This window comes from Hemitrygon akajei, chromosome 25 (genome assembly GCF_048418815.1).
Source record: "Hemitrygon akajei chromosome 25, sHemAka1.3, whole genome shotgun sequence".
Lineage (NCBI taxonomy): Eukaryota > Metazoa > Chordata > Chondrichthyes > Myliobatiformes > Dasyatidae > Hemitrygon > Hemitrygon akajei.
In genome coordinates this window covers 23230782-23498281 of record NC_133148.1, presented here as the reverse complement: position 1 = coordinate 23498281, position 267500 = coordinate 23230782, and the positions used below count along the sequence as shown (strand labels likewise).

Here is a 267500-nt window from a genome sequence, read left to right as displayed (position 1 = left end):
CCCCTCTGCCTCTCTCCCTCTCCCCCTCTCCCTCTCCCCCTCTGAATCTTGCTGTTTATTTATTTATAAACTAGCACAGTTTATTTTGCTCGTTTGATATCATTCTAAGTTTGCGTCACCATGTTTGTAAAACATTATTTGCTGTTCACGTAAGCCTAATTTTCTCCACATTCTTACCCTGTTTATGGTCTGCCTGCAGCAACAATAAACTGAGAAGGAAGTGTCCCGGCTCATTACATCACGGCCTGTGGTATGCGCAGAGGGCGGCTGAACTTGCCCCGATATGTCATGGGAATGCCCCGTGATGTATTGGGCAGAATCCCCTCCCCTCCCCCCTCCATGGATAGGATCTACAAGAGGCATGGTCTCGTTGTAGGGGCCGGGCCAGCATCGGGCAGGAGACACAGAAGCCCGAAGTCCCACGCCGCCAGGTTCAGCTACCCCACTCCCCCCTCCCCTCCAACCATTCGGCTCTTGAACCAGCCGGCAAACCCGGATCCGCTGGCCCAGTTCGGCGGCACGGAGTCTGCTTTGCACTAAAACCGACAGCTTTCTGTTCTGATCGCGTACTTTTTTGGGTTAAAATGTGTATTACTGATGTTTACGTTCCTGTGAAATCTCGGTATCTACCTGATGCCTTGCGTCTGTGATGCTGCTGAGGTGTTTTTGATATTGTAGCGGACACAAAATGCCGGTTGCTTTGACTTTCCATCATCTGAAGACTTTCTCAAGCTTTTTTTCTCTCTCTCCCTCTGAACCTGTGCAGTTAACGAACTGAAGTTTGAAGTGGGACCGGCTTGGGAGCGCTCACGGGCCGAGGGTCCTGTTTCCGGGTTGCGCAGCTCTGCGACCCCCACCCGCAGGGAGCTCGCACCCGCCCGCATGAGGGGTCAGCGGTGGAAAGGGCGAACAGCTTCAAGTTGCTGGCTGGCTGGGTGGGTGGGTGGGTGGGGGGGTCTATCTTGGGCCCAACACCCAGCACTCGCGAGGAAGGTAACCCAGGGGCGCCTGAGTTCGGTACGTCCGGCAGATGCCCGGTGGAGGGGATTCTGACCGGTTCCGTCGCCGCCCGGGATGAAAGCCCCAGTGAGGGTGAGGGTTGTTGACTCAGCTAGCTCCAACAGGGCAGCCACTCGGTCGAGGACATCTTCAAACTGCAGCGCCTCGAGAAGGCGGTGTCCATCACTAAAGACCCCCATCACCCACGACATGTCCCCTTCTCACTCCTGTCATCAAGGAGGGGGTGCAGGAGCCTGAAGACCCACACTAGATGTTTTAGGGCAAACACGAGGAAATCTGCAGATGCTGGAAATTCAAACAACACCACACACAAAATGCTGGTGGAACACAGCAGGCCAGGCAGCATCTATAGGAGAAGCACTGTCGACATTAACAACAACACACACAAAATGCTGGTGGAACACAGTAGGCCAGGCAGCATCTATAGGGAGAAGCGCTGTCGACATTAACAACAACACACACAAAATGCCGGTGGAACACAGCAGGCCAGGCAGCGTCTATAGGGAGAAGCGCTGTCGACATTAACAACAACACACACAAAATGCCGGTGGAACACAGCAGGCCAGGCAGCGTCTATAGGGAGAAGCGCTGTCGACATTAACAACAACACACACAAAATGCTGGTGGAACACAGTAGGCCAGGCAGCGTCCTATAGGGAGAAGCGCTGTCGACATTATCAACAACACACACAAAATGCTGGTGGAACACAGTAGGCCAGGCAGCGTCTATAGGGAGAAGCGCTGTCGACGTCCTGACGAAGGGTCTCGGCCCGAAACGTCGACAGCGCTTCTCCCTATAGATGCTGCCTGGCCTGCTGTGTTCCACCAGCATTTTGTGTGTGTTGTTGTTAATGTTGACAGCGCTTCTCCCTATAGACGCTGCCTGGCCTACTGTGTTCCACCAGCTTTTGTGTGTGTTGTTGTTAATGTTGACAGCGCTTCTCCTATAGATGCTGCCTGGCCTGCTGTGTTCCACCAGCATTTTGTGTGTGTTGTTGTTAATGTCGACAGTGCTTCTCCCTATAGATGCTGCCTGGCCTGCTGTGTTCCACCAGCATTTTGTGCTAGATGTTTTAGGGACAGTTTCGTCCCCTCTGCCATAAGATTTCTGAAGGTTCAATAAACACTACTTGTCTCCGCTATTTATTTTATATGTCACTTTAATTGTGTAACTCTTGCTGTGTACTTGGGCTGAGTAGGAGGAAGAGGGTGGGGGGCAGGGCGGAGGACTCTCGCTCCCTCTAATCTCACACCAGCACAACGAGGAATAATTATCCGGACTTTGGACTGCTTACGACAGGCTCAAAGTCCAGGATCTCCCTATCCTCCCCCTGCTCGCGGTCGCCCTGCACTGATTTATTCTTCCAGAGGTCTGATCTGCGTTTCCTGTCAAAACTCCTGGCAGCTGGAAGGGGCACCATGTCTCTATGCGGGCCGCGTCCTGACGAAGGCTCGGTCTCCAAGCGGAGCAGCGAGGATCAGGCCGGCTTCCTGGGGTCCCGGGGTTACATATCCTCGGCCTCCTCGCTGATCAGGTTAGTCAGAGAGGGAGGCGCAGCAACCCACCCCCACCCTGTGAGACCGCGGTGTAATTTCCCAACCCCTCTCCCACCCTGATCCAATCGCCCTTTCACCCCCGGCGACTCCTAACCCCGAGTACATCTGGTGTCCGGACGTCCCAGGCGCTCTGGGAGCGGTGAGGCGAGGAGAGAGCTCCCGAGATTCCGCTCTCCTCCGACAGAGGGAATCCCCCACCTAACGGGACGGCCCCTCATCCTGAGACCGTTAACCCACCAAGAGAACCGTCCTCTCAGCATCTCCCCCATGGCGTCACCGTCCACCCCCAGGATCTCACACCTTTCAGTAAGATCACCTCTCCTTACCCTGAATCCCAACGAGAAAAGGTCCCAACCTGCCCGTTCCTTCCCGGTAAGGGAACTCTTTCCCCTGAAACGACCCAGCGACCCTCTCCTCATCGCTCTGCAATGAATACGGGACCCCCCCCATTCCTGATGTCACCCATCCGTTCTATCGAACCAGGGACTGACCCTCTGCCTCACCTCCACCCCCTGCACTGACCCCGTCTTCCCTTCGCGTCCAGAACTCACAAATCCCCCTCCCTCTGTGCTGGGGGGGGGGGGGGATAGAATTCCAGAGATTTGCCTTCCTAGAGGCGGAAGGGAGGGCAGGGGGAGAGACCTCTCTCTGAACGGCTGACCTTTTATTCTGGGACTGTGACCCCCCCCCACCCCACCCCAGCTCTGGGACATCCCAGTCAGGGAGAAAATGTACCCCGTTCACGGGTTCTTTAATGAGGTCTGCTCTCGTTCTCGCAAACCCCAGGGGTCGACGCCCACCATACCCGTCCCGGGAACGGATGCGACGTCACACACCTCGCCCACCACACCCGGGGGGTGTCTGAGACGGGCAGGTAACATCACGACGCTCTTAGACAGACGGGTGACCAGGATGGGGGCATGGAGATCACGTTGGCATCAGATGTTCTGATGGCAGCCAATCCCACGTGCCTGCGCGGGGTCCGCGTTCAGAATCAGTTTACTATTACTGAATAGAACCGCGCAGGTGTGGGTCCTCCGGTCTCCGGGGGTGGGGGTGAGTGGTGTTTGACCTCCCCCCCGCCCCTCGCCCACAGATCGGTGACGACGGCCAGCGCCGACCTGACCAGGAGGTGGTTGAGCTCCGAGCCCGCCCAGCGGCCCTTCCGCGTCTGCAACGAAGACCGCTCCCGCCGCAAAGGCCTCACCGCCGGGACCCTCAGGGAGCTCGTCAACAGGTGCGTCCCGGGCAGCGGCAGGGGCAACGGCGGGGGCAACGGGAGGTGGAGGTGGGAGTCCACGGGAGGTTCCAGCAGAGACCATGGGAGGGGGGGGGGTGCGGTCGCGTTTCATCAAAATATGTTGTGCGCACACACACACACACACACACACACACACACACACACACACACACATGCAATACATGCACAGACACACACACACACACACACACACACACACACACACACACTCACCGACACACACACACACACACTCACCGACACACACACACACTCACCGACACACACACACACTCACACACACACTCACCGACACACACCCACACACACACACACACACACACACACACACACATGCAATACATGCACAGACACACACAACACACACACACACACACACCGACACACACACACACTCACACACACACTCACCGACACACACACACACACACCCACACCCACACCCACACACACACACACACACACACACACAGACACACACACACACCCACACACACACACACACAGCCACACACACACACACACACCCACACACACACACACACACACACGGCAAACACGCATGCCACATATGATTACCACACGTGTCCAAACACACGTACACACGTGACATCCACACCTGCACCATCCAGTCACCCTGAGTACACACAAATGTCACACACAATCTACTCACACTTACGTCAATTCACACATACACGTCATCCGCACACACATACACGCCAAACACACGCTCCACACGCGGTCACCACTCATGCTATCCACACACACACACACACCACACACTAACCCTCATACAATCACCACACACGTTATCCACAAACATCCAATCACTATTCGCACACTCTCTTTATCTCTCACACACGCGCGCACCCACACACACTCTTACACCAACACACACACTCTCTCTCTCTCTCTCTCTCACTCGCACACACCAGGAACCCCCATCCGAATATCCTCAGCCCTACTCCCGCATTCCCACTGTTCCACACCAGGATCCACCCCACAGCTGCAGCCTCTCCCCTTGCAACAACACCTAACGTCCCACTCCCCTCGGGTTGGGGCGGGGAGGGTCTCCTCCTGCCCCGCCGGCCTCCCTGCGTTTGAATGGCGCCGGGTGACAGTCTCTCCGTTGCTCGCCTGCAGGCCCTCGACGCTCTGCTCCTCACCGGGGTGGTCAGCGTGGTCCTGGAGGAGGACGGCACCGCGGTGGACACAGAGGACTTCTTCGAGCACCTGGACGATGAAACCGTCCTGATGGTTCTGGAGAAGGGCCAGCGATGGACCTCGCAAAAGGTCAGTCCGTCGGGCAGACGCACGGGTCAGGGCGCAGTTGTTGAAAACCGCGCTCCCCAAAGGATGTCTCTGGGCTGGAGAATCAACGTTCACTATCACCGACACACAGAGCCTGGAGAAAGTATCCCCCCCCCCCCCCACCCTTGTAAGTTTTCACGTTTTATTGTTTTACAACGTTGAATCACAGTGGATTCAATTTGGCTTTTTTTAACACTGATCGTCGCAGAAAAATGCTCTTTTCTGTCAACGGGAAAACAGATCTCTACAAATTGATCCAAATTAATTACAAATATAAAACACAAAATAACTGATTGCATAAGTATTCCCCCTTTAATATGACTCACCAGATCGTCACTGCCGATCGGTTTTAGAAGTCACAGTTAGTTAAATGGAGATCACGTGTGCAGTCAAGGTGTTCCCATTGATTGTAATAAAGTACTCCTGTATCTGGAAAGTACCCCGGCAAAAACTACACCACGAAGACAAAAGAACACTCCAAGCAACTCCGTGAAAAGGTTATTGAAAGCACAAGCCAGGAGAATTTGTGGCTGCAGTTGACAATGGAAGTTCACTCACGATCCCCATGCAATCTGACGGAGCTCGAGCAGTTTTGTAAAGAAGAATGGGGGAAAATCGCAGTGTCCAGATGTGGAAGCTGATAGAGACCGATCCACACAGACTCCAAGTGTAATCGCTGCCAAAGGCCATCTGCCGAATAATGACTTGAAGAGGGTGAATACTTGTGCAATCAATTAATTTTGTGCTTTATACTTGTCATTCATTCAGATCACTTTGTAGAGATCTGTTTTCACCTTGACACAGAATAATCTCTTTCCATTGATCAGTGTCAAAAAAGCCAAATTATATCCACTGTGGTCCGATGCTGGAGAACTATGAAACATGGTAAGGGAGGTGAGTACTTTTTATAGACACTGGACATTGTGAAATTTGTGGTTTGGTAGCAGCAGTGCAGCTCAAAACGTTTTTTTCAATTACTCTGTTACAATGTGAAATCGATATAAAATATAAAAAGTGCAAAAGAGATCACAATAGTGAGGCAGTGTTCACGGGCTGTCAGAAATCAGATGGTGGAGGGGATGAAGATGTTCTTAAACGGTTGCGTGTGTATTTCTTGGGCTCCTGTACCCCCATGCCCTGGGTGCTGGGGGTCCTTAGAGACGGATACGGCCTTTTTGAAGATGTACTTAGCGGGAGGTGGCTGGTTGCTGTGATGGAGTCTACAGCCCTCTGCTGATATTTGTGCATTGGAGGCTCCGCACCGACCGGTGATGCAGCCGGTCAGAATGATCTCCACCTATAGACATTTCTACATTTGTCAGCGTTACCTGGATTAGGCACAGGGAAGAGGACTTTGACAAGGATCCTGTAGCAGGCTAGTCTGGAAGGTTAGGTAGTGCGGGATCGGGGATGCAAAGTGAGTTGGATTCACCATTTGCTCATTGAAGCAGAGGCTTGTTCACAGACTCGAGGCCTGCGCCTAGTGGTACGGTATGTCACAGGGGTCAATGCTGAGACCTTTGATCTTTGTAATTCATGGTTTGGATGTAAAGGTGCAAGGCTTGGTTGGTAAGTTCGGTAGGTTGAAAGAAGGTGGTGCTGTAGACCGTGCAGAAGATTATGAACATTACGGGGAGATCCTGATCAGCTGGGATGTGGCTGAGAATTGATGGGTGAAGGCTTTCACTCGAGATAAGTGGAAGGTATTGCACTTTGGGAGATTAAATGAGGGTAGGACTGACACAGTGAATAGTAGGATCATGGGGAGTGTAATGGAACAGAGACACCGAGGGTGCAAGTGCATATGAAAGCAGTGTCCCGGGTGGACATTTGGTACACCAGTCGGGCACAGAGATGGTGCAGTTGTACAAGGTGCTGATGAGTATTATTATCCTGTTGCAGGAAAGTGGTGATCAAAGTAGAAAAGATTTACCAGGATGCTGCCTGAACTTGGTCTGAGCTACACACAGAGGTTGCGAAGGCGAGGACTTTTCCTCCTCGACTGTAGGAGATTGGGGGAGGGAGGATTGGAGTGATGACAGAAGTGTACAAGATCATGAGGGCATAGACAGGATGGATAGACAGGGTACTTGTTTCAGGGAGAGGCCGCTAGAACAAGGAGACAGAGCTTCAAGAGCAGAGGGTCAGAGGTGAGAGATTGAACAGCGACACCTGGAGCAACGATGGCATCGATTTCTCCAATTGGCCAGGATAAAACTTCCTCTTCACCTCCCCTTCACACCCACCTCCGGCTTCACCCCCCACCTCCTCTTCAACCCCCCACCACCCTCCCTTGCCCCCCCAGCCTCCGACTTCACCCCTCCAGCCGGCCTCTTCACACCCCCAGCCTCCTCTTCACCCCCCCACCACCTCCTCCACCCACCCAGGCTCCTCTCACACCACTCCGCCGCGACCCCCACTCACCCCACTCCGGCCCAGCCTCCTCTGTCACAGTCCCCCAGCCTCGCTCTTCACACCACTCCCCCACATCCGCTTCACACCCACTCCCCCACCTCTCTCACACCACTCCCCCCAACCTCCGGCTCACACCACTCGCCCCCACATCCTCTTCACCTCACCCACTCCCCCGCACCTCCTCTTCACTCCCCACCTCCTCTTCACACCACTACCAACCCCCACATCGCTCTTCACCCCCCACCAGCCGCCGCTTCACCCTCCACCGCTCGGCTCCCCCCACCTCCTCTTCACCCCCCACCACCTCTTCAAGCCCCCGACCTCCACTCACCGCCCTACCACATCCGCTTCACCCCCCAACTCCTTTCACCCCCAACTCCAACCCCCCACCACTCCGCTTCATCCCCCACCATCCCTCTTCACACCACTCCCGCCACCTCCGCTTCACCCCCACCACCTCTTCACCCCCAACTCCAACCCCCCACCACCTCCGCTTCCCCCCACCTCCTCTTCACCCCCACCTCCTCTTCACACCACTCCGCCCAGCTCCTCTCACCCCCCACCTCCTCTGCAGCAGCACTCCCCCCACCTCCTCTTCACGCCCCACCTATCCTCTTCACGACTCCCACCTCTATTAACACAAGGCCCCACCGCCGCTGCAACCACCCACCACCTCGCGCTTCCCCACCTCCGCGTCACACCACACCCGCCACATCCTCTTCACCCCACCTCCTCTTCACCCTCCCACCTCCTCGGTCACCCCCACCTCCTCTCAACCACCACCTCCTCAGCCACCCCCCACCACCTCCTCCTCACCCATCTCTTCTTCAACACCCCACCACCTCGCTCTTCACCCCCCACCTCCTCCACCCCACCCACCAGCCTCCGCTCACGCCCCCACCTCCTCGTCACCCACACCCGCTCATCTTCACTCCACGCCCCCACCTCCTCTTCACCCCCTCCTCTTCAGTCCACGCCCCACCGCCGCTACATCCCCCACCTCCTCGTCACCCCCTCGCTCGCTCTTCACTCGCACTCCCCCACCGCCTCTTCACACCACTCCCCCCACATGCCTCTTCACGCCACTCGCCCCCACTGCCTCTTCACTCCCCACCTCCGCTTCACCCCCCACCTCCACACCACTCCACCACGCTCCTCGTCACATCACTCCCCCCACCTCCTCCTCACACCCACTCCCCCACCGCCTCTTCACAGCCCACCGCCGCTTCACTCCCTCCACCGCCTCTCACACCACTCCCCCACCTCCTCGGTCACTCCCCCACCGCCGCGGCACGCCCCACCGCCTCTTCACTCCCCCACCCTCCGCGCTTCACGCCACTCCCCCCACGTCGCTTCACTCCCCCACCTCCGCTGCACACCACTCCCCCACCTCCTCTTCACATCACTCCCCCCACCTCCGCTGGCACATCACGCAACCTCCCCTCCTCCGCTTCACGCCCCCACCGCCGCTGCACACCCCCACCTCCTCTTCACATCACTCCCCCACCGCCGCTTCACATCACGCTCCCCCCACCTCCTCCTCACACCACTCCCCCACCTCCTCTTCACTCCCCACCTGCTCTTCACAACCACTCTCTTCACCCCCACCTCCTCTGCACACCACTCCCCCACCGCCTCTTCACTCCCCCACCTCCGCGTCACTCCCCCACCTCCTCTTCACACCACGCCCCCACCTCCGTCTTCACAGCACTCCCCCCACCTCCGCCTCACACCACTCCCCCACCTCCTCTTCACTCCCCACCTCCCTCCGCACACCACTCCCCCTACAGCCTCTGCACCCCCCACCTCCTCTGCACGTCACGCCCCCCACCTCCTCTTCACACCACTCCCCCACCTCCTCTTCACACCACTCGCTCCCTCACTCCTCTTCACACCACACCCCCCACCTCCTCTTTCACACCACTCCCCCACCTCCTCCACACCACACCCCCACCTCCTCTTCACACACACCCCCCCACCTCCTCTTCACCCCCACCTCACCTTCACCACTCCCCCCTCCTCATCACTCCCCTGCTCCTCCACGCCACTCCCCCCACCTCCTCGTCACCCCACGCCTCGCTTCACCCCCACCTCCCTTCACAGCCCCACCTCCTCGTCACAAACCACCACCGCCGCTTCACCCCCCCAACTCCCTCTTCACCCCACCTCTCCTTCACACCACTCCCCCCTCCGTCGTCACACCACACCCCCACCTCCTCGTCACGCCCCCCACCTCCTCCACACCACCTCCTCCGACCTCCTCTTCACACCACTCCCCCAAACCTCCTCTGCACACACTCCCCCCAAACCTCCTCTTCACACCACTCCCCCCCACCTCCTCTTCACACCCCGCCTCCTCTTCACACCACTCCCCCCACCGCCTCCACACCACCTCCCCCTCCTCCGCTTCTCACCACACCCCCAGCTCCTCTTCACACCACACCCCACCTCCTCTTCACACCACTCCCCCACCTCCGCCACACACACACCCACCGCCTCTTCACACCACTCCCCCCTACCGCCGCGGCACACCACTCCCCCACCGTCCTCCACACCACACCCCCACCTCCTCTTCACACCACTCCCCCCAAACCTCCTCTTCACACCACACCCCCACCTCCTCTTCACACCACTCCCCCACCTCCTCCACACCACACCCCCACCTCCTCCACACCACTCCCCCCAACCTCCTCTTCACACCACTCCCCCACCTCCTCTGCACACCACCCCCACCTCCTCCACACCACACCCCCACCTCCTCTTCACACCACTCCCCCCAAAACCTCCTCTTCACACCACACCCCCCACCTCCTCTTCACACCACTCCCCCTACCTCCTCCACACCACTCCCCCCCACCTCTCTTCACACCACCTCCTCCCCACTCCCCTCTCTTCACACCACTCCCCCAACCTCTCTCATCCCACACCTCCTCCACTCCACACCACCACTCACTTCACACCTCCCCCACCTCCTCTTCACACTCACTCCCCCACCTCCTCTTCACACCACTCTCCCCACCTCCTCTTCACACCACTCCCCCCACCTCCTCTTCACACCACTCCTCCTCACCTCCTCTTCACACCACACCCCCACCTCCTCTTCACACCACTCCCCCCACCTCCTCTTCACACCACTCCTCCTCACCTCCTCTTCACACCACACCCCCACCTCCTCTTCACACCACTCCCCCCACCTCCTCTCACCACTCCTCCTCACCTCCTCTTCACACCACACCCCCACCTCCTCTTCACACCACGCCCCCACCTCCTCCACACCACACCCCCACCTCCTCTCACACCACTCCCCCCACTCCTCTTCACACCACTCCCCCACCTCCTCTTCACACCACTCCTCCCCACCTCCTCTTCACAACCACTCCCCCACCTCCCTCTTCACACCACTCCCCCACCTCCTCTTCACACCCCTCCGCCACCTCTCTTCACACCACACCCCCACCTCCTCTTCACACCACTCCCCCCCACCTCCTCGTCACTCCCCACCTCCTCTTCACACCCACTCCCCCACCTCCTCTTCACCCCACTCCCCCCACCTCCTCTTCACACCACACCCCCACCTCCTCTTCACACCACTCCCCCCCACCTCCTCTTCACTCCCCCCAAACCTCCTCTTCACACCACACCCCCACCTCCTCTTCACACCACTCCCCCCACCTCCTCTTTCACTCCCCCCACCTCCTCTTCACTCCCCCCACCTCCTCTTCACACACTCCTCCCCACCTCCTCTTCACACCACTCCCCCACCTCCTCTTCACTCCCACCACCTCCTCCACACCACACCCCCACCTCCTCTTCACACCACTCCCCCCACCTCCTCTTCACACCACTCCCCACCTCCTCTTCACACCACTCCTCCCCACCTCCTCTTCACACCACTCCCCCCACCTCCTCTTCACACCACTCCTCCTCACCTCCTCTTCACACCACACCCCCACCTCCTCTTCACACCACTCCCCCACCTCCTCCACACCACACCCCCACCTCCTCTCACACCACTCCCCCACCTCCTCTTCACACCACTCCCCCACCTCCTCTCACACCACTCTCCCCACCTCCTCTTCACACCACTCCCCCCACCTCCTCTTCACACCACTCCCCCCACCTCCTCTTCACACCCCTCCCCCACCTCCTCTTCACACCACACCCCCACCTCCTCTTCACACCACTCCCCCCCACCTCCTCTTCACTCCCCACCTCCTCTTCACACCACTCCCCCACCTCCTCTTCACCCCACTCCCCCCCACCTCTTCACACCACTCCCCCCCAAATGACAAAAGATGACAAATAACAATGGACCCAGCACTGATCCCTGTGGCACACCACTAGTCACAGGCCTCCACTCAGGGAAGCAATCCTCCACTACCACTCTCTGACTTCTCCCATTGAGCCAATGTCTAATCCAACCTCACCATGTATACCTAGCGACACACACAAAATGCTGGTGGAACACAGCAGGCCAGGCAGCATCCATAGGGAGAAGCACTGTCGACGTTTCGGGCCGAGACCCTTCGTCAGGACGTCGACAGTGCTTCTCCCTATAGATGCTGCCTGGCCTGCTGTGTTCCACCAGCATTTTGTGTGTGTTGCTTGAATTTTCAGCATCTGCAGATTTCCTCGTGTTTGATATATACCTAGCGACTGAATCTTCCTAACTAACCTCCCATGCGGACTTTGTCAAAGGCCTTACTGAAGTTCATGTAAACAACATCCACTGCCTTCCCTTCATCCACTTTCCTGGTAACTTCCTCGAAAAAAATCTGATAGATTTGTTAAACATGACCTACCACACACAAAGCCATGTTGACTCCTCCCTAATAAGTCCCTGTCTATCTAAATACTTGTAGATCATATCTCTTAGTACTCCTTCCAATAATTATCCTACTGATGCACCATCAATAACTCTCAGAGACGTGAGGCGAGAGATAGGCTTTTATTGGCTGGAAGAGAGCACCATCAGCAGCAAGAGACCACCACACAACATCCTGCAGACTGAGGGAGGAGCAGTGCCTCCAACCGCCTTTATACAGGGGTCAGTGGGAGGAGCCACAGGAACAATCAGCGGGTGGGGGTCATGTCCAGACAGGTATATGTAGTTCACCACATCTACCCACCTGGCTTCACCTATCATCTTCCAGTTCACCCTGTCCCAGAGAGAGGGTGAGGCTCCCTCCACACCGTCCCGTCACACACTCCCACGGACAGGGTGAGGCTCCCTCCGCACCGTCCCGTCACACACTCCCAGGGACAGGGTCAGACACAGGGTGAGGCTCCCTCCACACCGTCCCATCACACACCCCCAGGGACAGGGTCAGACACAGGGTGAGGCTCCCTCCACACTGTCCCATCACACACCCCCCAGGGACAGGGTCAGACACAGGGTGAGGCTCCCTCCACACCGTCCCGTCACACACTCCCAGGGACAGGGTCAGACACAGGGTGAGGCTCCCTCCACACCGTCCCATCACACAGCCCCAGGGACAGGGTCAGACACAGGGTGAGGCTCCCTCCACACCGTCCCGTCACACACTCCCAGGGACAGGGGTCAGACACAGGTTGAGGCTCCCTCCACACCGTCCCGTCACACAATCCCAGGGACAGGGTGAGGCTCCCTCCACACCGTCCCGTCACACACTCCCAGGGACAGGGTCAGACACAGGGAGAGGCTCCCTCCACACCGTCCCGTCACACACTCCCAGGGGACAGGGTCAGACACAGGGTGAGGCTCCCTCCACACTGTCCCATCACACACTCCCAGGGACAGGGTCAGACACAGGGTGAGGCTCCCTCCACACCGTCCCGTCACAAACTCCCAGGGACAGGTTCAGACACAGGGTGAGGCTCCCTCCACACCGTCCGGTCACACACTCCCGGGGACAGGGTCAGACACAGGGTGAGGCTCCCTCCACACCGTCCCGTCACACACTCCCAGGGACAGGGTCAGACACAGGGTGAGGCTCCCTCCGCCACCGTCCCGTCACACACTCCCAGGACAGGGTCAGACACAGGGTGAGACTCCCTCCACACCGTCCCGTCACACACTCCCAGGGACAGGGTCAGACACAGGGTGAGACTCAATCCACCTCCTTGATCTGGCTAATTCCCCCTTCCTTTCCAGTCCTGGTGAAGAGTCTCGGCCCCATTTCCATTGCCTCACCTGTGGAGTTCACAGAATCTGCAAATCTCTCGTGTTCACACTGAGGGTGGTCCGTATTTGGAATGAGCTGCCAGAAACTGTGCGATGCAGGCCGTGGATGCGAGGGATTTAGAGCAGGGGTTCCCAACATGGGGTGCCCGCACCCCCAGGGTGTGCGAGATGAAATTTCAGGGGGTGCGACAAAGAGTGGCTTGTGTGCTTGAGTGACGAGTCACGAGTCGTCACTCAGCCAGCTGCCAGTGTGCCTTGAGAAGTGGGTAGTAACGTTTGTCCCAAGCACACTCCCGTCTCCCGCTGCCCGAGTCGAGAGACGTAAACTCACTCCAGTCTCCCGCTGCCCGGGTCGAGAGACGTAAACTCACTCCAGTCTCCCGCTGCCCGAGTCGAGAGAGACGTACACTCACTCCAGTCTCCCTCTGCCCGAGTCGAGAGAGACGTACACTCACTCCAGTCTCCCGCTGCCCGAGTCGAGAGACGTAAACTCACTCCAGTCTCCGCTGCCCGAGTCGAGAGAGACGTAAACTCACTCCAGTCTCCCGCTGCTCGAGTCGAGAGAGACGTACACTCACTCCAGTCTCCCGCTGCCCGAGTCGAGAGAGACGTAAACTCACTCCAGTCTCCCGCGCTGCCCGAGTCGAGAGACGTAAACTCACTCCAGTCTCCCGCTGCCCGAGTCGAGAGAGACGTACACTCACTCCAGTCTCCCTCTGCCCGAGTCGAGAGAGACGTACACTCACTCCAGTCTCCCGCTGCCCGAGTCGAGAGACGTAAACTCACTCCAGTCTCCCGCTGCCCGAGTCGAGAGGAGACGTAAACTCACTCCAGTCTCCCGCTGCTCGAGTCGAGAGAGACGTACACTCACTCCAGTCTCCCGCTGCCCGAGTCGAGAGAGACGTAAACTCACTCCAGTCTCCCGCTGCCCGAGTCGAGAGAGACGTAAACTCACTCCAGTCTCCCGCTGCCCGGTCGAGAGACGTAAACTCACTCCATCTCCCGCTGCCCGAGTCGAGAGACGTAAACTCACTCCAGTCTCCCTCTGCCCGAGTCGAGAGAGACGTAAACTCACTCCAGTCTCCCGCTGCCCGAGTCGAGAGAGACGTAAACTCACTCCAGTCTCCCGCTGCCCGAGTCGAGAGAGACGTAAACTCACTCCAGTCTCCCGCTGCCCGAGTCGAGAGAGACGTAAACTCACTCCAGTCTCCCGCTGCCCGGGTCGAGAGAGACGTAAACTCACTCCAGTCTCCCTCTGCCCGGGTCGAGAGAGACGTAAACTCACTCCAGTCTCCCGCTGCCCGAGTCGAGAGACGTACACTCACTCCAGTCTCCCGCTGCCCGAGTCGAGAGAGACGTAAACTCACTCCAGTCTCCCGCTGCCCGAGTCGAGAGACGTAAACTCACTCCAGTCTCCCGCTGCCCCGAGTCCAGAGAGACGTAAACTCACTCCAGTCTCCCGCTGCCCGGGTCGAGAGAGACGTAAACTCACTCCAGTCTCCCGCTGCCCGAGTCGAGAGAGACGTAAACTCACTCCAGTCTCCCGCTGCCCGAGTCGAGAGACGTAAACTCACTCCAGTCTCCCGTGCCCGAGTCGAGAGACGTACACTCACTCCAGTCTCCCGCTGCCCGAGTCGAGAGAGACGTAAAACTCACTCCAGTCTCCCCGCTGCCCGAGTCGAGAGAGACGTAAACTCACTCCAGTCTCCCGCTGCCCGAGTCGAGAGAGACGTAAACTCACTCCAGTCTCCCTCTGCCGAGTCGAGAGACGTAAACTCACTCCAGTCTCCCTCTGCCCGAGTCGAGAGACGTACACTCACTCCAGTCTCCCGCTGCCCGAGTCGAGAGAGACGTAAACTCACTCCAGTCTCCCGCTGCCCGAGTCGAGAGACGTAAACTCACTCCAGTCTCCCGCTGCCCGAGTCGAGAGACGTGCACTCACTCCAGTCTCCCGCTGCCCGAGTCGAGAGACGTAAACTCACTCCAGTCTCACCGCTGCCCGAGTCGAGAGACGTACACTCACTCCAGTCTCCCGCTGCCCGAGTCAGCGCTGAGGATTCTCATCAGTGTTACCTGGGAGTTACACCTCAGAGTTGAGGAGTCTCATCAATTTACTGTTTACAATTTTTTTTCTGAACAAATTACAATCTAATTGCTCAATTTATATTTGCATTTTATGCACTGAGTTAAAAGCTTATTTTTAAGTTCAATTTGTTCACCCGCGGTATTGTATGTGGTTCAATAATTAGAAATTAGACTTCATCTGCAAATGTGATATTACTTTCGTAGGGGGTGCGAACATTAATCAAACATTTCCTAGGGGTGTGGGGCATAGAGAAGGTTGGGAACCACTGATTTTGAGGGTTACGGGACAAATGCAGGCAGATGGTCAGCATGGATGAGCTGGGGTGATGGGACGTCTCCAAGTTTCTGTAACTATGAGAGAGTGGGTTTGTTTCCCCTGGAGCGGGGAAGGCTGAGGGGTGAAGAGATAAAGTCAGTAAGGGCATAGATTGGGGAGGTAGCCAGACTCTCTCTCCAAGGTGGAGGTATCAAAATCAAGTATGGGATTTCTTTACACACACACACACACACACACACACACAGACACAGACACAGACACAGACACAGACACAGACACAGACACAGACACAGACACACACACACACACACACACACACACACACACACACACACACACACACACACAGGAAGAGTGGAATCAGAAACAACTGAGAGGCATTTAGACAGCGACTTCAATACAGGCTTAACAGGGGCAAATGGGATCAGTGTTGGAATGGGAAGCTAGTATGCACGTGATGGGCTGAAAGACCTACTTCTGTGCTGGAGGGTCAGAGGCACCAGATGATTCTGAAAGTGGAGGCACCAGTGCAGGAGAAGGAACCAGAAATGGAAACGTCCAATGGTGAGACCCCAACTCCAGCAGCGGGGTCAGCCCCCATTTTCTCTGTTAGGGAAAGGTACATGTGGATTGGGAGCAGAGATGGTGTGGAGGGAGCCTCACCCTGTGTCTGACCCTGTCCCTGGGAGTGTGTGATGGGACGGTGTGGAGGGAGCCTCACCCTGTGTCTGACCCTGTCCCTGGGAGTGTGTGACGGGACGGTATGGAGGGAGCCTCACCCTGTCCCTGGGAGTGTGTGACGGGACAATGTGGAGGGAGCCTCACCCTGTGTCTGACCCTGTCCCTGGGAGTGTGTGACGGGACGGTGTGGAGGGAGCCTCACCCTGTGTCTGACCCTGTCCCCGGGAGTGTGTGTCGGGACGGTGAGGAGGGAGCCTCACCCTGTGTCTGACCCTGTCCCTGAGAGTGTGTGACGGGACGGTGTGGAGGGAGCCTCACCCTGTGTCAGACCCTGTCCCCGGGAGTGTGTGACGGGACGGTGTGGAGGGAGCCTCACCCTGTGTCAGACCCTGTCCCTGGGAGTGTGTGACGGGACGGTGTGGAGGGAGACTCACCCTGTGTCTGACCCTGTCACTGGGATTGTGTGACGGGACGGTGTGGAGGGAGCCTCACCCTGTGTCTGACCCTGTCCCTGGGAGTGTGTGACGAGACGGTGTGGAGAGAGCCTCACCCTGTCCCTGGGAGTGTGTGACGGGACGGTGTGGAGGGAGCCTCACCCTGTCCCTGGGAGTGTGTGACGGGACGGTGTGGAGGGAGCCTCACCCTGTGTCTGACCCTTTCCCTGGGAGTGTGTGACGGGACGGTGTGGAGGGAGCCTCACCCTGTCCCTGGGAGTGTGTGACGGGACGGTGTGGAGGGAGACTCACCCTGTGTCTGACACTGTCCCTGAGAGTGTGTGACGGGACGGTATGGAGGGAGCCTCAGCCTGTGTCTAACCAGCTCGCCGGTGTTTTACAGAGGGGAATGGTATCCTACGCTCTGACCCAGAAACCAAAAAACAGCAAAGACATCGCCCGGATCACCTTTGACATCTACAAGCTCAACCCCAAGGACCTCTTTGGGTCTGTCAACATCAGGGCGACGTTCTACGGACTTTACTCCATGACCTTTGACATCAAGTGTCTGGGGCCTAAGAAGGTCATAAGGTAATGCGGAGAAACGGATTTGGTGGTGGGGACGGGGGGGCATTATGGGGACAGGGTAATGGAGACATCCGTATGGCCTCCACGGTAATGGAAGGGTGGGACACCTCAGGAATGGGCAGAGGATGGATGCTTCAGGGTATTCCCAAGTCTGGAGAGCTACATCCTCGGCAGACACTGTCCGGGATGTTCAGCCACTCCATTCATGCCTGAAGAGTGAATGGAGAGCAGTGGGGCGTTACGGGTTTGATAGGAGAGCAGTGTTCTTTTCCCCAGGCCAGAGAGGTCGTTATGCAGAAAAGGAGACTTTCCTGGCCAGAGAGGTCGTTATCCAAGTAAAACGGTCAAGGTCAGTTGGATAAACGACCGAGACAGAAATTCAGGTGAAAATGATCTCACTGGATGAGTGACAGGGGCAGTAGAGGGGAAATCACCACCTCACTGTCCACTTGGAGGTGGGTGTGGCTGGCATCAAAGTAACGGACGAAACACATGGCACGAGATTGAATTGACCTCTTGTACATTCTGGGCCAGCACGAGAAAGTGGCCAAATGGACTCTCCTATCGCAGGAGCAGTCAGAGAGGCCTCGATGGTGGTGGTTGCTCTGTGGGGCAGGATGGCGTGCCCGGAGCAGCGGAACAGAACCCCACAATAAGGATCAATAGTAAAGCCAGTATTATCCCGTACGTCCAGCTCCACATGGCCAGGAGCACACGTGGAGAATGTGCTCCTTCAGATTTGGGAATAAATTCTGGGATTATTTCACAGCCACAGTGAAGGAGGAATTGGGGGAACAAATATTCCTCCTTCACTGTGGCTGTGAAATAATCCCAGAATTTGCTGTTCCTGGGAGTGTGCGATGGGACACTGCAGAGGGAAGCTCACTTTGCACATGGAAGTGTGCGATGGAAGGAGTTTCACCCTGTCCTTGGGAGGGAGTCATGGGACAGTGTGGAGGGAGCTTCACCCTGTCCTTGGGAGGGAGTCATGGGACAGTGTGGAGGGAGCTTCACCCTGTCCTTGGGAGGGAGTCATGGGACAGTGTGGAGGGAGCTTCACCCTGTCCTTGGGAGGGAGTCATGGGACAGTGTGGAGGGAGCTTCACCCTGTCCTTGGGAGGGAGTCATGGGACAGTGTGGAGGGAGCTTCACCCTGTCCTTGGGAGGGAGTCATGGGACAGTGTGGAGGGAGCTTCACCCTGTCCTTGGGAGGGAGTCATGGGACAGTGTGGAGGGAGCCTTACCCTTTCATTGGGATTGTGTGATGGGACCATGGGGACAGAATATCACCCTATCCATTTGTGTGTGCGATGGAATAGTGTTAAGGGAGCCTCAGCCCGTCCTTGTGTGTGTGTGATTGCACAGTGTGGAGGGAGCCTCACCCTGTCCTTGGGAGGGAGTCATGGGACAGTGTGGAGGGAGCTTCACCCTGTCCTTGGGAGTGTGTGATGGAACAGCGAGGAGGGAGCTTCACCCTGTCCTTGGGAGTGTGTGATTGCACAGTGTGGAGGGAGCTTCACCCTGTCCTTGGGAGTGTGTGATTGCACAGTGTGGAGGGAGCTTCACCCTGTCCTTGGGAGGGAGTCATGGGACAGTGTGGAGGGAGCTTCACCCTGTCCTTGGGAGGGAGTCATGGGACAGTGTGGAGGGAGCTTCACCCTGTCCTTGGGAGTGTGTGATTGCACAGTGTGGAGGGAGCTTCACCCTGTCCTTGGGAGTGTGTGATTGCACAGTGTGGAGGGAGCTTCACCCTGTCCTTGGGAGGGAGTCATGGGACAGTGTGGAGGGAGCTTCACCCTGTCCTTGGGAGGGAGTCATGGGACAGTGTGGAGGGAGCTTCACCCTGTCCTTGGGAGTGTGTGATGGAACAGCGAGGAGGGAGCTTCACCCTGTCCTTGGGAGTGTGTGATTGCACAGTGTGGAGGGAGCTTCACCCTGTCCTTGGGAGGGAGTCATGGGACAGTGTGGAGGGAGCTTCACCCTGTCCTTGGGAGTGTGTGATGGAACAGCGAGGAGGGAGCTTCACCCTGTCCTTGGGAGTGTGTGATGGAACAGCGAGGAGGGAGATTCACCCTGTCCTTGGGAGGGAGTCATGGGACAGTGTGGAGGGAGCTTCACCCTGTCCTTGGGAGTGTGTGATTGCACAGTGTGGAGGGAGCTTCACCCTGTCCTTGGGAGGGAGTCATGGGACAGTGTGGAGGGAGCTTCACCCTGTCCTTGGGAGTGTGTGATGGAACAGCGAGGAGGGAGCTTCACCCTGTCCTTGGGAGTGTGTGATTGCACAGTGTGGAGGGAGCTTCACCCTGTCCTTGGGAGTGTGTGATGGAACAGCGAGGAGGGAGATTCACCCTGTCCTTGGGAGGGAGTCATGGGACAGTGTGGAGGGAGCTTCACCCTGTCCTTGGGAGTGTGTGATTGCACAGTGTGGAGGGAGCTTCACCCTGTCCTTGGGAGGGAGTCATGGGACAGTGTGGAGGGAGCTTCACCCTGTCCTTGGGAGTGTGTGATGGAACAGCGAGGAGGGAGCTTCACCCTGTCCTTGGGAGTGTGTGATTGCACAGTGTGGAGGGAGCTTCACCCTGTCCTTAGGAGTGTGTGATGGAACAGCGAGGAGGGAGATTCACCCTGTCCTTGGGAGGGAGTCATGGGACAGTGTGGAGGGAGCTTCACCCTGTCCTTGGGAGTGTGTGATTGCACAGTGTGGAGGGAGCTTCACCCTGTCCTTGGGAGGGAGTCATGGGACAGTGTGGAGGGAGCTTCACCCTGTCCTTGGGAGTGTGTGATGGAACAGCGAGGAGGGAGCTTCACCCTGTCCTTGGGAGTGTGTGATGGAACAGCGAGGAGGGAGATTCACCCTGTCCTTGGGAGGGAGTCATGGGACAGTGTGGAGGGAGCTTCACCCTGTCCTTGGGAGGGAGTCATGGGACAGTGTGGAGGGAGCTTCACCCTGTCCTTGGGAGTGTGTGATGGAACAGCGAGGAGGGAGCTTCACCCTGTCCTTGGGAGGGAGTCATGGGACAGTGTGGAGGGAGCTTCACCCTGTCCTTGGGAGGGAGTCATGGGACAGTGTGGAGGGAGCTTCACCCTGTCCTTGGGAGTGTGTGATGGAACAGCGAGGAGGGAGCTTCACCCTGTCCTTGGGAGGGAGTCATGGGACAGTGTGGAAGGAGTTTCACCCTGTCCTTGGGAGTGTGTGATGGAACAGCGAGGAGGGAGCTTCACCCTGTCCTTGGGAGGGAGTCATGGGACAGTGTGGAGGGAGCTTCACCCTGTCCTTGGGAGGGAGTCATGGGACAGTGTGGAGGGAGCTTCACCCTGTCCTTGGGAGGGAGTCATGGGACAGTGTGGAGGGAGCTTCACCCTGTCCTTGGGAGTGTGTGATTGCACAGCGAGGAGGGAGCTTCACCCTGTCCTTGGGAGGGAGTCATGGGACAGTGTGGAGGGAGCTTCACCCTGTCCTTGGGAGGGAGTCATGGGACAGTGTGGAGGGAGCTTCACCCTGTCCTTGGGAGTGTGTGATTGCACAGTGTGGAGGGAGCTTCACCCTGTCCTTGGGAGGGAGTCATGGGACAGTGTGGAGGGAGCTTCACCCTGTCCTTGGGAGGGAGTCATGGGACAGCGTGGAGGGAGCTTCACCCTGTCCTTGGGAGTGTGTGATGGAACAGCGAGGAGGGAGCTTCACCCTGTCCTTGGGAGGGAGTCATGGGACAGTGTGGAGGGAGCTTCACCCTGTCCTTGGGAGTGTGTGATGGAACAGCGAGGAGGGAGCTTCACCCTGTCCTTGGGAGGGAGTCATGGGACAGTGTGGAGGGAGCTTCACCCTGTCCTTGGGAGGGAGTCATGGGACAGTGTGGAGGGAGCTTCACCCTGTCCTTGGGAGGGAGTCATGGGACAGCGTGGAGGGAGCTTCACCCTGTCCTTGGGAGTGTGTGATGGAACAGCGAGGAGGGAGCTTCACCCTGTCCTTGGGAGGGAGTCATGGGACAGTGTGGAGGGAGTTTCACCCTGTCCTTGGGAGTCATGGGACAGCGAGGAGGGAGCTTCACCCTGTCCTTGGGAGTGTGTGATTGCACAGTGTGGAGGGAGCTTCACCCTGTCCTTGGGAGTCATGGAACAGCGAGGAGGGAGCTTCACCCTGTCCTTGGGAGTGTGTGATTGCACAGTGTGGAGGGAGCTTCACCCTGTCCTTGGGAGTCATGGAACAGCGAGGAGGGAGCTTCACCCTGTCCTTGGGAGTGTGTGATTGCACAGTGTGGAGGGAGCTTCACCCTGTCCTTGGGAGTGTGTAATTGCACAGTGTGGAGGGAGCTTCACCCTGTCCTTGGGAGTGTGTGATGGAACAGCGAGGAGGGAGCTTCACCCTGTCCTTGGGAGAAAGTCATGGGACAGTGTGGAGGGAGCTTCACCCTGTCCTTGGGAGAAAGTCATGGGACAGTGTGGAGGGAGCTTCACCCTGTCCTTGGGAGGGAGTCATGGGACAGTGTGGAGGGAGCTTCACCCTGTCCTTGGGAGTGTGTGATTGCACAGTGTGGAGGGAGCTTCACCCTGTCCTTGGGAGTGTGTGATTGCACAGTGTGGAGGGAGCTTCACCCTGTCCTTGGGAGAAAGTCATGGGACAGTGTGGAGGGAGCTTCACCCTGTCCTTGGGAGTGCGTGATTGCACAGTGTGGAGGGAGCTTCACCCTGTCCTTGGGAGTGTGTGATGGAACAGCGAGGAGGGAGCTTCACCCTGTCCTTGGGAGTGTGTGATGGAACAGCGAGGAGGGAGCTTCACCCTGTCCTTGGGAGTGTGTGATTGCACAGTGTGGAGGGAGCTTCACCCTGTCCTTGGGAGTGTGTGATGGAACAGCGAGGAGGGAGCTTCACCCTGTCCTTGGGAGTGTGTGATTGCACAGTGTGGAGGGAGCTTCACCCTGTCCTTGGGAGTGTGTGATGGAACAGCGAGGAGGGAGCTTCACCCTGTCCTTGGGAGTGTGTGATTGCACAGTGTGGAGGGAGCTTCACCCTGTCCTTGGGAGTGTGTGATGGAACAGTGCGGAGGGAGCTTCACCCTGTCCTTGGGAGTGTGTGATTGCACAGTGTGGAGGGAGCTTCACCCTGTCCTTGGGAGTGTGTGATGGAACAGCGAGGAGGGAGCTTCACCCTGTCCTTGGGAGTGTGTGATTGCACAGTGTGGAGGGAGCTTCACCCTGTCCTTGGGAGTGTGTGATGGAACAGTGCGGAGGGAGCTTCACCCTGTCCTTGGGAGTGTGTGATTGCACAGTGTGGAGGGAGCTTCACCCTGTCCTTGGGAGGGAGTCATGGGACAGTGTGGAGGGAGCTTCACCCTGTCCTTGGGAGTGTGTGATGGAACAGCGAGGAGGGAGCTTCACCCTGTCCTTGGGAGTGTGTGATTGCACAGTGTGGAGGGAGCTTCACCCTGTCCTTGGGAGTGTGTGATGGAACAGTGCGGAGGGAGCTTCACCCTGTCCTTGGGAGGGAGTCATGGGACAGTGTGGAGGGAGCTTCACCCTGTCCTTGGGAGGGGAGTCATGGGACAGTGTGGAGGGAGCCTCACCCTTTCATTGGGATTGTGTGATGGGACCATGGGGACAGAATCTCACCCTATCCATTTGAGTGTGCGATGGGCTAGTGTTAAGGGAGCCTCAGCCCGTCCTTGTGTGTGTGTGATTGCACAGTGTGGAGGGAGCCTCACCCTGTCCTTGGGAGGGAGTCATGGGACAGTGTGGAGGGAGCTTCACCCTGTCCTTGGGAGTGTGTGATGGAACAGCGAGGAGGGAGCTTCACCCTGTCCTTGGGAGTGTGTGATTGCACAGTGTGGAGGGAGCTTCACCCTGTCCTTGGGAGTGTGTGATTGCACAGTGTGGAGGGAGCTTCACCCTGTCCTTGGGAGGGAGTCATGGGACAGTGTGGAGGGAGCTTCACCCTGTCCTTGGGAGGGAGTCATGGGACAGTGTGGAGGGAGCTTCACCCTGTCCTTGGGAGTGTGTGATTGCACAGTGTGGAGGGAGCTTCACCCTGTCCTTGGGAGGGAGTCATGGGACAGTGTGGAGGGAGCTTCACCCTGTCCTTGGGAGGGAGTCATGGGACAGTGTGGAGGGAGCTTCACCCTGTCCTTGGGAGTGTGTGATTGCACAGTGTGGAGGGAGCTTCACCCTGTCCTTGGGAGTGTGTGATTGCACAGTGTGGAGGGAGCTTCACCCTGTCCTTGGGAGGGAGTCATGGGACAGTGTGGAGGGAGCTTCACCCTGTCCTTGGGAGGGAGTCATGGGACAGTGTGGAGGGAGCTTCACCCTGTCCTTGGGAGTGTGTGATGGAACAGCGAGGAGGGAGCTTCACCCTGTCCTTGGGAGTGTGTGATTGCACAGTGTGGAGGGAGCTTCACCCTGTCCTTGGGAGGGAGTCATGGGACAGTGTGGAGGGAGCTTCACCCTGTCCTTGGGGAGTGTGTGATGGAACAGCGAGGAGGGAGCTTCACCCTGTCCTTGGGAGTGGTGTGATGGAACAGCGAGGAGGGAGATTCACCCTGTCCTTGGGAGGGAGTCATGGGACAGTGTGGAGGGAGCTTCACCCTGTCCTTGGGAGGTGTGTGATTGCACAGTGTGGAGGGAGCTTCACCCTGTCCTTGGGAGGGAGTCATGGGACAGTGTGGAGGGAGCTTCACCCTGTCCTTGGGAGTGTGTGATGGAACAGCGAGGAGGGAGCTTCACCCTGTCCTTGGGAGTGTGTGATTGCACAGTGTGGAGGGAGCTTCACCCTGTCCTTGGGAGTGTGTGATGGAACAGCGAGGAGGGAGATTCACCCTGTCCTTGGGAGGGGAGTCATGGGACAGTGTGGAGGGGAGCTTCACCCTGTCCTTGGGAGTGTGTGATTGCACAGTGTGGAGGGAGCTTCACCCTGTCCTTGGGAGGGAGTCATGGGACAGTGTGGAGGGAGCTTCACCCTGTCCTTGGGAGTGTGTGATGGAACAGCGAGGAGGGAGCTTCACCCTGTCCTTGGGAGTGTGTGATGGAACAGCGAGGAGGGAGATTCACCCTGTCCTTGGGAGGGAGTCATGGGACAGTGTGGAGGGAGCTTCACCCTGTCCTTGGGAGGGAGTCATGGGACAGTGTGGAGGGAGCTTCACCCTGTCCTTGGGAGTGTGTGATGGAACAGCGAGGAGGGAGCTTCACCCTGTCCTTGGGAGGGAGTCATGGGACAGTGTGGAGGGAGCTTCACCCTGTCCTTGGGAGGGAGTCATGGGACAGTGTGGAGGGAGCTTCACCCTGTCCTTGGGAGTGTGTGATGGAACAGCGAGGAGGGAGCTTCACCCTGTCCTTGGGAGGGAGTCATGGGACAGTGTGGAAGGAGTTTCACCCTGTCCTTGGGAGTGTGTGATGGAACAGCGAGGAGGGAGCTTCACCCTGTCCTTGGGAGTGTGTGATTGCACAGTGTGGAGGGAGCTTCACCCTGTCCTTGGGGAGTGTGTGATGGAACAGTGCGGAGGGAGCTTCACCCTGTCCTTGGGAGTGTGTGATTGCACAGTGTGGAGGGAGCTTCACCCTGTCCTTGGGAGGGAGTCATGGGACAGCGTGGAGGGAGCTTCACCCTGTCCTTGGGAGTGTGTGATGGAACAGCGAGGAGGGAGCTTCACCCTGTCCTTGGGAGGGAGTCATGGGACAGTGTGGAGGGAGCTTCACCCTGTCCTTGGGGAGTGTGTGATGGAACAGCGAGGAGGGAGCTTCACCCTGTCCTTGGGAGGGAGTCATGGGACAGTGTGGAGGGAGCTTCACCCTGTCCTTGGGAGGGAGTCATGGGACAGTGTGGAGGGAGCTTCACCCTGTCCTTGGGAGGGAGTCATGGGACAGCGTGGAGGGAGCTTCACCCTGTCCTTGGGAGTGTGTGATGGAACAGCGAGGAGGGAGCTTCACCCTGTCCTTGGGAGGGAGTCATGGGACAGCGTGGAGGGAGCTTCACCCTGTCCTTGGGAGTGTGTGATGGAACAGCGAGGAGGGAGCTTCACCCTGTCCTTGGGAGGGAGTCATGGGGACAGTGTGGAGGGAGTTTCACCCTGTCCTTGGGAGTCATGGGGACAGCGAGGAGGGAGCTTCACCCTGTCCTTGGGAGTGTGTGATTGCACAGTGTGGAGGGAGCTTCACCCTGTCCTTGGAGTCATGGAACAGCGAGGAGGGAGCTTCACCCTGTCCTTGGGAGTGTGTGATTGCACAGTGTGGAGGGAGCTTCACCCTGTCCTTGGGAGTCATGGAACAGCGAGGAGGAGCTTCACCCTGTCCTTGGGAGTGTGTGATTGCACAGTGTGGAGGGAGCTTCACCCTGTCCTTGGGAGTGTGTAATTGCACAGTGTGGAGGGAGCTTCACCCTGTCCTTGGGAGTGTGTGATGGAACAGCGAGGAGGGAGCTTCACCCTGTCCTTGGGAGAAAGTCATGGGACAGTGTGGAGGGAGCTTCACCCTGTCCTTGGGAGAAAGTCATGGGACAGTGTGGAGGGAGCTTCACCCTGTCCTTGGGAGGGAGTCATGGGACAGTGTGGAGGGAGCTTCACCCTGTCCTTGGGAGTGTGTGATTGCACAGTGTGGAGGGAGCTTCACCCTGTCCTTGGGAGTGTGTGATTGCACAGTGTGGAGGGGAGCTTCACCCTGTCCTTGGGAGAAAGTCATGGGACAGTGTGGAGGGAGCTTCACCCTGTCCTTGGGAGTGCGTGATTGCACAGTGTGGAGGGAGCTTCACCCTGTCCTTGGGAGTGTGTGATGGAACAGCGAGGAGGGAGCTTCACCCTGTCCTTGGGAGTGTGTGATGGAACAGCGAGGAGGGAGCTTCACCCTGTCCTTGGGAGTGTGTGATTGCACAGTGTGGAGGGAGCTTCACCCTGTCCCTTGGGAGTGTGTGATGGAACAGCGAGGAGGGAGCTTCACCCTGTCCTTGGGAGTGTGTGATTGCACAGTGTGGAGGGAGCTTCACCCTGTCCTTGGGAGTGTGTGATGGAACAGTGCGGAGGGAGCTTCACCCTGTCCTTGGGAGTGTGTGATTGCACAGTGTGGAGGGAGCTTCACCCTGTCCTTGGGAGGGAGTCATGGGACAGTGTGGAGGGAGCTTCACCCTGTCCTTGGGAGTGTGTGATGGAACAGCGAGGAGGGAGCTTCACCCTGTCCTTGGGAGTGTGTGATTGCACAGTGTGGAGGGAGCTTCACCCTGTCCTTGGGAGTGTGTGATGGAACAGCGAGGAGGGAGCTTCACCCTGTCCTTGGGAGTGTGTGATTGCACAGTGTGGAGGGAGCTTCACCCTGTCCTTGGGAGTGTGTGATGGAACAGTGCGGAGGGAGCTTCACCCTGTCCTTGGGAGTGTGTGATTGCACAGTGTGGAGGGAGCTTCACCCTGTCCTTGGGAGTGTGTGATGGAACAGCGAGGAGGGAGCTTCACCCTGTCCTTGGGAGTGTGTGATTGCACAGTGTGGAGGGAGCTTCACCCTGTCCTTGGGAGTGTGTGATGGAACAGTGCGGAGGGAGCTTCACCCTGTCCTTGGGAGTGTGTGATTGCACAGTGTGGAGGGAGCTTCACCCTGTCCTTGGGAGGGAGTCATGGGACAGTGTGGAGGGAGCTTCACCCTGTCCTTGGGAGTGTGTGATGGAACAGCGAGGAGGGAGCTTCACCCTGACCTTGGGAGTGTGTGATTGCACAGTGTGGAGGGAGCTTCACCCTGTCCTTGGGAGTGTGTGATGGAACAGTGCGGAGGGAGCTTCACCCTGTCCTTGGGAGGGAGTCATGGGACAGTGTGGAGGGAGCTTCACCCTGTCCTTGGGAGGGAGTCATGGGACAGTGTGGAGGGAGCTTCACCCTGTCCTTGGGAGGGAGTCATGGGACAGTGTGGAGGGAGCTTCACCCTGTCCTTGGGAGGGAGTCATGGGACAGTGTGGAGGGAGCTTCACCCTGTCCTTGGGAGGGAGTCATGGGACAGTGTGGAGGGAGCTTCACCCTGTCCTTGGGAGGGAGTCATGGGACAGTGTGGAGGGAGCTTCACCCTGTCCTTGGGAGGGAGTCATGGGACAGTGTGGAGGGAGCTTCACCCTGTCCTTGGGAGGGAGTCATGGGACAGTGTGGAGGGAGCTTCACCCTGTCCTTGGGAGGGAGTCATGGGACAGTGTGGAGGGAGCTTCACCCTGTCCTTGGGAGGGAGTCATGGGACAGTGTGGAGGGAGCCTCACCCTTTCATTGGGATTGTGTGATGGGACCATGGGGACAGAATCTCACACTATCCATTTGAGTGTGCGATGGGCTAGTGTTAAGGGAGCCTCAGCCCATCCTTGAGTGTATGTGATTGCAGTGTGGAGGGAACTTCACCCTGTCCTTGGGAGTGTGTGATGGAACAGCGAGGAGGGAGCTTCACCCTGTCCTTGGGAGTGTGTGATGGAACAGCGAGGAGGGAGCTTCACCCTGTCCTTGGGAGGGAGTCATGGGACAGTGTGGAGGGAGCTTCACCCTGTCCTTGGGAGTGTGTGATGGAACAGCGAGGAGGGAGCTTCACCCTGTCCTTGGGAGGGAGTCATGGGACAGTGTGGAGGGAGCTTCACCCTGTCCTTGGGAGTGTGTGATGGAACAGCGAGGAGGGAGCTTCACCCTGTCCTTGGGAGGGAGTCATGGGACAGTGTGGAGGGAGCTTCACCCTGTCCTTGGGAGGGAGTCATGGGACAGTGTGGAGGGAGCTTCACCCTGTCCTTGGGAGGGAGTCATGGGACAGTGTGGAGGGAGCCTCACCCTTTCATTGGGATTGTGTGATGGGACCATGGGGACAGAATCTCACACTATCCATTTGAGTGTGCGATGGGCTAGTGTTAAGGGAGCCTCAGCCCATCCTTGAGTGTATGTGATTGCACAGTGTGGAGGGAGCTTCACCCTGTCCTTGGGAGTGTGTGATGGAACAGCGAGGAGGGAGCTTCACCCTGTCCTTGGGAGGGAGTCATGGGACAGTGTGGAGGGAGCTTCACCCTGTCCTTGGGAGGGAGTCATGGGACAGTGTGGAGGGAGCTTCACCCTGTCCTTGGGAGGGAGTCATGGGACAGTGTGGAGGGAGCTTCACCCTGTCCTTGGGAGGGAGTCATGGGACAGTGTGGAGGGAGCTTCACCCTGTCCTTGGGAGTGTGTGATTGCACAGTGTGGAGGGAGCTTCACCCTGTCCTTGGGAGGGAGTCATGGGACAGTGTGGAGGGAGCCTTACCCTTTCATTGGGATTGTGTGATGGGACCATGGGGACAGAATCTCACCCTATCCATTTGTGTGTGCAATGGAATAGTGTTAAGGGAGCCTCAGCCCATCCTTGTGTGTGTGTGATTGCACAGTGTGGAGGGAGCTTCACCCTGTCCTTGTGTGTGTGTGATTGCACAGTGTGGAGGGAGCTTCACCCTGCCCTTGGGAGTCATGGGACAGTGTGGAGGGAGCTTCACCCTGTCCTTGGGAGTCATGGGACAGCGAGGAGGGAGCTTCACCCTGTCCTTGGGAGTGTGTGATTGCACAGTGTGGAGGGAGCTTCACCCTGTCCTTGGGAGTCATGGGACAGTGTGGAGGGAGCTTCACCCTGTCCTTGGGAGTCATGGAACAGCGAGGAGGGAGCTTCACCCTGTCCTTGGGAGTGTGTGATTGCACAGTGTGGAGGGAGCTTCACCCTGTCCTTGGGAGTGTGTGATGGAACAGCGAGGAGGGAGCTTCACCCTGTCCTTGGGAGGGAGTCATGGGACAGTGTGGAGGGAGCTTCACCCTGTCCTTGGGAGGGAGTAATGGGACAGTGTGGAGGGAGCCTCACCCTTTCATTGGGATTGTGTGATGGGACCATGGGGACAGAATCTCACCCTATCCATTTGAGTGTGCGATGGGCTAGTGTTAAGGGAGCCTCAGCCCACCCTTGAGTGTGTGTGATTGCAGTGTGGAGGGAACTTCACCCTGTCCTTGGGAGTGTGGTAGGACAGTGTGGATGAAGCCTCACCATATCATTGGGAGACTGTGACGGGAGCCTCACCCTGTCCTTGGGAGTGTGTTATGGGACTGTGTGGAGGGAGCCTCACCCTGTCCTTCGGATTTTACGATGGGAAGTCATTTTGGGAACCCCACCCTGTGCTAGGAATTGTCTGATGGGTAGGTGTGGAAGGAGCCCCACCCTCTCCTTGGGTGTGTGTGATGGGACAGTATGGAGGGAACCTCACCCTGTCTTTGGGAGTGTTCAATGGGATGGTGTGGAGAGATTCTCACCCTCTCCTTTAGAGTGTGTGTAATTGCACTGTGTGGAGGGAGCCTCACTATGTCCTTGGGCATGTGTAATGGGAGCTTCACCCGCTCCTTTTGAGTGTGTGGTGGGTTGGCATGGAAGGAGCCTCACACTCTCCTAGGGAGTGTTTGATGGGATGGTGTGGAAGGAGTCAAACAATGCCCTTGGGTGATGTGATGGGAGCCTCACCATGTCCCTAGGATTGTATGATGGGAGCCCCACCCTTTCCTTGGGAGTGTATGATGGGCCAGTGCCTCACTGTCCTTGGGATTGTAGGATGGGAGTGTGGAGGGAGCTCACCATTTCCTTTGGAGTGTATGATGGGCCAGTGCCTCACTGTCCTTGGGATTGTAGGATGGGAGTGTGGAGGGAGCTCACCATTTCCTTTGGAGTGTGTGATGTGTCAATGCCTATGTCCTTGGGATTGTAGGATGGGAGTGTGGAGGGAGCTCACCATTTCCTTGGGATTGTAGGATGGGAGTGTGGAGGGAGCTCACCATTTCCTTGGGATTGTAGGATGGGAGCTCACCATTTCCTTGGGATTGTAGGATGGGAGTGTGGAGGGAGCTCACCATTTCCTTGGGATTGTAGAATGGGACAGTATGGAGGGAGCCTCACTATGCCCTTGAGAGGCTGTGATGGGAGTCTCACCATGACCCTGGGATTGTATGATGGTAAGGCATGTTGGGAAACCCACCCTGTGTTTAGGATTGTGTGATGAGGGTGTGGAGGGAGCCTTGGGTGTGCATGACGGGACGGCATGGAGCCTCACCCTGTCCTTGAGAGTGTGTAATGGGATGTGAGGAGGGAGCCTCACCCTGTACACTAGATTATTTGGACGGGTGGGATGTTGTGGAGGGAGCCCCTGCCTGGTATCTCACTACCTGTTTTACTTTGGCAGAGAGCTGCTGCGAGCAATGTCTACGCTTATGTATGGGGTCGGCCAACTCCTGCTCAGAGCTGCCTCCTTCACTCGACGGGTCGTGGAGGGGAGCGCCACGATGGTGGAGTACTACGACTGATCGACCTCCTCCCACCCCCCACCCGGAGCACATGCGTCTGCACCCACAACCCGGAATCGCTGAGGACACACAAGCCGGCAGCGCTTGCAGACGCAAACACATGACCGATATGGACACCTGCACGCACACACCCACACCCACGCAGTCCCCTGCTTGTAACTTGCAATGATTAAATCTTGAGCCTAGTTCGGCTGGTGGTCTGACTCCTGTTTGTTGTCCTCGGGTTCGGTCCCTCGCTCACACACTGGAGATAGCTCAGGCCTCCCAGGCACGTTTCAATCCTCTGTCTCGTCAGTCCCACCTATCCGCTCATTTCCCTGTTGCTCTACCAATGACCCTCTCTGTCAGATGCCAACACCTCCCCCTCACCCACACACTGGCCGATTAACCCACCGCACGTCTCGGGGACGTGGGAGGGAACCAGAGACCCCGTGGTAAACTCACCGGCATCAGAGGGAGAACGTGCAAATTCTAACACAACATCTGCCCTGTGATTCTTGGGAGATGCCCCGCCTCCCCCCCTGTTGTGGGGAACCCGTGGAGGCCAGGTAACTAGATACCGTGAAATTGGACATACTGATATTAGATAGGTACGGGATGGGAGGAGATTGGGGGAGCAGATATGGCTCAGCAGGATTAACAGCCTGGCACAGACTAGATGGGCCAAATGGCCTATTTCAGTGTTGTATTATTCTGACTCTGTTACCCTTAAGTCTACCACCTCACACTCTAAACCCATGGCCTCTAGTTCTACAATACTTTCACCCACACCTCAATGGAAAAAGCCTGCTTGAATTTACCCTATCCAGTATACCCCTCATAACTTTGTATACCCCCCTATGCTTAAGGGAATAAAGTCTTAATCTGTGCAATCTTTCCCTAACATTCAGGCCCTCAAGTCCCAGAAACCTCCTTGTAAATTTCTTCTGAACTCTTTCAGCCTTATTGGTATCTTTCCTGTAGGTAGGTGACCAGACCTTCACACAATACTCCAAACTCGGCCTCACCAATTTCAACAGAAAATCTTAACTCCTGTACTCAATACTTTGATTTATGACCCTATCTAGATGGGATCTGTATTCCCATTTTCCTGCTCCACCGCTCTCCTACCGTCCACTGTGCAAGTTCAGCTCACACTCCCCTGCGTTCGGTTAGACACAATCCACACTCCTCCAAGATCCTGATTCACCCACCATCTTTACCACAAAAAGCCAACGTGCAGAGCCAATAGAGCAGAGCCCTGCCAAGACTCGAGGGACTTGGTCACAGAGTACCGTTCCTCTAAAAAAAGCTTAGAATTATGAGTGGAGCAGGGAGGAGAATGCGCAGCGTTCTCCCCACGGTTTTGGGTGCTCAGCAAATGGATCGAGCAGCCGGAGGAAGTGGCACATGAACATTTAAAAAGGTACTCGGATAGGAAAGGTTTGGGCCAAACACGGACAAATGGGACCAGCTCGGTTGGGAATCTCGGTCGGCATCGACTGGTTGGGACGAAGGTCCCGTTTTCGCGCACTGACTCTCTCATGGAGGGGGAGATCACAGAACTGAGGACATTGGCGGTCTGGGACAGTAAGAGGTGGCTGGGTCAGCACAGATCAGTCACCATTGTACCAGCTGACAGGATGGCTCGGAAGGGCCGAGTGGCCTTCCTGTTTCCCTCTCGGACACCTCACCCAAGGAAAGCGTTGCAGGAACGCAGAGACGGGAGTCAGGGCCGGGATTCCTGAGGGTGTATGTAAAAAACACACAAGTCAGTGGTTATGTGGAAATGGCTGCCCGAGGAAGCGGCTGAGAAAGGTATTTATTTTTAAAGGGCGTGGATGGAAAGGTGTGGAGGGATATGGGCCAAATGGGATTAACAAGAGACATCAGGGCCCGAACGAGTCCTTTTCCCTGGTGATAGTCTCACAGATGCGACAAGCTGCACACGTAGATGCAGAGTTATGGAGTCACCCCTCACTCCCCACCCTGCGGTACAATTAAACCATCAAGCCTTTGGCAACCAGCCAGCAGCTCGGCTGATCACCCGACTGAGACAAACCACCATACGGCCAGACGCCTCACCGTCCCTTTTGTGACTGACCGGAGTGCAGGGTCCGAGGGTGCTACCGTGCGGTTACATGGCCTGTCCCTTTAACACCAGCCATCTCTGACTGCCAGGTGGGAGGATTTACTTGTGGGGCAGCGAGAGTGCTTGGGACAAGCGGCAGTGGGTGGGGTGGGGTTGGGGGGAAAATACTTACTCCAATATAAATCCAACCTTCCCTCCCACGTAACCATCCATTTTCTATCACCCACCTGCCTATCTAAACAACTCTTAAATGTTCCCCCCACCCCACCCCCAATCACCTTAACAAAATGACATTACGTTGCCTGGGAAAAAGTCACTGACGGTACATCTTATCATCGCATGTGGCTTCCATCTTCCACTTCGTTCAATCTATCTTCATAAGACAGGCTGTCTAGTAAATCTCCCTCTGCCCTCTCTCTAAAGCTTCCACGACCTTCCTATCAGAAAGGAACGCAATGTTCCAAGTGTGATCTAACAAGGGGGAGAGAGGGGCGGGGGAGAGAGGGGCGAGGGAAGGGGTGGGGGAAGAGAGGGGCGAGGGAAGGGGTGGGGGAAGAGAGGGGCGAGGGAAGGGGTGGTGGAAGAGTGGCTGAGTGACGGAGTGGGGGTAAGAGGGGCTGAGGGAAGGGGTGGGGAAGAGAGGGGCAAGGGAAGGGGTGGGGGGAAGTGAGGGGCGGGGGAAGAGAGGGGTGAGGGAAGGGGTGGGGGAAGAGAGCAAGGGAAGGAGTGGGGGAAGAGAGCAAGGGAGGGGTGGGGAAGAGAGGGGCAAGGGAAGGGGTGGGGTAAGAGAGGGGCGAGGGAAGGGGTGGTGGAAGAGTGGCTGAGTGACGGAGTGGGGTAAGAGGGGCTGAGGGAAGGGGTGGGGGGAAGTGAGGGGCGGGGAAGAGAGGGGCAAGGGAAGGGGTGGGGGGAAGAGGGGCTGAGGGGGGTGGGGGAAGAGGGGCGAGGGAAGGGGTGGGGGAAGAGGGGCGAGGGAAGGGGTGGGGGAAGAGGGGCGAGGGAAGGGGTGGGGAAGAGAGGGGTGAGGGAAGGGGTGAGGTAAGAGGGGGCATGGGGAGAGGGAAGGGGCGGGGGAAGAGAGAGGCGAGGGAAGGGGTGGGGAAGAGGGGGTGAGGAAGGGGTGGGGGAAGAGAGGGGCGGGGGGAAGAGAGGGGTGAGGGAAGGGGTGGGGGAAGAGAGCAAGGGAAGGAGTGGGGAAGAGAGCAAGGGAAGGGGTGGGGGGAAGAGAGGGGCAAGGGAAGGGGGTGGGGTTAAGAGAGGGGCGAGGGAAGGGGTGGTGGAAGAGTGGCTGAGTGACGTGGGGGTAAGAGGGGCTGAGGGAAGGGGTGGGGGGAAGTGAGGGGCGGGGAAGAGAGGGGCGAGGGAAGGGGTGGGGGAAGAGGGGCTGAGGGGGGTGGGGGGAAGAGGTGGGGGAAGAGGGGCGAGGGAAGGGGTGGGGGAAGAGGGGCGAGGGAAGGGGTGGGGAAGAGAGGGGTGAGGTAAGAGGGGGCATGGGGGAGAGGGAAGGGGCGGGGAAGAGAGAGGCGAGGGAAGGGGTGGGGAAGAGGGGGGTGAGGGAAGGGGTGGGGGAAGAGAGGGGCAAGGGAAGGGGTGGGGAAGAGAGGGGCGAGGGAAGGGGTGGTGGAAGAGTGGGCTGAGTGACGGAGTGGGGTAAGAGGGGCTGAGGGAAGGGGTGGGGGAAGAGAGGGGCAAGGGAAGGGGTGGGGGGAAGTGAGGGGCGGGGGAAGAGAGGGGTGAGGGAAGGGGTGGGGGAAGAGAGCAAGGGAAGGAGTGGGGGGGGAAGAGAGCAAGGGAAGGGGTGGGGAAGAGAGGGGCAAGGGAAGGGGTGGGGTAAGAGAGGGGCGAGGGAAGGGGTGGGGGAAGAGGGGCTGAGGGGGGTGGGGGAAGAGGGGCGAGGGAAGGGGTGGGGAAGAGGGGCGAGGGAAGGGGTGGGGGAAGAGGGGCGAGGGAAGGGGTGGGGAAGAGAGGGGTGAGGGAAGGGGTGAGGTAAGAGGGGGCATGGGGAGAGGGAAGGGGCGGGGAAGAGAGAGGCGAGGGAAGGGGTGGGGAAGAGGGGTGAGGGAAGGGGTGGGGGAAGAGAGGGCGGGGGGAAGAGAGGGGTGAGGGAAGGGGTGGGGGAAGAGAGCAAGGGAAGGAGTGGGGAAGAGAGCAAGGGAAGGGGTGGGGGAAGAGAGGGGCAAGGGAAGGGGTGGGGTAAGAGAGGGGCGAGGGAAGGGGTGGTGGAAGAGTGGCTGAGTGACGGTGGGGTAAGAGGGGGCTGAGGGAAGGGGTGGGGGGAAGTGAGGGGCGGGGAAGAGAGGGGCGAGGGAAGGGGTGGGGGAAGAGGGGCTGAGGGGGGGTGGGGGAAGAGGTGGGGGAAGAGGGGCGAGGGAAGGGGTGGGGGAAGAGGGGCGAGGGAAGGGGGTGGGGAAGAGAGGGGTGAGGTAAGAGGGGGCATGGGGAGAGGGAAGGGGCGGGGAAGAGAGAGGCGAGGGGAAGGGGTGGGGGAAGAGGGGGTGAGGGAAGGGGTGGGGGAAGAGAGGGGCAAGGGGAAGGGGTGGGGAAGAGGGGTGAGGGAAGGGGTGGGGAAGAGGGGCATGGGGAGAGGGAAGGGGCGGGGAAGAGAGAGGCGAGGGAATGGGTGGGGAAGAGGGGGTGAGGGAAGGGGTGGGGGAAGAGAGGGGCAAGGGAAGGGGTGGGGAAGAGGGGTGAGGGAAGGGGTGGGGAAGAGGGGGCATGGGGAGAGGGAAGGGGCGGGGAAGAGAGGGGCGAGGGGAAGGGGTGGAGGAAGAGGGGCAGTGGGAAGGGGTGGGGAAGAGAGGGGCGAGGGAAGGGGTGGGGGAAGAGGGGTGAGGGAAGGGGTGGGGGAGGGAAGAGAGGGGCGAGGGAAGGGGTGGGGGAAGAGGGGCTAAGGGGTGGGGAGAGGGGCTGAGGGAAGGGGTGGGGCGAGAGGAGTGAGGGAAGGGGTGGGGAAAGGGGAGGGGAAAGGGGCGAGGGAAGAGAGGTGTGAGGGGAAGGGTGGGGGAAGGGGCGGGCGGGGGAAGAGAGGGGCGAGGGAAGGGGTGCGGAAAAGGGGCGAGGGAAGGGGTGGGGAAAAGGGGCGAGGGAAGGGGCAGTGGAAGAGGGGTGAGGGACGGGGGTGGGGGAAGAGAGCAAGTGAAGGGGTGGGGAAGAGGGGGTGAGGGAAGAGAGGGGCAAGGGAAGGGGTAGGGGTAGGGGAGGGGCGAGAGAAGGGGTGGGGGGAAGTGAGGGGCGGGGGTGAGGGAAGGCGCGGGGGGGATGAGCGGGGCGAGGGAAGGGGTGGGGGGGGAAGCGAGGGGTGAGGGAAGAGAGGGGCGAGGGAAGGGATGGTGGGAAGAGAGGGGCGAGGGAAGGGGTGGTGGGAAGAGAGGGGCGAGGGAAGGGGTGGGGGAAGAGAGGGGCGAGGGAAGGGGTGGGGGAAGAGAGGGCGGGGGAAGAGAGGGGTGAGGGAAGGGGTGGGGGAAGAGAGCAAGGGAAGGAGTGGGGAAGAGAGCAAGGGAAGGGGTGGGGGAAGAGAGGGGCAAGGGAAGGGGTGGGGGTAAGAGAGGGGCGAGGGAAGGGGTGGTGGAAGAGTGGCTGAGTGACGGTGGGGTAAGAGGGGCTGAGGGAAGGGGTGGGGGGAAGTGAGGGGCGGGGAAGAGAGGGGCGAGGGAAGGGGTGGGGAAGAGGGGCTGAGGGGGGTGGGGGAAGAGGTGGGGGAAGAGGGGCGAGGGAAGGGGTGGGGGAAGAGGGGCGAGGGAAGGGGTGGGGAAGAGAGGGGTGAGGTAAGAGGGGGGCATGGGGAGAGGGAAGGGGCGGGGAAGAGAGAGGCGAGGGAAGGGGTGGGGAAGAGGGGGTGAGGGAAGGGGTGGGGGAAGAGAGGGGCAAGGGAAGGGGCAGTGGAAGAGGGGTGAGGGACGGGGTGGGGGAAGAGAGCAAGTGAAGGGGTGGGGAAGAGGGGGTGAGGGGGGTGGGGGAAGAGGTGGGGGAAGAGGGGCGAGGGAAGGGGTGGGGGAAGAGGGGCGAGGGAAGGGGGTGGGGAAGAGAGGGGTGAGGTAAGAGGGGGCAAGGGAAGGGGTAGGGGAGGGACGAGAGAAGGGGTGGGGGGAAGTGAGGGGCGGGGGTGATGGGGAAGGCGCGGGGGGGTATGAGCGGGGCAAGGGAAGGGGTGGGGGGGGAAGCGAGGGGTGAGGGAAGAGAGGGGCGAGGGAAGGGATGGTGGGAAGAGAGGGGCGAGGGAAGGGGTGGTGGGAAGAGAGGGGCGAGGGAAGGGGTGGGGGAAGAGAGGGGCGAGGGAAGGGGTGGGGAAGAGAGGGGCGAGGGAAGGGGTGGGGGAAGAGAGGGGCGAGGGAAGGGGTGGTGGAAGAGTGGCTGAGTGACGGAGTGGGGTAAGAGGGGCTGAGGGAAGGGGTGGGGAAGAGAGGGGCAAGGGAAGGGGTGGGGGGAAGTGAGGGGCGGGGGAAGAGAGGGGTGAGGGAAGGGGTGGGGGAAGAGAGCAAGGGAAGGAGTGGGGGAAGAGAACAAGGGAAGGGGTGGGGGAAGAGAGCAAGGGAAGGGGTGGGGGGAAGAGAGGGGCAAGGGAAGGGGTGGGGTAAGAGAGGGGCGAGGGAAGGGGGTGGTGGAAGAGTGGCTGAGTGACGGAGTGGGGTAAGAGGGGCTGAGGGAAGGGGTGGGGGAAGTGAGGGGCGGGGAAGAGAGGGGCGAGGGAAGGGGTGGGGGAAGAGGGGCGAGGGAAGGGGTGGGGGGAAGAGGGGCGAGGGAAGGGGGTGGGGGATGAGGGGCGAGGGAAGGGGTGGGGGAAGAGGGGCGAGGGAAGGGGTGGGGAAGAGAGGGGCGAGGGAAGGGGTGAGGTAAGAGGGGGCATGGGGAGAGGGAAGGGGCGGGGAAGAGAGAGGCGAGGGAAGGGGTGGGGGAAGAGAGGGGCAAGGGAAGGGGTGGGGAAGAGGGGTGAGGGAAGGGGTGGGGAAGAGGGGGCATGGGGAGAGGGAAGGGGCGGGGAAGAGAGGGGCAAGGGAAGGGGGGCAGTGGGAAGGGGTGGGGAAGAGAGGGGCGAGGGAAGGGGTGGGGGAAGAGATGGGGGAAGAGGGGTGAGGGAAGGGGTGGGGGAGGGAGAGAGGGGCGAGGGAAGGGGTGGGGGGAAGAGGGGCTAAGGGGTGGGGGAGAGGGGCTGTGGGAAGGGGTGGGGCGAGAGGAGTGAGGAAGGGGTGGGGAAAGGGGAGGGGAAAGGGGCGAGGGAAGAGAGGTGTGAGGGATGGGGTGAGGGAAGGGGAGTGGGAAGGGAAGGGGAAGAGAGGGGTGAGGGAAGAGAGCAAGGGAAGTGGTGGGGAAGAGGGGGTGGGGGAAGAGAGGGGCGAGGGAAGGGGTGGGGGAAAGTGAGGGGCGGGGAAGAGAGGGGCAAGGGAAGGGGTGGGAGGATGAGAGGGGCGAGGGAAGGGGTGGGGAAGAGGGGGTGGGGGAAGAGAGGGCTGAGGGAAGGGGTGTGGGAAAGTGACGGGCGAGGGAAGGGGTGGGGGAAGAGAGGGGCGAGGGAAGGGGTGGGGGAAAGTGAGGGGCGGGGAAGAGAGGGGCAAGGAAAGGGGTGGGAGGATGAGAGGGGCGAGGGAAGGGGTGGGGAAGAGGGGGTGGGGGAAGAGAGGGGCGAGGGAAGGGGTGGGGGAAAGTGAGGGGCGAGGGAAGGGGGTGGGGGAAGAGAGGGGCAAGGGAAGGGGTGGGGGAAGAGAGGGGCGAGGGAAGGGGTGGGGAAAGGGGAGGGGAAAGGGGCGAGGGAAGAGAGGTGTGAGGGATGGGGTGAGGGAAGGGGTGTGGGAAGGGAAGGGGGAAGAGAGGGGTGAGGGAAGAGAGCAAGGGAAGTGGTGGGGAAGAGGGGGTGGGGGAAGAGAGGGGCGAGGGAAGGGGTGGGGGAAAGTGAGGGGCGGGGAAGAGAGGGGCAAGGGAAGGGGTGGGAGGATGAGAGGGGTGGGGGGAAGAGAGGGGCGAGGGAAGGGGTGGGGGAAGAGAGAGGCGAGGGAATGGGTGGGGGAAGAGAGAGGCGAGGGAAGGGGTGGGGATCAGAGGGGCGAGGGAAGGGGTGGGAGGAAGAGAGGGATGTGGGAAGGGGTGGGGGAACAGAGGGGTGAGGGAAGGGGTGGGAGGAAGAGAGGGATGTGGGAAGGGGTGGGGGAACAGAGGGGTGAGGGAAGGGGTGGGGGAAGAGAGGGATGAGGGAAGGGGCGGGGATGAGAGGGGCGAGGAAAGGGGTGGGGGAAGAGAGTGGCGAGGGAAGAGAGGGGCAAGAGAAGGGGTGGTGGGAAGAGAGGGGCGAGGGAAGGGGTGGGGGAAGAGAGGGATGAGGGAAGGGTGGGGGAAGAGAGGGGCGAGGGTAGGGGTGGGGGAAGAGAGGGGCGAGGGTAGGGGTGGGGGGAAGAGAGGGCCGGGTGAGTGAGCACAAGAGACCAGCCTGTATGCTCTCGTCTTTAGGCGCGAGGTTAAATGCTCCAACAGTGCTTCACACTCGAGGATGGTGGGAATTGGAGGTCCCACAGATAATTGTTGAGAAACACAAAGGATTTAAAATCAGGTTGGTTCCCCTGCTGTTTCAGACGAGACAAGATGAGACTTTAAGGTCTGGCGATGTTTACAGGGCAGGACGACTCGCGATGAAGCAGCACTGGCCAAGACTAGGGCCACAGGGGATGGGACCGTGGGGGTTAAGCTGTAAACAAGTTGACCTGGTCAATAGCCGAGTGGGAGCAGTCAGAGGCAAAACGGAGACCAAAGAAGGTAAATGTTGTGAAAAGCAGAGCAGGGAGACGTGCCGGGCAGGTCAGCCTGGGCATGTTCCCCACTCCCAGAGGGGGCGAGGGAAACACAGAGAAGCTGAGCCAGAATATTTTCCCCATTTATTGACCAGAGAACATTCACCACCACCTCCCACCTTTCATCTCCCTCCCAGTTCTGACAGGTTGGGGAGGGTGGGGGTCCTTGTCCTGAATTACCGACTCTTGTGCCACACCACAAAGGCACGGACTGACCCGCCGAGTACTCCCAGGCCCTTCCAGTTTCACCGAGGACGGTCACAGTAACAAATCTGTTTGGTTTCTTCAATGGCAATGGGTGAGGGGTGGCGGGGCAGTGGGGAGCAACTTCTGGCAAACGACTGCGTGACAAGTTTGCACGGGGCAACGAAGCGAAAACCTTTATCTGGAGCAACACACGAGGGACTGGAGGAACCCAGCAGCGTTAACCCCAGCTCCCCGGCATCCGCAGCCCCTCTCTCTCTCTGACAGGTCTGAAGGGCTGCACCTTTTGGAGAAACTGACACTTTTAGAGCTTTGATTCAGCTTTGGTCCTATTCACAAGATTTTGTTTTAGAAAAGTGGCCGTGGTTGTTGACATTGTCAGTTAACGGTCTAATTTCTACAATAAGTTTTTAACACAAAGGACTTGGTGGTCTTGCCCCGAAACGTTGACAGTTTATTCCCCACCATAGATACTGCCAGTCTTGCTGAGTTCCTCCTGATTTCATGAGCTGCTCTGGATTTCCACTATCAACAGAACCTTGAGTACAAGGATTTCACACCCTTTACTAACCAAACGGTCTGAGCTGAGAGTGGGTGACCCTCATTACTGCCACCTGCGTGTTTATTGTTCTCCTTTTTAAAAAAAACTTACTTTTAAACCGTTCTTGCTTAAAACCTTTACGGACAGTCGATGCAGGTGAGCTCTGCTGAAGCTCAAGGTGACCAAACATGACAAAGTTCTTCCAGCGTTTGACCTTAGATTGTTACCCCCGATGGCCACAAGGGGCGGGGAGGGGGCAAAGTCTGGAGTACTGGTTCAGCCGTACAAGAGGACGAAATTTCTTCACTCGGAGGACGGTGCAACTTCGGAATTCTGTCCCCAAACTCAAACGCCACCCCGGAGTCTAGTCCACTCACAGACTAACAGGTTTCTGGATATCGAGGGAAGGGGTTCTCAGTGATGGGGGGGCCAGGGTAGAAACGGGGGCAGACTGTCTGCCCCACCTGCCCCACCACCCTGCTCCAAAGTTGCAAATGTCTGAGTGGCCCGGTCACGGCAGATACCGGGAATTCCAACCGCCGGCAGAGGATTCCGACGGCCATTCCGGACTAGATGCCTCCCCTCTGCCCCGACCGGATTAGTCACACCCAGAGGGAACGCCGGGAGAGACGGACCGGAGCAGGGGGTGGGGGTTTGGGGGGAAGAAGCCTCACGGCGTTTCTGGCATTCCTGCTTCAGTCTCCAGGATGTCGGAGACTGCCTTGCGCTTCCTGGTTTCAGATTCCTGGAAACTCTCCCAGTCCTCGAGCTTCCTGCGGAAGGTACCCAGGTCCATTTTCCGGATAGCGCGGTGTCCATAGCGGCTGGCCTTCAACAGTTCCCTCTTTTCAGCTGGAGGAAGTGGGGGGGGTTTGTGTAGGTAGGGGCAGGAGGGAGGCAAAGGGGGGGACAAAGAGCAGGAACGTCACCCTAGTAAAGGCTACCAGATGTTGCCCAATTGCCCATGGCACCCTCTCTCCCCCAGATGATGAATTACCAATACATGGTCCCATGACCTCTCTGTCTCCCAAAATGTCCCAGGACACACTTCCAACCTCCAACCCCACCACCTCTAACCCCATGGACCCTGCACCGCCCCATCTCACTTTCCAGGATCTCAGAATTCCCTTCTGCCCACTCCCAGCCACCGGGCCTACTCTCCACCACCCCCACCCAACTAGAGGCCACACCAAGGGTCCCTCCTTCCTAAACAGATCCTCCCTCCAAATGCCCTACACAACTACTGACACTGGGACACCTACCCTCTTCCCACCCACACCTCCTAATCCAGGGGCCCCATCTTAACCATCCGCTAACCCTGGACCCGCACCCGGGACCCTCTCCTTTCCCCATCCTGCACCCAGGACCCTCTCCATTCCCCATCCCGAACCTGGGACTCTCTCCTTTCCTCATCCCGCACCCAGGACCCTCTCCATTCCCCATCCCGAACCTGGGACTCTCTCCATTCCCCATCCCGAACCTGGGACTCTCTCCTTTCCTCATCCCGCACCCGGGACCCTCTCCATTCCCTGTCCCGAACCCGGGACCCTCCCCATTCCACGTCCCCAACCCCGGACCCTCTCCATTCCACGTCCCGCACCCGGGACTCTCTCCTTTCCCCACCCGGGACTTCATTCTCCGTCCCGAACCCGGGACCCTCTCCATTCCCCACCCGGGACCCTCTCCATTCTCTGTCCCGAACCCAGGACCCTCTCCTTTCCCCACCCGGGACTCTTCATTCTATGTCCCGAACCCGGGACCCTCTCCATTCCCCGTCCCGAACCCGGGACCCTCTCCATTCCCCGTCCAGCACCCGGAACCCTCTCCATTCCCCGTCCAGCACCTGGGACCCTCTCCATTCCCCGTCCCGAACCCGGGATCCTCTCCATTCCCCGTCCCGAACCCGGGACCCTCTCCATTCCCCGTCCCGAACCCGGGACCCTCTCCATTCCCCGTCCAGCACCCGGGACCCTCTCCATTCCCCGTCCAGCACCCGGGACCCTCTCCATTCCCCGTCCCGAACCCGGGATCCTCTCCATTCCCCGTCCCGAACCCGGGACCCTCTCCATTCCCCGTCCCAAACCCAGGACCATCTCCTTTCCCCACCCGGGACTCTCTCCATTCCCCGTCCCGAACACGGGACCCTCTCCTTTCCCCATTCCGCACCCAGGACCCTCTCCATTCCCCGCCCCCACCCGGGATCCTCTCCATTCCCCGTCCCGAACCCGGGACCCTCTCCATTCCCCGTCCCGAACCCAGGACCATCTCCTTTCCCCACCCGGGACCCTCTCCTTTCTCCGTCCCGCACCCGGGACCCTCTCCATTCCCCGTCCCAAACCCGGGACCCTCTCCATTCCCCGTCCCGAACCTGGGACCCTCTCCATTCCCCGTCCCGAACCCAGGACCATCTCCTTTCCCCACCCGGGACTCTCTCCATTCCCCGTCCCGAACACGGGATCCTCTTCTTTCCCCATTCCGCACCCAGGACCCTCTCCATTCCCCGTCCCGCACCCGGGACCGTCTCCATTCCCCATCCCGAACACGGGACCATCTCCTTTCCCCATCCCCCACCCGGGACCCTCTCCATTCCCCGTCCCTCACCCGGGACCCTCTCCATTCCCCGTCCCGAACCCGGGACCCTCTCCATTCACCGTCCCGCACCCGGGACCCTCTCCATTCCCCGTCCCGCACCCGGGACCCTCTCCATTCCCCGTCCCGCACCCGGGACCCTCGCCATTCCCCGTACCGCACCCGGGACCCTCTCCATTCCCCGTCCCGCACCCGGGACCCTCTCCATTCCCCGTCCCACACCCGGGACTCTCTCCATACATCGTCCCGAACCCGGGACCATCTCTTTTCCCCATCCCACACCCGGGACCCTCTCCATTCCCTGTCCCAAACCCGGGACCCTCTCCATTCCCCGTCCCAAACCCGGGACCCTCTCCATTCCCCGTCCCGAACCCGGGTCCCTCTCCTTCCCCCGCCCCCACCCGGGTCCCTCTCCATTCCCCGTCCCGCACCCGGGACCGTCTCCAATCCCCATCCCACATCTGCGACTTCTCTCCATTCACCGTCCCGAATCCGGGACCATCTCCTTTCCCCGTCCCGCACCCGGGACCCTCTCCATTCCCCATCCCAAACCCGGGACCCTCTCCATTCCCCGTCCCGCACCTGGGACCCTCTCCATTCCCCATCCCGCACCCGGGACCCTCTCCATTCCCCATCCCGCACCCGGGACGCTCCCCATTCCACGTCCCCAACCCGGGACTCTCTCCGTTCCTCATCCCGCACCCAGGACCCTCTCCATTCCCCATCCCGAACCCAGGACTCTCTCCGTTCCTCATCCCGCACCCAGGACCCTCTCCGTTCCCCATCCCGAACCCAGGACTCTCTCCGTTCCTCATCCCGAACCCGGGACCATCTCCTTTCCCCACCCGGGACCCTCTCCATTCTCCGTCCCGAACCCAGGACCCTCTCCATTCCCCGTCCGGGACCCTCTCCTTTCCCGCACCTGGGACCCTCTCCATTCCCCATCCCAAACCCGGGACCCTCTCCATTCCCCATCCCAAACCCGGGACCCTCTCCATTCCCCGTCCCGCACCCGGGACCCTCTCCATTCCCCGTCCCACACCCGGGACTCTCTCCATACATCGTCCCGAACCCGGGACCATCTCTTTTCCCCATCCCACACCCGGGACCCTCTCCTTTCCCTGTCCCAAACCCGGGACCCTCTCCATTCCCCGTCCCGAATCCGGGTCCCTCTCCTTCCCCCGCCCCCACCCGGGTCCCTCTCCATTCCCCGTCCCGCACCCGGGACCGTCTCAAATCCCCATCCCACATCTGCGACTTCTCTCCATTCACCGTCCCGAATCCGGGACCATCTCCTTTCCCCGTCCCGCACCTGGGACCCTCTCCATTCCCCGTCCCACACCCGGGACTCTCTCCTTCCCCCGTCCCACACCCGGGACCCTCTCCATTCTCCATCCCACACCCAGGACCCTCTCCCCCGTCCCGCACCCGGGACCCTCTCCTGCCCCCATCCCAAACCCGGGACCCTCTTCATTCCCCGTCCCGAAACCGGGACCCTCACCATTTCCCGTCCCGAACCCCGGACACTCTCCATTTCCCATTCCGAACCCAGGACCCTCTCAATTCCCTGCCCCCAGCCGGGACCCTCTCCAATCCCCGTCCCACATCTGCGACCTCTCTCCCACCTGCCCCCGTTCCGCACAGTCCTGGGATCCTCGTCACCTCCCCTTCCAAAGTGCAGTATACTCGTGCCCCAGCCGCCAGCACCAGAGCATGACCCTCTCTGCCTCCTCTCCACCCACCCCTGCAACACGCGGACACCTCCCCACCCACCCCTGCAACACGCGGACACCTCCCCGCCCACAATCTGCAACACACGGACACCTCCCCGCCCACAGTCTGCTGGGAGCCGGCTGCCTGTGATCCTCTCCTCCTTCTCTGAACCTCCAGCAACCCCCCCGTCACAACACATGGACACCTCCCCGCCCACAGTCTGCTGGGAGCCGGCTGCCTGTGATCCTCTCCTCCTTCTCTGAACCTCCAGCAACCCCCCCGTCACAACACATGGACACCTCCCCGCCCACAGTCTGCTGGGAGCCGGCTGCCCGTGATCCTCTCCTCCTTCTCTGAACCTCCAGCACCCCCCCCCCCCCCCCCCCCCCCCGTCACAACACATGCACCGACGTGGTGACCCTTCCACCCTTCCAGCCCGGAGAGAGGAGACTCACACAGCTCCTGGGCGATGCTCCGGCGCATCTCCAGCGGCGCGAAGAGCCAGATCTGGTCAAAGACCCGGCTGCCGTGCTTGCTGCAGGCCAGCTGGAAGAAGTGACCCTGCACGGACACGGGGGAGGGAGATTCCAAGGTAGAATTTGGGAATTTTCAGATTGGTTCAAGAGGGAGAGAAATGTGGTTACAAACAGGACAGCAGTGAAGAGCACAACAATGACAGAGTCCGTCCTTGCCCCCGCCTCCCACCCACAAACACCTCACCCCCGGTACACCCACTACCCTCGACTCCAGGCCGACGGTCCCCTCCCCCTCGAAGCACTGACTTGTACTGCAGAAGGCGGTCATTCAGTCCACAACTTCCTGCTGGCTCAGAGTGACCTGGACTCCTTTCCGGTTCGCAGGCTCTCCTGGAATCCTCCGGGGAGAGTCTCTGCCCGCTACAGCCCACTCTGACCCGAGCCCGAACCCGCAACTGCCCGTCCATCGACCATTACCCCACCCCCAACACACCCTCCTTCATAACTTACCCTCGTTAACCCTCTCTGTCCCACTTAATATCTCACTACCCCTTGATAAGACTGATGATAACCCTTCTCACATTGAAAATGTCCAATTTAGTGAACCCAGCCACCCTATAGAATAAGGACCCCGGTTAACCCCCACCAATAATACATTTAATAACAGTCCCTTGATTGGACACTCATTAACCCCACCCCCACAGGATTCTTGTCAACCCCTAAGCTACCCCTTTGATCAAAACCTCACTTCCCCTCTGTCCTGTTTAATATCCACCACTTCCCAAAAGGAATCCAACTGAACCCCAGGTGGGTTCCTATTTAATAGTAACCCACCTGATAAAGGGGTTCCCAACCCACTTTATGCCATCGACCCTTACTGTTCCCCGAGGGGTCTGTGGACCCCAGTTTGGGAACCCCTGTTCTTGATGGACCCCTATAAACATCCTGCCATTTAGTACTCAGATTCTCTACGGCCAGTTCCCCCCCACACCCACTCACCGTAAACTTGCGAAGCACGGCCTTCTTCTGCTTTTCGGACACGGTGGCGCTGTCGATGAGGGAGTCGAAGACGTGGCTGCCGGCGGGGTTACAGGCCAGGACGAGGAGGTCATCCACAGGGCTTTCTGCCATGCTGCGCACCAAGGTGACGGGCTTCTCGAAATTCAGCAGGTGCTGCGCCAGGAGGGTACCATGGTAGTTCACCAGCTTGAGTCGGGCAACACCAGACGGCTGCGGGCGGGAGAGAGGCAGAGTCAGTCCCAAGGGTATCAGAGGCAGGTGACTGCCCTGAGTCAGAGACACACGGGGACTGATTGAGGGAGTGCAATACAAAATGGATCCCAATCGGCAGGTAAAATATTAAACAGGACAACAGAGACCCTGATCGAGGGGTCAAATATTAAACAGGAAAAGAGACCCTGATCGAGGGGTCAAATATTAAACAGGACAACAGAGACCCTGATCGACGGGTCAAATATTAAACAGGAAAAGAGACCCTGATTGAGGGGTAAAATATTAAACAGGAAAAGAGACCCTGATCGAGGTGTAAAATATTAAACAGGAAAAGAGACCCTGATCGAGGTGTAAAATATTAAACAGGACAACAGAGACCCTGATCGAGGGGTCAAATATTAAACAGGAAAAGAGACCCTGATCAAGGTGTAAAATATTAAACAGGAAAAGAGACCCTGATCGAGGGGTAAAATATTAAACAGGAAAAGAGACCCTGATCGAGGGGTAAAATATTAAACAGGACATCAGAGACCCTGATCGAGGGGTAAAATATTAAACAGGACAACAGAGACCCTGATCGAGGGGTAAAATATTAAACAGGACAACAGAGACCCTGATCGAGGGGTCAAATATTAAACAGGAAAAGAGACCCTGATCAAGGTGTAAAATATTAAACAGGAAAAGAGACCCTGATCGAGGTGTAAAATATTAAACAGGAAAAGAGACCCTGATCGAGGGGTAAAAATATTAAACAGGAAAAGAGACCCTGACCGAGGTGTAAAATATTAAACAGGAAAAGAGACCCTGATCAAGGGGTAAAATATTAAACAGGAAAAAAGACCCTGATTGAGGTGTAAAATATTAAACAGGAAAAAAAGACCCTGATCGAGGTGTAAAATATTAAACAGGAAAAGAGACCCTGATCGAGGGATAAAATATTAAACAAGGCAAGGGGACTCGAATCGAGGGGTAAATATTAAAAGGGTCAGGGGGCTCTGATGAGGCATAAAATATTAAACAGGATGACAGCAATTCCGATCAAGTGGCACGGACAAGGTCCAGAGGCTCAACAGCCCATGGCAGAGGTGTGAACCCACCCTGGGAGTAGTGTGGGGCTGTGAATTGGTCCGGTTCTCCCCTGCCTCGCCACTGACCTCATACTCGGATTTGGAGTCCTGCTCCGGCAGCTGGAAGAACACCTGGTAAGTCTGCAGCGAGACCAGAAGCAGGAAGCAGGATCGTTTGCGGGAGGCGGGTTTGTCACAGTGGAACGCCTGGAGACAGAAAGCAGGGTGGGGGTGGCAGGTTGTGAGCAGAGAGAAGGGTGGACTTTGAAATCAACATTACCCCATCCCCTCCCAATTACCCTAAGCCCCATGAGGAGCATCCCCTCACCCAAAACCAAGCCCCACACACCTGACCCCTTCTCCTTCCCACTCTACCCCTTTTCCCAAAGGATATTCCCTCTCTTCATCTCTCCCACACCTCCTCCGGCCTAAAAACCCCTTCCTGCTGTGTCTTGGCCCGTCCTCTTGCCACGCCTTCACCCAGGACTCCTGTTCCCACCAGCTGCTGCTATCTCTTTCTACTGTCCCTTCTCTTATCCCTCTGGGCACCTCCTACCCCATTCCATCCTCCCCGCTTCCCTCTTGTGTCCTCTCAAACCACGTTCTCCCCCTCCATTCCCTCCCAATGCTAGGACCCACCCCTCACCTCCAAGAGATGGTTTATCATCTCTGCCTGGCCACTGCTGTGCCGGACGCAGCCCGACACCATCTCCACGACCACACCCAGGTGACCCTCGGCCAGGATATCCTCCACGCTGGGCAGTAGCTCCCCACATATCTCCGCAAACTGTGGAAGAGTTGGCAGTCAGCCATTGGAAGAAGAAATGGAGGGTGACTGGGTGGGCAGTAAAGAGCGGAGGGTTGGAGGCCATGCTGAGGAGGTGCGAGGGCGTCGGGGTGGGGCAGGTGAGGATGCAGAGTGGCCAAAGGAGTGGGGAAAGGGGGGTGAGGAGGTAAAAGGGGTTGAGGAAAGAGGGGGCCGAGGGGTAGGGAGTTGAGTTCTTCCACCTTTGGATCTACTCACCAGAGAGGTGGGGGCCACTGCCAGAGCTCGCTGGACAGCAAAGTTGGCCATGGGGTGGAGGGCCAGCTCCTCCAGTCTGCCCTTCAGGTTCGAGGTGTAGAACTCGGTGAAGAGCTCGGCGTCCATCACGAGGACCACCGCCTCCAGCAGCCGACTGCCTGTCCTGTCCTTCATGAATTCCAGGAGCGAGCTGGGAGAGCAAGGCAGGAGGCCATGAGAGGTAGGGAGGCTTCTGTGTACCCTCAGCCTCTCCCCCCCCGAACTGGGTGCCAGGCCCATGCATCAGTCCAACGTGACCACCACCACCCCTACACCCAGCTCCCTCTCCTCCATTCCCAATCCAACTACCGACATTCACCCTTCCTCCTTCCCGCCCTCCACTGCCTACATCCCCTTCAACCCTCACCATGCTTATCGAGGCCTCTCTGTATGTACCACGGCTTGACACAGCAACAGGTCTGCACGTGACAAGGAACGGCAGAGAGCTGTGACAGCCCATGGTAACCAGCCTCCCCTTCATGGCTCTATCTTCACTTCTCGCTCCCTCAGTAAAGCAGCCAGCAGATTCGAGAGCCCTACTCACCCCAGACATTCTCTCCTCCCCCAATAGACAAAAGCCTGAAAGCACGTAACAGCAGGCTCAAGGAGAGCTTCTACACCCACCCCCCATTCTACTGAACTCCAGTACAGTAAGTTACACTCATGATCTCACAATCTACCCCGTTACGATCTTGCACCTCATCGTTCCCCTGCACTGCACTTCCTCTGTAGCTGTATCCCGCATTGTTGCTGTTTTACCTTGCTCTGCCTTGATGCATCTGGGAGGGAACATTGCTGCCAACCATACCCACGCCTACCACGTGATGCCGAATTAAACTTAACCTCTCTGCTCACACATGCTCTGTATTCCACCACTCCCTATATACTCTTCGGTCTATCCAAAAACCTCTTAAACCACGATCGTGTCTGTCTCCACCAGCTGCCCTGGTAGGCCATTCCAGGGACCCAATGCTCAATAAACTTTCCCTCAGTGTCCCCTTGTATTTGGCATCTGTGCTGGGAAAAGGACTGTCTACTCTTAGCAACACACACAGAATGCTGGAGGAACACAACAAGTCAGGTAGAATTTACAGAGAGGAATAAAGGACATACTGGGCTGAACTGTCACCTGTTTATTTCCCTCCACAAATGCTGCCCGACATGCCAAGTTCCTCCAGCATTTTGTGCGTGTGGCTCTATATTTCCAGCACCTGCAGAATCTCTCCTTATACGGTCTACCCTCATTCTGCTTCTCATGATTTCAGAAAACCTCTGACAGGGTCTCCTGTCAGCAGAAGAGGTCTCGAGACCAGCGTAGGTCATTCACACTGAACACCTGGGCAGACGAGGAGCCAGGGCCCACTCCCACTCCCACTCCGGTTTCATCGTGCTCCTCCTCCTTCGCAGAGTCTGCAACCCGCTGCAGCCCTGGCTCCGTGCCACTCTGAGGCTTTCACCTCCCGACCACCCGGCCTCTGGGCACCGTGCCTGTCACTGCCGGCTCAGAGTCCCTCCAGCAGAGCTGCACCTTGTTTTCACTCTCACTCTCACGGGCAGTTTGAGGACCAGAACGCAGATTCGGGGGACTGCTTTGCCGAGCACCCCCGCTCTTTCCCATGCAAAAGGCAGGATCTCCCAGTGCAATTCCACTTCCCATTCTGACTTATCAGCTACGGCCCCCCTCTACTGCCATGATGAGACCAAACTCAGGATGGAGCAGGATCACCTTATATTTTGTCTGGGTAGCCTCCACGCTGATTACATGAACATCGATTTCTCCAGCTCCACCCCCCCCCCCCCCATTCTGGTGACTCTCTCACCCCTTCTCTGCTCCTGCCATCATCCCTTCTGGTTCCTTCCCTCTTTCCCTTTATTCCACGGTCCTCTGTCCTCTCCTATCAAATTCTTTCTTCTTCAGCCCTTGACCTCTTCCACCTATCCCCCCCAAATATCTTTCTTCACCCAGCCCCACAACCTTGCCCCTCACCTATCATCTGCCAGCTTGTACTCCTTTCCCTGTCTTCCTATCCTAGAAGTTCTGCCCTTTTACTTTTTCAAATAAAGGGTTTTGGCCTGAAATGTTGGCTGTCTTTCCCTCTCCATAGGCGCTACCCGATTTGCTGAGTTCCTCCAGCAAGGTGTGTGTTCTCAAGATTTCCAGCATCGGCAGAATCTCGTGCCAGCGGTAGCTGTATTTGCTGCGTTAGTATCAGTTTCCAATCATGTGACAGATGGAACTTAATGCAGACCAATTACTGCACTTTAGGAGGACAAACCATACAAGTCCGACAGTGAATGGCAGGGCATTGAGGAGTGCTGTAGAACAGAGGGATCTGGGAATACAGCTCCTTAATTCATGGAGCAAACACGAGGAAATCTGCAGATGCTGGAAATTCAAACAACAACACACACAAAATTCTGGTGGAACGCAGCAGGCCAGGCAGCATCTATAGGGAGAAGCGCTGTCAACATTTCGGGCCGAGACCCTTCGTCAAGACTAACCAAAAGGAAAGATAGTAAGAGATTTGAAAGTAGTTGGGAGAGGGGGAAATGCGAAATGATAGGAGACCGGAGGGGGTGGGATGAAGCTAAGAGCTGGAAAGGTGATTGGCGAAAGTGATACAGAGCTGGAGAAGGGAAAGGATCATGGGACGGGAGGCCTCGGGAGAAAGGGGGGGTGTGGGGGGGAAGCACCAGAGGGAGATGGAGAACAGGCAAACAACTAAATATGTCAGTGATGGGGAAAGAAGGGGAGGAGGGGCATTAACAGAAGTTAGAGAAGTTATCAGGTTGGAGGCTACCCAGCCGGTATATAAGGTGTTGTTCCTCCAACCTGAGTTTGGATTCATTTTGACAGTAGAGGAGGCCATGGATAGACATATCAGAATGGGAATGGGACGTGGAATTAAAATGTGTGGCCACTGGGAGATACTGCTTTTTCTGGCGGACTGAGTGTAGGTGTTCAGCAAAACGGTCTCCCAGCCTACGTCGCGTCTCACCAATATATAAAAAGCCACACCGGGAGCACCAGACGCAGTATACCACACCAACCGACTCACAGGTGAAGTGTCACCTCACCTGGAAGGACTGTCTGGGGCCCTGAATGGTGGTGAGGGAGGAAGTGTAAGGGCAGGTGTAGCACTTGTTCCGCTTACAAGGGTAAGTGCCAGGAGGGAGATCGGTGGGAAGGGATGGGGGGGGGGAACGAGTGGACAAGGGAGTCGCGTAGGGAGCGATCCCTGCGAAAAGCAGAAGGGAAAAATGTGTTTGGTAGTGGGATCCCGTTGGAGGTGGCGGAAGTTACGGAGAATTATACGTTGGACCTGGAGGCTGGTGGGGTGGTAGGTAAGGACAAGGGGAACCCTATCCTGAGTGGGGTGGCAGGTGGATGGGGTGAGGGCAGATGTGCGGGAAATGGGAGAGATGCGTTTGAGAGCAGAGTTGATGGTGGACAAAGGGAAGCCCCTTTGTTTAAAAAAGGAAGACATCTCCTTCGTCCTGGAATGAAAAGCCTCATCCTGAGAGCAGATGTGGTGGAGACGGAGGAATTGTGAGAAGGGGATGGCATTTTTGCAAGAGACAGGATGGGAAGAGGAATAGTCCATGTCGCTGTGAGAGTCTGTAGGCTTATAATAGATATAAGTAGATAAGCCGTCTCCAGAGATGGAGACAGGAAGATCAAGAAAGGGGAGGGAGGTGTCGGAAATGGACCAGGTAAATTTGAGGGCAGGGTGAAAGTTGGAGGCAAAGTTAATGAAGTCAACGAGCTCAGCATGCGTGCAGGAGGCAGCGCCAATGCAGTTGTCGATGTAGCGAAGGAAAAGAGGGGGATGGATACCCGTACAGACTTGGGACATGGACTGTTCCACAAAGCCAACAAAAAGGTAGGCATAACTGGGACCCATACGGGTGCCCATGGCTACACCCTTGGTTTGGAGAAAGTGGGAGGAGCCAAAGGAGAAATTATTGAGAGTAAGAACTAATTCCGCTAGACGGAGGAGAGTGGTGGTAGAGGGGAATTGGTTAGGTCTGGAATCCAAAAAAAAGCGAAGAACTTCGAGATCATCTCAGTGGGGGATGGAGGTATATAGGGACTGGACGTCCATGGTGAAAATAAGATGGTGGGGGCCAGGGAACTATAGGGACTGGACGTCCATGGTGAAAATAAGATGGTGGGGGCCAGGGAACTATAGGGACTGGACGTCCATGGTGAAATAAGACGGTGGGGGCCAGGGAACTATAAGGACTGGACGTCCATGGTGAAAATAAGACGGTGGGGGCCAGGGAACTATAGAGACTGTATGTCCATGGTGAAAATAAGACGGTGGGGGCCAGGGCCCTGACGCTCGGGCCGCCAGAAAAAGCAGGATCTCCCAGTGGCCACACATTTTAATTCCACATCCCATTCCCATTCTGATATGTCTATCCATGGCCTCCTCTACTGTCAAAATGAATCCAAACTCAGGTTGGAGGAACAACACCTTATATACCGGCTGGGTAGCCTCCAACCTGATGGCATGAAGATTGACTTCTCTAACTTCCGTTAATGCCCCTCCTCCCCTTCTTACCCCATCCCTGACATATTTAGTTGTTTGCCTGTTCTCCATCTCCCTCTGGTGCTTCCCCCCCCCCCCCCCCCTTTCTCCCGAGGCCTCCCGTCCCATGATCCTTTCCCTTCTCCAGCTCTGTATCACTTTCGCCAATCACCTTTCCAGCTCTTAGCTTCATCCCACCCCCTCCGGTCTTCTCCTATCATTTCGCATTTCCCCCTCCCCCCACTACTTTCAAATCTCTTACTATCTTTCCTTTCAGTTAGTCCTGACGAAGGGTCTCGGCCCGAAACGTCGACGATGCTTCTCCTTATAGATGCTGCCTGGCCTGCTGCGTTCCACCAGCATTTTGTGTGTGTTGTTTCCATAATTCATTGGAGGTGTTGCTACAGGTAGACAGGGTCATAAAGAAAGCTTTTGGCACGTTGACCTTCAAAAGTCAAGTTGCTTTTTATTGTCATTTCGACCATAAACTGTTGACACAGTACACAGTAAAAACAAAACAACGATCGTCCAAGACCCTGGTGCTACATGAATCAACACAAAACTACATTAGACTATGTGAGACCACTCAAGGCTACACTAGACTACGTAAAGCAACACAAAAACTACACTAGACTACACTAGGGCACTGAATGTAGGTACTGGGATTATATTTTGAAGTTGTACTAGATATTGGTGAGACAGAATATAGAATATTTTGTGCAGTTCGGGAAAGATATCAATAAGCCCGAAGGAATTTATAAGGATGATGCCGGAACCTGAGGATCCCTGAGTAATAGGGATGGCTGGAGAGGCTGGACTATTCCCAGGAGCGCAGGGGAACAAGGGGATCTTATGGAGGTATACAAACTGACGAGCAGGGTAGGAAGGGTGAATGCAGTCTTTTTCCCCTCAGCTTGGGTGTAACCAGAACCAGTGGTCATAGGTTTAGGATGAAAGGTGAAATATTTAAGGAGAATCTGAGAGGAAATTTCTTCACTCAGAGGGTGTTGAACAAGTTGCCAGTGGAAGTGATCGATGCAGATTTAATTGTAACATTTAAAGCGAGTTGGACAGGGTTTGGAGGGATATGGTCGGGGTGCAGGCCGATGGGACTGGGCAGATTAGGTGGGTATTAAAGGGGCCGAATGGCCACTTCGGATGCTGTAGTGCTGTATAACTTTGTGTCCCTCCCCGGCTCAGCATGAGGCTGACAGTCACAGCCTTTTCCCCGGCGTACAGAGGATGGTAGTGGGGACAAGCTCCCCACTAGGTAGTGACCTATTAAATGCTCCCAATGGCATGTGCGTCAAATAGCCTCTGACAACCAAGTCCAGCTCCTGGCCTTCACGTGTGGCTTAGCAGCTAAGCCTGGCGGAGCTGTTCCTACCAACAGGAGATGCGGCGAAAGGGAGTATACCAGCACCTTAAAACCAGTTGCTTTGGGCAAATGGGGCTCGTCAGCCGTGGATGGCAGCTCATCTAGGAGGAAAACTCTGATCTCAAACCTCCGCTGCCTCGCGGCTGTACCCACTGTAAAGGGGGGGTTTCTTTTTTTTCTTTGTTACTGCGTATGTTAATCAAAATGGCTTCTTTGTCTTGTTAAAAGTAGGAATGCTTCTTTGTTGCGAGAGAGTGCTGGAAGCTTGTTTGGGTTAAAATTTACTGATAATGAGAATTGTATTCCTTTGTAAACCAGTTGGGATTAATGTTGTTCTGAGTCTGTAAGCTATTGTTGGCGGGCTTTTGGGGAGTTGGCGCGAGGGGGTGAGAGAGAGAGGACGCGATGCTGTAAACTGGGTGAGGAACGGACCCCAAGCGGGAGTCCGAGGTCAGGAGGTACCCCGAGGAGAGGAGACGAAGATAGATGTGCTTGGCTGGCCACTTCGGGTGGTCCTGAGCTGCGAGTCAAGGAGTTCGGAGGGGATCGAATGGTGGCCAGAAGACTTCAGTAATTGAGCTCCAACGGTTGTGCACGAAGTGGTTTGGACTTTGATAAGTTTGGCGCCTTTTCTTTATTTTATTTTCCTTCATATATACTGTATGGTTATTAATCAGTTATAGTAATCTTTATAAATTGTAATTATTTAATCGCATATGGTGCCCTGTTTGTTCTTTGACGAGGCGGGGGACATCACACAGCATCCACGCCAGCTGATTATCCAGTTTGGCGGGGCCGAAGGCTGCTCCCCCTAGATGAGAACGAGCTGAGTGAGCCTGAGGCGACCCAGGGGTTACATTGTGGGGTGCTCGTCCGGGATTGTTTTCTGTGGAAGCTGTGTGATCGCCCTCTTTAAATTATGTCTGCGGCGAAGAGCTGGTGTGCCTTTGCGGGTGTGCGATTGCTGGTTATCTCTGCATGTGTGTTGGGTGGGGTGGCTGTTGGTGCCCCGGAGGGCGTTGTTCGAGTTCCGACTAGCGTTGACGAAATGGTGGTGGGGCCATGGGCTGTCCATGCTGTTAAGAGAGCGGGGAAGGACTGGTGGGTATGTTCCAGCTATGGTGGGCTCCGCCCGGTTGTTGGAATAATATCCAGCCCTAAAGGGACGGAGACGTGGGCGGAGCAGACCTCTCAGTTGTTGGGTGAGTGGCAGTGCTTGGCTGAGGGAAAGCGACTGGGATTGGTTGGAAGTTTGAGTAGGCGGGCTGGTGGCGTTGTTAGAACTGTCGGGTACAATTATCTCGAAGTGACAGCTGCCAGTTCTGGGAAAGTGTGGGAAAATGCGTGTGGTTCGACTGGAAGTCAAATGCCGCAGCTGGGGGGCTTATCATATCCGTGGCAGGAGATTGGTGGAAAGTATTTAGGGTATCCCTTTTGGTTAGGAGGGCAGATAAATTGCTTGCGGTGCCAAGGGGATCTGTCAAGGGGATCAGCTCCTCCCTCAGTCGTTCAGCCGATCCGAGAGGTGTCAGGAAACTTAGAGGAGGCCCAGTGGGGGAACGGCTTGGGGTCTCTGGGGGAGCACGTTCCCAGCAATGTACCGAGGAACTCCCGAAAGGAACTGACCCTATTCCTGGAGGCTTAGAGGGACCACGCACTCAGGTGTTGTTATGGATGGATGGAAGTCAAGTTAAAGCCATCCTCGACACCGGGGCGCCGGTTAAGCTGCTGTACAGTTTGTTTTATAACCGTTACTGGAAGCATTTACCTTTGACGACATTGAGGGCACTGGATATTTGGGGTACCAGTGCCGGTGATTATCCAGACGACGGTTGTTGGTCAGTGAAAATGGAGTTCTTAGAGGCCAATGTGGGGGTGACTGAGGTTCGTGAATCGTTAATGCTGATGTGTCCGGACACTGTTGAGACGGGCAGCGTTTCGGTTCTGGAGAGAACCAATATCCTGCTGGTGCGCTTGGGGGCAGAGTTTCGAGCTGCTTGTGCGGACGTGTGTAGCAGCATTGGGCCGGTACCGAATTCAAACGAGAGCCGGTGGTGGTACAGCCTGGGGGAAGTATCTGAGGGTGAGACCCTCTTAGTGGACGCTGCGAGATACCACAAGGGAGGGGAGTTGACCGCTGAAGACACCTCGGTGAGAGAGAGGTTGCGGCGACTGGCCCCTGAAGCCGTAGGCAGCATGTGTGTGGATTATATTGCGCTGAAGAGGTGCACTGTCAGTGACCAGAATATGGCCCTGAGGGCTGAAGAGGCGATGGTCTGTCTGAGTGGTGCGAAGTGGTTTAAGGTGCTAGATCTGAGGAGTGGATGTTGCCAGATCCCGATGAGTGGGGCCAACAAGGAGAAGACGGCCGTTATAAGTTCCCTAGGATTCTTCCTGTCCGAAAAGATGCCGCAGGGCATATCCAGAGCCCTTGCAACCTTCCTGTGGGGCATGTGGAAGACCATGGGGGATGTGGAGGTGTTTGGAGTTTTGGCAGATGTAGATGACCTCCTGGTATTTGGATTTGCCTCAGGAGAATATGAAGTGAGGTCGTTGCAAGAGCGACTGAGAACTACAGAGGTAAAGTGTTTTCTGGACACGTGAGTCGCAGTGGCGAAGGTCGCAGCTCGTGAATGACTGTCTCTACGGAATCAAGTTTGTAATGAAGACGGAGAGACTGGAGAAAGTTGATCTGGAAGAAGTCATGAGGAAGAAGAAGCTGGAGAGAAGTGCAGTGAATACTGAACTGGAGGCTGACCGATCTTTAACTGCTGCTTTTCAGGTCGGGGTGGAAGAAGCTGTTGGAGTAACTGCGTCCCAGATTGAGATGGCTGGGATGCGTGAGTCAGAACTGCTGAGCCTGTGGCGAGAGTTGCAGGGGCCAGAGAAGAAGCTGATATCTCGATTGCAGGAGGCTGAAGAGACTTCAGGAGCAGTGCAGGACACGTGTTTCCGTTTGGAGAAGATCAAACAGCAGCTACCGATCGCAGAAATGAGGAAGAATACGGATTCGAAGGATGATGTGCTGGATGTGTGATACATACTGCCTTTTGCTGACTTTCCCTCGATTGAGGAAGAGACCTTTGGCCCTTCTCCCACTGAGTCAGGTGTAGTGGGGAGGGTTAGCTGTGTGCAGTGGGGGGCATGAGTGAGAGGTTGAGAGAGGAGTTGGTAGCGGGCCCGAGGTATCCCCAGTTGTGTCCGAGCCTGAAGGGTTTAGGTGAGGGGGTACGGAGGTCTCAGAGGGTTAGGAAACTCCCAGAGAAGTTGGCCTATGTAGCGCCTGAGGAACAGTGCGTGAGGTTTACTGTTTGGGAAGCAACGTCAATGTTTGTGCCTAGGTTAGGGTTTGTGTTGGCAGGAAGAGTGGGCAAGTTATTTAATAGTCATGAGGACACGACTTTTATTTGCTGGGGGGAGAGTGTAAAGGGGGGTTTCTTTTTTTTCTTTGTTACTGCGTATGTTAATCAAAATGGCTTCTTTGTTTTGTTAAAAGTAGGAATGCTTCTTTGTTGCGAGAGAGTTGCTTCTTTGTTGCGAGAGAGTGCTGGAAGCTTGTTTGGGTTAAAATTTACTGATAACGAGAATTTTATTCCTTTGTAAACCAGTTGGGATTAATGTTGTTCTTTCTTCTGAGTCTGTAAGCTATTGTTGGCGGGCTTTTGTGGAGTCGGCACAAGGGGGTGAGAGAGAGAGCGGACGCGATGCAAACTGGGCGAGGAGCGGACCCCAAGCGGGGGGTCTGAGGTCAGGAGGTACCCCGAGGAGAGGAGACGAAGATAGATGTGCTTGGCTGGCCACTTTGGGTGGTCCTGAGCTACGAGTCGAGGAGTTCGGAGGGGATCGAATGGTGGCCAGAAGACTTCAGTAATTGAGCTCCAACGGTTGTGCACGAACTGGTTTGGACTTTGATAAGTTTGGCGCCTTTTCTTTATTTTCTTTTCCTTCATATATACTGTATGGTTATTAATCAGTTATAGTAATCTTTATAAATTGTAATTATTTAATCGCATATGGTGCCCTGTTTGTTCTTTGGCGAGGCGGGGACATCACACAGCATCCACACCAGCTGATTACTCAGTCTGGCGGGGCCGAAGGCTGCTCCCCCTAGACGAGAACGAGCTGAGCGAGCCTGAGGCGACCCAGGGGGTTACACCACTCATCGGGAAGGCTTCAGGAGTAAACCCCCAAGGAAAAGTCCAGAGCTGGGGTCCCTAAGGCAGTCCTACGTTGAGTTCAACTCCTGCGATGCTGCTGGTGCCGAACTGTATCAGTCTCTGCCGTTCCTTTGGGTTCATCAGCTGCGTGGGAACAGCTTGCTCTCGATTTCGTGCTACCCTGCCTTGCGTATCACGTAGACAACAGTATCTATGGTTGACCCCAATCAACAGAGCCATCACAAAGGACCATATGACATAGGAGCAGAATTAGGCCGTTCAGCCACACCAGTCTGCTCAGCCCTTCAATCATGGCTGATTCATTAACCCTCTCAACCCCACTCTCCTGTCTTCTCCCTGTCACTTTCGACAGCCTAATCAAGAACTTATCAACCTCTGCTTTAAATGTACTCAATGACTTGGCCTCCACAGCCAAATGCACCCTCTAGGCTAAAGAAATTCCTCCCCTTTTCTCTCCCAAAGGGATGTCCTTGTATTTTAACTCTGTGCCCTCTTGTCCTAGACTCTCCCACTATGGGAAATATCTTTTCCAAGTCCACTCTATCCATGCCTTTCAATATTCAATAGGTTTCAATGAGATTCCCCCCTCATTCTTCTAAACTCCAGCAAGTACAGGCCCAGAGCCATCAAACACTCCTCATATGTTAACCCCTTCATTCCCAGGATCATTCTCATTTACCTCCTCTGGGCCATCTCCAATGCCAGAACATCTTTTCTTAGATAAGGGGCCCAATACTGCTCTCAATACTCAAAATACATTCTGACCAGTAGCTTATAAATCTTCAGCATTACATCCTTGCTTTTATATTCCAGTCCTCTTAAAGTGAATGCTAACATTGCATTTGCCTTCCTCACCACAGACTCAACCTGCACAAGTTTATCTGCATTACGACTCCCAAGTCCCTTTGCACCTCTGATTTCTGAATTTGGAGAATACTCTGTGCCTTTATTTCTTCTCACAAGGTGAATGACCACACACCTCCCTACACTGTATTCCATCTGTCACTTCTGTACCCATTCTCTTAAGGCAGGCTCACTGGCCTTTCTGCCTCCCTCCCTTTTTAAAGAGCGACTTTTGCAAATGTCCAGTCCTCCGGAAATAAAATCTAGTGATCCTTGAAAGATCAGTTCTAACGTCTCCACAATCTCTTCAGCCACCTCTTTCAAATTCAACCTCAAGCTCATTGTCACTCAACTGTATCTATATACGAGGGGTGACTGATAAGTCTGTGGCCTAAGGTAGAAGGAGTCAATTTTAGAAAACCTAGCACATTCATTTTTCAACCTAGTCCCCTCCTACATTTACACACTTAGTCGAGCGGTCGTGGAGCAAACGGATCTTGGACCTCCAGAAAGTGTCCACAGATGGGGTGATAAGTTCGTGGCCTAGGGTAGGAGAAGAGTTATTAACTTCAAACTTTCTGCATAATCACTCAGAGATGACCTGCATGTGCATGTAACGAGAGCTGTATAACTCAATTCCTTCTACCCTACCACAAACTTATCAATCACCCATCTGTGGACACTTTCTGGAGGTCCAAGATCCGTTTGCTCCACGACCGCTGGACTAAGTGTGTAAACGTAGGAGGGACTATGTTGAAAAATAAATGTGCTAGGTTTTCTAAATGTACAATGTCCTGTGTATGTTACTAAAAAGGGCTTCTTTGGTTTGTTACGAGTAGGAATGCTTCTTTGTTAAATGTTTCTCTCGCCGTTGTTTCGCTTTAGAATGGCTAATATGGTAATTGTATTCATTTGTTAATCAATGGGGAATGTTATTGTGTTTTGTGAGGCTGGGAACTTGGGGGGGTTGCGCGGGCTTGGGGTGTGAGGAGAGTCGGGAGGAGAGACGGACGAGGAAGGTGGACGGGCGCTGGACGGCTCGTAGGACCACCGCGACGGGTGCTGGACGGCTCGTAAGACCACCGGGTGGTCCCAGGGGTGACGACGTGGCTGTCGGATGATTCGTTGATTGAGCTCCTACGATGTACACTACACTGACTGAACTTTGATAAGTTGGTGCCTTTTGTTTTTTTCTTTCCTTGTATATATATTGTATTGCCTAAAACTTCTTTAGTTAATGTTAGTAAATTCTATAAAGTGTATTTCATAACGGTATTTGGTGTGAAGTTGATACGGTGGGTGGCGCGAGGCATAAACTCGATTCTCACAGCACCTGCGTGTACGGGAGGTGGGTTGGTGTGTGGCTGGATCTCCTTTTCCCTTAGACATATACCAGCCTTTTGGGTAAGTGTTACATAAAATTGACTCCTTCTACCAAGGCCACAAACTTATCAATCACCCCTCGTAAACCGCCGAACGCAACAAAATTCCCCGGACCAAGTGCGCAACACCGTACGTATAAATCAAACACAATACTGCCACAAATAAATTAACAAATAATAAGGTGCACTTGCGTCACAAGTTAAAAAGTAAACAGTATAACTCCACTGGCACTTCATACGTGATGAGACCTGGGTGGAGGCTGGGAGTTCAGTCTCCCAGCCTGGGGGAGGAAGCTGTTTCTCATTCTAAGTCCTTGCCCTAATGTTACGGTGCCCCCTGTCTGATGGTAGAACCCTGGGGTGCAGTCCGTCTGGTCTGGGAGACTTGTCTACCATTAGGCCTTTCAGCTTCCCAAGCACCTTCCCCTAAATGATAGCAACTACACTCACTTCTGCCGCCAGCACTCTTGAATTTCTGGCACAGGCTAGTACAGCACAAGAACAGGACCTTCAACTCACTAATTAAATTGGTAATTAAAGGGTTAACTAGGCCCTTCTGCCCAATGTTCCTATCCTTCCATTCCGTCCAAGAACCTCATATCGTATCCGCCTTCACCACCATCCGAGGCTCACTCCGCTCGCCCCGCCCATCTCTTTTGAATAATCCCCCTCTCACTTCAAATGTACGCCCTCATATATTAGACATTTCGGCCCTGGAGGGGTGTGGAATGATACCAACTCTCTACTCTACCTACACCTCTAATAATCGTATAAATTTCTATCAGGTTTCCTCTCAGCCTCTGACGTTCCAGGAAACAAGCCAAGCTTGTCCAACCTCTCCTTATAGGCCGCACCCCGGTGATTGGCTGCCGTACCCTCTCCACACCCTTCCCATGAAGGGACGACCAGACCCGAACTCAATTCTCTAATTGCGGCAGGACAGTCTGAAGCCAGAGGGCACAGACTGAGGGCGAGAGAGGACCCGAGGGGCAAGCTTCTCCCCCACAGTGGGTATGTGGAACGAGCTGCAGGAGGTCAACAGCAACACCACTCCCTCCCTCACACAGAGTGGGTGAGGGCACTGAAGTCAACTACAACCTCACCCCATTCGGGTGTAAACGGAGATCTGCCTACACATGCTCGTGCACAGTGTGTGTACGTTGGCACGGTGTAGACCTGTGGCCATAAATGGAAATCTGACTTCACGTGCTCCTGCAGTGTGTGTACGTTGGCACGGTGCACACCTGTGGCCATAAATGGAAATCTGACTTCACGTGCTCCTGCAGTGTGTGTACGTTGGCACGGTGCACGCCTGTGGCCATAAATGGAAATCTGACTTCACGTGCTCCTGCAGTGTGTGTACGTTGGCACGGTGCACACCTGTGGCCATAAATGGAAATCTGACTTCACGTGCTCGTGCACAGTGTGTACGTTGGCACGGTGCACGCCTGTGGCCATAAATGGAAATCTGACTTCACGTGCTCGTGCACAGTGTGTACGTTGGCACAGTGCACACCTGTGGCCATAAATGGAAATCTGACTTCACGTGCTCGTGCACAGTGTGTACGTTGGCACGGTGCACGCCTGTGGCCATAAATGGAAATCTGACTTCACGTGCTCGTGCACAGTGTGTACGTTGGCACGGTGCACGCCTGTGGCCACCGGCATGGTCAATGCTCTCCGAGGATGGCAGAACACAGCTGCCACCCACAGGCCATGCGTGCCTGAGCGCACCAGTCATATGGAATTGTGAGACAGAGTACGGCCACAGCAGGGGAAGCGGAGGCGGCGGGGGAGGCGCGGGTTACCTGCTCTGCCCGTCCTGGCTTGGCTCCCCGAGGGACTTGAGAATGGCCGAACACAGCTCCTGAGCCACGGCCGGCAGCCTCCGCCCCAGGACGCGGGCCGCCACCTGTAAAACCGCACTGGCCGTGGGGTTGGTCAGGAACTCTGTGGAGAGACGAGGAGGGTGAGAGGGGCAACCTCCGCAGATCATCCCTCCCTCGCCGGCCCCCTCGAACCTCACAGTGGCGAGGGACCTCACCTGTCATGTTGTCTGCCAGCAGCTGGGCGTAGTCACGCAGCTCGTCCAGGAACCCTTCCGGGACACTGAACTCCTTCACCTGTCCAGCACGGAGGTCCAGGCCTCTGTCGAGGTCAAAGCCTGTCAGAGAGGGACAAAGCAGGTCACCGGCCGGAGGATTGCATGAATGGACGGACGGTGGGTGCGGGAGGAGGAGGGAGGACTGGACAAGAACATTACCAGGGATCAGACGATTTTATACCAAGAAAAATACGCCATCAGGAATGAGTGAAACGCTGGATTTAATACGGGGTTTCCAACAGTTTATATAAAGAAGAACAAATGACTGGGAGTGAGCTACGGATTAGAATGAAATCCTGAGGTGTCCAAATGGGTGTCCATTTGGAATACTAGATTCCCAGAAACCAGGTTACAGGTTGGGATCCAATCCTGAGGCTCAGGATGGGGAGTGTCCATTTGGAATACAGGTGTTCCCCCCTTTACAAAGGTATAGCGTTCCTATGAAACCCTTCTTAAGCCCAAATGGTGTAAAGCGAAGAACCATTATAACCATCATAGATATGGGAAAAATTTTTGTAAAAGCGAAAATCCTCTCTGCAATGTGAAAACAGGTTACTAATGTAGGTCTTTTGTAAAAGCGAAGTGGCGTAAAGCAAACATTTGTAAAGCGGGGTACACTTGTATTGGATTCCCAGAAGTGAGTTACAGAGTAGAATTTAATTCAAGGATTCAGGAGGTTTACATATAGAATAAGTGACTCTCAGGAGTGAGTGAAATCCAATCCAGAGGTTCAGGGTTCAAAGAACATTCACTAACAAAGTACGTATACATTATACAGCCTGACATTCACCTCCTCACAGACAGCCACAAAACAAGAAATCTGAAAGAAGCCATAAACTAAAAACCCCGACAAATACCCAAGGGGGAGTGGGAGGGGGAGAACAAACTGCAAACAATAAACGTAAACGACATTCAGAGTGAAAGTGAAGCCTGGAGCAGGCACTCAACCTCGGACTCTGATCGGAGTAAACCCAGCAGAGCAGCAGGCAGTACAGGTCCTGACACACGGCCGTTCCAATCCATCCGGCCCAGCGTCTATACGTCGGTCATTCCTCGCCCCAGGACCTGGGCCGCGTAGCACTGATACACTCTGAGCCTGGACACCGCCGCCCCGTACCCAAACTTCCCAAATCCGCCCCGTACCCGAACTTTCCAAATCCGCCCTACACTTGGAGTGACCAAACCTCACTCTGGATTTCCTCTGTCTCATACACGCCTCAGCCCTCCCACTCCACCTCACACCCATGTACCTCAACCTTCGACTCAGCCTTGTCTGTGCATACCTCATCATCGTTCACTGTGACAGTTTACCACAATGGTGGTTTTTTTTTTAAACAGAAAAAGCCTTATAAATATTTCTTGCTTTAGGAACCACCAATAAGTTGTCAGCTGAAATGTTTGGAATGAGATCCCCAATTCTGAGTTACAGGCTGAAACCTAATCCAAGGGCTCAGTGTTTTTACATCTAGAATAACAAATCCCTGTGAGTGAGTATCCAAACTACAGTCTCAGGGATTGATAACTGAAATGCAATATTCTTGGGAGTGGGTTACAGGCTGGGTTGTACTCCAGGGAGGTTGTGACGTGGAGAATATTTGCGTGGCTGACCCACCGGATGGTGCGGAAGCGCTACACTCACCCTTGGGTGTGTCCCTGTGGGTGCTCCTCCGCAGCTTGCTGGCACAGGGCACCACTCCCCCCAGCACCTGCAGGAGATCCCGCACGAAGAGATTGCCCTGCGCATCCCTCACGTACTTCAGGAGGTCGCTGCGCACACAGCTGCTCAGCTGCCGGACCTGCCCCTCCAGGGTTCTGCCCTCGCCCCCTTCTTCCTGCTCGTCCTCTGCGTCCTCCTCCTCCTCCTCCTCCTCGCCCTGCTCCTGCAGGTTGCTGGCGAGCTGGGTCACCTGCAGGAGGGCCGCCTGCATCACGCGAGCCCCGCACCGGTGGCTGGCCACGAGCCACAGGTGAGGCTGGAGGGCGGCGAGAAAGCTGCGCAGGGCAGGAACGTCACACTGGTCCACCAGCCGCACCAGGAAGATGCTGCCGTCGGGGTTGGTGCAGACCCGCACCTCCCTGCCCTTGATCTCCGTCAGCACGTTGGAGAGGAACAGCCCTGGCCGGGGAGAGAGGAGGAAGAGGGTGGTTAGCAAGTCCAAATGCACTGTTCAACCACCCGTTCCCTCCTCTCCCCTCCCCAGCCCACCGTTCACTCCCTCCTCCCATTCCTCTCACTACCTGCCTTCAATCCCTCTCTCGCATCACACTATTCCCTCCCACTGCCCCCCCACCCCAGGTGACACTGACGCCAACTCCTCACTCTTTTCCTCCTTGTCTGGGAAGCCATTCATCAGCGTTGGCATCAGCTGCTGGCAGTAGACAAGGACGCCGCGGACTGAGTGGTGAGGAGAATCGTTCTCCTCCGCCGCGCTGCCCCGCTCCCCAATCGGTCCGCCGCCAGAAATCGGCCCACTCCCACGTCGGTTCCTCTGCTGTCTCTGTCGGGTGCGGCGGTCATATTGGTAAGGGCGGCGCCGATGCTTCGCCCCTGCGGCGGCCATCTTGTTAAGGGCAGCGGCGATGCGTTCCTCCCTGCTGCGGCCGTCTCGGTAAGAGGAGACAGGGAGCGCGTGCGCCATGGCTGACCAGCGTCCGTCTTGGGAAGGTAAGACCGGCGTGGACAAAGTGGGAAGTGCCCATCTTGGGAAGCCAGCTCCTGTTTGGATGGAGAAGACACCATCTTGGTAAACGATTTTTGGGATTGATAGGATTTTTAAAGGGCTTTGCCTGTCCCTCCCCTCCCTCCTCCCCGTCCCCTCCACTCTCCCTTCTCCAGCTGCCCATCCCTCGCCTCCCTCCTCCAGCTCCCTGTCCCTCCCCTCCCTCCCCCAGCTCCCCGACCCTCGCCTCCTTCCCCCAGCTCCCTGTCCCTCCCCTCCCTCCCCAGCTCCCTGTGCCTCCCCTCCCTCCTCCAGTTCCCTGTGCCCCTCCCTCCCTCAGCTCCCTGTCCCTCCCCTCCCTCCCTCCTCCAGCTCCCTGTCCCTCCCCTCCCTCCCTCCTCCAGCTCCCTGTCCCTCCCCTCCCTCCCTCCTCCAGCTCCCCGTCCCTGCATTCACTCCTCTTCCTCCAGTCCCACTCCTTTCCCAACCTACACCAGTTCACTCACTCCCACAGCTTCTTCCACCAGGTCGTCAGACCACTTAATTCACGCTGGCACGGCTGTATTTCTATGTTATATTGACTAACCTGCTGCACATCATATTCAATATAAATTATCATAATTGCACCTTACACATTTGAAGAGATGCAAAGTAAAGATTTTACTCTTCATGTATATGAAGGATGTAAATAATGAAGTCAATTCAATTCCCCCTCACACTCCTCCTCCGACCCCTTCCACTCCCTCCCCAAACATTCCTCCTCGTTACTCCTCTTCTTTCCTTTCCTCCACCCTCAACTACAACCCTTCACTCATCTATCTCTCCCGAATGATTGCCTAATCGCTTTGCCTCTCCTCCCCTTGCAATACCCCCCGTCCACTCTCCCTCAACTCTCCTTCCCTCACACCCCTATTACCCTCCCTTCAACTGCCCCTTCTCTTAATCGCTACCCCTCACTCCCTCATCCTTTCCCTTAATCCCTACCCCCTTACTCCCCATCCCTTCTCCCCTCCCCCATTACCCCGTCGCGCTCCCTTCTCCCCTCACTCGCTCCCTTTCCCCGCCTCCTTCCCTCACTCCCATTTTCCCTCCCCTCTCCCGCGGGGGCACGGAGACCGGCTTCTCCTCACCCTTCTCCTCCTTGTCCGGGAAGCCGTACATCACCCGGGGCATCAGCTGCCGACCGTAGCTGAAGTTGTCGCGGTCCGAGCGGCCGGAAGCCGCGCTCCGCTCCGCCATGTTGCTCCGCTGCTGTCTCCACGCGCCGGAAGCAGTCATTCATCGACCCGGTTACTCCTTTGCCACGGCCAGGCACGACGTCCATCTTGGTAAGTATGGCTGCAATTCGTCCCCGCCAAGGCGGCCATCTTGGGAAGGGGATACAAGAAGCGCATGCGCCTTATCCGACTACCGTCCATCTTATTCAATGTTATAGAATAACATGGAAACGGCCATCTTACTAAGGTATTGGTTGGGTGGCCATGAAAGCGACCATCTTGGTAAAGGATACTGGGATTGTTTGGGTTCGGTTTAAAGGACTTGGCACGTAACAATAACTCCACCATACAGTGGACTACTAATGCAGCGTGGACAACGCTGTGGAGCCAAACTAGTGGGAATGGGAGGAAAAAGAGGTTTGGAGTGCATTGGTTGGCTGTAGTTAACTTGAAACTAATCGATAAGCTCCAAGACCTTCGTCTCAGTGTCTCCTCGTGCAGTTGGATCCTGGATTTCCTCACGTGTAGACACCAGTCAGTTTGGATTAGCAACGACATCTCCTCCACAATCCCCATCAGCACAGGTATACCACGAGGCCGTGCTTGGGCCCCTGCTCTACTTGCTTGACACTGCGTGTCCAAGCACAGTTCCAGTGCCATATTCAAGCTGGCTGATGACACCACTGTCAAAGATGGCAGGAAATCAGCATTTAGGAGGGAGATTGAAAATACAGCATAACAACTACCTCTCACTCGATGTCAGCAAGACCAAGGAGCTGATTATTGACATGAGGAGTTGGAAACCAGAGGTCCATAAGCCAGTCCTCATCAGAGGAGCAGAGGCGGAGGGGATCAGCAACTTTAAATTCCTCAATGTTATTACTTCGGAGGACCTGTCCTGGGCCCAGTACAAGTGGAATTACAAAGAAAGCCTGGCAGTGTCTCTACTTCCTTAGGAATTTGCAGAGATTCAGCGTGACATCAAAAACTCTGACAGACTTGTATAGATACTACATCACCCCCCTGGTACAGAAACACAATGCCCTTGAATGGAAAATCTTACAAAAAGTGGTGAATACAACTCAGTCCATCACGGGTAAAGCCCTCCCAACTATTGAGCACATCTACGTGGTGCATTGACACAGGGAAGCAGCGTCCATCATCAGGGACCCCCACCACCAGGTTCAGGAACAGTTATTATCATCAGACCTTTGAAACAGAGAGTATAGCTTCACTCAACTTCACTGGCCCCATCACTGACCTGTTCCCACAGCCGATGGGCTCACTTGCAAGGTCTCTTCATCTCATGTTCTCGATATTTATTGTGAATTTCTTTATTATTATGACGATTTGTTCCTGCTCTATTTGCAGTTTGTTGTCATCTGCACTCTGATTGGGTGGCCTTTCATTCATTGTGCTATGGTTCATGTTTATTGAATATGCCACAAGAAAATGATTCTCAGGGTTGTACAAGTACTTAAATAATAAATTTATTTTGAATTTTGAAATCTCAGTGTCTTCCCCACAGCACCCAGCAGCCTGAGAGAGTGGCTCTCCACCACCTTTGTTTGTTCTAGAATGTGCCGTGTGCTCTCACACAAATTGTGGGTCCAGCGCGTGAGTAAACAGATACAGCCCCGACTCCTCCAATATGAGCTTCATTGGACTGGTCTAACAGAAATGGGCCCTTTTCTTTCTTTGTAACTGTTTGTTAAAGTTGGAGAGTTGGTGAATATACTGTCTTTATAATTTTATGCTGGCATTCGATCTGTCATTTCTGAGCTACTGATAACTGTGTATGGGCAGTATTTACACAGCATTCACTCAAATCGAGGTTCCTTTAATCGGAACATCGCAGTGTTCCTGTTTGGTTGAACCCCAAATCGTACCGACCCCAGACACATATAGTTTATGAAAGGTGGCCTTCTCTCCCCTGAGTCATGTGGCTGTTAGCAGAGTTATCCAACAAGCCAGGTCTGTATACAAGCCCTGGTGGGAGGGTTACATTTGTGGGGGCTCATCTGGGATTGCAGTGTGAAAGCTGTTTAACGATTGATTAAGCGGTTTATTTGTGTGTTTAAACCTGTGTTTCAACTAGTACTTGTGGAAAGTCAGGTCCGTCGTAATTAAGGTACTTTATTGTGGATACCACGGGGATTAAGGTCTGGTGCGATTCAGAAAGGGTATCCGTAAATAATGCTTTTGTTCTGAGTTGGGTGGATGTCCAAATTCCCAATGAACTGCTACTTAGAGTGCTGAGTTCAGTAAAGGGTTTTGGGGACCGTTATGCTGGTTGAACGGTGTTCTGACCAATCAGCTGGTAGTGCAGGCTGGCAGTGACGTGACTGAAGTCGTGCTGCCCAATAGGATAGGAGCACCTGGAGAGGCAGGGCCATGGGCAATTCATATCTCTACAGAAGGGGGGGGGGTGAAGCTAAGGATAATGACTTTGAAGACAAGTTGTTCTCGTTTCTGCGAAGTGGGGGAAAAGAGTTGTCGGATGCGAAAGATCTAATGGGTCGTTTGATATAAATTCTGAGCTGGTTTCAGTAATTACCTCACTGGTTGATGAATGCCAAAGTGTACCTGCACAGAACCAAAGTTATCGTAGGCTGGGAGTGTTCTCTGGGGCCAAGCCCACACCCGGTGGGGAAGAAGGGTATGAAGCTTGAGCTGAGCAGACATCTCAGTTACTGGATGAGTGGCAGAGCTCAGATAATGTGAAAATACTGAAACTGACAGCGAGTTTAAAGGGTCCGGCAGCTGATAAAGGCAAAAAACCCATTAGCCACGTCAGCTCATTGCTTGCAAGCTCTGCAAGATGTTTTGGCACTGCTGAAGTCATGTCATCGGCGAACTTGATGATGTTGTTCGAGCTGTGTGTTGCAGCACAGTCATGGGTCAGCAGAGTGAACAGCAGTGGACTGAGCACACAGCCCTGGGGGGCCCCCGTGCTCAGTGTGATGGTGTTGGAGATGCTGCTCCCAATCCTGACTGACTGAGGTCTCCCAGTCAGGAAGTCTAGGATCCAGTTGCAGAGGGAGGTGTTCAGGCCCAATAGGCTCAGCTTTCCAATCAGTTTCTGAGGGATGATTGTGCTGAATGCTGAACTGAAGTCTATGAACAGCATTCAAACGTACGTGTCTTTTTTGTCCAGGTGGGTTAGGGCCAGGTGGAGGGTGACGGCACTGACATCATCTGTTGAGCGTTTGGGATGGTACACAAACTGCAGGGGGTCCAGTGAGGGAGGTAGCAGGGTCTTGATATGCCTCATAAGGAGCCTCTCGAAACACTTCATGATGATGGATGTAAGTGCAATGGGACAGTAGTCATTTAGGCAGAACACTGAAGTCTTCTTCGGCACGGGGATGATGGTGGCAGCCTTGAGGCACGTTGGAACGGTGGTGCTGCTCAGGGAGATGTTGAAGATGTCAGTGAGAACATCTGCTAGCTGGTCTGCACATCCTCTGAACACTCTACCAGGAATGTTGTCAGGTCCAGCAGCCTTCCGTGGGTTGACCCTGCACAGGGTTCTTCTCACATCGGCCACGGTGAGACACAGCACCTGGTCATTTGTAGGAGGGGTGGATTTCCTCGCTGCCACGTCATTTTCCTCCTCAAACCGGGCGTAGAATTTATTCAGCGCATCTGGGAGGGAGGCATCACCTGCACAGTCAGATGATGTTGTCCTGTAATTGGTGATGTCATGGATGCCCTTCCACATGCGCTGCGTGTCGCCGCTGTCCTAGAAGTAACTGGATTAGCTGGGCATGTGCACACTTTGCCCCTCTGATGGCTCGGGACAGTTTGGCCCTTGCTGTTGTTAGAGCTGCCTTGTCGCCTGCTCTGAAGGCAGAGTCGCGGGACCTCAGCAGCGCACGCACCTCTGCGGTCATCCATGGCTTCTGGTTGGCACGTATAGTGATGGTCTTGGACAGAGTAACATCATCAATGCACTTGCTGATGTAGCTGGTCACTGATGCTGTGTACTCCCCTAAGCTGGTAGAGTCGCCATCGGTTGCAGCCTCCCTGAACATGTGCCAGTCAGTGTGCTCAAAGCAGTCTTGAAGAGCAGAGATGGCTCCTGCTGGCCAGGTTTTCACCTGCTTCTGAACTGGTCCAGAGCGCCTGACGAGCGGTCTGTATACTGGGATTAGCGTAACAGAGATGTGGTCTGAGTATCCGAGGTGGGGGCGGAGCTCTGCCTGGTACGTGTCGGGGATGTTTGTATAAACCAGGTCCAACACGTTTGCCCTTCAACTGTACTTTTTCCATAGACGCTACCTGGCCTGCTGAGTTCCTCCAGCATTGTGTGGGTGTTCCTCCTCCAATCCACCTGGGCAAGCTCCTCTTTTGTGCCTCTATAATTCCCTTTATTCCATTGCAATACTGATACAAGTGACTTACGCTTCTCCCTTTCAAACTGAGGTATGAATTCAATCATGTTATGATCACTGCCTCCTAAGGGTTCCTTTACATTAAGCTCCTGAATAAGATCTGGGTTATTACACAACACCCAAATCTGAGATAGCCTTTCCCTGAGTAGGCTCGAGCACAAACTGCTCTAAAAAGCCATCTCATAGGCATTCAACAAATCCCCTCTCTTGCGATCCGACACCAACCTGACTTTCCCAATCCCCTTGCACATTGAAGTCCCCCATTACAATTGTATCACTGCCCTTATTAAAGCCCTTTCCAGCTCCCACTGCGATCTCAACCCCACATCTTGGCTACTATTTGGAGGCCTGTATATGATTCCTATAATGTTTTTTCACCCCTGCTGTTTCATAACTCCACCCACAAAGATTCGACATTCTCTGACCCTATGTCGTCTTTTTTTGAAGATCTAATTCCACCTCTTACCCACAGAGCCGCCCCACCACAGAGCAGCCCCACCACAGAGCAGCCCCACCACAGAGCAGCCCCACCACAGAGCCGCCCCACCACAGAGCAGCCCCACCACAGAGCAGCCCCACCACAGAGCCATCCCCACCACAGAGCCGCCCCACCACAGAGCAGCCCCACCACAGAGCAGCCCCACCACAGAGCCGCCCCACCACAGAGCCATCCCCACCACAGAGCCATCCCACCACAGAGCCATCCCACCACAGAGCAGCCCCACCACAGAGCCGCCCCACCACAGAGCCACCCCACCACAGAGACGCCCCACCACAGAGCCGCCCCACCACAGAGCCATCCCACCACAGAGCCGCCCCACCACAGAGCCGCCCCACCACAGAGCCGACCCACCACAGAGCCGCCCCACCACAGAGCCAGCCCCACCACAGAGCCATCCCCACCACAGAGCCGCCCCACCACAGAGCCGCCCCACCACAGAGCAGCCCCACCACAGAGCCGCCCCACCACAGAGCCGCCCCACCACAGAGCAGCCCCACCACAGAGCAGCCCCACCACAGAGCCATCCCCACCACAGCCGCCCCACCACAGAGCCACCCCACCACAGAGCCGCCCCACCACAGAGACCCCCCACCACAGAGCCACCCCACCACAGAGCAGCCCCACCACAGAGCCGCCCCACCACAGAGCCACCCCACCACAGAGCCACCCCACCACAGAGACGCCCCACCACAGAGCCACCCCACCACAGAGCCGTCCCACCACAGAGCCGCCCCACCACAGAGCAGCCCCACCACAGAGCCGCCCCACCACAGAGCCACCCCACCACAGAGACGCCCCACCACAGAGCCGCCCCACCACAGAGCCATCCCACCACAGAGCCGCCCCACCACAGAGCCGCCCCACCACAGAGCCGACCCACCACAGAGCCGCCCCACCACAGAGCCAGCCCCACCACAGAGCCATCCCCACCACAGAGCCGCCCCACCACAGAGCCGCCCCACCACAGAGCAGCCCCACCACAGAGCCGCCCCACCACAGAGCCGCCCCACCACAGAGCAGCCCCACCACAGAGCAGCCCCACCACAGAGCCATCCCCACCACAGCCGCCCCACCACAGAGCCACCCCACCACAGAGCCGCCCCACCACAGAGACGCCCCACCACAGAGCCACCCCACCACAGAGCAGCCCCACCACAGAGCCGCCCCACCACAGAGCCACCCCACCACAGAGCCACCCCACCACAGAGACGCCCCACCACAGAGCCACCCCACCACAGAGCCGTCCCACCACAGAGCCGCCCCACCACAGAGCAGCCCCACCACAGAGCCGCCCCACCACAGAGCCGCCCCACCACAGAGCCGCCCCACCACAGAGCCATCCCACCACAGAGCCACCCCACCACAGAGCCATCCCCACCACAGAGCCATCCCCACCACAGAGCAGCCCCACCACAGAGCCGCCCCACCACAGAGCCGCCCCACCACAGAGCCATCCCACCACAGAGCCACCCCACCACAGAGCCATCCCCACCACAGAGCCATCCCCACCACAGAGCAGCCCCACCACAGAGCCGCCCCACCACAGAGCCGCCCCACCACAGAGCAGCCCCACCACAGAGCCATCCCCACCACAGAGCCGCCCCACCACAGAGCCGCCCCACCACAGAGCCGCCCCACCACAGAGTCATCCCACCACAGAGCCGCCCCACCACAGAGCCATCCCACCACAGAGCCATCCCACCACAGAGCCGCCCCACCACAGATCCGTCCCACCACAGAGCCGCCCCACCACAGAGCCGCCCCACCACAGAGCCAGCCCCACCACAGAGCCATCCCACCACAGAGCCACCCCACCACAGAGCCGCCCCACCACAGAGCCATCCCCACCACAGAGCCACCCCACCACAGAGCAGCCCCACCACAGAGCCATCCCACCACAGAGCCGCCCCACCACAGAGCCGCCCCACCACAGAGCAGCCCCACCACAGAGCCAGCCCCACCACAGAGCCATCCCCACCACAGAGCCGCCCCACCACAGAGCCATCCCCACCACAGAGCCATCCCCACCACAAAGCCGCCCCACCACAGAGCCGCCCCACCACAGAGCCGCCCCACCACAGAGCCGCCCCACCACAGAGTCATCCCACCACAGAGCCGCCCCACCACAGAGCCGTCCCACCACAGAGCTGTCCCACCACAGAGCCGCCCCACCACAGAGCCGCCCCACCACAGAGCCGTCCCACCACAGAGCCGCCCCACCACAGAGCCGCCCCACCACAGAGCCAGCCCCACCACAGAGCCGTCCCACCACAGAGCCGCCCCACCACAGAGCCGCCCCACCACAGCCGCCCCACCACAGAGCAGCCCCACCACAGAGCCGCCCCACCACAGAGCCGCCCCACCACAGAGCAGCCCCACCACAGAGCCGCCCCACCACAGAGCCGCCCCACCACAGAGCCATCCCACCACAGAGCCATCCCCACCACAGAGCCGCCCCACCACAGAGCAGCCCCACCACAGAGCAGCCCCACCACAGAGCCATCCCCACCACAGAGCCGCCCCACCACAGAGCCGCCCCACCACAGAGCCATCCCCACCACAGAGCCATCCCCACCACAGAGCAGCCCCACCACAGAGCCGCCCCACCACAGAGCAGCCCCACCACAGAGCAGCCCCACCACAGAGCCATCCCCACCACAGAGCCATCCCACCACAGAGCCATCCCCACCACAGAGCCGCCCCACCACAGAGCAGCCCCACCACAGAGCAGCCCCACCACAGAGCCATCCCCACCACAGAGCCGCCCCACCACAGAGCCGCCCCACCACAGAGCCGCCCCACCACAGAGCAGCCCCACCACAGAGCCGCCCCACCACAGAGCAGCCCCACCACAGAGCCATCCCCATCACAGAGCAGCCCCACCATAGAGCCACCCGACCACAGAGCCGCTCCACCACAGAGCAGCCCCACCACAGAGCCATCCCCACCACAGAGCCATCCCCACCACAGAGCAGCCCCACCACAGAGCCATCCCCACCACAGAGCCATCCCCACCACAGAGCAGCCCCACCACAGAGCCATCCCCACCACAGAGCCGCCCCACCACAGAGCCGCCCCACCACAGAGCAGCCCCACCACAGAGCCGCCCCACCACAGAGCCGCCCCACCACAGAGCAGCCCCACCACAGAGCCGCCCCACCACAGAGCCGCCCCACCACAGAGCCATCCCACCACAGAGCCATCCCACCACAGAGCCGCCCCACCACAGAGCCACCCCACCACAGAGCCGCCCCACCACAGAGCCACCCCACCACAGAGCCGCCCCACCACCTATGCCTTCCTGCCCGTCCTTTCGATACAAAGAACATCAAACTCCCAACTATGGCCTTCTTTCAGCCACAACTCAGTGCTGCCCACAACATCATACCGACCAATCTCCTGAAACTGGGAAATATTGAGGAAGGGCCAATCCAGTTTGTTCGAGACGATCTTCGAGGGGAGATCGGAATGTGGCGGGTGCTTTCATGCAGACCGTGTATCCAGAGCATGAGTAAAGCCACAGTCCCGTCTACTCCAGAAACGAGCTCCAACGTGTATGTGCACATTCAACTGTAATGAGCCCATTTATTTTTATTTTTTCATAACTGTTCGCTAAAGTTGAAAATTTGGTGAATATACTTTCTTTATAATTTTATGCTGGTGCACAATGTCATTTCTGGGCCAACGATAACTGTGTATGGGCAGTATTTACACGGCATTCATCTTTACATTCTTAATAAATTTTTAGTGTTGGCGCATGGCCAAGTGGTTAAGGTGACAGTCTAGTGATCTGAAGGTCGCTGGTTCGAGCCTCAGCTGAGGCAGCGTGTTGTGTCCTTGAGCCAGGCATTTAACCACACACTGCTCTGCGACGACACCAGTGCCAAGCTGTATGGGTCCTAATGCCCTTCCCCTGGACAACATCGGTGGCATGGAGAGGGGAAACTTACAGCATGGGCAACTACAAGTCTTCCATACAACTTTGCCCAGGCCTCAGTCATCGTCGAAAATCAATGGACAGCCAAAGAAGAAGAAGAAGAAATTTCTGCAGTTTTAAAAGTTTCCCAAATCTGCTAATTTTTGCTCTATTATATGCCCTCTCTTTAGCTCTTATGTCAGCTGGACTTCCTTTGTTAGCCATGGTTGTGTCATCCTGCCTTCAGATTATTTCTTCCTCTTCGGGATCCTGTGCCTTCCGAATTGCTTCCAGAAATTCCAGTCATTGCTGCTCTGCCATTATCCCTGCCAGTGTTCTTTTCCAATCATCTTGGCCAAGCCTCTGAAACTCCCTTTACTCCACTGTGATGCTGATACATCTGACTTCAGCTTCTCCTCAAATTTCAGGGTGAATTTGATCATATTATGATCATTTTCAAAAGTTAATAAAAGTAAATTTCTTGTTTCTCCAAGTTCCTGCGCAACACAAGCAGTCTGAAATTATATTTGTGTTCAAATTCAAGCAGTCCATCATAACCACAGCAACGCTTTTGGAAAAAAATTGCTGTCCAGTGTTATATTTATGAAAAACATTACAGTGTCTCTTCTTTTTCAGTTGTACTCTCTGTATCGAGGACTTCCATTCCAATTCCGTTGGTTCTGAGGCTGGATGTAGGAACCGTAGCCTCTCCTGATGGTGGGGAAGGAGCCAGCAGACAGGATGGGTGGGGTGGGGCGCTCCTGAGGCGGGACACCCGCGACCTCCTCACGCACCCATTCCAACCCTTCAGACCTGTTCCAGCTTCTCCGGTACCTGAAAGAAGTCTAAAGCAGCAGAAAATGTTGGTAACACTCAGCAGGTCGGTCAGCATGTGTGGAGGGAGAACGTTTCAGGTTTGACCTGGGGAGGAGGAAGAAAGAAAGCCAGTTTTCAGTAACGGAGGAGGATAAAGCGATGGGTAAAGGGGGGGGGGGGGGGGGGAAGTATCTCCGAGAGCGTGAGATCAAGTGGGTGAACGTGGAGCCGGTGCAAGCACATTATGTTTCTGTCCGAGTACTGCGTTGAACATGAGATCAGTACAACCACAACCGGACTGAGCAATACTGAACGGAGACTGTAGATGCTGGAACCTGGAGCAACGGGTCATCAGCCAGAGGAACCCCCAGGGCCGTGTGCTCACCTCGCTGCTGCTGTAAGACTGAACTGCTAACCACGTCACCAAGTCCACTGTTGACACGGCAGGTGCTTGCCCCCATCAAAAGCGGCAGTGAGACATCGTACAGAGTGGCCAGTGGAACGACGTGAGCACAGCAACTTGAATCTCACCATGGACGATACCTAAGAGGTGATGGTGGACTTTCTGAAGGTGCAGACTGACCGCTCCTTACTGCACATACACAGCCCAGCCGTAGTGAGAGTGAGGAGCAAGCACCAAGTTTCTAGGAGTGCACATAGTGAATGGTCTCACCTGGTCCCTCAACACCACCTCTTTGGTCCAGAGAGCACAGCAGCAGCTCCACAACTTGCTCAGCAAATTGAGGTGAGCCAAGCTCTTTCCCTGCTTTTTGGAGGAGCACCATCGAGGGTGCCCTGACCTGCTGAATCAGCATCCAGTACGGGAATTGTAAGGCATCTGACTGCAAGTCCCTACAAAGGATAGTGAGGACCGCTGAGAGGATCATCCGGTCTCCCATCCATCAGAGTAGCCCAGCCGTTAGCATTGCCAATGATCCCTCCCATCCATACAAGAAAATCTCTTTGACCCCCCTACCACCAGGAAATACAGTAGCATTAAGACAAGAAGTGTTAGAATAGGAAACAGCTTCTTCCCCCAGGCCGTGAGACGGACTGAACTTCCTGCCTCTCATTGTGTATGAAGCACCAGTAATGTTAAAACCTTCACTCTTTAACTTGTGTTGGAAACGCACCTCATGCTAAATGTCTGGGATACGTTCAACTATTTGTTAATTTATCTGTGGCAGTAGTACTTTATGTGTTGTGTGTGAGTTATATATACTGTGCTGTGCACCTTGGACTGGAGGAACAGTGTTTTGTTTGACTTTGTACTTCTGTACATTTGGCTGCCAGTAACCTTGAACTTGAATGCACTGTGAACATCTGTACTGACAGTGACCGAACTCGAACTCATTGGGTCAATCGGTGTCTACAGGAACAAAGGAACTATTGACATATCGGGTCAAAACCCTGCTTCAGAATTGATGGTGATGCTTGGAAGTGGTGGTTTTGTCAAACCTATGCTCCCCCGACCTTGAACACGTAACGATCAAATGCCACATGTTCTATTTACCCCAGGGGTTCTCATCCGTGATCCTCACCGAAGTGTACATCGCACCAGCGGCCGACCCTCTTCATCCTGTCTGAGGAGCATTGTATCGATAGTAACCTGTCGCTGAAACTGCTTCTCTGTCTCTGGATGGTGCTATGTAGAGGATGTTCAGAGTTTTCCATAATTGACCGTAGCCTACTCAGCGCCCTTCGCTCAGCTACCGATGTTAAACTCTCCAGTACTTTGCCCACGACAGAGCCCGCCTTCCTTACCAGCTTATTAAGACCTGAGGCGTCCCTCTTCTTAATGCTTCCTCCCCAACACGCCACCACAAAGAAGAGGGCGCTCTCCACAACTGACCTATAGAACATCTTCAGCATCTCACTACAGACATTGAATGACACCAACCTTCTAAGGAAGTACAGTCGACTCTGTGCCTTCCTGCACAAGGCATCTGTGTTGGCAGTCCAGTCTAGCTTCTCGTCTAACTGTACTCCCAGATACTTGTAGGTCTTAACCTGCTCCACACATTCTCCATTAATGATCACTGGCTCCATTAAGAACTTTTAAAAGCTATTATTAATGCTTTTTGAGATAGTGATTTAGATGCATATCATATTTTTTTACTGAGTTAAGTATTGTATGTAATTAGTTTTGCTACAACAAGTGTATGGGACATTGGAAAAAATGCTGAATTTCCCCATCGGGATGAATAAAGTATCTATCTATCTATCTATCTATCTATCTATAATCAGGCACCTCAGATACTGCACGATGCTGTCTCTAAACGAGGAACGGTCCACCCCGACACATTTAAAATCAAAATTGGAGACTTCAGCCAGGTTTGTTCGAAGAAAACCCTGCCCAATTGCCATCAGCATTGACCAGTAGCACTGACAACGTCCAGTACACTACACCACTGTTATACTGAGATGAGGAACGCCTACCGTTCCATGCCCAGACCAGATTTCAGTAAATCAGATCACTTGGCTGTCCCTCTCCTACCTGCACACAGGGGAGGCTAAAGGGCAAAACTCCAGATATTAAAACAACAGAGAGGCTGGTTGTGGGAGGCAGAGGAGTGACTACGGGACTGTTTCAAGATGGCGGACTGGGCTGCGCTCAAGGCCTCCTCTGAGGGAATACACTATGGTTGTAACGAACCAAGTGATTCCTCTCAAAATCATTGGGAGTCTTCCCCAACCAGAAGCCCTGGATGAACCATGAGATCCACAATCTGCTGAGGGACAGATCAGAGGCATTCACGCCTGGAGATCGAGAAGTTACGAGAAGTCCAGGTACGATTTCTAGAAAGCCTTCTCACGGGTGAAGTGGCAATTCCAGACTAAACTTGAAAGAACAAAGGACGCTCGACAGATGTGGCAGGGCCTGAATGCTATCATATCTTAAAAAGTTAAATCAAGTGATGTAGTTAACATCAGGACTTCCCTTCCAGATGAGTTCAATGTCTTCTCTGATCATTTGGCCACCAAAACATGGAGGAACCATCGCAATCTCCCACAGCCCCCGATGATCCTGTGATTTCAAAGGCCAATGTGTGAGCAACTTCAGGAGGGTGAACCCATGTAAAGCATCTGGCTTAGATGGGGGTAGCTGGCCAAGTACTAAGGACCTGTGTTATTCAGCTGGCTGGAGTGTTCACTGAGATCTTTAACCTCTCGCTTCACCAGTCTGAGGTACACACCTGTTTCAAGCAGACTTTCCCGTGCCTAAGAAGAACGTGGTGTGTCAATGACTATCATCCGGTCCCACCTACATCCACACTGATGGAGTGTTTTGAGAAGGTGCTGATGAAACACATCAACTCCTGCCTGAGAAGTGACTTGGATCCGCTCCAGTTTGCCTAAAGGTCCTCTCTGCAACAGGTCCATCTCATTGGCTCCTCACTCAACGCTGGGTCATCTGGACAGCAAAGGTGCATACATCAGGATGCTCTTTATCGCCTACAGCTCAGCATTCAATACCATCACCCCCTCAGCACAGATAGATAGATAGATAGATAGATAGATAGATAGATAGATAGATAGATAGATAGATAGATAGATAGATAGATAGATAGATACTTTATTCATCCCCATGGGGAAATTCAACTTTTTTCCAATGTCCCATACACTTGTTGTAGCAAAACTAATTACATACAATACTTAACTCAGTAAAAAAAATGTGATATGCATCTAAATCACCATCTCAAAAAGCATTAATAATAGCTTTAAAAAGTTCTTAAGTCCTGGCGGTAGAATTGTAAAGCCTAATGGCATTGGGGAGTATTGACCTCTTCATCCTGTCTGAGGAGCATTGCATCGATAGTAACCTGTCGCTGAAACTGCTTCTCTGTCTCTGGATGGTGCTATGTAGAGGATGTTCAGAGTTTTCCATAATTGACCGTAGCCTACTCAGCGCCCTTCGCTCAGCTACCGATGTTAAACTCTCCAGTACTTTGCCCACGACAGAGCCCGCCTTCCTTACCAGCTTATTAAGACGTGAGGCGTCCCTCTTCTTAATGCTTCCTCCCCAACACGCCACAAGATGCACCACAAGCATTTGCTTAGTCCCCTGCCCTACTCAATTTACACCTCTGACGGTGTGGACAGAGCACAACTCCAACAAGTTTGCCGAGGACGACTCTGCTGCAGGCTGAATCAGCCGACAGGAGGGAGAGTGAAGATCCAGCTGAGTGGTGCCATAACAACATCCTCTCGCTCAGTGTCGGTAAGACCAAGGCACTGATTATCGACTTCAGAAGTAGGAAACTGGAGGTCCATGAGTCAGTTCTCATTGTTGGATCAGAAGTGGAGAGGGTCAGCAACTTCGATGGTGTTATCCTTTCAGAGGACCTGTCCTGGGCCCAGCATGTAAATGCAATTACGAAGAAAGCACAGCAGCGTCTCTACTTCCTTAGGAGTTTGCGAAGATTCAGCATGACACCTAAAACTTTGACAAACATTTATAGATGTGTAGTGAAGAGTGGAATGACTGGCTGCATCACAGCCTGGTATGGAAACACCAATGCTGTTTTGAATGGAAAATCCTACAAAAAGTAATAAATACGGCCCAGTTCGTCACAGGTAAAGCCCTTAATTGAGCACATCTACACAGAGCGTTGTCACAGGAAAGCAGCCTCCATCATCAGGGACCCCCACCTGCCGGGACATGATCTTCTCTTGTGGCTGCCGTCAGGAAGAAGGTACAGGAGACTCAGGACTCGTTTTAGAAGTCTGGTCTGTTTTTAACTGCCAAGCAAGAACCTTATGTGATCTTTCACCTAGTTCATAATATCTCTGTTTAGTTCTCATAATTGCTTTTTCTGTTCAATGTGTCTGAAGTGTATTATATTGTAACTTCTTGTTAACAAATTGTCTTCGTTTTTCTTCTGTCATATATCTTTGAGATTCTTTTTCTAATTTTGTAATCTTTTTCCAATTGATCTATTTCTTTCATATATTCCTTCTTAATTTTAGAAGTATAACTTATTATCTGACCTCTCAAATATGCCTTCATTGCTTCCCACAGTATAAATTTGTCATCAACTGAATGTGAATTTGTATCTAAAAAAAACTGAATCTGCTTTTTCATAAAATCACAAAAATCTTGACGTTTTAATAATATTGAATTAAATCATCTATAAATTGATTCCTCTTTATCTATCATTATCAAAGGAGAATGATCTGACAATATTCTTGCTTTATATTCCATATTTTTCACTGTCTTGAATATTCGTTGTTAATAGGAAAAAAAATCTATCCTTGAATAAGTTTTGTGTCTATTTGAATAAAATGAATAACCTCTTTCTTTTGGGTTAATTCTTCTCCATATATCAATCAAGTTTAAATCTTTCATCAGTGCTAGTTAATTTTGCTACTTTTGATTTTGTGACAACCTTTGTTGATCTATCTAAAACTGGATCTAGACAAAAGTTAAAATCTCCACCTATTAATATTTTGTCATGTGCGTTAGCCAAATTCAAAAAGACCTCTTGTATAAATTTTACATAATTATCATTTGGTGCATAAATATTCATAAGAGTCCATAGTTCTGAAAAAATTCGACAATGTATAATTACATATCTCCCCGCCGAATCAATTAATACATTTTGTATTTTAATTGGTAAATTTTTATTAACCAAAATTGCAACTCCTCTCGCCTTTGAGTTAAATGAAGCCACAATAACATTTCCAACCCAATCTCTTTTTAATTTCTGATGTTCTATCTCTGTTAAGTGTGTTTTTAAAAACTTTTTTTTCTCAGCTCAACCTCGTGTCAATTGCTAGGAACTTACGGACTATTCCGGTGGTGTTTAGTGGCTTTCTGAAGATTTACACGAATATTACTGTGTAAACCTAATTGTTGAATGCTATTGTGTAGTGACCCATTGTAGATATTACCACTGGGACAATGTATACCCTGTTCATGTTCCATAGTCTTTCAATTTCCTCTTTTCATTCAGAATATTTCTGGTGTTTTTCATTTATTGATTTCTCTAAGTAGTGTGTGCTTGGAATGGCTGTATCTATTAAATAAGTTGTTATTGCTTGTTTATCCAGGTTTATTATATCTGGACAGTTATCATGGACTGTCCTATCTGTAATAACTGATCAATCATAATATAATCTGTGCTATCCTGACTCCAAAACTGGATAAGGCTTGTACTTTAAAGTGAGATTATTATTTCTTTCTTCTTGTTGTCAAGTTGCTGCGGTCTTTCATTGATCCTGTTACGGTTATTATTCTACGATGGATGTATTGAGTATACCCATGAGAAAATGAAACTCAGGGTTGTAAGTATGTACTTTGGAACTTTTTGAGAGCGGAGAGGGGATACAGCAGTATCGAGAGGGGAAGGAGTGACGCAGGAGTTCGAGGTGACCGGTGGACTGAAGACGGGTGTACCATGACAGACAGAGGCACAAGAGATTCTGCTGGTCCAGAGCAGAAACATCGACAGTTCCACCAGCTTCAAAAGGCAGCAGCATCCGTCATTAAGGACCCTCACCGGCCTGGAAATGCCCCCGTTCTAATTACTACCATCAGGGAGGAGGCACAGGAGCATGAAAACACACCCTGAATGATTCAGTTAGAGCAGGGATGGCCAGCCTGTGGCGCATTGGATGATTAGAAGTGGGGCATTGCACCCCTGTGATAATAATAAAAAAGTAACTACTCATGCAAAAAGTATTAACAAAAAACCGATTTGTAGAAAGGAAAATCTATAACGGGAATTCAAGTAGCTTAGAGCTAGAAATGGGTTTTACTGAGAATAAATCTAAAACTTAGCAATTATTTTTAGCGATTTTATTATTTCGTGCACATCTTTTGGCGAATGTTATCTTCTTTCACATTAATCTGTTTCCAATTTTAAAAAAATGTTCAAATGAGTCAAACTAGGAAAGAAGGACATTCGTTCTGCAGTCGTTCCATAACTGTTCAATACACATTTGATATTTGTTTGATCCTGAGGCGCCGGGCATCTGCACCAGCGGTGCGTCGCAGGTTTTCCCCAGTCAGTTTACAATTGACACTCGTGCGCTACGGAGTTGTGCTTTGCTTGTCCTTTGTGAACATTTGCAGTTTTGTACTTTTTTGAAAATTAAACCTTGTTTTTACATTCAGCTACCCATCACAGTGCAAAAGGAAATGAGCAAAAGGAAAGCAGAAAGTGATAGTAAGCGTGAATTCAATGAACAGTGGGAAAATGAGTTCCTATTTATAACGGGTCCGTCAGGAAAACCGTTGTGCATTGTTTGTGGAAACACTCTCTCACATAATAGAAGACATGATCTTAACAGACACTATAAAACACAACATCAGACTGAAATAGAAGGAAAACTGAAGCTAGTGATTGGGTCTGAGTTACGGAGAGAATATGCGATTAAGAAAAAGGAAGAAATCAAAAGAAGACAAATATATTTGTTAAAAGTCTCATTAAGGTAAGTAATGTTTCTCTTTTTATATTAAATCACTATATCATGTAAAAATGCTGAATATGTCTATGTTAACATATTTTACAATTTTTGAGTGGAGGGACAAGAGTTGTACTGAACTCGTGCGTGAGGTTGGCCAGCCCTGAGTTACAGCCTCCTGCCCTAGGCCATCAGATTTCCAAACGGGCCATGAACAACACCTTGCTGTTTCTCTTCTGTAGTCTGCTTCTTGTCGCTGACAGTAACGTTTCTGTCTGCTGCCACAACACAACAATATAAACCGTCTTCTTTTCACTTCCCTCCGTGGACGCTGACTGACTGGCTGAGTCCCCCAGATGCCCGAGGTGAGAGGCAGCCGGGGAGAGGAGCAGAGGTGGGGTGTCGAGGCAGTGCCAGGCAGGGACCCGAAAGGGAGAGAGGGGAGGACGGAGGAAAAGCAGATGGAGTGAGGTGGGGGGGGGGGGGGAGTGGAGAGTGAAGGTTGGGGTCTGCTGCTGGAGGGAGATAAGGAACACAAAGGGCAGGTAGCACTAGTCTCTGTAGGTAAAGGATGTGAAAATGCGGACCATTAGGGAAAGGGTGAACGACAGTTGGAAGCAAACTGGTGGTGGGGTGGGGGAAAGAGTGTGGTTGGATCCAGGAGGGGGAGAGCGACAGAGATGGGTAAGGTGGGGGAAGGCAGGGTCTGGAGTGGGAAACGGGACATGAATGGTGGGACTGGAGAAGGACCAGAAGGAGAGAGGGAAAGTGAGAAAGATGCTTATTTATTCAGGGGTAAACAGGCCATTCCAGCCCAATGAGCCAGCACCGCCCAGTTATACCCACGTGACCGTTAACCTACTGAGCCATACGCTTTTGGAACGTGGGAGGAAACCCACACGGTCATGGGGAGAACGTAATTACAGACAACGGCACGACTGAAGCCAGGTCGTTGGTGCTGTACTAGTCTTACACTAGCTGCTGTGCCACACTGGCATCCCGGGGATTTCAGCATTTCTCCGCCAGGCCGATCGAATCAGGAGAGAGAGAGAAAGGAGGCCACACACACATCCAGGACTGAGGTTTTAAAAGAAGCATTTGTGGGCTTCTGGCATTTCCTTCCTGGCAGCCAAATGGAATCAGGAGCGAGGGAAGAGGCATCTCGGGTTTCTGCCACTGAGTCTGGTGCTGTGGCTCGGAAGGGAAGTGAGGAGAAGGGGGCCGCGGTGGTGATAGGGGATTCCATAGTTGGAGGACCAGACAGGAGGCTCTGTGGGTGCAACAAAGACACGCTGATGGTGTGTTGTGTCGCAGGCGCCAGGGTGACGGCTGTCTTGGATTGGGCCCACGGCATTCTGAAGGGGGAGGGTGAGCAGCCAGAAGTCTTGGTACATATTAGCACCAATGACATAGGTAGACAAGGTGAAGAGGTCCTGAAGAGAGATTTTAGGGAGCTGCAGGAACTCCCAAGTAGTAATCTCTGGATCGTTGCCTGTGCCATGCACCAGTGAGAGTAAGAATGGAATGATTTGGCAGGTGACTGCGTGGTTGAGGAACTGGTGCAGGGGGCAGGAGTTCAGATTTATGGATCATTGGGATCTCTTATGGGGGGAGGTATGACCTGAACAAAAGGGACAGGTTACATCGAAACAAGAGGGGAACCAATATCCTTGCAGGCAGGTTTGCTAGAGCTGCTGGGGAGGGCTTAAACTGGGGGAACTGGAGTAATATGACTGAGGATAGGGCTGTTGGCTTACATGTGTGTAGTGTGACTGACATTTACCACAGGCAGACGATAGGGTAAAACTGCAGTCAGTGGGATGGGTTTTATTGTAACAGGGACAAATTCAAAAAGGGTGACACCTACAGGACAGATTGTGTTATATTTGAATGTACACGGTATACAGAATAGATGATCTTGTAGCACAGTTAGAGATCGGCAGGTATGACGTTGTGGGCATCGCTGAGTTGTGGCTGAAAGAAGGTCATAGTTGGGAGCTTAACATCCAAGGATGCACATTGTACAGATGGATGTATTGTGTAGGGGGGTGGAGTAGCTCTGTTGGTAAAAATGAAATTAATCCTTTGAAAGATGTGACATAGGATCAGAAGTAGAATTGTTGTGGGTAGAGTTAAAATACTGTAACATTAAAAAGACCTTGATGGGAATTATATACATAACTCCAAACATTAGCCAGGATGTAGGCTACAAATAACAGGAGACAGAAAATGCACGTCATAAGGACAATGTTACAATAGTCATGAGGGGTTTCAATATGCAGGTAGTTTGGGAAAATCAGGTTGGTGCTGGATCCCAAGAGATGGGATTTCTAGAGTGCCTATGAGATGGCTCTTTAGACCAGCTTGTAGTTGAGCCCACTAGGGGATCAACTATTCTGGACTGGGCGTTGTGTAAATGAACCAGATTTGATTAGGGAGCTTAAGGTAAAGGAACCCCCAGCAGTCAGTGGTCATAATACGATCAAATTCACCCTGAAATTTGAGAGGAAGATGCTGAAGTCAGATGTATCAGAATTGCAGTGTAGTATACAGAGGCATGAGACAGGAGCTAGCCAAAGTTGATTGGAAGGGGACACAAGCAGGGTTGACGGTAGAGTAGCAATGGCTGCAGTTTCTGGCAGCAATCTGGAAAGTGTAGGAGAAGATGAAGTATTCTAAAGGCTGAGTGAGGCACCGTGGCTGATAAGAAAAGTCAAGGCCAATATAAAACCAAAAGGGAGACCATATAAAAGAGCAAAATTAGTGTTAAAGTAGAGGATTGGGAAGCTTTTAAATACCGACAGAAGGCAACTAAAAAGCCATAAGAAACGGAAAAGATGAAATATGAGGAATTTCTTCAGCCGGAGTGGTGAGTCTGTGGAATTCGTTGCCAAAGGCGGCTGTGGAGGCCAAGTCACTGGCTGTATTTAAGGCCGAGGTTGATAAGATTCTTGATAGGTCAGAACATGAAGGGATACGGGGAGAAGGCAGGAGATTGGGGCTGAGAGGGAAAACGGACCAGCCATGATGAAATGGCGAGCAGAATGGATGGGTTGAATGTCTTAACTCTGCTCCGATGTCCTGTGTTAGTCCGTGCGTTACATTCCAGGGCTGTTCATAATTTGAGCCGTTTGTAGGTTGGGGGCGAACAGAATCAGTGAGTGGGAGACAATCATAAACACAGCAGTGATGGGATAGTGGGAATAGCAGGTGCCAGCCACCCTAACCAAGTCAGTGAGTGATTGTACGCAGCCCCCGATTGTTGTGGCTCAGTTCGGTGGGATGGGGAGTAGTCTGGGTGGGGGGAGGAAAGGTCCGGATCTTGACCGGTAGAAGGTTCCTATAGCTCTACAGCAGTCCCCCCCCCCCCCCACCATCCATCCCCCCGTCTCTCACCCATCGGATTGTCCATCTGCATGTATTGTCCACAAGATGGGCATTTGCAACCCAGAGAGGGAAGCCTGGATTCAATTCTCCAACTCCTCTGTGTGGGTCAGAACTGGCTGCCTCTGCCCGATGAGTCGTTCAGTTCTTTGGCTGAATGTGTGGCGACATTTGCGGGCTGCCCCTAGCACGTTCTTGGGCAGGTTGGTTGTTAACGTGATAAATAAATCTGAGTCCGAATTGATAGACAATAGACAATAGGTGCAGAAGTAGACCATTCGGCCCTTCGAGCCTGCACCACCATTCTGAGATCATGGCTGATCATCTACTATCAATACCCGGTTCCTGCCGTCCCTATATCCCTTGATTCCCCTATCCATAAAATACCTATCAAGCTCCTTCTTGAAAGCATCCAGAGAATTGACCTCCACTGCCTTCCGAGGCAGTGCATTCCAGACCCCCACAACTCTCTGGGAGTTGTTTTTCCTTAACTCTGTCCTAAATGACCTACCCCTTATTCTCAAACCATGCCCTCTGGTACTGGACTCTCCCAGCATCTGGAACATATTTTCTGCCTCTATCTTGTCCAATCCCTTAATAATCTTATATATTGCAATCAGATCCCCTCTCAATCTCCTTAATTCCAGCATGTACAAGCCCAGTCTCTCTAACCTCTCTGCGTAAGACAGTCCAGACATCCCAGGAATTAACCTCGTGAATCTACGCTGCACTTCCTCTACAGCCAGGATGTCCTTCCTTAACCCTGGAGACCAAAACTGTACACAATACTCCAGGTGTGGTCTCACCAGGGCCCTGTACAAATGTAAAAGGATTTCCTTGCTCTTATACTCAATTCCCTTTGTAATAAAGGCCAACATTCCATTAGCCTTCTTCACTGCCTGCTGCACTTGCTCTTTCACCTTCAGTGACTGATGAACAAGGACTCTGAGATCTCTTTGTATTTCTCCCTTACCTAACTCTACACCGTTCAGATAATAATCTGCCTTCCTGTTCTTACTCCCAAAGTGGATAACCTCACACTTATTCACATTAAACGTCATCTGCCAAGTATCTGCCCACTCACTCAGCCTATCCAAGTCACCCTGAATTCTCCTAACATCCTCATCATGTCACACTGCCACCCAGCTTAGTATCATCAGCAAACTTGCTGATGTTATTCTCAATGCCTTCATCTAAATCGTTGATGTAAATCGCAAACAGCTGTGGTCCCAATACCGAGCCCTGTGGCACCCCACTAGTCACCACCTGCCATTCTGAGAAACACCCATTCACCGTTACCCTTTGCTTTCTATCTGCCAACCAGTTTTCTATCCATGTCAATATCTTCCCCCCAATGCCATGAGCTCTAATTTTACCCACCAATCTCCTATGTGGGACCTTATCAAATGCCTTCTGAAAATCGAGGTAACACTACATCCACTGGATCTCCCTTGTCCAACTTCCTGGTTACATCCTCAAAAAACTCCAATAGAATAGTCAAGCATGATTTGCCCTTGGTAAATCCATGCTGGCTCAGCCCAATCCTATCACTGCTATCTAGATATGCCACTATTTCATCCTTAATAATGGACTCTAGCATCTTCCCCACTACTGATGTTAGGCTGACAGGATGATGGTTCTGTTTTCTCCCTCCCTCCTTTCTTAAAAAGTGGGATAACATTAGCCATTCTCCAATCCTCAGGAACTGATCCTGAATCTAAGGAACATTGGAAAATGATTACCAATGCATCCGCAATTTCCAGAGCCACCTCCTTTAGTATCCTAGGATGCAGACCATCTGGACCTGGAGATTTGTCAGCCTTCAGTCCCATCAGTCTACTCATCACCGTTTCCTTTCTAATGTCAATCTGTTTCATTTCCTCTGTTACCCTATGTCCTTGGCCCATCCATACATCTGGGAGATTGCTTGTGTCTTCCCTAGTGAAGACAGATCTAAAGTACTTATTAAATTCTTCTGCCATTTCTGTTTCCCATAACAATTTCACCCAATTCATTCTTCAAGGGCCCCAACATTGTTCTTAACTATCTTCTTTCTCTTCACATACCTAAGAAAGCTTTTGCTATCCTCCTTTATATTCCTGGCTAGCTTGCGTTTGTATCTCATTTTTTTCTCCCTGTATTGCCTTTTTAGTTAAGTTCTGTTGTTCCTTAAAAATTTCCCAATCATCTGTCCTCCCACTCACCTTAGCTCTGTCATACTTCCTTTTTTTTAATGCTATGCAATCTCTGACTTCCTTTGTCAACCACTGTGGCCCCTTTCCCCCCTTTGAATCCTTCCTTCTCCGGGGGATGAACTGATTTTGCACCTTGTGCATTATTCCCAAGAATACCTGCCATTGCTGTTCCACTGTTTTTTTCTGTTAGGATATCCGTCCAGATAACTTTGGCCAGCTCCTCCCTCATGGCTCCATAGTCTCCTTTGCAACACTGACACCTCCGATCTACCCTTATCCTTCTCAAATTGCAGATAAAAACTTATCATATTATGATCACTACCTCCTAATGGCTCCTTTACTTCAAGATTGCTTATCAAATCCTGTTCATTACATAACACTAAATCCAGCATAGCCTTGTCCCTGGTTGGCTCTCGTACAAGCTGTTCCAAGAATGCATCCCGTAGGCACTCTACAAACTCCCTATCCTGGGGTCCAGCACCAACCTGATTCTCCCAGTTCACCTGCATGTTGAAATCCCCCATAACTACTGCAACATTACCTTTGCCACATGCCAATGTTAACTCCCTATTCAACTTGCACCCAATATCCATGCTACTGTTTGGTGGCCCGTAGACAACACCCATTAGGGTCTTTTTGCCCTTACTGTTCCTCAGTTCTATCCACACAGACTCTACTTCTCCTGATCCTATGTCCCCCCTTGCAAAGGACTGAATCTCATTCCTCACCAACAGGGCCACCCCACCCCTTCTGCCCACATTTCTGTCCCTACGATAGCACGTATAACCTTGAACATTCATTTCCCAGGTCTGATCTCCCTGCAGCCATGTCTCCATTATCCCAACATCATAGTTACCCATTCGCACCTGGGCTTCAAGCTCATCTGCCTTATTTCTGACACTTTGTGCATTCAGATATAGAATTTTTAGCCCATTTCTCCTCTCTCTGTTTAAATCGCTGCCTATTGTGCTTAACCCAGCTCCCCGAACTCCCATCAGGCTATACGCCCCTTGAATTTTGTTGTCCTTCCTAAATTTACTTATTCTTTCTGCACATTTAACTCCATGTTCCGTCAGACCATCCCTCTGTACATGTATCCTCCTTATCACTTGTTCTGCCTCACCTTTCTCTACTACACATTTAATATTCCGGAACCGTGTAGTCCCCACCTGTCCTTTATTCTTCATCTCGCTATCCTCTCTCACATTCTGGATCCCTGCCCCCTGCAAATTTAGTCTAAACACCCCCCCCCCCCCAAGAAGCACTAGCAAACTTTCCTGCAAGAATGTTAGTACCACTCCAGTTCAGGTGTAAACCGTCCCGTCGGAACAGATCCCACCTTCCCTGGAACAAAGCCCAATTATCTACAAACCTGAAGCCCTCCCTCCTGCACCATCCTCTCAGCCACGTATTAATCTTTTTAATCCTTCTGTTCCTTGCCTCACTCGCACGTGGCACAGGTAGCAATCCTGAGATTGTTACCCTGGAGGTCCTGCCCTTCAGCTTCGCACCTAACTCCCTGAACTCACTACGCAGGACCCCCTCACTCATCCTACCCACGTCGTTGGTCCCTACATGGACCACAACATCTGGGTTCTTGCCCTCCCTCTCGAGAATAACCTGCACCCGATCTGAGATGTCCCGGACCCCGGCACCAGGGAGGTAACATACCATCCGAGACTCCCGATCTTCCCCACAAAATCTCCTATCTGCTCCCCTGACTATAGAATCCCCTATCACTACCGCTCTCTTCTCTTCCCTCCTCCCCTTCCTAGTCAAGGGTCCAACCTCAGTGCCAGAGACAGGACCACTGCAACTTGTTCCTGGCAGGTCATCTCCACCAACAGTATCCAAAACGGTATACTTATTGTTGATGGGAACGGCCACAGGGGTGCTCTTCTCTCTCTGTCTTCTCCCCCTGCCTCTCTTGACTGTCACCCATTTGCCTACCTCCTGTCTTTTCGGTGTGACTACCTCCCAATAACTCTTATCTATCTCTGCCTCTGCCTCCCGAATGATCCGTAGTTCATCCAGCTCTTGCTCCAATTCCCTAACTCGGTCTGATAGGAGCTGCAGCTGGATGCACCTATTGCAGGTGTGGCCATCAAGGACAACTGGGTTGACCCTGACCTCCCACATACGGAGCACACCACTGCTCTAACTGTCTCCCCCATCACCTGATCCCAGATTAGTCACAATAAATGAAAAAAGTACCTACCGACCTTACCTTTTTTACCTCAGCAAGCACGTACTCAGGCTCACTGATTTCCTCTCCGAAGTCCTCTTGCGCTGAAGCCCACTAAGCCAAAGCCCAGCACTCTGCTACCGCGCACTCCTCTCGACGTGATCTCCTCTCACTCTCCTGAACCCCAGAGTACAGACCTTAATCTCTCCTCGTGGGACAATTCCATCCCGCCCCTTCCTCCCTCTCCCCAATGCCTCCCCCAAGGTTTGATCTGGTGAACCTCCTCTGCAGGAAGCAATGTTCCAGGGCTGGTCTCACCAGGGGCCAGCATCATTTGAGCAAGGAATCTACTCTTGATGTCGTAACGGTTGGCGGAGAAAATGAAGGAGCTGCCCGAGACAAAGGAGGCGTACAGTTTAATAGCAAGCGGCCGTCTCGGTCGCTTTTCTTGTGATCGCAGCACATTTTGGACATTGTTGATGTGCCACAAGTTTGATTCACCGATTTACTGGTGGGAGCAGGGGCAATGGCTGCGTGGCCTTGGTTGTAGTGAGGACTCTGGGCCTCAAGCCACGGTGTTGCCTGATTACAGCCGCCAGAAGCAGTGTGCTCCACCGGGGGGGAGTGCAGCATCTGGGATGGACCCCCCCCCCCCGCAGTGTTCGCTCGGCAGTAGACAAGCTCTATGGTGGCTTGAATCAGGCTGCATCTTACTGATAGCTTTATGTGCTTGCTGTCTCACACATGCTACATGTGTGCTTTGTGCTGCATGTGATTGTTGGTTCTGTGTTTTTAACACTGGCCCCGGAGTAACGCTGCCTCGTTTGGCTGTGTTTGAATGACAATTACACTTGAACTAAATACACAGCTCTCCCAAAGTGCCTTCCTGACTCCAGTCCTATTTTCCTGTAGGTGGCCCCTCTCTCGCTGAATTTTCCTATCCCCGTACCTCTCCAAATGTATTGGCTGTCCCCACTTCCTCTGGCAGCTCCTGCCACGTACCCACCACTCAAGACCCTTTTCAATCTTTCCCCTCTCACCTTAAGCTAGTTTTCCCCTACCCTGGGGAAAAAGGACTGTGACCACAGTATCTGTGCTTCTCATAATTACATAAACCTCAATAACCGTTCAGTCCCCTTCACTCCGAACTGCCCTGCCTCTCCTCATGACTCTACCACTCCAGTCCCAGCAATGCCCTCAGGAATCCTTTCCGTGCCCTCCTGTGGTGACCAGAACCAGTACGGTCTCGGCAGCAACTTGTACTGTAACACGGAGTCCGCGGAACGTTCGATGGAGATCCGGGAGCTGCAGAGTGGGAGGGGTCACAAACCACCTACTGGAGGTTCTCAGCGGGGTCCATGAGGCATCGACACAGGGTCTTCACCCACACCGCCAACTGTCCCTCCCCTCCTGCTCGAGGGAATGAGCGTCCACCTTTGTAATCAGCCGCCTGAGCAGAGAGGAGGGCAAGTGAGCGAGGTGAGGCTCCAGCACACCACGAGGTAACTCACAAGCTGAGCGGGATCGTGCTCGTGGATGGCCGACGGTCCCCACACGCAAAAAATAAATCGAACGGCAAATGAAGGGTAACTATGGAGACGCAGGGCTCAGAGAAGCATAACACAGTTCGGTTTAATGGATCGTTTCTCTCCCTTCACAGTGACAACACTGGCCCCCAGCTGCCACCCGCCTTCCTGCTCCGATGCCCCAGCGTCCATGTCCCCTCCCAGTGCTGGGGTCGGGGGTGTACAGCGGACCGAGACAACGTAACCCGAGAAATTAGAAGCTGATGCGCCTCGACATCAAAAGAGGATCCCACAAAACCAGATGCAAACTGTTCTGGCGAGTGCCATCAAACAAGTGAGGTGGGTGTGTGTGTGTGTGTGTGTGTGTGGGGGGTGGTGGGGGTCTGCAGAGGGAGGCACATGGTGTGGGATCACAAAGTAATGTGGGGGGGGGGTTAACAGGCTTCACCCAACCACCCCCTTGCCCTGCCGTCATCGAGTTCCTCCTCTCAAGGCCAGAACCAGGTGGAGCACGGACCCTCCTTGTATCTTATAGTCCGCTGCTGTTTTCTCATCATTCCTGTTGTGAAAAGGAAATTGCGTTATCAAGGTCCATCCCATTCCTTCCTCATTCTCAGCCGACCCGGATACAACCCCTCCCCGAAATCTGAGCCACTCACGAGGGTTTAACTGGCGATGAGGAGGCGTACCAGAGATAGAATGGCTGCTTGAGTGCTGTCATAACTACAACCTTGTCCTCAAGATCAGCAAGGCCATAAGATACAGGAACGGAATCAGGCCATTTGGCCCATCGAGTCTGCTCTACCATTTCATCCTGGCTGACCTATTTTTCCTGTCAGCCCCAATCTCTTGCCTTCTTCCCTGACCAATCAACCTCTGCCTTACATATACATGAACACTTGCCCTCCGTAGCTGCCTGTGACAACAAACTCCACAGGTTAACCACTCTCTGGCTAAAGAAATTCCTTCTCCTCTCCATTCTAAAAGGGCATCCCCTCTATTGTGAGGCTGTGTCCTCTTGTCTTAGACTCTCCCGCCACAGGACCCAGCCGCTCCTCATCCGCTCTATCAAAGCCTTTCACCACTTGACACGTTTCAATTAGGTCACCTCTTATTTTTCTGAGTTCCAGTGAATACAAGCCCAGAGCCATCAAACACTCTTTATATGACAAGCCATTCAATCCTGGAATTATTTTCGTGAGCCTCCTTTGAACCCTCTCAGTTTCAGCACATCTTTTCTTAGATAAGGGGTCCAGAACTGCCCACAACACTCCAAGTGAGGCCTCACCAGTGCTTTATAAAGTCTCAACATTACATCCTTGCTTTCATATTCTAGTCTTGAAATGAATACTAACGTTGCATTTGATCTCAACCTGCAAATTAACCTCTAGGGAATCCGACACAAGGTTCCCAAGTCCCTTTCTGCCTCTGTTTTTTTTGCATTTTCTCTCCATTTAGAAAATAGTCAATCCTTTCATTTCTTCTACCAAAGTGCATGACCATACATTGTATTCCATCTTCCACTTCCTCGTCCATTCTCCTAATCGGTCTAAGTTTTTCTATAGCCTCTCTACTTCCTCAAAATTACCCGCCCCTCCATCTATCTTCTTACTATCTAGTAACTTTGCAACAAAGCCATCAATTCCATCATCCAAATCATTGACAAAACAAAAATGTAGTAAGAAGTGGTCCCAACACAGACCCTGTGGAACACAACAAGTCACCGGCAGCCGGCCAGGAAAAGCTCTCTTTGCCTCCTCCCGTTCAGTTTATTCAGGCTAGAATCTTTCCTGTAATATCATGGGTGCAGAGCTTGTTAAACAGCCTCATGTATGGCACCTTAGAGCAACAGGCCATTCAGCCCATCGAGTCTGCTCACCATTCCATCATGGCTGATCCTGGATCCCAGTCAACCCCACACACCCGCCTTCTCGCCATATCCTTTGATGCCCTGACCGTTCAGGAAACCATCAGCATCAATATACCCGTGGACTTGGCCTCTGTGGTAGAGCATTCCACAGATTCACTCCTCTCTGGCTAAAAAAAAAATCCTTTTCTAGAAAGTCCCCCCTCAATTTTGAGGCTGTGCCCTGTAGCTCTGGATACCCCCACCATAGGAAACATCCTCTCCACATCCACCCTATCTAGACCTTTCAACAGTCAGTAAGTTTCAATGAGATCTCTACCTTGTTCTAAATTCCAGTGTGTACAGGCCCAAAGCTGGCAAAGTTGCTGAAGCCTCCCCACCATCAAGGACATCTTCAAAATGCAGCACCTAAAGAAAATGGCATCCAGGACACGCCCTCTGTTCATTACTACCATCAGGGAGGAGGTACAGGAGCCTGAAGGCACACACTCAGCGATTCAGGAACAGCTTCTTCCCCTCTGCCATCAGGGAGGAGGTACAGGAGTCTGAAGACCCACACTCAACATTTCAGGAACAGCTTCTTCCCCTCCACTATTAGATTTCTGAATGGTCAATGAACCCATGAACACTACCTCACTATCTTGCTGTCTTTTTGCAATATTTATCTATTTCTTCCTGTAACATATAGTATTTTTTAATGTCCAGCACTGTATCTTGGCCCGAAACGTCGACAGTGCTTCTCCCTACAGATGCTGCCTGGCCTGCTGTGTTCCACCAGCATTCTGTGTGTGTTGTGTGAGTATTTTTTAATGCCCAGCACTGTACTGCAGCCACAAAAGAGAAACAAATTTCATGACACCTGACTCTGACTCTTTCTGCACCCTGGTTATAGGAGTGTGAGCGACTGTGCGTGTCCGCCCACCTGTTCAGGCACCCGGTCTTCTCTCCCAAGTAACTGAAGCCCAGAGCAGTTCCCCGCAGCACGAGGTAAGCGCGGGCGCGGATCTTCCTCCTCCCAGCCATCACCGTAACCACCCTCCCCGCCATTGTAACCACACCCCCCCATGCCCCCGAACACTCACATCTGTTTTCCACTGTAGATGAGGCGCTGCTGTTGTGGGGGAATCCCCTCCTTCTCCTCCACGCGCTCTTTAATCCTCTCCACCTGCCCAGCAGAAAGAAGCCACTTGGTTCAGCAGAACAGCATCCCCCCCCCCGAGCTCTGGCCTGCCTGGATACAGTCACTGCACCGAAACAGGTCCTTCAGCCCATTACATCCACGCCGGACCCCTCCCTCCCATCTACACTGCCCCTACTTGCCTGCTTCAGGACCGTTTTGTCTGACTGAAGCCTCACGAACCAGCTCAGCCACGCCAACCGTGATCTCTGCCCCCGCCACACAAAACACTCGGAGATGGAGGCAGAGTTAAGATGGAGCTAAACGGCGACCCCTTTGCTTGCACCTTCCGAAACAGCTCTATTTCCATCTTTAATATCTCTTATTTTTCCCTTTCAGGGTTCTTTGGGAGACCCTGACCTGGAGATACACACTGACTTTGGTTCTTTGAGGGATCGGGACCCGTTCTCGGGGTTTCAACACCAGCCACTGTTCGGCACGCCAAGGGGTCGGCCTGTGAGGTGGCCTGGTGATTCAGGACCGGCCATTGTTCGGCACACCAAGGGGTCGGCCTGAGAGGTGGCCTGGTGTTTCAGGACCGGCCGTTCGGCACACCAAGGGGTCGGCCTGAGAGGTGGCCTGGTGTTTCAGGACCGGCCGTTCGGCACACCAAGGGGTCGGCCTGAGAGGTGGCCTGGTGTTTCAGGACCGGCCGTTCGGCACACCAAGGGGTCGGCCTGAGAGGTGGCCTGGTGTTTCAGGACCGGCCGTTCGGCACACCAAGGGGTCGGCCTGAGAGGTGGCCTGGTGTTTCAGGACTGGCCGTTCAGCACACCAAGGGGTCGGCCTGAGAGGTGGCCTGGTGATTCAGGACCGGCCATTGTTCGGCACACCAAGGGGTCGGCCTGAGAGGTGGCCTGGTGTTTCAGGACCGGCCGTTCGGCACACCAAGGGGTCGGCCTGAGAGGTGGCCTGGTGTTTCAGGACCGGCCGTTCGGCACACCAAGGGGTCGGCCTGGTGTTTGGTGTTTGGAAGACTAAGATCTCGGGGCTCTGGAGACAGGCAGATCCAGGGTCGGTGTCACAGTGGGAGACTCGCGTGTCATCGGGGAGGCCGGAAAATCTTTCGCTATGGGCCCAAAGACCCGAGATCTTTGCGATCTTCTTGCACAGGGCTCGTGAAAAGCAACGAACGGACCTTTTAAGGTTGTAAACCAGCAGGTTGTTATGTCTCCCGGGGGACACCTCCCTCTCCCTTGCCAGGTAGCCAGTGTGCTTTTTGTTTTGCCGGTGGGGGGAGGGGGGAGTTGCTCGCCGCTGCTAACGCACGGGCTGGGGAGTTCAGGGTTCCCACATTTCATTCTTTGGGGCACTTGTCTGTTTTTGTGGATGTTTTGCAAAGAAAAAGAATTTCCCGATGTATATTGTACACATTTCCCTGACATTAAATTGAATCCTTCAACCCATTTCATCCTGTGTTCCCATTCCAGGGCTTCACGGACCCCTCGGTTAACGGCATAAAAGAGGTTGGGAACCCCTGCCCTTTGCCATTCCCATCCTTGCATTAGTACAACTGACTTTAACGGTACCTGCCTCCTACCAGCTCGTTCCACATACCCCACCCTCCCCACTTCTTTGGGGAAAAAAGACTGACCATCCGCCACATCTGTGCCCCGCATAATTGTATCAACCTTTACAAGTTCATCCCTCAGAGTCCAACTCCGCCATTCCATCAAGGCAGATTTATTTGCCCTCTCAACCCCTTTCTCCCCGTAACCCTTGACCCCCTTACTCATCGAGGACCTCCCCTCCACTTTAAATATACCTAATGACTTGGTCTCCACCCTCTGGCTAAAGGAATTCGTCAGCTCTGTTCTGAAGGGATGGTCTTGCACTCTGAGGCTGTGTCGTCTGGTCCCAGGCTTAAAGGACACACCCACTCTACCTAGGCCTTTCCATTGAATACGACAGATTTCAATGCTATAGCCCCTTGTACTTCTGAATTCCAGCAACTCCAGAGTCATCAAACATTCCCCGTACATTAACCCTTTCATTTCCAGGATCATTGTTTTGTGAATCTCCTCTGGACTCTCTGCTTTAGAAGTGGGGCCAAAACTGCTCACAATATTATTGTCATTTAACCACATACACGTATACTGTCAAACGAGACGTTTCTCCGAGCCAGGGAGTAAAGCACAGTAGTAAGGCCAAATTTGGAATATTGTGTACAGTTCTGGTCACCGAATTATAGGAAAGATATCAATAAATTAGAGAGAGTGCAGAGACGATTTACTAGGATGTTACCTGGGTTTCAGCACTTAAGTTACAGAGAAAGGTTGAACAAGTCAGGTCTCTATTCATTGGAGCGTAGAAGGTTGAGGGGGGAATTGATCGAGGTATTTAAAATTTTGAGAGGGATAGATAGAGTTGACGTGAATAGGCTGTTTCCATTGAGAGTAGGGGAGATTCAAACGAGAGGACATGATTTGACAGTTAGGGGGCAAAAGTTTAAGGGAAACACGAGGGGGTATTTCTTTACTCAGAGAGTGATAGCTGTTTGGAATGAGCTTCCTGTAGAAGTAGTAGAGGCCAGTTCAGTTGTGTCATTTAAGGTAAAATTGGATAGGTATATGGGCAGGAAAGGAGTGGAGGGTTATGGGCTGAGTGCGGGTAGGTGGGACTAGGTGAGATTAAGAGTTCGGCACGGACTAGGAGGGCCGAGATGGCCTGTTTCCATGCTGTGATTGTTATATGGTTATAGTACATATAACACACAATAACTTGTGAAAGCAAGGATAAAACTTACAGATGAATTACACATAAAGAACGTAATTTAAACATTGTAGGGTATGGAACAGATTAACCAGTGACACTTCAAATGCGACAGGAAGTTCTGAAGCCTAACGGCCTGAGGGAAGAAACTGTTTCCCATCCTAATGGCTGAGTTCCTGCAGCATTTTGTGATTGTCCCTCTGGGTTTCCAGCCCCTGCAGAATCTCTTGTGGTTACACAAGGCTTCACGCCTTACCTCAGTACACGTGACAGTAATAAACGAGTTACCCGAGGCAGCCGAGATCTCACCTTGTCAGTGGGTTCGATGTCGATTTCAATCTCCTTCCCGGTCAGTGTCTTAAAGGAAAGAAAGAGGGAGGTCAGTGTGAACTAGAGGAGCAGATGTATAGAGATTTCAGCAAGCAAGGGACTTTAACTTCCTCCCTAACACTGACTGGGCCAATGATATTGGAATTTGATTAGCACGTCCAAGAAAACTTCCTTTACGAATATATAGAGGAACCTAGTAGAGAGAACGCTCCTGTGCCTCAATGACCCGGAGGACCAAGTTGGCTGGAGTCAGGGCTTTGCGCTTTGGCCCTTGGTCAGGTCACCCATGCCAAACGGGTCAGGGGGCAGAGGCCAGACTGAGAGCGGTCCATCGGTCCTCCAGGTTCAGGGGTTCAGCTGACTGATCAAAAATTTGTTTCAGAAACCGTAATGAAGAGTCCTTCTTTACAGAGGGAGATGGAGGACCTTCAGCGCTGCCCTAAATGCCAGCGGTGTAACGGGCAGTAAGTAAATAAAGAGAACATAGAACATTACATTATGGCAGAGTTCAGGCCATTCAGCCCACAATGTTGTGACCACCCTTTAACCTACTCTAAGGCCTGGACCCGTCTGTGGGCAGTGGTGGAAGTGTCTGTCAGTGAGCGGTCATCATTTTATTATTTTTTTAAATAGCAAAGTGGATGGATACGACTGCTTCACAGATTAAGGCCCCACCAACTCTGGCAGAGCAAAGTTTTGGAGCCATTTGCTGGGATCCACCAGACGTTGATCGGATGAGATTGTAAGGAAAGGAGAATCAGGTTTACTATCACTGGGGCATGTCGTCAAACACGTGGTTTTGCACCAGCAGCACAACGCAATTCATACTATAACTACAGAAAATAGGAGTGGGTTCCAATTAATGGGAATTCGGGCCTGTGTTACACTATCCATTTGGGCCAAAAAGCAGTGTTTCTGATCATTTTGCTCATTTACAGCCAGAAGAACACGGCAGTGTACTCTGGACGAATTCCTCTATCAATAACTATTCGCAGTTTCATAGTATTTTAGTGGTATTGGTAATGTTCTCTATTTCACTTAAATACATAATCTGTTCCTCAGATTGTTTGCTTTTTGTACTTTTGAACTATCTCCAGAAAACTTCAGGTAATTGGGCCTCACTGTACTGATCCCGATGAACTGGAATCCACTGCATGTAAATGTAAACAAGTAGCACAGAAAGGGGCAGTGTGCATGGATTCATTGTTCACTCCGAATTATGATGGCGGAGGGGAAGACCCCGTTCCTGAAACTTTGAGTGTGGTAGTAATGAGAAGAGCTCAAGTCCTGTGTGATGTGGGTCCTTAATGATGGACCTCATACAAACTCCTCTCCCTCCTGCCGTCTGGGAAAAGGCTCCGGAGCATTCGGGCTCTCACGACCAGACTATGTAACAGTTTCTTCCCCCAAGCTATCAGACTCCTCAATACCCAGAGCCTGGACTGACACCAACTCACTGCCCTCTACTGTGCCTATTGTATTTATTGTAATGCCTGCACTGTTTTGTGCGCATTGTGCAGTCCTGGGTAGGTCTGTAGTCTAGTGTAGTTTTTACGTAGTTCAGTGTCGTTTTTGTACTGTTTCATGCAGCACCATGGTCCTGAAAAACGTTGTCTCATTTTTACTATGCACTGTACCAGCAGTTATGTTCAAAATGACAATAAAAAGTGACTTGACTTGCTGCCTTTCTGAGGCACCGCCTTTTGACAATGTCCTGGTGCCCGGGGAGGCTGGTGCCCAGGGAGGCTGGTGCCCAGGGAGGCTGGTGCCCGGGGAGGAGCCGGCTCAGTTTACAACTTTCTGCCAAGTGTGCGCCCTTTCGAAGTGTGTCGTCAAGAGTTTCAGGGCCTGTGTGCTCTTTTTAGGATTAAGGCCAGCAGGTTTTGTGAACCCCAGCTGCTGAGAGGTATTGGTGCTGTGGTTAAGGAGGCATTTATTGTGTGTAAACTAGAGAATCTAGTTAATAATTAGGAACAGTTACCGCCATGTAGGAGTTACATTAGCTTGAGGAGGTTCAGTTTGCCACCGAAGACACTCAAAAACTTCTACAGATGTAGCGTGGAGAGCATTCTGACTGGCTGCATCACCGTCTGGCATGGCGGGCGGGGACTACTGCACAGGATCGAAAGAAGCTACAGGAAGTTGTAAAACTAGTCAGCTCCTGGGTACTAGTCTGCGTAGCATCCAAGACATCTTCAAGGAGTGGGTGCCTCAGGAAGGCAGTGTCCGTCATTATAGACCCCTATCACCCAGGTCATGCCCCCTTCTCATTGCCACCATCAGGGAGGAGGTACAGAAGCCTGAAGGCACACACCCAGCGATTCAGGAACAGCTTCTTCCCCTCTGCCATCAGGGAGGAGGTACAGGAGCCTGAAGGCACACACCCAGCGATTCAGGAACAGCTTCTTCCCCTCTGCCATTCCATTCCTAAAATGCACATTCAACCCATGAGCACTACCTCACTTCTTTAAAAAGTATTGGATTCACACTGGAGCATCCGCGATGCTGAGAAAGTCGTGAATAGCACGTTCAGTGAGTTGGCCACACCGCAGGTAAAGGCTACACAGGCAGAAAGGGAAGGGGTGGCCACTAGACAGTGTAGCAGTAGGCAGGAAGTGCAGGAGTCCCCTGAGGTCATCTCCCTCCTAAACAGATATACTGTTTTGGATACTGTTGGGGGAGATGTCTCATCAGGGGAAGGCAGCAGCAGCCGAGTTCATTGCACCATGGGTGGCTCTGCGGCACAGGAGGGAAGGAAAAGGAGTGGGAGAGCTATAGTGATAGGGGATTCGATTGTAAGGGGAATAGATAGGCATTTCTGTGGCCGCAAACGAGACTCCAGGATGGTATGTTGCCTCCCTGGTGCAAGGGTCAAGGATGTCTCTGAGCGGCTACAGGACATTCTGGAATGGGAGGGTGAACAGCCAGTGGTCGTGGTGCACATAGGTACCAACGATATAGGTAAAAAACGGGATGAGGTCCTACAAGGTGAATTTAGGGAGTTAGGAGATAAACTAAAAAGTAGGACCACAAAGGTAATAATCTCTGGATTACTACCAGTGCCACGTGCTAGTCAGAGTAGAAATAGGAGGATATTTCCGTTGAATACATGGCTTGAAAAATGGTGCAAGGGGGAGGGATTCAAATTTCTGGGGCACTGGAACCAGTTCTGGGGGAGGTGGGACCAGTATAAACAGGATGGTCTGCACCTGGGCTGGACTGGAACCAATGTCCTAGGGGGAGCATTTGCTACTGCTGTTCAGGAGGCTTTAAACTAATGTGGCAGGGGGATGGGAACGTGCAGAGAGACATAGGGGTGTAAAATGAGGGTAGAAGCAAAAAGTAGTAAGCTGAAAAGTAAAAGTGGCAGGCAGGCAAATCCAGGGCAAAAAGCAAAAAGAGCCACTTTTCAACATAATTGTATAAGGGCTAAGAGTGTTGTAAAAACAAGCCTGAAGGCTTTGTGTGTCAATGCGAGGAGCATTCGTAACAAGGTGGATGAATTGAATGTGCAGATAGTTATTAATGAATATGATATACCGTAGATTCCGGACTACAGAGCGCACCTGATTAAAAGCCGCTGGCTCTAATTTTAGAAATAAAATCAATTTTTTAATTGTAAAGGCCGCACCGGATTTTAGGCCGCACCGCTACTTTTAAATATACATACGTATCGGTAACACAAATTACGTTGCATATACTTTTTTACTGAACAGCACGAACAACATTCCAATATCTCCTAGCGACTGGTAAAAATATATATACTGCAGCCTACCAGGAAAAGTTATTGATCGCCTTTAACTTAAAAGCAGCGTTTTCGCTCGGGTCTGATGAGCTCGCGTAACGCGATCGGGTCTAATCGGGTCTGATGTGCTCGGGTCTGACGAGCTCGGGTCTGATGAGCTCGGGTCTGACGCACTCGGGTCTGACGAGCTCGGGTCTGATGAGCTCGGGTCTGACGCGCTCGGGTCTGACGCGCTCGGGTCTGATGAGCTCGCGTAACGCGATCGGGTCTAATCGGGTCTGACGCGCTCGCGTAATGCCCCCACCTTCCCGTATATATCCCACAAGACGCGGCGAAACCGGGTGTGACGTCATAGCATCCCGGGATGTAGTACAGAAAACAAATATAGTTAAAACACTTCTAACTTTAACTAACAAATGAATTACTAAGCGAAAATATTATAAACTAAGTAACTGCCATAAAGGCAGCACAATGCTTTTCTTCGAGTGTTTTCCATGTTGATGAGGGTGAGTACAAATGACTGATTTACAATAATTTAATTGTGAAAGTGCACTTGATTTATCGTACAATTTCATTGGACCTCTGTGAACTACTCATCAATTTTATTGGTCTACTGTTACGAGGCAAAATGTTTACGAGGCGGCATGAAAAAAAACCATGTATTAGCCGCCCTGGATTAAAGGCCGCAGAGTTCAAAGCTGTTCAAAATGTGGGAAAAAAGTAGCGGCTTATAATCCGGAATCTACGGTAGTTGGGATCACAGAGACATGGCTCCAGGGTGACCAAGGATGGGAGCTCAACATCCAGGGATATTCAAAACTCAGGAGGGATAGACAGGAAAGAAAAGGAGGTGGGGTAGCATTGCTGGTTAGAGAGGAGATTAAGGCAATAGAAAGGAAGGACATTAGCCTGGAGGATGTGGAATCGATATGGGTAGAGCTGCATAATACTAAGGGGTAGAAAACGCTGGTGGGAGTTGTGTACAGGCCACCTAACAGTAGTAGTGAGGTTGGGGATGGCATTAAAAAGGAAATTAGAAATGCGTGCAATAAAGGAACAGTAGTTATAATGGGTGACTTCAATCTATATATAGATTGGGTGAACCAAATTGGTAAGGGTGATGAGGAAGAGGATTTCTTGGAATGTATGTGGGATGGTTTTCTGAACCAACATGTCAAGGAACCAACTAGAGAGCAGGCCATTCTAGATTGGGTATTGAGCAATGAGGAAGGGTTAGTTAGCAATCTTGTCGTGCAAGGCCCCTTGGGTAAGAGTGACCATAATATGGTGGAATTCTTCATTAAGATGGAGAGTGACATAGTTAATTCAGAAACAAAGGTTCTGAACTTAAAAAAGGGTAACTTTGAAGGTATGAGATGTGAATTAGCTAAGATAGACTGGCAAATGATACTTAAAGGGTTGACGGTGGATATGCAATGGCAAGCATTTAAAGATCGCATGGATGAACTACAACAATTGTTTATCCCAGTTTGGCAAAAGAATAAACCAGGGAAGGTAATGCACCCATGGCTGACAAGGGAAATTAGGGATAGTATCAAGTCCAAAGAAGAAACATATAAATTAGCAAAAAAAAGCAGCACACCTAAGGACTGGGAGAAATTCAGAGACCAGCAGAGGAGGACAAAGGGCTTAATTAAGAAAGGGAAAAAAGATTATGAGAGAAAGCTGGCAGGGAACATAAAAACTGACTGTTAAAGCTTTTATAGATACGTGAAAAGAAAAAGATTGGTCAAGACAAATGTAGGTCCTTTACAGTCAGAAACAAGTGAATTGATCATAGGGAACAAAGACATGGCAGACCAATTGAATAACTACTTTGGTTTTGTCTTCACTAAGGAGGACATAAATAATCTTCCGGAAATAGTAAGGGACCGAGGGTCTAGTGAGATGGAGGAACTGAGGGAAATACATGTTAGTAGGGAAGTGGTGTTAGGTAAATTGAAGGGGTTAAAGGCAGATAAATCCCCAGGGCCAGATGGTCTGCATCCCAGAGTGCTTAAGGAAGTAGCCCAAGAAATAGTGGATGCATTAGTGATAATTTTTCAAAACTCCTTAGATTCTGGATTAGTTCCTGAGGATTGGAGGGTGGCTAATGTAACCACACTTTTTAAAAAAGGAGGGAGAGAGAAACCAGGGAATTATAGACCCGTTAGTCTGACATCGGTGGTGGGGAAAATGCTAGAGTTGGTTATCAAAGATGTGATATCAGCACATTTGAAAAGAGGTGAAATCATCGGACAAAGTCAGCATGGATTTGTGAAAGGAAAATCATGTCTGATGAATGTTATAGAATTTTTTGAGGATGTAACTAGTAGAGTGGATAGGGGAGAACAAGTGGATGTGGTATATTTGGATTTTCAAAAGGCTTTTGACAAGGTCCCACACAGGAGATTAGTGTGCAAACTTAAAGTACACGGTATTGGGGGTATGGTATTGATGTGGATAGAGAATTGGTTGGCAGACAGGAAGCAAAGAGTGGGAGTAAACGGGACCTTTTCAGAATGGCAGGCAGTGACTAGTGGGGTACCGCAAGGCTCAGTGCTGGGACCCCAGTTGTTTACAATATATATTAATGATTTAAACGAGGGAATTAAATGCAGCATCTCCAAGTTTGCGGATGACACGAAGCTGGGCGGCGGTGTTAGTTTTGAGGAGGATGCTAAGAGGATGCAGGGTGACTTGGATAGGTTAGGTGAGTGGGCAAGTTCATGGCAGATGCAATTTAATGTGGATAAATGTGAGGTTATCCACTTTGGTTGCAAGAACAGGAAAACAGATTATTGTCTGAACGGTGGCCGATTAGGAAAAGGGGAGATGCAACAAGACCTGGGTGTCATTGTACACCAGTCATTGAAGGTGGGCATGCAGGTACACCAGGCAGTGAAAAAGGCAAATGGTATGTTGGCATTCATAGCAAAAGGATATGAGTACAGGTGCAGGGAGGTTCTACTGCAGTTGTACAAGGCCTTGGTGAGACCGCACCTAGAATATTGTGTGCAGTTTTGGTCCCCTAATCTGAGGAAAGACATTCTTGCCATAGAGGGAGTATAGAGAAGGTTCACCAGATTGATTCCTGGGATGGCAGGACTTTCATATGAAGAAAGACTGGATCGACTAGGCTTATACTCACTAGAATTTAAAAGATTGAGGGGGGATCTTATTGAAATGTATAAAATTCTAAAGGGATTGGACAGGCTAGATGCAGGAAGGTTGTTTCTGATGTTGGGGAAGTCCAGAACGAGAGGTCACAGTTTAAGGGTAAAGGGGAAGCCTTTTAGATAGATAGATAGATAGATAGATACTTTATTCATCCCCATGGGGAAATTCAACTTTTTTCCAATGTCCCATACACTTGTTGTAGCAAAACTAATTACATACAATACAATTAGGACCGAGATGAGGAAAAACTTCTTCACACACAGAGTGGTGAATCTGTGGAATTCTCTGCCACAGGAAACAGCTGAGGCTGGTTCATTGGTTATACTTAAGAGGAAGTTAGATATGGCCCTCGTGGCTAAAGGGATCAGGGGGGTGTGGAGAGAAAGCAGGTCCAGGGTTCTGAGTTGGATATCAGCCATGATCGTACTGAATGGCGGTGCAGGCTCAAAGGGCCAAATGGCCTGCTCCTGCACCTATTTTCTATGTTTCTATGACCATTTTTGCACTATTTTAAATTTAACTATTATATAGACTTACTATAATTGATTTAATATTTTCCATATTTATCAGATATTTCATTGAACTGCTGCTGTTAACAAATTCCACAACATATGCCATTGATAATAAACCTCATTCTGATTCCTCAACCATCAGGCTCTTGAACCAAAGGGGATAACTTCACTTGCCCCATTGTTGAAATGTTCCCACAACCTACACACTCACTTCCAAGGACTCTTCATCTCATGCCCTCGATATTTATTGCTTATTTATTTATTATTATTATTTCCTTCCTTTTATATTTACACAGTTTGTTGAAAACCAAGTTGATACGGTTTTTTAATCGATTCTATTATGGATCTATTGAGTATGCCTGCAAAAAAATGAATCTCAGGGGTGTATACGATGACATACATGTACTTCGATAATAAATTTACTTTGAATGTCAGATCGCTTTATGACTGCAAGTGTAGGAATCCATTTGAGAGAAGTTAGAAGGGCAAAAAAATTAGCATGGCCGTTTGCATGTGGAGCCAAAGGAAATGGGAGAGATTTCTAAGGAATACTTTTCTTCAGTTTTTATTGAAGAAAAAAAGATGGAAGCTGAGGAAATGGTAGGGGGGGGGGGGGGAATTGAAAGGTGTTGTCTTGGACCACGCACAATGTAGCAGGAACGAGTATTGGATGCCTTAAGGTGGACAAATTCGCCAAGCCACACCAGTGGGGACTTGAGAAGAAATTCTGGAAGTTGTTGCTCCCTCTCTGGGCACGAGTGTGAGTTTCCAGAGGACTGGAGAGCAGCTAATGTGGTGCCAATGTTCAAAAAGGGTAGGACAAACAAGCCAGGAGACGACAGGCTGGTGAGTCTGACATCGGTGGTGGGTGAATTGCTGCAGGGGGTGGGATCCAGCAACACTTGGAGACAAAAATGTCTGATTCGGGACAGTCAGCACGGCTTCGTGAGTGGAAAGTAACGCCTGACAAAGCTCTTGGCATTCTCCAAGCATGTAACCAAGAGGGGAGACGAGGGTAGGGGCATGGATGTTGCTGAAGTAGATTTTTAGCCCCACATGACAAGCTAATTTGGAAGGTCAGATTGCATGGGATCTGGGAGGAGATAACGGATTGGATCTACAATTGGTTTAGTGGATGGTCAGAAGATTGTTTTTCTGGCTGGAGGCCCACATTGAGAGGTGTGCCAGAATTTGATACTGGGGCCTTCATTGTTTGTAATTTATACAATGTTTTTTATGAAAATATAGAAAGCATTGATAATAGGCTTGAATATGATACTAAAATAGACAGTATCACAGACGGTTTAGGTTAAAAAAAATTAAAGACAGATCTTGATCATCCGGTTATTTGGGCTATGGATTGAAAACTGGCTTTCCATCCACACTAGTTCTGCATTTTGAGAGATCAGACCAGGACAGGACTTGATGGAAGTCCTGATGAAGGGTCTCAGCCCAAAACGCTGACCGTTTATCCCCATCCACAGATGCTGCCTGACCTGCTGGGCTCCTCTAGCATACTGTGTGTATTGCTCCGGATTTCCCCCATCTGCAGCACCTCTTGTGTCTAGAGTAGGACTTATACAGCGAATGATACGGCCGGCCATGGGGAGTGTTATATTCAGAGACAGACCGAGGAATACACGCGCTGACAAAGGTGTTCGGCATGCTGGCCTTCTTCAGTCAGCGCCCTGAGTTCGGGGGCCAGTAAGTTAGGTTACCTAAGATATTGCTGAGGCCACACTATGAGTATTGCGTCGTATGCTGTTCTGGTTATCCTGTATTGAACACTAGTATTAAAATGTAGATATTATTTATCACTGGGCAGGCAGGCTGCTGATACCTGTGATAGGGATCATGGGGGGGGAGGGAGGAATCACTCTGGAGGGGAATGCGGGATTACAGTGCGATGGGGAGGCATTAAGGGGACAGTGAATGAACTTAGAGACGGGGTGGGGTTATCCAGCCGAGGGTGCATCTGCTAGGGGGATGGAGGGAGAGGGTAGTGGGGCTACGGCCAGGCTAAGGAAAGGGCGCGCACCGGCGGGGGGTGGGAAGGGTGGATCAGAGAGAGGGGTATCGGCGAGGAGGGGGGGAGGAGAAGGGTATAAAGGGGGAGGGAGCAGCCCCACCGCCCCGCTCTCACCTTCACTTTAATCAGCATCCTCGCCTCTCTCGGTTCGCCGCCGCCGTCTCCGCGCTGAGGTCATTAACATCCGGGGTCGCGCCGCCCGCCGGTAGCCAATCGCCGTGCGCTCTCGCCCTGTTTCTCGGCCCCCCTCCGCCGCAACCAATCGCAAGCCGGCGCCCGCCCCAGATCAGCCAATTACGACGCCGGAATGTGTCTCGCCGCCGGTCCACCCGACACCGAGCCTCCCTCCGGCCAATCCTGGTGCCGCTCAGGGCTTCAGTTATCCCATCGTGATTCCAATGGGAGATTGATCCTAACCAATAGTGGCGCCGTTCTGCTAGAAATAGCCCAATCAGAACGTTGCTGCGCCAGCAGTGCGGCCAATCACGACGCGGCTTTTTCTCAGCATTTTTGCCGCACGATTTGTCGCCGCGTCTTTCCTGACTCTTCCAACTGATCACGTCATTTATAATATTTCATTCGATTTTTCCTCAAAATACGTAAATCAGATATGTCTCCAAAACTACGTCGTGTAAAATTTGATACACAATTTTCCACAGGCTTGGCGTTCGCAACGGAGGCGAAGCACTGCCAGACTACATTTCCCGGCGTGCATGGCGCGCGGCAGGGAGAGCCGCGATTGGCGGGTTGTGGACGTACCACGTCAGGCATGCGCACGCTGTCCTTTCCTGCCACGGGAGTCAAGTAGTGACGGCGGCGGGGGAACAGAAGGCGCGAGACTCTCCCTCGAGACCACCGCGTGAGGGTTGGAGGATCACATGACCGGGTCCCGAAGGCGCCAAGTCGGCCGATCACGTGGCGAGAAGGAGGAGGAAGCCATTTTGTGACCACCACCCCCCGCCCCGCCCCCAACAACAAAGGCCAAGTACCCCGTAAAGAACCCCCTGCCCCCCAAGGGAGAATGCCCCGAATAGACAACGACATTAAGCTGGACTTCAAGGACGTCCTGCTCCGGCCCAAGCGGAGCACGCTGAAAAGCCGGAGCGAGGTACAGCTCGCTGGGTGGCGGGCACCTTGGCATCTGGGCCAGAGACATCGGGCTTGTGAAAGGAAACCTCACCTCCCGGACCTGCCCATACCCCTCTCCTCAGCCTCCAGGGACCCTCGCCGCGGGGCGGTGGAATGGGGACTGCAAATCCGCCTAAGCTCCCCATCCACGAGCCGGGCGTCATTCGAGGGTGGAACGGTCCCGCCACAACATTCCTCGTCTAAATGGAGCTGGGGGGTGGGGGGGGGGGTGTGGCTGATGCCTGTGTCTGGCCAGATGATTCCGGCTTGTGCCCGGGTTACAATTACGCTATCTCTCCCCAGGGGACATTTTCCCATTCTGCAATGGAGGGGGTGTGGTCAAAAGCATCGCGGAGGCTGTTCATACAGGAGGGGAGGCTCTTTATGTACCCCCATCTCCTCGCCCCCTCCGTCATCCCCACAGCCCTAGTCTTGGACACGCTGCTGCATTTTGCCAGGTTTCTGGATGGTTCTGCGGTGGCACGAAGGGAATGTCTGGGCTCGCCCGGCATTCCACGGGGGGTGGGGGGGGCACACTGTCCACAGGCTCTTGCTGCGGTGGGAGGGGTGTGTGGATAGGCGGGGGCATCTTTACTTGGCAAAGGCTTTGTCCAGATCTGGTTGCACGCGGAAATCGGGAAGCCCTCCTGAACCGGCTTGCATCCAGTCCCCGTTCCGTAACGGGTTCTTTGACCAGCACCTGATCCTGTAGTCTTCTACACTCTATAAACTCAAACACCTGCTCTACAAGCAACAGCCTTGAGAAACCTTTCCACAGCCTCTGCAATTTAACCTCATCCTTCCTGCAGTGTGGTAACCGGAACTCCGCAGCAGTAACTATAACGTGGGGTCCAGCTGCAGCACCTGGTACTTTATCTAATGAAAGCCACTGTGCCAAATGTTTTTTACACCACTGGTGGTGTTACTTTCAGGGATTTCTGTAGTGCCTCGCCCTAAACCAGGTGCAAGCGAAGGGTTAATAATCCCAAGAAGGATTTTAAGGAGGAAATTCTTCACCTAGGAAGATTTGCAAATCACTGCCTCCCTCGTCTGTCCTGCCCTTGAGTATATCCGATGACTTAGCCTCTGCAGAAGACAATTCCCAAGATTTCCCACCCGCCCACAGAGCAAATTCCTCCAAGTCTCCTTTGTAACCCTTTATTCTGGATTCTACCCCCCCCCCCCCCCCCCCGGTAAACTGTAGAGACCCCCCTCAGCGCAGTCCTGTCGCGGACCGTTTCATTCATAGAGCAAGAGTTGACAATGTTCAGTTGATCAAGCCTCATTCCATTCTCTCGTTCCTCCCCTCCTGCAGGTGGACTTGAAGAGGAGCTTCGTGTTCCGTAACTCCAAGCAGTCGTACAGCGGCATCCCCATCATAGCGGCCAACATGGACACGGTGGGAACGTTCGAGATGGCGAAAGCCCTGGCCAAGGTACAGTACCTGGGGTGAATGGGACTTACAGCGATTCCTGCTTTAAACTAACGGAAAAGTATTGCCAACAGTTTTGGGCCCCTTATCTCAAAGGATGTGTTGTCATTGGAGAGAGCCCAGAGGAGGTTCATAAAGATGATTCCGGGAATCATATGAGGAGCGTTTGGCAGCTTTGGGCCTGTACTCACTGGAATTTAGAAGAACCTGGGGAATCTCACTGAAACCTATTGAATGTTGAAAGGACTGGATAAGGTGGATGTGGAGAGGATGTTTCCTATGGTGGGGTTATCAAGAACTAGAGGGCACAGCCTCAAAATCGAGGGGTCACCTTTTAGAACAGAGCTAAGGAGGATTTTTTTTAGCCAGCGAGTGGTGAACCTGTACAATGCTCTGCCACAGACTGCGGTGGAGGCCAAGTCCATGGGTATATTTAAGGCGAAAGTTGATTGTTTCCTGATCCATCAGGACATCAAAGGATATGGTGAGAAGGCAGGTGTTTGGGGTTGAGAGGGATCCAGGATCAGCCATAATGGATTGGTGAGTAGACACGATGGGCTGAATGGCCTAATTCTGCTCCTATGTCTTATGATGTTGTCAACATAGTTTGGTTCTTTGGCTTGTGACATACGTAAATTAAATAATTTATTAATGGCACGCAGTTGGAAATGAACAGTGAAATGCATTGTGCTAACAGCCAACACAATATGCCCACAGTGTTCAGCAGAGCAACAGCTGGCCAACGTACACGCAACAGCAGCAAAAACAAGAAAGTTTGAGTCATTTTCCCTGAGGGAGAAGTGTCCAGTACTAGTGTATAGGTTTAAAGTGAGAGAAGCAAGATTTAGAGCGCAGGGTTTTTTGGACAGAGAATGGTGGGTGCCTGAAAGGGATGCCAGGGTGGTGCATTTGAAAGTTCAAAGTACATTTCCTATCAGAGCATGTGTACTCTATGCAACTTTGAGATTTGCCTCCTGACGGACAGCTGCTTCCTGCCCGTTTCACCGCTGGCGTTCACGGCGGTAATGAGGGTCCTCCCCCTCTGGCGGTGTTGAGAGCTTCCTTCATCGAATCAGCAGCTTCCTCTCGGTTTTCACTGTCGGCTCTACGAGTCCCGGGTGGAGATTCAGGAATACCGTCGAACTTGGATGTAGAAGGCTCCCTCATTGCTGTTTCCCTGACAGTTCTGTTTTACCAGTCAGGGATGCTAGCCCTGAGCTGAACCGCGGAAACCCAATAAAACCCGAGAAATAGAAGACCGTCAAACACGCAGTGTACAGAGAAAACCAAAAACATTCAGAACTGAAGCCACAAAACCAGTCACAGTGGATCCAGGAGCCCGTTGGTTCAGTCCTCAGCCTCAGTTCAGCACAGAGATGAGGAAACCTCGCGGAGCCGCGAGCAGTTATGAACGGACAGGGAATGGAGGGATATGGTCCATAGCAGGGAGATGGGATTAGGTTGGCGGGAGACTTGGTGGGCCAAAGTGGCCGGGGAGGGTGCTCATTATACTGCTCAATCTTTCATCCAGATCTGGCCCACCCTCTGCTCTGCTCCCGGGTGTTCAGTAGGTGGGGAGGGTCGTGCACCTCTCCTCCGATTCTTGTCAAATTGCTTCTGTTTCCAGATGCTGGATCTGGAACAAGAAACTGTGTTTTTAAACAAACCATGGAGGTCACAAAGGCCTGTCTTCTGGGGGATGAAGGTGTGTCGGACCTAGGTGAACTCCACCATGGACGGTCCCAGGCCCGGCTGCAAAACGAGGAGGGTGGGGGCATGGGGCTAGCAACCTCATCCCGTAAAAACACAGAGCTATAGAACCTCCGGAGGCCTCAACCCTGGAGGAGGAAGGATCTTTAAAGATTGGGTACATCTGGACAGGGGACTCTGGCGAGCTGCTGTCAGCGACCTATACTCCGGCAGGGCTGGCGGGTTTAGTGTGTCCGTGAGCCAGCTGGGATATTGGAATCGGCAGAGAGGTGTCCAGGAAGAGACTGGACAAAGGGAGACAGGATAGTATAAAGAAACGAGTTGGCTGAGGCAAGAGCGGGCAGAAACAGTGGGTCTACCAGGGGCAGCCTGTTGCTGGAGATAAAAGTGGGCTTAAGTCAGGTTGAGGTAAAGGTCAGTACGCCACATCTCAAAGATGCCTCCCTTGTCTACAGATTCGATGACAAAGCTGGAGGCAGTCAGGCTGCAGTGGGTGAGAGCTGAGAAGCCAAAGAGGGCAATGTTGCAAGAGCAAATGGAAGTGAAAAGACTGGGAGAGGCTGAGGAGTTGGGGAGAGGGTGTCCAGGTGGAAGGGGGGGGCTGGAGACGGGAGAAGGGATTCTTGTTGATGTGGCTCCTCCTCCGGCTCTCATTATGAACGTTCCTCGCCCGTGCCCTCCCTTGGTAAGTCTTTGCAGTGCACACGTAGACCTCAATTCCGGTGCGTCAGTGGTGGAGCGAGTGGACGGTTGTGGGCAGGGCGCCGATGCTTTGTCCTGTGCGGCAGGCTACTTGAGGGTGGTTGAAGCTGCACTCATCCGGGTCGGGTACGAGCCGGCACGTGGTGGCGGGGTCCGGGTCCAGAGAGTATCACTGCGACGTGGCCTGGGTCCTGGTGCGAAGAACAACCCAGTGTTTGGACGGTTTAAACGCTGGACCAGGTGGATTGGAAAGGCTGCGTGTCAGGACCGGAGACGAGGGTTGGGATGGTTCTGCTCGCTGCTCCATAACGTTACTCTGCTGTGGGCCTTCTCCAGGCTTCATGTCTTGAGGACTTGCCTTCATTCTAAATGCTAATCGCTTACTTCTGTTCTTTGCACAGTTTGTTTTTCTCTGTGCGCATTGGGTGTTTGTGGGTCTTCATTTTAACAGGTTGTTTTGGAGTGCTTGTTTTGTGGCTGCCTGTCAGGAGATGAATCTGGAGGTTTTATAATGTGTACACGCTTTAATAATGTACTTTGGACTTTGAGCTTTTCAAATTTGAAACAGAAGTGTGCAACAGTAATATCAGAAGTTCATTTACTTGCAGCCAGTCTTCAGAGATGCGGTCATAAAAGATCAAAAGTGCCTACAGAGGCAAGAAAATTCCGACAAATCATTTCCTTTTACCCAAGCTGATTGGGTGTTTGTGAAAATACCTTTAGGTATTTAGAGGTCTGTTGGAGAATTAGCATCATCGGATTTCTGAGTCTCAGGTCTTCCGTAAACCAGGGAGCACCTATCAGACTCCTGACTTGAGCCTTTTGGACAGCAGAAAGCTTTGGGGAGTTACTCAGCACAGGATTCCTGGCCTCTGAGCTGCTGTTGGAACCACATTGTGTACAGGTCACTCCCAGGTATTTTGCTTTTACAGACATCCATGAATTGATTGTGTCTGTAAGTCGTAAAATACTCAAAAAAAACGAGCACTCGCTGTGGTGACCATACCTCCACAATATTGTACTGAATGGCATCAAAAACTAAAGAAAGAACAATTACTGAAAGTGGAGAGATCGGGAGAGAGGAGGCTAAGCCTGCTGCTTATTGGAACTAAACATTGGAGGCTTGAATTTAACAACATAACGGGAGTTCATTTGTACGTGGAACGTGTCTGGGATGGCTACTGCAGTTCTATCTCTGTGTTTGTGTTTCTGAGTTGTGGAAGCTGGAAGCTGGCTGGTCCTGACCTGTTGCTGCCTGTTTCCTCTCCCAGTTCTCGCTGTTCACTGCCATTCACAAACATTACAGCCTGGAGGAGTGGAAGGAGTTTGCTGTCAGTAACCCCGACTGTCTGCAGGTAACTGGGGAGCGGCTGGCAGGGACGGGACGGGCAGGGTGGGGCTCGCAGTCTCTGTTGGGAAGTATGTGTGGGTGGGGGCATAAAGTGAAGGAAGAAGAAACCTAGAGATGAAAAAAGTTGGCATTTAGACAGACCTTTCCTTTCCCCTGTCTTTTAACTGTTTTCCCACTTACGTTTAAGCTGCAGCGGAGGGAATGTGGAGGAGATGTGCGAGGCAAGTTTATTTTACACAGAGTGGTAGGTACCTGGACTACACTGCCGATACAGTAGCAGTATTGAAGAGGCATTCAGTTAGACACGAATGGAGGGATACAAACCACGTGCAGGAGGATGGGATTCGTCAATAGTTCGGATTGGTTTCATAGTCAGCACAGACGTGGCGGCCAAAATACCCATTCCTTTTCTGTGCCTTTCAGTTATCCAGTTTTAGACATCTCTGTACTGGGGACACGTTTCTTGTTATCCAGCCTATATCTGTGTCTCGTCAAGATTCCTCCTCCAGCTCCCATCCTCCTCAAAGAAGAACCATTCCACCTGCTCTAGTTCTTCTCTCATAACCAAAATGATCCATCCCAGGCAATATCCTGGTGAATTGCCCCCCCCCCCCCACCTTCACCATTCCCCATTCCTGTTTCCTTCTCTCTCCTAAATCTGTACCTGCCCGTCACCTCCCTCAGGGTGCTCCTCTTCCTTCCCTTTCTTCCATCATCTTCTACCCTCTGCTATCAGATTGCCCCTCCTCCAATCCTCTATCTCTTTCACCAATCAACTTCCCAGCTCTTTAGCTCACCGCTCCCCTTCTCCCGGTTTCACCTATCACCTACCACCTTGTACATCTTCCTCCCCTCCCCTCACCTCGTTACCCTGACCTCTCATCTTTTGTTCCAGACCTGCTGAAGGGTCCCGACCCAGAATGTCTACAGTTTATTCATCTCATTAGATGCTGCCTGACCTGCTGAGTTTCCTCAGCATTTTGTCTGTGTGTTACCCAGTACCCTGGTGAATCTCCTCTGCACCTTTCACCAGTCCTGTCACTGGAGGGAAAACACTGACATAGGGTGGAGATGCTAAGTGCTAGAGGCCGTAGGTTTAAGGTGAGAGGGAGAAAGTTTAACGGAGGTTTGCAAGGCAGGTTAGTTGCAGGAGCTGGAGTTTGGGCTGTAAGTAGACCCTCTCTCTTTTCCCCCCACAGAATGTGGCAGCCAGTTCCGGCACTGGGCCCAACGATTTTGAAAGGCTGACGTCAGTGCTGGAGTTGCTGCCCGGGATCCACTATATCTGCCTGGACGTGGCCAACGGATACTCCGAACACTTTGTGGAGTTTGTGAAGGATGTTAGGAAGAAGTTCCCGAATCACACCATCATGGTAAGGGCCAGACTCTGGGCTCCGGCCACAGAGAGCAGAAAAATCAGTAAACAGTTTGTTACTGTCACATGTACCGAGGTACGATGATAGGCTTTGTTCTGTGTGCCATTCATACACATCAATGCGTCGAAGCAGAGCGAGGGGGAAAACAGAAAGGGAATGCAGAATGAAGTGTTACAGAGAAAGTGTAATACAGGCAGACAGTGAGGTGCAAGGTCATGACAGGGTCAATTGAGAGCTCCAGAGTCCATCGTATGAGGGAACCAACATTCAAAGTAAATTTTATCATCAGAATCACCACGTACAACCCTGAGATTCTTTTTCCTGTGGGTATACTTAGCAAATCTATTGAATAGTAACTAAAGCAGGGTCGATGAAAGATGCAAGTACAGTGTGGAAGATAACTCACTATGCAAATGTAAATAAATAGCAATAAATATCAAGATAAACGGTCTTTAATATGAGATCATTGGTTGTGGGAAGATCTCAGTAGATGAGGGTAGTTACCTTCTTTTGTTTAGGAGCCTGATGGTTGAGGGGTAGTAGCTGCTCATGAATCTGGTGGCTCTTGAACTTCCAGCAGTGAGAAAGGAGCACGGCCTGGGTGGTGGGGTTGTCTGACAATGGACGCTTTCCTGCAAGTGTTTCATGTAGATGTGTTCAAAGGTTGAGAGGGTTTTACCTGTGCTTTTGGGCCGAATCCCAGGATTTTCCATCCAAAGTCATTGGTGTTCCCATACCAGGCCATGATGCAAACAATCAATACGTTCTCCACTATAGAAGGTTGTAAAGTTTTTTTAATGTCACGCTGAATCTCCACAGACCATTCAATAACAGCAGAATAGAAGCTGTCCTTTAGCCTGGTGGTACCTGCTTTCACACTTTTGTATCTTCTGCCTCATGGTGGGGGGGACGTGAGGGGGGCCTTTGATTATGCTCGCTGCTTTTCTAAGGCAACGGCGTGCAGACAGTGTCCGTGGCGGAGGACTGGTTTCCACGATGCGCCAGACTCACCCTATCTATGCCACGTGTCCATGGCATCAAAAAGGTTGGGAACCCCTGCATAGGATCCCCCCTCAGTTTCCTACAATCTAAGTCTGTCTAACATCTTTATAACTCAGTTCCTCAAGTCCTGGCTACAGCTTTGTAAATCCTTTTTCAGCCTCTTGACAGTTTAAACATATGCTTTGTATAACTGGGTGATCAAACCTGAACACAGTAAGCACCCACTTGCTGCCTTCACCACCCTAATTACCTCGGATATCTGCACCAAAATCCTTCTGTTCTTCGGTGTGCCCTGGAATCCTTCGAGATGTTCTACCTTCTAAAAGACAATGCTTCCCTCCAGCATTGAAATGTCCCACTTAACTAGTTGTTCAATATCTCTCCATAGCTTTATTTTATTTATTGATAGAGATACAGTGTGGATTAGCCACTTATGGTCCTTCAAGCCCAGCTCCTAATTTAATCCGAGCCTAATAACGGGACAATTTACAATGACCAACTTACCAACTTACCAACCGGTATGTCTTTGCTTGAGAGAATGCTTCTCACAATCCACAGCACCAGCAAAAAATCCTTCGTGAATGTTGCGTCACTGCCTCCACCTCTTAAATCTGCTTCTTCTGATTACGGGCATCTCTGTTTACTGCTTTCTACCCTGTCCTTACCCTCATAATTTTGCTTTCTCTATCATGTCCTCCCAGCCTCTCCAAGTCTCATTTCTAAACCCAACGGTTATCTCAGTCTAATCTGCCCGTCGTGAAGTGTGGTCGCTGAATGGATTCTTTAGTTGGGCAAAGGCAATCAAGGAAAATGACACCGAGGTGAAGAAATAGTTGAGCTAAAGACCAGTCACGTCTAATGAGAGAACATAGAGGGGTGAGTTATACGGAGAGACTGGATAAACTGGGACTGGGTTTACTGGAGTGAAGGACGCTGAGGGGAGACCTAACAATCGTGAGGGTGTAGATTCAGTGAACAGTGACAGTCTTTTCCTTAAAGTGGTGGAGTCTAAACCTAAATCTAATTGAGGGTGAGAGGGGAAAGATTTAAAGGAGACCTGAGGAGCAAGTTTTTCCACACAGAAGATGGTAGATATATGGAATTATCTGCCAGAGGAAGTAAGAGTGGCAGGGAGAATTCTGACGGTAAAAGACATTTTGACAAGTACATGGATAGGAATGGTTTGGAGGGATACAGGCAAACGGGACTATTTCAGGTTATCAGCGTGGTCAACATGGATGAGTTGGGCAGAAGGGCCTGTTACTGTGCTGTATAACTGTGACTGTTTGCCCTGTAACATCGATCCGGTGTCACCCTCATAAGGACTTCAGTACTCCTGAGGGACGCCTGCTTCTTCTCACTGAGTGCCTGTGCAGCCGGAGCCCAGCACCATTGCCAGTGTCGCTGTCAGTGAAGCCATTGTTGCGGGGCCACAGGAGCTGCTGCCGAAGTGACAAGAGGACCTCTCGACCAGGGCAGGGGGATTGGGCCGTAGAGCCTGTTTTCCCTGGAGAGTCGGAGGCTGAGCTGGGACCTGGTGGTTTATTGAATTGAGAGGCATAGATAAATCAGAGTCTGTTTCCCATGTCACATACTACAGGATACGTTTAAGATGAGAAGGAGAAAGTTTCAGAACATTGAACCCATGAACACTACATTGCTGCTTTTCTTATTTCTGTTGTTTTGAACTATTTATTTAATTTAACAATTTAATATACATATACTGCATATACTTAGTGTAATTCACGGTTTGTTTTCTATGTTGTTCTGCTGTCGCAAAGTTAACAAATTTCATGACCTATGGTGTGATATTAAACCTGATTTTGATTCTAAGAAGAGGATTAGTTTAATTTGATATCACATTCAATGCAGACGTCACAACCTGATCCTGTTCCTGCGCTATGTGGTTCATCGATGTCCCACACAATTCATGTCTCCATAATTATGCACTCTGACGATATGATAGTACCATGGATGTGTTGGGCCGAAGGGCCTGTGTTTATGCAGTATTACCATGACTCCTACTGGCTCACTGCTACCTGTAAATAGTTTCTATGTTCTCCCCATGACTGCGTGGGTTTCCTCCGGCTGCCCTGGTTTCTTACCATGGTCCAAAGATTATCGGTCGGTAGGTTAATTGGTTATTGTAAATTGTCCCCTGATGTAGGTTAGGATGAAATTGAGGGTTGCTGGGCAACCGGAGGGGTCTGTAAATGAATAAATAAATATTTGCTTCAGGGTGTGGGTAAAGGGAGTTTAAAGTTGAGTGGGTGGAAACCGGAATACCCAGGGAAGCCTGCGCAGTGACTGGAAGTAAACTGCAGCAGAGCTGCGATGAATCAGGGTCTCTGGAGTTTCAAAGCGGCAGCTCAAGGAGCTTGTTGGCCATGGCTCAGTGAGTTTTGTTGGAGTTAACCATTGAGAAGTTATCCCATTTATCCTCTCCCAGCTCCAGCCCTTTGATCACTAGCCTCTCCTATGCATTTTATCTTTCCAGGCAGGAAATGTGGTGACCGGTGAGATGGTAGAGGAACTCATCTTGGCTGGAGCTGACATCATCAAAGTCGGCATTGGACCAGGTATTTACAGTGAAGAAGGAATCTGCTGGGATTTGGGACTGTCAGGATTGGGCAAAATAATCATAGTTATCAAGAGAAGTGAGACAATTGGGTTCCTTGGAGCTCAGGAGAATGAGGGGTAACCTAATTCAAACATACAAGATCTGAAAGGGCTTGACAGGGAGGCATGATATTTTCACTTCTGGGAGAGAGAAGCAAGAGGTCATTTAAGCTGACCTCTCCTGTCAGAGTGTGGTGAATCCCAGGGACTCTGAGGACGCTGGACGCCAGATTGCTGGATATAACGAAGGTGGTGGTAAATACGGGTTCTCCCTGGTTGACAAATGCCCAACTTACGTACATCCTGGATGTATAAATGGGTATTTGGAAGACTGGCGGGATGTGTTTGTCAGCTGCTGTGGGCCTGCAGACCCTCCTGCCCTGTGAGAACTCGGTTGGTAGTCACATTTCCAACTTACAAACTGTTGGGGATATGGATGTTGTCAGCTGGAAAGGTTTGAAAGATGATGAATTGTGGGTTACAGGGAGCTCGCACAGAAGAGGAGATGGGGCCAGTGTAGCTCAGCCATCATCAAGGGAAAACTGAGGGACTGAGTGGCCTACTGCTGTTCATTTAACTGTGTAATACACAGTAATTCAGCACATCCTATCCAAACATCCAGCATTAAATCATAACAAGTGTAAAACGCAGTTAAGATCATGCCTCAATCTTCTTAGGAGGAGAACACAGTATATACAGTAAATACAATTGGCCACTTCTTACCCTAGATTTCGTACACTCAGAGGCTACTGAGTGTATTTCTATATGTTTGTGGTCTTTTGCCCACTCTCTTCAAGGTTCAATGTGCTATCTGTTCAGAGATGCTGTTCTGCACACCACTGTTGTTAAATGTTATTTGAGTTACTGTCACTTTCTTGTCAGCTTCAACCAATCTAGTCATTCTCCCCTGACCTCTCTCAGTAACAAGGTGTTCAAAGGTTCATTTTATTTTCAAAGTATGTATGCAGTATACAAATCAGATTTGTCCTCTGCAGATGGTCATAAAATACAGAAAACCATATAAGTAGTTGAAAGAAAAACATCAATCCCCCCCCACACACAAAAAGAAACATAAACTCAGAAACCCCACGCATACACACAAACTAACAGATTGCCCTCATGGAGAAACAACAAGAACATTGAAGACCAAACCCCCCCCCCCCCCCCCCCCCGCCATTCGGCAACAAGAAAGAAACAAGAAAAAAAACAAGAAAGAGGACATGAAAAGAAACGTAGAACTGAAAGAGGCCAGTATGAACACAGTGGATGTTTTTGTTTTTCACACCGTTCTCCGTAAACTTTAGAAACTGGCTGAGTGTATATCGCCAGTTCAATATCTTTTCTTGCAATGCACAACTCCACTCCTTGTTCTGTATTACCCAAGACCATGACATAGGACCCATTGAGTCTGCTTTGCCGAGGGTGAATCATGCAGTCTGATCCCACCGCTTGACGGGGAGAGAGTGGCTCTTTCTGTTGATGCAGAGTTAGTGAGGGTTTCAGCCTTCAGCAAAGCTAGGGCATTGAGACTGGGTTCAGAGGTAATGGTATGCTCCTTGTGTGAGATATGGGAGCCCGTCTGATAACTACATCAGCACAAAGTGCATCGAACTGTAGCTCCTTAGAGACCGCGTTCAGGAACTGGAGCTGCAGCTCGTTGACCTTTGACTCAGAAGGGAAAACGAGGAGCTACAGGAGGTAGTCATTGCAGGAGGCAGGTACCTGGGTGACTGTCAGGAGAGGGAAAGGGAATAGGCAGCCAGTGCCGAGGATCCCTATTTCCATTCCTCTCTATGATAACTATACCTAGTTGGATACCGTTGGGGGAGGGTGTGGCAACATACCAGGGATATCTCAGATTGGGCTCACAACAGTCTGAAGAGTTTGTGAATATATTGGTAATAGCAACATGGGTAGGAAAGGGGAAGTGTGGCTGAAGAGATAATATAGGGGTTAGTACTCTCTGGATTCCTGCCTGTGCTTCGCGCCAGTGAGGGTAAGAACAGGATGACTTGGCAGATGGATGCAGGGGGCTGAAGAATTGGTGCAGTGGGCAGGGTTTCAGGTTTCTGAATCATTGGGAACTCTGTAAAATAGGACGGGTTCCACCTCATAACTACCTCAAAAAAACCTCTTCCCACCCCGCCAAATGTAAAAATGCTATTCCCTATTCCCAGTTCCTCCGTCTCCACCGCATCTGCTCCCAGGATGAGGCTTTCCGTTCCAGGACATCTCAAATGCCCTCTTCCTTTAAGAATCGTGGTTTTCCTTCTGCCGTCATCAATGATGCCCTCACCCGCATCTCCTCCATTTCCTGCACTTCGGCCCTCACCCCATCCTCCCGTCACCACAACAGGGACCGTGTCCCCCTTGTCCTCACCTATCACCCCACCAGCCTCCGGATCCAGCATATTATCCTCCACAACTTCCTACACCTTCAACAGGACCCCACCACTAAGCACATCTTTCCCTCTCTACCCCTCTCCGCTTTCCGCAGGGATTGTTCCCTCCGCGACTGCCTGGTCCACACGTCTCTCCCCACAGATCTCCCACCTGGTACTTATCCCTGCAAGCGTAAGTGCTACACCTGTCCCTACACCTCCTCTCTTACCACCATTCAGGGCCCCAAACAGTCCTTCCAGGTAAGGCAACACTTCACTTGTGAGTCTGTTGGGGTCATCTATTGCATCCGGTGCTCCCGGTGTGGCCTCCTCTACATCGGCAAGACCCGACGCAGATAGGGGGACTGCTTCGTCGAGCACCTCCGCTCCGTCCACCACAATAGACAGAATCTCCCGGTTGCCACCCACTTCAACTCTGCTTCACATTCCCATTCGGATATGTCCATACATAGCCTCCGCTACTGCCATGATGAGGCCAAACTCAGGTTGGTGGAGCAACACCTCATCTACTGTCTGGGTAGTCTCCAGCCCCTTGGTATGAACATCGAATTCTCCAACTTCTGGTAATTCCCTCCCTCTCCCTTCCCCCATCCCACTTTCACACTGCCTCCTCCTCCAGCTGCCTATCACCTCTCTCATGATTCTGCCTTCTTCTACTACCCATAGTGCTTTCCCCTTACATTCCTTCTTCACCTTTCCTGCCTATCCCCTCCCCCACCCCTTGATCTTGCCTCTGATTGGTTTTTCACCTGACACTCACCAGCCTTCTTCCCACCCTCCCCCCACCTTCTTTATGGGGCCCCTGCCCCCTCCCTCTTCAGTCTTGACGAAGGGTCTCGGCCAGAAACGTTGACTGCTCCTTTCCACGGATGCTGCCCAACCTGCTGAGTTCCTCCAGCTTGTTGTACAGCTTCCACCTGAACCTTGGGGACCAGTGTCCTGATGGGCAGGTTAGCTAGAGCTGTGCGGAAGGGTTTTAATTAATTTAGCAGGGGGGTGGGAACTGGAGTGATAGAGCTGAGGATGGAACAGTTGGTATACAACTAGATGCATTGTGTAATGAGACTGAGGAAGGACGGGGGGGGGGGGGATAATAGGGCAAAATTGCAGTCAGCGGGATGAGTTAAAGTGTTACTGGACCAAAATCAAAAAGGGTGGTGAATACAGGACTGAAGGTGTAAGATTTGAGTGCATGCAGTATACGGAATAAGGTAGATGATCTTGTAGCGCAGTTTGAGATTGGTAAGTATGACGTTGTGGGCATCACTGAGTCGTGACTGAAAGAAGAGCATAGTTGAGAGCTTAACATCCAAGGATGTTAAAAGGGCAGAGGGGGTGGGCTGCCTCTGTTGATTAAATATACAATCAAATCCATAGAGAAAGGTTACATAGGATCAGATGATGTAGAATCCTTGTGGATAGAGTTAAAAAATCATAAAGGCACAAAGAACCTGTTGGTAGTTATATACAGGCCGAACAGTAGCCAAGATGTGGGAGATAGAAAAGGCATGTCATGGGAGATTTCAACATGCAGGTATATTGGGAAAATCAGATTGGTGCTGATTTGTAGAATGTCTATGAGCTGGCTTTCTAGAGCATCTTGTGGATGAGGCCACTAAGGGTAACAGCAGTTCTGGATTGGATGGTATGTAATGACCCGTATTTGAGGAGAAAATTCAAAAATCAGAGGTGCAGGGGGGACTTGGCATTCCCTAAAGGTTAATCGCAGGTTGAGTCAGTGGTAAGGAAGGGAAACACAACATTAGCATTCATTTCCAGGGGACTAGAATATAAAAGCAATATGTAATGCTGAGGCTTTGTACGGCATTGGTCAGATCAAACAGAGTATTGTGAGCAGTTTTGGGCACCTTATGTAAGAAAAGATGTGCTGGTATTGGAGACGGTCCAGAGGAACTTTACAAGAACAATCCCTGGAATGAAAGGGTTAACGTATGAAGAGCATTGATTGCTGGCTGGAGTTTTGAAGACTCAGGGGAGATATCGAATGCTGAAGGTCAGAGTGGATGTGGATAGGATGTTTCCTATAATGGGGGAGTCTCGGCCCAGAGGTGCAGCCTCAGAACTGAGGGACACCTATTTGGAAGAGATGAGGAGAAGTTTCATTAGCTAGAGGGTGGTGAATCTGTGCAATTCATTGCCACACATGCCTGTGCAGGCCAGTTCATTGGGTAAATATTTAAGGTGAAGATTGATAGGTTCTTGATGAGTCAGGGTGTCAGAGAAGGCAGGAGAATGGGTGTGAATGGTATAACGGAACAGACTCGATGGGCCACATGGCCTGATTCTGTCTTATGGACTCTTGGAACAAGCACAATAACAAGCTTTTGAGAGGAGGGTGGAACATACCCAGTGAATGGCAATGGCCTGGGTAGTGTAACTGACATCATTCACTGAAAGTGGTGACACAGACCATCAGGGGGAGTGAAGGCACATGGTACACTTTCCCTCATCAGCTGACCCACCGAGCACTGAAATGGAACTTGAATTTGTGTGTGCAGTTCTGGTCAACTGGCTAAAGGAAGGATTGCATTTAACTGGACCAGAGGGCCCAGGACTGTTTTCCCTGGAGTGAAGGAGACCGAGGACCTTATACAGCTCAGAAAGTGAGGGGCATCGATCAGATGGATGGTCACCTCCATTTCCCCAGGAGAGGGAACGGGTACAAGGTGGGTGGAGATTTAGGAGTTTTTTTATTTTGACACGGTGCTGGGTATGTGGAATGAGCGGCCAGTGGTAGAAGTGGACAAGTAGAGAGATCTGACATAAATGCATCTCAATTTGGAATAGACAAGTCTGCTTGTGTGCTGTGTAACTCTGACTGTAAAATCTGCAGTGGTGACGGAATGGGTCAACACATTAACAAAGAAACAGGACAGGCGCAACGTCAGCAAGTATATGCAAGGCTAAAGGGGATGAGCAGGGTCTGTTGTAAAGAGGGACGAGCCCAGTAAAAGCTCCCTGCCTTCCCCAAACAGGCTCGGTGTGTACCACCAGGAAGAAGACGGGCGTGGGCTACCCGCAGCTCAGCGCAGTGATCGAGTGCGCCGATGCTGCCCATGGACTCAATGGCCACATCATCTCGGTGAGTTGACGGGGACAGGGGGCTGCAACACCCTGCACTCAAACACCAACCAACAACTCTGCCGAGCTGGGACCAAGCTACTGAAACTCGGTAGACCCAGACTTCTGACCCGTTCACTGTCCCCCTGTGGTCCCGGACCCCCGACCCGTTCACTGTCCCCCTGTGGTCCCGGAACCCCGACCCGTTCACTGTCCCCCTGTGGTCCCGGACCCCCGACCCGTTCACTGTCCCCCTGTGGTCCCGGACCCCCGACCCGTTCACTGTCTCCCTGTGGTCCCGGACCCCCGACCCGTTCACTGTCCCCCTGTGGTCCCGGACCGCCGACCCGTTCACTGTCGTCCTGTGGTCCCGGACCCCCGACCCGTTCACTGTCCCCCTGTGGTCCCGGACCCCCGACCCGTTCACTGTCCCCCCCTGTGGTCCCGGACCCCCGACCCGTTCACTGTCCCCCTGAGGTCCCGGACCCCCGACCCGTTCACTGTCCCCCTGTGGTCCCGGACCCCCGACCCGTTCACTGTCCCCCTGTGGTCCCGGACCCCCGACCCGTTCACTGTCCCCCTGTGGTCCCGGACCCCCGGCCCATTCACTGTCCCCCTGTGGTCCCGGACCCCCGACCCGTTCACTGTCCCCCTGTGGTCCCGGACCCCCGACCCGTTCACTGTCCCCCTGAGGTCCCGGACCCCCGACACGTTCACTGTCGTCCTGTGTTCCCGGACCCCCGACCCGTTCACTGTCGTCCTGTGGTCCCGGACCCCCGACCCGTTCACTGTCGTCCTGTGGTCCCGGACCCCCGACCCGTTCACTGTCCCCCTGTGGTCCCGGACCCCCGACCCGTTCACTGTCCCCCTGTGGTCCCGGACCCCCGACCCGTTCACTGTCTCCCTGTGGTCCCGGACCCCCGACCCGTTCACTGTCCCCCTGTGGTCCCGGACCGCCGACCCGTTCACTGTCGTCCTGTGGTCCCGGACCCCCGACCCGTTCACTGTCGTCCTGTGGTCCCGGACCCCCGACCCGTTCACTGTCCCCCTGTGGTCCCGGACCCCCGACCCGTTCACAGTCTCCCTGTGGACCCGGACCCCCAACCCGTTCACTGTCCCCCTGTGGTCCCGGACCCCCGACCCGTTCACTGTCCCCCTGTGGTCCCGGACCCCCGACCCGTTCACTGTCCCCCTGTGGTCCCGGACCCCCGACACGTTCACTGTCATCCTGTGGTCCCGGACCCCCGACCCGTTCACTGTCGTCCTGTGGTCCCGGACCCCCGACCCGTTCACTGTCCCCCTGTGGTCCCGGACCCCCGACCCGTTCACAGTCCCCCTGTGGTCCCGGACCCCCGACCCGTTCACTCTCCCCCTGTGGTCCCGGACCCCCGACCCGTTCACTGTCCCCCTGTGGTCCCGGACCCCCGACACGTTCACTGTCCCCCTGTGGTACCGGACCCCCGACCCGTTCACTGTCGTCCTGTTATCAAGCTTGTGTGACAATTTTGCTGCTCTCTTCGGACACTGGTGTCTCTGCCTGTGCCTGGTTCAATTGTAGCACATCCCTGAGGGTCCTTGTCACCCTCAGCTCCAGCTCCAGCTCCAGCTCCAGCTCCACACCTGGTTCAGAAGAATGAGTGGGAAGGGGGGTTTGGGACCTTACTGAAATGTACTGGTTACAATGGACGTGGAGAGGAGGTTTCCATCAGTGGGAGAGTCTTTGATTGAAGGGCACAGCCTCAGACTAAAGGGACCTCATTTTAGAATGGGCACGCGGAGGAATTCCTTCAGTCAAAGGGGGGTGAAGATGTGGAATTCTATTGAAGGCAGAGGACAATTGGTCAGGAGGTTAAGGAATCTGGAGAGAAGAAGAGAGAAAAGTCAGCCATGATTGAATGGTGGGGTAGAATGGTGGGCTGAATGGTTTGATTGTCATCCTGTATCTCGTGATCTTCTGTGTCTTGACAGGACGGAGGCTGCACCTGTCCAGGAGACGTGGCCAAAGCCTTCGGTGAGTCCATGCACGCAGATGCCCACAGTTCTGGAGTGGTGACAGGGGAGAGGGATGGGGGGGAGAGGAGAGGAGTTAGAAGGGGAGAAAAGAGGGCTGGGGAAGAGGTATTATGGGTGGGAGGGTGGGTTTGATCTCTTAGCACAGGAGAACTCCGGTTCACATACCCGATGAGCCCACAGGACCTGATGAGTTAGGGGTGGGCAGGTATTCGAAAGGCCCTGGTGCTGCACTGGCTGGGAGTCCATGCCACCGCTCCCAGTGCGGTACTGGATACTCCCTGTCCTTTGTGGGCCTGAGACGCCACCATCACAGGTGAACCACGAGGCGATGTGCCTCACCCCCTGGCTCTACTCGTTTTATGCTCGGGTCTGTGAGGCTAAGCACAGCGTCAATGCCATATTGAAGTTTGCTGATGACACATTGTTGTTGACTGGATGAAAGGTGGTGATGAATCAGCATTCAGGAGGGAGATTGAAAATCTGGCTGAGTGGTGCCACAACAACAGCCTCTCACTCGCTGTCAGCAAGAGCAGGAGCTGAATATTGACCACTGGAGGTCTGAGCCAGTGCTCATCTGGACAGTGTCAGCAACTTTAAATTCCTTGACATTATAATTTTATTAATTTTTTAGTTTAGTTAGAGATTCAGGGCGATCTAGGCCCTTCAAGCTGTGCTACCCAGCAACCCCGACTTAACCATAACCTGATTTACAATAACCAATTAACCTACCCAGTTCGTCTGTGGGATGAAACCAGAGCACCCGGTGGAAAACTCACGCATGTACGGAGACCCCGTGAAGGTTTTGCTGAACTCCGAACTCGGACACCCCGAAATGTAATAGTGTCACCCTAACCGTGACATCCCAGATTTCAGGGGATCTGCCCACGCAAGTGTCATTATAGAGAAGGCATGTCAGCGCCTATACTTCCTTAGAAGTTTGTGAAGACTTTGACAAACTTCCATTGATGCGCGGAGGAGAGTACACTGACAGGTTGCATCGTGGCCTGGTACGGAAACAGCGTGAAAGGAGAAGCTTACAAAAATTAGTGGACTTAAGATGGTGCTTTGCGTGCAGATCCAGTGGGAATCATCAGATATTCCCGTTCTGGACTACCGCAGCTGAAAGGCACAGTCACAGCCATGGGGACTGCAGTAAGCAACATTGTATTAAGATGGTTTTTAAAAAATCCGTCAATCCTCAAAATCAAGGGTCACAAGCGCAATTCCCCTGTGGAAAGTGGGCTGGCCAAAGTTCAAAGATTCAAAGTATGTTTATTATCAAAGAATGAATGCAATACACAACCCTGAGATAAGTTTTCCCACACACAGCCACGAAACAAATAAAACCATGGAAACCGTTCAGATCAAAACATCAACTGCCCCACGGACAAAAAAAAAACAAAAGGCAACAAAAAATACAAGCAAGGAACAGAGAATATAAAACACAAAATTGAAAGAGTCCAAGCATAATTCAATTGAGTTTAGTGTTCATTATCCGCACGCCACTGTGATTCAGTCACCCAAAAGTAGTAACAGAAAAAGGGGCGACCATCATAATGTGAATTACAGGTTAGTCCACAAACCTGAGCTTTGGTATCGTGCTCCAGCAGCATCGGGAGGGAGAGCGAGAGACCATTCGAGTGCAGTGACTTTCCTTCTGGAGAGAGAGACCATCCTAAGCAGAAAACGTTCTCTGGCAGCAGCAAGCGAGAGGCTGGTAGACAGTGCTGAACATTCACTCACCTCAATGTTTCAAACTTCCTCAGTGCTTTAATCAGCTTGATCAGCAAGAAATGAATTGATCACGGGCTTACGCCCGTCTCCGAGCTTCTTATGTCAAGGTAGCTCACCTCCCAGAAGTCTCGGATGTAGCAAAACACCAGATGTTCAATCAGCCCGAAAACGCACCATCAAAATGTAGATCGCAGACTCCAACAGTACCAGAACCACGTTTGAAAACAAAGACATAAAAGAAGTAGTTCCGTGGACCTCGGGGCAAGATTGCACTACCAGGGCTGCTGTGAACCTTGCTTCATGGAACCGTGGCTATCCCCTGCCATTTCGGAAGCAGTGCTGCTGCCTGATTGCTTTACCACCCACTCAAAAGGCAAGGCAGCTGCCTGTTTTAAAGGTAGAGGTGAAGTGTGCTTTATAATTAACTCCTCTTGGTGCACGGACGTGGCAGTTCTGTCTCAGTCCTGCTCACCTGACCTGCACATCTGGCAGCCAAGTGTTCTCTGTTTTATCTGCCGAGGAGTTTTCCGCTGTCATCCTGGTAGCGGTGTACATTCCACCTCAGACCAACGTCAGGCAGGCATTGGAGGAGCTGAGCACCATAATCAGCAGTCATGAAACAGCACCCCCCGATGCCTTCCCAATCGTTGTGGGGGATTTCAACCAAGCCAACTGGGACAAATCTCTGAACAACTACCACCAGAATCAGAGGAGCCAACAGACTTGACCACTGTACCTTGCCACCCCAAGCCCACAGTTTGGAAATTCCAATCATCTGCCTGTACTTCTACTCCCACTGTCCAGGCACAGACTAAAGACCACAGCACCAGTGGTGACAATCAAGAAGGTATGGTCAAGGGAGGCAGAGGAGTGCTTACAGGACTGCTTTGATTTGTGGACCGGACAATCTTCGAATCAGAATGAAAACGCCACAGTTGTCACCAAATTCATCAAGACTTGTGTGGATGAGTGTGCGCTTTCAAGAACATACTGGACGCACCCAAACCAGAATCCATGGATGAACCAGGAGATTTGTAATCCACTGAGGGATAGTGGATATAGCTCTTGTATATCCAGAACTACGGCAGGATATTTCAAGAGTGAAGAAACAATTCCGATTGAAGCTTGAGACAGAATCGGATGCATGTCAGCTCTGGCAGGGTTTGCAGGCCATTACTTGCTCCAGGGAGAAACCTAAAACATCATGAATGACGGTAAGACATCACTCCCAGAGGAGCTCAGCCCCCTTTTATGCACTCTGAAAGAGAGAATAAACCCACACCTGTGTGAATCCCCGTGACCCTGTGATCTTTGTCTCGGAGGCCGATATCAGAACATCTTTAGAGAGGGTCAGGACCTGACCTGTGCCAACCAACTGGCAGGAGTGTTCCAGGACATCTTCCGTCTCTCACTGCTGCAGTCAGAGGTTCCTACCTGCTGCAAAAGGGCGACAATCATACCAGTGCCCAAGAGGAGCAGGGTGGACTGCCTCAGTGACTATTGCCCAGTTGCACTCTCATCTACTGTGATGAAGTGCTTTGAGAGGTTGTTCATGGCCAGAAATATCTCTCGTTTAAGCAAGGACCTGGCTCTGCTGCAAGTTGCCTATCACAATAGGTCTGCAGTGGCTGCAGTCTCACTGGCTCTGCACTCAGCCTGGACAACAGCAATACCTACTGCTGCATGTTGATTACAGCTCAGCGTTCAACACCGTCATACCCCCAGTACCAATCACCAAGTTCCAAAATCTGAGCCTCGATACCTCCCTCTGCGACTGGATCCTCACTGATTACAGCTCAGCGTTCAACACCGTCATACCCCCAGTACCAATCACCAAGTTCCAAAATCTGAGCCTCGATACCTCCCTCTGCGACTGGATCCTCACTGATTACAGCTCAGCGTTCAACACCGTCATACCCCCAGTACCAATCACCAAGTTCCAAAATCTGAGCCTCGATACCTCCCTCTGCGACTGGATCCTCACTGATTACAGCTCAGCGTTCAACACCGTCATACCCCCAGTACCAATCACCAAGTTCCAAAATCTGAGCCTCGATACCTCCCTCTGCGACTGGATCCTCACTGATTACAGCTCAGCGTTCAACACCGTCATACCCCCAGTACCAATCACCAAGTTCCAAAATCTGAGCCTCGATACCTCCCTCTGCGACTGGATCCTCACTGATTACAGCTCAGCGTTCAACACCGTCATACCCCCAGTACCAATCACCAAGTTCCAAAATCTGAGCCTCGATACCTCCCTCTGCGACTGGATCCTCACTGATTACAGCTCAGCGTTCAACACCGTCATACCCCCAGTACCAATCACCAAGTTCCAAAATCTGAGCCTCGATACCTCCCTCTGCGACTGGATCCTCACTGATTACAGCTCAGCGTTCAACACCGTCATACCCCCAGTACCAATCACCAAGTTCCAAAATCTGAGCCTCGATACCTCCCTCTGCGACTGGATCCTCACTGATTACAGCTCAGCGTTCAACACCGTCATACCCCCAGTACCAATCACCAAGTTCCAAAATCTGAGCCTCGATACCTCCCTCTGCGACTGGATCCTCACTGATTACAGCTCAGCGTTCAACACCGTCATACCCCCAGTACCAATCACCAAGTTCCAAAATCTGAGCCTCGATACCTCCCTCTGCGACTGGATCCTCACTGATTACAGCTCAGCGTTCAACACCGTCATACCCCCAGTACCAATCACCAAGTTCCAAAATCTGAGCCTCGATACCTCCCTCTGCGACTGGATCCTCACTGATTACAGCTCAGCGTTCAACACCGTCATACCCCCAGTACCAATCACCAAGTTCCAAAACCTGAGCCTCGATACCTCCCTCTGCGACTGGATCCTCACTGATTACAGCTCAGCGTTCAACACCATCATACCCCCAGTACCAATCACCAAGTTCCAAAACCTGGGCCTCGATACCTCCCTCTGCGACTGGATCCTCATTAGGAGACCACAGTCAGTGCAGATCAGAAATAATATCTCCTCCTCGCTCATAATCAGCACTAGCGTACCTTGGATGTGTGCTTCGCCCACTGCTCATGCTCTCTGCTGTCATGACTGTGTGGCTCAGCACAATTCAAATGCTGTTTGTAAGTTGCTGATGGCCCAACATATTGATGCAATTACAGAGCAGGCACGACATTGGCTATATTTCGTCAGGAGTTTGAGGAGGTTTGGAATGTCACCAAAGGCGCTTGCAAATTTCTCCAGATGTACCATAGAGAGCATTCTAACTGGCTGCATCACCGTCGTATGGAGGGGCCACTGCACAGGATTGGAAAAAGCTGCAGAGTTGCAAACTCAGCCAGCTCCATCAGAGGCACAAGCCTCCCCAGCATCGAGGACATTGTCAAAAGGCAATGTCCCTCAAAAAGGTGCCATCCATTGAGGACCCTCGTCACCCAGGATTTGCCCTCTTCACATTGCTACCATCAAGGAGGTGGTACAGGAGCCCGAAGACACACATTCGACGTTTTAGGAACAGCTTCTTTCTCTCTGCTATCAGATTCCTGAATGGACACTGAACCCTTGTATACTACCTCAATATTTTTTAAATCGCTTTTGCACTAATTTTTATTTTAATATTGTCATTTATAACTTCTTTATTTTTAAGTATTGCAATGTATGGCTGCCACAAATTTCACAACATATCATTCTTTCCTACGTTACTACTGCCCTCACCCGCATCTCCTCCATTTCCCAGACATCCTCGCTCACCCGCCTTCCTCTTGTCCTTGCCATTCTCTGAGCCTCCGCATCCAACACATCATTCTGCACCTCAACACACTGCATCTCCCTCCGTCCCCGGACGTACCGACCCACTCACCACATCGATCCTCTCTCACCTCAACACACCGCATCTCCCTCCGTCCCTGGATGTACCGACCCACTCACCACATCGATCCTCTCTCACCTCAACACACCGCATCTCCCTCCGTCCCCGGACGTACCGACCCACTCACCACATCGATCCTCTCTCACCTCAACACACCGCATCTCCCTCCGTCCCCAGACGTACCGACCCACTCACCACATCGATCCTCTCTCACCTCAACACACCACATCTCCCTCCGTCCCCGGACGTACCGACCCACTCACCACATCGATCCTCTCTCACCTCAACACACCACATCTCCCTCCGTCCCCAGACGTACCGACCCGCTCACCACATCGATCCTCTCTCACCTCAACACACCACATCTCCCTCCGTCCCCGGACGTACCGACCCACTCACCACATCGATCCTCTCTCACCTCAACACACCGCATCTCCCTCCGTCCCCGGACGTACCGACCCACTCACCACATCGATCCTCTCTCACCTCAACACACGCTGCATCTCCCTCTGTCCCCGGACGTACCGACCCGCTCACCACATCGATCCTCTCTCACCTCAACACACCGCATCTCCCTCCGTCCCCGGACGTACCGTCCCACTCACCACATCGATCCTCTCTCACCTCAATACACCGCATCTCCCTCCGTCCCCGGACGTACCGACCCACTCACCACATCGATCCTCTCTCACCTCAACACACCGCATCTCCCTCCGTCCCCGGACGTACCGACCCACTCACCACATCGATCCTCTCTCACCTCAACACACGCTGCATCTCCCTCCGTCCCCGGACGTACCGACCCACTCACCACATCGATCCTCTCTCACCTCAACACACGCTGCATCTCCCTCCGTCCCCGGACGTACCGACCCACTCACCACATCGATCCTCTCTCACCTCAACACACGCTGCATCTCCCTCCGTCCCCGGACGTACCGACCCACTCACCACATCGATCCTCTCTCACCTCAACACACCGCATCTCCCTCCATCCCCGGACGTACCGACCCACTCACCACATCGATCCTCTCTCACCTCAACACACGCTGCATCTCCCTCCGTCCCCGGACGTACCGTCCCGCTCACCACATCGATCCTCTCTCACCTCAACACACCGCATCTCCCTCCGTCCCCGGACGTACCGACCCACTCACCACATCGATCCTCTCTCACCTCAACACACGCTGCATCTCCCTCCGTCCCCGGACGTACCGACCCACTCACCACATCGATCCTCTCTCACCTCAACACACACCGCATCTCCCTCCGTCCCCGGACGTACCGACCCGCTCACCACATCGATCCTCTCTCACCTCAACACACCGCATCTCCCTCCGTCCCCGGACGTACCGACCCACTCACCACATCGATCCTCTCTCACCTCAACACACCGCATCTCCCTCCGTCCCCGGACGTACTGACCCGCTCACCACATCGATCCTCTCTCACCTCAACACACGCTGCATCTCCCTCTGTCCCCGGACGTACCGACCCGCTCACCACATCGATCCTCTCTCACCTCAACACACCGCATCTCCCTCCGTCCCCGGACGTACCGACCCACTCACCACATCGATCCTCTCTCACCTCAACACACCGCATCTCCCTCCGTCCCCGGACGTACTGACCCACTCACCACATCGATCCTCTCCCACATCAACACACGCTGCATCTCCCTCCGTCCCCGGACGTACCGTCCCACTCACCACATCGATCCTCTCTCACCTCAACACACCGCATCTCCCTCCGTCCCCGGACGTACCGACCCGCTCACCACATCGATCCTCTCTCACCTCAACACACGCTGCATCTCCCTCCGTCCCCGGACGTACTGACCCACTCACCACATCGATCCTCTCTCACCTCAACACACGCTGCATCTCCCTCCGTCCCCGGACGTACCGACCCACTCACCACATCGATCCTCTCTCACCTCAACACACGCTGCATCTCCCTCCGTCCCCGGACGTACCGTCCCACTCACCACATCGATCCTCTCTCACCTCAACACACGCTGCATCTCCCTCCGTCCCCGGACGTACCGACCCACTCACCACATCGATCCTCTCTCACCTCAACACACGCTGCATCTCCCTCCGTCCCCGGACGTACCGACCCGCTCACCACATCGATCCTCTCTCACCTCAACACACGCTGCATCTCCCTCCGTCCCCGGACGTACCGTCCCACTCACCACATCGATCCTCTCTCACCTCAACACACCGCATCTCCCTCCGTCCCCGGACGTACCGACCCACTCACCACATCGATCCTCTCTCACCTCAACACACCGCATCTCCCTCCGTCCCCGGACGTACCGACCCACTCACCACATCGATCCTCTCTCACCTCAACACACGCTGCATCTCCCTCCGTCCCCGGACGTACCGACCCACTCACCACATCGATCCTCTCTCACCTCAACACACGCTGCATCTCCCTCCGTCCCCGGACGTACCGACCCACTCACCACATCGATCCTCTCTCACCTCAACACACCGCATCTCCCTCTGTCCCCGGACGTACTGACCCACTCACCACATCGATCCTCTCTCACCTCAACACACCGCATCTCCCTCCGTCCCCGGACGTACCGTCCCACTCACCACATCGATCCTCTCTCACCTCAACACACCGCATCTCCCTCCGTCCCCGGACGTACCGACCCACTCACCACATCGATCCTCTCTCACCTCAACACACCGCATCTCCCTCCGTCCCCGGACGTACCGACCCACTCACCACATCGATCCTCTCTCACCTCAACACACGCTGCATCTCCCTCCGTCCCCGGACGTACCGACCCACTCACCACATCGATCCTCTCTCACCTCAACACACGCTGCATCTCCCTCCGTCCCCGGACGTACCGACCCACTCACCACATCGATCCTCTCTCACCTCAACACACCGCATCTCCCTCCGTCCCCGGACGTACCGACCCACTCACCACATCGATCCTCTCTCACCTCAACACACGCTGCATCTCCCTCCGTCCCCGGACGTACCGACCCACTCACCACATCGATCCTCTCTCACCTCAACACACGCTGCATCTCCCTCCGTCCCCGGACGTACCGTCCCACTCACCACATCGATCCTCTCTCACCTCAACACACCGCATCTCCCTCCGTCCCCGGACGTACCGTCCCACTCACCACATCGATCCTCTCTCACCTCAACACACCGCATCTCCCTCCGTCCCCGGACGTAACGACCCACTCACCACATCGATCCTCTCTCACCTCAACACACCGCATCTCCCTCCGTCCCCGGACGTACCGACCCACTCACCACATCGATCCTCTCTCACCTCAACACACCGCATCTCCCTCCGTCCCCGGACGTACTGACCCACTCACCACATCGATCCTCTCTCACCTCAACACACCGCATCTCCCTCCGTCCCCGGACGTACCGACCCACTCACCACATCGATCCTCTCCCACATCAACACACCGCATCTCCCTCCGTCCCCGGACGTACCGTCCCACTCACCACATCGATCCTCTCTCACCTCAACACACCGCATCTCCCTCCGTCCCCGGACGTACCGACCCACTCACCACATCGATCCTCTCTCACCTCAACACACGCTGCATCTCCCTCCGTCCCCGGACGTACCGACCCGCTCACCACATCGATCCTCTCTCACCTCAACACACCGCATCTCCCTCCGTCCCCGGACGTACCGACCCACTCACCACATCGATCCTCTCTCACCTCAACACACCGCATCTCCCTCCGTCCCCGGACGTACCGACCCACTCACCACATCGATCCTCTCTCACCTCAACACACCGCATCTCCCTCCGTCCCCGGACGTACCGTCCCACTCACCACATCGATCCTCTCTCACCTCAACACACCGCATCTCCCTCCGTCCCCGGACGTACCGACCCGCTCACCACATCGATCCTCTCTCACCTCAACACACCGCATCTCCCTCCGTCCCCGGACGTACCGACCCGCTCACCACATCGATCCTCTCCCACATCAACACACCGCATCTCCCTCCGTCCCCGGACGTACCGACCCACTCACCACATCGATCCTCTCTCACCTCAACACACCGCATCTCCCTCCGTCCCCGGACGTACCGACCCACTCACCACATCGATCCTCTCTCACCTCAACACACCGCATCTCCCTCTGTCCCCGGACGTACCGACCCACTCACCACATCGATCCTCTCTCACCTCAACACACGCTGCATCTCCCTCCGTCCCCGGACGTACCGACCCGCTCACCACATCGATCCTCTCCCACATCAACACACCGCATCTCCCTCCGTCCCCGGACGTACCGTCCCGCTCACCACATCGATCCTCTCTCACCTCAACACACCGCATCTCCCTCCGTCCCCGGACGTACCGACCCACTCACCACATCGATCCTCTCTCACCTCAACACACCGCATCTCCCTCCGTCCCCGGACGTACCGACCCACTCACCACATCGATCCTCTCTCACCTCAACACACCGCATCTCCCTCCGTCCCCGGACGTACCGACCCACTCACCACATCGATCCTCTCTCACCTCAACACACCGCATCTCCCTCCGTCCCCGGACGTACCGACCCGCTCACCACATCGATCCTCTCTCACCTCAACACACCGCATCTCCCTCCGTCCCCGGACGTACCGTCCCACTCACCACATCGATCCTCTCTCACCTCAACACACCGCATCTCCCTCCGTCCCCGGACGTACCGACCCGCTCACCACATCGATCCTCTCTCACCTCAACACACCGCATCTCCCTCCGTCCCCGGACGTACTGACCCGCTCACCACATCGATCCTCTCTCACCTCAACACACCGCATCTCCCTCCGTCCCCGGACGTACTGACCCGCTCACCACATCGATCCTCTCTCACCTCAACACACCGCATCTCCCTCCGTCCCCGGACGTACCGACCCACTCACCACATCGATCCTCTCTCACCTCAACACACCGCATCTCCCTCCGTCCCCGGACGTACTGACCCACTCACCACATCGATCCTCTCTCACCTCAACACACCGCATCTCCCTCCGTCCCCGGACGTACCGACCCGCTCACCACATCGATCCTCTCTCACCTCAACACACCGCATCTCCCTCCGTCCCCGGACGTACCGTCCCACTCACCACATCGATCCTCTCTCACCTCAACACACCGCATCTCCCTCCGTCCCCGGACGTACCGACCCGCTCACCACATCGATCCTCTCTCACCTCAACACACCGCATCTCCCTCCGTCCCCGGACGTACCGACCCGCTCACCACATCGATCCTCTCTCACCTCAACACACCGCATCTCCCTCCGTCCCCGGACGTACCGTCCCACTCACCACATCGATCCTCTCTCACCTCAACACACGCTGCATCTCCCTCCGTCCCCGGACGTACCGACCCGCTCACCACATCGATCCTCTCTCACCTCAACACAGGCTGCATCTCCCTCTGTCCCCGGACGTACTGACCCACTCACCACATCGATCCTCTCCCACATCAACACACCGCATCTCCCTCCGTCCCCGGACGTACTGACCCGCTCACCACATCGATCCTCTCTCACCTCAACACACCGCATCTCCCTCCGTCCCCGGACGTACTGACCCACTCACCACATCGATCCTCTCTCACCTCAACACACCGCATCTCCCTCCGTCCCCGGACGTACCGACCCGCTCACCACATCGATCCTCTCCCACATCAACACACCGCATCTCCCTCCGTCCCCGGACGTACCGACCCACTCACCACATCGATCCTCTCTCACCTCAACACACCGCATCTCCCTCCGTCCCCGGACGTACTGACCCACTCACCACATCGATCCTCTCTCACCTCAACACACCGCATCTCCCTCCGTCCCCGGACGTACCGACCCACTCACCACATCGATCCTCTCTCACCTCAACACACCGCATCTCCCTCCGTCCCCGGACGTACCGACCAGCTCACCACATCGATCCTCTCTCACCTCAACACACCGCATCTCCCTCCATCCCCGGACGTACCGACCCACTCACCACATCGATCCTCTCCCACATCAACACACCGCATCTCCCTCCGTCCCCGGACGTACCGACCCACTCACCACATCGATCCTCTCTCACCTCAACACACCGCATCTCCCTCCGTCCCCGGACGTACTGACCCACTCACCACATCGATCCTCTCTCACCTCAACACACCGCATCTCCCTCCGTCCCCGGACGTACCGACCCGCTCACCACATCGATCCTCTCTCACCTCAACACACCGCATCTCCCTCCGTCCCCGGACGTACCGTCCCACTCACCACATCGATCCTCTCTCACCTCAACACACCGCATCTCCCTCCGTCCCCGGACGTACCGACCCGCTCACCACATCGATCCTCTCTCACCTCAACACACGCTGCATCTCCCTCTGTCCCCGGACGTACCGACCCACTCACCACATCGATCCTCTCTCACCTCAACACACCGCATCTCCCTCCGTCCCCAGACGTACCGACCCGCTCACCACATCGATCCTCTCCCACCTCAACACACCGCATCTCCCTCCGTCCCCGGACGTACCGTCCCACTCACCACATCGATCCTCTCTCACCTCAACACACCGCATCTCCCTCCGTCCCCGGACGTACCGACCCGCTCACCACATCGATCCTCTCTCACCTCAACACACGCTGCATCTCCCTCCGTCCCCGGACGTACCGTCCCACTCACCACATCGATCCTCTCTCACCTCAACACACCGCATCTCCCTCTGTCCCCGGACGTACTGACCCACTCACCACATCGATCCTCTCTCACCTCAACACACCGCATCTCCCTCCATCCCCGGACGTACCGACCCACTCACCACATCGATCCTCTCTCACCTCAACACACCGCATCTCCCTCCGTCCCCGGATGTACCGACCCACTCACCACATCGATCCTCTCTCACCTCAACACACCGCATCTCCCTCCGTCCCCGGACGTACCGACCCACTCACCACATCGATCCTCTCTCACCTCAACACACCGCATCTCCCTCTGTCCCCGGACGTACCGACCCGCTCACCACATTGATCCTCTCTCACCTCAACACACCGCATCTCCCTCCGTCCCCGGACGTACTGACCCGCTCACCACATCGATCCTCTCCCACATCAACACACCGCATCTCCCTCCGTCCCCGGACGTACTGACCCGCTCACCACATCGATCCTCTCTCACCTCAACACACGCTGCATCTCCCTCTGTCCCCGGACGTACTGACTCACTCACCACATCGATCCTCTCTCACCTCAACACACCGCATCTCCCTCTGTCCCCGGACGTACCGACCCACTCACCACATCGATCCTCTCTCACCTCAACACACCGCATCTCCCTCCGTCCCCGGACGTACTGACCCGCTCACCACATCGATCCTCTCCCACATCAACACACCGCATCTCCCTCCGTCCCCGGACGTACCGACCCTCTCACCACATCGATCCTCTCTCACCTCAACACACCGCATCTCCCTCCGTCCCCGGACGTACCGACCCGCTCACCACATCGATCCTCTCTCACCTCAACACACCGCATCTCCCTCCGTCCCCGGACGTACCGACCCACTCACCACATCGATCCTCTCTCACCTCAACACACCGCATCTCCCTCCGTCCCCGGACGTACCGTCCCACTCACCACATCGATCCTCTCTCACCTCAACACACCGCATCTCCCTCCGTCCCCGGACGTACCGTCCCACTCACCACATCGATCCTCTCTCACCTCAACACACCGCATCTCCCTCCGTCCCCGGACGTACCGACCCACTCACCACATCGATCCTCTCTCACATCAACACACCGCATCTCCCTCCGTCCCCGGACGTACCGACCCACTCACCACATCGATCCTCTCTCACCTCAACACACCGCATCTCCCTCCGTCCCCGGACGTACCGACCCACTCACCACATCGATCCTCTCTCACCTCAACACACCGCATCTCCCTCCGTCCCCGGATGTACTGACTCACTCACCACATCGATCCTCTCTCACCTCAACACACCGCATCTCCCTCCGTCCCCGGACATACTGACCCACTCACCACATCGATCCTCTCTCACCTCAACACACCGCATCTCCCTCCGTCCCTGGACGTACCGACCCACTCACCACATCGATCCTCTCTCACCTCAACACACGCTGCATCTCCCTCCGTCCCCGGACGTACCGACCCGCTCACCACATCGATCCTCTCTCACCTCAACACACCGCATCTCCCTCCGTCCCCGGACGTACTGACCCGCTCACCACATCGATCCTCTCTCACCTCAACACACCGCATCTCCCTCCATCCCCGGACGTACCGACCCGCTCACCACATCGATCCTCTCTCACCTCAACACACCGCATCTCCCTCCGTCCCCGGACGTACCGACCCACTCACCACATCGATCCTCTCTCACCTCAACACACGCTGCATCTCCCTCCGTCCCCGGACGTACCGACCCACTCACCACATCGATCCTCTCTCACCTCAACACACCGCATCTCCCTCCGTCCCTGGACGTACCGACCCAGTCACCACATCGATCCTCTCTCACCTCAACACACCGCATCTCCCTCCGTCCCCGGACGTACCCACCCGCTCACCACATCGATCCTCTCTCACCTCAACACACCGCATCTCCCTCCGTCCCCGGACGTACCGACCCGCTCACCACATCGATCCTCTCTCACCTCAACACACGCTGCATCTCCCTCCGTCCCCGGACGTACCGACCCACTCACCACATCGATCCTCTCTCACCTCAACACACCGCATCTCCCTCCGTCCCTGGACGTACCGACCCAGTCACCACATCGATCCTCTCTCACCTCAACACACGCTGCATCTCCCTCCGTCCCTGGACGTACCGACCCACTCACCACATCGATCCTCTCTCACCTCAACACACGCTGCATCTCCCTCCGTCCCCGGACGTACCGACCCGCTCACCACATCGATCCTCTCTCACCTCAACACACCGCATCTCCCTCCGTCCCCGGACGTACCGACCCACTCACCACATCGATCCTCTCTCACCTCAACACACCGCATCTCCCTCTGTCCCTGGATGTACTGACCCACTCACCACATCGATCCTCTCTCACCTCAACACACGCTGCATCTCCCTCTGTCCCTGGACGTACCGACCCGCTCACCACATCGATCCTCTCTCACCTCAACACACCGCATCTCCCTCCGTCCCCGGACGTACTGACCCACTCACCACATCGATCCTCTCTCACCTCAACACACCGCATCTCCCTCCGTCCCCGGACGTGCCGACCCACTCACCACATCGATCCTCTCTCACCTCAACACACCGCATCTCCCTCCGTCCCCGGACGTACTGACCCACTCACCACATCGATCCTCTCTCACCTCAACACACCGCATCTCCCTCCGTCCCCGGACGTACCGACCCGCTCACCACATCGATCCTCTCTCACCTCAACACACGCTGCATCTCCCTCCGTCCCCGGACGTACCGACCCACTCACCACATCGATCCTCTCTCACCTCAACACACCGCATCTCCCTCCATCCCCGGACGTACCGACCCACTCACCACATCGATCCTCTCTCACCTCAACACACCGCATCTCCCTCCGTCCGCGGACGTACCGTCCCACTCACCACATCGATCCTCTCTCACCTCAACACACCGCATCTCCCTCCGTCCGCGGACGTACTGACTCACTCACCACATCGATCCTCTCTCACCTCAACACACCGCATCTCCCTCCGTCCGCGGACGTACCGTCCCACTCACCACATCGATCCTCTCTCACCTCAACACACCGCATCTCCCTCCGTCCGCGGACGTACTGACTCACTCACCACATCGATCCTCTCTCACCTCAACACACCGCATCTCCCTCCGTCCCCGGACGTACCGACCCACTCACCACATCGATCCTCTCTCACCTCAACACACCGCATCTCCCTCCGTCCCCGGACGTACCGACCCGCTCACCACATCGATCCTCTCTCACCTCAACACACCGCATCTCCCTCCGTCCGCGGACGTACCGACCCAGTCACCACATCGATCCTCTCTCACCTCAACACACGCTGCATCTCCCTCCATCCCCGGATGTACTGACCCACTCACCACATCGATCCTCTCTCACCTCAACACACCGCATCTCCCTCCGTCCCCGGACGTACCGACCCACTCACCACATCGATCCTCTCTCACCTCAACACACCGCATCTCCCTCCGTCCCCGGACGTACCGACCCGCTCACCACATCGATCCTCTCTCACCTCAACACACCGCATCTCCCTCCGTCCCCGGACGTACTGACCCACTCACCACATCGATCCTCTCTCACCTCAACACACGCTGCATCTCCCTCCGTCCCCGGACGTACCGACCCGCTCACCACATCGATCCTCTCTCACCTCAACACACCGCATCTCCCTCCGTCCCCGGACGTACCGACCCACTCACCACATCGATCCTCTCTCACCTCAACACACCGCATCTCCCTCCGTCCCCGGACGTACCGACCCACTCACCACATCGATCCTCTCTCACCTCAACACACCGCATCTCCCTCCATCCCCGGATGTACCGACCCGCTCAACACATCGATCCTCTCTCACCTCAACACACCGCATCTCCCTCCGTCCCCGGACGTACTGACCCACTCACCACATCGATCCTCTCTCACCTCAACACACCGCATCTCCCTCCGTCCCCGGACGTACCGACCCGCTCACCACATCGATCCTCTCTCACCTCAACACACCGCATCTCCCTCCGTCCCCGGACGTACCGACCCGCTCACCACATCGATCCTCTCTCACCTCAACACACCGCATCTCCCTCCGTCCCCGGACGTACCGACCCACTCACCACATCGATCCTCTCTCACCTCAACACACCGCATCTCCCTCTGTCCCCGGACGTACCGACCCACTCACCACATCGATCCTCTCTCACCTCAACACACCGCATCTCCCTCTGTCCCCGGACGTACCGACCCACTCACCACATCGATCCTCTCTCACCTCAACACACCGCATCTCCCTCCGTCCCCGGACGTACCGACCCACTCACCACATCGATCCTCTCTCACCTCAACACACCGCATCTCCCTCCGTCCCCGGACGTACTGACCCACTCACCACATCGATCCTCTCTCACCTCAACACACGCTGCATCTCCCTCCGTCCCCGGACGTACCGACCCGCTCACCACATCGATCCTCTCTCACCTCAACACACGCTGCATCTCCCTCCGTCCTCGGACGTACTGACCCCGCTCACCACATCGATCCTCTCTCACCTCAACACACCGCATCTCCCTCCGTCCCCGGACGTACCGACCCGCTCACCACATCGATCCTCTCTCACCTCAACACACCGCATCTCCCTCCATCCCCGGACGTACCGTCCCACTCACCACATCGATCCTCTCTCACCTCAACACACCGCATCTCCCTCCGTCCGCGGACGTACTGACTCACTCACCACATCGATCCTCTCTCACCTCAACACACCGCATCTCCCTCCGTCCCCGGACGTACCGACCCGCTCACCACATCGATCCTCTCTCACCTCAACACACCGCATCTCCCTCCGTCCGCGGACGTACCGACCCAGTCACCACATCGATCCTCTCTCACCTCAACACACCGCATCTCCCTCCGTCCCCGGACGTACCGACCCGCTCACCACATCGATCCTCTCTCACCTCAACACACCGCATCTCCCTCCGTCCGCGGACGTACCGACCCACTCACCACATCGATCCTCTCTCACCTCAACACACGCTGCATCTCCCTCCATCCCCGGATGTACTGACCCACTCACCACATCGATCCTCTCTCACCTCAACACACCGCATCTCCCTCCGTCCCCGGACGTACCGACCCGCTCACCACATCGATCCTCTCTCACCTCAACACACCGCATCTCCCTCCGTCCCCGGACGTACCGACCCGCTCACCACATCGATCCTCTCTCACCTCAACACACCGCATCTCCCTCCGTCCCCGGACGTACTGACCCACTCACCACATCGATCCTCTCTCACCTCAACACACGCTGCATCTCCCTCCGTCCCCGGACGTACCGACCCGCTCACCACATCGATCCTCTCTCACCTCAACACACCGCATCTCCCTCCGTCCCCGGACGTACTGACCCACTCACCACATCGATCCTCTCTCACCTCAACACACCGCATCTCCCTCCGTCCCCGGACGTACCGACCCACTCACCACATCGATCCTCTCTCACCTCAACACACCGCATCTCCCTCCATCCCCGGATGTACCGACCCGCTCACCACATCGATCCTCTCTCACCTCAACACACCGCATCTCCCTCCGTCCCCGGACGTACTGACCCACTCACCACATCGATCCTCTCTCACCTCAACACACCGCATCTCCCTCCGTCCCCGGACGTACCGACCCGCTCACCACATCGATCCTCTCTCACCTCAACACACCGCATCTCCCTCCGTCCCCGGACGTACTGACTCACTCACCACATCGATCCTCTCTCACCTCAACACACCGCATCTCCCTCCGTCCCCGGACGTACCGACCCACTCACCACATCGATCCTCTCTCACCTCAACACACCGCATCTCCCTCCGTCCCCGGACGTACTGACTCACTCACCACATCGATCCTCTCTCACCTCAACACACCGCATCTCCCTCCGTCCCCGGACGTACCGACCCGCTCACCACATCGATCCTCTCTCACCTCAACACACCGCATCTCCCTCCGTCCCCGGACGTACCGACCCACTCACCACATCGATCCTCTCTCACCTCAACACACCGCATCTCCCTCCGTCCCCGGACGTACCGACCCGCTCACCACATCGATCCTCTCTCACCTCAACACACCGCATCTCCCTCCGTCCCCGGACGTACCGACCCACTCACCACATCGATCCTCTCTCACCTCAACACACCGCATCTCCCTCCGTCCCCGGACGTACTGACTCACTCACCACATCGATCCTCTCTCACCTCAACACACCGCATCTCCCTCCGTCCCCGGACGTACCGACCCACTCACCACATCGATCCTCTCTCACCTCAACACACCGCATCTCCCTCCGTCCCCGGACGTACTGACTCACTCACCACATCGATCCTCTCTCACCTCAACACACCGCATCTCCCTCCGTCCCCGGACGTACCGACCCACTCACCACATCGATCCTCTCTCACCTCAACACACCGCATCTCCCTCCGTCCCCGGACGTACCGACCCGCTCACCACATCGATCCTCTCTCACCTCAACACACCGCATCTCCCTCCGTCCCCGGACGTACCGACCCGCTCACCACATCGATCCTCTCTCACCTCAACACACCGCATCTCCCTCCGTCCCCGGACGTACCGACCCACTCACCACATCGATCCTCTCTCACCTCAACACACCGCATCTCCCTCCGTCCCCGGACGTACCGACCCACTCACCACATCGATCCTCTCTCACCTCAACACACCGCATCTCCCTCCGTCCCCGGACGTACTGACCCACTCACCACATCGATCCTCTCTCACCTCAACACACGCTGCATCTCCCTCCGTCCCCGGACGTACCGACCCGCTCACCACATCGATCCTCTCTCACCTCAACACACGCTGCATCTCCCTCCGTCCCCGGACGTACTGACCCGCTCACCACATCGATCCTCTCTCACCTCAACACACCGCATCTCCCTCCGTCCCCGGACGTACCGACCCGCTCACCACATCGATCCTCTCTCACCTCAACACACCGCATCTCCCTCCGTCCCCGGACGTACCGACCCGCTCACCACATCGATCCTCTCTCACCTCAACACACCGCATCTCCCTCCGTCCCCGGACGTACCGACCCACTCACCACATCGATCCTCTCTCACCTCAACACACGCTGCATCTCCCTCCGTCCCCGGACGTACCGACCCACTCACCACATCATTCCTCTCTCACCTCAACACACCGCATCTCCCTCCGTCCCCGGACGTACCGACCCGCTCACCACATCGATCCTCGCTCACCTCAACACACCGCATCTCCCTCCGTCCCCGGACGTACGGACCCACTCACCACATCGATCCTCGCTCACCTCAACACACCGCATCTCCCTCCATCCCCGGATGTACCGACCCGCTCACCACATCGATCCTCTCTCACCTCAACACACCGCATCTCCCTCCGTCCCCGGACGTACCGACCCACTCACCACATCAATCCTCTCTCACCTCAACACACCGCATCTCCCTCCGTCCCCGGACGTACCGACCCACTCACCACATCGATCCTCTCTCACCTCAACACACCGCATCTCCCTCCGTCCCCGGACGTACCGACCCGCTCACCACATCGATCCTCTCTCACCTCAACACACGCTGCATCTCCCTCCGTCCCCGGACGTACCGACCCACTCACCACATCGATCCTCTCTCACCTCAACACACCGCATCTCCCTCCGTCCCCGGACGTACCGACCCGCTCACCACATCGATCCTCTCTCACCTCAACACACCGCATCTCCCTCCGTCCCCGGACGTACCGACCCACTCACCACATCGATCCTCTCTCACCTCAACACACGCTGCATCTCCCTCCGTCCCCGGACGTACCGACCCACTCACCACATCGATCCTCTCTCACCTCAACACACCGCATCTCCCTCCGTCCCTGGACGTACCGACCCAGTCACCACATCGATCCTCTCTCACCTCAACACACCGCATCTCCCTCCGTCCCCGGACGTACCGACCCACTCACCACATCGATCCTCTCTCACCTCAACACACCGCATCTCCCTCCGTCCCTGGACGTACCGACCCAGTCACCACATCGATCCTCTCTCACCTCAACACACGCTGCATCTCCCTCCATCCCCGGACGTACTGACCCACTCACCACATCGATCCTCTCTCACCTCAACACACCGCATCTCCCTCCGTCCCCGGACGTACCGACCCGCTCACCACATCGATCCTCTCTCACCTCAACACACCGCATCTCCCTCCGTCCGCGGACGTACTGACTCACTCACCACATCGATCCTCTCTCACCTCAACACACCGCATCTCCCTCCGTCCCCGGACGTACCGACCCGCTCACCACATCGATCCTCTCTCACCTCAACACACCGCATCTCCCTCCGTCCCCGGACGTACCGACCCGCTCACCACATCGATCCTCTCTCACCTCAACACACCGCATCTCCCTCCGTCCCCGGACGTACCGACCCGCTCACCACATCGATCCTCTCTCACCTCAACACACCGCATCTCCCTCCGTCCGCGGACGTACCGACCCAGTCACCACATCGATCCTCTCTCACCTCAACACACCGCATCTCCCTCCGTCCCCGGACGTACCGACCCACTCACCACATCGATCCTCTCTCACCTCAACACACCGCATCTCCCTCCGTCCCCGGACGTACCGACCCACTCACCACATCGATCCTCTCTCACCTCAACACACCGCATCTCCCTCCGTCCCCGGACGTACCGACCCACTCACCACATCGATCCTCTCTCACCTCAACACACGCTGCATCTCCCTCCATCCCCGGATGTACTGACCCACTCACCACATCGATCCTCTCTCACCTCAACACACCGCATCTCCCTCCGTCCCCGGACGTACCGACCCGCTCACCACATCGATCCTCTCTCACCTCAACACACCGCATCTCCCTCCGTCCCCGGACGTACTGACCCACTCACCACATCGATCCTCTCTCACCTCAACACACGCTGCATCTCCCTCCGTCCCCGGACGTACCGACCCGCTCACCACATCGATCCTCTCTCACCTCAACACACCGCATCTCCCTCCGTCCCCGGACGTACCGACCCGCTCACCACATCGATCCTCTCTCACCTCAACACACCGCATCTCCCTCCGTCCCCGGACGTACCGACCCACTCACCACATCGATCCTCTCTCACCTCAACACACGCTGCATCTCCCTCCGTCCCCGGACATACTGACCCACTCACCACATCGATCCTCTCTCACCTCAACACACGCTGCATCTCCCTCCGTCCCCGGACGTACCGACCCGCTCACCACATCGATCCTCTCTCACCTCAACACACGCTGCATCTCCCTCCGTCCCCGGACATACTGACCCACTCACCACATCGATCCTCTCTCACCTCAACACACCACATCTCCCTCCGTCCCCGGACGTACCGTCCCACTCACCACATCGATCCTCTCTCACCTCAACACACCGCATCTCCCTCCGTCCCCGGACGTACCGACCCACTCACCACATCAATCCTCTCTCACCTCAACACACGCTGCATCTCCCTCCGTCCCCGGACATACTGACCCACTCACCACATCGATCCTCTCTCACCTCAACACACGCTGCATCTCCCTCCGTCCCCGGACGTACCGACCCGCTCACCACATCGATCCTCTCTCACCTCAACACACCGCATCTCCCTCCGTCCCCGGACGTACCGACCCACTCACCACATCAATCCTCTCTCACCTCAACACACGCTGCATCTCCCTCCGTCCCCGGACATACTGACCCACTCACCACATCGATCCTCTCTCACCTCAACACACGCTGCATCTCCCTCCGTCCCCGGACGTACCGACCCACTCACCACATCAATCCTCTCTCACCTCAACACACGCTGCATCTCCCTCCGTCCCCGGACATACTGACCCACTCACCACATCGATCCTCTCTCACCTCAACACACGCTGCATCTCCCTCCGTCCCCGGACGTACCGACCCGCTCACCACATCGATCCTCTCTCACCTCAACACACGCTGCATCTCCCTCCGTCCCCGGACATACTGACCCACTCACCACATCGATCCTCTCTCACCTCAACACACCGCATCTCCCTCCGTCCCCGGACGTACTGACCCACTCACCACATCGATCCTCTCTCACCTCAACACACCGCATCTCCCTCCGTCCCCGGACGTACCGACCCACTCACCACATCGATCCTCTCTCACCTCAACACACCGCATCTCCCTCCGTCCCCGGACGTACCGTCCCACTCACCACATCGATCCTCTCTCACCTCAACACACCGCATCTCCCTCCGTCCCCGGACGTACCGACCCGCTTACCACATCGATCCTCTCTCACCTCAACACACCGCATCTCCCTCCGTCCCCGGACGTACCGACCCACTCACCACATCGATCCTCTCTCACCTCAACACACCGCATCTCCCTCCGTCCCCGGACGTACCGTCCCACTCACCACATCGATCCTCTCTCACCTCAACACACGCTGCATCTCCCTCCATCCCCGGACGTACCGACCCACTCACCACATCAATCCTCTCTCACCTCAACACACCGCATCTCCCTCCGTCCCCGGACGTACTGACTCACTCACCACATCGATCCTCTCTCACCTCAACACACGCTGCATCTCCCTCCGTCCCCGGACATACCGACCCGCTCACCACATCGATCCTCTCCCACCTCAACACACCGCATCTCCCTCCGTCCCCGGACGTACCGACCCGCTCACCACATCGATCCTCTCTCACCTCAACACACTGCATCTCCCTCCGTCCCCGGACGTACCGACCCGCTCACCACATCGATCCTCTCTCACCTCAACACACCGCATCTCCCTCTGTCCCCGGACGTACCGACCCACTCACCACATCGATCCTCTCTCACCTCAACACACCGCATCTCCCTCCGTCCCCGGACGTACCGACCCGCTCACCACATCGATCCTCTCTCACCTCAACACACCGCATCTCCCTCCGTCCCCGGACGTACCGACCCGCTCACCACATCGATCCTCTCTCACCTCAACACACCGCATCTCCCTCCGTCCCCGGACGTACTGACCCACTCACCACATCGATCCTCTCTCACCTCAACACACCGCATCTCCCTCTGTCCCCGGACGTACCGACCCACTCACCACATCGATCCTCTCTCACCTCAACACACCGCATCTCCCTCCGTCCCCGGACGTACCGACCCGCTCACCACATCGATCCTCTCTCACCTCAACACACGCTGCATCTCCCTCCGTCCCCGGACGTACCGACCCACTCACCACATCGATCCTCTCTCACCTCAACACACCGCATCTCCCTCCGTCCCCGGACGTACCGACCCACTCACCACATCGATCCTCTCTCACCTCAACACACCGCATCTCCCTCCGTCCCCGGACGTACCGACCCACTCACCACATCGATCCTCTCTCACCTCAACACAGGCTGCATCTCCCTCCGTCCCCGGACGTACTGACCCACTCACCACATCGATCCTCTCTCACCTCAACACACGCTGCATCTCCCTCCGTCCCCGGACGTACCGACCCGCTCACCACATCGATCCTCTCTCACCTCAACACACCGCATCTCCCTCCGTCCCCGGACGTACCGACCCACTCACCACATCGATCCTCTCTCACCTCAACACACGCTGCATCTCCCTCCGTCCCCGGACGTACCGACCCACTCACCACATCGATCCTCTCTCACCTCAACACACCGCATCTCCCTCCGTCCCCGGACGTACCGACCCACTCACCACATCGATCCTCTCTCACCTCAACACACCGCATCTCCCTCCGTCCCCGGACGTACCGACCCACTCACCACATCGATCCTCTCTCACCTCAACACAGGCTGCATCTCCCTCCGTCCCCGGACGTACTGACCCACTCACCACATCGATCCTCTCTCACCTCAACACACGCTGCATCTCCCTCCGTCCCCGGACGTACCGACCCGCTCACCACATCGATCCTCTCTCACCTCAACACACCGCATCTCCCTCCGTCCCCGGACGTACCGACCCACTCACCACATCGATCCTCTCTCACCTCAACACAGGCTGCATCTCCCTCCGTCCCCGGACGTACTGACCCACTCACCACATCGATCCTCTCTCACCTCAACACACCGCATCTCCCTCCGTCCCCGGACGTACCGACCCACTCACCACATCGATCCTCTCTCACCTCAACACACCGCATCTCCCTCCGTCCCCGGACGTACCGACCCACTCACCACATCGATCCTCTCTCACCTCAACACACCGCATCTCCCTCCGTCCCCGGACGTACCGACCCACTCACCACATCGATCCTCTCTCACCTCAACACACCGCATCTCCCTCCGTCCCCGGACGTACTGACCCACTCACCACATCGATCCTCTCTCACCTCAACACACCGCATCTCCCTCCGTCCCTGGACGTACCGACCCACTCACCACATCGATCCTCTCCCACCTCAACACACCGCATCTCCCTCCGTCCCCGGACGTACCGACCCACTCACCACATCGATCCTCTCTCACCTCAACACACCGCATCTCCCTCCGTCCCCGGACGTACTGACCCACTCACCACATCGATCCTCTCTCACCTCAACACACGCTGCATCTCCCTCCGTCCCCGGACGTACCGACCCGCTCACCACATCGATCCTCTCTCACCTCAACACACGCTGCATCTCCCTCCGTCCCCGGACGTACTGACCCGCTCACCACATCGATCCTCTCTCACCTCAACACACCGCATCTCCCTCCGTCCCCGGACGTACCGACCCGCTCACCACATCGATCCTCTCTCACCTCAACACACCGCATCTCCCTCCGTCCCCGGACGTACCGACCCACTCACCACATCGATCCTCTCTCACCTCAACACACCGCATCTCCCTCCGTCCCCGGACGTACCGACCCACTCACCACATCGATCCTCTCTCACCTCAACACACCGCATCTCCCTCCGTCCCCGGACGTACCGACCCGCTCACCACATCGATCCTCTCTCACCTCAACACACGCTGCATCTCCCTCCGTCCCCGGACGTACCGACCCACTCACCACATCGATCCTCTCTCACCTCAACACACCGCATCTCCCTCCGTCCCTGGACGTACCGACCCAGTCACCACATCGATCCTCTCTCACCTCAACACACCGCATCTCCCTCCGTCCCCGGACGTACCGACCCACTCACCACATCGATCCTCTCTCACCTCAACACACCGCATCTCCCTCCGTCCCTGGACGTACCGACCCAGTCACCACATCGATCCTCTCTCACCTCAACACACGCTGCATCTCCCTCCATCCCCGGACGTACTGACCCACTCACCACATCGATCCTCTCTCACCTCAACACACCGCATCTCCCTCCGTCCCCGGACGTACCGACCCACTCACCACATCGATCCTCTCTCACCTCAACACACCGCATCTCCCTCCGTCCCCGGACGTACTGACTCACTCACCACATCGATCCTCTCTCACCTCAACACACCGCATCTCCCTCCGTCCGCGGACGTACTGACTCACTCACCACATCGATCCTCTCTCACCTCAACACACCGCATCTCCCTCCGTCCGCGGACGTACTGACTCACTCACCACATCGATCCTCTCTCACCTCAACACACCGCATCTCCCTCCGTCCCCGGACGTACCGACCCACTCACCACATCGATCCTCTCTCACCTCAACACACCGCATCTCCCTCCGTCCCCGGACGTACCGACCCGCTCACCACATCGATCCTCTCTCACCTCAACACACCGCATCTCCCTCCGTCCCCGGACGTACCGACCCGCTCACCACATCGATCCTCTCTCACCTCAACACACCGCATCTCCCTCCGTCCGCGGACGTACCGACCCAGTCACCACATCGATCCTCTCTCACCTCAACACACCGCATCTCCCTCCGTCCCCGGACGTACCGACCCACTCACCACATCGATCCTCTCTCACCTCAACACACCGCATCTCCCTCCGTCCCCGGACGTACCGACCCACTCACCACATCGATCCTCTCTCACCTCAACACACGCTGCATCTCCCTCCATCCCCGGATGTACTGACCCACTCACCACATCGATCCTCTCTCACCTCAACACACCGCATCTCCCTCCGTCCCCGGACGTACCGACCCGCTCACCACATCGATCCTCTCTCACCTCAACACACCGCATCTCCCTCCGTCCCCGGACGTACCGACCCGCTCACCACATCGATCCTCTCTCACCTCAACACACCGCATCTCCCTCCGTCCCCGGACGTACCGACCCGCTCACCACATCAATCCTCTCTCACCTCAACACACCGCATCTCCCTCCGTCCCCGGACGTACCGACCCACTCACCACATCGATCCTCTCTCACCTCAACACACGCTGCATCTCCCTCCGTCCCCGGACATACTGACCCACTCACCACATCGATCCTCTCTCACCTCAACACACCGCATCTCCCTCCGTCCCCGGACGTACCGACCCGCTCACCACATCGATCCTCTCTCACCTCAACACACCGCATCTCCCTCCGTCCCCGGACGTACCGACCCACTCACCACATCGATCCTCTCTCACCTCAACACACCGCATCTCCCTCCGTCCCCGGACGTACCGACCCACTCACCACATCAATCCTCTCTCACCTCAACACACCGCATCTCCCTCCGTCCCCGGACGTACTGACCCACTCACCACATCGATCCTCTCTCACCTCAACACACGCTGCATCTCCCTCCGTCCCCGGACGTACCGACCCGCTCACCACATCGATCCTCTCTCACCTCAACACACCGCATCTCCCTCCGTCCCCGGACGTACCGACCCGCTCACCACATCGATCCTCTCTCACCTCAACACACCGCATCTCCCTCCGTCCCCGGACGTACCGACCCACTCACCACATCAATCCTCTCTCACCTCAACACACCGCATCTCCCTCCGTCCCCGGACGTACCGACCCACTCACCACATCGATCCTCTCTCACCTCAACACACGCTGCATCTCCCTCCGTCCCCGGACATACTGACCCACTCACCACATCGATCCTCTCTCACCTCAACACACGCTGCATCTCCCTCCGTCCCCGGACGTACCGACCCGCTCACCACATCGATCCTCTCTCACCTCAACACACGCTGCATCTCCCTCCGTCCCCGGACATACTGACCCACTCACCACATCGATCCTCTCTCACCTCAACACACCGCATCTCCCTCCGTCCCCGGACGTACCGACCCGCTCACCACATCGATCCTCTCTCACCTCAACACACCGCATCTCCCTCCGTCCCCGGACGTACCGTCCCACTCACCACATCGATCCTCTCTCACCTCAACACACGCTGCATCTCCCTCCGTCCGCGGACGTACCGACCCACTCACCACATCGATCCTCTCTCACCTCAACACACGCTGCATCTCCCTCCGTCCGCGGACGTACCGACCCACTCACCACATCGATCCTCTCTCACCTCAACACACCGCATCTCCCTCCGTCCCCGGACGTACCGACCCGCTCACCACATCGATCCTCTCTCACCTCAACACACCGCATCTCCCTCCGTCCCCGGACGTACCGACCCGCTCACCACATCGATCCTCTCTCACCTCAATACACCGCATCTCCCTCCGTCCCCGGACGTACGGACCCACTCACCACATCGATCCTCTCTCACCTCAACACACCGCATCTCCCTCCGTCCCCGGATGTACTGACCCGCTCACCACATCGATCCTCTCTCACCTCAACACACGCTGCATCTCCCTCTGTCCGCGGACGTACCGACCCACTCACCACATCGATCCTCTCTCACCTCAACACACCGCATCTCCCTCCGTCCCCGGACGTACCGACCCGCTCACCACATCGATCCTCTCTCACCTCAACACACCGCATCTCCCTCCGTCCCCGGACGTACCGACCCGCTCACCACATCGATCCTCTCTCACCTCAACACACCGCATCTCCCTCCGTCCCCGGACATACTGACCCACTCACCACATCGATCCTCTCTCACCTCAACACACGCTGCATCTCCCTCCGTCCGCGGACGTACCGACCCACTCACCACATCGATCCTCTCTCACCTCAACACACGCTGCATCTCCCTCCGTCCCCGGACATACTGACCCACTCACCACATCGATCCTCTCTCACCTCAACACACCGCATCTCCCTCCGTCCCTGGACGTACCGACCCAGTCACCACATCGATCCTCTCTCACCTCAACACACCGCATCTCCCTCCGTCCCCGGACGTACCGACCCACTCACCACATCGATCCTCTCTCACCTCAACACACGCTGCATCTCCCTCCGTCCCCGGACGTACTGACCCGCTCACCACATCGATCCTCTCTCACCTCAACACACGCTGCATCTCCCTCCATCCCCGGACGTACCGACCCGCTCACCACATCGATCCTCTCTCACCTCAACACACGCTGCATCTCCCTCCATCCCCGGACGTACCGACCCGCTCACCACATCGATCCTCTCTCACCTCAACACACCGCATCTCCCTCCGTCCCCGGACGTACCGACCCACTCACCACATCGATCCTCTCTCACCTCAACACACCGCATCTCCCTCCGTCCCCGGACGTACCGACCCGCTCACCACATCGATCCTCTCTCACCTCAACACACCGCATCTCCCTCCGTCCCCAGACGTACCGACCCGCTCACCACATCGATCCTCTCTCACCTCAACACACCGCATCTCCCTCTGTCCCCGGACGTACTGACCCGCTCACCACATCGATCCTCTCTCACCTCAACACACCGCATCTCCCTCCGTCCCCAGACGTACCGACCCGCTCACCACATCGATCCTCTCTCACCTCAACACACCGCATCTCCCTCTGTCCCCGGACGTACTGACCCGCTCACCACATCGATCCTCTCTCACCTCAACACACCGCATCTCCCTCCGTCCCCGGACGTACCGACCCACTCACCACATCGATCCTCTCTCACCTCAACACACCGCATCTCCCTCCGTCCCCGGACGTACTGACCCGCTCACCACATCGATCCTCTCTCACCTCAACACACCGCATCTCCCTCTGTCCCCGGACGTACTGACCCGCTCACCACATCGATCCTCTCTCACCTCAACACACCGCATCTCCCTCCGTCCCCGGACGTACCGACCCACTCACCACATCGATCCTCTCTCACCTCAACACACCGCATCTCCCTCCGTCCCCGGACGTACTGACCCGCTCACCACATCGATCCTCTCTCACCTCAACACACCGCATCTCCCTCCGTCCCCGGACGTACTGACCCACTCACCACATCGATCCTCTCTCACCTCAACACACCGCATCTCCCTCCGTCCCCGGACGTACCGACCCGCTCACCACATCGATCCTCTCTCACCTCAACACACGCTGCATCTCCCTCCGTCCCCGGACGTACCGACCCGCTCACCACATCGATCCTCTCTCACCTCAACACACCGCATCTCCCTCCGTCCCCGGACGTACCGACCCGCTCACCACATCGATCCTCTCTCACCTCAACACACGCTGCATCTCCCTCCATCCCCGGATGTACTGACCCACTCACCACATCGATCCTCTCTCACCTCAACACACCGCATCTCCCTCTGTCCCCGGACGTACCGTCCCCCTCACCACATCGATCCTCTCTCACCTCAACACACCGCATCTCCCTCCGTCCCCGGACGTACCGACCCGCTCACCACATCGATCCTCTCTCACCTCAACACACCGCATCTCCCTCCGTCCCCGGACGTACTGACCCACTCACCACATCGATCATCTCTCACCTCAACACACCGCATCTCCCTCCGTCCCCGGACATACCGACCCACTCACCACATCGATCCTCTCTCACCTCAACACACCGCATCTCCCTCCGTCCCCGGACGTACTGACCCACTCACCACATCGATCATCTCTCACCTCAACACACCGCATCTCCCTCCGTCCCCGGACATACCGACCCACTCACCACATCGATCCTCTCTCACCTCAACACACCGCATCTCCCTCCGTCCCCGGACGTACCGACCCGCTCACCACATCGATCCTCTCTCACCTCAACACACCGCATCTCCCTCCGTCCCCGGACGTACCGACCCGCTCACCACATCGATCCTCTCTCACCTCAACACACCGCATCTCCCTCCGTCCCCGGACGTACCGACCCGCTCACCACATCGATCCTCTCTCACCTCAACACACCGCATCTCCCTCTGTCCCCGGACGTACCGACCCGCTCACCACATCGATCCTCTCTCACCTCAACACACCGCATCTCCCTCCGTCCCCGGACGTACCGACCCACTCACCACATCGATCCTCTCTCACCTCAACACACCGCATCTCCCTCCGTCCCCGGACGTACCGACCCACTCACCACATCGATCCTCTCTCACCTCAACACACCGCATCTCCCTCCGTCCCCGGACGTACTGACCCGCTCACCACATCGATCCTCTCTCACCTCAACACACCGCATCTCCCTCCATCCCCGGACGTACCGACCCGCTCACCACATCGATCCTCTCTCACCTCAACACACCGCATCTCCCTCCGTCCCCGGACGTACCGACCCACTCACCACATCGATCCTCTCTCACCTCAACACACCGCATCTCCCTCTGTCCCCGGACGTACCGACCCACTCACCACATCGATCCTCTCTCACCTCAACACACCGCATCTCCCTCCGTCCCCGGACGTACCGACCCACTCACCACATCGATCCTCTCTCACCTCAACACACCGCATCTCCCTCTGTCCCCGGACGTACCGACCCGCTCACCACATCGATCCTCTCTCACCTCAACACACGCTGCATCTCCCTCCGTCCCCGGACGTACTGACCCGCTCACCACATCGATCCTCTCTCACCTCAACACACCGCATCTCCCTCCATCCCCGGACGTACCGACCCGCTCACCACATCGATCCTCTCTCACCTCAACACACCGCATCTCCCTCCGTCCCCGGACGTACTGACCCACTCACCACATCGATCCTCTCTCACCTCAACACACGCTGCATCTCCCTCCGTCCCCGGACGTACCGTCCCACTCACCACATCGATCCTCTCTCACCTCAACACACCGCATCTCCCTCCGTCCCCGGACGTACCGTCCCACTCACCACATCGATCCTCTCTCACCTCAACACACGCTGCATCTCCCTCCGTCCCCGGACGTACCGACCCGCTCACCACATCGATCCTCTCTCACCTCAACACACCGCATCTCCCTCCGTCCCCGGACGTACCGACCCGCTCACCACATCGATCCTCTCTCACCTCAACACACCGCATCTCCCTCTGTCCCCGGACGTACCGACCCGCTCACCACATCGATCCTCTCTCACCTCAACACACCGCATCTCCCTCCGTCCCCGGACGTACCGTCCCACTCACCACATCGATCCTCTCTCACCTCAACACACCGCATCTCCCTCCGTCCCCGGACGTACTGACCCACTCACCACATCGATCCTCTCTCACCTCAACACACCGCATCTCCCTCCGTCCCCGGACGTACTGACCCACTCACCACATCGATCCTCTCTCACCTCAACACACGCTGCATCTCCCTCCGTCCCCGGACGTACCGACCCGCTCACCACATCGATCCTCTCTCACCTCAACACACCGCATCTCCCTCCGTCCCCGGACGTACCGACCCGCTCACCACATCGATCCTCTCTCACCTCAACACACCGCATCTCCCTCCGTCCCCGGACGTACCGACCCGCTCACCACATCGATCCTCTCTCACCTCAACACACCGCATCTCCCTCCGTCCCCGGACGTACCGACCCGCTCACCACATCGATCCTCTCTCACCTCAACACACCGCATCTCCCTCTGTCCCCGGACGTACCGACCCGCTCACCACATCGATCCTCTCTCACCTCAACACACGCTGCATCTCCCTCCATCCCCGGACGTACCGACCCGCTCACCACATCGATCCTCTCCCACCTCAACACACCGCATCTCCCTCCATCCCCGGACGTACCGACCCGCTCACCACATCGATCCTCTCTCACCTCAACACACCGCATCTCCCTCTGTCCCCGGACGTACCGACCCGCTCACCACATCGATCCTCTCTCACCTCAACACACCGCATCTCCCTCCGTCCCCGGACGTACCGACCCACTCACCACATCGATCCTCTCTCACCTCAACACACGCTGCATCTCCCTCTGTCCCCGGACGTACCGACCCGCTCACCACATCGATCCTCTCTCACCTCAACACACCGCATCTCCCTCCGTCCCCGGACGTACCGTCCCACTCACCACATCGATCCTCTCTCACCTCAACACACCGCATCTCCCTCCGTCCCCGGACGTACCGTCCCACTCACCACATCGATCCTCTCTCACCTCAACACACCGCATCTCCCTCCGTCCCCGGACGTACTGACCCGCTCACCACATCGATCCTCTCTCACCTCAACACACGCTGCATCTCCCTCCGTCCCCGGACGTACTGACCCACTCACCACATCGATCCTCTCTCACCTCAACACACCGCATCTCCCTCTGTCCCCGGACGTACCGACCCGCTCACCACATCGATCCTCTCTCACCTCAACACACCGCATCTCCCTCCGTCCCCGGACGTACCGACCCAGTCACCACATCGATCCTCTCTCACCTCAACACACCGCATCTCCCTCCGTCCCCGGACGTACCGACCCACTCACCACATCGATCCTCTCTCACCTCAACACACCGCATCTCCCTCCGTCCCCGGACGTACCGACCCACTCACCACATCGATCCTCTCTCACCTCAACACACGCTGCATCTCCCTCCGTCCCCGGACGTACTGACCCACTCACCACATCGATCCTCTCTCACCTCAACACACCGCATCTCCCTCTGTCCCCGGACGTACCGACCCGCTCACCACATCGATCCTCTCTCACCTCAACACACGCTGCATCTCCCTCCATCCCCGGACGTACTGACCCACTCACCACATCGATCCTCTCTCACCTCAACACACCGCATCTCCCTCCGTCCCCGGACGTACTGACCCACTCACCACATCGATCCTCTCTCACCTCAACACACCGCATCTCCCTCCGTCCCCGGACGTACCGACCCACTCACCACATCGATCCTCTCTCACCTCAACACACGCTGCATCTCCCTCCGTCCCCGGACGTACCGACCCACTCACCACATCGATCCTCTCTCACCTCAACACACGCTGCATCTCCCTCCGTCCCCGGACGTACCGACCCGCTCACCACATCGATCCTCTCTCACCTCAACACACCGCATCTCCCTCCGTCCCCGGACGTACCGACCCGCTCACCACATCGATCCTCTCTCACCTCAACACACCGCATCTCCCTCCGTCCCCGGACGTACCGACCCACTCACCACATCGATCCTCTCTCACCTCAACACACCGCATCTCCCTCCGTCCCCGGACGTACCGACCCACTCACCACATCGATCCTCTCTCACCTCCACACACCGCATCTCCCTCCGTCCCCGGACGTACCGACCCACTCACCACATCGATCCTCTCTCACCTCAACACACCGCATCTCCCTCCGTCCCCGGACGTACCGACCCACTCACCACATCGATCCTCTCTCACCTCAACACACCGCATCTCCCTCCGTCCCCGGACGTACCGACCCACTCACCACATCGATCCTCTCTCACCTCAACACACCGCATCTCCCTCCATCCCCGGACGTACCGACCCACTCACCACATCGATCCTCTCTCACCTCAACACACCGCATCTCCCTCCGTCCCCGGACGTACTGACCCGCTCACCACATCGATCCTCTCTCACCTCAACACACCGCATCTCCCTCCGTCCCTGGATGTACTGACCCACTCACCACATCGATCCTCTCTCACCTCAACACACCGCATCTCCCTCCGTCCCCGGACGTACCGACCCGCTCACCACATCGATCCTCTCTCACCTCAACACACCGCATCTCCCTCCGTCCCCGGACGTACTGACCCACTCACCACATCGATCCTCTCTCACCTCAACACACGCTGCATCTCCCTCCGTCCCCGGACGTACCGACCCGCTCACCACATCGATCCTCTCTCACCTCAACACACGCTGCATCTCCCTCCGTCTCTGGACGTACCGACCCACTCACCACATCGATCCTCTCTCACCTCAACACACCGCATCTGCCTCCATCCCCGGACGTACCGACCCGCTCACCACATCGATCCTCTCTCACCTCAACACACCGCATCTCCCTCCATCCCCGGACGTACCGACCCGCTCACCACATCGATCCTCTCTCACCTCAACACACCGCATCTCCCTCTGTCCCCGGACGTACCGACCCACTCACCACATCGATCCTCTCTCACCTCAACACACTGCATCTCCCTCCGTCCCCGTACGTACCGACCCACTCACCACATCGATCCTCTCTCACCTCAACACACCGCATCTCCCTCCGTCCCCGGACGTACCGACCCGCTCACCACATCGATCCTCTCTCACCTCAACACACCGCATCTCCCTCCGTCCCCGGACGTACCGACCCGCTCACCACATCGATCCTCTCTCACCTCAACAGACGCTGCATCTCCCTCCGTCCCTGGACGTACTGACCCGCTCACCACATCGATCCTCTCTCACCTCAACACACCGCATCACCCTCCGTCCCCGGACGTACCGACCCGCTCACCACATCGATCCTCTCTCACCTCAACACACCGCATCTCCCTCCGTCCCCGGACGTACCGACCCGCTCACCACATCGATCCTCTCTCACCTCAACACACCGCATCTCCCTCTGTCCCTGGACGTACCGACCCGCTCACCACATCGATCCTCTCTCACCTCAACACACGCTGCATCTCCCTCCGTCCCCGGACGTACCGACCCACTCACCACATCAATCCTCTCTCACCTCAACACACCGCATCTCCCTCTGTCCCTGGACGTACCGACCCGCTCACCACATCGATCCTCTCTCACCTCAACACACCGCATCTCCCTCCGTCCCCGGACGTACCGACCCACTCACCACATCGATCCTCTCTCACCTCAACACACCGCATCTCCCTCTGTCCCCGGACGTACCGACCCGCTCACCACATCGATCCTCTCTCACCTCAACACACCGCATCTCCCTCCGTCCCCGGACGTACCGACCCGCTCACCACATCGATCCTCTCTCACCTCAACACACCGCATCTCCCTCCGTCCCCGGACGTACCGACCCGCTCACCACATCGATCCTCTCCCACATCAACACACCGCATCTCCCTCCGTCCCCGGACGTACCGACCCACTCACCACATCGATCCTCTCTCACCTCAACACACCGCATCTCCCTCTGTCCCCGGACGTACTGACCCGCTCACCACATCGATCCTCTCTCACCTCAACACACCGCATCTCCCTCCGTCCCCGGACGTACCGACCCACTCACCACATCGATCCTCTCTCACCTCAACACACCGCATCTCCCTCCGTCCCCGGACGTGCCGACCCACTCACCACATCGATCCTCTCTCACCTCAACACACCGCATCTCCCTCCGTCCCCGGACGTACCGACCCGCTCACCACATCGATCCTCTCTCACCTCAACACACCGCATCTCCCTCTGTCCCCGGACGTACCGACCCGCTCACCACATCGATCCTCTCTCACCTCAACACACCGCATCTCCCTCCGTCCCCGGACGTACCGACCCAGTCACCACATCGATCCTCTCTCACCTCAACACACCGCATCTCCCTCCGTCCCCGGACGTACCGACCCACTCACCACATCGATCCTCTCTCACCTCAACAAACCGCATCTCCCTCCGTCCCCGGACGTACCGACCCACTCACCACATCGATCCTCTCTCACCTCAACACACGCTGCATCTCCCTCCGTCCCCGGACGTACTGACCCACTCACCACATCGATCCTCTCTCACCTCAACACACCGCATCTCCCTCCGTCCCCGGACGTACCGACCCGCTCACCACATCGATCCTCTCTCACCTCAACACACCGCATCTCCCTCTGTCCCCGGACGTACCGACCCGCTCACCACATCGATCCTCTCTCACCTCAACACACCGCATCTCCCTCCGTCCCCGGACGTACCGACCCAGTCACCACATCGATCCTCTCTCACCTCAACACACCGCATCTCCCTCCGTCCCCGGACGTACCGACCCACTCACCACATCGATCCTCTCTCACCTCAACACACCGCATCTCCCTCCGTCCCCGGACGTACCGACCCACTCACCACATCGATCCTCTCTCACCTCAACACACGCTGCATCTCCCTCCGTCCCCGGACGTACTGACCCACTCACCACATCGATCCTCTCTCACCTCAACACACCGCATCTCCCTCTGTCCCCGGACGTACCGACCCGCTCACCACATCGATCCTCTCTCACCTCAACACACGCTGCATCTCCCTCCATCCCCGGACGTACTGACCCACTCACCACATCGATCCTCTCTCACCTCAACACACGCTGCATCTCCCTCCGTCCCCGGACGTACCGACCCACTCACCACATCGATCCTCTCTCACCTCAACACACGCTGCATCTCCCTCCGTCCCCGGACGTACCGACCCGCTCACCACATCGATCCTCTCTCACCTCAACACACCGCATCTCCCTCCGTCCCCGGACGTACCGACCCGCTCACCACATCGATCCTCTCTCACCTCAACACACCGCATCTCCCTCCGTCCCCGGACGTACCGACCCGCTCACCACATCGATCCTCTCTCACCTCAACACACCGCATCTCCCTCCGTCCCCGGACGTACCGACCCACTCACCACATCGATCCTCTCTCACCTCAACACACCGCATCTCCCTCCGTCCCCGGACGTACCGACCCACTCACCACATCGATCCTCTCTCACCTCAACACACCGCATCTCCCTCCGTCCCCGGACGTACCGACCCACTCACCACATCGATCCTCTCTCACCTCCACACACCGCATCTCCCTCCGTCCCCGGACGTACCGACCCACTCACCACATCGATCCTCTCTCACCTCAACACACCGCATCTCCCTCCGTCCCCGGACGTACCGACCCACTCACCACATCGATCCTCTCTCACCTCAACACACCGCATCTCCCTCCATCCCCGGACGTACCGACCCACTCACCACATCGATCCTCTCTCACCTCAACACACCGCATCTCCCTCCGTCCCCGGACGTACCGTCCCACTCACCACATCGATCCTCTCTCACCTCAACACACCGCATCTCCCTCCGTCCCCGGACGTACTGACCCACTCACCACATCGATCCTCTCTCACCTCAACACACCGCATCTCCCTCCGTCCCCGGACGTACCGACCCGCTCACCACATCGATCCTCTCTCACCTCAACACACCGCATCTCCCTCCGTCCCTGGATGTACTGACCCACTCACCACATCGATCCTCTCTCACCTCAACACACCGCATCTCCCTCCGTCCCCGGACGTACTGACCCACTCACCACATCGATCCTCTCTCACCTCAACACACCGCATCTCCCTCCGTCCCCGGACGTACTGACCCACTCACCACATCGATCCTCTCTCACCTCAACACACGCTGCATCTCCCTCCGTCTCTGGACGTACCGACCCACTCACCACATCGATCCTCTCTCACCTCAACACACCGCATCTCCCTCTGTCCCCGGACGTACCGACCCACTCACCACATCGATCCTCTCTCACCTCAACACACCGCATCTCCCTCCATCCCCGGACGTACCGACCCGCTCACCACATCGATCCTCTCTCACCTCAACACACCGCATCTCCCTCCATCCCCGGACGTACCGACCCACTCACCACATCGATCCTCTCCCACCTCAACACACCGCATCTCCCTCCATCCCCGGACGTACCGACCCGCTCACCACATCGATCCTCTCTCACCTCAACACACCGCATCTCCCTCCATCCCCGGACGTACCGACCCGCTCACCACATCGATCCTCTCTCACCTCAACACACCGCATCTCCCTCTGTCCCCGGACGTACCGACCCACTCACCACATCGATCCTCTCTCACCTCAACACACCGCATCTCCCTCCGTCCCCGGACGTACCGACCCGCTCACCACATCGATCCTCTCTCACCTCAACACACCGCATCTCCCTCCGTCCCCGGACGTACCGTCCCACTCACCACATCGATCCTCTCTCACCTCAACACACCGCATCTCCCTCCGTCCCCGGACGTACCGACCCACTCACCACATCGATCCTCTCTCACCTCAACACACCGCATCTCCCTCCGTCCCCGGACGTACCGACCCACTCACCACATCGATCCTCTCCCACCTCAACACACCGCATCTCCCTCCGTCCCCGGACGTACCGACCCGCTCACCACATCGATCCTCTCTCACCTCAACACACCGCATCTCCCTCCGTCCCCGGACGTACCGTCCGGCTCACCACATCGATCCTCTCTCACCTCAACACACCGCATCTCCCTCCGTCCCCGGACGTACCGACCCGCTCACCACATCGATCCTCTCTCACCTCAACACACCGCATCTCCCTCCGTCCCCGGACGTACCGACCCGCTCACCACATCGATCCTCTCTCACCTCAACACACCGCATCTCCCTCCATCCCCGGACGTACCGACCCGCTCACCACATCGATCCTCTCTCACCTCAACACACCGCATCTCCCTCTGTCCCCGGACGTACCGACCCACTCACCACATCGATCCTCTCTCACCTCAACACACCGCATCTCCCTCCGTCCCCGGACGTACCGACCCGCTCACCACATCGATCCTCTCTCACCTCAACACACCGCATCTCCCTCCGTCCCCGGACGTACCGTCCCACTCACCACATCGATCCTCTCTCACCTCAACACACCGCATCTCCCTCCGTCCCCGGACGTACCGACCCACTCACCACATCGATCCTCTCTCACCTCAACACACCGCATCTCCCTCCGTCCCCGGACGTACCGACCCACTCACCACATCGATCCTCTCTCACCTCAACACACCGCATCTCCCTCCGTCCCCGGACGTACCGACCCACTCACCACATCGATCCTCTCTCACCTCAACACACCGCATCTCCCTCCGTCCCCGGACGTACCGACCCACTCACCACATCGATCCTCTCTCACCTCAACACACTGCATCTCCCTCCGTCCCCGTACGTACCGACCCACTCACCACATCGATCCTCTCTCACCTCAACACACCGCATCTCCCTCCGTCCCCGGACGTACCGACCCGCTCACCACATCGATCCTCTCTCACCTCAACACACCGCATCTCCCTCCGTCCCCGGACGTACCGACCCGCTCACCACATCGATCCTCTCTCACCTCAACACACGCTGCATCTCCCTCCGTCCCTGGACGTACTGACCCGCTCACCACATCGATCCTCTCTCACCTCAACACACCGCATCACCCTCCGTCCCCGGACGTACCGACCCGCTCACCACATCGATCCTCTCTCACCTCAACACACCGCATCTCCCTCCGTCCCCGGACGTACCGACCCGCTCACCACATCGATCCTCTCTCACCTCAACACACCGCATCTCCCTCTGTCCCTGGACGTACCGACCCGCTCACCACATCGATCCTCTCTCACCTCAACACACGCTGCATCTCCCTCCGTCCCCGGACGTACCGACCCACTCACCACATCAATCCTCTCTCACCTCAACACACCGCATCTCCCTCTGTCCCTGGACGTACCGACCCGCTCACCACATCGATCCTCTCTCACCTCAACACACCGCATCTCCCTCCGTCCCCGGACGTACCGACCCACTCACCACATCGATCCTCTCTCACCTCAACACACCGCATCTCCCTCTGTCCCCGGACGTACCGACCCGCTCACCACATCGATCCTCTCTCACCTCAACACACCGCATCTCCCTCCGTCCCCGGACGTACCGACCCGCTCACCACATCGATCCTCTCTCACCTCAACACACCGCATCTCCCTCCGTCCCCGGACGTACCGACCCGCTCACCACATCGATCCTCTCCCACATCAACACACCGCATCTCCCTCCGTCCCCGGACGTACCGACCCACTCACCACATCGATCCTCTCTCACCTCAACACACCGCATCTCCCTCTGTCCCCGGACGTACTGACCCGCTCACCACATCGATCCTCTCTCACCTCAACACACCGCATCTCCCTCCGTCCCCGGACGTACCGACCCACTCACCACATCGATCCTCTCTCACCTCAACACACCGCATCTCCCTCCGTCCCCGGACGTGCCGACCCACTCACCACATCGATCCTCTCTCACCTCAACACACCGCATCTCCCTCCGTCCCCGGACGTACCGACCCGCTCACCACATCGATCCTCTCTCACCTCAACACACCGCATCTCCCTCTGTCCCTGGACGTACCGACCCGCTCACCACATCGATCCTCTCTCACCTCAACACACCGCATCTCCCTCCGTCCCCGGACGTACCGACCCGCTCACCACATCGATCCTCTCTCACCTCAACACACCGCATCTCCCTCCGTCCCCGGACATACTGACCCACTCACCACATCGATCCTCTCTCACCTCAACACACCGCATCTCCCTCCGTCCCCGGACGTACCGACCCGCTCACCACATCGATCCTCTCTCACCTCAACACACGCTGCATCTCCCTCCGTCCCCGGACATACTGACCCACTCACCACATCGATCCTCTCTCACCTCAACACACCGCATCTCCCTCCGTCCCCGGACGTACCGACCCGCTCACCACATCGATCCTCTCTCACCTCAACACACCGCATCTCCCTCCGTCCCCGGACGTACCGACCCGCTCACCACATCGATCCTCTCTCACCTCAACACACCGCATCTCCCTCCGTCCCCGGACGTACCGACCCGCTCACCACATCGATCCTCTCTCACCTCAACACACGCTGCATCTCCCTCCGTCCCCGGACGTACCGACCCACTCACCACATCGATCCTCTCTCACCTCAATACACCGCATCTCCCTCCGTCCCCGGACGTACCGACCCAGTCACCACATCGATCCTCTCTCACCTCAACACACGCTGCATCTCCCTCCGTCCCCGGACGTACCGACCCGCTCACCACATCAATCCTCTCTCACCTCAATACACCGCATCTCCCTCCGTCCCCGGACGTACCGACCCACTCACCACATCGATCCTCTCTCACCTCAACACACCGCATCTCCCTCCGTCCCCGGACGTACTGACCCACTCACCACATCGATCCTCTCTCACCTCAACACACCGCATCTCCCTCCGTCCCCGGACGTACCGACCCACTCACCACATCGATCCTCTCTCACCTCAACACACCGCATCTCCCTCCGTCCCCGGACGTACCGACCCACTCACCACATCGATCCTCTCTCACCTCAACACACCGCATCTCCCTCCGTCCCCGGACGTACCGACCCACTCACCACATCGATCCTCTCTCACCTCAACACACGCTGCATCTCCCTCCGTCCCCGGACGTACTGACCCACTCACCACATCGATCCTCTCTCACCTCAACACACCGCATCTCCCTCCGTCCCCGGACGTACCGACCCACTCACCACATCGATCCTCTCTCACCTCAACACACCGCATCTCCCTCCGTCCCCGGACGTACTGACCCACTCACCACATCGATCCTCTCTCACCTCAACACACCGCATCTCCCTCCGTCCCCGGACGTACCGACCCACTCACCACATCGATCCTCTCTCACCTCAACACACGCTGCATCTCCCTCCGTCCCCGGACGTACCGACCCACTCACCACATCGATCCTCTCTCACCTCAACACACCGCATCTCCCTCCGTCCCCGGACGTACCGACCCACTCACCACATCGATCCTCTCTCACCTCAACACACCGCATCTCCCTCCGTCCCCGGACGTACCGACCCACTCACCACATCGATCCTCTCTCACCTCAACACACCGCATCTCCCTCCGTCCCCGGACGTACCGACCCACTCACCACATCGATCCTCTCTCACCTCAACACACACCGCATCTCCCTCCGTCCCCGGACGTACCGACCCACTCACCACATCGATCCTCTCTCACCTCAACACACCGCATCTCCCTCCGTCCCCGGACGTACCGACCCACTCACCACATCGATCCTCTCTCACCTCAACACACCGCATCTCCCTCCGTCCCCGGACGTACCGACCCACTCACCACATCGATCCTCTCTCACCTCAACACACCGCATCTCCCTCCGTCCCCGGACGTACCGACCCGCTCACCACATCGATCCTCTCTCACCTCAACACACGCTGCATCTCCCTCCGTCCCCGGACGTACCGACCCGCTCACCACATCGATCCTCTCTCACCTCAACACACCGCATCTCCCTCCGTCCCCGGACGTACCGACCCACTCACCACATCGATCCTCTCTCACCTCAACACACCGCATCTCCCTCCGTCCCCGGACGTACCGACCCACTCACCACATCGATCCTCTCTCACCTCAACACACCGCATCTCCCTCCGTCCCCGGACGTACCGACCCACTCACCACATCGATCCTCTCTCACCTCAACACACCGCATCTCCCTCCGTCCCCGGACGTACCGACCCACTCACCACATCGATCCTCTCTCACCTCAACACACCGCATCTCCCTCCGTCCCCGGACGTACTGACCCGCTCACCACATCGATCCTCTCTCACCTCAACACACCGCATCTCCCTCTGTCCCCGGACGTACCGACCCACTCACCACATCGATCCTCTCCCACCTCAACACACCGCATCTCCCTCCGTCCCCGGACGTACCGACCCACTCACCACATCGATCCTCTCTCACCTCAACACACCGCATCTCCCTCCGTCCCCGGACGTACCGACCCACTCACCACATCGATCCTCTCTCACCTCAACACACCGCATCTCCCTCCGTCCCCGGACGTACCGACCCACTCACCACATCGATCCTCTCTCACCTCAACACACCGCATCTCCCTCCGTCCCCGGACGTACCGACCCACTCACCACATCGATCCTCTCCCACCTCAACACACCGCATCTCCCTCCGTCCCCGGACGTACCGACCCACTCACCACATCGATCCTCTCCCACCTCAACACACCGCATCTCCCTCCGTCCCCGGACGTACCGACCCACTCACCACATCGATCCTCTCCCACCTCAACACACCGCATCTCCCTCCGTCCCCGGACGTACCGACCCACTCACCACATCGATCCTCTCTCACCTCAACACACCGCATCTCCCTCCGTCCCCGGACGTACCGACCCACTCACCACATCGATCCTCTCTCACCTCAACACACCGCATCTCCCTCCGTCCCCGGACGTACCGACCCACTCACCACATCGATCCTCTCTCACCTCAACACACCGCATCTCCCTCCGTCCCCGGACGTACCGACCCACTCACCACATCGATCCTCTCTCACCTCAACACACCGCATCTCCCTCCGTCCCCGGACGTACTGACCCGCTCACCACATCGATCCTCTCTCACCTCAACACACCGCATCTCCCTCTGTCCCCGGACGTACCGACCCGCTCACCACATCGATCCTCTCTCACCTCAACACACGCTGCATCTCCCTCCGTCCCCGGACGTACCGACCCGCTCACCACATCGATCCTCTCTCACCTCAATACACCGCATCTCCCTCCGTCCCCGGACGTACCGACCCGCTCACCACATCAATCCTCTCTCACCTCAATACACCGCATCTCCCTCCGTCCCCGGACGTACCGACCCGCTCACCACATCGATCCTCTCTCACCTCAACACACCGCATCTCCCTCCGTCCCCGGACGTACCGACCCACTCACCACATCGATCCTCTCTCACCTCAACACACGCTGCATCTCCCTCCGTCCCCGGACGTACCGACCCGCTCACCACATCGATCCTCTCTCACCTCAACACACCGCATCTCCCTCCGTCCCCGGACGTACCGTCCCACTCACCACATCGATCCTCTCTCACCTCAACACACCGCATCTCCCTCCGTCCCCGGACGTACCGTCCCACTCACCACATCGATCCTCTCTCACCTCAACACACCGCATCTCCCTCCGTCCCCGGACGTACTGACCCGCTCACCACATCGATCCTCTCTCACCTCAACACACGCTGCATCTCCCTCCGTCCCCGGACGTACTGACCCACTCACCACATCGATCCTCTCTCACCTCAACACACCGCATCTCCCTCTGTCCCCGGACGTACCGACCCGCTCACCACATCGATCCTCTCTCACCCTCAACACACCGCATCTCCCTCCGTCCCCGGACGTACCGACCCAGTCACCACATCGATCCTCTCTCACCTCAACACACCGCATCTCCCTCCGTCCCCGGACGTACCGACCCACTCACCACATCGATCCTCTCTCACCTCAACACACCGCATCTCCCTCCGTCCCCGGACGTACCGACCCACTCACCACATCGATCCTCTCTCACCTCAACACACGCTGCATCTCCCTCCGTCCCCGGACGTACTGACCCACTCACCACATCGATCCTCTCTCACCTCAACACACCGCATCTCCCTCTGTCCCCGGACGTACCGACCCGCTCACCACATCGATCCTCTCTCACCTCAACACACGCTGCATCTCCCTCCATCCCCGGACGTACTGACCCACTCACCACATCGATCCTCTCTCACCTCAACACACCGCATCTCCCTCCGTCCCCGGACGTACTGACCCACTCACCACATCGATCCTCTCTCACCTCAACACACCGCATCTCCCTCCGTCCCCGGACGTACCGACCCACTCACCACATCGATCCTCTCTCACCTCAACACACGCTGCATCTCCCTCCGTCCCCGGACGTACCGACCCACTCACCACATCGATCCTCTCTCACCTCAACACACGCTGCATCTCCCTCCGTCCCCGGACGTACCGACCCGCTCACCACATCGATCCTCTCTCACCTCAACACACCGCATCTCCCTCCGTCCCCGGACGTACCGACCCGCTCACCACATCGATCCTCTCTCACCTCAACACACCGCATCTCCCTCCGTCCCCGGACGTACCGACCCACTCACCACATCGATCCTCTCTCACCTCAACACACCGCATCTCCCTCCGTCCCCGGACGTACCGACCCACTCACCACATCGATCCTCTCTCACCTCCACACACCGCATCTCCCTCCGTCCCCGGACGTACCGACCCACTCACCACATCGATCCTCTCTCACCTCAACACACCGCATCTCCCTCCGTCCCCGGACGTACCGACCCACTCACCACATCGATCCTCTCTCACCTCAACACACCGCATCTCCCTCCGTCCCCGGACGTACCGACCCACTCACCACATCGATCCTCTCTCACCTCAACACACCGCATCTCCCTCCGTCCCCGGACGTACTGACCCGCTCACCACATCGATCCTCTCTCACCTCAACACACCGCATCTCCCTCCGTCCCTGGATGTACTGACCCACTCACCACATCGATCCTCTCTCACCTCAACACACCGCATCTCCCTCCGTCCCCGGACGTACCGACCCACTCACCACATCGATCCTCTCTCACCTCAACACACCGCATCTCCCTCCGTCCCCGGACGTACTGACCCGCTCACCACATCGATCCTCTCTCACCTCAACACACCGCATCTCCCTCCGTCCCTGGATGTACTGACCCACTCACCACATCGATCCTCTCTCACCTCAACACACCGCATCTCCCTCCGTCCCCGGACGTACTGACCCACTCACCACATCGATCCTCTCTCACCTCAACACACCGCATCTCCCTCCGTCCCCGGACGTACTGACCCACTCACCACATCGATCCTCTCTCACCTCAACACACGCTGCATCTCCCTCCGTCCCCGGACGTACCGACCCGCTCACCACATCGATCCTCTCTCACCTCAACACACGCTGCATCTCCCTCCGTCTCTGGACGTACCGACCCACTCACCACATCGATCCTCTCTCACCTCAACACACCGCATCTGCCTCCATCCCCGGACGTACCGACCCGCTCACCACATCGATCCTCTCTCACCTCAACACACCGCATCTCCCTCCATCCCCGGACGTACCGACCCGCTCACCACATCGATCCTCTCTCACCTCAACACACCGCATCTCCCTCTGTCCCCGGACGTACCGACCCACTCACCACATCGATCCTCTCTCACCTCAACACACCGCATCTCCCTCCGTCCCCGGACGTACCGACCCGCTCACCACATCGATCCTCTCTCACCTCAACACACCGCATCTCCCTCCGTCCCCGGACGTACCGACCCGCTCACCACATCGATCCTCTCTCACCTCAACACACGCTGCATCTCCCTCCGTCCCTGGACGTACTGACCCGCTCACCACATCGATCCTCTCTCACCTCAACACACCGCATCACCCTCCGTCCCCGGACGTACCGACCCGCTCACCACATCGATCCTCTCTCACCTCAACACACCGCATCTCCCTCCGTCCCCGGACGTACCGACCCGCTCACCACATCGATCCTCTCTCACCTCAACACACCGCATCTCCCTCTGTCCCTGGACGTACCGACCCGCTCACCACATCGATCCTCTCTCACCTCAACACACGCTGCATCTCCCTCCGTCCCCGGACGTACCGACCCACTCACCACATCAATCCTCTCTCACCTCAACACACCGCATCTCCCTCTGTCCCTGGACGTACCGACCCGCTCACCACATCGATCCTCTCTCACCTCAACACACCGCATCTCCCTCCGTCCCCGGACGTACCGACCCACTCACCACATCGATCCTCTCTCACCTCAACACACCGGCATCTCCCTCTGTCCCCGGACGTACCGACCCGCTCACCACATCGATCCTCTCTCACCTCAACACACCGCATCTCCCTCCGTCCCCGGACGTACCGACCCGCTCACCACATCGATCCTCTCTCACCTCAACACACCGCATCTCCCTCCGTCCCCGGACGTACCGACCCACTCACCACATCGATCCTCTCTCACCTGAACACACCGCATCTCCCTCCGTCCCCGGACGTACCGACCCGCTCACCACATCGATCCTCTCTCACCTCAACACACCGCATCTCCCTCCGTCCCCGGACGTACCGACCCGCCTCACCACATCGATCCTCTCCCACATCAACACACCGCATCTCCCTCTGTCCCCGGACGTACTGACCCGCTCACCACATCGATCCTCTCTCACCTCAACACACCGCATCTCCCTCCGTCCCCGGACGTACCGACCCACTCACCACATCGATCCTCTCTCACCTCAACACACCGCATCTCCCTCCGTCCCCGACGTGCCGACCCACTCACCACATCGATCCTCTCTCACCTCACACACCGCATCTCCCTCCGTCCCCGGACGTACCGACCCGCTCACCACATCGATCCTCTCTCACCTCAACACACCGCATCTCCCTCTGTCCCCGGACGTACCGACCCGCTCACCACATCGATCCTCTCTCACCTCAACACACCGCATCTCCTCCGTCCCCGGACGTACCGACCCCAGTCACCACAATCGATCCTCTCTCACCTCAACACACCGCATCTCCCTCCGTCCCCGGACGTACCGACCCACTCACCACATCGATCCTCTCTCACCTCAACACACCGCATCTCCCTCCGTCCCCGGACGTACTGACCCACTCACCACATCGATCCTCTCTCACCTCAACACACCGCATCTCCCTCCGTCCCCGGACGTACCGACCCGCTCACCACATCGATCCTCTCTCACCTCAACACACCGCATCTCCCTCTGTCCCCGGACGTACCGACCCCGCTCACCACATCGATCCTCTCTCACCTCAACACACCGCATCTCCCTCCGTCCCCGGACGTACCGACCCAGTCACCACATCGATCCTCTCTCACCTCAACACACCGCATCTCCCTCCGTCCCCGGACGTACCGACCCACTCACCACATCGATCCTCTCTCACCTCAACACACTCTGCATCTTCTCCCTCCGTCCCCGGACGTACCGACCCACTCACCACATCGATCTCACCTCAACACACGCTGCATCTCCCTCCGTCCCCGGACGTACTGACCCACTCACCACATCGATCCTCTCTCACCTCAACACACCGCATCTCCCTCTGTCCCCGGACGTACCGACCCGCTCACCACATCGATCCTCTCTCACCTCAACACACGCTGCATCTCCCTCCATCCCCGGACGTACTGACCCACTCACCACATCGATCCTCTCTCACCTCAACACACGCTGCATCTCCCTCCGTCCCCGGACGTACCGACCCACTCACCACATCGATCCTCTCTCACCTCAACACACGCTGCATCTCCCTCCGTCCCCGGACGTACCGACCCGCTCACCACATCGATCCTCTCTCACCTCAACACACCGCATCTCCCTCCGTCCCCGGACGTACCGACCCGCTCACCACATCGATCCTCTCTCACCTCAACACACCGCATCTCCCTCCGTCCCCGGACGTACCGACCCTCTCACCACATCGATCCTCTCTCACCTCAACACACCGCATCTCCCTCCGTCCCCGGACGTACCGACCCACTCACCACATCGATCCTCTCTCACCTCAACACACCGCATCTCCCTCCGTCCCCGGACGTACCGACCCACTCACCACATCGATCCTCTCTCACCTCAACACACCGCATCTCCCTCCGTCCCCGGACGTACCGACCCACTCACCACATCGATCCTCTCTCACCTCCACACACCGCATCTCCCTCCGTCCCCGGACGTACCGACCCACTCACCACATCGATCCTCTCTCACCTCAACACACCGCATCTCCCTCCGTCCCCGACGTACCGACCCACTCACCACATCGATCCTCTCTCACCTCAACACACCGCATCTCCCTCCATCCCCGGACGTACCGACCCACTCACCACATCGATCCTCTCTCACCTCAACACACCGCATCTCCCTCCGTCCCCGGACGTACCGTCCCACTCACCACATCGATCCTCTCTCACCTCAACACACCGCATCTCCCTCCGTCCCCGGACGTACTGACCCACTCACCACATCGATCCTCTCTCACCTCAACACACCGCATCTCCCTCCGTCCCGGACGTACCGACCCGCTCACCACATCGATCCTCTCTCACCTCAACACACCGCATCTCCCTCCGTCCCTGGATGTACTGACCCACTCACCACATCGATCCTCTCTCACCTCAACACACCGCATCTCCCTCCGTCCCGGACGTACTGACCCACTCACCACATCGATCCTCTCTCACCTCAACACACCGCATCTCCCTCCGTCCCCGGACGTACTGACCCACTCACCACATCGATCCTCTCTCACCTCAACACACGCTGCATCTCCCTCCGTCCCCGGACGTACCGACCCGCTCACCACATCGATCCTCTCTCACCTCAACACACGCTGCATCTCCCTCCGTCTCTGGACGTACCGACCCACTCACCACATCGATCCTCTCTCACCTCAACACACCGCATCTCCCTCCATCCCCGGACGTACCGACCCGCTCACCACATCGATCCTCTCTCACCTCAACACACCGCATCTCCCTCTGTCCCCGGACGTACCGACCCACTCACCACATCGATCCTCTCTCACCTCAACACACCGCATCTCCCTCCGTCCCGGACGTACCGACCCGCTCACCACATCGATCCTCTCTCACCTCAACACACCGCATCTCCCTCCGTCCCCGGACGTACCGTCCCACTCACCACATCGATCCTCTCTCACCTCAACACACCGCATCTCCCTCCGTCCCCGGACGTACCGACCCACTCACCACATCGATCCTCTCTCACCTCAACACCGCATCTCCCTCCGTCCCCGGACGTACCGACCCACTCACCACATCGATCCTCTCTCACCTCAACACACCGCATCTCCCTCCGTCCCCGGACGTACCGACCCACTCACCACATCGATCCTCTCTCACCTCAACACACCGCATCTCCCTCCGTCCCGGACGTACCGACCCACTCACCACATCGATCCTCTCTCACCTCAACACACTGCATCTCCCTCCGTCCCCGTACGTACCGACCCACTCACCACATCGATCCTCTCTCACCTCAACACACCGCATCTCCCTCCGTCCCCGGACGTACCGACCCGCTCACCACATCGATCCTCTCTCACCTCAACACACCGCATCTCCCTCCGTCCCCGGACGTACCGACCCGCTCACCACATCGATCCTCTCTCACCTCAACACACGCTGCATCTCCCTCCGTCCCTGGACGTACTGACCCGCTCACCACATCGATCCTCTCTCACCTCAACACACCGCATCACCCTCCGTCCCCGGACGTACCGACCCGCTCACCACATCGATCCTCTCTCACCTCAACACACCGCATCTCCCTCCGTCCCCGGACGTACCGACCCGCTCACCACATCGATCCTCTCTCACCTCAACACACCGCATCTCCCTCTGTCCCTGGACGTACCGACCCGCTCACCACATCGATCCTCTCTCACCTCAACACACGCTGCATCTCCCTCCGTCCCCGGACGTACCGACCCACTCACCACATCAATCCTCTCTCACCTCAACACACCGCATCTCCCTCTGTCCCTGGACGTACCGACCCGCTCACCACATCGATCCTCTCTCACCTCAACACACCGCATCTCCCTCCGTCCCGGACGTACCGACCCACTCACCACATCGATCCTCTCTCACCTCAACACACCGCATCTCCCTCTGTCCCCGGACGTACCGACCCGCTCACCACATCGATCCTCTCTCACCTCAACACACCGCATCTCCCTCCGTCCCGGACGTACCGACCCGCTCACCCACATCGATCCTCTCTCACCTCAACACACCGCATCTCCCTCCGTCCCCGGACGTACCGACCCGCTCACCACATCGATCCTCTCCCACATCAACACACCGCATCTCCCTCCGTCCCCGGACGTACCGACCCACTCACCACATCGATCCTCTCACCTCAACACACCGCATCTCCCTCTGTCCCCGGACGTACTGACCCGCTCACCACATCGATCCTCTCTCACCTCAACACACCGCATCTCCCTCCGTCCCCGGACGTACCGACCCACTCACCACATCGATCCTCTCTCACCTCACCACACCGCATCTCCCTCCGTCCCCGGACGTGCCGACCCACTCACCACATCGATCCTCTCTCACCTCAACACACCGCATCTCCCTCCGTCCCCGGACGTACCGACCCGCTCACCACATCGATCCTCTCTCACCTCAACACACCGCATCTCCCTCTGTCCCTGGACGTACCGACCCGCTCACCACATCGATCCTCTCTCACCTCAACACACCGCATCTCCCTCCGTCCCCGGACGTACCGACCCGCTCACCACATCGATCCTCTCTCACCTCAACACACCGCATCTCCCTCCGTCCCCGGACATACTGACCCACTCACCACATCGATCCTCTCTCACCTCAACACACCGCATCTCCCTCCGTCCCCGGACGTACCGACCCGCTCACCACAATCGATCCTCTCTCACCTCAACACACGCTGCATCTCCCTCCGTCCCCGGACATACTGACCCACTCACCACATCGATCCTCTCTCACCTCAACACACCGCATCTCCCTCCGTCCCCGGACGTACCGACCCGCTCACCACATCGATCCTCTCTCACCTCAACACACCGCATCTCCCTCCGTCCCCGGACGTACCGACCCGCTCACCACATCGATCCTCTCTCACCTCAACACACCGCATCTCCCTCCGTCCCCGGACGTACCGACCCGCTCACCACATCGATCCTCTCTCACCTCAACACACGCTGCATCTCCCTCCGTCCCCGGACGTACCGACCCACTCACCACATCGATCCTCTCTCACCTCAATACACCGCATCTCCCTCCGTCCCCGGACGTACCGACCCAGTCACCACATCGATCCTCTCTCACCTCAACACACCGCATCTCCCTCCGTCCCCGGACGTACCGACCCACTCACCACATCGATCCTCTCTCACCTCAACACACCGCATCTCCCTCCGTCCCCGGACGTACCGACCCACTCACCACATCGATCCTCTCTCACCTCAACACACCGCATCTCCCTCCGTCCCCGGACGTACCGACCCACTCACCACATCGATCCTCTCTCACCTCAACACACCGCATCTCCCTCCGTCCCCGGACGTACCGACCCACTCACCACATCGATCCTCTCTCACCTCAACACACCGCATCTCCCTCCGTCCCCGGACGTACCGACCCACTCACCACATCGATCCTCTCTCACCTCAACACACCGCATCTCCCTCCGTCCCCGGACGTACCGACCCACTCACCACATCGATCCTCTCTCACCTCAACACACCGCATCTCCCTCCGTCCCCGGACGTACCGACCCGCTCACCACATCGATCCTCTCTCACCTCAACACACGCTGCATCTCCCTCCGTCCCCGGACGTACCGACCCGCTCACCACATCGATCCTCTCTCACCTCAACACACCGCATCTCCCTCCGTCCCCGGACGTACCGACCCACTCACCACATCGATCCTCTCTCACCTCAACACACCGCATCTCCCTCCGTCCCCGGACGTACCGACCCACTCACCACATCGATCCTCTCTCACCTCAACACACCGCATCTCCCTCCGTCCCCGGACGTACCGACCCACTCACCACATCGATCCTCTCTCACCTCAACACACCGCATCTCCCTCCGTCCCCGGACGTACCGACCCACTCACCACATCGATCCTCTCTCACCTCAACACACCGCATCTCCCTCCGTCCCCGGACGTACTGACCCGCTCACCACATCGATCCTCTCTCACCTCAACACACCGCATCTCCCTCTGTCCCCGGACGTACCGACCCACTCACCACATCGATCCTCTCCCTCCTCAACACACCGCATCTCCCTCCGTCCCCGGACGTACCGACCCACTCACCACATCGATCCTCTCTCACCTCAACACACCGCATCTCCCTCCGTCCCCGGACGTACCGACCCACTCACCACATCGATCCTCTCTCACCTCAACACACCGCATCTCCCTCCGTCCCCGGACGTACCGACCCACTCACCACATCGATCCTCTCTCACCTCAACACACCGCATCTCCCTCCGTCCCCGGACGTACCGACCCACTCACCACATCGATCCTCTCCCACCTCAACACACCGCATCTCCCTCCGTCCCCGGACGTACCGACCCACTCACCACATCGATCCTCTCCCACCTCAACACACCGCATCTCCCTCCGTCCCCGGACGTACCGACCCACTCACCACATCGATCCTCTCCCACCTCAACACACCGCATCTCCCTCCGTCCCCGGACGTACCGACCCACTCACCACATCGATCCTCTCTCACCTCAACACACCGCATCTCCCTCCGTCCCCGGACGTACCGACCCACTCACCACATCGATCCTCTCTCACCTCAACACACCGCATCTCCCTCCGTCCCCGGACGTACCGACCCACTCACCACATCGATCCTCTCTCACCTCAACACACCGCATCTCCCTCCGTCCCCGGACGTACCGACCCACTCACCACATCGATCCTCTCTCACCTCAACACACCGCATCTCCCTCCGTCCCCGGACGTACTGACCCGCTCACCACATCGATCCTCTCTCACCTCAACACACCGCATCTCCCTCTGTCCCCGGACGTACCGACCCGCTCACCACATCGATCCTCTCTCACCTCAACACACGCTGCATCTCCCTCCGTCCCCGGACGTACCGACCCGCTCACCACATCGATCCTCTCTCACCTCAATACACCGCATCTCCCTCCGTCCCCGGACGTACCGACCCGCTCACCACATCGATCCTCTCTCACCTCAACACACCGCATCTCCCTCCGTCCCCGGACGTACCGACCCACTCACCACATCGATCCTCTCTCACCTCAACACACGCTGCATCTCCCTCCGTCCCCGGACGTACCGACCCGCTCACCACATCGATCCTCTCTCACCTCAACACACCGCATCTCCCTCCGTCCCCGGACGTACTGACCCGCTCACCACATCGATCCTCTCTCACCTCAACACACCGCATCTCCCTCCGTCCCCGGACGTACCGACCCGCTCACCACATCGATCCTCTCTCACCTCAACACACCGCATCTCCCTCCGTCCCCGGACGTACCGACCCACTCACCACATCGATCCTCTCTCACCTCAACACACCGCATCTCCCTCCGTCCCCGGACGTACCGACCCACTCACCACATCGATCCTCTCTCACCTCAACACACCGCATCTCCCTCTGTCCCTGGACGTACCGACCCACTCACCACATCGATCCTCTCTCACCTCAACACACCGCATCTCCCTCCGTCCCCGGACGTACCGACCCACTCACCACATCGATCCTCTCTCACCTCAACACACCGCATCTCCCTCCATCCCCGGACGTACCGACCCACTCACCACATCGATCCTCTCTCACCTCAACACACCGCATCTCCCTCTGTCCCCGGACGTACCGACCCACTCACCACATCGATCCTCTCTCACCTCAACACACCGCATCTCCCTCCGTCCCCGGACGTACCGACCCGCTCACCACATCGATCCTCTCTCACCTCAACACACCGCATCTCCCTCCGTCCCCGGACGTACCGACCCACTCACCACATCGATCCTCTCTCACCTCAACACACCGCATCTCCCTCCGTCCCCGGACGTACCGTCCCACTCACCACATCAATCCTCTCTCACCTCAACACACCGCATCTCCCTCCGTCCCCGGACGTACCGACCCACTCACCACATCGATCCTCTCTCACCTCAACACACCGCATCTCCCTCTGTCCCCGGACGTACCGACCCACTCACCACATCGATCCTCTCTCACCTCAACACACCGCATCTCCCTCCGTCCCCGGACGTACCGACCCACTCACCACATCGATCCTCTCTCACCTCAACACACCGCATCTCCCTCCGTCCCCGGACGTACCGACCCGCTCACCACATCGATCTTCTCTCACCTCAACACACGCTGCATCTCCCTCCGTCCCCGGACGTACCGACCCGCTCACCACATCGATCCTCTCTCACCTCAATACACCGCATCTCCCTCCGTCCCCGGACGTACCGACCCGCTCACCACATCAATCCTCTCTCACCTCAATACACCGCATCTCCCTCCGTCCCCGGACGTACCGACCCGCTCACCACATCGATCCTCTCTCACCTCAACACACGCTGCATCTCCCTCCGTCCCCGGACGTACCGACCCGCTCACCACATCGATCCTCTCTCACCTCAACACACGCTGCATCTCCCTCCGTCCCCGGACGTACTGACCCACTCACCACATCGATCCTCTCTCACCTCAACACACCGCATCTCCCTCCGTCCCCGGACGTACCGACCCGCTCACCACATCGATCCTCTCTCACCTCAACACACCGCATCTCCCTCCGTCCCCGGACGTACCGACCCACTCACCACATCGATCCTCTCTCACCTCAACACACCGCATCTCCCTCCGTCCCCGGACGTACCGACCCACTCACCACATCGATCATCTCTCACCTCAACACACCGCATCTCCCTCCGTCCCCGGACGTACCGACCCGCTCACCACATCGATCCTCTCTCACCTCAACACACCGCATCTCCCTCTGTCCCCGGACGTACCGACCCGCTCACCACATCGATCCTCTCTCACCTCAACACACCGCATCTCCCTCCGTCCCCGGACATACTGACCCACTCACCACATCGATCCTCTCTCACCTCAACACACGCTGCATCTCCCTCCGTCCCCGGACGTACCGACCCACTCACCACATCGATCCTCTCTCACCTCAACACACCGCATCTCCCTCCGTCCGCGGACGTACCGACCCGCTCACTACATCGATCCTCTCTCACCTCAACACACGCTGCATCTCCCTCCATCCCCGGACGTACCGACCCGCTCACCACATCGATCCTCTCTCACCTCAACACACGCTGCATCTCCCTCCGTCCCCGGACGTACCGACCCGCTCACCACATCGATCCTCTCTCACCTCAACACACCGCATCTCCCTCCGTCCCCGGACGTACTGACCCACTCACCACATCGATCCTCTCTCACCTCAACACACCGCATCTCCCTCCGTCCCCGGACATACTGACCCACTCACCACATCGATCCTCTCTCACCTCAACACACGCTGCATCTCCCTCCGTCCCCGGACGTACTGACCCACTCACCACATCGATCCTCTCTCACCTCAACACACGCTGCATCTCCCTCCGTCCCCGGACGTACCGACCCACTCACCACATCGATCCTCTCTCACCTCAACACACGCTGCATCTCCCTCCGTCCCCGGACGTACCGACCCGCTCACCACATCGATCCTCTCTCACCTCAATACACCGCATCTCCCTCCGTCCCCGGACGTACCGACCCGCTCACCACATCAATCCTCTCTCACCTCAATACACCGCATCTCCCTCCGTCCCCGGACGTACCGACCCGCTCACCACATCGATCCTCTCTCACCTCAACACACCGCATCTCCCTCCGTCCCCGGACGTACCGACCCGCTCACCACATCGATCCTCTCTCACCTCAATACACCGCATCTCCCTCCGTCCCCGGACGTACCGACCCCGCTCACCACATCGATCCTCTCTCACCTCAACACACGCTGCATCTCCCTCCGTCCCCGGACGTACTGACCCGCTCACCACATCGATCCTCTCTCACCTCAACACACCGCATCTCCCTCCGTCCCCGGACGTACCGACCCGCTCACCACATCGATCCTCTCTCACCTCAACACACCGCATCTCCCTCCGTCCCCGGACGTACCGACCCACTCACCACATCGATCCTCTCTCACCTCAACACACCGCATCTCCCTCCGTCCCCGGACGTACCGACCCACTCACCACATCGATCATCTCTCACCTCAACACACCGCATCTCCCTCCGTCCCCGGACGTACCGACCCGCTCACCACATCGATCCTCTCTCACCTCAACACACCGCATCTCCCTCTGTCCCCGGACGTACCGACCCGCTCACCACATCGATCCTCTCTCACCTCAACACACCGCATCTCCCTCCGTCCCCGGACATACTGACCCACTCACCACATCGATCCTCTCTCACCTCAACACACGCTGCATCTCCCTCCATCCCCGGACGTACCGACCCACTCACCACATCGATCCTCTCTCACCTCAACACACGCTGCATCTCCCTCCATCCCCGGACGTACCGACCCGCTCACCACATCGATCCTCTCTCACCTCAACACACGCTGCATCTCCCTCCGTCCCCGGACGTACCGACCCGCTCACCACATCGATCCTCTCTCACCTCAACACACCGCATCTCCCTCTGTCCCCGGACGTACCGACCCGCTCACCACATCGATCCTCTCTCACCTCAACACACCGCATCTCCCTCCGTCCCCGGACGTACCGACCCACTCACCACATCGATCCTCTCTCACCTCAACACACCGCATCTCCCTCCGTCCCCGGACGTACCGACCCACTCACCACATCGATCCTCTCTCACCTCAACACACCGCATCTCCCTCCGTCCCCGGACGTACCGACCCACTCACCACATCGATCCTCTCTCACCTCCACACACCGCATCTCCCTCCGTCCCCGGACGTACCGACCCACTCACCACATCGATCCTCTCTCACCTCAACACACCGCATCTCCCTCCGTCCCCGGACGTACCGACCCACTCACCACATCGATCCTCTCTCACCTCAACACACCGCATCTCCCTCCGTCCCCGGACGTACTGACCCACTCACCACATCGATCCTCTCTCACCTCAACACACCGCATCTCCCTCCGTCCCCGGACGTACCGACCCGCTCACCACATCGATCCTCTCTCACCTCAACACACCGCATCTCCCTCCGTCCCTGGATGTACTGACCCACTCACCACATCGATCCTCTCTCACCTCAACACACCGCATCTCCCTCCGTCCCCGGACGTACTGACCCACTCACCACATCGATCCTCTCTCACCTCAACACACCGCATCTCCCTCCGTCCCCGGACGTACTGACCCACTCACCACATCGATCCTCTCTCACCTCAACACACGCTGCATCTCCCTCCGTCCCCGGACGTACCGACCCGCTCACCACATCGATCCTCTCTCACCTCAACACACGCTGCATCTCCCTCCGTCTCTGGACGTACCGACCCACTCACCACATCGATCCTCTCTCACCTCAACACACCGCATCTCCCTCCATCCCCGGACGTACCGACCCGCTCACCACATCGATCCTCTCTCACCTCAACACACCGCATCTCCCTCCATCCCCGGACGTACCGACCCGCTCACCACATCGATCCTCTCTCACCTCAACACACCGCATCTCCCTCTGTCCCCGGACGTACCGACCCACTCACCACATCGATCCTCTCTCACCTCAACACACCGCATCTCCCTCCGTCCCCGGACGTACCGACCCGCTCACCACATCGATCCTCTCTCACCTCAACACACCGCATCTCCCTCCGTCCCCGGACGTACCGTCCCACTCACCACATCGATCCTCTCTCACCTCAACACACCGCATCTCCCTCCGTCCCCGGACGTACCGACCCACTCACCACATCGATCCTCTCTCACCTCAACACACCGCATCTCCCTCCGTCCCCGGACGTACCGACCCACTCACCACATCGATCCTCTCTCACCTCAACACACCGCATCTCCCTCCGTCCCCGGACGTACCGACCCACTCACCACATCGATCCTCTCTCACCTCAACACACCGCATCTCCCTCCGTCCCCGGACGTACCGACCCACTCACCACATCGATCCTCTCTCACCTCAACACACTGCATCTCCCTCCGTCCCCGTACGTACCGACCCACTCACCACATCGATCCTCTCTCACCTCAACACACCGCATCTCCCTCCGTCCCCGGACGTACCGACCCGCTCACCACATCGATCCTCTCTCACCTCAACACACCGCATCTCCCTCCGTCCCCGGACGTACCGACCCGCTCACCACATCGATCCTCTCTCACCTCAACACACGCTGCATCTCCCTCCGTCCCTGGACGTACTGACCCGCTCACCACATCGATCCTCTCTCACCTCAACACACCGCATCACCCTCCGTCCCCGGACGTACCGACCCGCTCACCACATCGATCCTCTCTCACCTCAACACACCGCATCTCCCTCCGTCCCCGGACGTACCGACCCGCTCACCACATCGATCCTCTCTCACCTCAACACACCGCATCTCCCTCTGTCCCTGGACGTACCGACCCGCTCACCACATCGATCCTCTCTCACCTCAACACACGCTGCATCTCCCTCCGTCCCCGGACGTACCGACCCACTCACCACATCAATCCTCTCTCACCTCAACACACCGCATCTCCCTCTGTCCCTGGACGTACCGACCCGCTCACCACATCGATCCTCTCTCACCTCAACACACCGCATCTCCCTCCGTCCCCGGACGTACCGACCCACTCACCACATCGATCCTCTCTCACCTCAACACACCGCATCTCCCTCTGTCCCCGGACGTACCGACCCGCTCACCACATCGATCCTCTCTCACCTCAACACACCGCATCTCCCTCCGTCCCCGGACGTACCGACCCGCTCACCACATCGATCCTCTCCCACATCAACACACCGCATCTCCCTCCGTCCCCGGACGTACCGACCCACTCACCACATCGATCCTCTCTCACCTCAACACACCGCATCTCCCTCTGTCCCCGGACGTACTGACCCGCTCACCACATCGATCCTCTCTCACCTCAACACACCGCATCTCCCTCCGTCCCCGGACGTACCGACCCACTCACCACATCGATCCTCTCTCACCTCAACACACCGCATCTCCCTCCGTCCCCGGACGTGCCGACCCACTCACCACATCGATCCTCTCTCACCTCAACACACCGCATCTCCCTCCGTCCCCGGACGTACCGACCCGCTCACCACATCGATCCTCTCTCACCTCAACACACCGCATCTCCCTCTGTCCCTGGACGTACCGACCCGCTCACCACATCGATCCTCTCTCACCTCAACACACCGCATCTCCCTCCGTCCCCGGACGTACCGACCCGCTCACCACATCGATCCTCTCTCACCTCAACACACCGCATCTCCCTCCGTCCCCGGACATACTGACCCACTCACCACATCGATCCTCTCTCACCTCAACACACCGCATCTCCCTCCGTCCCCGGACGTACCGACCCGCTCACCACATCGATCCTCTCTCACCTCAACACACGCTGCATCTCCCTCCGTCCCCGGACATACTGACCCACTCACCACATCGATCCTCTCTCACCTCAACACACCGCATCTCCCTCCGTCCCCGGACGTACCGACCCGCTCACCACATCGATCCTCTCTCACCTCAACACACCGCATCTCCCTCCGTCCCCGGACGTACCGACCCGCTCACCACATCGATCCTCTCTCACCTCAACACACCGCATCTCCCTCCGTCCCCGGACGTACCGACCCGCTCACCACATCGATCCTCTCTCACCTCAACACACGCTGCATCTCCCTCCGTCCCCGGACGTACCGACCCACTCACCACATCGATCCTCTCTCACCTCAATACACCGCATCTCCCTCCGTCCCCGGACGTACCGACCCAGTCACCACATCGATCCTCTCTCACCTCAACACACGCTGCATCTCCCTCCGTCCCCGGACGTACCGACCCGCTCACCACATCAATCCTCTCTCACCTCAATACACCGCATCTCCCTCCGTCCCCGGACGTACCGACCCACTCACCACATCGATCCTCTCTCACCTCAACACACCGCATCTCCCTCCGTCCCCGGACGTACTGACCCACTCACCACATCGATCCTCTCTCACCTCAACACACCGCATCTCCCTCCGTCCCCGGACGTACCGACCCACTCACCACATCGATCCTCTCTCACCTCAACACACCGCATCTCCCTCCGTCCCCGGACGTACCGACCCACTCACCACATCGATCCTCTCTCACCTCAACACACCGCATCTCCCTCCGTCCCCGGACGTACCGACCCACTCACCACATCGATCCTCTCTCACCTCAACACACCGCATCTCCCTCCGTCCCCGGACGTACCGACCCACTCACCACATCGATCCTCTCTCACCTCAACACACCGCATCTCCCTCCGTCCCCGGACGTACCGACCCACTCACCACATCGATCCTCTCTCACCTCAACACACCGCATCTCCCTCCGTCCCCGGACGTACCGACCCACTCACCACATCGATCCTCTCTCACCTCAACACACCGCATCTCCCTCCGTCCCCGGACGTACCGACCCACTCACCACATCGATCCTCTCTCACCTCAACACACCGCATCTCCCTCCGTCCCCGGACGTACCGACCCACTCACCACATCGATCCTCTCTCACCTCAACACACCGCATCTCCCTCCGTCCCCGGACGTACCGACCCACTCACCACATCGATCCTCTCTCACCTCAACACACCCGCATCTCCCTCCGTCCCCGGACGTACCGACCCGCTCACCACATCGATCCTCTCTCACCTCAACACACGCTGCATCTCCCTCCGTCCCCGGACGTACCGACCCGCTCACCACATCGATCCTCTCTCACCTCAACACACCGCATCTCCCTCCGTCCCCGGACGTACCGACCCACTCACCACATCGATCCTCTCTCACCTCAACACACCGCATCTCCCTCCGTCCCCGGACGTACCGACCCACTCACCACATCGATCCTCTCTCACCTCAACACACCGCATCTCCCTCCGTCCCCGGACGTACCGACCCACTCACCACATCGATCCTCTCTCACCTCAACACACCGCATCTCCCTCCGTCCCCGGACGTACCGACCCACTCACCACATCGATCCTCTCTCACCTCAACACACCGCATCTCCCTCCGTCCCCGGACGTACTGACCCGCTCACCACATCGATCCTCTCTCACCTCAACACACCGCATCTCCCTCTGTCCCCGGACGTACCGACCCACTCACCACATCGATCCTCTCCCTCCTCAACACACCGCATCTCCCTCCGTCCCCGGACGTACCGACCCACTCACCACATCGATCCTCTCTCACCTCAACACACCGCATCTCCCTCCGTCCCCGGACGTACCGACCCACTCACCACATCGATCCTCTCTCACCTCAACACACCGCATCTCCCTCCGTCCCCGGACGTACCGACCCACTCACCACATCGATCCTCTCTCACCTCAACACACCGCATCTCCCTCCGTCCCCGGACGTACCGACCCACTCACCACATCGATCCTCTCCCACCTCAACACACCGCATCTCCCTCCGTCCCCGGACGTACCGACCCACTCACCACATCGATCCTCTCCCACCTCAACACACCGCATCTCCCTCCGTCCCCGGACGTACCGACCCACTCACCACATCGATCCTCTCCCACCTCAACACACCGCATCTCCCTCCGTCCCCGGACGTACCGACCCACTCACCACATCGATCCTCTCTCACCTCAACACACCGCATCTCCCTCCGTCCCCGGACGTACCGACCCACTCACCACATCGATCCTCTCTCACCTCAACACACCGCATCTCCCTCCGTCCCCGGACGTACCGACCCACTCACCACATCGATCCTCTCTCACCTCAACACACCGCATCTCCCTCCGTCCCCGGACGTACCGACCCACTCACCACATCGATCCTCTCTCACCTCAACCACACCGCATCTCCCTCCGTCCCCGGACGTACTGACCCGCTCACCACATCGATCCTCTCTCACCTCAACACACCGCATCTCCCTCTGTCCCCGGACGTACCGACCCGCTCACCACATCGATCCTCTCTCACCTCAACACACGCTGCATCTCCCTCCGTCCCCGGACGTACCGACCCGCTCACCACATCGATCCTCTCTCACCTCAATACACCGCATCTCCCTCCGTCCCCGGACGTACCGACCCGCTCACCACATCAATCCTCTCTCACCTCAATACACCGCATCTCCCTCCGTCCCCGGACGTACCGACCCGCTCACCACATCGATCCTCTCTCACCTCAACACACCGCATCTCCCTCCGTCCCCGGACGTACCGACCCACTCACCACATCGATCCTCTCTCACCTCAACACACGCTGCATCTCCCTCCGTCCCCGGACGTACCGACCCGCTCACCACATCGATCCTCTCTCACCTCAACACACCGCATCTCCCTCCGTCCCCGGACGTACTGACCCGCTCACCACATCGATCCTCTCTCACCTCAACACACCGCATCTCCCTCCGTCCCCGGACGTACCGACCCGCTCACCACATCGATCCTCTCTCACCTCAACACACCGCATCTCCCTCCGTCCCCGGACGTACCGACCCACTCACCACATCGATCCTCTCTCACCTCAACACACCGCATCTCCCTCCGTCCCCGGACGTACCGACCCACTCACCACATCGATCCTCTCTCACCTCAACACACCGCATCTCCCTCCGTCCCCGGACGTACCGACCCACTCACCACATCGATCCTCTCTCACCTCAACACACCGCATCTCCCTCCGTCCCCGGACGTACTGACCCGCTCACCACATCGATCCTCTCTCACCTCAACACACCGCATCTCCCTCTGTCCCCGGACGTACCGACCCGCTCACCACATCGATCCTCTCTCACCTCAACACACCGCATCTCCCTCCGTCCCTGGACGTACCGACCCACTCACCACATCGATCCTCTCTCACCTCAACACACGCTGCATCTCCCTCCGTCCCCGGACGTACCGACCCGCTCACCACATCGATCCTCTCTCACCTCAACACACCGCATCTCCCTCTGTCCCCGGACGTACCGACCCGCTCACCACATCGATCCTCTCTCACCTCAACACACGCTGCATCTCCCTCCGTCCCCGGACGTACCGTCCCACTCACCACATCAATCCTCTCTCACCTCAACACACCGCATCTCCCTCCGTCCCCGGACGTACCGACCCACTCACCACATCGATCCTCTCTCACCTCAACACACCGCATCTCCCTCCGTCCCCGGACGTACCGACCCACTCACCACATCGATCCTCTCTCACCTCAACACACCGCATCTCCCTCCGTCCCCGGACGTACCGTCCCACTCACCACATCAATCCTCTCTCACCTCAACACACCGCATCTCCCTCCGTCCCCGGACGTACCGACCCACTCACCACATCGATCCTCTCTCACCTCAACACACCGCATCTCCCTCTGTCCCCGGACGTACCGACCCACTCACCACATCGATCCTCTCTCACCTCAACACACCGCATCTCCCTCCGTCCCCGGACGTACCGACCCACTCACCACATCGATCCTCTCTCACCTCAACACACCGCATCTCCCTCCGTCCCCGGACGTACCGACCCGCTCACCACATCGATCTTCTCTCACCTCAACACACGCTGCATCTCCCTCCGTCCCCGGACGTACCGACCCGCTCACCACATCGATCCTCTCTCACCTCAATACAACCGCATCTCCCTCCGTCCCCGGACGTACCGACCCGCTCACCACATCAATCCTCTCTCACCTCAACACACCGCATCTCCCTCCGTCCCCGGACGTACCGACCCGCTCACCACATCGATCCTCTCTCACCTCAACACACGCTGCATCTCCCTCCGTCCCCGGACGTACCGACCCGCTCACCACATCGATCCTCTCTCACCTCAACACACGCTGCATCTCCCTCCGTCCCCGGACGTACTGACCCACTCACCACATCGATCCTCTCTCACCTCAACACACCGCATCTCCCTCCGTCCCCGGACGTACCGACCCGCTCACCACATCGATCCTCTCTCACCTCAACACACCGCATCTCCCTCCGTCCCCGGACGTACCGACCCACTCACCACATCGATCCTCTCTCACCTCAACACACCGCATCTCCCTCCGTCCCCGGACGTACCGACCCACTCACCACATCGATCATCTCTCACCTCAACACACCGCATCTCCCTCCGTCCCCGGACGTACCGACCCGCTCACCACATCGATCCTCTCTCACCTCAACACACCGCATCTCCCTCTGTCCCCGGACGTACCGACCCGCTCACCACATCGATCCTCTCTCACCTCAACACACCGCATCTCCCTCCGTCCCCGGACATACTGACCCACTCACCACATCGATCCTCTCTCACCTCAACACACCGCATCTCCCTCCGTCCGCGGACGTACCGACCCGCTCACTACATCGATCCTCTCTCACCTCAACACACGCTGCATCTCCCTCCATCCCCGGACGTACCGACCCGCTCACCACATCGATCCTCTCTCACCTCAACACACGCTGCATCTCCCTCCGTCCCCGGACGTACCGACCCGCTCACCACATCGATCCTCTCTCACCTCAACACACCGCATCTCCCTCCGTCCCCGGACGTACTGACCCACTCACCACATCGATCCTCTCTCACCTCAACACACCGCATCTCCCTCCGTCCCCGGACATACTGACCCACTCACCACATCGATCCTCTCTCACCTCAACACACGCTGCATCTCCCTCCGTCCCCGGACGTACTGACCCACTCACCACATCGATCCTCTCTCACCTCAACACACGCTGCATCTCCCTCCGTCCCCGGACGTACCGACCCACTCACCACATCGATCCTCTCTCACCTCAACACACGCTGCATCTCCCTCCGTCCCCGGACGTACCGACCCGCTCACCACATCGATCCTCTCTCACCTCAATACACCGCATCTCCCTCCGTCCCCGGACGTACCGACCCGCTCACCACATCAATCCTCTCTCACCTCAATACACCGCATCTCCCTCCGTCCCCGGACGTACCGACCCGCTCACCACATCGATCCTCTCTCACCTCAACACACCGCATCTCCCTCCGTCCCCGGACGTACCGACCCGCTCACCACATCGATCCTCTCTCACCTCAATACACCGCATCTCCCTCCGTCCCCGGACGTACCGACCCGCTCACCACATCGATCCTCTCTCACCTCAACACACGCTGCATCTCCCTCCGTCCCCGGACGTACTGACCCGCTCACCACATCGATCCTCTCTCACCTCAACACACCGCATCTCCCTCCGTCCCCGGACGTACCGACCCGCTCACCACATCGATCCTCTCTCACCTCAACACACCGCATCTCCCTCCGTCCCCGGACGTACCGACCCACTCACCACATCGATCCTCTCTCACCTCAACACACCGCATCTCCCTCCGTCCCCGGACGTACCGACCCACTCACCACATCGATCATCTCTCACCTCAACACACCGCATCTCCCTCCGTCCCCGGACGTACCGACCCGCTCACCACATCGATCCTCTCTCACCTCAACACACCGCATCTCCCTCTGTCCCCGGACGTACCGACCCGCTCACCACATCGATCCTCTCTCACCTCAACACACCGCATCTCCCTCCGTCCCCGGACATACTGACCCACTCACCACATCGATCCTCTCTCACCTCAACACACGCTGCATCTCCCTCCATCCCCGGACGTACCGACCCACTCACCACATCGATCCTCTCTCACCTCAACACACGCTGCATCTCCCTCCATCCCCGGACGTACCGACCCGCTCACCACATCGATCCTCTCTCACCTCAACACACGCTGCATCTCCCTCCGTCCCCGGACGTACCGACCCGCTCACCACATCGATCCTCTCTCACCTCAACACACCGCATCTCCCTCTGTCCCCGGACGTACCGACCCGCTCACCACATCGATCCTCTCTCACCTCAACACACCGCATCTCCCTCCGTCCCCGGACATACTGACCCACTCACCACATCGATCCTCTCTCACCTCAACACACCGCATCTCCCTCCGTCCGCGGACGTACCGACCCGCTCACTACATCGATCCTCTCTCACCTCAACACACCGCATCTCCCTCCGTCCCCGGACGTACCGACCCACTCACCACATCGATCCTCTCTCACCTCAACACACCGCATCTCCCTCCGTCCCCGGACGTACCGACCCGCTCACCACATCGATCCTCTCTCACCTCAACACACGCTGCATCTCCCTCCGTCCCCGGACGTACCGACCCGCTCACCACATCGATCCTCTCTCACCTCAACACACGCTGCATCTCCCTCCGTCCCCGGACGTACCGACCCGCTCACCACATCGATCCTCTCTCACCTCAACACACCGCATCTCCCTCCGTCCCCGGACGTACTGACCCACTCACCACATCGATCCTCTCTCACCTCAACACACCGCATCTCCCTCCGTCCCCGGACATACTGACCCACTCACCACATCGATCCTCTCTCACCTCAACACACGCTGCATCTCCCTCCGTCCCCGGACGTACTGACCCACTCACCACATCGATCCTCTCTCACCTCAACACACGCTGCATCTCCCTCCGTCCCCGGACGTACTGACCCGCTCACCACATCGATCCTCTCTCACCTCAACACACCGCATCTCCCTCCGTCCCCGGACGTACCGACCCACCACATCGATCCTCTCTCACCTCAACACACGCTGCATCTCCCTCCGTCCCCGGACGTACCGTCCCACTCACCACATCGATCCTCTCACCTCAACACACCGCATCTCCCTCCGTCCCTGGACGTACTGACCCACTCACCACATCGATCCTCTCTCACCTCAACACACCGCATCTCCCTCCGTCCCCGGACGTACTGACCCACTCACCACATCGATCCTCTCTCACCTCAACACACCGCATCTCCCTCCGTCCCCGGACGTACCGACCCGCTCACCACATCGATCCTCTCTCACCTCAACACACCGCATCTCCCTCCGTCCCCGGACGTACCGACCCGCTCACCACATCGATCCTCTCTCACCTCAACACACCACATCTCCCTCCGTCCCCGGACGTACTGACCCACTCACCACATCGATCCTCTCTCACCTCAACACACCGCATCTCCCTCCGTCCCCGGACGTACTGACCCACTCACCACATCGATCCTCTCTCACCTCAACACACCGCATCTCCCTCCGTCCCCGGACGTACCGACCCGCTCACCACATCGATCCTCTCTCACCTCAACACACCGCATCTCCCTCCGTCCCCGGACGTACCGACCCGCTCACCACATCGATCCTCTCTCACCTCAACACACCGCATCTCCCTCCGTCCCCGGACGTACTGACCCACTCACCACATCGATCCTCTCTCACCTCAACACACCGCATCTCCCTCCGTCCCCGGACGTACTGACCCACTCACCACATCGATCCTCTCTCACCTCAACACACGCTGCATCTCCCTCCATCCCCGGACGTACCGACCCGCTCACCACATCGATCCTCTCTCACCTCAACACACGCTGCATCTCCCTCCGTCCCCGGAGGTACCGACCCGCTCACCACATCGATCCTCTCTCACCTCAACACACGCTGCATCTCCCTCCGTCCCCGGACGTACCGACCCGCTCACCACATCGATCCTCTCTCACCTCAACACACCGCATCTCCCTCCGTCCCCGGACGTACCGACCCGCTCACCACATCGATCCTCTCTCACCTCAACACACGCTGCATCTCCCTCCGTCCCCGGACGTACCGACCCACTCACCACATCGATCCTCTCTCACATCAACACACCGCATCTCCCTCTGTCCCCGGACGTACCGACCCGCTCACCACATCAATCCTCTCTCACCTCAACACACGCTGCATCTCTCTCCGTCCCCGGACGTACCGACCCACTGACCACATCGATCCTCTCTCACCTCAACACACCGCATCTCCCTCCGTCCCCGGACGTACCGACCCACTCACCACATCGATCCTCTCTCACCTCAACACACCGCATCTCCCTCCGTCCCCGGACGTACCGACCCGCTCACCACATCGATCCTCTCTCACCTCAACACACGCTGCATCTCCCTCCGTCCCCGGACGTACCGACCCACTCACCACATCGATCCTCTCTCACCTCAACACACCGCATCTCCCTCCGTCCCCGGACGTACTGACCCGCTCACCACATCGATCCTCTCTCACCTCAACACACCGCATCTCCCTCTGTCCCCGGACGTACCGACCCACTCACCACATCGATCCTCTCTCACCTCAACACACCGCATCTCCCTCCGTCCCCGGACGTACTGACCCGCTCACCACATCAATCCTCTCTCACCTCAACACACCGCATCTCCCTCCGTCCCCGGACGTACTGACCCGCTCACCACATCGATCCTCTCTCACCTCAACACACCACATCTCCCTCCGTCCCCGGACGTACTGACCCGCTCACCACATCAATCCTCTCTCACCTCAACACACCGCATCTCCCTCTGTCCCCGGACGTACTGACCCACTCACCACATCGATCCTCTCTCACCTCAACACACCGCATCTCCCTCTGTCCCCGGACGTACTGACCCGCTCACCACATCAATCCTCTCTCACCTCAACACACCGCATCTCCCTCCGTCCCCGGACGTACCGACTCACTCACCACATCGATCCTCTCTCACCTCAACACACCGCATCTCCCTCCGTCCCCGGATGTACTGACCCGCTCACCACATCAATCCTCTCTCACCTCAATACACCGCATCTCCCTCCGTCCCCGGACGTACTGACCCGCTCACCACATCGATCCTCTCTCACCTCAACACACGCTGCATCTCCCTCCGTCCCCGGACGTACCGACCCACTCACCACATCGATCCTCTCTCACCTCAACACACCGCATCTCCCTCCGTCCCCGGACGTACCGACCCACTCACCACATCGATCCTCTCTCACCTCAACACACGCTGCATCTCCCTCCGTCCCCGGACGTACCGACCCACTCACCACATCGATCCTCTCTCACCTCAACACACCGCATCTCCCTCCGTCCCCGGACGTACCGACCCACTCACCACATCGATCCTCTCTCACATCAACACACCGCATCTCCCTCCGTCCCCGGACGTACCGACCCGCTCACCACATCGATCCTCTCTCACCTCAACACACCGCATCTCCCTCCATCCCCGGATGTACTGACCCACTCACCACATCGATCCTCTCTCACCTCAACACACCGCATCTCCCTCCATCCCTGGATGTACTGACCCACTCACCACATCGATCCTCTCTCACCTCAACACACCGCATCTCCCTCCGTCCCCGGACGTACCGACTCACTCACCACATCGATCCTCTCTCACCTCAACACACCGCATCTCCCTCCGTCCCCGGACGTACTGACCCACTCACCACATCGATCCTCTCTCACCTCAACACACCGCATCTCCCTCCGTCCCCGGATGTACTGACCCGCTCACCACATCAATCCTCTCTCACCTCAATACACCGCATCTCCCTCCGTCCCCGGACGTACTGACCCGCTCACCACATCGATCCTCTCTCACCTCAACACACGCTGCATCTCCCTCCGTCCCCGGACGTACCGACCCACTCACCACATCGATCCTCTCTCACCTCAACACACCGCATCTCCCTCCGTCCCCGGACGTACCGACCCGCTCACCACATCGATCCTCTCTCACCTCAACACACCGCATCTCCCTCCGTCCCCGGACGTACCGACCCACTCACCACATCGATCCTCTCTCACCTCAACACACCGCATCTCCCTCCGTCCCCGGACGTACCGACCCACTCACCACATCGATCCTCTCTCACCTCAACACACCGCATCTCCCTCCGTCCCCGGACGTACCGACCCACTCACCACATCGATCCTCTCTCACCTCAACACACGCTGCATCTCCCTCCGTCCCCGGACGTACCGACCCACTCACCACATCGATCCTCTCTCACCTCAACACACCGCATCTCCCTCCGTCCCCGGACGTACTGACCCGCTCACCACATCAATCCTCTCTCACCTCAACACACCGCATCTCCCTCCGTCCCCGGACGTACCGACCCACTCACCACATCGATCCTCTCTCACCTCAACACACCGCATCTCCCTCCGTCCCCGGACGTACCGACCCACTCACCACATCGATCCTCTCTCACCTCAACACACACTGCATCTCCCTCCGTCCCCGGACGTACCGACCCACTCACCACATCGATCCTCTCTCACCTCAACACACCGCATCTCCCTCCGTCCCCGGACGTACTGACCCGCTCACCACATCGATCCTCTCTCACCTCAATACACCGCATCTCCCTCCGTCCCCGGACGTACTGACCCGCTCACCACATCGATCCTCTCTCACCTCAACACACCGCATCTCCCTCCGTCCCCGGACGTACCGACCCACTCACCACATCGATCCTCTCTCACCTCAACACACGCTGCATCTCCCTCCGTCCCCGGACGTACCGACCCACTCACCACATCGATCCTCTCTCACCTCCACACACCGCATCTCCCTCCGTCCCCGGACGTACCGTCCCACTCACCACATCGATCCTCTCTCACCTCAACACACCGCATCTCCCTCCGTCCCCGGACGTACTGACCCACTCACCACATCGATCCTCTCTCACCTCAACACACCACATCTCCCTCCGTCCCCGGACGTACCGTCCCACTCACCACATCGATCCTCTCTCACCTCAACACACCGCATCTCCCTCCGTCCCCGGACGTACCGACCCACTCACCACATCGATCCTCTCTCACCTCAACACACCACATCTCCCTCCGTCCCCGGACGTACCGTCCCACTCACCACATCGATCCTCTCTCACCTCAACACACCGCATCTCCCTCCGTCCCCGGACGTACCGACCCACTCACCACATCGATCCTCTCTCACCTCAACACACCGCATCTCCCTCCGTCCCCGGACGTACCGACCCGCTCACCACATCGATCCTCTCTCACCTCAACACACCGCATCTCCCTCCGTCCCCGGACGTACCGACCCACTCACCACATCGATCCTCTCTCACCTCAACACACCGCATCTCCCTCCGTCCCCGGACGTACCGACCCGCTCACCACAGCGATCCTCTCCCACCTCAACACACCGCATCTCCCTCCGTCCCTGGATGTACTGACCCACTCACCACATCGATCCTCTCCCACCTCAACACACCGCATCTCCCTCCGTCCCCGGACGTACCGTCCCACTCACCACATCGATCCTCTCTCACCTCAACACACCGCATCTCCCTCCGTCCCCGGACGTACCGTCCCACTCACCACATCGATCCTCTCTCACCTCAACACACTGCATCTCCCTCCGTCCCCGGACGTACCGACCCGCTCACCACATCGATCCTCTCTCACCTCAACACACCGCATCTCCCTCCGTCCCCGGACGTACTGACCCACTCACCACATCGATCCTCTCTCACCTCAACACACCGCATCTCCCTCCGTCCCCAGACGTACCGACCCGCTCACCACATCGATCCTCTCTCACCTCAACACACCGCATCTCCCTCCATCCCCGGACGTACTGACCCACTCACCACATCGATCCTCTCTCACCTCAACACACCGCATCTCCCTCCGTCCCCGGACGTACCGACCCACTCACCACATCGATCCTCTCTCACCTCAACACACCGCATCTCCCTCCGTCCCCGGACGTACCGACCCACTCACCACATCGATCCTCTCTCACCTCAACACACCGCATCTCCCTCCGTCCCCGGACGTACCGACCCACTCACCACATCGATCCTCTCTCACCTCAACACACCGCATCTCCCTCCGTCCCCGGACATACCGACCCACTCACCACATCGATCCTCTCTCACCTCAACACACCGCATCTCCCTCCGTCCCCGGACGTACTGACCCACTCACCACATCGATCCTCTCTCACCTCAACACACCGCATCTCCCTCCGTCCCCGGACGTACCGACCCACTCACCACATCGATCCTCTCTCACCTCAACACATCGCATCTCCCTCTGTCCCCGGACGTACCGACCCACTCACCACATCGATCCTCTCTCACCTCAACACACCGCATCTCCCTCCGTCCCCGGACGTACCGACCCGCTCACCACATCGATCCTCTCTCACCTCAACACACCGCATCACCCTCCGTCCCCGGACGTACCGACCCACTCACCACATCGATCCTCTCTCACCTCAACACACCGCATCTCCCTCCGTCCCACTCACCACATCGATCCTCTCTCACCTCAACACACCGCATCTCCCTCCGTCCCCGGACGTACTGACCCACTCACCACATCGATCCTCTCTCACCTCAACACACGCTGCATCTCCCTCCGTCCCCGGACGTACCGACCCACTCACCACATCGATCCTCTCTCACCTCCACACACCGCATCTCCCTCCGTCCCCGGACGTACCGACCCACTCACCACATCGATCCTCTCTCACCTCAACACACCGCATCTCCCTCCGTCCCCGGACGTACCGTCCCACTCACCACATCGATCCTCTCTCACCTCAACACACCGCATCTCCCTCCGTCCCCGGACGTACTGACTCACTCACCACATCGATCCTCTCTCACCTCAACACACCGCATCTCCCTCCGTCCCCGGACGTACTGACTCACTCACCACATCGATCCTCTCTCACCTCAACACACCGCATCTCCCTCCGTCCCCGGACGTACTGACTCACTCACCACATCGATCCTCTCTCACCTCAACACACCGCATCTCCCTCCGTCCCCGGACGTACCGTCCCACTCACCACATCGATCCTCTCTCACCTCAACACACCGCATCTCCCTCCGTCCCCGGACGTACCGACCCACTCACCACATCGATCCTCTCTCACCTCAACACACCGCATCTCCCTCCGTCCCCGGACGTACCGACCCGCTCACCACCTCGATCCTCTCTCACCTCAACACACCTCATCTCCCTCCGTCCCCGGACGTACCGACCCACTCACCACATCGATCCTCTCTCACCTCAATACACCGCATCTCCCTCCGTCCCCGGACGTACCGACCCACTCACCACATCGATCCTCTCTCACCTCCACACACCGCATCTCCCTCCGTCCCCGGACGTACCGACCCACTCACCACATCGATCCTCTCTCACCTCAACACACCGCATCTCCCTCCGTCCCCGGACGTACCGTCCCACTCACCACATCGATCCTCTCTCACCTCAACACACCGCATCTCCCTCCGTCCCCGGACGTACTGACTCACTCACCACATCGATCCTCTCTCACCTCAACACACCGCATCTCCCTCCGTCCCCGGACGTACTGACTCACTCACCACATCGATCCTCTCTCACCTCAACACACCGCATCTCCCTCCGTCCCCGGACGTACTGACTCACTCACCACATCGATCCTCTCTCACCTCAACACACCGCATCTCCCTCCGTCCCCGGACGTACTGACCCACTCACCACATCGATCCTCTCTCACCTCAACACACCGCATCTCCCTCCGTCCCCGGACGTACTGACTCACTCACCACATCGATCCTCTCTCACCTCAACACACGCTGCATCTCCCTCCATCCCTGGACGTACTGACCCGCTCACCACATCGATCCTCTCTCACCTCAACACACCGCATCTCCCTCTGTCCCTGGACGTACTGACCCGCTCACCACATCGATCCTCTCTCACCTCAACACACCGCATCTCCCTCCGTCCCCGGACGTACCGACCCACTCACCACATCGATCCTCTCCCACATCAACACACCGCATCTCCCTCCGTCCCCGGACGTACCGACCCGCTCACCACATCGATCCTCTCTCACCTCAACACACCGCATCTCCCTCCGTCCCCGGACGTACTGACCCGCTCACCACATCAATCCTCTCTCACCTCAACACACCGCATCTCCCTCCGTCCCCGGACGTACCGACCCACTCACCACATCGATCCTCTCTCACCTCAACACACGCTGCATCCCCCTCCGTCCCCGGACGTACTGACCCACTCACCACATCGATCCTCTCTCACCTCAACACACCGCATCTCCCTCCGTCCCCGGACGTACCGTCCCGCTCACCACATCGATCCTCTCTCACCTCAACACACCGCATCTCCCTCCGTCCCCGGACGTACTGACCCGCTCACCACATCGATCCTCTCTCACCTCAACACACCGCATCTCCCTCCGTCCCCGGACGTACCGACCCACTCACCACATCGATCCTCTCTCACCTCAACACACCGCATCTCCCTCCGTCCCCGGACGTACCGACCCACTCACCACATCGATCCTCTCTCACCTCAACACACCGCATCTCCCTCCGTCCCCGGACGTACCGACCCACTCACCACATCGATCCTCTCTCACCTCAACACACCGCATCTCCCTCCGTCCCCGGACGTACCGACCCGCTCACCACATCGATCCTCTCTCACCTCAACACACCGCATCACCCTCCGTCCCCGGACGTACCGTCCCGCTCACCACATCGATCCTCTCTCACCTCAACACACCGCATCTCCCTCCGTCCCCGGACGTACTGACCCGCTCACCACATCGATCCTCTCTCACCTCAACACACGCTGCATCCCCCTCCGTCCCCGGACGTACTGACCCACTCACCACATCGATCCTCTCTCACCTCAACACACCGCATCTCCCTCCGTCCCCGGACGTACCGTCCCGCTCACCACATCGATCCTCTCTCACCTCAACACACCGCATCTCCCTCCGTCCCCGGACGTACCGACCCACTCACCACATCGATCCTCTCTCACCTCAACACACGCTGCATCCCCCTCCGTCCCCGGACGTACTGACCCACTCACCACATCGATCCTCTCTCACCTCAACACACCGCATCTCCCTCCATCCCTGGATGTACTGACCCACTCACCACATCGATCCTCTCTCACCTCAACACACCGCATCTCCCTCCGTCCCCGGACGTACCGACCCGCTCACCACATCGATCCTCTCTCACCTCAACACACCGCATCTCCCTCCGTCCCCGGACGTACCGACCCGCTCACCACATCGATCCTCTCTCACCTCAACACACCGCATCTCCCTCCGTCCCCGGACGTACTGACCCACTCACCACATCGATCCTCTCTCACCTCAACACACACTGCATCTCCCTCCGTCCCCGGACGTACCGACCCACTCACCACATCGATCCTCTCTCACCTCAACACACCGCATCTCCCTCCGTCCCCGGACGTACCGACCCACTCACCACATCGATCCTCTCTCACCTCAACACACCGCATCTCCCTCCGTCCCCGGACGTACCGACCCACTCACCACATCGATCCTCTCTCACCTCAACACACCGCATCTCCCTCCGTCCCCGGACGTACCGACCCACTCACCACATCGATCCTCTCTCACCTCAACACACCGCATCTCCCTCCGTCCCCGGACGTACCGACCCGCTCACCACATCGATCCTCTCTCACCTCAACACACCGCATCTCCCTCCGTCCCCGGACGTACTGACCCACTCACCACATCGATCCTCTCTCACCTCAACACACCGCATCTCCCTCCGTCCCCGGACGTACCGACCCGCTCACCACATCGATCCTCTCTCACCTCAACACACCGCATCTCCCTCCGTCCCCGGACGTACCGACCCACTCACCACATCGATCCTCTCTCACCTCAACACACCGCATCTCCCTCCGTCCCCGGACGTACCGACCCACTCACCACATCAATCCTCTCTCACCTCAACACACCGCATCTCCCTCCGTCCCCGGACGTACCGACCCACTCACCACATCGATCCTCTCTCACCTCAACACACCGCATCTCCCTCCGTCCCCGGACGTACCGACCCGCTCACCACATCGATCCTCTCTCACCTCAACACACCGCATCTCCCTCCGTCCCCGGACGTACCGACCCGCTCACCACATCGATCCTCTCTCACCTCAACACACCGCATCTCCCTCCATCCCCGGACGTACTGACCCACTCACCACATCGATCCTCTCTCACCTCAACACACCGCATCTCCCTCCGTCCCCGGACGTACCGACCCGCTCACCACATCGATCCTCTCTCACCTCAACACACCGCATCTCCCTCCGTCCCCGGACGTACCGACCCACTCACCACATCGATCCTCTCTCACCTCAACACACCGCATCTCCCTCCATCCCCGGACGTACTGACCCACTCACCACATCGATCCTCTCTCACCTCAACACACCGCATCTCCCTCCGTCCCCGGACGTACCGACCCGCTCACCACATCGATCCTCTCTCACCTCAACACACCGCATCTCCCTCCGTCCCCGGACGTACCGACCCGCTCACCACATCGATCCTCTCTCACCTCAACACACCGCATCTCCCTCCGTCCCCGGACGTACCGACCCGCTCACCACATCGATCCTCTCTCACCTCAACACACCGCATCTCCCTCCGTCCCCGGACGTACCGACCCGCTCACCACATCGATCCTCTCTCACCTCAACACACCGCATCTCCCTCCGTCCCCGGACGTACCGACCCGCTCACCACATCGATCCTCTCTCACCTCAACACACCGCATCTCCCTCCGTCCCCGGACGTACCGACCCGCTCACCACCTCGATCCTCTCTCACCTCAACACACCGCATCTCCCTCCGACCCCGGACGTACCGACCCACTCACCACATCGATCCTCTCTCACCTCAACACACCGCATCTCCCTCTGTCCCCGGACGTACCGACCCGCTCACCACATCGATCCTCTCTCACCTCAACACACCGCATCTCCCTCCGTCCCCGGACGTACCGACCCGCTCACCACATCGATCCTCTCTCACCTCAACACACCGCATCTCCCTCCGTCCCCGGACGTACCGACCCACTCACCACATCGATCCTCTCTCACCTCAACACACGCTGCATCTCCCTCTGTCCCCGGACGTACTGACCCACTCACCACATCGATCCTCTCTCACCTCAACACACCGCATCTCCCTCCGTCCCCGGACGTACTGACCCAGTCACCACATCGATCCTCTCTCACCTCAACACACGCTGCATCTCCCTCCGTCCCCGGACGTACCGACCCACTCACCACATCGATCCTCTCTCACCTCAACACACCGCATCTCCCTCCGTCCCCGGACGTACCGACCCGCTCACCACATCGATCCTCTCTCACCTCAACACACCGCATCTCCCTCCGTCCCCGGACGTACCGACCCACTCACCACATCGATCCTCTCTCACCTCAACACACGCTGCATCTCCCTCCGTCCCCGGACGTACCGACCCACTCACCACATCGATCCTCTCTCACCTCAACACACCGCATCTCCCTCCGTCCCCGGACGTACCGACCCACTCACCACATCGATCCTCTCTCACCTCAACACACCGCATCTCCCTCCGTCCCCGGACGTACTGACCCACTCACCACATCGATCCTCTCTCACCTCAACACACCGCATCTCCCTCCGTCCCCGGACGTACCGACCCACTCACCACATCGATCCTCTCTCACCTCAACACACCGCATCTCCCTCCGTCCCCGGACGTACCGTCCCACTCACCACATCGATCCTCTCTCACCTCAACACACCGCATCTCCCTCCGTCCCCGGACGTACCGTCCCGCTCACCACATCGATCCTCTCTCACCTCAACACACGCTGCATCTCCCTCCGTCCCCGGACGTACTGACCCACTCACCACATCAATCCTCTCTCACCTCAACACACCGCATCTCCCTCCGTCCCCGGACGTACTGACCCACTCACCACATCGATCCTCTCTCACCTCAACACACGCTGCATCTCCCTCCGTCCCCGGACGTACTGACCCGCTCACCACATCGATCCTCTCTCACCTCAACACACCGCATCTCCCTCCGTCCCCGGACGTACCGACCCGCTCACCACATCGATCCTCTCCCACCTCAACACACCGCATCTCCCTCCGTCCCCGGACGTACCGTCCCGCTCACCACATCGATCCTCTCTCACCTCAACACACCGCATCTCCCTCCATCCCCGGACGTACCGACCCGCTCACCACATCGATCCTCTCTCACCTCAACACACCGCATCTCCCTCCGTCCCCGGACGTACCGACCCGCTCACCACATCGATCCTCTCTCACCTCAACACACCGCATCTCCCTCCGTCCCCGGACGTACCGACCCACTCACCACATCGATCCTCTCTCACCTCAACACACCGCATCTCCCTCCGTCCCCGGATGTACTGACCCACTCACCACATCGATCCTCTCTCACCTCAACACACCGCATCTCCCTCCGTCCCCGGACGTACCGACCCGCTCACCACATCGATCCTCTCTCACCTCAACACACGCTGCATCTCCCTCCGTCCCCGGACGTACTGACCCACTCACCACATCAATCCTCTCTCACCTCAACACACCGCATCTCCCTCCGTCCCCGGACGTACTGACCCACTCACCACATCGATCCTCTCTCACCTCAACACACCGCATCTCCCTCCGTCCCCGGACGTACCGACCCACTCACCACATCGATCCTCTCTCACCTCAACACACCGCATCTCCCTCCGTCCCCGGACGTACCGTCCCGCTCACCACATCGATCCTCTCTCACCTCAACACACCGCATCTCCCTCCGTCCCCGGACGTACCGTCCCGCTCACCACATCGATCCTCTCTCACCTCAACACACCGCATCTCCCTCTGTCCCCGGACGTACCGACCCGCTCACCACATCGATCCTCTCTCACCTCAACACACCGCATCTCCCTCCGTCCCCGGACGTACCGACCCGCTCACCACATCGATCCTCTCTCACCTCAACACACGCTGCATCTCCCTCCGTCCCCGGACGTACCGACCCGCTCACCACATCGATCCTCTCTCACCTCAACACACGCTGCATCTCCCTCCGTCCCTGGATGTACTGACCCGCTCACCACATCGATCCTCTCTCACCTCAACACACCGCATCTCCCTCCGTCCCCGGACGTACTGACCCGCTCACCACATCGATCCTCTCTCACCTCAACACACGCTGCATCTCCCTCCGTCCCCGGACGTACCGACCCGCTCACCACATCGATCCTCTCTCACCTCAACACACGCTGCATCTCCCTCCGTCCCTGGATGTACTGACCCGCTCACCACATCGATCCTCTCTCACCTCAACACACCGCATCTCCCTCCGTCCCCGGACGTACTGACCCGCTCACCACATCGATCCTCTCTCACCTCAACACACCGCATCTCCCTCCGTCCCTGGATGTACTGACCCACTCACCACATCGATCCTCTCTCACCTCAACACACCGCATCTCCCTCCGTCCCCGGACGTACTGACCCACTCACCACATCGATCCTCTCTCACCTCAACACACCGCATCTCCCTCCGTCCCCGGACGTACTGACCCACTCACCACATCGATCCTCTCTCACCTCAACACACGCTGCATCTCCCTCCGTCCCCGGACGTACCGACCCGCTCACCACATCGATCCTCTCTCACCTCAACACACGCTGCATCTCCCTCCGTCTCTGGACGTACCGACCCACTCACCACATCAATCCTCTCTCACCTCAACACACCGCATCTCCCTCCGTCCCCGGACGTACCGACCCGCTCACCACATCGATCCTCTCTCACCTCAATACACCGCATCTCCCTCCGTCCCCGGACGTACTGACCCGCTCACCACATCGATCCTCTCTCACCTCAACACACCGCATCTCCCTCCGTCCCCGGACGTACCGACCCACTCACCACATCGATCCTCTCTCACCTCAACACACCGCATCTCCCTCCGTCCCCGGACGTACCGACCCGCTCACCACATCGATCCTCTCTCACCTCAACACACCGCATCTCCCTCCGTCCCCGGACGTACCGACCCACTCACCACATCGATCCTCTCTCACCTCAACACACCGCATCTCCCTCCATCCCCGGACGTACCGACCCGCTCACCACATCGATCCTCTCTCACCTCAACACACCGCATCTCCCTCCATCCCCGGACGTACCGACCCGCTCACCACATCGATCCTCTCTCACCTCAACACACCGCATCTCCCTCCATCCCCGGACGTACCGACCCACTCACCACATCGATCCTCTCTCACCTCAACACACCGCATCTCCCTCCGTCCCCGGACGTACCGACCCACTCACCACATCGATCCTCTCTCACCTCAACACACCGCATCTCCCTCCGTCCCCGGACGTACCGACCCGCTCACCACATCGATCCTCTCTCACCTCAACACACCGCATCTCCCTCCGTCCCCGGACGTACTGACCCGCTCACCACATCGATCCTCTCTCACCTCAACACACCGCATCTCCCTCTGTCCCCAGACGTACTGACTCACTCACCACATCGATCCTCTCTCACCTCAACACACCGCATCTCCCTCCGTCCCCGGACGTACCGACCCGCTCACCACATCGATCCTCTCTCACCTCAACACACCGCATCTCCCTCCGTCCCCGGACGTACCGACCCGCTCACCACATCGATCCTCTCTCACCTCAACACACCGCATCTCCCTCCATCCCCGGACGTACCGACCCGCTCACCACATCGATCCTCTCTCACCTCAACACACCGCATCTCCCTCCATCCCCGGACGTACCGACCCGCTCACCACATCGATCCTCTCTCACCTCAACACACCGCATCTCCCTCTGTCCCCGGACGTACCGACCCACTCACCACATCGATCCTCTCTCACCTCAACACACTGCATCTCCCTCCGTCCCCGTACGTACCGACCCACTCACCACATCGATCCTCTCTCACCTCAACACACCGCATCTCCCTCCGTCCCCGGACGTACCGACCCGCTCACCACATCGATCCTCTCTCACCTCAACACACCGCATCTCCCTCCGTCCCCGGACGTACCGACCCGCTCACCACATCGATCCTCTCTCACCTCAACACACGCTGCATCTCCCTCCGTCCCTGGACGTACTGACCCGCTCACCACATCGATCCTCTCTCACCTCAACACACCGCATCACCCTCCGTCCCCGGACGTACCGACCCGCTCACCACATCGATCCTCTCTCACCTCAACACACCGCATCTCCCTCCGTCCCCGGACGTACCGACCCGCTCACCACATCGATCCTCTCTCACCTCAACACACCGCATCTCCCTCTGTCCCTGGACGTACCGACCCGCTCACCACATTGATCCTCTCTCACCTCAACACACGCTGCATCTCCCTCCGTCCCCGGACGTACCGTCCCACTCACCACATCGATCCTCTCTCACCTCAACACACCGCATCTCCCTCTGTCCCTGGACGTACCGACCCGCTCACCACATCGATCCTCTCTCACCTCAACACACCGCATCTCCCTCCGTCCCCGGACGTACCGACCCACTCACCACATCGATCCTCTCTCACCTCAACACACGCTGCATCTCCCTCCGTCCCCGGACGTACCGACCCGCTCACCACATCGATCCTCTCTCACCTCAACACACCGCATCTCCCTCCGTCCCCGGACGTACCGTCCCACTCACCACATCGATCCTCTCTCACCTCAACACACCGCATCTCCCTCTGTCCCTGGACGTACCGACCCGCTCACCACATCGATCCTCTCTCACCTCAACACACCGCATCTCCCTCTGTCCCTGGACGTACCGACCCACTCACCACATCGATCCTCTCTCACCTCAACACACCGCATCTCCCTCTGTCCCTGGACGTACCGACCCGCTCACCACATCGATCCTCTCTCACCTCAACACACCGCATCTCCCTCCGTCCCCGGACGTACCGACCCACTCACCACATCGATCCTCTCTCACCTCAACACACCGCATCTCCCTCTGTCCCCGGACGTACCGACCCGCTCACCACATCGATCCTCTCTCACCTCAACACACCGCATCTCCCTCCGTCCCCGGACGTACCGACCCGCTCACCACATCGATCCTCTCCCACATCAACACACCGCATCTCCCTCCGTCCCCGGACGTACCGACCCACTCACCACATCGATCCTCTCTCACCTCAACACACCGCATCTCCCTCTGTCCCCGGACGTACTGACCCGCTCACCACATCGATCCTCTCTCACCTCAACACACCGCATCTCCCTCCGTCCCCGGACGTACTGACCCACTCACCACATCGATCCTCTCTCACCTCAACACACCGCATCTCCCTCCGTCCCCGGACGTACCGACCCACTCACCACATCGATCCTCTCTCACCTCAACACACCGCATCTCCCTCTGTCCCCGGACGTACCGACCCACTCACCACATCGATCCTCTCTCACCTCAAGACCCCGCATCTCCCTCCGTCCGCGGACGTACCGACCCACTCACCACATCGATCCTCTCTCACCTCAACACACGCTGCATCTCCCTCCGTCCCCGGACGTACTGACCCACTCACCACATCGATCCTCTCTCACCTCAACACACCGCATCTCCCTCCGTCCCCGGACGTACCGACCCACTCACCACATCGATCCTCTCTCACCTCAACACACCGCATCTCCCTCCGTCCCCGGACGTACCGACCCGCTCACCACATCGATCCTCTCTCACCTCAACACACCGCATCTCCCTCCGTCCCCGGACATACTGACCCACTCACCACATCGATCCTCTCTCACCTCAACACACCGCATCTCCCTCCGTCCCCGGACGTACCGACCCGCTCACCACATCGATCCTCTCTCACCTCAACACACGCTGCATCTCCCTCCGTCCCCGGACATACTGACCCACTCACCACATCGATCCTCTCTCACCTCAACACACCGCATCTCCCTCCGTCCCCGGACGTACCGACCCGCTCACCACATCGATCCTCTCTCACCTCAACACACCGCATCTCCCTCCGTCCCCGGACGTACCGACCCGCTCACCACATCGATCCTCTCTCACCTCAACACACCGCATCTCCCTCCGTCCCCGGACGTACCGACCCGCTCACCACATCGATCCTCTCTCACCTCAACACACCGCATCTCCCTCCGTCCCCGGACGTACCGACCCGCTCACCACATCGATCCTCTCTCACCTCAACACACGCTGCATCTCCCTCCGTCCCCGGACGTACCGACCCACTCACCACATCGATCCTCTCTCACCTCAATACACCGCATCTCCCTCCGTCCCCGGACGTACCGACCCAGTCACCACATCGATCCTCTCTCACCTCAACACACGCTGCATCTCCCTCCGTCCCCGGACGTACCGACCCACTCACCACATCGATCCTCTCTCACCTCAACACACCGCATCTCCCTCCGTCCCCGGACGTACCGACCCACTCACCACATCGATCCTCTCTCACCTCAACACACCGCATCTCCCTCCGTCCCCGGACGTACCGACCCGCTCACCACATCGATCCTCTCTCACCTCAATACACCGCATCTCCCTCCGTCCCCGGACGTACCGACCCGCTCACCACATCGATCCTCTCTCACCTCAACACACCGCATCTCCCTCCGTCCCCGGACGTACCGACCCACTCACCACATCGATCCTCTCTCACCTCAACACACCGCATCTCCCTCCGTCCCCGGACGTACCGACCCGCTCACCACATCAATCCTCTCTCACCTCAATACACCGCATCTCCCTCCGTCCCCGGACGTACCGACCCACTCACCACATCGATCCTCTCTCACCTCAACACACCGCATCTCCCTCCGTCCCCGGACGTACTGACCCACTCACCACATCGATCCTCTCTCACCTCAACACACCGCATCTCCCTCCGTCCCCGGACGTACCGACCCACTCACCACATCGATCCTCTCTCACCTCAACACACCGCATCTCCCTCCGTCCCCGGACGTACCGACCCACTCACCACATCGATCCTCTCTCACCTCAACACACCGCATCTCCCTCCGTCCCCGGACGTACCGACCCACTCACCACATCGATCCTCTCTCACCTCAACACACCGCATCTCCCTCCGTCCCCGGACGTACCGACCCACTCACCACATCGATCCTCTCTCACCTCAACACACCGCATCTCCCTCCGTCCCCGGACGTACCGACCCACTCACCACATCGATCCTCTCTCACCTCAACACACCGCATCTCCCTCCGTCCCCGGACGTACCGACCCACTCACCACATCGATCCTCTCTCACCTCAACACACCGCATCTCCCTCCGTCCCCGGACGTACCGACCCACTCACCACATCGATCCTCTCTCACCTCAACACACCGCATCTCCCTCCGTCCCCGGACGTACCGACCCACTCACCACATCGATCCTCTCTCACCTCAACACACCGCATCTCCCTCCGTCCCCGGACGTACCGACCCACTCACCACATCGATCCTCTCTCACCTCAACACACCGCATCTCCCTCCGTCCCCGGACGTACCGACCCACTCACCACATCGATCCTCTCTCACCTCAACACACCGCATCTCCCTCCGTCCCCGGACGTACCGACCCAGTCACCACATCGATCCTCTCTCACCTCAACACACCGCATCTCCCTCCGTCCCCGGACGTACCGACCCACTCACCACATCGATCCTCTCTCACCTCAACACACCGCATCTCCCTCCGTCCCCGGACGTACCGACCCAGTCACCACATCGATCCTCTCTCACCTCAACACACGCTGCATCTCCCTCCGTCCCCGGACGTACCGACCAGCTCACCACATCGATCCTCTCTCACCTCAACACACCGCATCTCCCTCTGTCCCCGGACGTACCGACCCACTCACCACATCGATCCTCTCTCACCTCAACACACCGCATCTCCCTCCGTCCCCGGACGTACCGACCCACTCACCACATCGATCCTCTCTCACCTCAACACACCGCATCTCCCTCCGTCCCCGGACGTACCGACCCACTCACCACATCGATCCTCTCTCACCTCAACACACGCTGCATCTCCCTCCGTCCCCGGACGTACCGACCAGCTCACCACATCGATCCTCTCTCACCTCAACACACCGCATCTCCCTCTGTCCCCGGACGTACCGACCCACTCACCACATCGATCCTCTCTCACCTCAACACACCGCATCTCCCTCCGTCCCCGGACGTACCGACCCACTCACCACATCGATCCTCTCTCACCTCAACACACGCTGCATCTCCCTCCGTCCCCGGACGTACCGACCAGCTCACCACATCGATCCTCTCTCACCTCAACACACCGCATCTCCCTCTGTCCCCGGACGTACCGACCCACTCACCACATCGATCCTCTCTCACCTCAACACACCGCATCTCCCTCCGTCCCCGGACGTACCGACCCACTCACCACATCGATCCTCTCTCACCTCAACACACCGCATCTCCCTCCGTCCCCGGACGTACCGACCCACTCACCACATCGATCCTCTCTCACCTCAACACACCGCATCTCCCTCCGTCCCCGGACGTACTGACCCGCTCACCACATCGATCCTCTCTCACCTCAACACACCGCATCTCCCTCTGTCCCCGGACGTACCGACCCACTCACCACATCGATCCTCTCCCACCTCAACACACCGCATCTCCCTCCGTCCCCGGACGTACCGACCCACTCACCACATCGATCCTCTCTCACCTCAACACACCGCATCTCCCTCCGTCCCCGGACGTACCGACCCACTCACCACATCGATCCTCTCTCACCTCAACACACCGCATCTCCCTCCGTCCCCGGACGTACCGACCCACTCACCACATCGATCCTCTCCCACCTCAACACACCGCATCTCCCTCCGTCCCCGGACGTACCGACCCACTCACCACATCGATCCTCTCCCACCTCAACACACCGCATCTCCCTCCGTCCCCGGACGTACCGACCCGCTCACCACATCGATCCTCTCTCACCTCAACACACCGCATCTCCCTCCGTCCCCGGACGTACCGACCCACTCACCACATCGATCCTCTCTCACCTCAACACACCGCATCTCCCTCCGTCCCCGGACGTACCGACCCACTCACCACATCGATCCTCTCTCACCTCAACACACCGCATCTCCCTCCGTCCCCGGACGTACCGACCCACTCACCACATCGATCCTCTCTCACCTCAACACACCGCATCTCCCTCCGTCCCCGGACGTACCGACCCACTCACCACATCGATCCTCTCTCACCTCAACACACCGCATCTCCCTCCGTCCCCGGACGTACTGACCCGCTCACCACATCGATCCTCTCTCACCTCAACACACCGCATCTCCCTCTGTCCCCGGACGTACCGACCCGCTCACCACATCGATCCTCTCTCACCTCAACACACGCTGCATCTCCCTCCGTCCCCGGACGTACCGACCCGCTCACCACATCGATCCTCTCTCACCTCAATACACCGCATCTCCCTCCGTCCCCGGACGTACCGACCCGCTCACCACATCAATCCTCTCTCACCTCAATACACCGCATCTCCCTCCGTCCCCGGACGTACCGACCCGCTCACCACATCGATCCTCTCTCACCTCAACACACCGCATCTCCCTCCGTCCCCGGACGTACCGACCCACTCACCACATCGATCCTCTCTCACCTCAACACACGCTGCATCTCCCTCCGTCCCCGGACGTACTGACCCACTCACCACATCGATCCTCTCTCACCTCAACACACGCTGCATCTCCCTCCGTCCCCGGACGTACCGACCCGCTCACCACATCGATCCTCTCTCACCTCAACACACCGCATCTCCCTCCGTCCCCGGACGTACCGACCCACTCACCACATCGATCCTCTCTCACCTCAACACACCGCATCTCCCTCCGTCCCCGGACGTACCGACCCACTCACCACATCGATCCTCTCTCACCTCAACACACCGCATCTCCCTCCGTCCCCGGACGTACCGACCCACTCACCACATCGATCCTCTCTCACCTCAACACACCGCATCTCCCTCCGTCCCCGGACGTACCGACCCACTCACCACATCGATCCTCTCTCACCTCAACACACCGCATCTCCCTCCGTCCCCGGACGTACCGACCCACTCACCACATCGATCCTCTCTCACCTCAACACACCGCATCTCCCTCTGTCCCTGGACGTACCGACCCACTCACCACATCGATCCTCTCTCACCTCAACACACCGCATCTCCCTCCGTCCCCGGACGTACCGACCCACTCACCACATCGATCCTCTCTCACCTCAACACACCGCATCTCCCTCCGTCCCCGGACGTACCGACCCGCTCACCACATCGATCTTCTCTCACCTCAACACACGCTGCATCTCCCTCCGTCCCCGGACGTACCGACCCGCTCACCACATCGATCCTCTCTCACCTCAATACACCGCATCTCCCTCCGTCCCCGGACGTACCGACCCGCTCACCACATCAATCCTCTCTCACCTCAATACACCGCATCTCCCTCCGTCCCCGGACGTACCGACCCGCTCACCACATCGATCCTCTCTCACCTCAACACACGCTGCATCTCCCTCCGTCCCCGGACGTACCGACCCGCTCACCACATCGATCCTCTCTCACCTCAATACACCGAATCTCCCTCCGTCCCCGGACGTACCGACCCGCTCACCACATCGATCCTCTCTCACCTCAACACACGCTGCATCTCCCTCCGTCCCCGGACGTACTGACCCACTCACCACATCGATCCTCTCTCACCTCAACACACCGCATCTCCCTCCGTCCCCGGACGTACCGACCCGCTCACCACATCGATCCTCTCTCACCTCAACACACCGCATCTCCCTCCGTCCCCGGACGTACCGACCCACTCACCACATCGATCCTCTCTCACCTCAACACACCGCATCTCCCTCCGTCCCCGGACGTACCGACCCACTCACCACATCGATCATCTCTCACCTCAACACACCGCATCTCCCTCCGTCCCCGGACGTACCGACCCGCTCACCACATCGATCCTCTCTCACCTCAACACACCGCATCTCCCTCCGTCCGCGGACGTACCGACCCACTCACCACATCGATCCTCTCTCACCTCAACACACGCTGCATCTCCCTCCATCCCCGGACGTACCGACCCGCTCACCACATCGATCCTCTCTCACCTCAACACACGCTGCATCTCCCTCCGTCCCCGGACGTACCGACCCGCTCACCACATCGATCCTCTCTCACCTCAACACACCGCATCTCCCTCCGTCCCCGGACGTACTGACCCACTCACCACATCGATCCTCTCTCACCTCAACACACCGCATCTCCCTCCGTCCCCGGACATACTGACCCACTCACCACATCGATCCTCTCTCACCTCAACACACGCTGCATCTCCCTCCGTCCCCGGACGTACTGACCCACTCACCACATCGATCCTCTCTCACCTCAACACACGCTGCATCTCCCTCCGTCCCCGGACGTACCGACCCACTCACCACATCGATCCTCTCTCACCTCAACACACGCTGCATCTCCCTCCGTCCCCGGACGTACCGACCCGCTCACCACATCGATCCTCTCTCACCTCAATACACCGCATCTCCCTCCGTCCCCGGACGTACCGACCCGCTCACCACATCAATCCTCTCTCACCTCAATACACCGCATCTCCCTCCGTCCCCGGACGTACCGACCCGCTCACCACATCGATCCTCTCTCACCTCAACACACCGCATCTCCCTCCGTCCCCGGACGTACCGACCCGCTCACCACATCGATCCTCTCTCACCTCAATACACCGCATCTCCCTCCGTCCCCGGACGTACCGACCCGCTCACCACATCGATCCTCTCTCACCTCAACACACGCTGCATCTCCCTCCGTCCCCGGACGTACTGACCCACTCACCACATCGATCCTCTCTCACCTCAACACACCGCATCTCCCTCCGTCCCCGGACGTACCGACCCGCTCACCACATCGATCCTCTCTCACCTCAACACACCGCATCTCCCTCCGTCCCCGGACGTACCGACCCACTCACCACATCGATCCTCTCTCACCTCAACACACCGCATCTCCCTCCGTCCCCGGACGTACCGACCCACTCACCACATCGATCATCTCTCACCTCAACACACCGCATCTCCCTCCGTCCCCGGACGTACCGACCCGCTCACCACATCGATCCTCTCTCACCTCAACACACCGCATCTCCCTCTGTCCCCGGACGTACCGACCCGCTCACCACATCGATCCTCTCTCACCTCAACACACCGCATCTCCCTCCGTCCCCGGACGTACTGACCCACTCACCACATCGATCCTCTCTCACCTCAACACACCGCATCTCCCTCCGTCCCCGGACGTACTGACCCACTCACCACATCGATCCTCTCTCACCTCAACACACCGCATCTCCCTCCGTCCCCGGACGTACTGACCCACTCACCACATCGATCCTCTCTCACCTCAACACACGCTGCATCTCCCTCCATCCCCGGACGTACCGACCCGCTCACCACATCGATCCTCTCTCACCTCAACACACCGCATCTCCCTCTGTCCCCGGACGTACCGACCCGCTCACCACATCGATCCTCTCTCACCTCAACACACTGCATCTCCCTCCGTCCCCGGACGTACCGACCCACTCACCACATCTATCCTCTCTCACCTCAACACACGCTGCATCTCCCTCCGTCCCCGGACGTACCGACCCACTCACCACATCGATCCTCTCTCACCTCAACACACGCTGCATCTCCCTCCGTCCCCGGACGTACCGACCCGCTCACCACATCGATCCTCTCTCACCTCAACACACCGCATCTCCCTCCGTCCCCGGACATACTGACCCACTCACCACATCGATCCTCTCTCACCTCAACACACCGCATCTCCCTCCGTCCGCGGACGTACCGACCCGCTCACTACATCGATCCTCTCTCACCTCAACACACGCTGCATCTCCCTCCGTCCCCGGACGTACCGACCCGCTCACCACATCGATCCTCTCTCACCTCAACACACGCTGCATCTCCCTCCGTCCCCGGACGTACCGACCCGCTCACCACATCGATCCTCTCTCACCTCAACACACCGCATCTCCCTCCGTCCCCGGACGTACTGACCCACTCACCACATCGATCCTCTCTCACCTCAACACACCGCATCTCCCTCCGTCCCCGGACATACTGACCCACTCACCACATCGATCCTCTCTCACCTCAACACACGCTGCATCTCCCTCCGTCCCCGGACGTACTGACCCACTCACCACATCGATCCTCTCTCACCTCAACACACGCTGCATCTCCCTCCGTCCCCGGACGTACTGACCCGCTCACCACATCGATCCTCTCTCACCTCAACACACCGCATCTCCCTCCGTCCCCGGACGTACCGACCCACCACATCGATCCTCTCTCACCTCAACACACGCTGCATCTCCCTCCGTCCCCGGACGTACCGTCCCACTCACCACATCGATCCTCTCACCTCAACACACCGCATCTCCCTCCGTCCCTGGACGTACTGACCCACTCACCACATCGATCCTCTCTCACCTCAACACACCGCATCTCCCTCCGTCCCCGGACGTACTGACCCACTCACCACATCGATCCTCTCTCACCTCAACACACCGCATCTCCCTCCGTCCCCGGACGTACCGACCCGCTCACCACATCGATCCTCTCTCACCTCAACACACCGCATCTCCCTCCGTCCCCGGACGTACCGACCCGCTCACCACATCGATCCTCTCTCACCTCAACACACCACATCTCCCTCCGTCCCCGGACGTACTGACCCACTCACCACATCGATCCTCTCTCACCTCAACACACCGCATCTCCCTCCGTCCCCGGACGTACTGACCCACTCACCACATCGATCCTCTCTCACCTCAACACACCGCATCTCCCTCCGTCCCCGGACGTACCGACCCGCTCACCACATCGATCCTCTCTCACCTCAACACACCGCATCTCCCTCCGTCCCCGGACGTACCGACCCGCTCACCACATCGATCCTCTCTCACCTCAACACACCGCATCTCCCTCCGTCCCCGGACGTACTGACCCACTCACCACATCGATCCTCTCTCACCTCAACACACCGCATCTCCCTCCGTCCCCGGACGTACTGACCCACTCACCACATCGATCCTCTCTCACCTCAACACACGCTGCATCTCCCTCCATCCCCGGACGTACCGACCCGCTCACCACATCGATCCTCTCTCACCTCAACACACGCTGCATCTCCCTCCGTCCCCGGAGGTACCGACCCGCTCACCACATCGATCCTCTCTCACCTCAACACACGCTGCATCTCCCTCCGTCCCCGGACGTACCGACCCGCTCACCACATCGATCCTCTCTCACCTCAACACACCGCATCTCCCTCCGTCCCCGGACGTACCGACCCGCTCACCACATCGATCCTCTCCCACATCAACACACCGCATCTCCCTCCGTCCCCGGACGTACCGACCCACTCACCACATCGATCCTCTCTCACCTCAACACACCGCATCTCCCTCCGTCCCCGGATGTACTGACCCGCTCACCACATCGATCCTCTCTCACCTCAACACACCGCATCTCCCTCCGTCCCCGGACGTACCGACCCGCTCACCACATCGATCCTCTCTCACCTCAACACACCGCATCTCCCTCCGTCCCCGGACGTACCGACCCGCTCACCACATCGATCCTCTCCCACATCAACACACCGCATCTCCCTCCGTCCCCGGACGTACCGACCCACTCACCACATCGATCCTCTCTCACCTCAACACACCGCATCTCCCTCCGTCCCCGGACGTACCGTCCCACTCACCACATCGATCCTCTCTCACCTCAACACACCGCATCTCCCTCCGTCCCCGGACGTACCGTCCCACTCACCACATCGATCCTCTCTCACCTCAACACACCGCATCTCCCTCCGTCCCCGGACGTACCGTCCCACTCACCACATCGATCCTCTCTCACCTCAACACACCGCATCTCCCTCCGTCCCCGGACGTACCGACCCACTCACCACATCGATCCTCTCTCACCTCAACACACCGCATCTCCCTCCGTCCCCGGACGTACCGACCCACTCACCACATCGATCCTCTCTCACCTCAACACACCGCATCTCCCTCCGTCCCCGGACGTACCGTCCCACTCACCACATCGATCCTCTCTCACCTCAACACACCGCATCTCCCTCCGTCCCCGGACGTACCGACCCACTCACCACATCGATCCTCTCTCACCTCAACACACGCTGCATCTCCCTCCGTCCCCGGACGTACCGTCCCACTCACCACATCGATCCTCTCTCACCTCAACACACCGCATCTCCCTCCGTCCCCGGACGTACTGACCCACTCACCACATCGATCCTCTCTCACCTCAACACACGCTGCATCTCCCTCCGTCCCCGGACGTACCGACCCACTCACCACATCGATCCTCTCTCACCTCAACACACCGCATCTCCCTCCGTCCCCGGACGTACTGACCCACTCACCACATCGATCCTCTCTCACCTCAACACACCGCATCTCCCTCCGTCCCCGGACGTACCGACCCACTCACCACATCGATCCTCTCTCACCTCAACACACCGCATCTCCCTCCGTCCCCGGACGTACCGACCCACTCACCACATCGATCCTCTCTCACCTCAACACACCGCATCTCCCTCCGTCCCCGGACGTACCGACCCGCTCACCACATCGATCCTCTCTCACCTCAACACACCGCATCTCCCTCCGTCCCCGGACGTACCGACCCGCTCACCACATCGATCCTCTCTCACCTCAACACACCGCATCTCCCTCCGTCCCCGGACGTACCGACCCACTCACCACATCGATCCTCTCTCACCTCAACACACCGCATCTCCCTCCGTCCCCGGACGTACTGACCCACTCACCACATCGATCCTCTCTCACCTCAACACACCGCATCTCCCTCCGTCCCCGGACGTACCGTCCCACTCACCACATCGATCCTCTCTCACCTCAACACACCGCATCTCCCTCCGTCCCCGGACGTACCGACCCACTCACCACATCGATCCTCTCTCACCTCAACACACCGCATCTCCCTCCGTCCCCGGACGTACTGACCCACTCACCACATCGATCCTCTCTCACCTCAACACACCGCATCTCCCTCCGTCCCCGGACGTACCGACCCGCTCACCACATCGATCCTCTCTCACCTCAACACACCGCATCTCCCTCCATCCCCGGACGTACCGACCCGCTCACCACATCGATCCTCTCCCACCTCAACACACGCTGCATCTCCCTCCGTCCCCGGACGTACCGACCCACTCACCACATCGATCCTCTCCCACATCAACACACCGCATCTCCCTCCGTCCCCGGACGTACCGACCCGCTCACCACATCGATCCTCTCTCACCTCAACACACCGCATCTCCCTCCGTCCCCGGACGTACCGACCCACTCACCACATCGATCCTCTCTCACCTCAACACACGGCATCTCCCTCCGTCCCCGGACGTACCGACCCGCTCACCACATCGATCCTCTCTCACCTCAACACACCGCATCTCCCTCCGTCCCCGGACGTACCGACCCACTCACCACATCGATCCTCTCTCACCTCAACACACCGCATCTCCCTCCGTCCCCGGACGTACCGACCCACTCACCACATCGATCCTCTCTCACCTCAACACACCGCATCTCCCTCCGTCCCCGGACGTACCGACCCGCTCACCACATCGATCCTCTCTCACCTCAACACACCGCATCTCCCTCCGTCCCCGGACGTACCGACTCACTCACCACATCGATCCTCTCTCACCTCAACACACTGCATCTCCCTCCGTCCCCGGACGTACTGACCCACTCACCACATCGATCCTCTCTCACCTCAACACACCGCATCTCCCTCCGTCCCCGGACGTACCGACCCACTCACCACATCGATCCTCTCTCACCTCAACACACCGCATCTCCCTCCGTCCCCGGACGTACCGTCCCACTCACCACATCGATCCTCTCTCACCTCAACACACCGCATCTCCCTCCGTCCCCGGACGTACCGTCCCACTCACCACATCGATCCTCTCTCACCTCAACACACCGCATCTCCCTCCGTCCCCGGACGTACTGACCCACTCACCACATCGATCCTCTCTCACCTCAACACACGCTGCATCTCCCTCCGTCCCCGGACGTACTGACCCACTCACCACATCGATCCTCTCTCACCTCAACACACCGCATCTCCCTCCGTCCCCGGACGTACCGACCCACTCACCACATCGATCCTCTCTCACCTCAACACACCGCATCTCCCTCCGTCCCCGGACGTACCGACCCACTCACCACATCGATCCTCTCTCACCTCAACACACCGCATCTCCCTCCGTCCCCGGATGTACCGTCCCGCTCACCACATCGATCCTCTCTCACCTCAACACACCGCATCTCCCTCCGTCCCCGGACGTACCGACCCACTCACCACATCGATCCTCTCTCACCTCAACACACCGCATCTCCCTCCGTCCCCGGACGTACTGACCCACTCACCACATCGATCCTCTCCCACCTCAACACTCCGCATCTCCCTCCGTCCCCGGACGTACTGACCCACTCACCACATCGATCCTCTCTCACCTCAACACACCGCATCTCCCTCCGTCCCCGGACGTACCGTCCCACTCACCACATCGATCCTCTCTCACCTCAACACACCGCATCTCCCTCCGTCCCCGGACGTACCGACCCGCTCACCACATCGATCCTCTCTCACCTCAACACACCGCATCTCCCTCCGTCCCCGGACGTACCGACCCGCTCACCACATCGATCCTCTCCCACATCAACACACGCTGCATCTCCCTCCGTCCCCGGACGTACCGTCCCACTCACCACATCGATCCTCTCTCACCTCAACACACCGCATCTCCCTCCGTCCCCGGACGTACCGTCCCACTCACCACATCGATCCTCTCTCACCTCAACACACGCTGCATCTCCCTCCGTCCCCGGACGTACCGTCCCGCTCACCACATCAATCCTCTCTCACCTCAACACACCGCATCTCCCTCCGTCCCCGGACGTACCGACCCGCTCACCACATCGATCCTCTCTCACCTCAACACACCGCATCTCCCTCTGTCCCCGGACGTACCGACCCACTCACCACATCGATCCTCTCTCACCTCAACACACGCTGCATCTCCCTCCGTCCCCGGACGTACCGACCCACTCACCACATCGATCCTCTCTCACCTCAACACACGCTGCATCTCCCTCCGTCCCCGGACGTACCGTCCCACTCACCACATCGATCCTCTCTCACCTCAACACACGCTGCATCTCCCTCCGTCCCCGGACGTACCGTCCCACTCACCACATCGATCCTCTCTCACCTCAACACACGCTGCATCTCCCTCCGTCCCCGGACGTACCGACCCACTCACCACATCGATCCTCTCTCACCTCAACACACCGCATCTCCCTCCGTCCCCGGACGTACCGTCCCACTCACCACATCGATCCTCTCTCAGCTCAACACACCGCATCTCCCTCCGTCCCCGGACGTACCGACCCGCTCACCACATCGATCCTCTCTCACCTCAACACACCGCATCTCCCTCCATCCCCGGACGTACCGACCCACTCACCACATCGATCCTCTCCCACCTCAACACACCGCATCTCCCTCCGTCCCCGGACGTACCGACCCACTCACCACATCGATCCTCTCTCACCTCAACACACCGCATCTCCCTCCGTCCCCGGACGTACCGACCCACTCACCACATCGATCCTCTCTCACCTCAACACACCGCATCTCCCTCCGTCCCCGGACGTACTGACCCACTCACCACATCAATCCTCTCTCACCTCAACACACGCTGCATCTCCCTCCGTCCCCGGACGTACCGACCCACTCACCACATCGATCCTCTCTCACCTCAACACACGCTGCATCTCCCTCCGTCCCCGGACGTACCGACCCGCTCACCACATCGATCCTCTCTCACCTCAACACACCGCATCTCCCTCCGTCCCCGGACGTACCGACCCACTCACCACATCGATCCTCTCCCACCTCAACACACGCTGCATCTCCCTCCGTCCCCGGACGTACCGACCCACTCACCACATCGATCCTCTCTCACCTCAACACACCGCATCTCCCTCCGTCCCCGGACGTACCGACCCGCTCACCACATCGATCCTCTCTCACCTCAACACACCGCATCTCCCTCTGTCCCCGGATGTACTGACCCACTCACCACATCGATCCTCTCTCACCTCAACACACCGCATCTCCCTCTGTCCCCGGACGTACCGACCCGCTCACCACATCGATCCTCTCTCACCTCAATACACCGCATCTCCCTCCGTCCCCGGACGTACCGACCCACTCACCACATCGATCCTCTCTCACCTCAACACACCGCATCTCCCTCCGTCCCCGGACGTACCGACCCGCTCACCACATCGATCCTCTCTCACCTCAACACACCGCATCTCCCTCTGTCCCCGGACGTACCGACCCACTCACCACATCGATCCTCTCTCACCTCCACACACCGCATCTCCCTCCGTCCCCGGACGTACCGACCCACTCACCACATCGATCCTCTCTCACCTCAACACACCGCATCTCCCTCCGTCCCCGGACGTACCGACCCACTCACCACATCGATCCTCTCTCACCTCAACACACCGCATCTCCCTCCGTCCCCGGACGTACCGACCCGCTCACCACATCGATCCTCTCTCACCTCAACACACCGCATCTCCCTCCGTCCCCGGACGTACCGACCCGCTCACCACATCGATCCTCTCTCACCTCAACACACCGCATCTCCCTCCGTCCCCGGACGTACCGACCCGCTCACCACATCGATCCTCTCTCACCTCAACACACCGCATCTCCCTCCGTCCCCGGACGTACCGACCCACTCACCACATCGATCCTCTCTCACCTCAACACACCGCATCTCCCTCCGTCCCCGGACGTACCGACCCGCTCACCACATCGATCCTCTCTCACCTCAACACACCGCATCTCCCTCCGTCCCCGGACGTACCGACCCACTCACCACATCGATCCTCTCTCACCTCAACACACCGCATCTCCCTCCGTCCCCGGACGTACCGTCCCACTCACCACATCGATCCTCTCTCACCTCAACACACCGCATCTCCCTCCGTCCCCGGACGTACCGTCCCACTCACCACATCGATCCTCTCTCACCTCAACACACCGCATCTCCCTCCGTCCCCGGACGTACCGACCCACTCACCACATCGATCCTCTCTCACCTCAACACACCGCATCTCCCTCCGTCCCCGGACGTACCGACCCACTCACCACATCGATCCTCTCTCACCTCAACACACCGCATCTCCCTCCGTCCCCGGACGTACCGTCCCACTCACCACATCGATCCTCTCTCACCTCAACACACACCGCATCTCCCTCCGTCCCCGGACGTACCGTCCCACTCACCAGATCGATCCTCTCTCACCTCAACACACACCGCATCTCCCTCCGTCCCCGGACGTACCGTCCCACTCACCAGATCGATCCTCTCTCACCTCAACACACCGCATCTCCCTCCGTCCCCGGACGTACCGTCCCACTCACCAGATCGATCCTCTCTCACCTCAACACACCGCATCTCCCTCCGTCCCCGGACGTACTGACCCACTCACCACATCGATCCTCTCTCACCTCAACACACCGCATCTCCCTCCGTCCCCGGACGTACCGACCCACTCACCACATCGATCCTCTCTCACCTCAACACACGCTGCATCTCCCTCCGTCCCCGGACGTACCGTCCCACTCACCACATCGATCCTCTCTCACCTCAACACACGCTGCATCTCCCTCCGTCCCCGGACGTACCGACCCGCTCACCACATCGATCCTCTCTCACCTCAACACACCGCATCTCCCTCCGTCCCCGGACGTACTGACTCACTCACCACATCGATCCTCTCTCACCTCAACACACCGCATCTCCCTCCGTCCCCGGACGTACCGACCCACTCACCACATCGATCCTCTCTCACCTCAACACACGCTGCATCTCTCTCCGTCCCCGGACGTACCGACCCACTCACCACATCGATCCTCTCTCACCTCAACACACCGCATCTCCCTCCGTCCCCGGACGTACCGACCCACTCACCACATCGATCCTCTCTCACCTCAACACACCGCATCTCCCTCCGTCCCCGGACGTACCGACCCACTCACCACATCGATCCTCTCTCACCTCAACACACCGCATCTCCCTCCGTCCCCGGACGTACCGACCCACTCACCACATCGATCCTCTCTCACCTCAACACACGCTGCATCTCCCTCCGTCCCCGGACGTACCGACCCACTCACCACATCGATCCTCTCTCACCTCAACACACCGCATCTCCCTCCATCCCCGGACGTACCGACTCACTCACCACATCGATCCTCTCTCACCTCAACACACGCTGCATCTCCCTCCGTCCCCGGACGTACCATCCCACTCACCACATCGATCCTCTCTCACCTCAACACACGCTGCATCTCCCTCCGTCCCCGGACGTACCGACCCGCTCACCACATCGATCCTCTCTCACCTCAACACACCGCATCTCCCTCCGTCCCCGGACGTACTGACCCACTCACCACATCGATCCTCTCTCACCTCAACACACCGCATCTCCCTCCGTCCCCGGACGTACCGACCCGCTCACCACATCGATCCTCTCTCACCTCAACACACCGCATCTCCCTCCGTCCCCGGACGTACCGACCCGCTCACCACATCGATCCTCTCTCACCTCAACACACCGCATCTCCCTCCGTCCCCGGACGTACCGACCCGCTCACCACATCGATCCTCTCTCACCTCAACACACCGCATCTCCCTCCGTCCCCGGACGTACCGACCCGCTCACCACATCGATCCTCTCTCACCTCAACACACGCTGCATCTCCCTCTGTCCCCGGACGTACCGACCCACTCACCACATCGATCCTCTCTCACCTCAACACACCGCATCTCCCTCCGTCCCCGGACGTACCGACCCGCTCACCACATCGATCCTCTCTCACCTCAACACACCGCATCTCCCTCCGTCCCCGGACGTACTGACCCACTCACCACATCGATCCTCTCTCACCTCAACACACCGCATCTCCCTCCGACCCCGGACGTACCGACCCGCTCACCACATCGATCCTCTCTCACCTCAACACACCGCATCTCCCTCCGTTCCCGGACGTACCGTCCCACTCACCACTTCGATCCTCTCTCACCTCAACACACCGCATCTCCCTCCATCCCCGGACGTACTGACCCGCTCACCACATCGATCCTCTCTCACCTCAACACACCGCATCACCCTCCGTCCCCGGACGTACCGACCCGCTCACCACATCGATCCTCTCTCACCTCAACACACGCTGCATCTCCCTCCGTCCCCGGACGTACCGTCCCACTCACCACATCGATCCTCTCTCACCTCAACACACGCTGCATCTCCCTCCGTCCCCGGACGTACTGACCCACTCACCACATCGATCCTCTCTCACCTCAACACACCGCATCTCCCTCCATCCCCGGACGTACCGACCCACTCACCACATCGATCCTCTCTCACCTCAACACACCGCATCTCCCTCCGTCCCCGGACGTACCGACCCGCTCACCACATCGATCCTCTCTCACCTCAACACACCGCATCTCCCTCTGTCCCCGTACGTACCGACCATGGCTTCAGTCCACACTCACTGCTGCCCTTCCCTCCCTCTGCACGTCCCCAGGGGCCGGGGCCGATTTTGTGATGCTGGGCGGCATGTTTGCGGGTCACAGCCAGTGCGGAGGAGACACCATCGAGAAGAACGGCAAGCAGTACAAGCTCTTCTACGGCATGAGCTCAGAGACGGCCATGAAGATACACACCGGTGGCGTGGCCGAATACAGGTACGATCGGACGGGGAGAGGGTGAAGGAAGGGGAACAGCTGGGAGTGACGGTTGGGGGTGAAGCGAGCGGGGCTTGGAAAGGGCACAATGGGGTGAGAGTGAGGGGTGGGAAGGGAACAGTGGGGGGGTAACTGGGGTGGTGGGGTGTGACTAGAACATCATCAGCCTGTTCCTCCGTTGTCTCTCCCCCCCTCACCTCCTCCCACTGCAGGGCGTCAGAGGGGAAGACGGTGGAGGTGGAGTACAAAGGTGACGTGGAACACACAATCCGGGACATCCTGGGTGGGGTGCGCTCCACCTGTACCTACGTGGGAGCTGCCAAACTGAAGGAGCTCAGCCGGAGGACCACCTTCATCCGGGTCACTCAGCAGCTCAACGCCATCTTCAGCTAGTCTGCAGGCAGCCACTGCTTCACTGAACATTCCCAAACCCTCCCCTTCCCCCTCTCCCACACACACAATCCCATCACTCACTAAGGAACAGTGGACAGGACGGTGTGGAGGGAGCCTCACCCTGTCCCCTTACCTCTGGCTTTTACTCAAGTCTCCCCTTCTGGTACAATGTATTCTGTCTGGGACCACTGGCTTGCAGTTGGGACCATCTGCTCCTCGTGCCTGACCAGGTCATAGCTTCAGCCACCATGGTTCAATTACTCTGTGTAATTGGAGAAAGTAATGGGGTGAGACCCTGGCACTGCATCTGCAGAAACTGAGTGGCTGTGGCCTCTTCACTCCCAGTCTAACTGGGCTGCTGCGTTCTGTAAAACCACATTCAGTTCTGATAATAAAAAGGCACGGTGCTTTACAGAAAACCGGACTTCCTTCTGTGACTGAACAGACGAGTGTGCACGCGCGCGTGTCCCTGGCGACACAGGTATCCTGGGTGAAGTAGGCGTTTGGCCTACCGACCTTCAGCGGTCAGGACATTACTCAGGAGTTACAGCTGAATGAGATGCTGGTGAGACTGCACAGAGTTCCGGTCACCTGGCTACGGGAACCCTGCTTATGTCATTGGGGGTGCAGAAAATAATCGAGATGTTGCTGGGACTGAGTTGTAAGGAGAGACTATTCCTTTTGGAGCGGAGCAGGCTGAGGGGTGATCTGATGTAGGTTTATAAAATCATGGGGGGTGTAGATGAGGCGGACGGTCCCAGGGCAGGGGAGTTAAAGCTAGTGGCCACAGGTTTAAGGAGAGGGGGAAATTTTAATGGAGGCTGAGTCTTCCACACAGAGGGGATGGGTGTGTGGAATGAAGTGCCAGAGGAGGTATAGGCAGGGACAATCACAATGTTTTTTTTGACAGGCCATGGATAACCCAGTGGAACAAAGCGATTTGAGACTAGCTAGACATTTATCGGCACAGAAAGTGGGGCTTTCTGTGCTATCTAACTGTGCACAGTAAAACTGAGTCAAACAGACTGAGGTCCTGACTTTATTCAGCACTGCCCGTCGACATCACCGTCTTCATCTCAGTTCTTTCCCCACCTTTGCCGAGAAACGCCATGCTCACGAGACTGCTGCCTCCTCGATAAGCAGGAACATTTATTGTACAATCCAGGCATTCCTTTTTCTTTTCTTTCTTCTTTCTTTCAATAGGGATGTTAGGGGGGAGGGGGATGGGTAACACATATTTTCTTTTTCACACACTTTTATTCTGTAACTATTTGAAAACACAATAAAAAAAAGTTTTTAAAAAAAAGGGGAGGAGTGAGACTCGAGATGCAGAGTCACGACACACACCAGATCCCCAACACCCAGCACAACCCAGATCTCACCTCCCAGCGGTCATGTGAAACCTCAGGGACAACACCTTCCCCTCCAGGATGACAGCAACCCCCACCATCACCATCCTATTTTGCCTTGTCATAAGCTAGGCCCAATACAGGCCTCAGCGATGGTCAGCTCGAAGGTGAAAGAGAGAGGGTTCTTCCTAAGGATTGGGGGGACGTTGCAGAGAAGCTCAGCCAAAGGTCCATCCAGTGCCTGGGGGAGCATCTGGGCAGCAGAGATGTGAACACCTGTCCATCCCCACGTAATACTGTCTCTCATGTCAGCAGCTCAGGAATCAGAAGGCAGGAGCCCATGTCCACAGAAAGGCAGGCAGTCCAGCCAGGGGTCAAGGTGCAGGGAGAGCCTACACACCATCAGCTCACTCCCGGGTTCTGAAAGAGAGGAGAAAGGTACAAGATGAGCCCGGGAGCCTAGAGTCAGGGTCGTCCATCATGGAAAGAGACCACCTTCATACAGTGATGTACTGAGTGGCTGGAGTACTATCTAGGTGTTTCCACAACGCTCTCAGTGACAGCAAATGTAACTTTTCCACCTTATCTAGGCACCCCATGGTTTTTATAAGCTGCAATGTTACCCCTCAGCCTCCTTCACTCCAGGGAAAACAGTCCCAGCCTGTCCAGACTCGCCTCATAACTTAAGCCCCGCAATCCCAGCAAAGTTTTTGTGAACCTTTACTACACCCTCCAGCTTAATCACATTTCCGATAGCTGGGCGCCCAGAACTGTACACAGTGCCCCAGGTGCGGTCTCACCAGAGACGTATGCAGTTGTATCGCGATGTCCCAGTTCCTGCGCTCATAGCTGTGAACGCAGGCCAACGTCCTCCTCCAACCACCCTGTCTATCTACGTACCTGTGATGCAACTATAAATCCATCCTATCTGTTCACCATACAGTACACGTGACGACAACAACTTGTCACATTCAGGGAACGACATTCAAAGATAATATCAAAGTACAGATATACAACCCTGAGAATCTTTTTCCTGCGAGCATAGTCAGCAAATCTATCGAGTAGTAACTAACAGGATCAATGAAAGATCAACCGGAGTGCAGATGACAACAAACTCTGCAAATGAAAATGTAAATAAATAACGAGACATGAGAGAAAGGTTCCTTGAAAGTGAGATTTATTGGTTGTGGGAACATCTCAGTGATGGGGCAAGTGGGTGTAGTTATCCCCTTTTGTTCAAGAGCCTGATGGTTGAGGGGTAGTAACTCCTCCGGAACCTGGAGGGGGTGAGTGCTGGGGATCTTGTACCTTCTACCTGACGGCAGCAGTGAGAGGAGAGCTTGGCCTGGGTGGTGGGGGTCTCTGATGATGGGTCTTGTCCTGGGTGGTGGGGGTCTCTGATGATGGGTCTTGTCCTGGGTGGTGGGGGTCCCTGTCGATGGGTCTTGGCCTGGGTGGTGGGGGTCTCTGACGATGGACGCTGCTTTCCTACGACAGTGTTTCATGTAGATGTGCTGAATGGTTGGGAGGGTTTTACCCGAGATGGACTGGGCCAAATCCATTGGTGTTTCCATACCAGGACGTGATACACTCTCCGCTACACACCTATAGAAGTTTGTCTAAGTACCTATCACCCCATGTCTCTCTGTTCTACAACCCCCTGCCAGCCACTAGGCAAATTCTGTCCTGGTTTAACTGCTGTGAAAATGAACCTCTCACCTCCATGTTCCTTGTACTGAATATGAAATCAGTACATTGGTTCATTATTGTCACATAAACCAAGGTACAGTGAAAAACTGGTTCTGCACGGCCCCCAAGCAGATCACTTTACCACATCTGTACACCAAGGTTGTACAAGGGAAAAGCTCTAACAGTGCAGAATAAAGTGTTACAGTTAAGAGAAACTGCAGTGCAGGCAAACAATAAGATGCAAGGGTCATGACAAGGTCAAGTCAATTTTATCGTACTAGGGGACGTTTCAATAGTTTTTATGGGTGGGATAGAAAATGTCCTTGAACCTATTTGGGATTTTGAATCTTCTGTCCAGTGGAAGCAGGAAGACGGGCCAATATCGGGGATGGGTGGGGGTGCTTTGATTATGTTGGCTGTTTTCCCACCATAAATGTTAACCTCTCATTACCACGTCCCTTGTACTAAAATAATGTCCTGATGTAGAAAGTGAGACTGTCACATTAGAGCCGACACCTCCCAAGACAACAGATGTATGGGTGCGTGTCCTTTCAGCAAAACCACCCCTTTCTGATCCACCGTAACCCTCCTCACCTACTGCTCGCCACTTCTGTCACGGCCAAATTAGGCATATCCACCAACCCTAATAAGCTGCGGAACATTACAAGCTAGAAAACCCTGGTTTATCACCACAGGCACACTTATCACACACAGGCAAGGTTGGAGATAAGGCAATCATTCACAAGCTCGGCTCAATAATTCTACCTGAGAACTCCCTTACTGAAGAAAAGATACTGGTTTTGGAGGCGGCTCACCTGGTGAGATCGAGTTGCCTGCTGGAGTTCAAAAGAATGAGAAGGGATCTTACAGAAACAGTTGTATGAAAAAGTTTGTGCACCATTTGCAATTACCTGTTTTTCTGCATTAATTGCTCATAAAGTGTGGTCTGATCTTCATCTGAGTTAAAATAATAGACATACACAATTTGCCTAAACTAATAACACAAAAACTATTGTACTTTTCATGTCTTTATTGAACACATTGTTTAATCATTCACAGTCCAGGCTGAAAAATTACGTGAACCTCTGTATTTCATAACTGGTAGAATCTCCTTTAGCAGCAACAACCTCCACCAAACGTTTCCTGTAGCTGCTGATCAGACTTACACAACAGCAAGGAGGAATGTTAGACCATTCCTCCATCAAAACTGTTTCAGTTCATCAATATTTCTGGGACACCTTGCATGATCAGCCCTCTTCAGGTCATGCCACAACATCTCAATTGGACTGTGACTTGGCCATTCCAAAACACAAATTTTCATCTTTTTAAACCATTCTGTTACTGATTTACTCTCGTGTTTCGGATCATTGTCTTGTCGCATCATCCAACTTCTATTAAGCTTCAGGTGACGGACCGCTACCCTGACATTCTCCTGTAAAATGACTTGATACAATTTTGAATTCATTATTCCCTCAATGATTGTCAGCTGTCCAGGCCCCGAGGCAGCAAATCAGCCCCAAACCATGATGCTCCTTCCACCATGTCTCCCAGCTGGGATGGGGTATTGATGTTGGGGTGTACAGTGCTCTTTTTTCCCTTCAAACATAGAAGTATTGCATGTTGTGCTCTCGGTGTGATCTTCGCAGGATGCCCTCCCCTGGGGAGAGTAGCAACAGTACTGAATTTTCTCCATTTGTAGAGAATTTCTCTTAATGTTGACTGATGAGGGCACCTCCAAAACCCACACCTCCACGATCCACAATCACACTTCCAGTCTCATCTCATTGATTGGAACACCAGACTCCAAAATAGCTGTCGTAGAAGGCATTACCCCAGAGGTTCACATACTTCTTTGAACCTAGACTGTGATTGTTTAAACAATGTACTCAGTATTGATGACAAGTACAATTGTTTGTGTGCTGTTAGTTCAGGCAGATTGTGTTTTGTCTATTATTGTGACTTAGATGAAGATCAGACCCGCTTATGAGTAATTAATGCAGAAAACCAGGTTAAGTGCAAAGGGTTCACAAACTTTCTCCTGCAACTGTAAGACTACGAAAGAGACAGATAGGACATTTGCCTTTATAAGATCAAACTAACCCTGACCTCCTACATACCCCAGTCCCACTCTTAACCCAGCGTCTCCCCCGGTCCCTCCCTAACCGACTCCCCAGCCCGGTGCGAGAGAAAGACTCACCGGCAGCCCATCCAGGGGGGGCACGGCTGGGGGGCCAAGGTGCTCGAGCAGGGTGGGGATCAGTGTGTTGTGCTTGGTCCTCTGGTAGAGTCGCAGGGGTCTCTGGGCAGAGTGGCAGTGGGGGGTGGTGGGGAAGGAGAGAGGAAGTCAGTGTGTGTCAAGATCAGTACCATATCCAGCTGTAACAGAGGCCTCAGGGCACAAAAAGGGTGGGAGGAATGAGAAGAGCCATTCAACCCCTCTATCCTATCCCACCATTCAATACCTCCAGATCTTTGAACTGTCCCAGATCTTGTCTCCCTTTCTACTCAGGTCCCAATCTACAGTCCCCCAAATTCTCAGTGATTTGTCACCTCCTCTTTAAATAGCCTCGCAGACTCCAGGGGAGAGAATATTCCAGGAATTCACCACCCCTCTGAGAGAAGGTAACCTCTGTTTTAGTGAATGCCTCATGAGGGAGTGAAATCACTCACGTCCTCAGCGTCCTAGTCCCTCACCTGATTCCATGCCCATCATCTGGCTCCACCCATCATCTGTCAGCCCCTTGTCCCACCCCCTCCCACAACTATCCATCATCCCCTCCTCATCTGGCTCCACCCATCACCTGTCAGCCCCTTGTCTCACCCCCTCCCACAACTATCCATCATCCCCTCCCCATCTGGCTCCACCCATCACCTGTCAGCCCCTTGTCCCACACCCTCCCACAACTATCCATCATCCCCTCCTCATCTGGCTCCACCCATCACCTGTCAGCCCCTTGTCTCACCCCCTCCCACAACTATCCATCATCCCCTCCCCATCTGGCTCCACCCATCACCTGTCAGCCCCTTGTCTCACCCCCTCCCACAACTGTCCATCATCCCCTCCCCATCTGGCTCCACCCATCACCTGTCAGCCCCTTGTCTCACCCCCTCCCACAACTATCCATCATCCCCTCCCCATCTGGCTCCAACCATCACCTGTCAGCCCCTTGTCTCACCCCCTCCCACAACTATCCATCATCCCCTCCCCATCTGGCTCCACCTATCACCTGTCAGCCCCTTGTCCCACCCCCTCCCACAACTATCCATCATCCCCTCCTCATCTGGCTCCACCCATCACCTGTCAGCCCCTTGTCTCACCCCCTCCCACAACTATCCATCATCCCCTCCCCATCTGGCTCCACCTATCTCCTGTCAGCCCCTTGTCCCACCCCCTCCCACAACTGTCCATCAACCCCTCCCCATCTGGCTCCACCCATCACCTGTCAGCCCCTTGTCCCACCCCCTCCCACAACTGTCCATCATCATCTCCCCATCTGGCTCCACCCATCACCTGTCAGCCCCTTGTCCCACCCCCTCCCACAACTGCCCATCAACCCCTCCCCATCTGGCTCTTTCCCCACTTCCTCCCTCCACCACCTGCCCTTCATCCCCTCTCCAATCTGGCTCCGCAGCCTCTTGTCCAAGATCCCTCCAAACTGCTGCAGACTTATCAACCCATCCCCTTCCTTCCCATTCCCAACTCGAATCGTTGACCCACACCTCCTGCCTCCACAGGTGCCGAGTTCTTTCATGCATTACGTCTCCGAGTTGAATCACCTCAGCACTCTCTACGGGGAGGGGGTCGATCAGCAGAACACACACCTCCCCTCCCCACTGCTGACTCCTCCAGATGCCCCCCCCCCCCCCGCTAAAGCAGCAACCCTAACTCAGATCAGCTGTAATACAACTCCAGTTGAGGATAGTTAGACCACGCTGTGTGCTACCCCGGTCACCACAGTCCTGCCCTGGAGAGAGGGGGTCCCAAGGACACCGGACGGCTCCAGTTACAGGGAGAGGCTGGGCAGGCTGGGACTGTTTGCCCTGGAACAGCGGAGGCTGACGACGGACCCGATAGAAGAGGCATAGAGAGGAGAGACGGTGAGAAACGGTTCCCCGTGGCAGAGGTATTGCAGGACACAGCTTTGGGACGAGGGGTGGGAGGTGTAGGGGGATTGTTTGCAGTGGGTGGGAGCTGGAGGAGGGGGACGTGCTGCCCAAGGAGGTGATGGAAGCAGACTCTCACAAAGTTGAGGAAGCAGCTGAACAAAATCTCGCATCTCCAGGGTGTGGAAGGCTATGGGACAGCCCACGTGATAGTAAACGGGATCAGCTTCTGAGATCATGGACCCAATGGCCACTTCCTCTGCTCTACACTCAGGTGAGCTTTTCTTCGAGTAATCGGCCAGTGGCTCTGTCCTCCCAGCCACCAACGAAAGTCACAACCCCAACCCCAGTCCCAAACCTGCAGCCCCTCCTTCCGTACCAAAACAGCCCTGCCAGGCAACCACTGGGGGGCATCTTGGCTGATGGAAGTCCTCCCTCCCCTGCCCTACCCCTCCCTAATGGAAGTCCTCTCTCCCTCCCCTGCCCTACCCCTCCCTAATGGAAGTTCCGCCCTCCCCATCCTACCCCTCCCTAATGGAAGCTCTCCCTCCCTCCCCTGCCCTACCCCTCCCTACTGGAAGTCCTCCCTCCCTCCCCTGCCCTACCCCTCCCTAATGGAAGTTCTTCCGCCCTAACCTTTCATCTCATCTCCTTCCCCCTCAATGTCTTTGCTTCTATCGATGGAAAATTTCTCGGTGTCAACCCCCTCTGCCCCCCCCCCCCCCACTGCCTCCTTTCCTCTACGAAATCACGGCTGGGCTGATCTCTCTCTTTCCCCTTCCCACCTCTGCAACCCCAAAAGCCATCTCCCCTCTATGAGTCCGAGGTCAATCTGCTCTCCCCCCGGTGTTTACAGGTCCCTGTGGCCCACACAGTCTGTGTCGACCACAAGCCACCCCATCATCTGCACCCCACCCCAACATTCCTCCATTCTCCCTCTCACCCACACACTGGCAATTCCCAGCAGATTCAGCCACTGACACATTTGTCTCGGGACACGGGAAGGAGAGAGCTAATCAATCTCCCTCTCTCTCCCCCCCGCACCAGAGGTGGGGATTGAAGCCGGATCTCCAGCATCATCTGGCGTGCCTCTAACCGCGCTCCGAGCACGGCTGAACCCGCGTGGACACAGCCCGTTGACCTCAGCTCTGCAGCACGGAGACCCACTGGCAGGAAGCCCCCCTGCACTGACCTCCAGCACCCTGGCAGATCAGTGGGACTCCCCTGCTGCCCCCCCAGGGTTCTCCTCGCAGACCTGCCCTACTCTCACCATAGGGTCAGGATGATGGGGGGGGGGTAAACAAACCCCTCACCTTGCCCCGGAGGCAGGTGGTGAGCAGATCACTGTCCTCATCCTCGGAGTCCAAGACCACTTCCATCTTCTTGCAGCTCTCCTCCTCCTCTGGCCCTGCGGGGAGGGGCATAAACAGGTCATGACCGGGAGTTGTCTCCCCTCTGCCCTCCCCCACCGTCTCCTTCCCTCTCGGAGATCACAGCCAGGCCGATCTTTCCCCTTCCCCTCCCCACCTACCCTCCAGAGGCCAAGGTCAGTCCGATCTCCCCCCTCTATCCTCACCCACCACCTCTCCTCTACAGGGGCACAGCTGGTCTCATCTCCCCCATCCCCTCTCTCCCAGATTCCAAACCCCTTCCTCCCCCAGTTCTCTGTCATATTCCCCCACGTTCAGTTACCTGACGCCCCCAGCTCTCTGGGGGGAGAGAATTCTCGAGATTATCTGCCCCCCCAGTGAATCCTTCCCCACCTCCAACAACCAGATGGCCCCACATGTTCTGAGTGTACCCCCCTCCAGTTCTGAACTCCCCCTGCCCTCAGGGAAAAGAACATTCTGTCAGCCTCTCCCCATCACCCTCAGGATCTCACACCTGTCACAATGAGATTGTGTCTCATTCCCAGAGCTCCTGCATACCGGGTGTCCAGCCCAACCAACCCATCCAGGAACCACTGCGCCACCGTCTGCGTGGGGGGGTGGTCATTACCTCTGACCTCGGTGTCTGGCTCGTCCCCGCTCTCCGGTACGTCTAGCCGGCTCCGACATCCGCATCCCGACTCTTTGTTCCTGCACCAGACAGAGAGGGGTCAGTCCGAGCAGGAGAGACGAGGGTGGGGTTCACGCCTCTGGGGGAGGGGGTGATTCAGGCCCAGAAGCCTGAGGTGGGGAGACGAGGGTGGGGTTCACGCCTCTGGGGGAGGGGGTGATTCAGGCACAGAAGCCTGAGGTGGGGAGACTAGGGTGGGGTTCACGCCTCTGGGGGAGGGGGTGATTCTGGCACAAGCCTGAGGTGGGGAGACTAGGGTGGGGTTCACGCCTCTGGGGGAGGAGGTGATTCTGGCACAAGCCTGAGGTGGGGAGACTAGGGTGGGGTTCACGCCTCTGGGGGAGGGGGGTGATTCAGGCACAGAAGCCTGAGGTGGCGAGACGAGGGTGGGGTTCACGCCTCTGGAGGAGGGGGTGATTCAGGCACAGAAGCCTGAGTTGGGGAGACGAGGGTGGGGTTCACGCCTCTGGGGGAGGGGGTGATTCAGGCACAGAAGCCTGAGTTGGGGAGACGAGGGTGGGGTTCACGCCTCTGGGGGAGAGGGTGATTCTGGCACAAGCCTGAGGTGGGGAGACTAGGGAGGGGTTCACGCCTCTGGGGGAGGGGGTGATTCAGGCACAGAAGCCTGAGGTGGGGAGACTAGGGTGGGGTTCACGTCTCTGGGGGAGGGGGTGATTCAGGCACAGAAGCCTGAGGTGGAGAGACTAGGGAGGGGTTCACGCCTCTGGGGGAGGGGGTGATTCTGGCACAAGCCTGAGGTGGGGAGACTAGGGTGGGGTTCACGCCTCTGGGGGAGGGGGTGATTCAGGCACAGAAGCCTGAGGTGGGGAGACTAGGGTGGGGTTCACGCCTCTGGGGGAGGGGGTGATTCTGGCACAAGCCTGAGGTGGGGGGACGAGGGTGGGGTTCACGCCTCTGGGGGAGGGGGTGATTCAGGCCCAGAAGCCTGAGGTGGGGGGACGAGGGTGGGGTTCACGCCTCTGGGGGAGGGGGTGATTCAGGCACAGAAGCCTGAGGTGGCGAGACGAGGGTGGGGTTCACGCCTCTGGGGGAGGGGGTGATTCTGGCACAGAAGCCTGAGGTGGCGAGATGAGGGTGGGGTTCACGTCTCTGGGGGAGGGGGTGATTCAGGCCCAGAAGCCTGAGGTGGAGAGACTAGGGAGGGGTTCACGCCTCTGGGGGAGGGGGTGATTCTGGCACAAGCCTGAGGTGGGGAGACTAGGGTGGGGTTCATGCCTCTGGGGGAGGGGGTGATTCAAGCACAGAAGCCTGAGGTGGGGAGACGAGGGTGGGGTTCACACCTCTGGGGGAGGGGGTGATTCAGGCACAGAAGCCTTAAGAACACACTGAATTTCTGAGTGTCCATGAACAGCCTCACTACTTGGCACTATTCTCCTTCTTATTGTAATTTTAATATCTTTCACTGCTGCTGCAAAACAACAAATTTCACGACACGCATTAGCACTGACGTAGAGAGGACGGGTGGGGGAGGACCACTGAGTACGAGAGTCGGGAAGTCACATTGCAGCTGAATATAGCACTGGCTCGCCTGCACTTGGTACGTTGTGTTCGCCCCGTTACAGCGATGGTGTGGAGAGGGTGCAGAGGAGGTTCCCCAGGGTGCTGCCTGGACTAGAAGGGACGAGCTATAAGGTTTGTTTTCTGGAGCGGTGGACGCCTGAGAGAGATTTATCTGATTACGAGAGGCCAGACAGGGTAGAGAGTCTGCCTTTCTCCCCAAGGGCGAAATGTCGAATACGAGGGGCAGAGGTGACCCGAGAGCCGGGTGGGGTGGCCGAGAAGGCGGGAGGCACACTTGCCCTCATCACTTGGGGCACCGAGTTTGAGAATCGTGTTGCAGCTGTATCGAAACCCTTCTTAGGCCACACTTGGACTGGATAAAACCCCAACCGGGGGCTCGAACGTGGGAATGATGATTTACACTCCACCCCCCCCCCCCTTACTTCACCATCTCAAAACAAAGGTTCTGGACAGAGATGGGGAAAAGTTCCTTGTCTTTACCTTGGGTGAGGGGGGTTGTGGAGAGCTGAATCCCTGGAATTCTCTCTCTCTCCCCCCACCAACTCCCTGAGGAAAGTCAGTCGGTGAGTTCTGGACATGGAGGGGAATCGGGGAGAGAAGTTCAGCTTGGGAACGTCCCCTCGGCCTTTCACGTCTGTAACAACAGTCACACTGATCAATTCTTTCTTGCACCTGATCCGAAGCCCACTATTCCATGGGCCTGTCTAAAAGCCCTGCATCTGCCCCCCACCACGGTCCCTGGCACCCACTGCTCTCTGTCTAAATAAACTTTCCCCCTCCCTCCTTAAACCCATGACCCACAGTATTTACCATTTCCACCCTGGGGGAAAGACTGTCTACCCCTGTGGCCTCGTAGTTTTACGCCGGGTGGTCTAGGACACCGGATTTGTGCTCCAGTCTCCTCGGAGGGAAGGGTTCAAATCCCAGCACAGCCGGAGGTTTACTTTCCTGTGGATGGGACAGAAGTGTGGCGGCCAGTGTAATGCTTTCACAGCGCCGGCTGTAAGATCGGGGTTCAATCCCCAGCATTTCCTGTACAGTTTGATCTTTCTCTCGTTTCCTCCACACGCTCTGGTTTTCTCCCACATCCCAGGCTGAGGTTAGAGAGTTGTGGGCATGCTACGCTGGCACTGGAAGCATGACAATGGTATGCCCAGTGCAATTCCCTCTGATATAATTTGACAAAAGTGACACATTTCACTGTATATTTCCAGGTACATCAGACAAAGAAAGCTAATCTTTAGGTTTCCAGTCAGGTCTCCCCCTCAGCCTCTGGTGCGCCAGGAAAACACGCCCTCTCCAATCCCAGGCAGCGTCCGGGTGAGACTCCCCCGCGCCCACTCCAATCCCAGGCAGTGTCCAGGTGAAACTCCCCCGCACCCTCTCCGATCCCAGGCAGCGTCCGGGTGAGACTCCCCCGCACCCTCTCCGATCCCAGGCAGCGTCCGGGTGAGACTCCCCCGCGCCCACTCCAATCCCAGGCAGCGTCCGGGTGAGACTCCCCCGCACCCTCTCCAATCCCAGGCAGCGTCCAGGTGAAACTCCCCCGCACCCTCTCCGATCCCAGGCAGCGTCCGGGTGAGACTCCCCCGCACCCTCTCCGATCCCAGGCAGCGTCCGGGTGAGACTCCCCCGCGCCCACTCCAATCCCAGGCAGCGTCCAGGTGAAACTCCCCCGCACCCTCTCCGATCCCAGGCAGCGTCCGGGTGAGACTCCCCCGCACCCTCTCCGATCCCAGGCAGCGTCCGGGTGAGACTCCCCCGCACCCTCTCCGATCCCAGGCAGCGTCCGGGTGAGACTCCCCCGCACCCTCTCCAATCCCAGGCAGCGTCCGGGTGAGACTCCCCCGCACCCTCTCCAATCCCAGGCAGCGTCCGGGTGAGACTCCCCCGCACCCTCTCCGATCCCAGGCAGCGTCCGGGTGAGACTCCCCCGCACCCTCTCCAATCCCAGGCAGCGTCCGGGTGAGACTCCCCCGCGCCCTCTCCAATCCCAGGCAGCGTCCGGGGTGAGACTCCCCCGCACCCTCTCCGATCCCAGGCAGCGTCCGGGTGAGACTCCCCCCGCGCCCTCTCCGATCCCAGGCAGCGTCCGGGTGAGACTCCCCCGCGCCCTCTCCGATCCCAGGCAGCGTCCGGGTGAGACTCCCCCGCGCCCTCCTCCGATCCCAGGCAGCGTCCGGGTGAGACTCCCCCGCACCCTCTCCAATCCCAGGCAGCGTCCAGGTGAAACTCCCCCGCACCCTCTCCGATCCCAGGCAGCGTCCGGGTGAGACTCCCCCCGCACCCTCTCCGATCCCAGGCAGCGTCCGGGTGAGACTCCCCCGCGCCCACTCCAATCCCAGGCAGCGTCCAGGTGAAACTCCCCCGCACCCTCTCCGATCCCAGGCAGCGTCCGGGTGAGACTCCCCCCGCACCCTCTCCGATCCCAGGCAGCGTCCGGGTGAGACTCCCCCGCACCCTCTCCGATCCCAGGCAGCGTCCGGGTGAGACTCCCCCGCACCCTCTCCAATCCCAGGCAGCGTCCGGGTGAGACTCCCCCGCACCCTCTCCAATCCCAGGCAGCGTCCGGGTGAGACTCCCCCGCACCCTCTCCGATCCCAGGCAGCGTCCGGGTGAGACTCCCCCGCACCCTCTCCAATCCCAGGCAGCGTCCGGGTGAGACTCCCCCGCACCCTCTCCAATCCCAGGCAGCGTCCGGGTGAGACTCCCCCGCACCCTCTCCCATCCCAGGCAGCGTCCGGGTGAGACTCCCCCGCACCCTCTCCAATCCCAGGCAGCGTCCGGGTGAGACTCCCCCGCGCCCTCTCCAATCCCAGGCAGCGTCCGGGTGAGACTCCCCCGCGCCCTCTCCAATCCCAGGCAGCGTCCGGGTGAGACTCCCCCGCACCCTCTCCAATCCCAGGCAGCGTCCGGGTGAAAGTCCCCCACGCCCTCTCCGATCCCAGGCAGCATCCGGGTGAGACTCCCCCGCGCTCTCTCCGATCCCAGGCAGCGTCCGGGTGAGACTCCCCCGTACCCTCTCCAATCCCAGGCAGCGTCCGGGTGAGACTCCCCCGCACCCTCTCCAATCCCAGGCAGCGTCCGCACCCTCTCCAATCCCAGGCAGCGTCCGGGTGAAACTCCCCCGCGCCCTCTCCATTCCCAGGCAGCGTCCGGGTGAGACTCCCCCGCGCCCTCTCCGATCCCAGGCAGCGTCCAGGTGAAACTCCCCCGCGCTCTCTCCGATCCCAGGCAGCGTCCGGGTGAGACTCCCCCGCGCCCTCTCCAATCCCAGGCAGCGTCCGGGTGAAACTCCCCCGCGCCCTCTCCAATCCCAGGCAGCGTCCGGGTGAGACTCCCCCGCGCCCTCTCCAATCCCAGGCAGCGTCCGGGTGAGACTCCCCCGCACCCTCTCCGATCCCAGGCAGCGTCCGGGTGAGACTCCCCCGCGCCCTCTCCGATCCCAGGCAGCGTCCGGGTGAGACTCCCCCGCGCCCTCTCCGATCCCAGGCAGCGTCCGGGTGAGACTCCCCCGCGCCCTCTCCGATCCCAGGCAGCGTCCGGGTGAGACTCCCCCGCGCCCTCTCCGATCCCAGGCAGCGTCCGGGTGAGACTCCCCCGCGCTCTCTCCGATCCCAGGCAGCGTCCGGGTGAGACTCCCCCGTACCCTCTCCAATCCCAGGCAGCGTCCGCACCCTCTCCAATCCCAGGCAGCGTCCGGGTGAGACTCCCCCGCGCCCTCTCCAATCCCAGGCAGCGTCCGGGTGAGACTCCCCCGCGCCCTCTCCAATCCCAGGCAGCGTCCGGGTGAGACTCCCCCGTACCCTCTCCAATCCCAGGCAGCGTCCGCACCCTCTCCAATCCCAGGCAGCGTCCGGGTGAGACTCCCCCGCGCCCTCTCCGATCCCAGGCAGCGTCCGGGTGAGACTCCCCCGCGCCCTCTCCGATCCCAGGCAGCGTCCGGGTGAGACTCCCCCGCACCCTCTCCAATCCCAGGCAGCGTCCGGGTGAGACTCCCCCGCGCCCTCTCCAATCCCAGGCAGCGTCCGGGTGAGACTCCCCCGCGCCCTCTCCGATCCCAGGCAGCGTCCGGGTGAAACTCCCCCGCGCCCTCTCCGATCCCAGGCAGCGTCCGGGTGAAACTCCCCCGCACCTTCCTGCGATGGCGGGACCAGAACTACTCGTAGCTCTCCAAGTTTGACAACTGCAACATGACTTCCTGATTCCTACACTCAACGCCCCAGCTGAGGAGAGAGGCATTCCATAATCCCTCTTCACAACTCCATCTACTTTCTGTGGACTCGGACCTCGGTGCCTTAAGGGCCCGGCCGTTTACTGCATACTTTCCTCTTTCACCTCCTCACGCTCGTCCAGATTAAACTCCTGACTCTCATTCCAACGGACGGGGACGAGCAGGTTGCACGTCTCCAGGGCAGGAAAACGGGGCCAGAGGGTTGGACCATCAGCTGAGGCGCAACACAGATAGCAGGACAGGCAGGCTGAATTGCCTCAGATTATTTTTTTTTTGGGATGTTTACAATACGAACATTGCCAGCCAGTTTGCAAAGCCTGGAGAAGTGAACGAGTTCAGGATGTTGTTGGACAGGGAGACCCGGGGTACAAGTACACGGTTCCCTGAAGGCGGTCAGGCACTGAGTACAGGAGATGGGACATGGCGTTACAGCTGCCGATGAGAGCTCAGAGTACTGCACACAGTTCCTGGTCTCCCTGCTGGAGGAAGGGTGGCAGAAGAGGTTAACAAGGACGTTGCCAGGAATGGAGAGGCTGAACAGGCTGGGACTGTTTTCCCTGGAGTGGAGGAGGCTGAGAGCTGATCTTACAGAGGCTAATAAAATCATCAGGGGTGAGGTAAGATGGACGGTCACTGTCTTTTCCTCCAGGATAGGAGGGTCCAGAGCAAGAGGGCTTTAAAGTGAATTAAAAGGGGATTTGACGGGCAAGTTTACCACACGGAGGATGTGGGAGAGGTGGGGACAGTTATAACCTTTAGACAAGTATATAGACAGCAAGGGTTGAGAGGGATGTGGGCCAGATGCAGGCTCGGGTAGGTATAGGGCCTGTGTGACTCTGTGACACCAGTCACCCTCTCTCTGCATTTGGGAATGGGGGGCAGGAACTCACTCTTTCTTTGTGGCCCGTGGGTACTGTCTCCGGCTGGGAGGGGGCAAGGCAGACCGGCCCCTCCTCCCCCTCAGCGATCTCCTACTCTTCATCTTCTTGCCTGGCGCCCGCCGGCAGGGCATCTGCGGTCGTGGGAGGTGGCCATCCACCACTCCCCCTCCTGCCTCCACCTCGCCTCCCTCTGGGCTGTCAGCTCCCTTCCCAGGCGGGCTGGGATCCAACACAAGGGGGGTTCCTGGAAGGGGAATGAACAGGTGTGAGGGTAAACCTGATTACCCCCCCTGTCCTGGGAAGATTCATGCTCCCGAGCCCCAGACACAGACCCATAGCCCTGGCGGGACATTGAGAGGGAACTGGCTGACTAGGCTACAGAAATCCAACCTGTCACCATCGACCCTCACCAACTTTTATCGATGCACCATCAATTCTATCCGGAGGCATCACGGCCAGGTGCTACGGCAAACGCTCTGCCCGTGGCTGCAAGGAACTGCAGGGAGCTGGGACACAGCTCAGCGCCCCTTGGAAACCAGCTTCCCCTCCATGGACTGTCTATACTTCTCAGTGCCTCGATAAAGCTGGCAGGGTAATCAAAGACCCCCTCCGTCCCATTGGGCAGAAAGAAAGCAGGGTCGAGGACAGCTTCCGCCTGCTGTTGGAACACTATTAAATGGCTCCACAGTAGGACGAGTTGGATCTTGGCCTCTCAATCCACCCCATTATCATCTTACACCTTATCGTTTCCCCGTAAATTTTTACACTTTATTCTGCATCGTCTTACCTTGCTCTACCTCGCTGCAGTGTGTAATGATCTGATCTGTGTGAACAGTGTGCAAGACAAGCTTCTCTCTCTCTCTCAGTACACGTGAGCGTTACAAACCAATGAGATCTCGGAGGTGCTCGGCAGATCAGAGGCCAGCCCCCCCCCACCGGTGTTGGAACACCCACCCACCTCACACAGTCAGGCCTTCCCACTACACTCCACGGCCCCCCTCCCCGTGCGAAAGGAAAAACGCGCAGCTGCGGTTACTCCACGACAAGATATCAGGATCACAGCAGACTTCACCCGGAATGAGGGAAAGAGGCAGGAGGCGAGAAGCAGGCCGTGTCTCTGCCTGTTACTGACTCCTGCCTCTTGCTGCACTTTCTTGTCACCTGTAACCTGTGTACGACTGTAGCACACTCACACACACATGGTGTCAACACACATACTCTTTCAATGGGTGAAACACACACACACACTCTCAATGGGTGAAATTCACACACACACTCTTTCAATGGGTGAAATTCACACACACTCTCTTTCATTGGATGAAATAGACACACACACAACATTCATTCATTGGGTGAAATTCACACACACAGTCTGAATGGGTGAAATACACACACCACACTCTTACAGAAACCCTGACTCCCACTCGGTGTTACACACACATACACACACAGACCCTGGGGGTTAACGTACAGAGAGACAGAAACACACACCATTGTTGAGAACTAAGGTCCCTCTCGTCACAGGCATCGACCACAGGAAGAGCTGCAAGTTTTCAGGCTGAAGGGACTGTGGGCACCCCCCAACCCGTGGCGCAGGGCAGGTCCAACCCCTCCCACCCCTGAACAGTGACGAGGGACCCTGCGTTGGGGGATAGGGCAGTGCGGGGTGCCCAGGAACCTACCTGGATGCAGGGAGTGTGTAGAGCCCATGTTGGACAGCAACAACTGAAAGCAGCTGGTGGGGAGCTGGGACAGGGCCCCGACCACCGGCAGCTCCACGTCAGCACGGCAGGGCTAGAGTCGGGGGGAGGGAGGAAGAGACGTCGGAAAGCTGGAATCTTTCTGCAACCCCCACCCCTCCTAGACCACCCCCCCACCCCCCAGTCACCACGTACAGTAGAGTGTTCAGTGAGGCTCCAGGGTCACCGTCAGCCCTTGCCCTGTGACCCCTCCACCCTACGCAGTGACCTTTCCCCTCTCAGCAGTGCCCCCTCCCCACCCACAGTGCCCCTCGCCGTCCACGGTAACCCCGGCCCACGTCCGCCCCACCTCACCTGCAGCCTGGGAGGGGCCTGCGCCTCCCTACTCTCAGCAGGAGCTCCCACAGCAGCTTGTCCAGGGCGGCCATGAAGCCCTCGCCGTAGTGACTCTGCCCCTCGTCCTGCAGGGAAGGCAGCCCCATCATTCCCTGCGCACAGCACGATCCCACCATCCACACTGCAGCCACCCAAACTGGGGGGTGGGGGGGGGGCGTACGGCAAGCCCCCACCCCACCCACACAGGCAAGATCCCGACAGCCCCACCCAATGGGCACAGCAAGATCCCGAATTCCCCAGCCCCACCCACTGAGCTCGTCAAAATGACACCCACGCGCCCCCCCCCCCCAAGACGGCAAGCGCACAGCAAGATCCCTACCACCCCAACCCCATACACCGGGCGCACAGGCAAGATCCCAAAATCCTCCTCCCCAACAGGGCACAGAGCAAGATCAGGACGTCCACAACCCCACCCCACAGGGACACAGCAGTGGTCCTGACATTCCAACCCCCACCCCACAGGGACACAGCAGGGTCCTGACATTCCATCCCCACCCACAGGGTCACAGCAGGGTCCTGACATTCCACCCCCACCCCACAGGGACACAGCAGGGTCCTGACATTCCATCCCCACCCACAGGGACACAGCAGGGTCCTGACATTCCACCCCCACCCACAGGGACACAGCAGGGTCCTGACATTCCACCCCCACCCACAGGGACACAGCAGGGTCCTGACATTCCAACCCCACCCCACAGGGACACAGCAGGGTCCTGGACATTCCATCCCCACCCACAGGGACACAGCAGGGTCCTGACATTCCACCCCCACCCCACAGGGACACAGGCAGGGTCCTGACATTCCACCCCCCACCCCACAGGGACACAGCAGGGTCCCTGACATTCCACCCCCAACCCACAGGGACACAGCAGGGTCCTGACATTCCACCCCCACCCACAGGGACACAGCAGGGTCCTGACATTCCATCCCCACCCCACAGGGACACAGCAGGGTCCTGACATTCCAACCCCACCCCACAGGGACACAGCAGGGTCCTGACATTCCACCCCTACCCACAGGGACACAGCAGGTCCTGTCAGCGCCACTGTCACACCTAATGTGCACACAGCAAGATCCCAACAGCTCTCAACCTCCTCCCCCCAACTCCTCTCTACCCTCTGTTCGAGTGGAAACCACCCTCCCGTCTTTGCGGAGAAAAGTTAAGGGGTGTGATGTGAGAGCCGGTTGGGGGGGGGGAGGAGGAGTGACAAAGAGGTGAGGGAGTGTGGAGACGTGAAGGGGAGGTGGGAAGCTGCCATCGTTCTCTCCCCCTCCCCACCCCCGCTCTACCTGCAGGAAAGAGGTGCGGAACGATGGGTCCCTCAGGAGGTACAGGACCAGCTCCCGGAACTGCTGCTCAATCCCACGCACCTTCTGGGAGTCTGCGACTGTCTGTGGGGCAGGGAGGCAAAACCATCAGACCCTCTGTACCTCCCCCAACCCTCTTTCCCCCCTCCATCCAATTCTACCCCCCACCCCCCCCCCATCCGATGGACCAGTGGCCACGTGGGTCAGTGAGTAAGTTTTCCCAAGTCGGATGTGTAACAGGGCCCAGGGAACAGTGAAAGGTGAGGGGGGTACAGGGAACCCGAGACAGTATCTTCACCCGGAATCGAGACTGCACTCCCGGAGGGGCAGATCCCCACAACGTCCGAGTAGTACTGATATGAGCGGAAGTGTGTCGTTTTGATCCACTACCTCGTCTCCGCGTATAAATGAGTGGAGTTTGCACACTCGCCCTGATCGTGTGGCGTTCCTGTTCCCTCCCTCACCCCACAGACATGCGGGTCACTGGCTGAACCGGCCACTGGCAATTGCATCCCCCCCACCCCAAGTGTGGAGGGGAGGGGGAGACTCCAGCGGGAATGAGTGGGCCAGCGTAGATTTAAGGGGCCGGACCTCCTCCCATTATGTCAGAAGGGAAGGCAGATGAGGTTATGGGCCAAGTGGAGTTAAACGGGACACCAGGTACAGTTTGGAGATAGTGGGCTGAAGGGCCTGTTTCTGGATCGTGTGACTCTCTGAGAAACTTCGGCAGGCCACCTCGTGTAGAGCCGGACCAAAGGGCACCAGTGAGCACAGAGAATCGTCTGGCCCTCCAAGAGACCCGAGCCTGGCGGGGGCTGCCAGCTCGACGGGACCCTTTCCAATACCCCTCAAAGAGACTCACCGCCTCAGAGGACTGAGGTGGGTCTTCCAGCGGGAAGAGATCTCCCAGCCGGGTCCGGATGTCGGCCAGGCGACAGCCCTTTCGGAACATTTCCAGGATCATCTGCGGATAATCCGGGGGGCGGGGGAGGAACAAGGGGGAGATCAGAATCAGGTTTAATATCACCAGCGAATGCTGTCAACTTTGCTAAATACACGACAAATAGAGAAAAAACTAAATTACAGTCAGTATATGTATTAAAAAGTTAAATTAAATAAGCAGTACAAAAATGGAAATAAAAAGTAGTGAGGTAGTGTTCGTTGTTTCATGTCCATTCAGAAATCTGATGAACAGAGGGGAAGAAGCTGTTCCTGAATCGCTGAGTGTGTGCCTTCAGGCTCCTGTACCTCCTCCCTGATGGCAGAGGGGAAGAAGCTGTTCCTGAATCGTTGAGTGTGTGTCTTCAGGCTCCTGTACCTCCTCCCTGATGGTAACAGTGAGAAAAGGGCACGATGGATGTTGGCTTTCTGAGGCAATACCCCTCGAAGATGTTTTGGATATTCTGGAGTGCAGTTCCCATGATGTAGCTGACTAATTTTACAACTTTCTGCAGCTTACTTCGACCCTGTTCCCCCCCACTTCCCCCCCCACCCCCCGTACCAGACGGTGATGCAGCCAGTCAGAATACCCCCCCCACGGTACATCTGTACAAATTTTCAAGTGCTTTAGTTGACAAACCAAATTCCTGAAACTCCTCACAAAATACAGCCGTATCTTTCCTTCTTTATATCTGCATCGACACGTTGGGGCCAGGTTAGATCCTCGGAGATATTGACACCCAGGAACTTGAAACTGCTCACTCTCTCTCCACTTCTGATCCCTCTGTGAGGGTTGGTTTGTCCTACCCTTCCTGAAGTCCACAATCAGCTCTTTGGTCTTACTGACGTTGAGCGCAGGGTTGTTGCTGCGACATCACTCCACTGGCTGGTATACCTCGCTCCTGTACGCCCTCCTCGTTCCCACCGGAGATTCTGCCAACAATGGTTGGATCATTCGTGAATCTATAGATGGCATTTGAGCTGCAGTCATGGGTGTAGAGAGAGTAGAGCAGTGGGCTAAGCACACAACCCTGAGGTGCGCCAGTGTTGATTCTCAGTGAGGTACCGTTTCCAATCCGCACAGATTGTGGTCTTCCGGTGAGGAAGTTGAGGGGCCATTTGCAGAGGGAGTTTTGCAAGCTTTTCCAATCTGGGTTGTGGAACGATGGTGTTAAATGCTGAGCTACAGTCAACAAACGGCATGCTGACCTCGATATCTGCATTGTCCAGGTGATCCGTGGAGAGCCTCTGAGGTCCTGTCCACCTACCCTGTCGATCGGCAAATTGCTGTGGGCACACGTCTTTGCTGAGACAGGAGTTCATTCTGTTGAAGCAGGTTGTAAATTCTGTCTGATGGGGAGGAACATGGATGTGGGGAATGAGGGACTTGGGAGGGGAGGGGATGGAAGGGAAGGGTTAAATCCCTCTCCCCCCTCGCTCCCCACCCCTACCTTGGCCTTCAGTCCCAGCTGCAGCTTGGCGAGGTGCCGGTAGGGACACCAGCCCCGGGGCAGCCGCGCAACTCAGCGTCTGCAGCAACTCCAGCACCCCGGTCGTAACCGCTCACAGTCCCGGCGCAGGACGCACACCCACACGGCCAGCACCGTCACCTGCAGGGGGGTGGCCAGCAGCCGGGAGCCCGGCCGCGGGCTGGTACCTGTGGGGGGGAAGAGAGGGGGGAGATGGGCGGAGGGACGGGGAGGAGAGGGTGAGGAGGGAGCAGGAGAGGGGGAGAGTGGGGAAGGGGCCAGGAAGGAGGGAGAGGCGGGTGGTGAGGTGAGGGGGTGAAGTAGAGAGGAAGGGGCAGGGAGAGGGAGGGGAGAGGTGTGAAGTAGAGAGGAAGGGGCAGGGAGAGGGGTGGTGAGGGGGCAGGGAGAGGGAGGGGAGAGGGGTGAAGTAGAGAGGAAGGGGCAGGGAGAGGGGTGGAGGTGAGGGGCAGGGGAGAGGGGGTGAAGGTGAGGGGCAGGGAGAGGGAGAGGGGGTGAAGCGGAGGGAGGGGAGGGGGTTTAGGTGGAGCGAAGGGGGAGAGGGGTGGAGGTGAAGGGCAGAGAGAGGGATGGGAGGGGGTGTTGGTGAGGGGAAGGCAGAGTGGTGGACGTGAGGGGGAGGGTTGGAGTGGAGGGGAGAGGGGGTAGGTGGAGGGGGAAGGGAGAGGGGTGGAGGTGAGGGGGGAGAGGGAATGTAGTACAGGAGTCAGAGGGGGCGAAGGGAAGAGAAGGAGACGGGGAGAGTTAGAGCGGTACGTGTTAGGCAATTGACCCCTGTTTCCCTCCCCCCCCCCGTTCCCCACCCCCGGGGTTACTCACTCTCTCCCCCCTCACTCATCGCTGCCCCACCCCCTCCGGACCAGAAGCGCGTCCCCGCCGCCGCGCTCTCCCGCCATTTCTCTGCGCCCCGCCCTCCCGCGGCAGCGACACTCCGGCGCAGCGGCCGCGACTGGAAGCGCAGGCGAGCAGACGGCGAGACAGAAGCCACCAGTCCGGATACTCTCTCCAGACAGAAAGGGGAGGGGGAGGGGGGTTGCAGACAGAGGTGATGGAGGGGTCGGGGAGAGAGAGGAGAGGGTAGGGCGGTGAGTCGGGTATTTAGGGAAATCCTGCACGAGGAGTCCCAAGTCCCTTTGCACCTCTGTTCTTTGAATTTGCTCCCCATTTAGAAAATAGTCTACGCTTTTATTCCAAAACGCGTGACCATACTGCACTTTAATCCATCTGCCACTTCTTTGCCCATTCTCCTGATCGGTCCAAGCTTTTCTACAGTCTCTGCTTCCTCTGTAACCACTACCCGCCCCCTCCATCACCGACCCCAGCAGCTCTGCACCCCCATCACTGCTGTCACTGTGCCCCACGCACACCCAGCGTCTCCCCGAACCACCTTCCACCGCCACTGCCCCCTCTGTCTCCGACCCCTTCCTCCCCTGTCTTACCGCTCCCACCCCTCCCCTGTTCCCAACAATACATACCACCTGCCACTTTGTCAATTCTACTGATCTGTCCAAGTCCTTCTGCAAACTCCCTGCTTCGTCTATAACAGTGATTCCCAACGGGGAGCGGTTCCCCTAAGGGGGTATTAGGGGAAATAGAAGTCATCGTGGGGGGGGGGTGTTCAAGATTCTTGTGGGGGGCGGTAAGAAGCACATTAACTTGAGGCACAAGACCCGATCGACCATGACAACTTCCGATAGGAATTCCCAGTTTGTATTCATTTTTTATTTTAATTTAGCCCCATTAATGATGGATAAATACATACAGTGTGAGCCTAAAGGCGGTGAATGCTTGAATTCTAATCCTGTTAAGAAACAGAAACTACAGCAAGTGCATCAATACGATGTTACATACCTGGAGTATGGTTTTATACCGTTCCTGTCAGATCAGCGACGCCCCATGTGGCTTATTTGTGATACTGTACTGCCTAATGAAGCCATGAAACCATCAAGACTGCGGGAACACTTCCGTAAAAGACACCCGGAAAAGGCTACTTAAGCTACTCTCCCTCTGCCACTGTCACTCAGTTCCAGAAGGTGAAAGAAGCATTTGCAAAGTATTAACAAGGGAAAGTCTGCAGATGCTGGAAACCCACAAAACCAGGCGGCACCTGTAGGAAAATGCACGGTTGACATTTTGGACCGAGTCCTGAAACGTCAGCTGCTCTTTTTCCACAGAGTCTCCCAGCAGCTTGTGTGCGTTATTTGAAAAGCGTTGCACATTCAGTCATTTGCCAAGACAGCTAAAAATGACCTTGATAGTGGTCTCATTGCTTCTTATAACATTTCCAAAATGTAGTGAAGCGTTAGGCAATTGACCCCTGTCTCCCTCCCCCCCCCCCACGGTTCCCCACCCCTGGGGTTACTCACTCTCTCCCCCCTCACTCATCACTGCCCCTCCTCTGGAGAAAGTGTGGAAAACCTCATACAATTGGTGAAAGATTAATCATGCCAAGGGGCTCCTCACTGTTCCCAATATGGATAAAATCAGTTCCTCTGTAGCTCATCAAATTGATGAAGTGAGTGAAGATGAAGACAGTGAGTGAAGATGAAGACACTGAGTGAAGATGAAGACAGTGAATGAAGATGAAGACACTGAGTGAAGATGAAGACAGTGAGTGAAGATGAAGACACGGAATGAAGATGAAGACACTGAGTGAAGATGAAGACAGTGAGTGAAGATGAAGACAGAGTGAAGATGAAGACAGTGAGTGAAGATGAAGACAGAGTGAAGATGAAGACAGTGAAGATGAAGACAGTGAGTGAAGATGAAGACAGTGAATGAAGATGAAGACAGTGAATGAAGATGAAGACACTGAGTGAAGATGAAGACAGTGAGTGAAGATGAAGACACTGAGTGAAGATGAAGACAGTGAGTGAAGATGAAGACACTGAGTATCAATTATGCACAGATCTATGAAAAACAGAGTTTGACATGCAACTGGATGAGTCACCTGTGCGAGACAACGAGGCATTGCAAACAGGCTATGTACCCTGCCGGTGAGCAGCTTGTTGATCGAAGGAGCCAGTCTTGTGTGGTGGAGCCTGGCTTCCTGCATCGGAGTTAGGTGTGTGAAGGCGGCGTGCAGTATAACTGTTGGTGACTATCTTGGACGTTGCTCTTGCGATCACAAGACCCTGCCGGACAGTGACAATGCAAGATACCACAGGATCGCTTCTCTTGTGTGACGGTGTGACAGGAAGCGGGGAAGCTGCGGTTGTTACAAGAATTGGGCCTCCAGCCGCGGAGTGTGCACTGGCCATTCTTTCTTGTGTGCCCGAGCGAAGGTTTCGCGGTCTTGTGTTCGGCAGAAGATGCCAGAACAGGGAAGTCGTCGTCTGCAGGACGGAGTGGACTTGGAATGGGGTCGGGAGTCGACACCCTGGGGGAAATCGAACAGACGGGAAAACCGTGAGCTCCGACGTCACGCATCAAACTGTTTCATGAGAATGGGCCCTTTTTCTTTTCTGTTTCTTTACTAACTTACAGTCAAATTAAGAATTATGAAGCTAAATCGTTTAATTGCGTATTGTGTACTGTTTGTTATTTTGTGGAACTGATTTGTAACAGGGGAACGCATCGCGCAGCATCCACCCAAATGAGATTTCTCAAGTTTGGCCAGACTGGGGGCTGTCTTCCCCTAGATCAGGCTGCTAGCCAAACCCGAGAGTTATAACATCTTTTGCCTTTGTTAGTGGAGCCGCTGAGTTCAAAAGCTTTACAAAGCTGGGTGAGCCACCTTTGGAGGGCGGTGTCCATTTCGGGTCACTCTGCTACAGGAGAGGGTGCAGAGAGTGTTTAGCAGGATGCTGCCCGGATCTGGGGAGGGTAGGATCGAACAAAATTGGGTGGTCTTCTCCGGAATGTCAAAGGTGAAGGGAAGATCTGATTGAGGTCTGTAAGAGTATAGACCGAGTGGACAGCCAGCATCTTTCTCCCCAGGGTCAGTAAGAAGCGCCATTAGCATTTCAGGTCAAGTTTATTGTCATTAAATATACCGTACACTGTCAAACGAGGTGCGTCTCCGAACCAGGGTAGTACACATTACACACATATCACGTAGGAGAGAATTAAATCTACAAACAAATTAGGGATAAATAAACAAAGTGGATAAATTAAATTTTGTGGGGCGCAGAGCAGATTAACCAGTGACACGGCAGGGAGTTCAGGGGCCGAATGGCCTGGGGGAAGAAACTGTTTCCCATCCTGACCGTTCTTGTCTTTATGCATCGGAGTCTCCTGCCTGACGGTGGAAAGTCAAAGAGGATGCTGGCTGGGCGGGTGGGATCCTGGATAATACCCGGTGGGGGCCCTGCACACGCAGCGCTCCTGATAAATGTCCCTGATGGATGGATGATGGATGATGATGATGATGATAAGGGGTGATGATGATCCGCTCGGCCTTTGTAGGGGCTTGCCGATGCTCGACTGCTCCCATACCAGGTGGAGATGCAGCTGGTCAGGACGTTCTCAATGGTGCTCCTGCAAAATTTACTTTTTTGGTTTAATTTCAATTATCCGAGATAAACTAGCAGCCTCACGATGGGCCCCTGTGGATAAAATTAAAATGGCCTGGGAGCAGGACTTAAATATCTCCTTATCCGAGGAGAGCTGGGACTCAGTTCTCAAATTGGTTAACTCAACCTCCCTTTGTGCTCGCCATTGCCTTTTACAGTTTAAGATTGTTCATAGAGCCCATATGTCTAAATCTAAGCTATCTCGATTCTACCCTGGCATTAGCCCACTCTGTGATAAATGCAAGAGGGGCGTGGCCTCTCTCATCCATGTGTACTGGTTCTGTCCTAGCTTGGAGAAATTCTGGAAAGATGTCTTCACTACGTTATCGTGTATTCTGAATCAGCGCCTAGAACCAAACCCCTTAATTGCTCTGTTCGGTTTTTGGGGCGAGACAGATTTATGTCTGGGTCCGACCAAATGCCGAATACTATCCTTTGCCTCTCTCCTGGCGAGACGCTTGATCCTCCTTAGATGGAGGGATGTTGCCCCGCCCACTCATGCGCAATGGCTTAACGACATTATGGCCTGCTTGGACCTCGAAAAAATTCATTATTCAGTTCTGAATTCGGATCTAAAGTTCCATAAGGTCTGGGGACCTTTTATCGAGTACTTTCATAACCTTCCTCTTGACTAGGGGTTTTGTTTTTTTTCTTCTTCTTTTCGGTCCCTTGCTTTCAGCTCCCTTTTTTTTCTGGTAGTAGGCATTATTATCCTCTGTTGCTAAGTGTATTCACAGTCTGGGAGTTTGACTGTTCTGACTTATACTCTCTATATTGAGTTGCAGTTGGTCTGGAGTTGTTGTTTTTTTTTGTGTTGTGGGGCTTGGGGAGGATACTAAGCTTACTTGTCTTTAATTTAGGTGCTTTTTTATTAAATTCTCTTCCTTTGTAGCATATTGCTATTGTATGCTGAATTTTGCACTGCATTAATGTTCCTCATTGGGATTTGGGGTTTTTAATTTGTAAAATGTTTTGAAAAACTAATTAAAAATTTTTTAAAAATTTACTTTTTATCGTGTGACGTTATTGCTTATCAAGCGGTCGTAAATCAAAGCAACTGGACTCGCTGTGTTGTCTAGAAGCCATTTGGCCACTCATCCGAGAGGCTTCTCCGGTCCTGATCCGCGACGGGAGGGTTTTCAGCTTACAAACTCTGAGAGCTGTTTCAAGGTGCAGCAATCACGAGGGTCGTTAAGGGTCGTGGAGGTATGAGAGGGTCATTAGTCTTACCTTAGCATGAATGCAGGTGGCTAAAGAAGACATGTTTGTCAAACTGGAAAACCCATCCCTGAATGGGGGGGGGGGGCGGGTGGGGAATGACACCACCCCTCAGCTACCTACAATGTAGTCCTACCATCTCAACCCCAGTGCCTCCACAGCAGTTCCCACCCGCATTCATGCTAAGGTGAGACTCATGGCCCTCTCATTACCACCACGACTCTTAATGACCCTCATGTGATTGCTCTCTCCTTCCTCTTCATGTGCCTTGTGCGTTACACGCTTGGGCGATCACAGCTCTCCACATTGAATGAACCCTCGCAGCGTCAATGATATCTCGCACACTTAGACCCATTAGTTCTTTCACAGAGTCTATACATTCTCTTCTTTGCCTTCCTCCACCGCGTTTCCCAGGCCTACGGCCGTGTAATGTAAGGTTTCCTATTTCTCCCTTTCTGATGACATGGCCCAGGAATTTAAGTTTCCCCTCATTTAACGTTCTCATTAAAGATCTTTTTGTATGGGCACGTTGGAGTGCTGTCTCATTAGTCACCCTATCTCCATATGATATTTTCAGCATTCTTCTAAGAAACCACATTTCTGTTGCTTCTGAGTTTCTTCGGAGTTCTGGTGTCCGCGTGCCAGAAGCAGACAGCAAGATTGACCTGATGTAACATTTTAGTCGCCTAAGCCTTGTTGTCATAGAAATGTGTCTGTTGGTAATCTGTTGATTGCTGTACCCTGAAACAACTCACAGAGTTTATAACAACACACACAAAATGCTGGTGGAACACAGCAGGCCAGGCAGCATCTATAGGGAGAAGCGCTGTCGACATTTCGGGCCGAGACCCTTCGTCAGGACTAAGTGAAAGGAAAGATACTAAGAGATCACAAACATAGGTGGGAAGAGATTGAACAAGGGGGATAAGACAATGTCAAGGTATGCAGAAATGAGTTCAGTGGGGCAGGAGCAAGTTGAGACAATAGGTCTACCTGGACAGGCAGGTTTGTGGATCTTGGGTAGGAGGTAGAAACGGGAAGTGCGGGGTGTGGGAACTATGAGGTTGGTGGCAGTGGATGGGAGATCCCCAGAGCTGATAACGTTGGTGATGGTATAGGAGACAGTGGCCTGGTGCTCCTTAGTGGGGTCATGATCAAGGGGTAAATAAGAGGAGGTATCAGAGAGTTGTCACTGTGCCTCGGCCAGGTAGAGGTCAGTACGCCAGACAACAACAGCTCCCCGCTTATCAGCAGGTTTTATAGTGAGGTTGGGATTGGTGCGGAGGGAGCGGAGAGCAGAGCGTTCGGAAGGAGTGAGGTTGGAATTGGAACAGGGTGTGGTGAAGTCGAGACTGTTGATGTCCCATCGGCAATTAGCAATAAAGAGATCCAGAGCAGACAGAAGACCAGAGCAGGGTGTCCATGAAGAGGAGGAGGGTTGAAGATGGGGGAAAGGGTCATCGGTGGGGTAGGAGAGTCCTTGCCAAAGAAATAAGCTCGGAGACGGAGCCGGCGGAAGAAGAGTTCAGCGTCATGGCATACGCGGAACTCACCGAGGTGTGGGCGAAGGGGGATAAAGCTGAGGCCCTTACTGAGGACAGAGCGCTCTGCCTCAGAGAGATGAAGGTCGGAGGGAATGGTAAAGACCCGGCACGGATGAGAAATGGGATCAGAGGGGGGAGGGAGGCTGGTGGTGTCAGTGGAGAGGGAAGGGTTGGGGTGAGAGGAAGATGGAGCCCCTGAGGGCCCAGGAACTGATGATGGGATCTGAGGGAGAGGGGATTGCAGAGTGGTGGTGGGGGAAGGGGAGACGGGAGTCACAATCGTAGCATGTGAAGACCCGGCCCGGAGTTCAAGGCTGGAGTCGCAGTCGGTGGTTGCGCAATCGCTTTGAAGCTGTCCATGGTCGTTGGAACCCGCGATGATGGTGCTGGAGTCCGGGTTTTCAAACACCCCTGGGTCGCTGGGGCAGCTGAGATCGACAGCCGGGGCGAATCCATGGTCGTGGGAACCCGCGATGATGGTGCTGGAGTCCGGGTTTTCAATATGCCCTGGGTCGCTGGGGCAGCCGAGATCGGCGGCCGGGGCGAATCCATGGTCGTTGGAACCCGCGATGATGGTGCTGGAGTCCGGAGTTTCAAACACCCCTGGGTCGCTGGGGCAGCTGAGATCGGCGGCCGGGGCGAATCCATGGTCGTTGGAACCCGCGTTGATGGTGCTGGAGTCCGGAGTTTCAATATGCCCTGGGTCGCTGGGGCAGCTGAGATCGGCGGCCGGGGCGAATCCATGGTCGTTGGAACCCGCGATGATGGTGCTGGAGTCCGGAGTTTCAAACACCCCTGGGTCGCTGGGGCAGCTGAGATCGGCGGCCGGGGCGAATCCATGGTCGTTGGAACCCGCGTTGATGGTGCTGGAGTCCGGAGTTTCAAACACCCCTGGGTCGCTGGGGCAGCCGAGATCGACTACCGGGGCCCGGAGACACGATACGAAGTCCATGCTCTGGGGTCTGCAGATGGAAGATCTTGCGATCCTTGCAGGACGTGATAAAGTCAAAGAACCGGCGATTGCACGCATGGACCCGACGGAGGATGGAAATAACGGACAGGTCCATTGCAAACGGAGAAAAGGGTGTCCCGGAGGCGTGGAAGGGATTGTGATAGGGACGCCAGGTACCTCCTCATGGCGGAGAGTGTCGCTCTCAGCGCTCGACGGGAGGCAGAGTCAATTAAATGTGGGTACCTGGGATCCTCAGAAGGTCCAAATTGAGAAGCTCGAAAACGGATCCTGAAGCCAACTGGAGTCAGTTGGCGGCGGAGACACGTTCCAAGGAACGTATGGCTGTAATAGTGGGTCTGGGTCAAAATATGATCGAAAAGTTGAAGGGCCGAAGGAATTATAGATGGGGAGCAGCGAGAGAGGGTTTCACTGAACTCCTGTCGAAGAGAAGATTTAAACCTCTTCAGTGTAGGGATCACGGGCAGAGGCTTGGCAGTAGTGAATTTAAAGAGCTGAGTTTATAAACTGGAAAACTACCCAGTGTGGATTAGAATTGAAGAAGCCTCTGATGAGTCTAGCTGCCTGGATTTACTACTGTTTGATATACTGAGAATCTCCAGAGACACTTTTGTTAAGTTATTTAGGTTATTTATTAAGGGTTAGGGATATTCAAAGGGTTCAAAGTGCACTTAAGTATAAATTGTACAACTTGAGATTTGCTTGCTAACAGGCAGTCACAAAGCAAGAACCCCGAATTTTAAAAATACAGACCAACACCCAATGAGCAGGGAGAAAAATCACAACAAATCACACAAGCAAGAGATGGGAGCAACAGCATTCCGAGCCCGCAGGCCCACAGCCTGGGCCTCAGTTCGCCGCTCAGCGGGGCGAGTCGCCGCAGGGCTCGCAGGCACGAAGCCCGTAGCAGCCGAGAGAGGAGAGAGCGTGGCGGAAAAGCAGAGGGAATCGGCCCGGTCCCAGCACCCTGCCGGGCTGCTTCAATCTATCTGGGCCAGCGTTCGAATTGTCCAAGCACCAGCCGCAGCGATGCTCTCAGTAGTGAGAGGGAGTGGTTTAGCTGTTTTTAATTATATCAGCACGCCGGTAAGCTGAACGACCCTGTTCCTGCGCCGTAACATTCTTTGTTTCTCATCTCTGAAGGTGTTTCTCAACACCACCCTGGCTGAGCCGGATGGACAGAGATGATCTGACTGAGGGGGGGGTGAAATCCTGAGGGGGGGGTGGGGAACTTGATGGGAAAGATGTTGAGAGGGTCTTCCCCCCCCCCCCCCCAAGTGCGCATGATCTCAGGATGATGAGACAGGTAGGAATTTCCTCTGTGGGAACCTGCCCCCCAGAGAACTGCGGTGGGAAGGGTTCAGCCGCCGGATGTATTTGAGAGGAGGGAGATTACTGAGGTGGGTGGGAATCGAGTCAGGAGAGGGCTGATCAGGTCCACCTCGACGGGGGGGGGGGGTGAGGAGCAGGACTGGGAGGCCAGCTCTCCCCTTGACTTGTTCACAAGTTCGAGAAGTAAAGGAATTAAATGAAACCGCGGGGAAACTCCGGCTGGAATGTCTGGGACAGGTCTGGGCCCCGCGAGCGAGGTGCCCGGGACAGCTCTGGGAAGTTACTGCCGGATCTGGGGCCCTGTCAGGTAGGACTGTGGTCACCACAGGAGAGAATCCCCCACCTCCCACCAGTCCCTGTAAAGCTGATGGCAATTCCCAGCTTTCCCGGTGCCTCTGGGATCTCTCTGTGCGTTGGGCCCCAAATGGGATCACAAGACAAAGATGAAACCAGACCAAAAAAACTGTTTATTTTAATTAAACCTGTTCTTCCTTTCTGCTAATTTTCCACAGTAAGGGCAATTTTTTTAAAATTAAAGTATAAAACTTATTTAGCAACTTTCTCAAAAACAAATTGAGGGCATAGGTCGAAGGGCCTCTGACAGGCAAAAGGGCAGGGGGTGAGGAGAGGAGGAAGGGTCACGGGGAGTTTAATGGCATGGTGGGGGTAGTGGATGGGTCAAAGGGTGGGTTAGGGTTTAAGGGAAGCGCAGGGGTAGGAGGGGGAGGAGGAGGGTGAAGGTCAAAGGGCAGGAAGAGTGAGCAAGGACCCAAAGGGGTCGGAGGAGACGGAGAAGGGTCAATCTCACGGGGGGAGAGGAGGGGCACCAGGTAGGAGTGGAAGTGAGTGGAGGCAAGGGGGAGGGAAAGAGGGTCCAGGAGGGGCGAGGATTTGTGCTGGAACAGTTTGGGATAGGATGGGTTTTATCCGCCTATGCCCCTCCTCCACACCGACCCCCGCCAGCCTCTCGCGCCCTGCTCATCCGTGGCACGAGGAGGCGGCAGTGACCACTTCCTTCCTCCTCCCGTGCACTCTCCCTACTCACACACAGCCCCCCCCCGCTCAGGACTGGTTGCTCCCCCCCTTGTGCCAAGGCAGGATGCTGTGGCGGTTTCTCAGGCGGCTGGGCGGCAGGTAGAGGCCGTCGATCACGGCCAGCACGTCCACTGGCCTCTCTGTCAGGAAGATCAGCATCCATTGGTGGCTGAACAGGTCCCCCATGGTGCAGCGGGAGTTGGCGTGGGTCAGGATACTCAGGATCAGATCCTGTGGGGAGGGGAGGGAGCAGGAGAAAAGGCGGGAGGGGTTAGCGGAGCTTCCTGTCCTCGGACCCCTGGGGAAGGGTCCCCACTGCCCCCACCCATCTTCTGTCTCCTGCTTTCCAACCCTCCCTCTACTGCCTGTTTCCTCCTTCTCAGCTACCCCTCCTTACCCTCCTTCCTCCACCTCCCTACCCACTCCCTTTCCCCTCCCTCCCATCTCCTCTCCCCTGATTCTCTCCCCACTCCTTCACCTACCCCTGACCTTCAACCCCATTCTCATTCACCCTGCCTCCTGTTCCAGCCTTCCACCCTTTTTCTCCCCTTCCCCTTATTTCCCCATCTTCCTCCACCCCTCTTTCCCCTCATACCTCTTCCTCCCGCCTCATCTCCATCCTTCCCCTCCTTTCTCTTCCAACACTCTCTCCTCCCCTTTTCCTCCGACTCCCTCTCCCTTAACTACAGCCAATAACTTTGCCTCCACAGCCCTTTAAGGCACAAATGGCTTCCACAAATTCGCAGCCTCTGGCTGTAGAAACCCCTTCTCATCTCCATTATGGGCGGTCATTCTATTCAGAGGCTGTGCCCTGTGATCCCAGACTCTCCCACTGACGGGAGTGTCCTCTCCATGTCAACACTGTCCAGACATATCAGTATTCAATGAGATGCCCCCTCATTTGGGTGCTGGGATGGAGGTACTTCTCTACCAAAGGAGGCGTAAGTCACTCCTTCCCTCCACTATCCCGCAGGTCACCCTTGGGCAAGGTGTAGCAGCTGTTTAGCCCCATATGAACCCATGGGAGCAGCCGGTGCATGTCACAGGTCCTGGTTGTGCGACCACTGACGCCAGGCAGACAATCCCTGAAGAGTATTGATAATGGCTGGGGGTCGCCCACCTTGTAAAGACACGGCCCAGAAGAAGACAATGGCAAACCAGTTCTGTAGAAAAACTTACCAAGAACAATCGTGGTCAAGACCATGATTGCCCATGCCATATGACACGGCACATAACAATGATGTCATATGACACGGCACATAATGATGATATCATATGACACCGCACATAACGATGATGTCATATGACACGGCACATAATGATGGCGATGGTGACCCCTCCTTCTTTGAAACTCCATCGAGTACAGGCACAGAGCCATCAAGTACCTCGTACGTTAACCCTTCCATTCCCGGGATCGTTATCATGAGCCGCTTCTGGACCCTCTCCAGGACCAGCAGCTTTTCTCAGAAATGAAGCCCATGTTCCTCACCCATCCTGTAACTCCAGATAACCATCTTGGCTGCCAGCGACGCTAGCTGCCTCAGTGTCCTCGGTAACCTTACCGAGCCAAGTCCTGGACATTCTCACCCCACAGATCTCTAGCCGCCAGGTTTTTCTTCAACATTACTCGGACCTGCAACCACCACTTCCGCCGACAGCTTCACCGCCCTCAGATTCCTCCGAAATATTTCACCTTTCACCCTAAACCTATGACCCCTAGTTCTGGTCTCACCCAACCTGAGGGGAAATAGCTTGCTCGCATTTACCCTGCCTATACCCCTCATAATTTTGTAAATCTCTATAAGTCCTTCTTCGTTCTCCTGCACTCCAGGGAATAACATCACAGAATATTCAATTTCACTCTGTAACTCAGGTTCCCCAGTCCTGGCAACATCATTGTCAATTTTCTCTGTCCTCTCAATCTTATTTACCTCTTTCCTGTAGGCAGGTTTGCCAAAACTGCACCGATACTCCAAATCAGACCTCACCAAAATCTTATACAACTTCAACATAACACCACATTCTTTGATTTATGAAGGCCAATGTCCCAAAGCCTTTCTTCACGACCATATCTACCTGTGATGGCACATTCACTGAAATATAGATTTGTATTCCCAGATCCCTCTGTTCTACTGCACTCACCGTGTAAAATCTACCCTGGACGGTCCTCTCAAAGCGCACCACCTCCTACTTGCCTGCATTAACATCCATCTGCCCATTTTCCAGCTGGTCCAGATCCCACCGCAAGCTCTGACAGTCTTCCTCGCTGCCTACCACGCCTCAATCTTGGTGTATCCACCAACTTGCCGATCCAGTTTACCACATTATCATCGAAGTCGTTAGGGGAGATGAGCACCGATCCCTGCGGCACACCACCAGTCTCAGCCCCCGGTCAGAGAGGCGACCATCTGCTACAACTCTCTGGCTTCTCCCACCAAAACAATGGCAAATCCATTTCACTCCTTCGGCCTGAGCACCTGCATTTCCCCCCCTCGGGAGCTTTGGGAAGTTGAGCCTGGCATGCTCCTTGGGATCAGCTCAAAACTGACCTTTACATGGGGGTGGGGGGGGGGGGTTCCTGCTCTACTTGGGAGGGTAGACCTTCGGCAGAAAGGGGTTCCACAACTATGAGGGGTTGGTTGTGAGGCCTGAAACTCCTCCTCGGTCTCCCGCGACTGGAATAATGGTCCCTCGGAACCAGGAGGAGACTGTTCAGCCCAAACTGTCTCCAGCTCTTTCCTTGGTGACCGCTCCCCCATCCCCTGGGAACCTCCAGTGCGCCCTCTCTCCTTAGGTAGAACGGAGACCATTCCACTCCACGGAGACCATTTCCCTCACAGTCCTAACTTTCACCCATCAGTCCAAATCGGTAATAGCATCTCCTCACTGACAACCAGCGCAGTCACACCTCAGGGGGTGCGTGCTTTGCCCTCTAACCTACCCTCTCCACACTCACAGCTCAAACACCGTCCATAAATACGCCAGAGACACCACTTTTGTCAGCAGGATCTCAGATGGCGGCGAGGAGCTGTCCGGGAGCGAGACTGATCAGCTGTTTGAGTGCTGTTGCACCCAACGTCAGCAAGATCGAGGGACTGACTGCGGACTTCAGGACGGGGAGGTCGAGGGAACACATGCCAGTCCTCATCGGGGAGTGGGGGTGGATCAGCAGTGAGCAGCTTCAAGTCCCTGGGCATCAACTTGTCAGAGGATCTCTGGGCCCAATATGTATTCATGCATGCCAGAAGCTATACTTCATCGGGGGGTCTGAGGGGAGGACCCTCACCATCCAGGACATATCTTCTTCCCACCGGGGAGGAGGTACAGGAGTCTGATCACCCACACTCGGTGTTTCAGGAACAGCTTCTTCCCCTTTGCCGTCAGATTTCTGAGCGGTCCATGAACACCGCCTTCTTTTACAGTGTTCATTTACTGCATCATTTCTAATGCTTGCATTACACTGCTGCTATAAAACCACAACATTCCCTGATATATGTCAGTGATAATAAAGTGATTCAGATTATGAAAGTATATGCGAGGTTGAGAGCAGGAGGATAAGATGTGGGAGAATCAAATGTGACAGTGGAAAAGTGTGTCTGGAACCAGAGGAGATTGTGGAGATACTTAATGAATACTTTGCTTCAGTATTCACTACGGAAAAGGATCTTGGCGATTGTAGGGATTGTAGGGATGACTTACTATGGACTGAAAAGCTTGAGCGTGTAGATATTAAGGAAGAGGATGTGCTGGAGCTTTTGGAAAGCATCAAGTTGGATAAGTCACCGGGACCGGATGAGATGTACTCCAGGCTACTGTGGGAGGTGAGGGAGGGGATTGCTGAGCCTCTGGCGATGATCTTTGCATCATCAATGGGGATGGGAGAGGTTCCGGAGGATTGGAGGGTTGCAGAAGTTGTTCCCTTATTCAAGAAAGGGAGTAGAGATAGCCTAGGAAATTATAGACCAGTGAGGCTTACCTCAGTGGTTGGTAAGCTGATAGAGAAGAACCTGAGAGGCAGGATTTATGAACCTTTGGAGAGGTATAATATGATTAGGAATAGTCAGCATGGCTTTGTCAAAGGCAGGTCGTGCTTTACGAGCCTGATTGAATTTTTTGAGGATGCGACTAAACACATTGATGAAGGTAGAGCAGTAGGTGTAGTGTATATGGATTTCAGCAAGGCATTTGATAAGGTATCCCATACAAGGCTTATTGAGAAAGTAAGGAGGCATGGGATCCAAGGGGACATTGCTTTGTGGATCCAGAACTGGCTTGCCCACAGAAGGCAAAGAGTGGTTGTAGATGGGTCATATCCTACATGGAGGTCGATGACCAGTGGTGTGCCTCAGGGATCTGTTCTGGGACCCCTACTCTTTGTGATTTTTATAAATGACCTGGATGAGGAAGTGGAGGAATGGGTTAGTAAATTTGCTGATGACACAAAGGTTGGGGGTGCTGTGGATAGTGTGGAGGGCTGTCAGAGGTTACAGCGGGACATCGATAGGATGCAAAACTGGGCTGAGAAGTGGCAGATGGAGTTCAACCCAAATAAGTGAGAGGTGGTTCATTTTGTAGGTCAAATATGATGGCAGAATATAGTATTAACGGTAAGACTTTTGGCAGTGTGGAGGATCAGAGGGATCTTGGGGTCCGAGTCCATAGGACGCTCAAAGCAGCTGTGCAGGTTGACCCTGTGGTTAAGAAGGCGTACGGTGTATTGGCCTTCATCAATTTTGGGATTGAATTTAGGAGCCAAGAGGTAATGTTGCAGCTATATAGGACCCTGATCAGACCCCACTTGGAGTACTGTGCTCAGTTCTGGTTGCCTCACTACAGGAAGGATGGGGAAACCATAGAAACAATGCAGAGGAGATTTACAAGGATGTTGCCTGGATTGGGGAGCATGCCTTATGAGAACAGGTTGAGTGAACTCGGCCTTTTCTCCTTGGAACGACGGAGGATGAGAGGTGACCCGATAGAGGTGTACAAGATGATGAGAGGCATTGATCGTCTGGATAGTCAGAGGCTTTTTCCCCAGGGCTGAAATGGTTAACACAAGAGGGCATAGTTTTAAGGTACTTGGCACCCCTCTTCAACAACTCCACCTGGCTGACCCTAATTCTGACCCTATCCCTGGGAGTGTGTGATGGGAAGGTGTGGAGGGAGCCTCACCCTGTGTCTGACCCTGTCCCTGGGAGTGTGCGACGGGACGGTGTGGAGGGAGCCTCACCCTGTGTCTGACCCTGTCACTGGGAGTGTGCGACGGGACGGTGTGGAGGGAGCCTCACCCTGTGCCTGACCCTGTTCCCGGGAGTGTGCGACGGGACGGTGTGGAGGGAGCCTCACCCTGTGCCTGACCCTGTTCCCGGGAGTGTGCGACGGGACGGTGTGGAGGGAGCCTCACCCTGTGTCTGACCCTGTCCCTGGGAGTGTGTGACGGGACGGTGTGGAGGGAGGCTCACCCTGTGCCTGACCCTGTCCCTGGGAGCGTGTGACGGGACGGTGTGGAGGGAGCCTCACCCTGTGCCTGACCCTGTCCCTGGGAGCGTGTGACGGGACGGTGTGGAGGGAGGCTCACCCTGTGCCTGACCCTGTCCCTGGGAGCGTGTGACGGGACGGTGTGGAGGGAGCCTCACCCTGTGCCTGACCCTGTCCCTGGGAGCGTGTGACGGGACGGTGTGGAGGGAGCCTCACCCTGTGTCTGACCCTGTCCCCGGGAGTGTGTGACGGGACGGTGTGGAGGGAGATTCCCCGTGTGAGTGATCGGGGGACAGTGTTAACCCCGTGTGTCTGACCGGGGGACTGTGGGGGCACAGTGTTAACCTCGTGTGTCTGACCAGGGGGACTGTGGGGGGGGTCAGCGTTAACCCCGTGTGTCTGACCAGGGGGACTGTGGGGAGGTCAGCGTTAACC

At 56.4% G+C, this 267500-nt stretch overlaps 5 protein-coding genes across 5 annotated transcripts; 2 read left to right on the top strand and 3 right to left on the bottom strand.

Annotated features, from left to right (window-relative positions):
• Positions 1 to 2335: 2335 nt before the first annotated feature.
• Positions 2336 to 31255, top strand: cideb (cell death inducing DFFA like effector b). Its single transcript, XM_073029191.1, has 5 exons — positions 2336 to 2555; positions 3674 to 3813; positions 4980 to 5131; positions 17608 to 17795; positions 30945 to 31255. The coding sequence occupies exons 1-5, from the start codon at positions 2440 to 2442 to the stop codon at positions 31063 to 31065; spliced, it is 717 nt and encodes a 238-aa protein (XP_072885292.1). The 5' UTR covers positions 2336 to 2439; the 3' UTR covers positions 31066 to 31255.
• A 9438-nt stretch (positions 31256 to 40693) lies between these two features.
• Positions 40694 to 67160, bottom strand: LOC140716450 (nucleolar protein 9). Its single transcript, XM_073029189.1, has 11 exons — positions 67006 to 67160; positions 65536 to 65931; positions 64855 to 65331; positions 63156 to 63275; positions 62920 to 63061; positions 48757 to 48946; positions 48379 to 48519; positions 47820 to 47939; positions 46432 to 46662; positions 45412 to 45517; positions 40694 to 41506 (listed from the first exon to the last, which is right to left on the bottom strand). Exons 1-11 carry the CDS (start codon positions 67151 to 67153, stop codon positions 41325 to 41327), a joined length of 2253 nt encoding a protein of 750 aa, XP_072885290.1. The 5' UTR covers positions 67154 to 67160; the 3' UTR covers positions 40694 to 41324.
• A 26344-nt stretch (positions 67161 to 93504) lies between these two features.
• LOC140716449 (ubiquitin-like protein NEDD8) lies at positions 93505 to 109212 on the bottom strand. Its single transcript, XM_073029188.1, has 4 exons — positions 109090 to 109212; positions 99489 to 99536; positions 96373 to 96455; positions 93505 to 93982 (listed from the first exon to the last, which is right to left on the bottom strand). The coding sequence occupies exons 1-4, from the start codon at positions 109105 to 109107 to the stop codon at positions 93895 to 93897; spliced, it is 237 nt and encodes a 78-aa protein (XP_072885289.1). The 5' UTR covers positions 109108 to 109212; the 3' UTR covers positions 93505 to 93894.
• Positions 109213 to 109749: 537 nt separating this feature from the next.
• Positions 109750 to 229706, top strand: LOC140716448 (GMP reductase 2). Its single transcript, XM_073029187.1, has 9 exons — positions 109750 to 110083; positions 111419 to 111538; positions 115219 to 115302; positions 116498 to 116671; positions 120174 to 120255; positions 125694 to 125800; positions 127747 to 127789; positions 228735 to 228894; positions 229107 to 229706. Exons 1-9 carry the CDS (start codon positions 109997 to 109999, stop codon positions 229285 to 229287), a joined length of 1038 nt encoding a protein of 345 aa, XP_072885288.1. The 5' UTR covers positions 109750 to 109996; the 3' UTR covers positions 229288 to 229706.
• Positions 229707 to 230310: 604 nt separating this feature from the next.
• Positions 230311 to 256751, bottom strand: LOC140716254 (uncharacterized). Its single transcript, XM_073028863.1, has 13 exons — positions 256719 to 256751; positions 253964 to 254108; positions 251824 to 251973; positions 251077 to 251144; positions 249411 to 249512; positions 248520 to 248632; positions 247199 to 247376; positions 246827 to 246938; positions 245154 to 245388; positions 238428 to 238507; positions 237743 to 237837; positions 234523 to 234624; positions 230311 to 231056 (listed from the first exon to the last, which is right to left on the bottom strand). Exons 1-13 carry the CDS (start codon positions 256749 to 256751, stop codon positions 231039 to 231041), a joined length of 1431 nt encoding a protein of 476 aa, XP_072884964.1. The 3' UTR covers positions 230311 to 231038.
• Between the last annotated feature and the right edge of the window lie 10749 nt (positions 256752 to 267500).

What these genes read in the sequence shown, in the direction of transcription:
- cideb (XM_073029191.1), top strand. Translation starts at nt 2,440, where the DNA reads ATGTCTCTATGCGGGCCGCGTCCTGACGAAGGCTCGGTCTCCAAGCGG. An exon ending in CCTCAGGGAGCTCGTCAACA is followed by an intron (nt 3,814 to 4,979) that starts GGTGCGTCCCGG and finishes TTGCTCGCCTGC; the next exon opens with AGGCCCTCGACGCTCTGCTC. An exon ending in AGCGATGGACCTCGCAAAAG is followed by an intron (nt 5,132 to 17,607) that starts GTCAGTCCGTCG and finishes GGTGTTTTACAG; the next exon opens with AGGGGAATGGTATCCTACGC.
- LOC140716449 (XM_073029188.1), bottom strand. An exon ending in ACATCGAACCCACTGACAAG is followed by an intron (nt 96,456 to 99,488) that starts GTGAGATCTCGG and finishes TCTGCTGGGCAG; the next exon opens with GTGGAGAGGATTAAAGAGCG. An exon ending in ATCTACAGTGGAAAACAGAT is followed by an intron (nt 93,983 to 96,372) that starts GTGAGTGTTCGG and finishes TTTTCACAACAG; the next exon opens with GAATGATGAGAAAACAGCAG.
- LOC140716448 (XM_073029187.1), top strand. Translation starts at nt 109,997, where the DNA reads ATGCCCCGAATAGACAACGACATTAAGCTGGACTTCAAGGACGTCCTG. An exon ending in CGCTGAAAAGCCGGAGCGAG is followed by an intron (nt 110,084 to 111,418) that starts GTACAGCTCGCT and finishes CCCCTCCTGCAG; the next exon opens with GTGGACTTGAAGAGGAGCTT. An exon ending in CAAAGTCGGCATTGGACCAG is followed by an intron (nt 120,256 to 125,693) that starts GTATTTACAGTG and finishes TTCCCCAAACAG; the next exon opens with GCTCGGTGTGTACCACCAGG.
- LOC140716450 (XM_073029189.1), bottom strand. Translation starts at nt 67,153, where the DNA reads ATGACTGCTTCCGGCGCGTGGAGACAGCAGCGGAGCAACATGGCGGAG. An exon ending in AGCCAGGACGGGCAGAGCAG is followed by an intron (nt 48,947 to 62,919) that starts GTAACCCGCGCC and finishes TTGCTCTCCCAG; the next exon opens with CTCGCTCCTGGAATTCATGA. An exon ending in TGATAAACCATCTCTTGGAG is followed by an intron (nt 47,940 to 48,378) that starts GTGAGGGGTGGG and finishes TTCTGTCTCCAG; the next exon opens with GCGTTCCACTGTGACAAACC.
- LOC140716254 (XM_073028863.1), bottom strand. Translation starts at nt 256,751, where the DNA reads ATGTCTTCTTTAGCCACCTGCATTCATGCTAAG. An exon ending in TTCCTGCAGGTAGAGCGGGG is followed by an intron (nt 247,377 to 248,519) that starts GTGGGGAGGGGG and finishes CCCACCCCCCAG; the next exon opens with TTTGGGTGGCTGCAGTGTGG. An exon ending in GCCAGACACCGAGGTCAGAG is followed by an intron (nt 237,838 to 238,427) that starts GTAATGACCACC and finishes CCCTCCCCGCAG; the next exon opens with GGCCAGAGGAGGAGGAGAGC.